The sequence below is a fragment of the Entelurus aequoreus genome, linkage group LG16 (genome assembly GCF_033978785.1).
Source record: "Entelurus aequoreus isolate RoL-2023_Sb linkage group LG16, RoL_Eaeq_v1.1, whole genome shotgun sequence".
Classification (NCBI taxonomy): Eukaryota; Metazoa; Chordata; class Actinopteri; order Syngnathiformes; family Syngnathidae; genus Entelurus; species Entelurus aequoreus.
The window spans coordinates 34473721-34762078 of NC_084746.1; the positions used below are offsets into that span (position 1 = coordinate 34473721).

Below are 288358 nucleotides of genomic sequence, written 5' to 3' on the forward strand. Positions count from 1 at the left end.
ATTTTTTTTTTTGATAGGCTGTTTGAATGGAGATGTGAATTAATACTAAGACATGCCTTTTGTGTTATTTTCTATCTCCAATGATTACAGTAGTATGGATCCTCTTAACCTGCAGTTTATGACATGTTACCTTTTAAACTCATATTCTTTTTATAAGCAATATAGCCCTGGTTTACAAAGAAAGGGATGCACCTACAGAATGCTTCAACTCTTTTCTTTCTTTCTTTGCTGTTGTCTCCACTGAGCCAATCCACTAGTTATGAATACTCATCACAAGTAAAATAACTTGCACTGTTAAGAAGCCCACTGTCTCTTTTTCCTTCTAGAGTATTCAAATACTCATTTTTACCAATTTACTTGGATTAAGATTAAAAATGATCCGTTTCCTCATCAGCGATGGCGAGATAACCTTGATTAAAAGTTGCAAAATCAGTCTGATGCCTCACTGATGTTAAAAAGTGGGCTATTTTTATATTATTTTATTTGTTTTAATTGATGTAGTTCAACACGGTATGAATTAATATATCAACGCAATACACAACAGGTGCACGAGGTTTTCCCGTTTTAGCTGGATTTAAATAAGGAAAATGACCTCAGTAACTTTTCGGAACATTTACAGATTTCAAAGCGTTTTTGGTTGGTTTTTTTGGGTCACTTTTGGAATACGGAATGCCATGTAAAGGATACATAATGCCAATTAAACCCCCATTTCTCAATGCTTGTCCTTTGTATAATTTTTCATTGCACAAATATTTCTAATATTGCAAAAATAACTTTCTCTTTTTCCACATTTTGTTATGTTACAGTCTTATTCCATAATGACAATGTGAAAAGTTTTTTTTTTTTACTTTTGCAAATTTATTTAAACAAAATTCAAATGTACATATGTATTCACAGCAGATTTTGATTAGATGATTGGTGGTTTAGTTGTAATACATTTGCAAAAAAAAAGAAAGTCACATTATTATGGGGTATTGTCTGTAGAATTTTGAGGACAAACATGAATTTATTCCATTTTGTAATAAGGCTTTGACATAAAATGTGGAAAGAGTGAAGTGCTGTGAATACTTTACAAATGCACTGTATAGGTAAGTCTAGCTGTACTGAACATAAGAGTGTTTTGAGATAAGAGCTATGTCTGGGCTAATTTTTGTGCTTTAAATTGCACACACAATTTTGAGTTCCAAGCATCCCCGCCATTAGTTGGCATATAGTGAATGTCCCAGTGAACCCCGTAAGATCAGCATTTGCTAATAGCTAGATATGGACATACCTTTGTTTTCCAATCATGGAAAGGGAGCGTGTGAGCGTGAAAGAGACGTTGATTTAAGATGCAAGTGTTTTGAGTTAAGATCTCCGTCGATTAACCAATTAAGCTCATAAGGTGCGGTATTGAGTCTAGCTTCACTGCAAAAATGACACAACACTGTGATAAATCTGCAGTTAAAGGGGAATTTTGCCTATCGTTCACAATCATTATGAGAGACAAGAAAACATTTATTTTTATATTTTAGGATTAAATTTTTTTAATTAAAAACACTTGTAAGATGTGGCTAGTGGAGTCACCGTTGTAGCCTTCAAAGCCCTCTAAAACAACTTCAAAACCCTTGTGTTGTCCTGAAGTCAATTATTATTATTTACATAATTACTTGATAATACTTTTGTATTGTTTACACAATGTGCCAAGACATATATAGTGACTGCAATGTTTTAATTTGGAGATAAATTTGTTTTTATTCCTTGTATGCTATAATAGGTAAACAGCAGTTGGATGACGTCACTTTTGCTCAATTACTTCCTGTTGGTTGACTTCCGGCATTCGTCGGAAAGCAAGTCGTACATGTTGCTGTCCTCGGTAATAATCTCTGTTGCCATCCTACACAAAGCAGCGTAGAAGCAAAGCCCTAAGTTGTCTTTAATAAGTTGAGAACATGTCCGACAAATGTTAAAAAAGTGTAATAGTGCCGATATGTTGAATAGAATTGTCGAATTAGATACAACGTGTTCAAGTCATTCAGGCAGACGAAGTCTCCCTCTGCGGGACATTTTGGGACATTACAGTTACATGTTGGATGTCATAGTAGACAAATATGTACAGAGGCATTAGGGCTACGAATCTTTGGGTGTCCCACGATTGTATTCAATATCGATTCTTGGGGTCACGATTCGATTCAAAATCGATTTTTTTTCTCGATTCAACGCGATTTATGATTCAAAAACGATATTTTCCCGATTCAAAAGGATTCTCTATTCATTCAATACATAGGATTTCAGCAGGATCTACCCCAGTCTGCTGACATGCAAGCAGAGTAGTAGATTTTTGTAAAAAGCTTTTATAATTGTAAAGGACAATGTTTTATCAACTGATTGCAATAATGTAAATTTGTTTTAACTATTAAATGAACCAAAAATATGACTTATTTTATCTTTGTGAAAATATTGGACACAGTGTGTTGTCAAGCTTATGAGATGCGATGCAAGTGTAAGCCACTGTGACACTATTGTAATTTTTTGTATTTTTTTTTATAAATGTCTAATATAATGTCAATGAGGGATTTTTAATGACTGCTATGTTGAAATTGTAACTAATATTGATACTGTTGTTGATAATATTCATTTTTGTTTCACTACTTTTGGTTTGTTCTGTGTCGTGTTTGTGTCTCCTCTCAATTGCTCTGTTTATTGCAGTTCTGAGTGTTGCTGGGTCGGGTTTGGTTTTGGAATTGGATTGCATTGTTATGATATTGCTGTGTATTGTTTTGTTGGATTGATTAATAAAACATAAAAATAAATTAAAAAAACAACGATTTAAAAAAAAAAAGAGAATCGATTCTGAATCGCACAACGTGAGAATTGCGATTCGAATTCGAATCGATTTTTTCCCACACCCCTAATGTTTGTATCTCTTTATTTTTTCAGTTTTTCACCGTCACGTCTATGAATAAATGTCACAAGTAAATGGTCAAGCTTACAACGACGTTATCTTCATTGACTCCGGTTTGGCTTTGGTGTTGAGTCGACGTTTCTACACACTGCAAGTACAGTATATATATAATGTAGTAACAGACACATTCATAACAATATTTAATATGTTCAATATACACACTGCAAGTATATATACAATGTAGTAACAGACACGATCATAACAATATGTAATATTTTCAATATTTCCCGTATTTTGGTCATTTTATGCACAGCGCAAAATTCTGTATCCCTGAAATATTTTGTATCCCCCGCCGCGGGGGCGCGCATGGGGGCGGAGCTCTGGGGCTTGTTTAGACAGCGGCAGCACTTCCGTGTTATTAGTGACGTCAATGATTATAAATAGGATGTATCCCCTACTAACGTTTTATGTGATTAATAACATAAGTCCAAATTGATGCTAAGTATTTACAGAATAAAACACATGATGTTATTAGTACATCAATTGAGGAAAATAGAGGAGTGGGGGGGGGACGCATTTTATTGCAGCACAGAAATATGCTGATACATTAAATATCCCTTACTAACTTTTTGTAATGAATAAAATGAGTTCAAATTCACAAGTATTGTACAATGCCAAGTTTGTACATAAAATCCACATGATGTTAGTACATACTGGGGACAGACTTAACACCTTTTTCACCAGCATAGCCGCAACTCTAGTCAACAAGCTGTCCCACCACTCTGGTCGCTTTGGTGTAGAACACATTAAAGCCTTCTACAGAAAGCTAGGAGTATCCAACAACGATTTCAAATTAGAAATGGTCTCAGCTGACGAGGTGCTTAAAAAATTGAGCGCGCTCCACCCAAACAAGGCCACCGGCCTTGATAATATCCCCTCCAGATTCCTCAGGGACTCTGTCACGACCTTTGCCCCAATCATCACACACATAATAAACCTCTCAATTACACAAGGCTAAATACCAAAAGATTTCAAAATAGCAAGAGTAACCCCCCTTTTCAAAAAAGGAAGCAAATTAGAACCTGGCAATTACCGACCTGTTTCTATTCTCAGTTCAACTTCAAAAGTAATGGAAAAAATTGTTTATGAACAGGTCGATAGTTACCTTGCCACCAATAAACTCATGTACAAATTCCAATCCGGCTTCAGAACTAACTACTCCACTGACACATGCCTTCTCTATCTGACCGACCACATCAAACATGAGGTGGACGCGGGCAAATACTGCGGCATGGTCATGCTGGACCTTTGGAAGGCCTTTGACACTGTTAACCACATTATACTGTTGGATAAGCTCAAAGCAATCGGATTTGATAAAACCTCATCGAGCTGGATGCAATCTTACTTGGAAGGGAGGAAACAGGTGGTAGAGGTGAACGGCCAGAGAAAGCGACGATTACCCCATTAATTTGAGCGAGGATAAAAGATTTGTGGATGAGGAACGTGAGAGTGAAGGACTAGAGTGTAGTGCAGGACGTATCTTTTTTCGCTCTGACCGTAACTTAGGTACAAGGGTTCATTGGATTCCACTAAGGCTGAAACGACGCGTCGACGTAGTCGACGTCATCGGTTATGTAAATACGTCGACGCCGTTTTTGTGCGTCGACGCGTCGCATATTTACGTCACACTACCGTCATGGCGAAGCGCAAAGCAGACGATCAAATCAGACGATGCGAGCGGTGCGAGCGAGGGGGAAAAAGCACGCCAAAAGTCGTCAAAAGTGTGGGAGTATTTCAATAAACGGCCTAATAATGTTGTTGTATGCACACTGTGTCGAGCGGAAATGGCCTATCATAGATAAATGATAAATGATAAATGGGTTATACTTGTATAGCGCTTTTCTACCTTCAAGGTACTCAAAGCGCTTTGACAGTATTTCCACATTTACCCATTCACACACACATTCACACACTGATGGCGGGAGCTGCCATGCAAGGCGCTAACCAGCAGCCATCAGAGGCAAAGGGTGAAGTGTCTTGCCCAAGGACACAACGGACGTGACTAGGAAGGTAGAAGGTGGGAAATGAACCCCAGTAACCAGCAACACTCCGATTGCTGGCACAGCCACTCTACCAACTTCGCCACGCCGTCCCTAGCAGCACAACGGCTATGAACGAACATTTGAAAAGAAAACCATCAACTAGTCAATCGTCCGCGCGAGTATACGTTGTCATCATTACACAAAAACATGAATGTGTCATTTGTATCTGCTAGGGGTGTAACGGTACGTGTTTTGTATGGAACCGTTTCGGTACGGGGCTTTCGGTTCGGTACGGGGGTGTACAGAACGAGTTTCTAAGCTAAAGTGTTAACAAGCTGCTTTGCTCCTTCTGCTTCTGTCTCAGCATGCAGCATTGTCCCACCCACACAACCATCTGATTGGTACACACAAAGCATTATCAGCCAATCAGCAGTGCGTATTCAGAGCATTAACAGCCAATCAGCAGTGCGTATTCAGAGCGCATGTAGTCAGCGCTTCAGCGTCGAGCAGATAGGTGTTTAGCAGGTGAGCATCAGGCAGCGGACTCTACCCAAATGATAATAAACACCTCCCAGTCAACTACTAGTAACATCACTATGAGCCCGTTGACCTTCTAGAAATATAAACTGCAGCTCAGCTCACTCGCAGTCCTGGCTTGAGGTGAAGGCTAATTACCTCTCAGTTCCAGCCACATCGACCCCTTCTGAGCACCTATTTTCAGCTGCTGGGAATATTGTAAACAAGAAAAGAACCAGAGCATGTAGACATGCTAACCTTTCTTCATTACAACTGTTAGACACTCACTGGAATGAGTAGAATTGGTTATTGTGTACTGTGTTGGACTGGATGTTTATTTTGCACATTTTAAAAGCAATACTTAATGTTTACAGTGCTCCACAATATTTAGATTGGCACTTTTTTGTATTGGATGTTTATCTTTATTTTTGCACATTTTAGCAAATAAGCAATACTTTCACTTTTGTTGAAATGTTTACACTGTTGTTACAGAATATTTCGTTTTGCACTTTTTTGTATTGGATGTTTATCTTTATTTTTGCACATTTTAAAGCAAAATAAGCAATACTTTTACTTTTGAAATGCTTATACTATTGCAGAATATTAAGATTTGCACTGGATGTTGACTTTTATATTTGCACATTAAAAAGCAAATAAGCTACTTTTAATTTTGTTAAATGTTAAAAGTTTTAAATGTTTACATTGTTACAGAATATTTAGTCATGTTGTTGTCAATGTTGACTGAGTGGCCATACTTCTTTTTTTTTGTAAATAAAAGCCATGCCTTTTGAAAAAACTGGCCTACATTTATTTTTTCATCTTCATTTTGAATAAATAAAAAATCGGTAAAAGGAAAAATAATCTATAGATTAATCGAAAAAAAAATAATCTATAGATTAACCGATTAATCAAAAAAAATAATCTATAGATTAATCGATAGAAAAATAATCGTTAGCTGCAGCCTTAGATGCCACACTTTCTCCTTTTTCTATTGTGGATCAAGGATTTGTATTTTAAACCACCTCGGATACTATATTCTCTTGAAAATGAGAGTCGAGAATGCGAAATGGACATTCACAGTGACTTTTATCTCCACGACAATACATCGGCGAAGCTCTTTAGCTACGGAGCTAACGTGATAGCACATCAGGCTTAAATGCAGATAGAAACAAAATAAATAAACCCCTGACTGGAAGGATGGACAGAAAATCAACAATACTATTAAACCATGGACATGTAAATACACGGTTAATGCTTTCCAGCCTGGCGAAGCTTAACAATGCTGTTGCTAACGACGCCATTGAAGCTAACTTAGCAACGGGACCCCTACAGAGCTATGCTAAAAACATTAGCTATCCACCTACGCCAGCCCTCATCTGCTCATCAACACCCGTGCTCACCTGCGTTTCAGCGATCGACGGAGCGACGATCATAGATGCGGTCGGCGGCCCGTAGACAGAGGAAGTCACGGTGAGGTCGGCGGCTAGCTCGTCTGCTATCCATCTCAAAGTCCTCCTGGTTGTGTTGCTGTAGTCCGCCGCTAATACACCGATCCCACCTACAACTTTTTTCTTTGCAGTCTTCATTGTTCATTAAACAAATTGCAAAAGATTCACCAACACAGATGTCCAGAATACTGTGGAATTTTTAGATGAAAACAGAGCTTTTTGTATTGGATTCAATGGGGTACCAATACTTCCAGTTCAACGATTGACGTCACGCGCATACGTCATCATACATAGACGCTTTCAACCAGAAGTTTAGTGGGAAATTTAAAATTGCACTTTATAAGTTAACCCGGCCGTGTTGGCATGTGTTGCAATGTTAAGATTTCATCATTGATATATAAACTATCACACTGCGTGGTCAGTAGTAGTGGGTTTCGGTAGGCCTTTAACTCATTCTCCTTCTATGCCACATCAATATGGAATGTACTCCCAACAGGTGTAAAAGAAAGTGCATGTCTATCCTCCTTCAAAACCCCACTAAAAGAACACCTCCAGGCAACTTCAACCCTAAACTAACACCCTCCCGTCATCATCATACCTCTTCGGATTGTAAATAATCAAATGTAAATAATCAAATGTAGACACTTTTTCTTATACTTTCTGATCTCTCTCTCTGTGTCCACTACTTGCTGTAGATATCCTACCAAGTCAGTCCTACATTGTTCCAATGTCCATTTCTCTGATGATGCAATTGTTGATGACTGAAGTGTTGTTACCAACCAAACCTAACCCCCCGCCCCCCCTCCATATCCCACACCCCAGATTGTAAATAATGTAAATAATTCAATGTATATACTCTGATGATTATCTTGTGTGATGACTGTATTATGATAATAGTATATATCTGTATCATGAATCAATTTAAGTGGACCCCAACTTAAACAAGTTGAACAACTTATTTGGGTGATACCATTTAGTGGTCAATTGTACGGAATATGTACTTCACTGTGCAACCTACTAATAAAAGTTTCAATCAATCAATCAAAAACGTGGGACACATAGTTTCTGGCATAAAATACATGTTTCTTTTTAAACATGGAATTGAGTCTACTCTGTAGTGTTTGTTCCCACTATATTGGTGTTATTTTATAATATATCAGAAGATGAAATAAATAATAAACCAAATGACAGGATGTTATTAATGTAATTTGCAGAAAATAGCAGGCTGACCAACTCCTCTGCAGGATGACACCGTAAACAATAAGGAAGCTTGAATACAAGTACAACACAACATGTATGGATGATCAAAAACATGTATTCAAATAGGAATGTCGCATGTTACACCAACAACATTTTTGACAATCAAAGCATGATCGTAATAATCCACATGTTGTATCATTGACATCGCTAATAACACGGAAGTGCTGCCGCTGTCTGAACAAGGAACAGAGCTCCGCCCCCGTGCACGCTCGCGTGGCAGGGGACCCAAAATATTTCAGGGATACAGAATTTCGCACGACAGCGGAACTAATTATACAGCGCACATCTGACTTCTGTCATCAAACATGTTCCTACTTCCGGATACAAAGTCGTGAGTGTTTTCTAATCCTGCCAGATTTGGTAACAGACAACGTAGACGACTACTTTTGGACAAATGAGGATTCACAACCTTATTTGTTGAAGCTAAACATGCGGAAGGTGAACTGTTGCTTGTAGAAGTGAGCACGAAGGTAGAAGAGACGTGAGAGGTCGATGACATAGCCGTCCTCCTTGAATTTCCATGAACAAGTCTCCCAGTTCACGTAACTTAGAGTTGTATTATTCAAAATGTCGAGGTAATTGTCTAGCCAAGTGGTTCTCAACCTTTTTTTTAGTGATGTACCCCCTGTGAATATTTTTTTAATTCAAGTACCCCCTAATCAGAGCAAAGCATTTTTGGTTGAAAAAAAGAGATAAAGAAGTAAAATACAGCACTATGTCATCATAGGTATGTGGGCTTGTATTAAGCCTCAGGGAGTTGAACGCCCCTGCCTTGCATAGTTCCGGGTCACCCTTGGGCAAGGTGTAGTACCCGAATGCCCCCCCCATCAGGGTTACGATACCCCCCATGAACTACACTAAAAGAGGATGCGTTACCCGGCCCGGAGGAAGCCCGGGGCCCTCCTCCGGAGCTAGGCCCGGAGGTAGGGCTCGTCAGCGAGCGCCTGGTGGCCGGGCTTGCCACGGAGCCCGGCCGGGCACAGCCCGAAGAAGCTACGTGGACACACCATCTTCTCTGCCACGTGGGCCCACCACCCGCGGTCGGAACCAGTGGGGTCGGGTGCGCTGCCAAGTGGATGGCAGTGAAAGTGGAGGCTCCAGACGGACCAATTCGGGGCAGCAGAGGCTGACTTTCGGGACGTGGAACGTCTCTACGCTGGTGGGGAAGGAGCCTGAGCTGGTGCGAGAGGTGGAGCGCTACCGGTTGGATCTGGTGGGGCTTACCTCTACGCATAGCAAGGGCTCTGAAACCACACTCCTGGACAAGGGATGGACCTTGTTCACTTCTGGAGTTGCTCAGGGCGTGAGGGCACAGGCGGGTGTGGGGATACTCACGAGTCCCCGGCTGAGTGCCTGTACGTTGGAGTTCACCCCAGTGGACAAGAGGGTCGCCTCCCTTCGCCTTAGGGTTGGAGGGGGGAAAACTCTGACTGTTGTTTGTGCATACGCACCAAACAGGAGTTCAGAGTATTCAGCCTTCTTGGATACCTTGCATGGGGTCCTGTATGGGGCACCGGCAGGGGATTCCATAGTCTTGCTGGGGGACTTCAACGCGCACGTGGGCAATGACAGTGATACTTGGACTGGCGTGATTGGGAGGAACGGTCTCCCTGATCTGAACCTGAGTGGTGGATTGTTATTGGACTTCTGTGCTAGTCACGGACTTGCGATAACAAACACCATGTTCAAGCATAAGGATGCTCATAGGTGTACCTGGTACCAGAGCACCCTAGGCCAAAGATCAATGATCGATTTTGTAATCGTATCAGCTGATCTGAGGCCGTATGTTTTGGACACTCGGGTGAAGAGAGGGGCTGAACTGTCAACTGATCACCATCTGGTGGTGAGTTGGGTTAGATGGCGGGGGAAACCTCTGGACAGACCTGGCAAACCCAAGCGTGTAGTGCGGGTGAACTGGGAACGTTTGGAGGAGTCCTCTGTCCGGAAGGACTTCAACTCCCACCTCCGGCGGGACTTCTCTACCATCCCTCTCATCTTAAAACTCATTTGTATACTCTAGCCTTTAAATAGACTCCCTTTTTAGACCAGTTGATCTGCCGTTTCTTTTCTTTTCTTTTCTACTCTGCTCCGGGGTGGACCGCTAGCCTGTCCATCAGATGGGGACATCTCTACGCTGCTGACCCGTCTCCGCTCGGGATGGTTCCCGCTGGCCCCACCATGGACTGGACTTTCGCTGATGTGTTGGACTTTCACAATATTATGTCAGACCCACTCGACACCGAGGATGTCGTTGTGGCTTGTACAGCCCTTTGAGACACTTGTGATTTAGGGCTATATAAATAAACATTGATTGATTGATTGATTGATTGATCCCTGTGGAGGTTGGGGACATTGAACAGGAATGGGCAGTGTTCAAAGCCTCTATTGCTAAAGCTGCAGCTGCGAGCTGTGGCCAGAAGGTCTTAGGTGCCTCAAGGGGCGGTAACCCTCGAACACCCTGGTGGACAGTGGTGGTCAGGGAAGCCGTCCGACTGAAGAAGGAGTCCTACCGGGGTATGTTATCCCAGGGGACTCCGGAGGCAGTTGCAAGGTACCGACGGGCCCGAAGGGCAGCGGCCGTGGCTGTGGACGAGGCTAAGCAGAGGGTGTGGGAGCAGTTCGGGGAATCCATGGAGAAGGACTATCGGGCGGCACCAAAGCTGTTCTGGAAGACCATACGGCACCTCAGGAGGGGGAAGCAGGGAACCATCCAAGCTGTGTACGGCAAGGATGGGACTTTGCTGACTTCAAGTGAGGAAGTCGTAGGGCGTTGGAAAGAGCACTTTGAGGAACTCCTGAACCCAAATACATCAGACACACCCTCCCTGATAGGAGCAGGGCCTGAGGATGATGGGGGATCGACGTCGATCTCTCGGGGTGAAGTCACTGAGGTAGTTAAACAACTCCACAGTGGCAAAGCTCCGGGGGTTGACGAGATCCGTCCAGAAATGCTGAAGGCTCTGGGTGTTGATGGGCTGTCTTGGTTGATACGCCTTTTCAACATTGCGTGGAAGTCTGGGACAGTGCCGAGGGAGTGGCAGACTGGGGTGGTGGTTCCCCTTTTCAAAAAGGGGGACCAGAGGGTGTGTGCTAATTACAGGGGTATCACACTACTCAGCCTCCCTGGGAAAGTTTACGCCAAGGTACTGGAAAGGAGGGTCCGGCCGATAGTCGAACCTCAGATTCAAGAGGAGCAATGTGGATTCCGTCCTGGTCGTGGAACAACTGACCAACTCTTTACGCTTGCGGGAATCCTGGAGAGGGCCTGGGAGTATGCCTATCCAGTCTACATGTGTTTTGTGGATTTGGAGAAGGCGTATGACCGCGTCCCTCGGGAGATCTTGTGGGAGGTGCTGAGGGAGCACGGAGTGAGGGGAACCCTGCTGAGGGCCATCCAATCTCTGTACAACCAAAGCGAGAGTTGTGTCCGGGTGCTTGGATGTAAGTCGGATCCGTTTCCAGTGGGGGTTGGTCTCCGCCAGGGCTGCGCTCTGTCACCTATCCTGTTTGTGATTTTCATGGACAGGATTTCTAGGCGGAGTCGTGGCCATGGCGGAGAGGGTATACGTCTCGGGGGGCTAAAGGTTGCGTCACTGCTGTTTGCAGATGATGTGGTCCTGATGGCACCTTCGGTTCGTGACCTTCAGCTCTCACTGGATCGGTTCGCAGCCGAGTGTTCAGCGGCTGGAATGAGGATCAGCATCTCCAAATCTGAGGCCATGGTTCTCAGCAGGAAACCGATGGTTTGTACAGTCCGGGTAGGGGACAGGACTCTGTCCCAGGTGGAGGAGTTTAAGTATCTCGGGGTCTTGTTCACGAGTGAGGGAAAGATGGAGAAGGAAATCAGCCGGAGAATCGGAGCAGCTGGGGCAGTATTGCAGTCTCTCTGCCGCACTGTTGTGACGAAACGGGAGCTGAGTCAGAAGGCAAAGCTCTCGGTCTACCGAGCTATCTACATTCCTACTCTCACCTATGGTCATGAAGTGTGGGTAATGACCGAAAGAATAAGATCGCGGATACAAGCGGCCGAAATGAGTTTCCTCAGAAGGGTGGCTGGCATCTCCCTTAGAGATAGGGTGAGAAGTGCAGTCACCCGAGAGAGACTCGGAGTAGAGCCGCTGCTCCTTCGCTTGGAAAGGAGCCAGCTTAGGTGGTTCGGGCATCTCGTGCGGATGCCTCACGAGCGTCTCCCTAGGGAGGTCCTTGTTGCACGTCCCACTGGGAGGAGGCCCCCCGGCAGGCCAAGGACCAGATGGGGGGATTACATCTCCTCTCTGGCCTGGGAACGCTTCGGGATTCCCCAGGAGGAAGTCGCAAATGTTGCTCTGGAGAGGGAAGTCTGGGGGTCTTTGCTGGAGCTGCTGTCCCCGCGACCCGATTCCGGATAAGCGGTTGAAGATGGATGGATGGATGGACTATGTCATCAGTTTCTGATTTATTAAATTGTATAACAGTGCAAAATATTGCTAATTTGTAGTGGTCTTTCTTGAACTATTTGGAAAAAAAGATATAAAAATAACTAAAAACTTGTTGAAAAATAAAACAAGTGATTCAATTATAAATAAAGATTTCTACACATAGAAGTAATCATCAACTTAAAGTGCCCTCTTTGGGGATTGTAATAGAGATCCATCTGGATTCATGAACTTAATTCTAAACATTTCTTCACACAAAAATAAATCTTTAACATCAATATTTATGGAACATGTCCACAAAAAATATAGCTGTCAACACTGAATATTGCATTGTTGCATTTCTTTTCACAGTTCTTTTTGACAGACATTTTAGTGAGGGTCAAACCATCATGGCATGGGGGAAACTCTGGGTTTATGGTAATGAATGGAATAGCCTACTTGATTTGATGTTCAGTTTATGAACTTACATTCATATTTTGTTGAAGTATTATTCAATAAATATATTTATAAAGGATTTTTGAATTGTTGCTATTTTTAGAATATTTAAAAAAAATCTCACGTACCCCTTGGCATACCTTCAAGTACCCCCAGGGGTACGTGTACCCCCATTTGAGAACCACTGGTCTAGCCGATCGAAGAGTGATTTTTTGATGATTCCATGGGCAGCATAACACTCACGCAATCTCTTGCATGCTTTGTATAGAGCCAGTCCGGGATGGTTTACATACACTATATTGCCAATAGTATTTGGTCACCCATCCAAATGATCAGAATCAGGTGTCCTAATCACTTGGCCCGGCCACAGGTGTATAAAATCAAGCACTTAGGCATGGAGACAAACATTTGTGAAAGAATGGGCCGCTCTCAGGAGCTCAGTGATTTCCAGCCTGGAACTGTCATAGGATGCCACCTGTGCAACAAATCCAGCCGTGAAATTTCCTCACTCCTAAATATTCCAAAGTCAACTGTCGGCTTTATTATAAGAAAATTGAAGAGTTTGAGAACAACAGCAACTCAGCCACCAAGTGGTAGGCCACGTAAACTGACAAGAGAGGGGTCAGCGGATGTTGAAGCGCATAGTGCAAAGACTTTCTGCACAGTCAGTTGCTACAGAGCTCCAAACTTCATGTGACCTTTCAATTAGCCCATGTACAGTACGCAGAGAGCTTCATGGAATGGGTTTCCATGGCCGAGCAGCTGCATCTAAGCCATACATCACCAAGTCCAATGCAAAGCGTCGGATGCAGTGGTGTAAAGCACGTCGCCACTGGACTCTAGAGCAGTGGAGACGCGTTCTCTGCAGTGATGAGTCATGCTTTTCCATCTGGCAATCTGATGGACGATTTCCATTTTGACTTCAGTCTCTTCCCTGTTTAGCTTAGCTTCTTGGGTAGCGTACAATGCGCGTACTTCGGCGGATTTTGCTTTAGCCCTGACAAGAACTTAAAGTTAAAGTACCACTGATAGTCACACACACACTAGGTGTGGTGAAATTACCCTCTGAATTTGACCCATCCTCTTGTTTCACCCCCTGGGAGGAGAGGGGAGCAGTGAGCAGCAGCGGTGGCCACGCTCTGGAATCATTTTGGTGATTTAACCCCCAATTCCAACCATTGATGCTGAGTGCCAAGCAGGGAGGTAACGGGTCCCATTTTTATAGTCTTTGGTATGACTTGCTGAGGATCCTGACGTATTGCCGCTCCCACTGTCACTTGTCGCCATGTCGGTAACTTAAAAAATCCAGAACTTTTCTCTTTGACTTCCGTGTAGAAACGCGACTCAACACGGAGCCGAACCGGAGTCAATGAAGATAACGTTGTTTTAAGCTTGATCATTTGCTTGTAACATTTCTTCATAGACATGACGGTGAAAAACTTTAAAAAAAAAAGAGATACATTGTTTCTGTTTATATTTGCATAGTAACTCAGTTTTCTCAAATAAATAGTACAAACATATTTTTTTATATGTTTGTACCATGTTGTATCATATATACATGTTTTATTTTTCCCAAGATGGCGCTGCTGTAGTGGCTGCTGGTGGCAGGAGCTCTGTGCTCTTGTGTCATCCTTTTGTGTTCCTGATGTTTCCCTCTGGTTTTCATGTGTTTGTTTTTTTTGCCTTTTGGTTCGGAACCCTTTGGGACTGTGTGACAAGGGGTGGCACTTTCGTGACTTCTGCTGTGCTTTTTTCGGAACTTCTGGATCTGCCTCCCGGGAGCCTTTTGGCCATGGAGACCAGCTGCTGGCTCTCTGCCACACCAGAGTCCGTTAGGAGAGACTGGAGGAGATGCGGATGAAGAGACAGGGCTGTGGAGTTGGCGCTGAGCGCCTAGACGGACAAGCTTCACAGTGTCTTGACTGAATGAGCAGGTATCAAACACCTCGGTCTCCTGAGACGCATCCTCGCTCATCCATGCGGACTGGACACTGGCCGAGAGTTATTGGGCGGCTGAGGGTTGAGTTGGCTCTCTTGATTGCTTTGTTGGGTCTGTTCTTGTCTGTGGCCATACTCCCCCCACCCCAGCAGACGATGGCGTGGAACACCGCAGAAGCCACCACAGTGTATGTTTTTTTTTGTTTTACTTTTGTAGCTGTATGTAGAAATAGCTAGTTGCAAGAGCTCTGCTCTTTTAATGTATTTAATGTCCTTTGCGATGTTTGATGTTTCCCTCTTACACACATGCTTATGTGTAGTATGGCTATGAGGTTTTATTTTATTTTCCTTGGCCTCAGTCTGGACGCCCTCTCCAGGGGCTCAGGCTTAGACTGCATTTTTTGTAATGTTTGTCTGCTCTTGAATGGGATTGTGCTGAAAATCTCAAATTCCCCTCTGGGATTATTAAAGTATTTCTGATTCTGAAACATTTTTTTCATATATAAAATGGAACTGTGATGTCCCAAAGTGTCCAGCAGAGGGCGACTCCCGCCCATCATAATGACTTGAACACGTTGAATCTAATTTGACAATTATATTAAACATGTCATGGCACTAACACTTCTTTAACCCTTTTTTTTTTTTTTACAAGTCTGACATATACTTAACTTGTTGAAGAAAACGTACGGCATTGCTTCTACCCTGCTTCGTGTCGGATGGCAACAAATTAACAACAGAGAAGAGCAACATTGCTCACAGGCGAGTACCGGAAGTCAACCAACAGCAAAATCCCTGGCGGAAGTGACGTCATCAAACTGCTGTTTAGCGGTTATAGCGTACAAGAAAAAAAATCATTTAAATACGAATTAAAGAATTACAGTCACTTTATATGTCTTTACACATTGATAATAAACAACACAAAAGTACTAATAAATAGTTATACAAAAAATATTAAGAATCCGGCTCCGACAAAATAACGCCGTATACGGCTAACTTCCGTCCTCCCTGTGCATTACGTCTAATATTTTGTAACTTGACGATTGATACCTGTTAGCATGCTATCCTTAATAGGCTACCTTTTTTTAAATTTTATTTAGCATATCTTGTAGTCATATACCATGCAGTGTCATACTTTGCTACTTGATGTATGCCAAGGTTAGGAGGCTAGCATTTTAAACACATTTTTCAGACTAATATATTTTGGTTCTTGACGCATGCTAGAGTTCATATTTTAGCATGTTAACATTAGCATGCTAGCTTGTATAGTTTATTTAGCAGTTGAACACCTAAGTGCGGTAAGTGTTGGTATTTCACTAATGCAAACTGGAGGCATTTATTATTGGCATGTTACCATGGTACTGCTGCAGGGTTTCCGCGGTCAATAAAAAGCATTAAGTCATAAAATGGATTTTTGCAAAATAATTAAGGCTTTACATGGCATTAGGACAGTGGTTCTTAACCTTGTTGGAGGTACCGAACCCCACCAGTTTCATATGCGCATTCACCGAACCCTTCTTTAGTGAAAAATAAAAAAAAAAATTTCAAATTCAAGACAAAGTTATATGTTTTTGGTAACACTTTAGTATGGGGAATATATTCTAAGTAACAAAGACTTAAAGGCCTACTGAAATGAATTTTTTTTATTTAAACGGGAATAGCAGATCCATTCTATGTGTCATACTTGATCATTTCGCGATATTGCCATATTTTTGCTGAAAGGATTTAGTAGAGAAAATCGACGATAAAGTTCGCAACTTTTGCTCGCTGATAAAAAAAAAGCCTTGCCTGTACCGGAAGTAGCGTGACGTCACAAGCGGTAGTGCTGCTCACAATTCCCGTTGTTTACAATGGAGTGAGAGAGATTCGGACCGAGAAAGTGATGATTACACCATTAATTTGAGCGAGGATGAAAGATTCATAGATGAGGAACGTTACAGTGAATGACTTGAAAGGCAGTGATGGACGTATCTTTTTTCGCTCTGACCGTAACTTAGGTACAAGCTGGCTCATTGGATTCCACACTCTCTCCTTTTTCTATTGTGGATCACAGATTTGTATTTTAAACCATTTTAGATACTATATCCTCTTGAAAATGAGAGTCGAGAACGCGAAATGGACATTCACAGTGACTGAACATGTAAATACACGATTAATAATTCAGCTTTGCGAAGCTAAAAAAAAAATAGAAGCTACCCTAGCTACGTAGCCAACTTGATAGCAGCAGTCTCGAATGCAGATAGAAACTAAATTAAAAAAAAAACTGACTGGATGGATAGACAGAAGACCAATAATACTATTAAACCATGAACATGTAAATACACGATTAATAATACTCCGCTTGGCGAAGCTAAAAAAAACAGAAGCTAACCTAGCTGCGTAGCCAACGCGATAGCATCAGTCTCAAATGCAGATAGAAACTAAATAAAAAAAAACCTGACTGGATGGATAGACAGAAGATCAATAATACTATTAAACCATGAACATGTAAATACACGATTAATAATATTCCGCTTGGCGAAGCTAAAAAAACAGAAGCTAACCTAGCTGCGTAGCTAAAGCGATAGCGCCAGTCTCAAATGCAGATAGAAACTAAATTTTAAAAAAAACCTGACTGGATGGATCGACAGAAGACCAATAATACTATTAAACCATGAACATGTACATACACGATTAATAATATTCCGCTTGGCGAAGCTAAAAAAACAGAAGCTAACCTAGCTGCGTAGCCAACGCGATAGCATCAGTCTCAAATGCAGATAGAAACTAAATAAAAAAAACCCTGACTGGATGGATAGACAGAAGATCAATAATACTATTAAACCATGAACATGTAAATACACGATTAATAATATTCTGCTTGGCGAAGCTAAAAAAATAGAAGCTAACCTAGCTGCGTAGCTAACTTAGATGCGGCGGCGGGCGTTGTACGCTTTTGACGACACCCCGGCCGCCATCAGAGTCGGCAAGAAACATATATTTCCCCAAAGTTACGTACGTCACATGCACATATCGACACGCACGTACGGGCAATCGATCAAATGTTTGGAAGCCAAAGCTGTACTCACCGTAGTGCGTCTGTTATCCTGCTCAAAACACAACACAACCTCCTGGTGTTGGTGTTGCTGTAGTCCGCTGCTCCACCGGCTCCAACTTTCTTATTTGCAGTCTCCATTGTCCATTAAACAAATTGCTCAATCGCTTTATTAACAAGCGGTAACTGGTTGTAGTTCAAAAAGTAACGCACACACATACACGAGCTGCTGTTAGCCAAAAGTCACGATCACACACACTCAAGTTCTCCGCCAACTCACTCGCGTATGCGCGTTCCCCAAACCCTTAAAGACAGTACACTAATGCAAATATCACGGATATTAACAGTATTGTACTTAGCCGCTAAGACACCGATCGATCCCACCTACAACGTTCTTCTTTGCAGTCTCCATTGTTCATTAAACAAATTGCAAAAGATTCAGAATACTGTGGAATTTTGTCAAAGAAAACAAGAGGCTTTTCTATCGGGTCCGATGGGGTACAACCACTTCCGTTGCTTTTGTGACGTAAAGCGCATAAATCATATCCAAAGGAGTTTTTCAACCGGAAGTGTGGCAGGAATTTTAAAATTGCACTTTATAAGTTATAAGCTGTATTGGCATGTGTTGCAATGTTAAGATTTCATCATTGATATACAAACTATCAGACTGCGTGGTTGGTAGTAGTGGCTTTCAGTAGGCCTTTAATTTAGAGTCATTTGGTAAGGGTTAGGGTTAGGGTTAGAGGGTTAGGGTTATAATAAGGCCATGCCGAATAAGGCATTAATAAGTACTTATTAATGACTAGTTAACATACTTGCCAACCTTGAGACCTCCGATTTTGGGAGGTGGGGGTTGGGGGGCGTGGTTAAGAGGGGAGGAGTATATTTACAGCTAGAATTCACCAAGTCAAGTATTTCATATATCAGTGACGTGCAGTCACTGGAGGCAGGTGAGGCGGGGCCTCACGTGCCATCATGGAAAGAAAAAAAATGTAAAAAGAAAAAAAAAAAATTAAATTGTTATATGTATCCAGTGATTATACTATAAAGTTATTTTCCATTTAACTTCACCAGTTTTAGAATATTTTTATTCAAAATCGCTGAATTTTCACATTTGCCGTTCAAATACTGAGAAGAGACTTGCTGTGATCAGCAGCCAGTTGAGGCACGTCACTGCGTTGAGCCTCAACATGGATTGCGGACTCGGCTAACTGCTGGCCTGCTGTGCAGTGAGACCGTATTGCTATATGAACTATATTATACATTTCCATAGTTTAGTTAGCTGAGGTATATAATGTACAGTGTATTTTGTCAACAACTGTATGTGTGTAACGTATTTCTTGTGCTGAGCAATCATAAAACTGCTGCGAAGACGCACTGGCTGAGGCTCGCCGTAATCCCGCCTCTTGGTGGTAGAGAATGCACTCCCGCCGTAGAATGCACCCCCTGACGGGAGTGTTATATCAACTAAAGCCCACACTTAAACTTTCCACGTGCAAGATTGAAACTATTTAAAAAAGATGTTTAATAAGAAGCCAAAAAGTGCAAAAACAATAATGTTCGTGTTGGAGGAGTTGTGAATGACTGCAGGGCCACAACATTAGGTACACCTGCAGACTGCAGCACGGATTTCATATTTCATTCATTCACAACTCCTCCAACACGAACATTAATGTTTTTGCACTTTTGGGTCAAAATGTTGCATAGAATATGTTTTACAGATCATCTTCAAGCCGCTTTCTGACATTCGCTTCGGGCACCGTTTTGTGGGCGGTCTTATTTACGTGGCTCACCTCCGACAGCGTCTTCTCCCCGTCATCTTTGTTGTAGCGGTGTAGCGTGCAAGGACGGGAGTGGAAGAAGTGTCAAAAGATGGAGCTAGCTGTTTTAATGACATTCAGACTTTACTTCAATCAATAACAGAGCAGCATCTCCTCATCCGCCGGAAATGTGTCCCGTGAAAAAACGTCCGACCGGAACTCTCTAATAACTAAAGTTCCTTGGGTGAATAATGTAAACTCACTACACCGGTATGTTTTAGCGCTTTCATAGCAGACATACTGTAAGTTAGAACTTTACACTACTTTATATTAGAAATGGCAACAGCGGAGGATGAATGTCCCAACACAAGAAGATACAGAAAAATAAAAAGCTTATCGACTACGGGGTCGGCACATACTACGAAGGCGGACGCGCGGAATTTTTCAGGACTTATGCAGATCCCAAATACAGATCAGCAGGTACCAGAAGGTAAGAAAAGTTGGTTTTGCATAATATTGTGAAACAAAACGCCAGATAATATGTCTTACCTTATACACACACCATAATAATACTTGTATGTTGAAGCAAAGTACAAGCTAAAAACCTGAGCGCTTGTGCAACCTTCAAAACAGCAGTCATATACCATACCATACCATACCAACTTTATTTATAAAGCCCTTTAAAAATATTACATAACAAACAGTATGACATTTACAACAGTTTTTAACCGTTGTTCCTTACACTCCCACAAAAGTATTTGATGTGCCTTTGTACACAACATTGTACACACAAACAAACAAATGATTTCCATAAGTTATCACACTTGGCCTTTTTTGATTAATGTCCATGACAATGTTACCTGTCTGAAAGTTTCTCTTCAGTGTGTGGCATTGTAGTCTGGCATGTTTTTGTGAATAGACCGTTGGACTGGATGAGGACAGGCTGAACAGGGTGGTCCTCCTCCCATCTTGTGAGCATTATCCTTGTCCGGGAAATAATCTATTGGGTACAGCTTGTTGTTATTTGGTTGTTTGTTATCTTTGCTTTAGGTCCATTTTTCTTCCCATTATGTCTGTGTTTTTAGATCTTTGATAACCACAAGTTGTGCATCTTGTAGTTAACCTTCAGTTGAATGTGTTTGACTTGTCTCACAGAACTCCACATCAGCTCTCAGAGTCCTTTTCATTTCAGGATCTCCATTAAGTGTCTAGATCTAGAATATCCCTGTCAGGATTGTGTGGTTTTAGTCTTTGGCCCACAGAAGCAACACAATATTATTAGTCACCTTGAGACTCTCCCCCTGGAAACTACTCATCACGTTACAAATCTAGGGGTAATAATGGACTCAGACTTGAACTTTAACAGCCACATTAAGTCAATAATATCAACAGCTCACCTGAAAAACATTGCAAAAATCAGAGGAATAATGTCTAAATCCAACTGAGAAAGACAAATCCAAGCATTTGTCTCCAGCAGGTTAGACTACTGTAATGGCCTTCTACTGGGCTCTTTAAATGAGCTGTAAAGCAGCTGCAGTACATCCAAAATGCTGCTGCTGGAGTCCTGACTAGAACCAGGAAATATGACCATATTAGTCCAATGCTCAGGTCACTGCACTGGCTTCCTGTTGCTCAGAGAATAGACTTTAAAAATAGCTCTTCTTGTTGCCAAAGCACATCTCTGACGCGCTTGAGACATATGAAGCTCGGGGAGTGGTCTCCTGATGGTGCTCAGAGTCAGGAAGAAACATGGTGAGGCTGCGTTTCAGTTTTATGCTCTTAAAATCTGGAATAGACTTCCTGAAGATGTGAGACAGGCCTCAATGTTGACAATGTTCAAATCCAGGCTGAAAATACTTTTATTTAATTGTGCATAAGACAACTGATTTTAATTTGAATTATATTAGTTTTTATGATGGTTTTATTTCATTTTTAATCTGAATTATGATTATTGTATTTTCAATTTTGCCTTTTAATTTTGTAAAGCCCTTTGAATTGCCTTGTGTACGACTTGTGCTCCATAAATAAAGTTACCTTGCCTCATGATGCCACACGGAAATTACTTCTTCTTCGTCTCTTTTTCCTCTGAAATGGAAGGCCATTGCACTGTCACGGGTAGTTTTTGTTTTTTTAAATAACTTTATTTACAAAACAAACATGGCATTACGCATTTTCAAAATGTCAATGCAAATGGGAAAAGTAACAACACATAAAATAAGAACTACAATTTATATGTAAAAACCAAGAGACAAGATGAAAACTAAATGATCAAAAGCCTTTTTATAAAAAAGATTAAGAGTGAATAGTTTAGGTATTTTTGTTTTTTCATAATTTTGAGGATTTTAGATACAAAATAGGACAGTTTTTAAAAGCAATTATATTCTACATACCTTACTGTATGTAGAACTTTGCAAGGCATAACGTGGAGCTACATGAGATTTCTTCTGTTTTGTTTGTGAGAAGCATACCAAATGTTGACATGATGGAAAAACAGATTTTAACCAAGCATAAACATAATTCCAAAATGACTCAACTTAAGTACATTTAAAAAAGTACATGGTCGGTGGTTTCTATGTCAATACAGCAAAATGTACAAATGTTATCCTCTATATCAGAGCTGGGCAAATATTTTGACTCGGGGGCCACATTGAGAAAAAAAACGTGTCGGGGGGGCCAAATTGTGTATGAATGATATATACACATTTAGCTGTAAAAATCTGCAGTACAGTATGTGTGTTTGGGTCCCTTTTTTTAGGAACACTTATACCAATAGTCACAATGTCCGATAGAATTCTAAAAACATTATGACAGAACACCTCGAAAAAACGGAATGGAATTTTACAGTTTTTTTAAACTGAATGGGACACCCAAAATGTACATGTAAATAAAGAAAGTGAGATTTACAATATTTACTATGAACAATAAAACACTGAATATTAACAACATATGAACATTGCTCTTCTTTTATTTCTCAGACCGCTCTGGCTGCAGTGCCCTTTGCTGGTTGTTCAGGGGATTGTATAGGTCACATTTATTTGTGCATTTGGTTTTTGGTAGGAATGTCTCATCAACACAAAAGCAAAAAAGCAATCCACATAGGCAAATTCAATACAAATACAAATACAAAATCAAGCATATTTATATTCAAATCTTAAAAATATATTACAAATACATGTTTATCTATACAAAATTCTTGATTTATTTGTATGTCACATTTTTATATTTATAAATTTTATTTGTATACATTTTCAAATCTCAAAAATATATTTGCAAATACGCATTTATTTATACAAATTATTTATTTATTTGTATATCACATTTGTAATTGTATATTTATTATTATATGCATATATATATTAATATCATATTGATATGTATAAGTTGATGTGAGACAATTCTATTTCCATACACAGTGATGTATAATTGCAACAATTCTATAACAAGCTCTAAATGAAATTTGATGCATCTATTCCACAATAACTACAAATGTACAGACCTAGACTTTGTAATAACAACCCAAAAACTTATAAAAGACATTTTACTTACTTGAATCTGATGAATTCAGTCCATAAATTGAGAGCTTTGCCTTCCGGCTCAGCTCCTTCTTCACCACAACGGATCGATACAGCGTCCGCATTACTGAAGATGCCGCACCAATCCGCATTCCGATCTCACGATCCACTCTTCCCTCACTCATGAACAAGTCTCCGAGGCACTTGAACTCCTCTGTTATATTGTATTTAATTTTTTTTTACCACATTTACATAGTCATTGGGTCCTATCCTATTGTTCAGTCTCACAATGCTATTGGATCGTACATTTGTTTACAAGTCACGCCTTCTGGCCATGAACTCACTCAACATCTCAAGGTTTCCTTCGAACAACATCTATTTGTTTAATTGTTACCGGTCGATCTACGTTCCCATCCTCACCTATGGTCATGAGCTTTGGGTTATGACCGAAAGGACAAGATCAAGGGTACAAGCGGCCGAAATGAGTTTCCTCCGCCGGGTGGCAGGGCTCTCCCTTAGAGATAGGGTGAGAAGCTCTGCCGTCCGGGGGGAGCTCAAAGTAAACCCGCTGCTCCTCCACATCGAGAGGAGACAGATGAGGTGGTTCGAGCATCTGGTCAGAATACCACCCGAACGCCTCCCTAGGGAGGTGTTTAGGGGACGTCCGACCGGTAGGAGGCCACAAGGAAGACCCAGGACACGTTGGGAAGACTATGTCTCCCGGTTGGTCTGGGAACGCCTCGGGATCCCCCGGGAAGAGCTGGACGAGGTGGCTGGGGAGAGGAAAGTCTGGGCTTCCCTGCTTAGGCTGCTGCCTCCGCGACATGACCTCGGATAAACGGAAAAAGATGGATGGATGGATAACAGATTGTTTTTTAGGATGGTTAAAGGTAATGTTGTAATTTTACATCAAAATGTGTTACTTAAGCATTTTTGTCCGTTAATGAAATATTGTGTAAGATTAGTTGTGGAATGAATGGGCAGTGTGGCAGATTTTTAACCAGAAATACGAATTGTTTTGGCAATGCTTTGTGCAATTGTTTAAATCCAGAAAGTGGTGGAATAAACTGAAATTTGTTGCAGAGTTGCTCATAACTAAGTAAGTTACCTTGTGCATCCATCATATATACAACCGACCATCTACTTTTCTGCATCCAACCATCATAAAACAACTTTTGTTCGTGTGTAAGCTTTCACCGGTAGTGACATTGGCAACAGCGACACCCAACGGCTCCTTTCCGAAACTGATTTGTCTGTTCTTCGCTCCTGACTCGGTCTACGCAAGACCGCTGCTGCCCTCTGCAGCTCACTTTGAGTAATTACAGTTCCCAACACAATATTCCCATTGCTATAATATGATACATAACATTCAAACAAAACACAAGTAAATATGCGCTATATATTTTTTTCCAAAATATGTAAATAGAAGCAATTGTTCTCTGTAATTTTCAAACAGTATTTAAGAAATTAAAAAATAACCAAAATGATTATTTAATTTTGTCTTTGATGGAGATTGTCTTTATACATGAATGTATTTTAGGCTGTGGGAAGTTTCCACATCGAGAGGAGCCAAATGAGGTGGTTCGGGCATCTGGTCAGGATGCCACCCGAACAGCTCCCTAGGGAGGTGTTTCGGTCACGTCCGACCGGTAGGAGGCCACGAGGGAAGACCCAGGACACTTTGGGAAGACTCTCATGGCTGGCCTGGGAACGCCTCGGGATCCCCCGGGAGGAGCTGGACGAAGTGGCTGGGGAGAGGGAAGTCTGGGCTTCCCTGCTTAGGCTGCTGCCTCCGCGACCCAACCTCGGATAGGCGGAGAAAGATGGATGGATGGATAGATGGATGGATGGATGGATGGATGGAAGTTTACATAACTCTTTTGTTTTTCTTTGTCATCATTAGTAAACGCAAATATATTTATATCTATCTATCTATCTATCTGTCTATCTGTCTATCTGTCTATCTGTCTATCTATCTATCTGTCTATCTATCTATCTATCTATCTATCTATCTATCTATCTATCTATCTATCTATCCATCTATCCATCTATCCATCTATCCATCTATCCGTCTATCTATCTATCTATCTATCTATCTATCTATCTATCTATCTATCTATCTATCTATCTATCTATCTATCTATCTATCTATCTATCTATCTATCTATCTATCTATCTATCTATCTATCTATCTATCTATCTATCTATCTATCTATCTATCTATCTGTCTATCTGTCTATCTGTCTATCTATCTATCTATCTGTCTGTCTGTCTGTCTGTCTGGACGTCCGTCCGTCCGTCTGTCTATCTATCTATCCATAAACCAACGCGTGAACCAAGTATAGTGATGATAAATAAACATAAAAGTGGTTTTGGGTTCCTAGGTCACATGACTTAAAAGGTATCGACCAAATATTTCACAAATATACACAAATCTGGAAAAAAACATGTGAGCCAAATATAGTTAAAGTTAAAGTTAAAGTACCAATGATAGTAATGATGAACAAACGTTATAAAAGTGATTTTGGGTTTTTAGGTCACATGACTATAAGCTATTGACGATTGAAATTTGCTGAATTTTAAAAATAAAAATAAATAAATATCTGGGAAAACAACAATGTGTGAGCCAAGTATAGTAATGATAAACAAACAATATTCTTCTTGTTTTATGGCAGGGCACTCAACGTTAAAGGTGAAGTGAATTATATTTATATAGCGCTTTTCTCAAGTGACTCAGCGCTTTACGTAGTGAAACCCATGATCTAAGTTACATTTAAACCGGGTGGCACTGGGTGTATAGGATAGTGGTTTGGGTTTTTTAGATCACATGACTAAAAAGCTATTGACGATTGAAAGTTGCTAAAAAATAATAAATAAATAATTAAATAAATAGTAAGTAATGATGAACAGACAATATTTTTCCTGTTGTTTTATGGCAGGGCACTCAATGTTAAAGATGCAAATGAAAGTGATTTGTTTTATTCAGGTCACATGACTAAAAAGCTATTGACGATTGAAAGTTCCATCCATCCATCCATTGCCTACCGCTTGTCCCTTTCGGGGTTGCGGGGGGTGCTGGAGCCGCTGCTGCATTCAACATTCACACTCACACTCACACACTAGGGGCAATTTGATAAATAAATAAAAAAATCTGGAAAAAACAGTGCGTGAGCCAAGTATAGTATCGATGAACAAACAATATGAAAGTGGTTTGGGTTTTTTAGGTCACATGACTAAAAAGCTATTGGCGAGGAAATTGTCCTCCTTGAGCTACTGACAAGTAATTTACTGACAGTCCCTTAACCACACGAGTCAGCACCGGCTAACACCCGCGGCATAAACTTTTATTTTTTTTATTGAACAAAAAACATACATTTATACTGCACACAAAAGTCAAGGCACTTTCAACTCAACCACCAATCTACACATCAGGTTGAGCAAATCACGACATCAGCAAAACATGTCAAGGTAAGAAAACAAAAGCAAATACAGATAGAGTATCAAATATTAACAAATAATAATAATAAAACTTTTTTTTTAAGACAAAAAGGGCTATCTAAATCACTTTTAAAAAAGGTTTTAACAAAGATATCAATTTAAGAGTTTTTGTACTCTTAATCATCCTCCAAGATTTGATTGATATTTGTAAACCATTAAGCCAATTAGAAAATGTAGGCCTTACTTTCATAAATCGACATTTATGTAGAAACATTTTTGCCTGTAGCATAATAATGTTGACAAACATTGCTAAGTTACAGTCGTTTATTAAAATACCAAATGTGAACTCTTCTACATCCGTGGCTTAAGCTTCCATTGCCGGCGGGCTGACTGTTGAATGTCTGTTGACTATCCAACTTGAAACTAACTTCAGCTCGGTCTGTTCTCATGGGAGATGTAGTTTTCAAGCCTCCCCCACAGCTGCGTCACACGGAACAATTGCACTACTTTTCCCACAATGCACCACGTTGTTGTGAGGAGACGCCATCTTGAGTCCTCCTCATGAATTATACATCAAGCCAAGGTTTGCGTAGGAGGTCGGCCGACGTTCATTGCATATTCGAGCAGTGTATTTCTGTCCAAGCGGGACGCAGAGTCACGTCTCCGCCCTGATATGTCCCTGCGCGCACTGCCTCTTCCTTTCGCAGCGACTTTCATCGGTTAAAAAATGTTCCCTCGGATCGACGGAGGAAGGAGAGGAGTGGATGACTACAAGCGGAACAAGTGAGCGACGCCGCCCGGTTTGGTGGGGATTGACTTTGGTTTTTAAATGTAGACGCGGTCGGCGCTACCGAGTGCGCACTGTTATTTATCCCGAGAAGGGCACTTCTCGTTGGCGGACATGGAAAGTGTTCAGGCTACAGCTGACGAAAGCGACAAGGTAATAAAGAAGCCCAGCGGCCGCCGGACTCCGGCGGACGGCGGCGGCGGGCATCTCGCTCCCTCCCCCGTGGACGCGAAGAATGGGTACGGTCTTTCCCACGCCACCCCCACGAGCAGAATGGCGGCGTTTAACGGCCGAGGATTAACCGGCAACTCCGGCTCCCTACTGCTAAGACGCAGGCGCTTGAAGAGGAACCTCAGCGCCGCCACGGCAGTGTCCGGCAGCGCCGCCTCCTCCTCGGCTGTCACCGCCGCCGCCAAGATGAGCTCGGCCATGTCCTCTGCGTCTCTGCACACACGGAGTCTGGACCGCAAAACTCTCCTCAAGCACCGGCAGAACATGCAGCTTCAAACGTCCGATCGCGAGTGGGTTCGAGCCGATCTCCACCGGGGCGCCATCCACGTCTACGACAGACTGACGTCCTCGTATCCCAGGCCGGTGCTGTGCACCGCGGACACCACAGCCGGCGAGGTCGCCCTTCGCCTGAGCAAACTCTGCGGCAAGTCGTGCTCTGTTATGCGCATTTTCAGCAAAGACAACCCCAAGATGGACCAAAATGGCAACTGCAGCGTCAAATATGAGTACAATTACAATCTGTGCAAGGTCAACGAAGACCTCACCATCAAATATGACCACTTGTCCGGCCTGGTAGCCACAGATTTAGGAGGTCGCACCAGTGACAAGATGAGACTGCTGCTCATGACTAATGCAGAAGAGCGGCAACAGGATGGAAAACTTTTCAGCCCTGAATCAGAGTCCCAAGACAACATAACTTGCTCACTGTCCGATTTAAATTTGAACTCCAACATGGATACCCTTAATGATGATGACTCAGAGCACAGGAACGGGGTGGACAGCTACGGGCTGAATTCTGGCTCGGACGTGGAGAGCAGCGCGTTTGACGACCTGAGTTCAGGGGCCCGACTAAGCGAGCACAGGGACTCTCTCAGCGATGACATGATCTTGGGGACGGATGCGTCTATCCTCAGCCCGTCGTTCGACAGCGCCACAGAAGGCCACGATATGTACGGCAGTTCTTCGGACGAGCTGGAGCTGGACTGCCCTGTGTCCAGCCTGGATCCCATCAACCAGCTCCGCAGCAATGGTGCCAGCTACAAGCAGTGCGGCACCGGTCGTAAAGATGTGACGAACGGCCTGCCGACCAGCAGCAGCGCTGGTTCCTTGTCCAGGGATAGCTCCACGGGGAACACACCTGACATCCAGGACCCAGACAGCGGTACTGGCAAATCGCAGCTGACCTCTGACCAGTATAGAAGTTCCTGCGATGAGTCCATCCCCACTTTGTATGTTCAGCTGCACGGCGAAGCAGTCAGGAGGCTTAGCCCAGAAGAGAGGCCCCTGCAGATCCAGAATGACTTTCTCTTTAAGCTTGGATTTAAGGACCCTTGGAGAGTTCAAGAGGAAGGGCTTAACACAGAAATGGGCTCCCTGTTACGTTTCTATGCAGGTATGATTTTTCATGTGCTGTGATGTTTTCTTTCACACTGAGAGGATACATTAGATTTGACTGTAGAGCTTAGTTGTAGCATGTTGTTAGCAAGTGTCCAGTCGAGTCCAAACAGGATGTTTTGATTGGTGTGCAGTAGTAAGACTCAGAACAAGGTTTCCCTTTATTGTTTGTATTGTTTTCTTCCGGCCCGAGCGCCTTACTGCGCTCCCATGGTCACGCATGACATCACCACAAAGCCACTGCCACAACTTATGGCGCTCCGACATGGGGGCCCTGTCCAGTTTCGGCCCCATTATTATCCCCCATAAAAAGGCTGAATGCCTTTGTGGTTGGATGGAGAGTAGGCTGGGGGCAGTATGGCTGAACCCCTCTCAGTCGAACCTCCGTGGTCATTGAGATGCTGTGCAGGGCCTGTCCCACTAGCCTGCAAGCACCAACACTGTCACAGTAACTAACTTCCTGCCAAGCTCGAGAAGATTTGCTCTTCCGAATGTGTCCACATGCTTAGGCTCTATTTCGAGCTTTTTGTCCCCGAACCTGAGGTCAAATCGCATGACACATGAGATTGTCACATGGGAGCCTGCTACAGTCTACTGTCACACAAATGTCAGGTGATTTGTCGAGCATTTAAAAAAAAAAGAGTGCTTTACAAATACTTGTAGCAAGTGCTGTCAAAATTCCTTCATCATGCCTCAGCGTCGTCAACTCTTTTGGCGCACGCATCCTCCTCGTGTCTCATGACCGCAACATCTCAGTATAGAGCCAGGAAGGAATTCCTTTAAGTTACACTCAAAGATAAACTACCCATACTGTAAGAACGAAAGAACAACACAACCGTACTGGTAACACTGTGACGCACTGCTTCTACAAAGCAAAAATTGAACTTGGCACATATGCGATTTGTTGCTTTTCCATTGTCAGAAGTTGTAGTTGTAGAAGTATTCCAGACTAACACTTTTTAGCACCTTTTCAGAGCTGTAGTTCAAAGCCGTATGTCTTGTTTACAGATTATGACAGTGCACATCCTTTCTTTGTTAACCCTCTGTGGACATTAGATTTTGATTATGTTCAAAGCCCGACAGGACATAAAAGCCCTTTTAAGTTTTTGAAAGGCATAAAAACATTTCGTAAAAAAGGTTTGAATCAGTTTTTTGCTCAAATTTGACAAAAAAATCAAAAATGTAAAATAGAGTTGCAACGATTATTTGATTAAAAATAGATAGAAAAATATGATGTTTCTTCGAATAATTGGAACCTATACTTTGACATAGTTTCCACCTGACCATTGTAATAAGAGAGCACATGAGCGGCAACTTCAATGTCGATGGTATGCGTCTATTAGGAAAAAAAAAAGAAAGTTATGGTTCCCTGAAAAATCATTGTTTATTTCAACACTAATTTCCCTGGAAAATGCATGGAAGTTATAAAGTGTTGATAAACATTCTGATTTTATTTAATCCATCCATTCATTTTCAAGATAATCTTATTCATCTCACCATACTTCACCAATTATTATTTATTTATTTTGTTTTTATTACTTATGGAGTATATTGTGAGTAAATTGAGAACAGGAAGTGAACAAAAGTTTAACAACTGCTATGTAAAGGAAAAGAGGTAGGATTAAATAAGCTCTGCTTCTTCCTACTCCTTTTCGAACATGTTGAATAGAGAAACTGGTAATTGTGACGTATCATGCTGTATGCATGCATGTTCCAAATAAACTCAAACTCAACCTCAACCTCAAACTCAAAGCTCCAGGGAGCCACTAAGGCGGCACTAAAGAGCCGTATGCGGCTCTAGAGCTGCGAGTTGCCGACCCCCGGTTGAGACTTTTTGGATTACATTGAAGTTTTTTTTATTCTTTTCTTATCATGAAATATCAAACACATGTAGAGAGAGCGATAGCAATACTGTCGGCCACGCTGCACGTCAGTCAGGCGCCCGTGCCTGTAAATCCAGGAGAAACACTGCAATGTCACGCAGCTACAATGTCACGGTATTTACGGCACATCGCTCTCATGCTGCTGTATTTCACCATGCAGTCTGTTTGAAGTGCACGCAGTGATCTACTGGTGTTTTATGGCACGTTCATGCACGGAGCTTCTTCCCATGTCGTTGGAGGATGGAGGCGGCCGACAAATAAAAAAACCCATGACGCACCTCTGAAGGCGACGCCTCCAGGTCCCATGTGAAATGGCTTAACTGTGGTCACCTGAGTGCTCACTCCTCCCCACTTAACAGGACTCCACTCTGCACACAAGGCCTTAATGCTTATTCAGCAGCGCACACAGGGACATTGAATTGCACTTTCATACCAGTCTTTCCAGCGTGCGCTTTCTTTCGCATGGCCCCTGTTGAAAGCATGCGCGGAATGTACGCTGGCTCCTCTAGAATGTCAAGCATGTGCTGCAGAGGAAGTTCAGCGAGATGGAGGGAGTGTCTTTACACATGTTGGGCCTGCTTTGAATGGCTGTCCAGGCCAGATAGTGGAGACAGTCAGCTTCAGCTGACTTTCTGGCTGACTCTCAGGCGCAGCTGCCACAACTGTAGCCCTCGGCCAAACTGAGGGCCTCCTTGTCTGCAGAGACCTTTGATACAGGAAGTCCAGTATCTATTGTATTATTGCTATGTGGCTCAATAAGAGCACTGTGCGGTTGTTCTTTTTTTTTTTTTGTGTTTCACTTTTTAGTTCAGGGTGTCCTTGGATTGATCTCTACACAGGGCAGGTCGACTTTGATTTTTCAAAGAAAAGGCGAAGGAATGTTCCGAATCAGATGATGTTGTTTTGATGTGACCAGCTGCAAGAATTCACTTTTGCTCCGCGTAGAAACATGCAAACAGAAAAACACGCACATGTACCGAGGTCCGCCTCGATCAAAGGGCCGCTGTCCTCTTTGGCAGGCTGACGAGTGCTCCTCTTAGAGCTTGCCCACACAGAAGCCTGTTGTAGTACTCAGCAAGCATTATTAGGCGTTTCAGGGCAGGGGACAAGAGCGCACACAATGATTACATATTAATACACACATTATTCATTGCTTGATTCCTCCGAATATTTTAGACAAGCTAAGCAGGATCTAACTACAGGTAGTAGTCAGATGCTTTAGCATGTACAGTACAGGCCAAACGTTTGGACACACCTTCTCATTCAATGTGTTTTCTTTATTTTCATGACTAGTTACATTGTAGATTGTCACTGAAGGCATCAAAACTATGAATGAACACATGTGGAGTTATGTACTTTACAAAAAAAGGTGAAATAACTGAAAACATGTTTTATATTCTAGTTTCTTCAAAATAGCCACCCTTTGCAGCGATTATTGCTTTGCACACTCTTGGCATTTGCTCGATGAGCTTCAAGTGGTAGTCACCTGAAATGGATTTCACATCACAGGTGTGCTTGAAGCTCATCGAGAGAATGCCAAGAGTTTTTTTTTGTTAAGTACATAACTCCACTTGTATTCATTCATAGTTTTCATGCCTTCCGTGACAATCTACAATGTAAATAGTCATGAAAATAAAGAAAACGCATTGAATGAGGAGAAGGTGTGTCCAAACTTTTGGCCTGTACTGTATGATGTTTGTTTGTTATCCAGCATGAGGGATGATCATTGGCCCGCAACACCTCCCTGTTGGACTGTGCAGTAGCCTGATAGATACCACAGGACAAGTGCCTTTAACATTTTAACCCATACGGTACCGCTGCACCTGGTATCAACCAAATTGATTCGATTTTGATTCATATGGTTCTAAATACATCGATTACAACTTAATAATGACAGTTAAATATTGAAAATGTCTCATCTGTTACGTAATACAAATGTACTTAGTTTTCTTTTTCACCATTAACCACTTTGGATAGTTTAAACTCTTAAAAGTCTCAAAAGTATTGTAACATTTATTACTACAAATTGCATTAAGGTGTGGCTTCTTGAAGGGCAAAATAATAATGGTAAATAAGTAAGCTATTCCTCTGAGACTCGTATTTTGTTAGCAAAGTTGGACAGGATTTAACGCACAGCGATCATTTTTTTGAGAGGGTAGGAAGTGTGCGCTTTCCTTTTTCGGCGCACTTGGCGACCAGGGAGATGGAAATGGAAACAAAAGTACCCACAGGATACAGTTTCCACCGTCTCTTCAGTGTTGATCTTACAAGACTCAAAGTTACAGATATAATCAATAATAATGTTTTGTACCAGATTGTTTGTTGTTTGTAGTTAACATTAGCATAGTCAATGCGAAACTGCTACCGGGTGCGGGAGTGGGGTTATCGATCGTGCGCTTTGTGAATTGACATGGCAGAATTGAAAAGCTATCGATACATTATCGATCAAATTGATAATTTTACACAGCCCTACTCAACCGTACCAATATTTTGGTACTTGTGTGTTCATGTGGTAATAAATATTATTTGGAGGAACCAAGCTGATGATGATAAATAATGCAAGTTAAAATGCCAAGCTAATGTCATACGCTCCAGCTCATCTGCGACTATAACGAGGACAAGTTGTATAGAAGATTGATGGATAGATATGGCCTAATACAGTGTGTCTTAACCATAAGGCAGGGGCCCGTTGTTGGGTCGCCAAAAAATGTTTCTCAGCCGTGGTCCGTATGGGCCGCAGCAGTACCCAGCTGACACACATCTGACAGGCGATTTAGATGCACATGTTGTTGTTTTTTTTAAAATAATGCAATGAGGAGCATTTTTATGATATTTGAGCTGTTTTTCTAACTTTTTATAACTAATAGTATGTAAATAATAGACTATATACAGTACATCCATTCATACAATATATCACTTGAATTTGTTTTCATGCTAAAAAAATAACTTATTTTGAAGGTGTGGCGGCATTAATCTTGCTCTGGCGTTGCGCCACAATCGTTTACATGTAGTGTAAACCCTGAACTTAATGGCAACGACTACTTCCTGGCCAAGGCAACACACTGTAGTCAACACTACTGCCATCTGACGTCTTATATAATACAGCACAATGCTTGCAAATGAGACACGTAAGTGTAAGAAAACAAGATAACAACAGGACAACACAGCTAAGTATTAAATGTTAAATGAAAAAAAAATTGAATCTATTTAAAACAAATGTTCCGAAAATTGGTACCGTGGAGTGCCGGTATGGATTCAAATGCACTGCAAACACAATTTATAAACTGACCTGTAGATCCATAGATTTAACAGGATTTTCCTACATTCCACGTTCTGGTTTAATCTCCCATGCAGTGTAAAGAATAGCTTACAGTTTGGTGTCACACGGTAATGAGATTTAACAGAGGAGGTCTATTATTCGTCAGGTAATAAAGCTGTACATTGCTCGGATGGCTCGCTTCCCAAACGTAACAGTAACATAGCTGTGTGTGTGTGTGTGTGTGTGTGTAGACTTGCAAGAAAAGGGAATGACATTCTGAACCCTAACACACATTGGCACCAGCTTTCCCAATAGGCCAGGGACCTTGAGTTCTTTACCAAGCCAAAGCGGTGCGCTAAATAATTTAGATTCATTAGCCTACTCAGCTTTGCAAACACATCGCATCCGAGCATGCCAGCACTTCAGCGCAGCCGTTGCGTTTTGCTCTCTACTCACACTTATTAAAGTTCTCTAGCTCTTTAATTGCACTTTCTTGTAACGGTTTGGCCTCCTTTTTTATGGGCAAAATTAATGACCACTGGCGAAAACCGGCCTAGAAACCATCAAGGTATTAATGCCTGTTCAGCGCCATGCAGGTTTTATAGCCGTGCTTCTGTGAAGTCGGACTAGATGAGTTTTAAAAAGGCTTTTCAAGTAAATCCCATGTTTGCAGCACTTGGCAAGAGTAAAATTGTTTATGCGAAACTAATAGAAGCTGAGCTATCTGATGAAACGTAGCCCTGCACAAATTTCACCTGCTTGTTACAGCTGTAGAATTGTCATTTTTATTGCACCATGATTTGTTCTTCTCCAAACATATTTGAAATGTATTACTATTGGCTTGTTGCTGTTGTGATGCACATTTGCACACAATAAGTATTCGCTTTATTGCCTTGTGCAGCCTGTTCTCGCATTTGGCCACATGTGCTGGTGATGGGTATACACAATAGGTCTCCTTAAGACCAATATCAATATGGCCAAACAGCATCATGGAAAAATAATGTGACGCTGTGGTAATTGGATAGGTACGGCGCTGCTTTTCATTTGCTGCCGTCTCACTCCTATTAATTAGGTTCGTAGGAAAGCGAGTTCGCTACTAATGTCTGCATCCTGTGTAAACACAAGACATGTTAAAAAGAAAACGACGGTTCAATTACTCTAAAAGCTCGACGGCCTTCCCCCACTCTTACCTTGCGCCTTCTCAGAGGAGGCGGTGCTGCTGACGTGATGACTTAAAGGACTCTGCAGGGTTTTAAAGGCTTAATGAAGCTCCCGGCTTTCTTCCCGGCATGGCTCATTGGTGGCTGTTAAAGCAGAGAGAACCACTCAGTCTGTCATCTTTGAGCCGTCTTGTGTGTCTTTATTCGTGCCGCCTGCAGTAGCAGGTTACACTACATCGTGCATCTCCCTGACCAGGCTGATGGCGAAGACAGCTTTTTGTTTTGCTACTTTTTATGAAGGGCCCCCTTACATTCATTTGGTCGTCTTATAAAACATATTTGTACAGTGTGTGTCACCCTAAATTTTGACCAATAAGCTTCTAAAACTCATCGGTTGTGTTGATTTTGCCTTACTTGACGGTAGGGTTGCGCAATATAGACAAATTTGGCCGACAATAGTTTTTAATACTATCAATTATATCGTGATAATGCATGTTAATTACACATTTGAGCTGTGTGCCGCAAGTGTTTGCCTCCATGGCAGCAAATAAACTGTATAGCTAAAAGTGCTACACTACACACCATAGAATGTTATGCTAACCGCTAATTAGAGCAAAAGTGGGCAGATCAATACAAATATCGATAGTAACGATAATAAGTATTATAGCAGTGTGTGGTCGATATTACAGTGGTTGGATATTTTTTATTCTCACAAAATATTTTGTCGTTTTCATTATTATTTACAATTTGAGGAAATAAGTCCCTGGACACAGAAGGGCTTTTAAGGGCAAAAACCAAAGGCATTTAGATCTCAGCCAATAGTAGGAAATAGGAATGTAATGGTATTATAAATACCGCGGTATTTCGGCTTCAAAGTCTTCTCAAAAATACCGTGACGTGTGACAGTATCAAACGAAAATTTGGTGAGTGTAGTTTTTTTCTGGCCTTTTTGCGTTGGCCGGGTCTGTAAATCAACTCCATCTCCCAGAATCCTCTGTACAGCGCGGGACCAGCAAGGTGGGAGCGTTGAATGAAAGGAATTGTTTTTTTGGACTTCAAATCTGTCCATAACTGGTTGAGTTATGTTGCTGACAGACAGACAAGCAAGCCCAGGTGAGAACATAACCTCTTTGGCAGAGGTAAGAAAGTCTGCGTTCTGCAAAGCAAAGCGCGCCACTTTCGTTTCGACCGTCAGCCGGTCGCCGTGCCTCGCAAGTCGGGAAATCACCCCAAAAAATGTTCAACGTGCGAAATAGGAGTAAACTAAAAAGCTACCTGATACATCCTGGGCTGGAGCCCATTCCAACTGCACTCCGGCAGAAAGTAGGGCTGGACAAGTCACCACCTCATAAACCGTCACACTGAAAATATATTTGAAGAAAGCAAAGCCAAACATCAGTTTGTGAGGTATTTACATTGTTAAAAGTTATGTTGTCAGTTAAATTTTCTGACAAACATTTTCCAGACTGATTTGAAAAATTTACCACTGCTTCTCATCATGTAAAAGACACTAAACTGTACATTATTGTTACACTGGATGTTTACATTGTTAATTTAAGGACGTCAATTGTAAGTTATTATTTTAAAAATTTCTTGAAACAGTAAATGTTCCTGCACAATTATTTTTTCTTAGAATTACTTTTGTCGTAATAAATATGACTCAAACATTTTCACACTATGTTTGTGTTCAATTACAATAATGTTTATCCTAAACCTTCCTGCCACTTCATTTTACACAGTATGGTGATTTTACCAAGCCTTTTTTGTAGACATATACCACAATAATATCGTACCACAAGATTTGATACCGTTACATCACTAGTAGGAAATAATTAAAATATTTATTTTAAATTATATACCGCGATCCTGTCTGATTATAATTGTAAATTAAAATGGAATCATTGAATAATATTGAACATTTTGAAGTATCAGTATCAGCATTGGGGACCAATAGTGCCCGTGTAACTACTTGACATAAAAGCAATACCTAAATTTGTAGTATTGCCCGTTACTAATTTAAAAAAGCCAAATAACAGAGGAATAAGTGCTTAGTACATTTTGACAGAAGTTTAGCTATAACCGTCCTGCAGGGATGATACTTAATTAAGAAACTTACTTTATTCGTCGCTTGGGAGGCAAAGATTAGTGATTTGGTAAATGGTAAATGGGTTGTACTTGTATAGCGTATGTCTTAAAGCACCTCTTCCTGAGGGCGTTTCAGTGTTATAATTTTACCTTTATCTTTAGTTTTTAGGCCAAAATGCGTCCATTCTCCCTTTTCTGTCTACACGCTGTGTCTGCTTGTAAGTACTTTGTGATTGCGCACTGCCAAACATTCTCCTCTGCTCGTAAAACCAGCAATGTCACGACGTGACGACGCAGCGGTACTTTTCAAACAGAGTATATTACCGTTTTTGATTCATTAGTACCGCGATACTATACCAGTACTGGTATACCGTACAACCCTAGTAGGTACCTTACCTCTCGCTAGTGGCCGGAGGAACAGTGTGAGCATGATGCTGTGTCACTACACCAGAAAAGTAGTTCCTCGGTGGGAGATTTTACAATAACAATGTTGCTAAAGCTTGGTTAATATCCAGGTCACAACATGTAAATGGAATGTTTTTTAGAGGGCTTTATAGGCAGAATAAATAATTACCTTGTTAGCCGCCTCATGCTAGCAGATTGTTTTCTGTTTAGAATGCACAGTAAAGACAATGACTTGAACTCTTGTTTCACATAGGAATTGTGGAAGTATGGCAAAATAAAATAAAGTGCAGTTTTTCTTTAGCGTGACGTAACTTTTGAGGCATATTCTTGTGTAATATTCGGTGCACCAGCAGTTGTTTTTATGGGCCGACGGAGTTTACCAAGCAAGGCAGCACCATCCTCCCGTCCATGTCCTCACCTGACATCTGCATCTAATGGTCTCTAAACGGCCCATCGCTGAGTCGTTATATAATTGCCTAATCAGATTTCACACGTTCCACAGATCAAATTCAATACGCCTGTGTGCCCCCTGTGCGCTTTTTATTTCTATTGTATTTATTTTTTAAAGTGTGCGTGCCTGAGATCAGAGCGAGCACGTGGACAATCAAAGAATGGAATCATGCATCTCCCGTCACGTGTCGGCGTCACGTGCGGCGACGGCGCTCTTAAATAAAAGTGTGTCTCTCTACGCCAATGGCTACTGAGGCCGAGAGGGCGGCGGTGTCGGAGCGAGCCAGGGGGACTATTTTCTGTCTAATATAGATTGCCTCCTTGGCTGACATCCTCCCACCCGCCACTTTTTCTGCTCTCGCTCCCGTTCTCAATTTCTCCCATGATCGATCCCCCTCCCTCGGCGCTCACTATAGCTCTCCTCAGATCTCCTCCTCCTGCACACCCGCTGACAGTTTGCATTTATCTTCCCATATCTCTCTTATCACTCCCAGATTTTTGTCCGAACAATAAGTGGTCACCGCTGTGCACTAAGAAAATTGATAAAAGGCAAATCCATTAACAGTGATTGTTTTAAGTCTATGTCCCCCCGCTTCTTCTCGTTTGTAGGTTGCACAAGGGAAGGTGGCACGGAAAAGTGACCCTTAACTAAGGATGTGCGGATCGATCGGAGGATTTTCGTGAAAATACATGTGATCATACTTTTCCGGGTGCTAGCAGCTATCTATGTGTCTCCGTTCACAGCGTCGAGCCGCTCCCCTAAACAAGTAATAATCACTTCCATTATGACAAATAAATTGGAAAACTGCACTTTTTTTTTTTTTCCCATCATCCACAATCCCTTTGTGAGACAAGAACACACATTGTCCTCTTTTCTGTGTATTTTAAATAGTGAAAAATTGCTAGCATGAGGCAGCTAACAATCCATGTAATGGGGAGTCATCTACGTTGTGTCCGTAAAGTATTCACATAGCGCTTGACTTTTTCAACATTTTGTTATGTAACAGCCATATTCCAAAATGGAATAAATTCACTTTTGTCCTCAAAATTCTACACACAATACCCCATAATAACAATGTGAATGTATTAAAATAAATAAAATCACATGTACAAACCCCGTTTCCATATGAGTTGGGAAATTGTGTTAGATGTAAATATAAACGGAATACAATGATTTGCAAATACTTTTCAACCCATATTCAATTGAATGCACTACAAAGACAAGATATTTGATGTTCAAACTCCATCCATCCATCCATTTTCTACCGCTTATTCCCTTCGGGGTCATAAACTTTTTTTTTTTTTTTGCAAATATTAATTAACTTAGAATTTCATGGCTGCAACACGTGCCAAAGTAGTTGGGAAAGGGCATGTTCACCACTGTGTTACATGGCCTTTCCTTTTAACAACACTCAGTAAACGTTTGGGAACTGAGGAGACACATTTTTTAAGCTTCTCAGGTGGAATTTTTTCCCATTCTTGCTTGATGTACAGCTTAAGTTGTTTAACAGTCCGGGGGTTTCCGTTGTGGTATTTTAGGCTTCATAATGCGCCACACATTTTCAATGGGAGACAGGTCTGGACTACAGTCAGGCCAGTCTAGTACCCGCACTCTTTTACTATGAAGCCACGTTGATGTAACACGTGGCTTGGCATTGTCTTGCTGAAATAAGCAGGGGCGTCCATGGTAACGTTGCTTGGATGGCAACATATGTTGCTCCAAAACCTGTATGTACCTTTCAGCATTAATGGCGCCTTAACAGATGTGTAAGTTACCCATGTCTTGGGCACTAATACACCCCCATACCATCACAGATGCTGGCTTTTCAACTTTGCGCCTATAACAATCCGGATGGTTCTTTTCCTCTTTGGTCCGGAGGACACGACGTCCACAGTTTCCAAAAACAATTTGAAATGTGGACTCGTCAGACCACAGAACACTTTTCCACTTTGTATCAGTCCATCTTAGATGAGCTCGGGCCCAGCGAAGCCGACGGCGTTTCCGGGTGTTGATAAACGGTTTTCGCCTTGCATAGGAGAGTTTTAACTTGCACTTACAGATGTAGCGACCAACTGTAGTTACTGACAGTGGGTTTCTGAAGTGTTCCTGAGCCCATGTGGTGATATCCTTTACACACTGATGTCGCTTGTTGATGCAGTACAGCATGAGGGATCGAAGGTCACAGGCTTAGCTGCTTACGTGCAGTGATTTCTCCAGATTCTCTGAATCCTTTTATGATATTACGGACCGTAGATGGTGAAATCCCTGAATTCCTTGCAATAGCTGATTGAGAAAGGTTTTTCTTAAACTGTTCAACAATTTGCTCACAGATTTGTTGACAAAGTGGTGACCCTGCCCCATCCTTGTTTGTGAATGACTGAGCATTTCATGGAATCTACTTTTATACCCAACCATGGCACCCACCTGTTCCCAATTTGCCTGTTCACCTGTGGGATGTTCCAAATAAGAGTTTGATGAGCATTCCTCAACTTTATCAGTATTTATTGCCACCTTTCCCAACTTCTTTGTCACGTGTTGCTGGCATCAAATTCTAAAGTTAATGATTTGCAAATCATTGTATTCCGTTTATATTTACATCTAACACAATTTCCCAACTCATATGGAAACGGAGTTTGTATATAAGTATTCACATCCTTTGGTCAATACTTTCTTGATGCACCTTTGGCAGCAATTACAGCCTCAAGTCTTTTTGAATACGATGCCACAAGCTCGACACCCTATCTTTGGGCAGTTTCCCCCATTCCTCTTTGCAGCACCTCTCCCTCATGTTTGGAGGAAACCAGGCACCTCTCATCACCAGGCCAATACCATCCCTACAGTGACGCATGGTGGTGGCAGCATCATGATGTGGGGATGTTTTTAGCGGCAGGAACTGAGAGATTAGTCAGGATAAAGGGAAAGATGAATGCAGCAATGTACAGAGACATCCTGGGTGAAAATCGACACTTCCCATCCAACCTGATGGAGCTTGAGAGGTGCTGCAAATAATTTTGAGGACAAAAATACATTTATTCCATTTTGTAATAAGGCTGTAACATAACAAAATGTGAAAAAAGTGAAGCGCTGTGAATACTTTCCGGATGCTCTGTATTACCTATTCCCGTGGGGTCACTAAGAAGTATCACACACCGTCCCCGAGCCGAGCACCGGCCCTTGCTCCCGGCTCCTCGCCAGAGAGGGGTGGATTAGAGGCGGGTCAGCGGGGGGCTCTCTTTTCCCCACTGCTTTGATCAGCAGCAGCACAGCCTAATACCACACAACATCTGTCCCGCTGGGCATTAAAGGGGGCCCAAAAATTCCAACTAGGCTGCGTGGAGCCTGCTTACACAAGTGTGTCAGTTCCTTGATGGGAGTTTTTATGAAACACCTCTGCTCCAGCGATGATCTTCTGTACCATATTTTCTGGACCATAGGGCGCACCGGATTATAAGGCGCATTAAAGTTAAAGTTAAAGTACCAGTGATGTTAAAGGGGTCATATTATGATTTTATTCTAAATGTAAAACACTTCCTTGTGGTCTACATAACATGTAATGGTGGTTCTTTGGTCAAAATGTTGCATATAGATTATGTTTTACAGATCATTTTAAAGTTGCTTTCTGACAGTCTCTTCAGGATGCGCCGTTTTGTGGGCGGTCTTATTTACGTGGCTCACCTTCGACAGCGTCTTCTCCCCGTCATCTTTGTTGTAGCGGTGTAGCGTGCAAGGACGGGAGTGGAAGAAGTGTCAAAAGATGGAGCTAACTTTTTTATTGACATTCAGACTTTACTTCAATCAATAACGGAGCAGCATCTTCTCATCCGTGGCTCACTAGCGCAACAACAACGCCGGAAATATGTCACGTGAAAAAACGTCCGACCGGAACTCTCTAATAACTAAAGTTTTATGGGTGAATTATGTAAACTCACTACACTGGTAAGTGCTTCTATAGCAAGATGTAAGTTATAACTTTACATTACTTTATATTAGAAATGGCAACAGCAGAGGATGAATGTCCCATAACAAGAAGATAGTGAAATAATAGAAGCTCATTGACTACGGTGTAGGCACGGACTACAATGGCGGACTTGCGCAAATTTTCAGGACTATGCAGATCTCAATTACACATCAGCAGGTACCATAAGGTAAGAAAAGTTGGTTTAGCACAATATTGCAAAACAAAACGCCAGATAATATGTCCGCTAATGGGTGCCATTTTGCGGTCCTTATACACACACCATAGTAATATTTGTATCTCTTGACTACGGTTGCCGTAATGGACCGACAATCCATCAAGCAGTGCGGCTTCAAAGTCATACTAAAGCATTTTGACAGATTATTGAGTGCCGTGTGTAATGTTCTTTATTTTAACATTTAAATAATATATAACCTAACATTTAAAGTTTTGGTGTTGTTTACTGGCGTCATATTGCAGTCTACACGTATCTCTCATGTGTGACTGCCATCTACTGGTCACACTTATCATTACACCGTGTACCAAATAAAATTGCTTCGAGGTTGGTAAGTACAACCAGAATTGTTCCGTACATTAGGCGCACTGTCGATTTTTGAGAAAATTAAAGGATTTTAAGTGCGCCTTGCAGTACGAAAAAAAAGGTAAATCACTGCTGAGGTGCTATGTATTGCTATTTACCTTTCAAATTATGGTTTCTTTACACATAAATTCATTGTCAGAGGCTTGTTGGCAATCTCGGGTGCAAGCAAACTGTCACAGAGTCTTTGTTTGTGTCGTGTAAACACACATCTAGATAACCGTAGCCATGTCTCTATGGACTCTGCTCTGACACCAAAGAAGAGCAGGTTTGCTGATCAAAAATCTTCTGGATCAAAGGTCACCGTCTTCTTAAAATGCTGAAATACCGGAAAGACACTTCCTCATGGGCCAGTGTGACTTCAATCATTGCAGAAGGGAATTAGTTGCAGACAAAAGTACACACCAAGTTGTTGGCCTTACAAGTAAGGCGTAATAAAATGTGTCCTACTTTTTTTTGTCTAGTCATGATGCCTTATTAAGATGGCATATATAGATAAAGCAACACCACACGCAGGTGAAGTATTTATGTCGTAACCATTCAGTCCTATGATTAATTTCCTCTGTTCTGACCTATAAATGTTACTTTGTTGGATACTTGTGTTAATCAATGCCGTAGCATCAAATCATAAGGGTCATGCATTTTGACATTTTGGATTTGGCAATCTGGCTATGTTGCGACGTCACAGTAAGGTGGACGTACTTTTTTAGACATTGAGTCAAGCTCTCAGTCAGTCCCCCTCTGCTTCAGGCTTTGCGCAAACACAAAAAACGTAGGATAAAATATTATTTCCATCTAATCGTGGCATTCACATAACACTGACGTGCGACATGCGGTTACCAAAATGCTGCTAAAAGCAGCTGTTTTTATGCAGATTCTGAACCAATTGGAGGTTCTGACCGGCTAAATCTATGTACTGTTTATAGTTTATTTTTGAACATCCATCCATCCATCCATTTTCTACCGCTTGTCCCTTTATAACGGTGACAACTTCAAGATACTTAGCTACCGTATTTTTCGAACTATAAGGCGCACTTAAGAATCCTTTCATTTTCTCAAAACTCGACAGTGCGCCTTATAACCTGGTGCGACCTCGAAGCAATTTTATTTGGTACATGGTGTGAAGATAAGTGTGACCGGTCGATGGTAGTCACACATAAGAGATACGTGTAGACTGCAATATGACACCAAAACTTTAAATGTTCCATTGAAAATAAAGGCGCTCAAAAATCTGTCAAATGTTTTCGTATGACTTTGAAACCGCACCGCAATATTATGCAAAACCAACTTTTCTTACCTTCTGCTACCTGCTGATGTGTATTTGAGATCTGCATAAGTCCTGAAAATTTGCGCATGTCCGCCAATGTAGTCCGTACTATCTTCTTGTTATGGGCATTCATCTTCCGCTGTTCCCATTTCTAATATAAAGTAACGTAAAGTTCTAACTTATATCTCGCTATGGAAGCACTAAAAACTACCAGTGTATTGGGTTTACATAATTCACCCAAGGAACTTTAGTTATTAGAGAGTTCCGGTCGGACGGTTTTTCACGTGACACATTTCCGGTGTTATTGCACTAGTGAGCCACGGATGAGAAGATCCTGCTCCGTTATTGATTGAAGTAAAGTCTGAATGTCAATAAAAAAGTTAGCTCCATCTTTGACACTTCTTCCACTCCCGTCCTTGCATGCTACACCGCTACAACAAAGATGACGGGGAGAAGACGCTGTCGAAGGTGAGCCACGTAAATAAGACCGCACACAAAACGGCGCATCCTGAAGCGACTGTCACAAAGCGACTTGAAGATGGTCTGTAAAACATCATCTATGCAAAATTTTGACCAAAGAACCACCATTACATGTTATGTAGACCACAAGGAAGTGTTTTACATTTAGAAAATAATCATAATATGACCCCTTTAATGAGCCTTATAATCCGGTGCGCCTTTTGTATGAAAAAAGACCTGAATAGACCCGCTCATCGGCAGTGCGCCTTATAATCCGGTGCACCCTATGGTCCGGAAAATACGGTACTGTTTATGAGGTTTATTTTTGAACGTGTCCACAAAAAAAACCTGACAACTTCAAGATACGTATATATTTAAACTGTACTTTTTCTAAAGACCATATTTTCCAGATGTCCTACATGACAGTAGCTTTAATTCCTTCCTCTATACAGACGTACTGCCTTGAAAAGCAAGGCCCGCTTTATTCATGTCTTCGACGTGTTTCGTTTTCACTCGCTGTGTTTTGGCAGTGGACGGAACAATTTGTCTTTTTTGTTGCTTGGCGGTCACCGGTCGCGCCGACTGACACGAGCATATTTGTTTCTGTCATGAAAAACACGAGCAATGTTGTAACCGACCATAGAGGACTTCAGATTTTTTGCTAGAGTATCCCACAATGTATTGCCGTCATCGTTCACGACAGGGCTACACGTAATATTTCCAAACTATTCAGTGGAAAATAACATTGCAACGACTGTGATGCGATGGACAAATACTGTGAGTCATTAGATAAGAAGTCCCTTTGTCGTTATAAGGAGCAAACAGACGTAATTGGATATGAGGATCCGTACCAAATAAATACATTTTTCAGCTTAGCCCATTTCACACCTTGAATGACTTTAAATTATACTGAGTCTCGAAAGCTATGACCACTTTGTCGGTGGATGGGTTGTCTGTATAAAACTAGAAGACATCGTGTTGTCAAGGCTATGTCATGCACTCTCAGAAATTATCTGACCCAAGTTTGACACCATGGATAATCACAGATAACCAATCTAAGGTAATCTCAAGACACTGTGACTGTAAGGCAGGAATGGGAGAATGCTGTTCTCATGTCACTTCACTTTTGTTTTATGTGGAGGCTACAGTCCGGATAAGAGAAGTGAGTACAGTATCCCTTATCAATACACCTACTATCAAAGTTCTTTGACCAAGCACACCAAGTTATTACAAAGTGGGGCTTTCATTTTTTTTTAGATTCTTTGCTAATTAGAAAATGTTCTTAATTACCTGAAATGAAAGGATCTAAACAGACACGAAGTCGTCATAGCACGTCACAACTCAGTTGTTTGCAGCAATCCATTCTCGCTTTCGCCGTTCACTCTTTTCAGCCACTTCCGTTTGTCCAGAAATTCAATTAAAGGTAGTAATATATTTCTCCCACTTCAATTGAAGCAGTTGACAATCGCACACGTCCTCGGCATTACAAGTATCACTGGATGAATGATCAGCAGCAAATGAGCGTGTTTACAAACAAAGCCTGCTAATATGGCCAACGACAATGCATTGTGGGAAATGTAGAAAAATCTGAAGCCCTCTGTAATCACCAAATGAATGTGTCTGACAAATGTTATTAATTTGACAACGTCAATAAATGGTTGCACTCTACTAGTTACTGTGATTTTAAACACAAGTTGCTGTTCACAATGTGTCGTTTTTTATGGGAAAATGAGGGGCGTCCCTGGGAGAGAGGAGAGTGACCTGACTGCGTCCTTTCCAAATTTGAATGCATCCGGTACGCAGGACCTAGCAACATCACTGTTATCGAGACCACAAGGAAGTGTTTTAAATATAGATCTAATTCATCATAGGTCCCCTTTAAACATCATCATGTGTGTGCTGTGATGTTTGCCTCTACATGTTGTCAGTTCTGATAAAAGTACCGGCAATTAATAGCCACCTGATATTTTTGTGGCAGAGGGGTTAGTGCGTCTGCCTCACAATACGAAGGTCCTGAGTAGTCGTGAGTTCAATCCCGGCCTCTGGATCTTTCTGTGTGGAGTTTGCATGTTCTCCCCGTGACTGTGTGGGTTCCCTCCGGGTACTCCGGCTTCCTCCCACCTCCAAAGACATGCACCTGGGGATAGGTTGATTGGCAACACTAAAATTGGCCCTAGTGTGTGAATGTGAGTGTGATTGTTGTCTGTCTATCTGTGTTGGCCCTGTGATGAGGTGGCGACAAGTAGCTGAGATAGGCTCCAGCGCCCCCCGCGACCCCGAAGAGAATAAGCGGTAGAAGATGGATGGATGGATGGATGATATTTTTGTCCTGCGGGGGAGGAAAGATTCAAGCGGAGGTGTCATTTGAGGAGCGAGGATGTATTAAAGATGCCATGTCATACTATTTACCAGCAACTTAAAGTCTCAGAAGTCCCACAATTGTGTGCTGAACGTGTTTCGGCTAAAGTCTAGCCTTACTGCTGGAATTTAGAGAGTTCAAAATAATTCTAGGAAGCACTACTTGCCGTTTTGTATGTCTGTACCTTTAATGCTAATAAGTTATGTTTGCCTCCAAGGAAGTGCTATTCTGCACTTTATACATTGTTTTCATTTACACTACTAACTCTGTAACTGTCTTTTGTTCAACTTAATAGATGGCATATGTCACCAAAAACAAAGTAACAGGAGGACACAAACGTTAGCAACAGTAGCATAGCTATGTGAGCTTGGCATTATCTCTATGAGCTTCAAGCACACCTGTGAAGTGAAAACTATTTCAGGTGACTACCTCTTGAAGCTCAAAGGGTGGCTATTTTGAAGGAACTAGAATATAAAACATGTTTTAAGTTATTTCACCTTATTTTGTTAAGTACATAACTCCACATGTGTTCATTCATAGTTTTGATGCCTTCAGTGACAATCTACAATGTAAATAGTCATGAAAATAAAGAAAACACATTGAATGAGAAGGTGTGTCCAAACTTTTGGCCTGTATTGTATGTGTTTTTGTCTATTGTCTTCTCTCAAAAGTGGAGCAAACATGTGAAGGAGAATATTTTTCTCACTTTCTGTGTTCATAAACAGATTCTAGGGACAAATATTCCTATTAACGTCATTAAAAGGTCAATCTTGCAAAGTAGCGTACTCTTAAAGTAATCAGCAGAGCTCTAAAGAGACGTTGGTGCCCTCTCAGGAAGTTATTTCAAATGGCACTTTGCATTGTGCAAACTGTTGAAGAAAATAGCGCATTAATTCGCTGTCATTGCACTCAGCCTCTTGCTCAAGGACACTTCATCATTGTGCACTGCATTCTAAGATTCTATTACTCCTGCACAATTCGGTTTTTACGACCAAACAAATCCACTTGTTTTAAGTTTCCATCAGCTACTAATCAGCTGTGGTCCACTTTCTCTCAAAATTCTCTCGTTAGAAAGGAACCCCTAACCAATCTGGTGCCTTTTTCTCCCCATCGCCCCCACCCCTTCTCTGTGGCACGGCGTTCACATGGCCCCGGCATGTGACATGAAGCCGAGCCAAAACACCCCGGATGCCCACTTCGGCTCTCCACTGTTCCAGGCCCTTGTTAAATTTTAAACGGAACAAAAGGAAAGGAGGAGGGCAGCGGGGAGGGGCGGACGTAGGGGCAAGAGCAAGCATGCGGGGCCACGGGAATGTGCAGCAACGTCGCGGCGTTCATTCACTTGTTGCGTTCTCTGTGCATCATCGGGAGAGCGTAGCCCTTTAAATGTCCCCTCCTTCACTCGCCTTGTGTGAAAGGCTTTTCTCTCCTCTCGGCGCCGGACCGGTTGTAGCTTTAACCACAGATCTGGGGTCTGATTACTCAGCGCCTTGTGGGATTAAAGAACAACTGATTCTGCAGCTGTAGTTCCCAAATTGCCTTTGCTCTGATGCATGCCAACACTTTGTGACAGCATAGTATACACCTTCCGCTCTGGAGCTAGTAAGAAATATTGTATCATTTTGTTATTGCCCCATTGCATTAAAGCAACAATATCAACTGATTTAATCTAAATATACTCTGAGCAATTTGGATGACCGCATCATCCCTAGCAGATTTGGCTTAGCGTCTAATATTGAATGGCATTAGACATTAAAGGCCTACTGAAACCCACTACTACCGACCACAGAGTCTGATAGTTTATATATCAATGATGAAATCTTAACATTGCAACACATGCCAATACGGCCGGGTTAACTTATAAAGTGCAATTTTAAATTTCCCGCTAAACTTCCGTTTGGAATCGTCTATGTATGATGACGTATGCGCGTGACGTCACAACGGCAACGGAAGTATTCGTACCCAATGTGTCACCATACAAACTGCTCTGTTTTCATCGAACAATTCCACAGTATTCTGGACATCTGTGTTGGTGAATCTTTTGCAATTTGTTTAATGGACAATGGAGACTGCAAATAAGAAAGTTGTAGGTGCGATAGGTGTATTAGCGGCGGACTACAACAACACAATCAGGAGGTTGTGTTATGTTTGAGCTGGATAGCAGACGCACTACCGTGAGTACAGCTTTGGCTTCCAAACATTTGATCGCTTGCCCGTACGTGCGTGTCGCTATGTGCATGTCACGTACGTAACTTTGGGGAAATATATGTTTCTTGCCGACTCTGATGGTGGCCGGGGTGTCGTCGAAAGCTACAAACCCCGCCGCCGCCGCGTAGCTAAGTTAGCTTCAATTGTTAAGCTTCACCAAGCTGGAAATTATTAACCGTGTATTTACATGTTCATGGTTTAATAGTATTGTTGATCTTCTGTCTATCCCTCCAGTCAGGGTTTTTTTAAATTTTGTATCCATCTGCATTTGAGCCTGATGCTATCACGTTAGCTCCGTAGCTAAGTTAGCTTCAATTGTTAAGCTTCGCCAAGCTGGAAATTATTAACCGTGTATTTACATGTTCATGGTTTAATAGTATTGTTGATCTTCTGTCTATCCTTCCAGTCAGGGTTTTTTTAAATTTTGTTTCTATCTGCATTTGAGCCTGATGCTATCACGTTAGCTCCGTAGCTAAGTTTGCTTCAATTGTTAAGCTTCGCCAAGCTGGAAATTATTAACCGTGTATTTACATGTTCATGGTTTATTAGCAGTGTTTCCCACACATTCATTTATTTGTGGCGGCCCGCCACGGAAGAATTACGTCCGCCACAAATTTAAAAAAAATTTAATTTTTAAAAAATTTTTTTTATTTATTTATTTATTCATTTTTGTCCTCTCCAGCTTCTCAGGCAAATCATATAGTTGATGTAGATGCCCATATCGGCTGTTCAGATTTACTTTACAAAAGAGAAGTGTAGGATACTTCTCTTGTTGCCTTATTTGTATTTGACTTTATTAAATGTATTTATATTAGAAACACAACATGTGTAAAAACAAAGGGTGCAAAGTCTGCAGGCAGTAGGAAACACATGGTTAAGTGTAGGGAGTAAAACTGATGGCAGTCTAAAGTTCAAGATTTTTGGAGCTCTTTGTTCAGTGGATCAGATGTTTGATGAAGCTCTGTGTCTATCTACCACCACTACTGTTTTCTGTTTATTTGTTACTGACTGTGGCAGGACACCGCTGCCTCTGTTTCACTTTATGTTGTTGGTAAATAATATGGTTGTGGTAGTAGGCTAAAGTTCAATTATTTAGTATGCACTAATTAAAGGGGCAGAGCTTTATGAGACATTTTAGCTTTTATATTTTATAAGATATATTTTTTATAAGAACCACAATTAATAAATATATTTCAGTGAATAACTTATTGTTCAAATCTGTATATAAATATGTACATAAAGTGTTGTAATTATATTGTAAAATGGATGGATGGACGTTTAAAACAAAACTGTTATGATTAATTAGTAAGTATACATTTTTTTAGCCTTTTTAGAGAAAATCATATCATTGTAGTAAATTATGCAAATTACTCGATAATGTCATTGTGACCACGCCCATAGCCACGCCCCCACCGCCACAGGTATCTTGGCAGTTTATGGGAAACACTGAATAGTATTGTTGATCTTCTGTCTATCCTTCCAGTCAGGGTTTTTAAAAATTTTGTTTCTATCTGCATTTGAGCCTGATGCTATCACGTTAGCTCCGTAGCTAAAGTGCGTCAACGATGTATTGTCGTGGAGATAAAAGTCACTGTGAATATCCATTTCGCGTTCTCGACTCTCATTTTCAAGAGGATATAGTATCCGAGGTGGTTTAAAATACAAATCCGTGATCCACAATAGAAAAAGGAGAGTGTGTGGAATCCAATGAGACCTTGTACCTAAGTTACGGTCAGAGCGAAAAAAGATACACCCAGACTGCCTCTCTAATCCTTCACTTTAACGTTCCTCATCCACGAATCTTTCATCCTTGCTCAAATTAATGGGGTAATCGTCGCTTTCTCGGTCCGAATCTCTTTCGCTCCATTGGAAACAACGGGGAATTGTGAGGAATCCTTCCTCCTGTGACGTCACGCTACTTCCGGTATAGGCAAGGCTTTTTTTTTATCAGCGACCAAAAGTTGCGAACTTTATCGTCGTTGTTCTATACCAGGGGTCACCAACCTTTTTGAAACCAAGGGCTACTTCTTGGGTACTGATTAATGCGAAGGGCTACCAGTTAGATACACACTTAAATAAATTGCCAGAAGTAGCCAATTTGCTCAATTTACCTTTAACTCTGTTATTATTAATAATTAATGATATTTATCTTTGTGGAAACACTGATCATCTTAATGATTTCTCACAATAAATATATATAGAAACAGAAAATATCAATATGCAACACTTTATTTTTATATTTTCTCTAAGTGCACATTTTTCAAATTGAACATTTTCAAATGATCAGTTCTAAGACAGTCTTGTGAAATCACAATATCCCATTTTAACTAGCTAGCCACTAACATTTTTTAGCAAATCATGAATTACTTTGCACCATGTTTGTACAAATAATAACTCATGTAAAATACAAAAGTAAACTCTCAAATTTTTAAATCATGTCACACTTTGAACTGGACACCAAATCTGTTATCTGTTTCTTTGTCAGTTAGTGGGAAGCCTGGCATTGCATGCTGTTAACTAGTGTGTTGTACTCTGGTGTGTAACTTGACACTGCAACTCTGAGTGAGTCTTGCAGATGTGCATCAGTGAGGCGTGTTCTGTGTTTGTTCTTGATGAAGTTCATGTCAGAAAAGGCTGATTCACAAAGATAAGATTTTTCCTCATTGTTTGCGGAACCTTCTAAATCTTTTGGACATATTTTCACAGCAATCTGGCCTCAAGCTTAATTATAATAAATGTAAAATGTTAAGGATCGGAAATCTAAAGGGAACGTCCTTTCGAATGGAATGCAAAGTGCCTTTTTTGTGGACAGATGGACCAGTTAACATACTTGGTGTTGTTGTCCCAGAGAATCTGGAAGATCTAGGCTCAGTAAATTATGATAATCGACTAAGAAAGCTGGACAAAATTATGCAATTATGGAAAGGGAAATCCCTAACCTTGTATGGTAAAATGTCTATTGCCAACTCGTTAATTATTCCTCAATTTATTTATTTGTTTTTGTCATTACCAGCTCCATCACAAAACTTTTTTAAGATTCATGAGCGGAGGGTCTTCGATTTTGTCTGGAACGGCAAACCAGAAAAGATTAAAAGAAAGGTTTTGTACAAAGAGTATGAATATGGGGGCCTGAAACTTCTCAACCTTGAAGCTATGTGTCTGTCTTTAAAAGCATCAATTGTTCCAAAGATGTATTTAAACATTGAGTGGTACACAAATGTCCTTTTGGACAAAAAACATGTACTGTATCAATAGAAATTGTATCCTTTTTAACAAGTGATCCCCTCCCAGAGAGTCTGCTGGGAAACATGGCGGGGTTCATAAAGGAAACAATCCACTCACAGTGGTGTTTTCAATTTTATGTGCCATAAAAAAGAGACGATATTTTACAGCAGTTAATATGGATGAACTCTAATATTGTAATAGATGGAAAGCCTTTCTTTTGGAAAAATATGCTTGAAAGAGGAATCATTTTTGTCAATGATATTATCAATGAGAATGGTAAAATTATGAAGTATAATGAATTTAGAGCTACGTATGGTGATGTTTGCTCAAGCTTTTCATTTTATCAACTAACTGGAGTAATTGGGAAAAGATGGAAACAAATAATTAATTATGGAACTACTAAATTATTAGTTTGTAAACCTCTAACAAGAAATTCTAGTTGGCAAAAAGGAACTAAAATAAATAGAAAAATATATATAATTTTTATTTAATAAAGAAATCTTTGAAGGCTGCGTCATACAACACAAATGGAAAATGGGAGGACTTTTTTGACTGCCCGTTGCCATGGGATGCCATATTCAAACTAATCTATAAAACCACTATCGATGTGCAAAATCGTTATTTTCAAATTAAAATTATTTATAACTTCTTACCCACAGGGAAAATGTTAAAATTATGGAATATGACAGAGTCAGATGATTGCCGATTTTGTTGTCAGGAGCTTGAATCCACCATGCATTTGTTTTGGTATTGTCATATTGTGTCTTTGTTTTGGGTGGAAGTTGAAAAAATGTGTTTAAGGTTTGGTTTGTTTATGAAGCTTAATGTGGTTTCTGTTATTTTAGGAGAGTTCATTGACAATCATGATTTAGTCAATTTAATTATAGTACTCGGTAAAATGTTTATTTTTAAGGCCAAAAACAGATATTCACTTAGTATTACTTTCTTTAAAACATTTATTCAGTATTTTCTAATTTTAGAAAGTTACATGGTTGAAAACGATAATGATGCCAAGAAACATTAAAAAAAAGATGAGAAGTCCTCAAAGGCTTGTTTTGAAAGTATAATTATGTTTATAGATTATATGATATCTGTTGTTGTGTTCCCTAATTTGAGTGACCTGGACATAATCTGGACTGTACATAAATGCTTATTTTGAAAATGTAATTTTGTTTATAAATTATATGCAATCTGTTGTGTTCCCTAATTTTTTTCTGTGTACATGAATGAAGGTGTGTGTTGCTGAGTCCGACTTGGACATTATCTGGACTGGGCCTGGTTTAAAAAAACCTTTAAACAAATCTAATTTCATTGACAACCTGGTCTGTTGAAGATAAGGCCCTTATTAAAAAAATAAAATAAAATAAGATAAATAAATAAAAAACATTTTCTTGGATAAAAAAGAAAGTAAAACAATATAAAAATAATTACATAAAAAATAGTAATTAATGAAAATGTTAGTGGACCAGCAGCCTATACAATCATGTGTGCTTCAGGGACTGTGTCCCTTGCAGATGTGTTGTCTATGTTGTGGGAACCAGAATATTGGTAGCAGAAAGAAATAACCCCTTTTGTGTGAGTGGGTGTGGATGAGTGTGCATGGGGGAGGTTGTTTGGGTTGATGAACTGATTGAAAGTGTATCTTGTGTTTTTTCTATGTAGATTTAATTAAAAAATAAATAAATAAATAAATAAAATAAAAAATAAAAATTTTTAATTTTTTTTTAGAACAGGCCCGCGGGCGACTCATATGGTCCTTACGGGCGACCTGGTGCCCGCGGGCACCGCGTTGGTGACCCCTGTTCTATACTAAATCCTTTCAGCAAAAATATTGCAATATCGCGAAATGATCAAGTATGACACATAGAATGGATTTGCTATCCCCGTTTAAATAAAAAAAAATCATTTCAGTAGGCCTTTAAGTGCAAATGGTAAAGATATACTTACTGTCTATAGTACAAACAACTGAAAGTGAAGATCAGCCGGATCAAGGCCTCCCCTGAATTATTAAGAACAAGGCAACCAAAATCAGCAGGGCATCCAAAAGTTGTGTGTGTTCTCATAATACACAGTCCCAGAGAAAAGATTGCATTCGAGTCAGGATTAAACAGATTCGTTTTTTAAGAAGTACTGCCCGGGTGGGCCATGTTGCCGACATCAATTAAAAACATATTTCACGGTACTTGATTTGTCTGTGAGGGTGAAACAGATTGCAACAGGAGCCTATAGTGGTGTGTTTTGTTCCGAGCATTTCATAATCTATAAAAGTAATCAGAAAATAATCAATCAGAAATGTGCAAAAATCTGAAAAAAAAAGGGAAATATCTCCTTAATTACAAGTAAATTACATTGAATTGAGTTCCCTTTTAAAATTGAATTAAGTTGAATTGAAATATCATGACCATCTAATTGATCATTTTGGTGTATTCCAGAATCATGCTCCTTTAGCCGTTCACGGTATCGCCTGAAAACATCAACTCTTCTCTACTATAACACTGACTGCGGGGAAATAGCATAACTGGAAATATCATCTTTTTCAACGCCATTACTCGCTGCCATCAGCCATCGCGCTTAGTTTTTGTTTTTTTTGAAGTCATGTTAAATGTTAGAATTGTGCTGTTCTGGGAGGGCAAAGCACAGATTAGAATTAATTTCAATGGGTGGGACTGCTTTAAGATAGATATTAGTATTCTGATTTACGAGCTTGGTTGTAGAACGTAATGTGCTCGTAGGTTGAGGTACCACTTTATTTAAAATAAAGGGAATATTTGTTTTAATTTCAGTATTTAGTTTATTTGTAGAGGTGGGGGAAATAAGCGATTTTTAGATGCATCGCCATTCAGACATGGGCGATAATAAAATTAAAATCGATTTATTTATTGTGAATAAAGTAATGCAGACTGATGTAAAATTTCGCCGACTGTAGCGAGCCACCTCACCGAAAGATTTGACCAGCTTCTTTATTTTAGGGCCCTAATGTTCCAGTTATGCACACATTTTCATTAATTTTTATAAATTTAGGAATAATTTAACTGTTTCTAATTACAAATTTTAAAGTTGCACGTGATAAACGCTTATTTAGTGAAACAAAAGGGAAATGTAAAACTGCATCAATATACATAAGTTAAAGATGCCTCAATAATCGACTTTTAATCGAATCGTAGCTCCTGAATCGTAATCGTGAGGTGCCCAAAGATTCCCACCTCTATTTATTTGTCAGGTATTTTGTGTATTTGGCCCGAAGCCTTTGTTCAACATGACACATTCTCCCTGTTACTTGACTTCAAGAAATTCATCTAAATTGCAATTAATTTAATTCCCCTTCCTGTAATTCCATTTCAACAGTGAGATGCATGGAGTCAATTCAATTCCAATACTGAATTAAAGTTTTTCAAAAGCCTGTCATAAATATAATCTCTGTTCTGTTTCCATTATCTTCCTCATTAATACTTTTGTAATTTAAATGTATACAATTCAAAAGGAGTGTCTAATAAATGTTCAGTATATGTCTGTCTAATGCACTTCAGGAGGTAGCAGATGCTTTTGGCAAAGGCAGTGCAGCGACTCAATAACTTGACTCCTTTTGTGTATGCTACATCTGCTGATGGCTCTATAATTAGAACATCGGCTGACAATCTCACTATCTTCTGCTGTCTCACATTTAGGTTGTTAGTGAAAGTTGAGGCATAAATACTGTGGTTTGAATGAGCAATTATAAAATCACATCTCCAAAAAATATCATCCACCAGATTATCATTTGTGACTTTTAACATGGTCACAGATAATGAGACACCTTTTGATCCCCAAAAGTAAAACAGTATACATTCAGACTCAATGGAATAAATCATTGATTAGTTTTGTAGTTATTCGTAGTTTAAATACCGCAAGTAATCCAAGTAATGCCACTATTTAATTAGCTGCAGAGTCTTCTTTAGTCGCTGGGTGTATGCTCTACAAAAGTTCATGTGTGCCAGTGCTTCTAATTAGCGCATAAACAATAACAATGGCATAAACAGGCGTGGCTGTGGGAAATCTCCTGATATAGTATTAGCTGCATTTGAAGTATGGTACATGATGAGCGGCACACAGCAGCGTTATGGATCTCTGCACACACTTTAAAATGTTGTTTGTTTACTATGCCTGTATTAATGCTGACTGAACAGTTGGATCCTTACTGCTATGACAGTGATTGGTTCTGTTGCTGTTCATTTGTGAAATATACTGTACTTAACACATCTGGTCAAAGAGGGCTACAATACATGTCCCTTTTTGCATGTACTCCAAAATCATCATTCAAATATTTGCTGCTAATGGACTATAATTTCAGCATTTACTGTATTAGGGTTGTCCCGATACCAATATTTTGGTACAGGAATCGGTACCAAAATGTATTTTGATACTTTTCTAAATAAAAGGCACCACAAAAAACGGCATTATTGGCTTTATTTTAACAAACATCTTAGGGTACATTAAACATATGTTTCTTATTGCAATCTAAGAACAATTTTGTCCTTAAATAAAATAGTGAACATACTAGACAACTTGTTTTTTAGTAGTAAGTAAACAAACAAAGGCTCCTTATTAGTCTGCTGATGTATGCAGTAACATATTGTGTCATTTATCATTCTATTATTTTGTCAAAATTATAAAGGACAAGCTGTAAACATTTGTTATTAATCTACTTGTTCATTTACTGTTAATATCTGGTTATTTTCCGTTTCAACATGTTCTATCTATACTTATGTTAAAATGTATTAATCACTTATTCTTCTGTTGTTTGATACTTTACATTAGATTTGGATGATACCACAAATGTAGGTATTGATCCGATACCAAGTAGTTACAGGGTCATACATTGGTCATAATTTAAGTTGTCGTGTGTCCAGGGACGTATTTCCTGAGTTTAAGAATATAATATGATTTTAAAAGAAAAAAGATTTTGTGATGATAAAAATATAGATGTAATCATAGTAGTATCAACTAGATACGCTCCTGTACTTTGTATCATTACAGTGGATGTCAGGTGTAGATCCACCCATGCCATTTGTTTACATTTTGACGCCGGTGAGCTATTGTATCCTCCTACGGTGTGTAGTGAAGCATGTTTAGCTATTCCTCGTCCTGCAGGGATGATACTTGTAAGAAACTTACTTTATTTGTTGCCATGGGGGGCTAGAATTATCAATCAATCAATCAATATTTATTTATATAGCCCTAAATCACAAGTAGTCATTTAGAAGTAGCTAAAACACTGCCGGTTGCGGATGGACATTAGCTGCTAGCTAGCTAGCTAGCCATGTCTTAAATCACCTCTTCCTGAGGGCGTTTCAGTGTTATAACTTCACCTTTATCGTTAGTTTTTAAGCCAAATGCGTCCGTTCTCCCTTTTCTGTCCACACACTGTGTCTGCTTGTAAGTACTCCGGAATTGTGTGCTGCCGAACATGCTCCTATGCTCGTAAAACCAGCAATGTCATGACGTGACGACGCGCCGTCATGCCAGTAAAAAAAAATATGGGGAATTGGTACTTTTTAAACAGAGTATAGTACCATTTTTGATTCATTAGTACCGCGATACTATACTAGTGCCGGCATACAACCCTATACTGTATGTATATTTTTTTGTGTACACAATCCTAGTTTCGACAGTGGGCTCTGTCATGCCTGTGGTGTTTTGCGAGCACGATGAGAGTGAAAAGGAAAGCGAGCGGCGAGCTTTGAATGTGAAATATTCACCCTCATTTCCAGCTGTCATTATTCATGCAGTGGTACAAATGAACAGGGAAAACCCTGGGCCACAAAACAGTCGGGAGTCTCTGCAAGATAATTGGTGATTGAAATGCACATAAACACAGTCACACGCCAACCGCACCATGTGTGTGTGTTTGCTTCACTCTGCCACAATCGGCTCTAACCTTTTTCACACTCAACATCAAATGCTTACTGGCTTCCCAATTAGCGTTCTCATCTTGCCTCTTTAGCCCGGGTATCAGAGGGAGGTGTTGTCAGCCCGCTTCTACGGAAAATATCGCTGTGCTCCCTTCATCCCAGGCGCTCTCGTTCCACCCTCCCCACTCCTGCTCTTCCCAGGGGGCTTTGAATGCTGTGGGTTGCTAAGCCTAAACCTCTGAGTCGATGGTTCTAGATCTTAAGATGACAGAACCTTCTCCTTTTTGGTTCTACCTCACGCTCTCCTAAAGAAGTAGCAGAAGTAGTACACTGTCATGTGGGAATGTAACATGCCTTTCAGTGCCATGATACTGTGCTACTTCAGAGAACGCGTAGGCTGAGGTGACATAGTGATGAGTGATGAGCAACTGGTGCCCAGGATGATGAAATAATGTGTGCATTTAGGAAAGTGTGCATGTCATTCTATTACTGGTGATTGGCCTCACTATTGCAGCACAGAACAAGATTAACACATTACATTGTTACTGGGGGTGTTCCAATCAGGGTTTTAACGCTGATTCTGATACCGATCATCTATGACTGAGATCAGCCGATACATCACATGTATTAATCGTAGATTTTCAAATGTATGAGTGATATTGACAGTCTAACAAAATCAACACATTTTATTTTTATTTCGGCAGTTTATTTTGAATGATACAATATTGATTGGATTTATACAGTTCAATCAATGAAGCATCTCCAATTCATTATCCAATCCAAACCACTTTATTTATATAGCACATTTCAAAAAACAATAAAAGTTTCACAAAGTGCTGCACATAAGTTGAGACATACATACTTGGGAGAGTCAGTAATATAAAACATTTAACTATAAAAGAATAAATACATAAAATACATCAGAGAAAATAAAATAGACTAAAATCACACAACTCTCATGCTGGTTCAAAAGCCAAAGATTAAAAATATGTTTTAAGACATGATTTAAAACTTATTAAAGAGGTAGCCGTCCGAATAGAAAGAGAGATATGGTTCCAAAGTGCACGATCACCTCTGGATTTTAAAAGTTTTTTTGGGACGAGGAGAAACTGATCAGCTGACCTCAGAGACCTTGTGGGGGTGTACATTTTTTAAATGTCTGACATATATGGTGGTGCTAATCCTTTAAGAGATTTAAAAACAAACAATATTTAAAAAATTTATTCTAAAATTAACTGGGAGCCAGTGAAGGGATGCTAAAATTTGGGTAATGTGTTCATGTTTTTTAGTACCAGTTCAAAGGCGAGCAGGAGCATTTTGGACTAGCTAAAATACATAATACTTCATTCCAATGTAGAGGGAGTTGCAGTAGTTCAAACGTGATGAAATAAAAGCATGCATTACCCGCTCAAAGTCGTTAAAAGATAAAACTGATTTAATTTTTGCTTAAAAGTCTTAGATGGTAAAAACTTGATCGTACAACGGAGTTAATCTGCTGTTCCAATTCAAAATCATTGTCGTACTTAAACCAAGATTTGTGACTGTGGGTTTTAAATAAGGCATCAGGGCGTCCGGGTCACTGGGGGTAGCATTCTGTTTTACTTTTGAGTCAAATAAAATAATTTCCGTCTTGTTCTCATTTAAGTTTAAAGGCCTACTGAAACCCACTACTACCGACCACGCAGTCTGATAGTTTATATATCAATGATGAAATCTTAACATTGCAACACATGCCAATACGGCCGGGTTAGTTTATTAAAGTGCTATTTTAAATTTCCCGCAAAATATCTGCTGAAAACGTCTTGGTATGATGACGCTGCGGATGTGACGTAACGAGTTAGACAGGACATTTTAGTCCAGCACCGCGGCCAGCTTAAAGTTGTCAGTTTTCATCGCAAAGTTCCACATGATTCTGGACATCTGTGTTGGCGAATCTGTTGCAATTTGTTCATTGCATTATGGAGAAAGAAGCTGAGCAAGCAAAGAAGAAAGTTGTCGGTGCGAAGCGGAGTATTTTGCGAGGGAAGTCAGCAACACAACACAGCCGGTGTTTCATTGTTTACATTCCCGAAAGATGCAGTCAAGATCGAAGAACTCGGACAACAGAGACTCTTACCAGGAGGACTTTGACTTCGATACACAGACGCCTGTAGAGAACTGGGACAACACAGACTCTTACCAGGATTACTTTGATTTGGATACACAGACGCAGACGTGGTACCGTGAGTACGCAGCTGCGCTTCCAAACATTTGATCGCTTGCCCGTACGTGCGTGTCACGTACGTAACTTTGGGTAAAAATATAAGCTTTATGAACCTTGGGTTAGGTGAACGGTCCTTTAGGCTGAGTGATTGTGTGTGTTGTGCAGGTGTTTGAATTGTATTGGCGGGTTATATGGACGGGAGCTAGGAGCTAGCATAACAAACACCTAGGTGATTAATTTGTGGCATATTAAATATAAGCCTGGTTGTGTTGTGGCTAATAGAGTATATATATGTCTTGTGTTTATTTACTGTTTTAGTCATTCCCAGCTGAATATCAGGTCCCACCCGCCTCTCACAGCATCTTCCCTATCTGAATCGCTTCCACTCCCACTAGTCCTTCACTTGCACTTTCCTTATCCACAAACCTTTCATCCTCGCTCAAATTAATGGGGAAATCGTCGCTTTCTCGGTCCGAATCGCTCTCACTTCTGGCCGCCATCACTGTAAACAATAGGGAACTTTGCGGAAATGTTCAACTGACTACGTCACGCTACTTCCGCTAGGGGCAAGGCTTTTTTTGTCAGATACCAAAAGTTGCGATCTTTATCGTCGTTGTTCTCTACTAAATCCTTTCAGCAAAAATACGGCAATATCGCGAAATGATCAAGTATGACACATAGAATAGATCTGCTATCCCCGTTTAAATAAAAACAATTCATTTCAGTAGGCCTTTAAAGTTAAAGTTAAATTACCAATGATTGTCTCACACACACTCGGTGTGGTGAGATTATCCTCTGCATTAGACCCATTACCCTCATCCCCTGGGAGGTGAGGAGAGCAGTGAGCAGCTGCGGTGGCCGCGCCCGGGAATCAGAACGTTTACCGCCAACCATGCTTTTATGTCCTCAAGACAATTTAAAAGGAATTTTATTTTAAACTTGTGTCATAGATTTGCGTATCATCCGCATAAAGATGATATGATACATTATATATATTTTTTCAATGTGTTGAATGGGCAGGATGTAGAGTGAAAACACACATTAGCTTCATCTGCATAAAACAACTATTTAAAAAATAGTACACAGTAACTAAAAGAAGCAAAAACTGTCATCTTCTGCCCATGTAAATTAGAGGTGTTCCGATCACAATGGTGGGATCGGACCGGGGGCCAATAACTAGGGTTGGGTATCGAGTATCGAGTATCGATTGGAACCGGGACTGACTTTCCGATTCTCCCGGAATCGTTCAAAAGTTTAAATTTCGATTCCTATTTTCGATACCCAGTCCGCCGACCGGAAAAAAATATGTCCGCCGAACCGGAAGAAGAAGCCGCTGAACACCAACGAAGAAGCGCCCTCCGCCGGAAATGTTAGCATAGCCGAGCGAGTCAGTCAAGCTCAAGCATGGATAGCGGGCGCCGGCGGTCGAAAGTGTGGCTTTACTTTACAAAAAAAAAAGAAATAACCGCGAAATAACAGAGCTCCATGTCCATCAAGAAACGAGTGGAGAGAGAGCTGCAGATGTACCAGGACGTTCCACCGATACTTATGTCTGACGACCCTGCTGCATGGTGGTGGTCCGGTGGAACCAACAAAAGACTTATCCTTTGCTGTCATATCTCGCTTTCTCCTATTTATGCGTTCAAGCTTCTTCCACACCCAGCGAACGTGTATTTTCCACAGCAGGAGACACTATCTGTCCAGAACGCTCACGCATCCTGCCTGAGAAGGCGGATATGGTCATTTTCCTAAACAAGAACTGTCTCTGATTTTATACTGTACCTGCTGCTAATCTGGGCTGGGTTTTGCAAGTTGTTTCTTATTGTTTATTTGCTTTTCTGCACCAGGTTAGCCCATCAGTGGGAGCACGGTAACATTTTAAAGTACCTGCATCATCATACACTTGTGTGTATAAATGTGTTTTCATGAGGTTTCCTGCAGCATCATACACTTATGTGTAAAGGTGTTTTCATGAGGTTTCCTGCAGCATCATACACTTATGTGTAAATGTGTTTTCATGAGGTTTCCTGCAGCATCATACACTTATGTGTAAATGTGTTTTCATGAGGTTTTCAAAAATAAAGCTCTCTTGAGGAAAGTGTATCCCTGGGAAAATTTATTCATAATTTATAATATTTATATTCAAGTTCATAGATTTGATATTTAAATTCTAGTTGAAAACAGCTCTGTGAGGAATTTATAGTAAAGTTCATAAAAAGTTAATAGAATTAAAATTGATGGAGAATGTCAGACTATTTCATTCAGAAAGACTGTAGGTTAGCTAGCTCATTTAAAATATCCTAAACTTTTTTTTGACCCTGCCTCCTAAAAGAATCGAAACCGAGAATCGCCAGGAATCGGAATCGAAACAAAGAATCGGAATCGGAATCGTTCGAATTCAAACGATACCCAACCCTACCAATAACTATCATTTTTTATAACTAATCGGCTGATGAGCTGCCGAGCCCAGCCGATCTTTGCAGCAGCTGTGTCCCATGGCTACAAATTGTACTCACATGAAAGATTCCTTCAAAATGAAAGCACGCTCGGAGGGACACAATTACATTTTTGGATTCCTTGCTACACACATGCAGGAGTTGCAATAATTCCAGGAGGGTGTTTGTCTTGCCAGAACACCCGCTAGAATTTGAGAGCAATCTACAACAAGCCTGTCGACTTGAAGCTTAGATACTAATCGTCACTTCCATGGCGGTAAAATAATCTAAGTTTCTTCCAAGTATATCTTTGGAAAATAAATGGTTAAGCATGCTACACACACACACACACACACACCTAGCAGTATGACACAAAGCGCTAACCACTACAGTGGGAGTGATCAATCCAGATGTTACTATGGCTATATCAGTGTATAAATGATACAAAAATGATTAGATCGATAATATTTTCATTGTTTGTTCTTATTACAAAATCTTAACTTTTTTTGCTGGTTTTTGTTATTGTTTACAAACTCTGGGAGTAAGTCTCTGGATACAGCAAGGCTTTGAGGGCAAAACCCCAATGATTTAAACGGGAGCCACAAGTAGTTAATTTACTGTGCACTAGCCACTTAATTTTGTTAAAATAATTGTATGTAGCAATCAATGCCACAATTTTAATACATCATCAGATTTACAACAATACTAGCCAATTCTAAATGTAATAAGATAAGCTTTAGTGTTATTATGTTTACTCGCGTTACTTAATATAAACTATAAAACATTTTCAGCTCTATAATCTATTGTAAAAGTTATCTCATCTGGACTCTGATCCGAAGCCAAAAAAATTGGATCAGGAATGGAGGCCAAAATGTTGATCGGGACATCCATATGCAAAACTTGTCTTACCTATTGGTACCAGGTACTGTATATGGTATCTGTCCCGAAAAGATATTCATAAAACAATCTTGCCTTTTTTCATACTTCCTTGTATGCCCAATTTGTGACGTTTTCCCAGTTGTGACGTCTGCGGAGATCTCATATATGGTAGAAATTTACCAGAAGATCTTTGCACGAGTCTGCCATTGTAGTCCGACATAGCTGCTTCGTTTTTGCTCTCTTCTTTTTGTGGGGCAGACTTGTTCGTACATGCACATGGTATCTTCCACTGTTGCCATTTCTGATACAGAGTAGCGTATTGTTCTAACTTTTATATCTGTCGAAGCGCTAACAAGTGCAACAAGATTGACGAGGAGACGACACAGTCGAAGTTGAGGCACGTAAATAAACAGCGCCTCCTGAAGAGACGGTCAGAAAGCGGCTTGAAGACACTCTGTAAAACATAATCTATGCAACATTTTGACCAAAGAACCACCACTACAAATACTATATTATCATTGCGTATATTGTACTGAGCAGCCAGGACAGAAGAACTTAATTCAACATGACATAATTAACGTTAGATCTCTTAGCTCAGACCAGGGCAAATTAAGGCCCGTTAAGCTTTTCAATCTGGCCCGCCGGACATTCCCAAATAATTATTTTCGATCTTTAAAGGCCTACTGAAATGAATTTTTTTTATTTAAACGGGGATAGCAGATCTATTCTATGTGTCATACTTGATCATTTCGCGATATTGCCATATTTTTGCTGAAAGGATTTAGTATAGAACAACGACGATAAAGATCGCAACTTTTGGTATCTGATAAAAAAAAGGCTTGCCCCTACCGGAAGTAGCGTGACGTAGTCAATTGAACATATACACAAAGTTCCCTATTGTTTACAATGATGGCCGCATGAAGTGAGAGAGATTCGGACCGAGAAAGCGACAATTTCCCCATTAATTTGAGCGAGGATGAAAGATTTGTGGATGAGTAAAGTGCAAGTGAAGGACTAGTGGGGAGTTGAAGCTATTCAGATAGGGAAGATGCTGTGAGAGCCGGGGGTGACCTGATATTCAGCTGGGAATGACTACAACAGTAAATAAACACAAGACATATATATACTCTATTAGCCACAACACAACCAGGCTTATATTTAATATGCCACAAATTAATCCTGCATAAAAACACCTACGTGTTTGTTATGCTAGCTCCTCTGCTAGCTCCTAGCTCCATAGAACGCGCCAATACAATTCAAACACCTGATCAACACACACAATCACTCAGCCCAAAAGACCGTTCACCTAACCCAAGGTTCATAAAGCTTATATATTTTTAAAAAGTTACGTACGTGACGCGCACATACGGTCAAGCTATCAAATGTTTAGCAGCCAAGGCTGCATACTCACGGTACCTGATATTCAGCTGGGAATGACTACAACAGTAAATAAACACAAGACATATATATACTCTATTAGCCACAACACAACCAGGCTTATATTTAATATGCCACAAATTAATCCTGCATAAAAACACCTACGTGTTTGTTATGCTAGCTCCTAGCTCCTCTGCTAGCTCCTAGCTCCATAGAACACGCCAATACAATTCAAACACCTGATCAACACACACACAATCACTCAGCCCAAAAGACCGTTCACCTAACCCAAGGTTCATAAAGCTTATATATTTTTAAAAAGTTACGTACGTGACGCGCACATACGGTCAAGCTATCAAATGTTTAGCAGCCAAGGCTGCATAATCACGGTCCCTGATATTCAGCTGGGAATGACTACAACAGTATATAAACACAAGACATATATATACTCTATTAGCCACAACACAACCAGGCTTATATTTAATATGCCACAAATTAATCCTGCATAAAAACACCTACGTGTTTGTTATGCTAGCTCCTAGCTCCTCTGCTAGCTCCTAGCTCCATAGAACACGCCAATACAATTCAAACACCTGATCAACACACACAATCACTCAGCCCAAAAGACAGTTCACCTAACCCAATGTTCATAAAGCTTATATATTTTTAAAAAGTTACGTACGTGACGCGCACATACGGTCAAGCAATCAAATGTTTAGCAGCCAAGGCTGCATACTCACGGTACCTGGTATTCAGCTGGGAATGACTAAAACAGTAAATAAACACAAGACATATATTTACTCTATTAGCCACAACACAACCAGGCTTATATTTAATATGACACAAATTAATCCTGCATAAAAACACCTACGTCTTTGTTATGCTAACTCCTAGCTCCTATGCTAGCTCCTAGCTCCATAGAACACGCCAATACAATTCAAACACCTGATCAACACACACAATCACTCAGCCCAAAAGACCCTTCACCTAACCCAAGGTTCATAAAGCTTATATATTTTAAAAAAGTTACGTACATACGCAAAAAAAAAGTTGCGCACATACGGTCAAGCGATCAAATGTTTAGAAGCCAAAGCTGCATACTCACGGTAGCACGTCTGCGTCTTTGTCATCCAAATCAAAGTAATCCTGGTAAGAGTCTGTGTTGTCCCAGTTCTCTACAGGCGTCTGTGTATCGAAGTCAAAAGTCCTCCTGGTTAGAGTCTCTGTTATCCGAGTTCTTCCATCTTGACTGCATCTTTCGGGAATGTAAACAAAGACGCGCCGGCTGTGTACTGTTGTTGCTGACTTCGTTCGAAAAATACGTCCGTTTCGCACCGACAACTTTCTTCTTTGCTTGCTCAGCTTCTTTCTCCATAATGCAATGAACATAATTGCAACAGATTCACGAACACAGATGTCCAGAATACTGTGGAATTATGAAATGAAAACAGCTTTTTCGTATTGGCTTCAATGTGGAAGGCATACCCGTGTTCCCCGGGCTACGTCACGCGCATACGTCATCCTCAGAGGCGTTTCGAACCGGAAGTTTAGCGGCAAATTTAAAATGTCACTTTATAAGTTAACCCGGCCGTATTGGCATGTGTTATAATGTTAAGATTTCATCATTGATATATAAACTATCAGACTGCGTGGTCGGTAGTAGTGGGTTTCAGTAGGCCTTTAAGATGGAAACTGTAGCTGCCATTATGATGTGCAGTGATGTTTTCAAATGACCATAAGTCTTGAACTATACAAAGTATTTCAATGGTTGGTTTTTGCATGATATACTAGTTACTATGGTAATCTATTTAGTTACTATGGTAATCTAATTAGTTACTATGGTCATCTAATTCACAGCAGCTCAGACAAGGCACCAAGCACTGGGGGTGGGTAGCGTTTCCACCGAGTGTTTCCAGAGCGGCCAGCGTGAAATGCGGGTGTCAGGGACAGACGCGGTAGGAGATTTTTACAACAAAGTTCAAAATCATAGTGATATATCAGATTGGATTGTAGGTGGGTTTCTTTTTTACCCTTACGTTCATATTTCGCTGTGTTTGCATTTTTGTTGCGTTTTACTTGATTGTAAAATATGTCGATCGAGAGAGAGTGTGACATTCATATGTTGTCAATATACAGTGTTTTATCGTTCATAGTAGGGCTGGGCGATATGGCCTTTTTTTAATATCTCGATATTTTTAGTCCATGTCACAATATACGATGTATATCTCGATATTTTGCCTTAGCCTTGAATGAACACTTGATGCATATAATCACACCAGTATGATGATTCTATGTGTTTACATTAAAACATTCTTGTTTATACTGCATTAATATATGCTCATTTTAAACTTTCATGCAGAGAGGGAAATCACAACTAAGTCAATTGACCAAAACTGTATTTATTAAACAGTTATTAAACAGTGGCACACACATTCATGTCAATTTAAAACAGAAAGTGCAAGATTGTCAGAGACATTTTAAAACAAGCTATTGGTGCACTTTTGTGCATGATGTCACTAAGATGACATATCAAAACAACACTAAATTAAAGTGCACTTTTTGTACAGAACGCCACTACAATAGTTTTTATTTTATTTTTTTTGTCCTGTCCAGCTTCTCAGGCAAATCATATAGTTGATGTAGATGCCCATATCGGCTGTTCAGATTTACTTTACAAAAGAGAAGTGTAGGATACTTCTCTTGTTGCCTTATTTGTATTTGACTTTATAAATGTATTTATATTATCATTTGGTGCAGCCGGGTCAGAGCACGAGGGGATAGAAAGAGAAAAAAAGGAAGACAGAGGGGGAAATTGTGGGGACAAGAGGGGGATTAGACAGAGACAAAAACAACAACAGCAAACACAACAACAACAACAATAGAGCAACATCATCAAATACGATATGTACAAATATGATGGCAAGAGTGATAGCAAAGAAGCAGTGAGCGAAATAAATAATAATACAGAAATGACAATGAACATTATTACACTACAAATGGAGCAATACAAATACCAATAGAAATAGCGCTATTGATAATGAACAATACCAATAATTTACCTTTATTATCAACAATACAGTTGTTCAAATGCAACAATACATATACGTGATGATAGGGAACCAGGGACCACCGGCCCCACGCAGCCAGGCCGGCCAGCGACAGGAACCCCAGAGCTAGGCCCACCGTTCCGCCCATAGGAGCCAGCGGCAGGCCGCAGACAGAAGCAGAGGACAGGGCACGAGAGAAGCAGGGGACAGCCAGACCTCAAGCCAGCGAGAGACCACACCCCACATGGGCAGAAAGGCGGGACGCCCCGCCCGGGGGGCCCAGAGACTCCCCACAACCGGACGGGAAGACCGCCCCCGCCCCACCAGTAACCGGGCCCCCACGAGGCCACCCCCCACCCCCGGAGAGCACGGCGCGGCCAACCCCCGGCCACCCCACCCAAGCCGACTGCATCAGGACCGCCCAGCACGGGGCCACGGGAACCACCCACCCCACCCGCAGGGACCCCAACGATGGAGATGGAACAACGAGCAACCACCCTGTCGAGTTCCCCCCCTGAGGGAGAGGGAAAAAATAAATAAATAATATTAATAAAATATATTAAAAAATAAATACATCAATAAATTAATAAATAATAATAATGATAATAGTAATTATATATTTAAAATAATAATAATAAAAAATTAAAATAATTAAAAGAAGATCACAGACATGCTGACACACAAGGTCACTACCCCAGCAGCTGGCCGACTCGCAGCACCTCGGAATACCTTGCAGCACCAAGCTACCACAATATATGCAGGGACTAGACCCAGCAGGCCCCAACCAAGACGGGCACCCGGAAGGGATGGACGGTGGGACCCAGGAGCTCCAGACACGCAGTCCAATAGTTTAAAACAAATAAAGTGCACTTTTGTGCATGATGTCACACAAGATATTTCAATAACTGTCAAATAAAAATGAGCTGCATAATAGGCAATCAAATAGTGCATGTCCTTCGCTGTGTGGTAGGTTCCTGCAGACGTTATTTCCTTCTGTTGTTGACTATTTTTTTCATACAGTGTTGATGTGGAAATGGTTGCCTCGGCATTTTGTTGGTGTGGCACCGAACGGAGATGTTGACATGCGGAGTTTCAAACACTCTTCATTCTCTAGCGGGTGACTTTTCAAATGATGCTACATATTAGCAGTAATGCTACTTTTTGTAGCAACGCTATTGCCCCACACTTGACAAATTACGGTTGTCTGTTTGACATATACCCACTTGAAGCCAAACACCGCCAGACGATGGACCCCTTGTTGTTTTTCTTGGGAATTAATTCTTCCTTCATTTGTTACCAGATTCGCACCTTCTTTCTCTCGTATTGCCACTCGCACCACAGCTAACGTTACCCATGCCGCTACCTCTCTGCTCCGCGAGGGCGTAGACGTACAGTATGTGACGTATGTAAAAAGGTGCGCTTGTTTTATGTCTCTGTGAGAAGCAGAGACAAGAAAGAGTAAGAAGAGCCTGCAGTGTAATGCCTGCAGCTAAAAGCAACTGCGTGAGAACGTATACTCGAATATCACGATATAGTCATTTTCTATATCGCACACAGACAAACACGCGATATATCGAGTATATTTGATATATCGCCCAGCCCTAGTTCATAGTTAATATTGTAAATCCCACATTTGTTATTTTCAAGTACATTCTGGGTGTCTCATTCATTAAAAAATGTTTTAATTCCACTCAGTTTTTAAGGCGATCTGTCATTATTGGTTTTTAGCATTCAATCAGACATTATTGTGAGGTTTTGTACTGGTGTTCCGAAAGATAGACCAGGCCCCAGATACATTTTTTTCTCTAAATTTGGCCCCCCGAGTCAAAATAATTGCCCAGGCCTGTCTTAGCCTGTTATTTGTTTTGCTTTTGGTGGATCTTTAGATCTAAAGTCCAGACTGCAGTTAAAAGTGTTCGCTCATTGATTTTACAGTAAAAAGTGTAAAAGCCTTGGCATAGGTCAGTGCTCTCTCCTGCTGTGTGTTGGTGTACAGTTTGGTCCATTAGTTGCCCATTAATTGTCAGTCAAGGATATACATGAAAGAAAGTCAATGTTTTAGCAGTCAATGTCAGTGAATCAACTGTGTAATTGTGATTACTGTAAATGCTGTAGTTAACATTGGGGCGTTTATTGAACTGAACCGCAGAGAGGATGAGGACGTGAACAAAAAATGCATCAGGAGGTTGCCTACAGCCACAACCAATTTTTAATACCCCAGTGGTTATTTGCTTTTCAGTTAATTGAATAGAAACAATATTACGGTTGTGACTTAGACTTAGACAAACTTTAATGATCCACAAAGGAAATTGTTCCACACAGTAGCTCAGTTACAAAGGATGGAAAGGATAAGGATGGAAATGATAATGCACACAATGGCACAAAAAGAGGGCGAAAATAAAAGGTATAAAGTAGACCAAAAAATTACCATAGTAGCAATATAAATATAACATAAATGTAATATTTACATATTATACATACCAGTGACGTGCAGTCAGGGGAGGCAGGTGAGGCGGGGCCTTACGTGCCATCATGGAAAGAAAAAAAATGTAAAAAGAAAAAAAAAAATGAAATTGTTGTATGTATCCAGTGATTATACTATTAAGTTATTTTCCATTTAACTTCACCAGTTTTAGATAATTTGTATTCAAAATCGCTGAATTTTCACACTTGCCATTCAAATACGGAGAAGAGACGGTGCGGTGATCAGCAGCCAGTTGAGGCACGTCACTGCGTTGTGCCTCAACATGGATTGCGGACTCGGCTAACTGCTGGCCTGCTGTGCAGTGAGACCGTATTGCTATATGAACTATATTATACATTTCCATAGTTTAGTTAGCTGAGGTATATAATGTACAGTGTATTTTGTCACGGCTGTATGTGTGTAAGTATTTCTTGTGCTGAGCAATCATAAAACGGCTGCGAAGATGCACTGACTGAGGCTCGCAGTAATCCCGCCTCCTGGTGTTAGAGAATGCACCCCCGCCGTAGAATGCACCCCCTGACGGGAGTGTTATTACAACTAAAGCCCACACTTAAACTTTCCACGTGCAAGATTGAATCTATTTAAAAAAGTTATTTAATAAGAAGCCAAAAAGTGCAAAAACAATAATGTTCGTGTTGGAGGAGTTGTGAATGACTGCTGGGCCACAACATTAGGTACACCTGCAGACTGCAGCACGGATTTCATATTTCATTCATTCACAACTCCTCCAACACGAACATTATTGTTTTTGCACTTTTTGGTTTCTTATTAAATAACTTTTTTAAATAGATTCAATCTTGCACGTGGAAAGTTTAAGTGTGGGCTTTAGTTGATACAACACTCCCGTCAGGGGGTGCATTCTACGGCGGGGTGCATTATTTCACCACAACAGCGGCGCATGGACTTCATTTATAAGTAAAGGTAAGACCACAATAACGTTATTTTTATTAAATGTGCTTTTTTGTGTGCTACAGTTTGTATGTGTAAAGTTAAAGTTAAGTTAAAGTACCAATGATTGTCACACACACACTAGGTGTAATGAAATTTGTCCTCTGCATTTGACCCATCCCCTTGATCACCCCCTGGGAGGTGAGGGGAGCAGTGGGCAGCAGCGGCGCCGCGCCCGGGAATAATTTTTGGTGATGTAACCCCCAATTCCAACCCTTGATGCTGAGTGCCAAGCAGGGAAGAATGCTGGTATGAGCTTTTAAACATAACCCGTTAACTGCTGCCAATCAAATGGTGAATAAGATACTCTTTAGGGTTCATATGTTTGTAAATCTGACTGTGATGATGCAGTGCCTCACCAGCCATGAACCTCACCGCACGTCACTGATACATACACTATATAATATATACAATACATATAACAAATCCCAATTACTATGTACAATATTACAGTATATGTAACAGCTGCAGCAAAAAAAAAGGGCAGCATAAAAAAAGAGTAGCTCCAGCAGAAATTATACATTATAAACAAAGAGAGGTAGCTAACATAGAAGCGGTCTGGTAATAGATACATTTACAAAAGAATTTAAATTTAAAAGTTACATTTCTTATATCGTTCACCTGATGTGCGATCGGAGCCTGCTTTGACAGCCACTCCAGGCACAGAACCCATCACAGCGTGAGCTTCTGGGATCCGCTCTAGCTGTGCGCTGTATGTGTCCTCATGTGTTAAACCGAGGGACCAGGAAGACTGAGGGCGAGCGCTGCATCATTCATAAGCGTGTACCACCCTGTGCCTGCACAGCGCTGACCCGTAGCTGTCAACGGTGCACACCCTTAAGCGCTGTAGTAGGCTGTGGGCGGAGCCTCTGGATAGGTACGCCATTCCAGATGCTTGAGAGGGACACTCAGGACACACTTAACAATAGTGTCGTACATCACCTGTCGTTTAACCCCTTCCTCTTTCTATTGTAGAAGGGTCAGACAGAGTTGTTCGACACAGATTGTGCATCAAAGCACGGCGGATTTATACTGACATATTCCAAAACAGGGCTTCGCCTTTTGTTAGAGTAAGAAGAAGAATGAGGTCAGGTTGTAAGTATCCTGCTTTAGAAATAGTGATTCTCTCTAAGGGCTGACACATGAAACTACTCATGCTTTAAATGTGAGGGGGAGGTGAGTGCATGGACGGTGGATAGCATCTCCACATGTTCATATTTAAAATCTTAAGGCATAAGCAGTGAGTTTTGGACACAGTGGAATCTTTTTTTCCCCCGGGTGTGTTTGTGAGGGTAAAAGAGTTGCATAACAGGCCACCCTGGCTTTTCCTGCATGCTTTACAATCACACAACACGTGTGTGTGTGTGTGTGTGTGTGTGTGCGCGCAAGTGCCTCTAATTCATCTTTCACAAGTACTCCAGCGTAGTCTCTGTGCACACTGACAAGTTTTAACGTTTGAGCTGACTTTACATGACACAGCATTACATAAACACTCGCATGGTTCGACAGGGAGTACAACCGGCCCTTTTGCCAGCATGATTTTCAACACTTCAACAATGGCACTGAGACGGCAGGATTTTCCCTCAATCACTGAATTCGAGTAGGAAATTGGACTTAAAGGTGTCACATTATGTTTCCGCAGCACTATTTTTCAACAACATAAGCAACACCTTGTGCAGAAGACACTCAACAATAATAACAAACGTGTCATATTTCACCACAATAATGCAATGTATTTTCGTATTTAGGCAGTCAGAGCATTGTGTCATTAATTTCATTAGAAGAGCCTCCTAAAGTATATTAAAAGATGTCAATTTTTTATTATTTTAGGGTTGTACAGTATGCTGGTACTAGTATAGTTTCGCGGTACTAATGAATCAAAAACGGTACTATACTCTGAAAAGTACCGGTCCGCCATATTTTTTTTTTTTTTACATGCATGACATGTAAAAAACTTTTCTTTTATTAGTAAGTAAGCAAACAAGACTCCCAATTAGTCTGCTGACATATGCAGTAACATATTGTGTCATTTATCATTCTATTATTTTGTCTAAATTATGAGGGACAAGTTCATTTACTGTTAATATCTGCTTACTTTCTCTTTTAACATGTTCTATCTACACTTCTGTTAAAATGTAATAATCACTTATTCTTCTGTTGTTTGGATGCTTTACATTAGTTTTGGATGATACCACAAATTTGGGTATAGATCCGATACCAAGTAGTTACAGGATCATACATTGGTCATATTCAAAGTTCTCATGTGTCCAGGGACGTATTTCCTGAGTTTATCAACATAATATGAATTAAAAATAAACAAAAAAAGATTTTGTGATGCTAAAAAAATATCGATGTAATCATAGTAGTACCGACTAGATACGCTCCTGTACTTGGTGTCATTACAGTGGATGTTGATTGTAGATCCACCTATGGCATTTGTTTACATTGTGACGCCGGTGAACTATTGTATCCTCCAACGGTGTGTAGTGAAGCATGTTTAGCTATTTCTCGTCCTGCATGGATGATACTTGTAAGAAATGTACTTTATTTGTGGCCATGGAGACGAGGATTAGTGATTTAGAAGTAGCTAAAACACTGCAGACTGTGGATGGACGTTAGCTGCTAGCTAGCTAGCCATGTCTTAAAGCACCTCTTCCTGAGGGCGTTTCAGTGTTATAACTTCCCTTTTATCGTCAGTTTTCAAGCCAGAATGTGTCCATTCTCCCTTTTCTGTCTACACACTGTGTCTGCTTGTAAGTACTCCATGATCGTGTGCTGCCGAACATGCTCCTCTGCTCGTAAAACCAGCAATGTCCCGACGTGACGATGACGTGCCATCATGCCCGTAAAAAAAAAAGGGGGGCGGGGACCAGTACTTTTCAGAGGCGGTATCGTACCGAATATGATTAATCAGTATCGCGGTACGATACTAGTACCTGTATACCGCACAACCATATACTGTATACGCACACATTTCCCCTGAATCATTCATTGAGCTCTGCACAATTCCACAGCCTCACAGTCAAACAGGGATTCACACTCGTGCATCACACGCTTGGATATTCAATGTGTGTAAGAGGCAACATACACACACACTTTTGTCGAGCATCAGCTTTTCGCTCATTCTTGAACAAAGGAGGGTGGGGGATGAAAACAATCTCCCACAGCTCTTATACGAGTTATTCTCTCTGAGTGGCTGATCAGTGGGCTCGTGTTTTCCAGTGTAAGGTTTCGTAACATGCACACATTACATAACAGCGGCAGGAGTAGAGTTTGGGGGGAGGGGAAGAGGAGAGAGCTTGTGTGCGTGCATGTGTGTTTGGCGTGCACACATCCGTGTACGTCAGAATCCGCCCCCCAGCACCGACTGTGGGAATCATGGAGAAGAAAAAAAGAAATCATCTCAGTGTTGCCAACACCTGCGATTCACTACGTCCTCAACACATCCCTCATCTGGGTCTATTTTTAGCGGCTATTGATCGAATTACATGATAAAGCATGTTCACGGCGTAGCTTTGGGGTGTGAAGGACGGGGCCGCTGATATAAATGCTGCCATTGCTTTCACCATATAGCGCAAAAGTAATACCTTCAAAGATTTATAGCTGCACAATATCAATTTATGAACCTTGTGTAGGTCCTTTTTCCAATGCAGTTCCCTTATTGCGGCAAGTGAGATATGACTGCAGTGTCTTCGGCTTTCTAACAGAAATCTGTGTCATGGTAGTATGAATGTATCCCCCAGCCCTACATACGGATAGATATGCTAAAGGTTTTAAATGTTGTATGTGCATACAAATGTTTTAAATTAGATTTTCCTCTAAGGTTATATTTCTCCTCTTTTGTTGAGAAGAATTGTTGTACATTCTTGGCTAGCAGGTTATAATTTGCTTTATACATCATTTTAGCTGTTTGCAAATCCACCAAATCGTTGAATTTCAATATTTGTGATTCAATAAATAAAGGGTTTGTACAGTATGTTCTCTATATCCAACATTATGTATTATTCTAATTGAACTTTTTTGTAACACCATTAGTGAATGAAGCGTACATTTGTATTTGTTTCCCCATATTTCTACACAATAACTCAGATATGGTAACACTAGCGAGTAGTAAAGAATATGAAGGGATTTTTAGTCCAGAACATGTTTTGCTTTATTCATTGTTGACGTGTTTCTTAATAATAATAATGATAACCGTGATAACAATAACCATTATTCTCATTGTTGGTGCTCATATACATGCTGTAGAGATTAGGGTTGTACGGTATACCGGTATTAGTATAGTACCGCGATACTAATTAATCATATTCGGTACGATACCGCCTCTGAAAAGTACCGGTCCAAAACTAATGTAAAGCATCCAAACAACAAAGAAATAAATGATTACTACATTTTAACAGAAGTGTAGACAGAACATGTTAAAAGAGAAAATAATCAGATTTTAACAGTAAATGAACAATTAGATTAATAATTAGATTTCTACTACTTGTCCTTAATAATGTTGACAAAATAATAGAATGATAAATGACACAATATGTTACTGCATACGTCAGCAGACTAATTAGGAGCCTTTGTTTGTTTACTTACTACTAAAAGACAAGTTGTCTTAAATGTTCAGTATTTTATTTAAGGACAAACTTTGTAATAAGAAACATATGTTTAATTTACCCTAAGATTTTTTGGTGAAATAAAGCCAATAATGCCATTTTTTGTCGTCCCCTTTATTTAGAAAAGTACCGAAAACATTTTGGTACCGGTACCGGTATCAGGACAACCCTAGTAGAGACACATACAACTGTAACATCATTAAAAAGTCAATATTGCATGATATCAGCCCTTTTAAGGCTAGAAATTCTGCCTAACTGAGCTGTTCAAGCTAAAAGATGCTCCATGACAGTTAACGTGAGCGCAAACTCTAATGTCACAAGTTATTTCCCCACATGCACACACTTCCTGTCGTGTTATGCCGTGTCATTTTATTGTGGAGATCATTGAAATTCTGCCGTGTAACCATTTGCCTACGCCCTGGTGCGCACAGTCAGGAACGCGGCTTAATGCGCTCGAAATGCAGAGCAATTTTTAATCCTGTTTGCTCTATTAATGGCGTAGATAATGAAAGCAAGCTGTAACAAGAGTTTTCAGTGAGCTAATCAACTGCTCGTGGTGCTTGTTTGAACAAAGAAGGAATTTACATTAGATTATGATTTCACCTGCTGCTGTGTGATGTGTGTTTGAGTGTGTGTGCCTGATACACTTTTGCGTTGAGTTTGTATCAGTAATGGCTCTGCTCTTTCTGACCTATCCACAGTATGGTCAAAGTCAGACACAGTGAAGCCACGGGATGCTGGTTCACCTTGTTGGGATTTCCAAATAACCCTATTCCCATACGGAAAAAGAGATGAATAGTCAGTTTCAGGGTCAAACTGTCATCACACTAAACATTTATCACAGGATATGTTTTAAGTAACTTTTTAACAGTTGTTAAAGAAAGTTAAGCCCTTCAATGTTACCTTGTTTTAATGACTGAAGACTACCATATTTCCCGGATCATAAGCCGCTGCTTTTTTCCTATGATTTGAACTCTACGGCTTGTAAAACGGTGTGGCTAATTTATGGATTTTTCTTTGCTAACGGCCATAATGTTTTGTATTCAACAGAGTTTCATATAACGCCAACAGAGACAATGAAAAGCTGTGTTATTGTTTGCGCTATAGCGCCATCTTTTGGAGGAGTTGGCTCACTGCAGGTGCTAAAATGTACTCCCTATTTCATGCCTTGAAATCAGAAGTCTAACCCTCCATAGAGTTTCTGCTTGAAAGGATTCTTCATTCATCACCCCAAGCAACGTTTGTAAGTTTAACAATATAACTAAGCAATTTATACTTACTAAACAGTCCCATGTGTGATTTTTGTAGGAGTGTTTTCATACATATTTGTACGTGCTATCGCAATGTAATCAAGCTAGCGTCATAAGCATTAGCAAATATGCTAATGGCCATAATGTTTTGTATTTAATAAATAGTTTTCATATAACACTGACACAGACACTGAAAAGGTGTGATATTGTTTGTGTTATGGCGCCATATTTTTGGAGAAGTTCACTCACTGCAGTAGTGGCTGTGGGTTGAAAATGTACTTCCTGTTTTGTGCCTTGAACCGGAAGTAATAGCGTTATTTTTTTTAATGGATTCTTTATTCATCACTTAAGCAACGTTTGTAAGTTTTACAATACAACTAAAACAATTCATACTTACTAAACTGTCCCGTATATGATGTCTTTAGAAATGGTTTCATGCATATTTGTACGTGCTATCGTAATGTAATCAAGCTAGCGTCATAAGCATTAGCAAATATGCTAACGGCCATAATGTTTTGTATTCAACAAATAGTTTTCATATAACACCGACAGAGACACTGAAACGGTGTGATATTGTTTGTTTCCCAAAATTTGGGAAACAAATATTGCCGTTTGGTCTAATTAGAATGATTGGCCTACATAGCTGTCAACCACAAATCCCTTTTCTCTCTCTCTCTAAACACTGCTCTTGCAATGTGGTGTTGTCCTTTTTACAGTGCATGCAGTAGCGTAGCTTTCATTGTTTAGTGTTTACTACGGAATGGCAATCTATTTGTGGCGGCAGGGGTGTGGCTGGGGCACAGTCAATTAGACGTTATTGTAAAATTTGCATAATTGGCTATGACGTGTGTATTTTTTTTTAAATGGCAAAAAAATATATATCTATATATTTAAAGACAAATCTGTGTTATTAGCATCAACATATAGTTTTCTTGTTACATTATATAGTTTTGCTCTATTTTGCTGCTTATTTTACCTTCTTTTACTGCATTTTAACACAGGCTACACTTTGTACACGCCTGGTTTATTTGCATATGTTATTCTGGCTTTTCTAAATTATAGGTAAATAATCCTCTGAACTAAACATAACAAAACTTCCAACTTGGAGTTGTTTTTTTGATAGTTTACACAATGACATTACTGTAAAACTAAGCACACAACAGAAAATACATAAATATACATATAAAGTGCACATACAGGTAGGAATTGTGTTAAATGGACTATACAGTTTGGTAAAAACTGAATAAAAACAATGCAACCATACTGGATAGGGATTGGCTCTTATGCTGATAGCTTAATGCTAACACACAATGGATGAACCCATGTGCAACTTAGGAGACATTATTCTCCTGAAAATTAGTCAAATTCCAATTTGTAAGCACAAAAGTTCCAGTTATACTGTAAAAACTAAGTGACGCTTTATTCAAGCCTTGGTATAACCATTGAAACAATTTGTATGCAAAATTCAACGATACCTTTATTAGTCATTTTAAATAAATGATAAATGATCAATCAATCAATCAATCAATGTTTATTTATATAGCCCTAAATCACAAGTGTCTCAAAGGGCTGTACAAGCCACAACGACATCCTCGGTACAGAGCCCACATACGGGCAAGGAAAAACTCACCCCAGTGGGACGTCGGTGAATGACTATGAGAAACCTTGGAGAGGACCGCATATGTGGGTAACCCCCTCCCCTCTAGGGGAGACCGAAAGCAATGGATGTCGAGTGGGTCTGACATAACATTGTGAAAGTCCAGTCCACAGTGGATCCAACACATCAGCGAGAGTCCAGTCCACAGCGGGGCCAGCAGGAAACCATCCCGAGCGGAGACGGGTCAGCAGCGCAGAGATGTCCCCAACCGATGCACAGGCTAGTGGTCCACCCGGGGTCCCGACTCTGGACAGCCAGCACTTTATCCATGGTCACCGGACCTATGCAACTCCCCCTCGCAAGGGACAGGGGAGAAGAGGAGAGAAGAAAAGAAACGGCAGATCAACTGGTCTAAAAAAGGGGGGTCTATTTAAAGGCTAGATTATACAAATGCGTTTTAAGATGGGACTTAAATGCTTCTACTGATGTAGCATCTCTAACTGTTACCGGGAGGGCATTCCAGAGTACTGGAGTCCGAATAAAAAACGCTCTATAGCCCGCAGACTTTTTTTTGGCTCTGGGAATCACTAATAAGCCGGAGTTCTTTGAACACAGATTTCTTGTCGGGACATATGGTACAATACAATCGGCGAGATAGGCTGGAGCTAAACCGTGTAGTATTTTATACGTAAGTAGTAAAACCTTAAAGTCGCATCTTAAGTGCACAGGAAGCCAGTGCAGGTGAGCCAGTATAGGCGTAATATTATCAAACTTTCTTGTTTTTGTCAAAAGCCTTGCAGCCGCATTTTGTACCAACTGTAATCTTTTAATGCTAGACATAGGGAGACCCGAAAATAATACGTTACAGTAATCGAGACGAGACGTAACGAACGCATGAATAATGATCTCAGCGTCGCTAGTGGACAAGATGAAACGAATTTTAGCGATATTACGGAGATGAAAGAAGGCCGTTTTAGTAACACTCTTATTGTGTCTCAAACGAGAGAGTTGGGCCGAAGATACTACCCAGATTCTTTACCGAGTCGCCTTGTGTAATTGTTAGGTTGTCAAATGTTAAGGTGGTATTATTAAATAGATGTTGGTGTCTAGCAGGACCGATAATCAGCATTTCCGTTTTCTTAGCGTTGAGTTGCAAAAAGTTAGCGGACATCCATTGTTTAATTTCATTAAGACACGCCTCCAGCTGACTACAATCCGGCGTGTTGGTCAGCTTTAGGGGCATGTAGAGTTGAGTGTCATCAGCATAACAGTGAAAGCTAACACCGTACTTGCGTATGATGTCACCCAGCGGCAGCATGTAAATACTAAAGAGTGCAGGGCCAAGAACCGAACCCTGGGGAACTCCGCACGTTACCTTGACATAGTCCGAGGTCACATTGTTATGGGAGACGCACTGCATCCTGTCAGTAAGATAAGAGTTAAACCAAGACAAGGCTAAGCCTGACATACCAATACATGTTTTGATACGCTCTAATAAAATATTATGATCGACGGTATCGAAAGCGGCGCTAAGATCAAGAAGCAGCAACATAGATGACGCATCAGAATCCATCGTTAGCAATAGATCATTAGTCATTTTTGCGAGGGCTGTCTCCGTAGAGTGATTTGCCCTGAAACCGGATTGAAAAGGTTCACAGAGATTGTTAGTCACTAAGTGTTCATTTAGCTGCTGTGCAACAATTTTTTCGAGAATTTTGGAAATAAACGGAAGGTGGGAGACAGGTCGGTAGTTTACCATGAGGTCAGGATCGAGGTTAGGTCTTTTGAGCAGAGGATGAATAGCCGCTTTTTTGAATGCTAGGGGAACAGTGCCGGAGGAAAGTGATAAGTTTATAATATTTAACACTGATGGACCTAATAATACAAACAGTTCCTTGATAAGTTTCCCAAGAAGTGGGTCAAGTAAACATGTTGTTTGTTTTATCCCACTTACACGCTGTAATAATTCCTTTAATGTTATTTCATCAAAAATAGAGAGACTATTTTGGAGGGCAGTGTCCGTCGTATATACAGTCGTATTTGTGTTAATAGAACCCAGTTGTAGCTGGGATGCGTTGTCTTTAATCTCCTTTCTAATGAGTTCAATTTTCTTATTAAAGAAATTCATAAAATCATCTGCCGAGTGGGTGGAGCTACTGGGAGGAGTCCCCTGTTGGGTTAGCGATGCTACTGTACTAAACAGAAATTTAGGATCGTTTTTGTTGAGGCGGATGAGATTTGAGTAGTATTTAGCTTTAGCTAAGGTAAGCATGCGTTTATAAGTTATTAAACTATCACTCCATGCTTGATGGAAAACCTCAAGTTTAGTCGCGCGCCATTTGCGTTCCAGTTTTCTACATGATAATTTATGAGCTCTAATTTCTTCTGTAAACCATGGGGTGCGCCTTTTAGGGGCCCTTTTTTGCTTTAGCGGTGCTATACTATCAATAATTTCGCGCAAGGCATCGTCAAAGTTGTTAGTGAGGTTATCAATAGAGCCGACATAATTTGGGAATGGTGCCATTACCGAAGGCAGTAGGTCAGCAAGAGTCATCGTTGTGGCATCATTAATGTTGCGGCCGCTATAGCAGTTATTATTATTATTAGCTTGTTGACAATGAGTCAAAACTTCAAATTTTATAAGGTAATGATCGGACATTACTTTAGTATATGGAAGTATCATAACTTTGGAGGTGGTGACACCCCTGACAAGCACTAGATCTATCATATAATTGATGTCGATGCCCATATAGGCTGTTCAGATTTACTTTACAAAAGAGAAGTGTAGGATACTTCTCTTGTTGCCTTATTTGTATTTGACCACTACTGTTTTCTGTTTATTTGTTACTGACTGTGGCAGGACACCTCTGCCTCTGTTTCACTTTATGTTGCTGGTAAATAATATGGTTGTAGTAGTAGGCTAAAGTTAAATTATTTAGTATGCACTAATTAAAGGGGCAGAGCTTTAAGAGACATTTTAGCTTTTATAATTTATAAGATATATTTTTTGTAAGAACCACAATTAATACATATATTTCAGTGAATAACTTATTGTTCAAATCTGTCTATAAATATGTACATAAAGTGTTGTAATTATATTGTAAAATGGATGGATGGATGGATGGAAGGACGTTTAAAACAAAACTGTTATTATTAATTAGTAAGTATACATTTTTTGAGCCTTTTAGAGAAAATCATATCATTGTAGTAAATTATGCAAATTACTTGGTGATGTCATGGTGACCACGCCCATAGCCACGCCCATAGCCACGCCCATACAGCCACAGGTATCTTGGCAGTTTATGGGAAACACTGCACTCAGTGCCCGCTCCAGACAATACGCCTGATTTCACATTGCAGAAAGTTTCACAAGCTGCGCTGTTATAAATATGCACATAACCTATTTTTGATGCAAGTCGCATGAAGCTGCACAGAGCAGATGGAGCTGGGCAGTTGTAAGCAACCGCGTGCAGCGCCCTGTCACTAACCTCGTGCAGACTCCCCAACATGCGCTCCCCATGTGATCTGACATGAGGGATAGCTCAAAGATCATAGATTCAAATGTTTCTCTTTCATTGTCAGGATTTCTGCCCCCTAAATGCCACTTTGAGTCTTTCAATCATTTATTCCAAAAGACACAACAAGTAATTCCTTTCAATTTATTAGGGGCAGGGTTGTGTTGAGGATTGGCCACAAAATTGATTTTATTGCATTTATATTTTTAATATAGTAGATACACCTGCTTGACTTTCCTTCATTTTTTTTCTTAAAAGCTTGCATTCTGTAATGTCAGTATTTTATTTGGAGGAAATGTAGTGGTATTTACTTTGTTCCATCATAATCAGCCATTATACTCCTGTAGTTTTTGAATTCACAAACACAGAAACCCCGCGGCTGACACTGTATTTAATCTCATCCCCCCGGCTGACAAGCGGCTAGCAGCTAATTATGTGTCTCCATGTGGAGCTGCTCCCCTTAGCTTATTATCATCAACGTTATTATGGCAAATAAACTGCATTTCTTAGTATCTTAAGTATTATCACTGGAGGACAAGTTCAAACATGCTACACAGGCATGCTAATTGCAGAGTTAACCGATTAGCTGGCTTTAATCAACATCAAGAAAAAAGTGCTTAATAAACTTTAAGAAGTTTATATTAAGCCGCGTTACAGCAGAAAGTAAGGTGCCATCAACATTAAATCACAAGTAGATTAATAAGAGTCTAGAGAGAGGATAATATAACAGCAACTGTAGGTGTCGAGACCGAGGGTAGTATAAATAATGATAAATGGGTTGTACTTGTATAGCGCTTTTCTACCTTCAAGGTACTCAAAGCGCTTTGACAGTATTTCCACATTTACCCATTCACACACACATTCACCCACTGATGGCGGGACCTGCCATGCAAGGCGCTAACCAGCAGCCATCAGAGGCAAAGGGTGAAGTGTCTTGCCCAAGGACACAACGGACGTGACTAGGAAGGTAGAAGGTGGGAATTGAACCCCAGTAACCAGCAACACTCCGATTGCTGGCACAGCCACTCTACCAACTTCGCCACGCCGTCCCTAGTATCAGTATATGATCGATTCTAGCGTGGGGTGGATATTGAGATTTTCTCAAAATCTTTTTTGTTAATGTTTACAAACTCCGGGAATAATTCCCTGGACACAGGAGGATTTTCAGGGCAAAACCCAAATGATTTACAAATGAGTAGCAGATAGTAATTTTTGCTTTTATTTATTGAGTACTGTTGACTTTGTTTAGATCAAACAATCGGATGTTATAAAGGATATTGAAGAACTAGTTTAAATATTGAGTTGGTATTGTTACACTGGCAATAGCACTCATCCTACATACAGTACAGGCCAAAAGTTTGGACACACCTTCTCATTCAAAGCGTTTTCTTTATTTTTATGACTATAAAAATGTTTTATATTCTAGTTTCTTCCAAATAGCCACCCTTTGCTCTGAAGCTCTCGATGAGCTTCAAGAGGTAGTCACCTGAAATGGTTTTCACTTCACAGGTGTGCTTGAAGCTCATCGAGAGAATGCCAAGATTGTGCAAAACAGTAATCAGAGCAAACGGTGGCTAGTTTGAAGAAACTAGAATATAAAACATGTTTTCATATATTTCACCTTTTTTTGTTAAGTACATACTGTAACTCCACATGTGTTCATTCATAGTTTTGATGCCTTCAGTGACAATCTACAATGTAAATAGTCATGAAAATAAAGAAAACGCATTGAATGAGAAGGTGTGTCCAAACTTTTGGCCTGAACTGTATATTTATAAATAGCTCAACATAGTTTTAGTCAAAACAATTGACATTTTTCTAATATGACAAACTTCTTCCGTCACTGCTGAAACTGCTCCACTTTGTTTCCACCCTTATACCTTTTTTAAAAAACATGGGAAAAATAGAAAAAGGACTTAGAAGCAAAGACATTATTGTCAGTGTGGTTCTAAACTTGTTGATAGGCAAAGTCCACGGGCATGTCAGCACGTCGTCACTTCTAGCCAGTGCATGACTATCTTCCTCCTTCAGTACAGTAGCTTCTCATATTATCGCTATTTCCCTAAAGGTCCACATCGCGGTTTTCCTCGCCTCCCCTATTATGCACTCTGTGAGGAAATCTGGATCTCATCAAAGAGGATGCTAACTAAAGATCATTAGTTTTGTGGTCCTCGTCGATTTTAAATGTCACATTAGCCAACACCTCTATTGTAAGCCGATGTGAGGCAAGAACGAGGTGCAAAGCGTGGAAAGCAACATGTCACCTGCGATGGCCTTTGCCACCTTCCAGCCAGGATCGCCATCCGCCGCCTGGGCGGACAGTTGGCCGAACACGGTCTGTCGCTTCGCATTACTGTCGTCCTCGTCCGTGGATGTGATATGAAGGAGTGAAACGATTGAGGCGAAGCAGCCTTGCTGATGAGGTGTGGGAAGCAAACCTTTCCCTTTCCTCAAGGTAGATGTTTTGTTTTTTGTAACAGAAGGTCAGTACAGCTATTTGTGTCACAGGGTAACAGCTGGTCTTGCTCTGTCTTATCTACGTCACTTCACCACTTTTTGTTTTTTTTTACTTTTCTTTTTTGTATAGTACATACGGTAGCATCATGATAGTAGCTACATTTTCAGCAATAATGAAAGTGAAAGTAGATACTCACCTCCACTGAGTGTATTTGGAGATGATTGTTAAAGGTACCCTATTATACAAGATTGACTTGGTAATGATGTTCCATCAGATGTGTCCTCAGAGTCTGTCTGTGAGCACCAAATGTGAGAAAAATGGTCATCTACCTTTCTTTTTTTCCTCTACTTTTGAGAGACGAGGAACCTCAAATGGTTGCTTTTAACAGTTCTGGGTTTGAATGATATTGTGAAGAAAAAACTCCATTCTTATGGGCATGGTACTGCTTGTCTCGTTTATGCTGCAACCACTTGACGGAGAACCACTTAGTCAACGATAAATAGATTAATAAAAGAGGCTTTATTTGATATCATTTTAATTATTGCAACAAAAACAGGACATAGAGTATGTGCAAAAAAAAAAAAGACAAGTTGCTTGTGTTAAGATGTTGATACTTATAAATCCGGGGTTTGTGAATGCACCTTGCTTGCAGTGACGGATTATTGGTGCATAATGAAAAAGTGTTGTTGTTGTAGCCCCAGCTGTGTACAATGCTATCAGCATGTTAGGGTCGGCAATCAAATTTAGAAACACCATTAAGCACTAGATTCCTGAGTCTGCATTCATTTAGCACCGATGGCTACTTTCTTTTTCATTTTGGTTACGACCGTTTATGTCAGAGCTAGGCAAATTAAAGCCCGGGGCCCGCATGCGGCCCGTTAAGCTATTCAATCTGGCCCGCCTGACATTTAAGATGGAAACTGTAGCTGCCATTATGATGTGCAGTGATGTTTTCAAATGACCGTAAGTCTTGAATTATACAAAGTATTTCAATGGTTGGAATCTGCGCTTTTTTATGGTAATCTGATTAGTTATTATGGTGATCTAATTAGTTACTATGGTAATTTAAGTCACAGCAGCTCAGACGAGGCACCAAGCAGTGTGGGTGGAGAGCGTTTCCACAGAGTGTTTCCAGAGCGGCCAGCCTGAAATGCGGGTATCAGGGACAGATGTGGAGGGACATTTTTACAACAAAGTCCTAAAACTTAGTGATGTATCAGATTGTAGGTGGGGTTATTTTTACCCTTCGCGTTCATATTTCGCTGTGTTTGTTGCATTTCGCTTGATTGTAAAATATGTCGATCGAGAGGGGGTGTGACATTCATATTTTGTCAATATTCAGTGTTTTATCGTTCATAGTTAATATTGTAAATCCCACATTCTTTATTTTCATGTACATTCTGGGTGTCTCATTCAGTAAAAATTTTTTAAATTCCATTCCGTTTTTTTAAGGCGGTCTGTCATAAAGTTTTTAGCATTCAATCATTACTGTGAGGTTTTGTATTAGTGTTCCTAAAAATAGATATACTAGCCCCCAGGCACATTTTATTTCTCTAAATTTGGCCCCCCGAGTCAAAATAATTGCCCATGCCTGTTTTATGTTGTCACCAGTCCCGTTATGGAACCGAGTTTCGGTACCCATTCCTGCTTTTAAACCGCCCAAAGTCCAGCATCAAGATTTTGAAAAACACGCCTTCAATACACTATTGTGGATCTTATGAGACTTTATTTTTGAGAAACCATATATTATTGTTGTGAATACACCGCTACATTCACATGAGTATCATCTATACCAGGGGTCGGCAACCTTTACCACTCATAGAGCCATTTTGACCCGTTTCACAAATTAAAGAAAACAATGGGAGCCACAAAACTCTTTTGAAATTTAAAATGAAATGTTTTTTGCTTTGTGCTATGTATAAACCAGGGGTCTCAGACACGCGGCCCGCACCTTAATATGAAAATGTAATGTTAGTGCGGCCCGCAAGTTTTATATAAATGGCGCTTGACAGCATCATACTTGCCAACCCTCCCGATTTTTCCGGGGAACTATTCTCTCGAATGCCTGCTGGTTTTCCCCCAAACAATAATAATAAGGGCGTGCCGTGATGGCACTGCCTTTAGCGCCCTCTACAACCTGTACATACAGCATGCCAGCCCAGTTATATGTTTTTTGAGGCTTCTGCAGACTCACCTGAGTGACTGTAAGGCATACTTGGTCAACAGCCATACAAGTCACACTGAGGGTGGCCGTATAAACAACTTTAACACTTTTACTAATATGCGCCACACTGTGAACCCACACCAAACAAGAATGACAAACACATTTCGGGAGAACATCCGCACCGTAACACAACATAAACACAACAGAACAAATACCCAGAATCCCATGCATCCCTAACTCTTCCGGGCTACATTATACACCCCCGCTACCAGCAACTCCTGCCCCCCCACACATCCTCCCCCCTCCGTGCGTCGGTTGAGGTGGGCAGGGTTTGGTGGTAGCGGGGGTGTATAATGTAGCCCGGAAGAGTTAGTGATGCAGGGGATTCTGGGTATTTGTTCTGTTGTGTTTATGTTGTGTTACGGTGCGGATGTTCTCCTGAAATGTGTTTGTCATTCTTGTTTGGTGTGGGTTCACAGTTCGCATATTAGTAACAGTGTTAAAGTTGTTTATACGGCCACCATCAGTGTGACCTGTATGGCTGTTGACCAAGTATGCCTTGCAGTCACTTGCGTGTGCAAGCAGAGGCCACATACAACATGTGCCCGGGCCGGCACGCAGATAGTATGGTGAAAACCGGACGCGACGACAGGTTGTAGAGGACGCTAATAAAGGCAGTGCCATCACGGCACTCCCTCAATATTGTTGTCCGGGTGAAAATCGGAGAATATTTGCCCCGGGAGATGCACTGAAATTCGGAAGTCTCCCGGAAAAATCGTGAGGGTCGGCAAGTATGCAGCTGAGCCGCATCAGGGTGGTCAAAGAGCCGCATGCGGCTCCCGGGCCGCGGGTTGCCGACCCCTGATCTATACGAATTCCAATAATACATAACGGAGACTGAGAGATTATTTAGGTCCTTGAGTCTCGCCCTCTGATATAACACATCTGTCGCCCCTTACAGAAGCATCAAATACGTGTGTCCGCGCATGCCTGCTCCGTGACTTATATGGGTCACCGATGCCCTATGGTACAGCGTGCCCCGTTGAATAGCCGAGGTGTGCCGATGTCAGGTTGCATTTAGCGGGGGCCAGGATGATTAACTGAGGATGTGTCCTTGTTATCGCTAGCAAAAAAAAAAAGCAGGATCTAATCTGTTACATGCGCTCATTGCTAACAATGAAGGATAACAAGGCCAGTGGGAGGACATGTTTCAGACTGGTAGAAAAAACATTAGCGATTGATTGACATTGTATACATTTAACTGTGTCAGTGTGAAACTTTTAGCTGATTAGTCACAATTTAGGCAAGGTGAATGCGAATGAGCTTTGGACTTCCATAGCAGGCGTGCCTCATTCAAGGCCAGAACCTTCTTCCTCTATTTACACTGCCTCTTTCACCCCAGACGCTTCGGACCACTAACAGGGATGAATGTCCCCACGAAGTCTTTAGTGTGTAAAGCAAAACATTCTCTTCCTCAACCTGTGGAAAAGGAAGGAAGGAAGCCATCTCCAGCAACACACACACTCCTGTCATAGTAGGTCTAGAAATAGCTTTGTCCCGTACACACCCACCTAGTGAGGCCTTTCTCCTATGTTGCAATAACTACTTTTGCATCCTTCCCGGATAATGGATAATGCCCACTACGACTAGCATCATCGCTCCTTAAAATATTCCTGGTGTAGGTGTCGCATGTGGACTACCGTTTGACGTCTGAGCTAAGAGCGAGAGCAACTTCCTCCCAGGGTTATCCAGGAGATGCTGTAGTTCCTGACGCCCCAGCCCTGTAAACAGGATGCTCACGTGGGAGTCCCTCCCATCTCCCTGCTTCCTTCGACTGTGCATATTCCCATGGCTCAACCCTCAAGCCTCCTACATCCATGCGAGATGATGCATCAAGTCCATCAACATTTAAAGAGGGGAAGGACACAACGTTTAGTGTCAGTGCGTGTTTGTGAAAGAGGACGGCGAGGAGCAGGGCGCCGGCGTTGTTGCACACTATGCTCCCGTAGGAGAGGGCACGCTCCAACAAAAGGGCCTAAAAATAGTACAAATATACCCATGTGACATATTGAGGCTAAAAGCTTTTGAATAATTGCTCTAATGTCTCACATGCACCCCCTCGCCCCCACTTGGTAGTTACTTGTGACTTCCAGCGATGTAAGGAGGAGCTAACCAGTCTGCTCACTGGACTTATTGAGATGTTGCACTGATCTCTATGGATATTGGTGGACAGAAATGTTTTCTTGATCAGACTGGGGTCTGGACCAGCCACAACTTGAGGCCTTGTTCACACTGCAGGTCAATTCCGACTTTTTTGCACAAATGTGACCTCTATCTGATTTTTTCCATGTCGATGTGAACAGTGCAATTCCAGATTTTTTTCAAATCCGACCTAGTCCTCTTTTGTATGTTGATATAAATTAGATATGTATTTGATTCGACTGCAGTCTAATCAAATAGCGACAAGTGTCTTAATTTTGTGCCAAAATAGACTGTTGCAAAATGAATAATTGACAAATGAACAGAAAACAAGCGTAAATAATGTGTTTTAGGAACTCGCGTCAATGTTCCCCCACTCCTGTCTCCGACTGCTGTTTGCCCACACTCTCTCTTCGTAGCAGATGTTGAAGCACATGTCCCACAAACTACGAGAGCCAAAATGTTTGGCCTCGTCCTTCTTAATCTTCTATGCGCAGAACATTTTGACTTTGATTGCACAAAATCCTTGAAATTGCCATATATGCGCCAGGACTGAGACCTACTAGAATTTGAAAAACTCTGCAGCACGTGTGACGTTATGTCTGCGTGCAGGTCGGATTGCGTTCACATCAGACGTCGCTCTATCGCTTTAAAAAATCTGAAATTTATGTCCAACTCTGAGTGTAAACGTAGCCAAAGATATACCTTCTGTAACTAAGAAGAACCATTATAAGATCTGTATTACTTAAAACATGTGCAGTCTGGATTGGCATATTCTTAGTTAGTCAGTATGATGGAATGCATTTCAACACAACCACCAAAACCGGTCCTTGTATTGGAATCTGATTTCGCAATATTTAAAGTAAAAATAAGTTAGGTACTGTATACCACAACATAGCACTACTACCGACCACGCAGTCTGATAGTTTATATATCAATGATGAAGTCTTAACATTGCAACACATTCCAATACGGCCGGGTTAACTTATAAAGTGCAATTTTAAATTTCCCGCTAAACTTCCGGTTGAAAACGTCTATGTATGATGACGTATGCGCGTGACGTCAATCGTTGAAACGGAAGTATGCGGACACATTGTATCCAATACAAAAAGCTTGGTTTTCATCGCAAAATTCCACAGTATTCTGGACATCTGTGTTGGTGCAATTTGTTTAATGAACAATGAAGACTGCAAAGAAGAAAGTTTTAGGTGGGATCGGTGTATTAGCGGCTGGCTGCAGCAACACAACCAGGAGGACTTTGACTTGGATAGCAGACGCGCTATCCGACGCTAGCCGCCGACCGCATCTATGATCGGGTGAAGTCCTTCGTCGATCGCTGGAACGCAGGTGAGCACGGGTGTTGATGAGCAGATGAGGGCTGGCTGGCGTAGGTGGATAGCTAATGTTTTTAGCATAGCTCTGTGAGGTCCCGTTGCTAAGTTAGCTTCAATGGCGTCGTTAGCAACAGCATTGTTAAGCTTCGCCAGGCTGGAAAACATTAACCGAGTAGTTACAGGTCCATGGTTTAATAGTATTGTTGATTTTCTGTCTATCCTTCCAGTCAGGGGTTTATTTCTTTTGTTTCTATCTGCAGTTAAGCCCGATGCTATCACGTTAGCTCCGTAGCCAAAGTGCTTCGCCGATGTATTGTCGTGGAGATAAAAGTCACTGTGAATGTCCATTTCGCGTTCTCGACTCTCATTTTCAAGAGGATATAGTATCCGAGGTGGTTTGAAATACAAATCTGTGATCCACAATAGAAAAAGGAGAGAGTGTGGAATCCAATGAGCCAGCTTGTACCTAAGTTACGGTCAGAGCGAAAAAAGATGCGTCCTGCACTGCACTCTAGTCCTTCACTCTCACGTTCCTCATCCACGAATCTTTCATCCTGGCTCAAATTAATGGGGTAATTGTCGCTTTCTCGGTCCGAATCGCTCTCGCTGCTGGTGTAAAAATGGGAAAATGTGAGGAGCCTTTCAACCTGTGACGTCACGCCACTTCCGGTACAGGCAAGGCTTTTTTATCAGCGACCAAAAGTTGCGAACTTTATCGTCGATGTTCTCTACTAAATCCTTTCAGCAAAAATATGGCAATATCGCAAAATTATCAAGTATGACACATAGAATGGATCTGCTATCCCCGTTTAAATAAAAAAATTTCATTTCAGTAGGCCTTTAGTTACCTCCCCACCGCCACAGGTATCTCAGCAATTTAGGGGTACCCCTAATATCGTTATAACGCACAGCACTAATCCAGATTCCACACTGTGGCACAACTACTCCGGGCAACATTGTTCCGCTCAACAAGATATTGAAACAGGAGTTTAGTACATGCACTTTAAAAATAATTTAGTTTAGAAAATTTGAAAATATAGTTAAGTCTAGCATGGGGAAGTGAACTTGCAGGATTTGCTAAAGTTGTGTCGATTAGCTTGTGTTACAATCTCAACTATCATTGAAGCATACTTGCCAACCCTCCCGTTTTTAGCGGGAGAATCCCGGTATTCAGCCGGAGCTGGAGGCCACGCCCCCTCCAGCTCAATGCGGACCTGAGACTGAGTAGGGACAGCCTGTTCTCACGTCCGCTTTCCCACAATATAAACAGCTTGCCTAACGAATTCAAACGAATGGAAACAAGAATTTCAGTTCATCCAGGACAGTTCGAAGGGGAAGGTGTATGTTGCCTGTAAATATGTAGAACAGACTTCTCCATTGAACACGGTGGCCGAAATGATATACTCATCATGAACGGAGAAGTTAAACAGGACAATACTGCCAACTAATGGATAGCCACCGGACACACTGAAATTCAAGTATTTATTTTATGTAAATAAAATAAATAAACATATATATATACCCGAAGGGAATAAGCGGTAGAAAATGGATATATATATATATATATATATATATATATATATATATATATATATATATATATATATATATATATATATATATATATATATATATATATATATATATATATATATATATATATGTATATGTATGTATATATATATATATATATATGTATATGTATGTATATATATATATATATATATGTATATGTATATGTATATATATGTATATGTATATGTATATATATATATATATATATATATGTATGTGTATATATATATATATGTATATATATATATGTATATATATATATATATATATATATATATATATATATATATATATATATATATATATATATATATATATATATATATATATATATATATATATATATGAAATACTCGAGTTGGTGAATTCTAGCTGTAAATAACCACGCCCCCAACCACGCCCCCCGCCCCCGACCCCCACCCCCTACCCCCCACCTCCTGATATTGGAGGTCTCAAGGTTGGCAGGTATACATTGAAGTGTAAAAAGAATTTAACTACTGTTCATTGTAAAATGTTAAAACAAGATGTTGTGTACTCACTCTTTAATGTGGTAGAATATTCCACAACTTTTTGTGTGTTTTTGTCTCATAACATTTGATAGACCTCTTGAATTTAAAAAGTCCAACTCATACTCCTGTACTTAAAGCCATTTTGAAGTAAAAAATATTCAGCTCCTGTTTCTTTGTTACGTCTAAAGCAGGGGTGCCCATTACGTCGATCGCGAGCTACCGGTCGATCGCGGAGGGTGTGTCAGTCGATGGCCAGCCAGGCATTAAAAAAATAGACTTAAAAACTAGCGATCATCAATCTTCACCAAGAAGTAACTTTTGTCACTTGATTGACATTCACTGCACCCGAAGTTCTTGTGAGATGACGTTGGCTGCTGCCAGCTCATTATTAAGAAAAAATGACAGACAGGAAGGCGAGAAACACTTTGTATTTGCGCTGTACCTTTTGTCAAAACTGTAAAGACAGACTGCACAGGTCTTGTCTTCACCATAAAAGCGCTGCTTCATCTTGCCTGCACTAACAAAATAAGAGTGTCAGCTAGCAAGCAACGGAGTTTTCCGCCAATGTATTTCTTGTAAAGTGTATAAAAACGAGTATGGAAACTGGACAAATAAGATGCCAAAAACCAACCACTTTCATGTGATATTGGACAGATAGGAGGACTTTTTTTCTCCTCAATTTGAAAATGTGGACATTATCAGCACTACTGTCTGATTCCAATCAATGCAAGTCATCAGAATCAGGTAATACACCAACTTGTATTTTTGTCTTCATGAAAGAAAGGAATCTATATGTGTTAAACATGCTTGTATTATCAATAAACACCTTTAACTTGTTAACAAAAACGTCTCTTTCATAAATAAATAAATAAATAAATATAAATTATATATATGAATGAGGTAGATCCCCTCGATTTGGTCAATTGAAAAGTAGCTGGCCTGCAGAAAAAGTGTGGGCACCCCTGCCCCAAAGTGTGCACACCTCCTGTTTTTTTCTAAAATCTCCTCACAACTGTAAATGCACTATTGTGTCTAAAGCAAGCTGGGAAGTGACCACTTGTGATGGTCCTTTTTAAAAATACATATAAAAGCTGAAGTTAATTTGCCCCCTGCACACTCCACTTGTTTTAAAGTGCAACTACATAGCAAACTAACAGTGGCTAGCAGGAAATAGTTTAAAAATGACACTACTCGTCTCAGCGCTTGACAATTGATAACGCTTTTTTTAACGGTCAATCTCAACCAACAATAAGAGATGCAATGTGGGTCTTTTTTCTGCAACAGGATGGACAATAACCCTGCTCACCGATGTATAATCAACATCTAATGTGAGCCACTCAGTATTTAGTCAAAGTAAATATCCCTCTATTGATTCTGGTGCAAACACAAAGATTAACGGACAAAAGGTTGCAGTGGCGCTGATGACCAGAAATTTGGGATCCATAAGTTACAAAAACAACTTATCTTAGCAGTTGTAATAAGCAAAATGTTTCAGTCTGGCCTTACAGTCGACACCTGAAATATTGAAACGCTCAAGTCCACACATGCTTGTTCTAGACTCTTCCTCCCCCGCTGTTTGTGTTCACACCGAGGTGAAGTATGTGTGAACGAGAGGTCAGGGGATGTGCAACATTTTCCGAGGACAACTGTTGCTTGGTCAGAACTCAGGAAGAGACTTTTTCATCACCAGGCAAAAAGACAAAAGCTAAAATGGATAAAGTAAATAGGAAGAGAATCGACGTGGAGGAGGGGCGGTCGGAGGTGGGCGGCACATGACAGACCTGGGGCCAGCTTTTTACGGAGGTGGAGGTAGACAGAGAGCAGGTGGAGGTTTCGCCACACCGATAAGGCGGCCGCAGCTGACAGAACGCCTGATAAGCAACCTGTCCATCAGGTTTGGCAGCCTGCTTGGCGAGGCGCGCGCCTGTGCAAGAGAGAACACGAAAAGCGAGTGACGGCAGCTCACCAACTGTAAGAGCATAATTCAGCAGAAGTGCACCTGGCATTGAATTGGAGATTATATTCACTGTAGGCAAATCCTGACTATTCAATTCCAACACGCAAAGTAGGACATGTGAGGCTTACAGTAGCACTGAATGAATTTAGCACAGATGCTAACCCTGCTTTGCAGCGCTATTGTAAAAAAAAGTCCTGATTGAACCACTAATAATACACCTATGACTTTTACACTGCAGGCCAAAAGTGGCCCAAATCGATTTTTTTCTAAATCAAATTTTTTTTCCACTGATGGTTTACACTGCAAATAAAATGTGATTTTTATCAGTCTACAGTATAAACACGCACAGGCCCCAATGTGGCCCCAACGTGGCCTCGACGCCACTTGCTTACGCAAGATTGATTAAGTGAAAACAAAAGAAATTGACTGGATTCCGTAAATGAACTAGGAAGTCGCTACTACTACAAAATAAAATAAAAGTCGCCACCATAGATATGGTCGTCACACCTTAAAATTTGTGTTTTTTTTACTGAGACTTAGACAAACTTTAATGATCCACAGGGGAAATTGTTCCACACAGCAGCTCAGTTACAAAGGATGGAAAGGATAAGGTTGGAAAGGATAATGCACACAAGCGCACAAAAAGAGGTCGAAAACAAAAGGTATAAAGTACACTAAAATGTACCATAGTAGCAATATAAAATAAAACATATGTAATATGTACATATTATATATAGTGATATATTATATTATGATATGATATGATATTATTATACAATATATAACAAATCCCAATTACCATGTACAATATTACAGTATATGTAACAGCTGCAGCAAAGCAAGGGCAGCATAAAATAAAGTAGATCCAGCATAAAATATACAATAGGTGCAGCTGGGATAGGCTCCAGCACCCCCGCGACCCCAAAAGGTACAAACGGTAGAAAATGGATGGATGGATGGATAAACAAAGAGAGGTAGCTAACATAGAAACAGTCAGGTAATAGACAAATATCATCTGTGAAAATAAATTAAAGTAATATAATGTATGAATGGATATATATATATATATATATATATATATATATATATATATATATATATATATATATATATATATATATATATATATATATATATATATATATATATATATATATATATATATATATATATATATATATATATATATATATATATATATATATATATATATACATATATATATATATATATATATATATATATATATATATATATATATATATATTTGGGAGGGTTCTAATCTTTTTATGGCTGTTTAGTAGAGGAGGCAATCAGGGTGGATTGTTAGGTTGTTGTTTTTTAACTCACATGTAAACAAATACACCACAGTGTCAATTCCAGTATTTCAACAATCGCTATTTCTTTAGAATCAAAATATATATTTGTATATTACATATAGCCTATTAATTGCGCACTACTCACTAGGGATGCACCGAAAATTTGGTCATGTAAAAATTACTTTGCTCACCGAAACCGGATTTTGCCGGCGGGCTGCATCTTTCCCAGTGCACACGAATGACGTAGCTCGCCCAAAGCTGACGAAAAAGTTACATATGGGTCACATTCAGGTCACATCGGATAACTGTTTCAGATGTCTATGTTTTTGTATCTGTCCCTATTTCAAATAAACCTCTATAATAATAATAACATTGCCGTTTAGACTGAAGTCACATTTGAAATGATCGGATTTGGACTACCTCCTCCTGAATCTGATGCAAAAACATTATATTTGAAGCAATTTGGAACGTTTAGACTGGTAAAAAAAAATCCGGTCTGTGTCACTTGAGGCCAAGAAAATCAGATTTGGTGTGCAGTGTAAGCAGGGCCTATTTCTATGTTCAGCATAGTACAATAAAACAGTAGACCACCATCAGTTCAGTCCAGGTTGCTTTGATTTATTGAAATTATTAAACCATTTCTGCAACTACAGAGATCTACTCAGCAAGATCTTGGAGACCACAAGGGACATCAGTCTGACAGAACCGATTGAAAGCATTTTTTGTTGAGCTTGGAGGAAACAAAAGCAGGTGGCGAAACCTCAAGAATGGCCTTCCACAGGGAAGTGTGCTTGCACCACTTTTCTTTAACAACTACACTAACGACCAACCAAAAAGTGCACACACTCACCGCTCTATCTATGCAGACAACCTTGGTATCAGTGGATAAAGCACTGACTTCAAAGTGGTGGAAGATAGACTCTCCAATGCTCTGGCAGAGCTCACACTTTACTATGGAGAGAACCACCTATGTGCAAGTCCATCTAAGACACAGGTGTGTGCCTTCCACTTGAGAAATTGTGAAGCCAAGCTCCAACTGAAGGTCAACTGGTCAGAAACCTCCATCGAACACTGCGAGCACCCGGTCTCCCTAGGTTTAACCCTGGATAGATGCCTCTCTTTTAAGACCCACATTGAGAAAACCAAGTGTAAAGTGAGTGCGAGGAACGACATCATCCGCAAGCTCACTGGAACAACCTGTTTATGCTAACTCATAGACTCTGAAAACAACCACACTGGCTGCCCAGTATGGAAGCAAGCTAGCCATGCCAACAAATTGGACCCCGCCTTGTCACTGGCTGCCTAAAACCAACACCTATAGACCGGCTATAAACCCTGGCAGGCATAGTCCCACCAGAGATACGACGAAATACAGCAAGCAAGAAAGAGTGGCAACAACAGTCCTGTGATCAAAGACATCCTCTCTTCGGTAATGTGCCAGCCAAAAGCCGCATTAAATCCTGGAAAAGTTTCCTGAAGCACGTCCCACCTCTCAGAACACAGAGAACAAGCAGTGGAGTCACTCGGTGGGAAGAACGACCTGACAACCTCTCATCAGAAACAACAATGGAGCTAAAGACAAGCAAGGCACTGCCCCCTGGAGCAGATACCAACTGCGCAGTGTGGAAATGTCTTAACAGACTAAGATCTGGTGTTGGACGAGCTAAAGCCACTCTTGCTAAATGGGGGTACCTGAATGACGGGGGATGCTGTGTGTGACTGGGGCACTGCACCACAGACCATGGAGCACCTCCTGATATGTCCCCTGCTGCAACCACCCTGCACAGCATCAGATTTAGCAAAGTTTATTGAGAAGGGACGGCAGTCTCGCTAAGCCTTGTAAATGATTGTTTTGTGGACACAACAAGAAAAATAGTTTTTGCTAAAAGAAATAAAATGCATTGAATTAATCGGCAAACTGATGGCATGGAAAAAAAAAGGTTTTATGTAACATTGTAATTTACATTCTCTTAACTTTAGCACCACATGAGGAGGGCCTAACAAAAGTATTACATAGGGGAGCAAGATTTTTTTTTAACACATATAATTTCTTGCTTCTTAAGACCGATACAAACGATAACTTATTTGCGTTTATTATTTTTTAAGTTTAGATTTAACTGTAGTTTGTGCACCCCTGGGGGTATAAACTACTCAACCAAAGGTGGATTTGACTAACTACCTGTAGATTGGTCCTGACAAAAGCCAGTATTTCCAGTTTTTTTGTTTTTTAAAAAATTTGGGATAGCCCCTTGAGATGCAGCATTAGGTTTTCATGGGGTTCCCTACACAAATACACATATAATAAAACACAACAAAAATACACTGCTTTCACACTACACTACACTGTAAATCATTAATGAAAATAGAAAAAATATTTGGGCCTAAAACAGAACCTTGTGGATCAACTCTATTTGATTGGATTGATAACCATTGACAGAAACATGTTCATATCTGTTGTGAAGATAAGAGCTAAACCAAATGAAAACATTCTGACTCCGTCCAATATGATCATGGTAAAGTGCTGTCGTCCAGCATCAGCATTTCCATGGTGAAATCACAGATCGCTTTAGCCCTCGAGTTGTCTCTGGCAAACTTTTTGCAATTCTCAAACGCCACAGCGATAGGAAAGTCTCTCTATGCGGCTGGCTTTGGGCCGACTTCTTCAACAGCGCAAGTCTTTGTTGGTTTTCAAAATACTGTCAAAGCGACGCTAGCGTTTTATTTAGCTGATAAGGTTTGATGTACTAAAGTGTGATGTTCTTTGCCTCCTCGTGGTATGTTTGCAGAACATTTGGTGCAAACCGCTTGTGAAATGTCTTCCTCTGAAACAGAGAAGAAATCCTACACGATCAACGCCATGTTTGTTTACAGTGAGCTTAAGGGAAGTTTACGACAGATTTACAGCATGGAAAGTGAGAGAAAGGGAGCACTTGATTTGCTCACCCTAACCCATTACGGGCAATCTGGTCTCATTGGAGCGTGTGTTTTTTTTAATCGGTAGTCGAAGCAATTTTTTTAATCTTAGTTATCTGTGTGACGTAATAATTCCTTATATCCTAATATTGGTCGTGCACCCACGGTACGAAAATAATTTAATGAAAATTTTTTAAAAAACTTGATTATTAGGCATCGCGAGAGCTGCTGAAGCCTCACGCAATATTTTTATTTCTCACAACTCGTGACAGTTACACGGGTTGACAATTCCAAAAACGTTGCTATGATTTGCTCTGATGCATCAAGACTTACAGATATTATTTAAATAATTATCATTGTTATATTTTGTTGTACTCATTTGTGTCAGTGCATGTATCGTTACAGAGTTTAAAAAAAAAAGTTCTTTTACTTCACTGATTGGCTGGTATACATCACAATGTTAGTTTTACTTTTGGTTTCTATTTAGTTATTGTTTTATGTATTACACTCATTATAATGCCACATGGGCAAATTCACAATCTCCACTGTTGTACACAAGGAGACCATTTTCTACGCCCACTCAAATGACCAAATATGTTTTCATCCTTGCCAAATAAAGGGTTGGAAAAAAAGAAAGTCAAATTACAGTCCCCTATTCATTTTTTCCTTTGGCATTTCAGTGTGCTTTTTGTCAGCATTCACATGCCCTTTCTGTGGGATTTGCAATTTTTACTTATTATTTTATGTGACTTTTTGTTCTGTTGACTCACGTCAGCCAACATAGTGATGCAGCATTTACATGTTCTGCTGAAAATATTTAATTATGTTGTGTTGATCAAACACGATTTAATCAATTGTCTTTTTCTTATTTGTCTCTTTCATTTATTGCATGCCAGTTGTATAATATGTGCTACATAAACACAACTCTTCTTCAGAGAACTAGAACTCAGAGGATTAATATTTACCCAAAAGACCTGCATCATCCCCTCCTCTTCTTTCTTTTCTCCTCCAGGGAAGCCCCAAAACATTGAGAGCTTGGAGCGGGTCCAGCTGTCAGGGACGTACAACGTCCGCAAAGGGAAGCTTCAGCTGCCAGTCAACCGCTGGACCAAACGGCAGGTTATCCTCTGCGGCACCTGCCTCATTGTCTCCTCTGTCAAGGAGAGCCAGACGGGGAAGATGCACATCCTGCCGCTCATCGGAGGGAAAGTACGTCACAAAGCCTTCTACACTGATGCCGAAGCCATAATGTTCACCTACCGCTACAAAGCAACACCTTATCAGATATATTTTGACCTTCAGCTCATTTACAGTAATATATTTTATCCCTGCAGCTATCAAAGTAGCTTTACTTAACTACCTTCCAGGGAAGAAAATTTGACCTTTTATCTATGTATCGCTTTATAAAGCTGAAGGATTAGCTCTCAGGGCTCTTCTCCCCTAAGAAAGCCTTTTAGTGCTCACTTTTCACAACCTTTCGTCAACATGCATGTGCTTGCAAATCTTGCATCAAAATCCTTTCCTTTTCTCAAAACTCGACAGTGCGTCTTAATATACGGAATCATTTTGGTTGTGCTGACAGACCTCGAAGCTATTTTATTTGATACATCGTGAAATAAGTGTGACCAGTAGATGGCAGTCACACACAAGAGATACGTGTAGATGCAATATGACTCAAGTAAAGAACACAAAAATGGTATATGTTCCATTGAAAATATAAAACATTAAACACGGCACTCCAAAATCTATCAACATTTTTTAGTACGACTTTGGTAAGCTATGAAGCCGCGCCGCTTGATGGATTGTACTGTGCTTCAACATACGAGTATTATTATGGTGTGTGTATAAGGCAAGACATATTATCTGCCGTTTTGTTTCGCAATATTATGCAAAAGCAACTTTTCTTACCTTCTGGTTCCTGCTGATTTGTACTGAAAATTTGCACACTTTCACCTTTGTAGTCGTAGTCGATAAGCTTCTTCTTCTTTTTCTCTATCTTCTTGTCATGTGACATTCATCCTCCGCTGTTGCCATTTCTAATATAAGTAGTGTAAAGTTCTTGCTTATATCTGTCAGTAAACTCTCCATAAAAGCGCTAAAACATACCGGTGTAGTGAGTTTACATAATTCACCAAAGGAACTTTAGTTATTAGAGAGTTTCGGTCGGACGGTTTTTCACGGGACACATTTCCGGCGTTTTGTTGTTCTAGTGAGCCACGGATGAGGAGATGCTGCTCTGTTATTGATTTAAGTAAAGTCTGAATGTCATTAAAGCAGTTAGCTCCATCTTTTGACACTTCTTCCACTCCCGTCCTTGCACGCTACACCGCTACAACAAAGATGACTGGGAGAAGACGCTGCCGAAGGTGAGCCACGTAAATAAGACCGCCCACAAAACGGCGCATCCTGAAGCGACTGTCAGAAAGCGGCTTGAAGATGATTTGTTAAACATTATCTATGCAACATTTTGACCAAATAACCACCATTATATGTTATGTAGACCACAGGGAAGTGTTTTCCATTTAGAAGAAAAAAATATATATTATGACCCCTTTAATGCGCCCTATAATCCGAAGTGCCTTTTTGTATGAAAATAGACCTGACAAAACCCGCTCATCTGCAGTGCGCCTTATAATCCGGTGTGCCCTCTGGCCTGGAAAATACGGTACTATAAGTCTGTAAGATGGAGAAAAAGCAATCGTGTTAGTCAAAAGTGCTTCAACAAAGTTTTTTTTTACAAGTTGATTGTACATTTGGGTATAAATTGTATCATGTAGTGATGGGTCAAACTATTCTGAAGCATGGATGCCTTATGAAACACGATGAGTGATACTGTGTCCCTCGAAGTGTGTGTCACTTTAAGAAAAAGCCATGTGACCGATACAGCTGCGTTGTCAATTGACTGCTAAGCGCCAAACTGAGTTTGTCATTTATTTTGGTTCACAAGTGACAGCTTGTACTGAAAGATGTCGAATCATCGATCTGAATGCAATTAAGAAAATAAAACAAATTTATAAAACAATGAATAAATATATATAAATGGAACTAAGAAAAGGGAAAAATCCAAAGTATGGGATAATGCTGATTTTGCAGAACCAAATATGATAATTGGTTTTCTTTCCTTGTTTACTATTTCCCTCATTTACCAGACTTTATAGCATTTTGTATTCCTTTCCACGCAGCAATTCGTAAAAAACAAAAACAAAACAAAAAACATTAATATGTGCTAATTTTATTTGCAGGTCAAATGTGACTTTTTAAATCCTTTTTTTATTCTTTTTTTTAAAACCAACACAGTATCATTGCAGTGTCTATACAGCTACTCGGTGTGCCATACACTCACTGCGGGTCATTTACTCCTCACTAGTATCAGGCAATAAGGCCTTAACATCTACTTATTGTTGATCATGTTTACTAATTATATTATATTATTTTAAATATACGTTTTTGTGTTTTACATGCACCTGGGGTTAGGCTGATTGGCAACACTGAATAGGCCCTAGTGTGTGAACGTGAGTGTGAATGGTTGTCTGTCTATCTGTGTTGGCCCTACTATGAGGTGGCGACGTGTCCAGGGTGTACCCTGCTTTCTGCCCGAGTGCGGCTGGGATAGGCTCCAGCCTCGAGAGGGACAAGCAATTGAAAATGGATGGCTGGAAGTGGGTCAAACATGAACCTTGATGCTAGAATTTGGTTTAAAGTGATTATCGTAAGCCCAACTGTGAACAGTGTGCGCCTGCAGCTTTAATGCTAATGAGCTGTTTGCCCACGCATGTCTGCTAGCATAGCATTACAGTCACATTTAAACAGCAACATCATGCTAGGTTAGCCTATGCACAGAAGAGAAAGCGCTCAAGTAGTGAAGCCTGCTTTATTATTTTCTCTTTTTTTTTTTTCCTCATCAACAGTCATGGTTAAAAATGTTGTGTTTCAACAACTTTGCCGCGTCATTTTACATTTTTACAGACACATAAAATGTGAGGCAGCAAATTTGTTGAAACACAAGAGTTTAGGTAACTCTCAAAACTTGTGGCCACGACTGTAACTCGGGGTGGGTTAATATTCATAGAGAGGGCAAGTATTGGCACATCCCTCTAACTGTGTGTGTCTGATATCTGCAGGTGGAGGAAGTGAAGAAGCACAATCACTGCTTGGCCTTCAGCTCTGCCGGGCCTCAGAGTCAGACCTACTACGTCAGCTTCGACAGCTTCACGGAGCACCTCCGCTGGCACAGACACGCTGCCAAGGTACCGCCAGCAAAAAGGGCATCAGAGTGAGATGGAGCGAGGGAATGCGTGCATATGCTCCCATGGCTTTATTTACGGGTCAACTGCATTATAAATCACACGCACACGTGACTGCAAAGGGGGCACAAAGTAACAGCCATGATCACAGAGCATGTGCAAGCACAGCAAAGTGAACATATTTCACTGTAGTTGACACTTTGGTGTGGAACTCAAGGGTCACCCCTCCTTGCTCTCTCTCTCTCTCTCTCCTCTCCTTTTTCTCACTTGAACTGAAGTAGGTCATAGCCAGAAAACCTATTTTCTAAATATTAACAGGGGCGTGCATGTCACCAGCACCCAGAGGGCCACTCAGAATAGAAGCCTGCATAGAGGCAACACGTGCCCTAGCCTAGACCGCACAAATGTGGCCCAAGTGTTTGCCTTTTCACCTTTAGTCAGGAGGTGGATGCTTGTCAGACAGCTTGTTCATGCATTGCAAGAGTAGCTCTAAAGCGGTTAGACCCAGTGTGGATGGAAACTATGGAATTTAGTTTTCAGGCGAAAGGCCAGTTTGCCTTAAGCACTGCCTTTAGTTAGGGACCAAGCCCTCAACTGATAAAGGACACAGCCCCCTCACTATGGCATCAATTGTTTCCTTTGGGATGAGTGTAGTAAACAATTTCTACACTGTCAACTTCTTATATGATGTAATCTGCCTGACCTTGTTGAGGCTTAGAAAATGGACTAGAGTTATCTCACAAAAGTGAGTACAGTTCTCACATTTCAGCAACCGTTCAGTGTACAGCTTGATAGCAATATAGATTTACTCTACTATGACAATAAGTTGACTCAGAGATAGGCATAAAACATTGACAGTACGATAAGGCACAAAACATTGACAGTATGATAACGTTAGGCAAAAGTATCACGTTATGGTATTATAACTACAGCCTTGAAATGTGTTATTTTGAAATAGCTTTTCAGTTAAACAGTCATTTTAAACAAAATAATAGAACATGATGACAGTGGAGCATATGTATGTAAAATAGATAACAAAAATAACTTTATTCTTTCTACATAAATAAATGATAATGCCATTCTTAAAGGGGCCCTATCATGCAAACCCAACTTTTCTTACCTACTTGTAACTGCTTATGTGTATTTGAGATCTGCATAAGTCCTGAATATTTGAAATCAAACCGTAAAGGCATTGCAGAGATATTTATAAAACAATCTTGCTTTCCTTTCTACTTCCTCAAACGGTCCGTTTGGAGTTTGCTCCTTTTGTGACATTGCCATATGTGACGTCAGCGGATTATCCTGCTCAGTGGCCTTGTGGTTAGAGTGTCCGCCCTGAGATCGGTAGGTCGTGAGTTCAAACCCCGGCCGAGTCATACCAAAGACTATAAAAAGGGCACCCATTACCTCCCTGCTTGGCACTCAGCATCAAGGGTTGGAATTGTTAAATCACCAAAATGATTCCTGAGCGTGGCCACTGCTGCTGCTCACTGCTCCCCTCACCTCCCAGGGGTAGAACAAGGGGATGCGTCAAATGCAGAGAGTAATTTCCCTACACCTAGTGTGTGTGTGTGACTATCAGTGGTACTTTAACTTTAAATGTACCTGTAGAAATGTACCTAAACATTCTCGCGCAATTCAGCCATTTTATTTTATGTAAAACCGGCTGTGCCACAACAGCATGTCCACAATTAAACCCAATGAAGGAAAATGCTTTAACTAGCTCACAAAAACTAAACAATATCTCAGCCTCATCTAAAGTAAAAACGTGCCTCACTTTTAACTTTTATGATTTGTGGCAATGTGCCTGCAACAGTGAAGAAGTCGCTCCGAGTGTGCAAAGATTAGTCCTGCTTCAACCACAGACTTTCATAAAAACACGCATTTTCCATTTTCTTCTATCTATGGCACTAGGAGACAATGAAACGGTAAGCAATAACAGTTGGTTAAAAATGTGTGAATGGTATGTTAGCAATTTTAGCTCAAATTTTTGTGTAGCTATCTTAGCCTTCTAAAGACAATAGCATCACAGTGGCCAAAACTACTTTTAATTGGATTAGTGCCTACCGTGTTTGGCAATGGACCAGTTAGTAATATAATCCGTTATTACGTTCGCAAGCCTCGATTATGTAGCCTATAACATACCAAACTGTATTAGCCGGCTCGGGCCCTTTATTGTTTCCAAGGTTTCGAAGCAGCAGTGCAGTAAATGTATTAACATGATTTAGAAGAGAAAAGCATTTAATTGTCAATATAAACGTGCATACGTCCAGAATCTAGCATTGGAGAGAAAAATATTAGGTATACGTTTAACCTTAGCCAGTGTATAGTACTAGGTTCGATACAGTTGATACAGCCGCATGCGACCTGAATGATTTTACTTTCACTTTTACCGTACAGATGAAAGAAAATTTCAGTGGTTTTGAAAACCGTCAATTTTTAATACCACCGTATACTTTAAAACCTGTAACCGGCCCATGCCTACAGACGGTCATTATTGCCTAAATATCTGGCAAGACGAGGGAGTGCCTAGAAAATTGTGTTTTACCTGCAGTCAAGGATGGTGGTGGTAGCATCATCGTATGGTGGTGCATGAGTGCTGCCAGCAATAGGGAGCGCTGGTTCATTGCAAGGAAACATGATTTCATAAAATAGTCATCATAACACAATCATATTTCAAATGAAAGCGTGTAAATAACATACTTTCAGTTGTCATATGCACAATTAAATAAGTGTTTTCAGCCTGGATTTGAACATTACCATGTTAAAAGACATTTACCCTCTCATCCAAGTAGTTTTCATCACTTCATGCTCACAGATTTAGCTTGGATAGAACAGATCTAGTCTGAGCGCTTTGCGCACAGGTCCTAACTATTTATCCTCTAACATGAAGAGGAGCGTATGCACAGGAAGGAATGCTTATGGTCATTTGTGCTGTAAAAAAGAATGTGTCCATCAACAAATGTTAATCATAGAATCGAAACGCTGGTACACTAAATCACATCGTTCATACACTAAATGGAATCGTATCGAATCGTCCATACACTAAATCCAATCGTTCTGTTTTAAAGAATAAATCGTTTTTGAATCGCAACTTAACCCAGCTTAGTTGCCAGAATTTTTGTGTTAAATTAACATTGTTTTTTACAACATTATATTGTTAATGGAAAAACAGTACAAGTTCTTTTTTCATTCTGGCAACTAGCTGCCAGTTTTTCTACGTAAAAACAAATGTACTGTCTTTCCATTTACAGTAATACACCGTTAAAAACAACAACCGTAGATTTTACAGTCAATAACTGGCAGCTCAGTCAACAGAATTTTAACGCAAAAAACAGTAGTAGTTTTTTTACAATAACAGCAATATGCCGTAAAGAAAGATAGGCTCCAGAACCCCCCGCGACCCCGAAAGGGACAAGCGGTAGAAAATGGATGGATGGATGCTGTAAAGAACAACGTAAAATGTATTGTCATTTTTATTAATTTAATGGGTAGTTTGCTGTAAAGTTAAGTATTTTTATTTAGACAAAAACATGTTTGGAAAGTATGGTAATATACTGTAATATTTGTTGCAATAATGGATACTATTCAAGTTTAAAAGGTATGCAATTTCAAGCAGTACATATATTTTTTCTTGTCAAAATTTCAAAAAATCAATTACATTGAGTGAGAAAATATTAAGTACTTTATTGACACATATCATTTCCAGGTGTTTGCGGGACAGATAAAATGATGTGGCGAGTCAGATCTGGCCCCCGGGCTTTGAGTTTGACACCTGTGTTTTTTACACAATATGGACTTGGTCACTGTGAATTTTACTCATGTGTGACAATAATCAGAGTAAATTTAGACTACTATACATGCTGTGCACTGACTACTTTAAAGTGCATCAAACTTTCATTTCTATAGTATTGTCCCTCAAGGGTTGGCCAGGGAACAACTGATCCAATCACACTTTTAGCTAGAAACATGGTGATGTAATGTGCTCTTAGGTCAGATAACTAACCTGCTTGACTTTCCCTGGTTACGCCGATAGGTCTAAGAAGATTGGCCACTGAGTTACATTTGACCCTTCAGCCATAAGCTACACACACATAATCTTGTTTACCTGCCTGTGTCTTATAAACTGTGTGCCTGTGTGTTTATTGCGTCTAGATGGTGTCTCAGAGGATCAACTCAGTCGATCTGTCCTTCTGTAGCCTGGAGCAGCTTCCCCCCAACCTCTTCTACAGCCACGACCTCACCCATCTCAACCTCAAACACAACTTCCTGCCCGCCGACCAGTGGCTACAGCAGCTGCAAAGGTACGACACCATTGTTAATGTCCTGCAGGACATAAAGTCACACTTGTTTGCACGCTTAGATACGATGAGCATACTTGCCAACCCTCACGAATTTTCCGGGAGACTCCCGAATTTCAGTGCCTCTCCCGAAAATCTCCCGGGACAACCATTCTTCCGAATTTCTCCTGATTTCCAGCCGGACCTGAGTGAGGACAGCCTGTCGTCACGTACACTTTTCCTCCATACAAACAGCGTGCCGGCCCAGTCACGTTATAACATCTACGGCTTTTGGCGCTCAGTGCGCAACTGCACACACAACAAGAAGGAGACTATTATATATGTCTCCGTTATCCATAGGTTTATCTATAACCCATAAAGTAGGTAAGCACGGAGCTATTGCTCAGCGTGTGTTTATTCCAGCCGGCACGTTAATACACTGACACACAACATCCGGATTCCCATCATGCATTGCTTCAAAACTACAGCAAGTAGTAGAGAGGAGTGTTATGTGTGTGTATATGTGTAAATAAAAGAACACCGAAATTCAAGTATTTCTTTTATATATATATATATATATATATATATATATATATATATATATATATATATATATATATATATATATATAAAAGAAATACTTGAATTTATATTCGTATATAATATAATATATATATATATATATATATATATATATATATATATATATATATATACGTATATATATATATAAAAAATAAATACTTGAATTTATATTTGTATATAATATAATATATATATATATATATATATACTGTATATATATATATAGATATATGTATATATATATATATATATATATATATATATGTATATACAGGTATATACATATATAAAAGAAATACTTGAATTTCAGTGAATTCTAGCTATAAATATACTCCTCCCCCCTTAACCCCGCCCCCCGGTCCTCCCCGCCCACTCCGACCACCCCCCCACCCCCCCACCTCCCCATCTCCCAAATTCGGAGGTATCAAGGTTGGCTAGTATAATGATGAGATGGGCTATTGTATAAGTAGACGGTGACAAGAAGCAATATGGCACCTGGCAGGCCATGACAGACCAGTTTGAATCACTTAAGTGTCCCCCTGCAGTTTGCACGCCAGAAATAAGCGGGGCCGCACAGAGCCCGAAGAGGCTAGCCAGGGCTACGCTGTACCAGACGCGGCCAAATGAGCCCAGAAGGCCAGATTCATCTGCAGGGAGGCTTTTAAGGTCCCTGGCCCTTTTCGCTCCCTCTCCGTGGGCACCATCTGCTGCTTGCTTATTGCGGGGTCTAGATTAAAGCGCTATAGCCAAGACGTGTGTATATACACGATGTGTGCAGTTGTGTGTTGCATTCAAAAGCATTGTGTGTGTGGGATTTTACAGACAGACAGAGCGATCTCCCTTGTATCCAACAGAAAATGTTTCTGCAGGCTACAAATAATGCGACAACAGGAACGAGTGGTTGTGTTTGTGTGATCTTACATGCCTCCAGCCTGTGAGTCTGCTTGCGATAAAGTTGTGAATGAGTTGGAATGACAAAGATGCTCTTTCTTGGCCATCTGCAACATGATGATGAATGGATGAAAGGGAAAGGGGTTTTAAAGGACTCATAGCGCCCAGATGACCAAAATTTCACGAAAAAGTTCTCTTTTTTGCTCCTGAAAACGAGTCTACCCATTTCCCATAACCCATCCAAACATCCATTTTCTACCGCTTGTCCCTTTCGGGGTCTCAGTGGGTGCTGGAGCCTATCCTTGGACAAGTCGCCACCTTATCGCAAGGCCAACACAGATAGACAGACAACATTCACACACTAGGGCCAATTTAGTGTTGCCAATCAACCTATCCCCAGGTGCATGTCTTTGGATGTGGGAGGAAGCCGGAGTGCCCGGAGGGAACCCACGCAGTCACGGGGAGAACCTCCAAACTCTACACAGTTCTGCCACAGTGCTGCTCATTTCCCATAATATAAATTAGTTTTTGAGTAGTTTTTGTAAATAACTAAATGTACTTGGAACGCCCCCTTTCAATCGCCAGACTCGATATGTCACCTCCTCTTGGTGTTACTTGATGTTTTTATTGCCCTAGTCCATGGTTGCTTCAAAACTGATATCGTTAACATTATGACCAAAAAATATAAAGGAAAACATCAGTAGAAGAGAATACTATCGGCTTATCTTCTTTTTCTGAGCGCCGGACCTGCACTTTTTTCTCTGTTTTTCTGCAGGTTCTGTCTCAGTCTTTCTTCCTTCAGGGGTGCTCCTGATTTTTGGGATCACAGTTGGCTTGGTTTTAAAAAAATATTTTCCACACAAACTCTGACCCTTCTTCTTAGAAGTCAATATCATTAAAATGATCACTGAAAATTACTTTCCTCTCGCTTGTTCCGTCCCATTTTGCAACTAGAGAGGTCCATTATACTTTCCTTGTATTCCCATCATTTAGAAATGTTTGCAGGCTGACCTCTTCTTTAGTTGTATTGGTACGACCTGCAACGATGCCACTGGCAGACATATTTGATAGGTCCTTTAAATTATGCGATAAAATAACATGATTGAAGATGAAGATGCTACCAAAACACACACTGCGCAATATGAAATTGCCTCCAGTTGTCTGTGGGTGATGTCAGCAGGCTGATGCCGGCCCGCCAACATTTTGGAGATTAAAGTGGGCGTTCCAAACTTGTTAGAAGACAAGCCTAAAATCCTAGTGTGTCTATACTACCTGTAGACACCATTTTGGGTCCAGACCTATGAAATACAGTCATGGCCAACAATATTGACACCCCTGCATTTCTGTCAGATAATGCACCACTTCTCCCAGAAAATTGTTGAAATGATAAATGCTTTGGTATTCACATGTTTATTTCTTTTGTTTGCATTGGAACAACACAATCCCCACCTAACCTCCCTGGATGTAAAAGGAAGAGAAACATTCATGAAAGACTGCAATAAAGGATTGTTAGAATTGTGGATCAAGAACCTTGAGCCACTTCCAAACAAATTCAAGCTGACCTGCAGGCACAGGGTACAACAGTGTCAGCTTGCACTATCCGTCGCCATCGCAATGAAAAGGGCCGCTACTGTGGAGACCCAGGAGGACCCCGCTGCTGACACAGAGATATAAAAAAGCAAGACTGGAGTTTGCAAAAACTTAACTAAGGCAGCCAAAATCCTTCTGGGAGAACGTCCTGTGGACAGATGAGACTAAAGTGGAGCTTTTTGATAAAGCACATCATTACACTGTTTACAGAAAACAAAATGAGGCCTTCAAAGAAAAGAACACCATGCCGACAGTCAAACATGGAGGTTCACTGATGTTTTGGGGTTGCTTCTGGTACCGGATGCTTTGACTGTGTGCATGGCATCATGAAATCTGAGGAGTACCAAATAATTTTGGGGCATAATGTAGGGTCCAGTGTCAGAAAACTGGGTCTCCGTCAGAGGTCATGGGTCTTCCAGCAGGAAAACGACCCAACGTATACTTCAAAAAGCACACAAAGATGGCTTAAGACAAAGCGTTGGAGAGTTCTGAAGTGGCCATCAATGAGTTCAGATCTAAATTCTATAGAACGTCTGTGGAGAGATCTAAAAACAGCAGTTGGGAGAAGGCACCCTTCAAATCTGAGAGACCTGAAGCAGTTTGCAAAAGAAGAGTGGTCCAAATTTCCAGTAGCAAGGTGTAAGAAACTCAGTGATAGTTACAGGAAGCGATTGATTTCAGTTAATTTTTCCAAAGGGTGCGCTGCCCAATATTAAGTTGAGGGTGCCAATCATTTTATCCAGTCCATTTTTGGAGTTCTGTATAAAATATCAGATTTGGCTTTTTGTGTGTGTGTGTGTGTGTGTAGTTCCAATGCAACCAAAAGAAATAAACATGTGAATACCAAAACATTTGTAATTTCAACAATTTTCTGGGAGAAGTGGTACATTATGTGACAGAAATGCAGGGGTGCCAATATGTTTGGCCATGACTGTTAGTGCCTATGTTGTCAGCATTAGATGAGCCCTTTAAAACCTAAGTGAGATCCCCTAGTGGCCAAACATTGAAACATGGCCTTATTAAAACCAGAGTTGGCTCATCCTCTTTTGACTCAGTGTTACACACAAGGAGGTCAGTAATGAGAAAGAGTTATTAACAGAGGGTGGAGAGTGTAAGGTAAAACAGAACCTACTACTTTCTGGCCCTGTATGAATGTGTTTGGATAACGTTGTGAAGGGCTCTATTTGCGACATCTAACATGGAGTCACAGTGCTTTTGTTAATTCTCCCAAGAGGAGAGCGAGGCGTGGAACCCCGCCTCATGCCATCTTTACTCTGTGGCCAAATACCTACTGGTGGATCAGATATGCATAATCAGTTGTCTGGGAGACTAGCAGTTTCCTCTGGCATTAAACAGCCTTCCCAGCATGCATCTCTCTGCCTCTCTCACACTCTCTCCGAGACCGAGGTCATCCCTCGCCGGCTGAAGCGCCGTGCAAATGTGTTTGGCCTGTTTATTTGCATATGTGGGTATACTTTAGCAAGTTGTGAAGCAGCTTCTGACACACGACTCGACATGATGAAGGGTGTTTATTGGTAATAGGCTAAGAATTTTCAACGAGATCATGCCACTATTGTTAAACAGAACATCGTAAGTATTCGTATAGGGCTTACGACGGTATAGCTAGACAGCACTTTGAGAGCATAAATCTCCACCAAAGCTAGCCTAGTGCAGCAATGCCCTTCTGAGGAGATTTTTAACTTTCTATGTTCTTTGTCAGGCTTCTCCTCCAGTTGAACCTCTGCTACTCCTTTGGGAATTACGTGGTGTTCAGTCGCGGGGCAGCCCCGCTACGGGCGACTTCCTCTTTTGTTGCTCGGTCTGACTGGGGCCTTTGAGACAGCTTTTTTTTCTTTATTTGGCTTCTGAAGAGAGTTCTTCTGAATCTGAGACTCTGAGTCCGGTCCTCTAAGGAAAGATGATAACTTGCCAAAGTCACCATGGAGCACAGTACTTATACTACCAATTTCCACTGCAAAGTACTGTGTAACATTTCTAGTACTTGGTCAGCATGCCCAGATGAAGCATTATGTGCTAAGTAAATACCTGCTGGTTTCTCATTGATCGGATTTGTCATTGCCAAATTGTATAATTTGGGTACACATGGTATAAAAATAGCTTAACCTGTTGCTGTGCGTTAGCTTTGAATGTTGCAGTATTGTACGCCGCAATATCCACTTTGCTGCAGCGCTTCGTTTTCTTGCTGCTTCCAGTCTCCTCCCAATGAAAATGATTAGTCTCCAGTATGGTTGTACAGTATACCGGTACTAATAAAGTGCCGCGGTACTCATGAATTGAAAACGGGACTATACTGCCTTTGAAAAATACCGGTACTTTTTTTTTTATCTGCATGCTGCCGTGCAGCGGTGACGTTCAGAGCGGAGGAGCATGTTTAGGGTGTCAGCGCGCACACACTCACAGAGCGCACAAGGAGAAACAGTGAGGAGAAGAAAAATGGCATATCAAGGCAATTCTATTGGTTAAAAATGAGAATGCGTGAAGCGCAATATGAAGGGCTTCAAAACTATCAATAAAGATAATGCATTAAACACGAAAGTGCCAAGCTGCAAGCGCATTATTTAAAACATGCCTCACCAAAGGTGGCATGATTAAAGTATTACCACTTTTGCTTTAAACTTAGCTCAACAATTAAATAACAAGCAGTCAGATCGACAGGTAATTTAGTTAAGTAGCTCCTCTGTTGTGCACATACAGTTACGTAGACACGCACACAGCTGCTTAGTTTAATTACAAATATTAGTGGCGTTAAAAACACCCACGTAGCGTAAAATAATGCTTGTAAAATGACTGAATTTTTTAACAAATTGCTACACTTTGTGTTTTATCCTTAGTGTGTGTTTTACATGCTACATGTCCTATCTGTGTAGTTTCAGCCATAATATTGTTTTTAGTAATTACAAATGATTGTATTTGTATATCTATCCGTGTTGGCCATGCAATGAGGTAGCGACTTGTCCAGGTTGCACCTAACTCCTGCCCTAATGCAGCTGGGGTAGGCTCCAGCCCTCTGTGACCCCGACAGGGACAAGCGGTAAAAATGGCAACCATATCTCATAAAGCATAATGTCAATAAATTCAGATTCTTTATTTGTCCATTCTTACATGTACAAGACACATAAGAACTGAAATTACATTTTCGGCACAATCCCGCTAAGAGCAGACATACGTTACAGGGAGACAAGACGGGACCGCCAACGGATCAGCCTCACTTAGGCGCTCCTTAAAAAGGTGGGAAAAAGGTGACATTGGGGAAGGGGGGAAGTAAAAAAAAAAAAAAAAAAAAAAAAAAAAATATCAGTCTGAGGCTGGACCCTCAGGAATGGTCCAGACTGAGACCGAGGAAAAAAACCTCACATAGCATGGCACACATAAACATAGTACATGTAATCACAACAACTCGCAACAGAGTCATCCAACAGGACTTTGGAGGCCGTCAGCTGCTGTTGAGCGCTGCTCAGCCCCCACAACCCCGGAGGAATTAAGCAGTGGTGAAGGCGTTGATTTGGGGAGGGGTGTGTGCGTGCATGTATGCCCAATTAACTTGGGTGAGATGTTGGAATTGTCTTTATGGGCCGAGGCCGGCCCCAAGAGTTCAAGAGTTCAAGAGTCCGACCCAGGTGCTTTTGAAAAGAAGGGAAAGGTCAAAAGCGTCCATCTTTGAGGAGTCCTCAGGGGAGTGTTTTCAAACAGCCTGTTCCTCAAGGCCATTCGAGGGAGTCAAATCGTAGATTAAGATGTTGTTTTTTCTTCGAGCAGTCAAAACAATGACATTCCTGCTCTGTATGCTGGCTCTGACAATTCCAATTTATTCTTTCTCTAACTTCATCAAGATGGAATCTACCTTGCAATTCAAATCAGCAATCGCTCCAGTCTGTGATCCCACAGCACGACCCAATCCTTCCATTGCGTTGAACAGCTTGTTGGCCCCTTGAGTGGCTGCCATCGTCTTCCGAATTTGACGATACACCAGAGCAATGCCCAGCCCAATCAGCAAATGCCCTGCGATCACAGCTCCAAATAGGTAGATGTCTTCCACGTCCTCGATGGAAAGGACTGAGAGGCACATGATTCTCCAAGTATTCCAGGAATCTCTCACGTACCCCGCAGCAATGGTTCCATCAGGGCAGCCAGGCTCCCCCGAACCTCTTTTCCTTGTCGAAAAGACTGTGTCAATTGCGTCGAGAGTCCAGTTGATCAAATTCATTTTGATGTTTAGATTTGAGGACAGCTCAAGAAAAGAGGCTTCAAAATAGTTCAGACAAGACAAAAACAAAGAGAGCAAGCAGGGAAGGAGGGAGCGGAGAAAAATGCGACCGCCCTCACCAGAGGCAAGACAGAAAGAGGTTTATATTAATAAAGCTTTATATTATATTCTAACCTAATCCTAGATTATGCCAGACTATATGTAATATACAAATTTGTAAATTGTTCTTTGAGCGCAACAAGAAAAGCACAATGTGTTTAATGCTTTTTAATTTTTATTTTAATAAATTGTTCTTTGGGTGCAAAAAGAACTATTTCATATCGTAAGAGTTTTTGTTAAAATTAAGCCAAAAATGAATTGTTTTTGTGGTCCCCTTTATTTTGAAAAGTATCAAAACACATTTTGGTACCGGTACCAAAATATTAGTATTGGGACAACCCTAGTCTCCAGTAGGGATGTAACGATAAATGGTATTAATGAAAACAACAAACATTACCGTCTTTTCCCAATAAAAAAACGGTATACCCCAATTCAAGCTTGTATAAATACAGTGCTGTCTGAGCAACTGAGCTATTTAGTTGTGCACATTTAACCTTCAAACTGTGCTTCCTTAGGACAGAGTGATTGTTTTATACTCAGAGGAATACAAGATGGAGGTGTTTTTACGGTGCCTTAACTGACCACTGAACAGAGTAGGGTACCACAACACCCGCCAGAAATAATAAATAATAATTTGTTTCATTTAAATAAATCTTTAAAAAATATAAAAATAGTAAGACTAAAACATCAGTGAAGCATCAGAAACACACAACATGAAAAATAGTGTGTATCTTAACCGTGTGTATTTATTTTAGTTACTATAAACCAAATAACTTGGTCAAAATATTTCAGTGTGTCTAAGCACTTTTTAAGCACATTCAAACCTTCTAATTTTGGTTACCTATGTGGATGCCACAACTAGATGAAAATAATACTTTATCTTACCTTTATTTGTGTTTCTTCATAAATTGAAGCAGTGGGGGAGGAGCTCCTACCTGTCTGGCCAATTACTTTGTCTTAATCAAAATAAGTACGTCCACCTCGCTGTGACATCACGACGTAGCAAACAGAGCTCAAGCCAAAATGCATGAACATTATGATTTGAGGTATTGGCATTGTTTAACGCGAGTATCCAACATTTTTAAGTCCGAAATGTATCCTAGGTTACACCAGATATCCTTCCAGACCCATTCCCGGCAGGGAATTTAACCCTCACTTTCTGCCACGTTAGGCAGAAACATACACCATTACACCACAAGAGATTAACAGAAGAAAAGAGTGTGAAATGTTATACATAAAGCTCCCTGTCGCTCATGAATTCCATTGACATTTCCTACATTATTTTTGATTGCCATAGCACAATAGGGGAACATGCACATTTGTTCCTAAAAACGAGAGGACTCCGGTTTTCAAAAAGACCTTTGGCAACCCTAATTTTGGTGTAGAAAACATGTGTGTGAATGCTCCAAAACATTGACACGTGGTTTTCTACACCGAAATTCATCTGTTTATTCTTCTTCTTCTACAGATTTTGGCGGGCTCTACCTTCGACATGTTTCATCCGATTCAAACCGTTCCAACTTCAAACTGTTCAGCCTATTAGGGAATTGCGGGCTTTCCTTTAACAAATTCCAAAATTTCCAAGATTTCCAGAATTCCGGGTTTTCCGGGACATTTTTCCCATTCAAAATGAATTGGCCATTTTTCAAACTTCCACCATTTCCACATTTTTCAACCGATTCAAACCATTCCACCTTCAACATATTCCACTCATCCCGGAAATTCAAACCATCAGTATTCTTTTGTTTTTACCCTTTTTTCTGGCAACTACTCCTTCCACATTTTTCAACCTATTTCAACCGTTCCACCGTCAAAACTTTCCTCTTAATCAGGACAAAAACCTAAGATGTTTTTCCAAACGGAAAAATTCCCGGTTTTCCCGAAATTCCTGAAATTCTTTAATACCATTTCTCAATTAAAAATGTCAAAATTTCTCGACCGATTTGAAAAATTCCAACACCAACCATTTCAACTCATTCAGAACATTAAAGTCTTTTAACATTTTCCAAAAAATTACCGCTTTCCCCGAAATGTCCAAATGTCCATGAAATTCCCATTGAAATGAATGGGACATTTTTTCAAAGTTCCACAATTCCCACACTTTTCATCCGATTCAAACCGTTCCAATTCCGAAAATATTCAGACTGTTCAAAATGGTGTGCTTTCCTTCAACAATTTTTTTTAATTCCCGGATTTCCAAGAATTTCCAGTTTTCAGGGACATTTGCCCCTTTAAAATAAATTGTCCATTTTTTATACTCTCGCAATTCGCACCTTTTTCAACCTATTCAAACCATTCCACCTTCAACACATTCAACTCATCCAACTAACACTTTCCCACTCTTCAATATTCAAAACTATTCTTACATTCATACTACATTCTGTCAGCATTTCAAATCATCTTCATTGGAGCATTCACACGCAATTCCTTCAGGAATTGCCTCATCGAGTTGTTATTGTTCATGTGTCTCTTGTTCTGTTGAATGCAGCAAATTCCATCCATCCATCCATCTTCTTCCGCTTATCTGAGGTCGGGTCGCGGGGGCAGCAGCTTAAGCATGGAAGCCCAGACTTCCCTCTCCCCAGCCACTTCGTCCAGCTCCTCCCGGGGGGTCCCGAGGCGTTCCCAGGCCAGCCGGGAGACATAGTCTTCCCAACGTGTCCTGGGTCTTCCCCGTGGCCTCCTACCGGTCGGACGTGCCCTAAACACCTCCCTAGGGAGGCGTTCGGGTGGCATCCTGACCAGATGCCCGAACCACCTCATCTGGCTCCTCTCGATGTGGAGGAGCAGCGGCTTTACTTTGAGCTCCCCCCGGATGGCAGAGCTTCTCGCCCTATCTCTAAGGGAGAGCCCCGCCACCCGGCGGAGGAAACTCATTTTGGCCGCTTGTACCCGTGATCTTGTCTTTTCGGTCATAACCCAAAGCTCATGACCATAGGTGAGGATGGGCACGTAGATCGACCGGTAAATTGAGAGCTTTGCCTTCCGGCTCAGCTCCTTCTTCACCACAACGGATCGATACAGCGTCCGCATTACTGAAGACGCCGCACCGATCCGCCTGTCGATCTCACGATCCACTCTTCCCTCACTCGTGAACAAGACTCCGAGGTACTTGAACTCCTCCACTTGGGGCAGGGTCTCCTCCGCAACCCGGAGATGGCACTCCACCCTTTTCCGGGCGAGAACCATGGATTCGGACTTGGAGGTGCTGATTCTCATCCCAGTCGCTTCACACTCAGCTGCGAACCGATCCAGCGAGAGCTGAAGATCCTGGCCAGATGAAGCCATCAGGACCACATCATCTGCAAAAAGCAGAGACCTAATCCTGCAGCCACCAAACCAGATCCCCTCAACGCCTTGACTGCGCCTAGAAATTCTGTCCATAAAAGTTATGAACAGAATCGGTGACAAAGGGCAGCCTTGGCGAAGTCCAACTCTCACTGGAAACGTGTCCGACTTACTGCCGGCAATGCGGACCAAACTCTGGCACTGATCATACAGGGAGCGGACCGCCACAATCAGGCAGTCCGATACCCCATACTCTCTGAGCACTCCCCACAGGACTTCCCGAGGGACACGGTCGAATGCCTTCTCCAAGTCCACAAAACACATGTAGACTGGTTGGGCAAACTCCCATGCACCCTCAAGGACCCTGCCGAGAGTATAGAGCTGGTCCACAGTTCCACGACCAGGACGAAAACCACACTGTTCCTCCTGAATCCGAGGTTCAACTATCCGGCGTAGCCTCCTCTCCAGCACACCTGAATAGACCTTACCGGGAAGGCTGAGGAGTGTGATCCCACGATAGTTAGAACACACCCTCCGGTTCCCCTTCTTAAAGAGAGGAACCACCACCCCGGTCTGCCAATCCAGAGGTACCGCCCCCGATGTCCACGCGATGCTGCAGAGTCTTGTCAACCAAGACAGCCCCACAGCATCCAGAGCCTTAAGGAACTCTGGGCGGATCTCATCCACCCCCGGGGCCTTGCCACCGAGGAGCTTTTTAACTACCTCAGCAACCTCAGCCCCAGAAATAGGAGAGCCCACCACAGATTCCCCAGGAACTACTTCCTCATAGGAAGACGTGTTGGTGGGATTGAGGAGGTCTTCGAAGTATTCCCTCCACCGATCCACAACATCCGCAGTCGAGGTCAGCAGAACACCATCCTCACCATACACGTGTTGATAGTGCACTGCTTCCCCTTCCTGAGGCGGCGGATGGTGGTCCAGAATCGCTTCGAAGCCGTCCGGAAGTCGTTTTCCATGGCTTCCCCGAACTCCTCCCATGTCCGAGTTTTTGCCTCCGCGACCGCCGAAGCCGCACACCGCTTGGCCTGTCGGTACCTGTCCGCTGCCTCAGGAGTCCTATGAGCCAAAAGAACCCGATAGGACTCCTTCTTCAGCTTGATGGCATCCCTCACCGCCGGTGTCCACCAACGGGTTCTAGGATTACCGCCACGACAGGCACCAACTACCTTGCGGCCACAGCTCCAATCAGCCGCCTCGACAATAGAGGCGCGGAACATGGTCCATTCGGACTCAATGTCCAGCACCTCCCTCGTGACATGTTCAAAGTTCTTCCGGAGGTGGGAATTGAAACTCTCTCTGACAGGAGACTCTGCCAGACGTTCCCAGCAAACCCTCACAATGCGTTTGGGCCTGCCAGGTCTGTCCGGCATCCTCCCCCACCATCGCAGCCAACTCACCACCAGGTGGTGATCGGTAGAAAGCTCCGCTCCTCTCTTCACCCGAGTGTCCAAAACATGAGGCCGCAAATCCGACAACACAAATACAAAGTCGATCATGGAACTGCGGCCTAGGGTGTCCTGGTGCCAAGTGCACATATGGACACCCTTATGTTTGAACATGGTGTTTGTTATGGACAATCTGTGACGGGCACAAAAGTCCAATAACAAAACACCGCTCGGGTTCAGATCCGGGCAGCCATTCTTCCCAATCACGCCTCTCCAGGTTTCACTGTCGCTGCCAACATGAGCATTGAAGTCCCCCAGTAGAACGAGGGAATCACCCAGGGGAGCACTCTCAAGTACTCCCTCGAGTGAATCCAAAAAGGGTGGGTACTCTGAGCTGCAAACCACAGTCAGGACCCGTTCCCCCACCCGAAGGCGGAGGGAAGCTACCCTCTCGTCCACCGGGTTGAACTCCAACATGCAGGCTCTGAGCCGGGGGGCAACAAGAATTGCCACCCCAGCCCGTCGCCTCTCACTGCCAGCAACGCCAAAGTAGAAGAGAGTCCAGCCCCTCTCGAGAGAACTGGTTCCAGAGCCCTTGCTGTGCGTCGAAGTGAGTCCGACTATGTCTAGTCGGAACTTCTCCACCTCGCGCACTAGCTCAGGCTCCTTCCCCCCCAGCGAGGTGACGTTCCACGTCCCAAGAGCTAGCTTCTGTAGCCGAGGATCGGACCGCCAAGTGCCCTGCCTTCGGCTGCCGCCCAGCTCACATCGCACCCGACCTCTATGACCCCTGCTATGGGTGGTGTGCCCATTGAAGGGGGAACCCACGTTGCCTCTTCGGGCTGTGCCCGGCCGGGCCCCATGGGGACAGGCCCGGCCACCAGGCGCTCGCCATCGTGCCCCACCTCCGGGCCAGAGGGGGGCCCCGGTGACCCGCGTCCGGGCGAGGGAAATCTGGGTCCATAGGTTTTATTTTTCATTGAGGTCTTCGAGCTGCTCTTTGTCTGATCCCTCACCTAGGACCAGTTTGTCTTGGGAGACCCTACCAGGGGGCATAAAGCCCCCGGACAACATAGCTCCTAGGATCATTGGGACACGCAAACTCCTCTACCACGGTAAGGTGGCAGCTCAGAGAGGAGTGCAGCAAATTCTCCCTATATTATTTTTAAATGGTTCCCTCCACCAGGAGCCATTCTGCAGTCTCCCGTGGAGCTCTGTCAAACTCGTCCCTCCAATCCTGCTAACCGACAGACTTTTAAGATCATAAACTCATCAGTGGCGGAGATGAAATCGTCAGCGCAGCTTCAGACAGGCTCACACTAGAAGATGGCACGATAGGACAGACGAGTGGAGCAGGGGAGTGATATGAGCATTGCTCAGCAGATTGCAGAGGGGGATTTCATGGGTGAATGACATGCACAAACACACAGGTTGCTTGCAGAAATCACTTGGCCACCTTAATCGATCACTCTGAACATTTTTGGGTCACCTTGATGGTATGCATGTATGTGTGTACATAGTTGAGGGAAAAATCCAGTGTGGCCAGATTAAACAGCAACTATCACATTGCTCTTATGCCGGTATGCGTGTAGTAGTACACAAATAAAACCCACGTGAAAGTCACCTCTCTAAATGCCAGCCGTCTCTAGTGTTTGAATGCACAACACAGACCTCAGGGTTTGCCGCTGTTTGCAAAACTCAACGTAAAACCCTGCAAATGTTAAAAAGTCTCCATTAAGGATGTGTTGTTTTCTCTTTTAATGCATATAGGTTCTCTCGTCTGCGGAGCCTGAACCTGTCCAACAACCACCTCGGGCAGTTCCCACTGGCCATCTGTGACATCCCCACGCTGACAGAGGTCAACCTCAGCTGTAATTACTTGCCCTGTGTCCCCAGCTCTGTGGGGTCCATGACCAAGTAGGTAACAGCAAGGCAGAACGCGTCAGAGTTCTGCGTTAGGTCTCCACAGAATTCACAATTGACATTTTAATGTTGTAAAACGGTGTCCCAAGTACCTGTTTATGACCACCAAAAAAAACAGTTTCAATGACGTCATTATGGATGTGACACCATCGCTTCTTCACACAAGACAGCTTTGTAAAAAAAATTAAAAAAGAACAGATTTCACTACAGATCTTAAAATAAAGCCTGGAGCTCTGCCAAATATCAGTCAGTCAAATACAGAAATTGGAGCTTTGATCATTTAGTTTTTCATCAGCGACTAGGCTAACATAGCATGATATTGCGGTTAAAGTGTGAGTGTAATGTTAGCATTGAAACTCACATAGCAATGCTAGTGTTGCTAACGTTTGGGTCCTCCTGTTCCACTCCCTAATGTTAACTTGCTTTTTGTAATATATTTTTAGGGCAGTCCCTTTTCACTTATGATACAATACCGATATTTGGAACTTTGAGTATTGGCCGATACCAATATTAACCCAATACGATATCGGCACAAATTATAGTACAAACCCCAAAACCAGTGAAGTTGGCACGTTGTGTAATTCGTAAATAAAAACAGAATACCATGATTTGCTAATCCTTTTCAACTTATATTCAATTGTATACACAAGATAAGACAAGATATTTAATGTTCGAACTGAGAAACGTAATTTTTTTTGTTGGGGAATGACTGAGCATTTCATGGAAGCTGCTTTTATACCCAATCATGGTACCAACCCGTTCTCAATTAGCCTGTTCACCTGTGGGATGTTCCAAATAAGTGTTTGATGAGCATTTCTTAACTTTCTCCGTCTTTTTTGTCACTTGTGCCAGCTTTGCACATGCACCAGGATTTGCAAATCATTGTATTCTGTTTTTATTTACCATTTACACAACATGCCAACTTCACTGGTTTTGGGTTTTGTACATACTTGTAATATTTTGTAGTGTGGACTTGATCAAGTCAAATTGCTCCAACAAAGTTAGGTATGGAATAATACAACACACAATATACTTTAATTGGCAGAAGAAACATGAAATATTGTTGCACAATTATGTGACCTGTTGAAAAATAATTTAATTCATAACCTTTCAGTAATTGGTTATGTTCCTTTTAGTGTGTGAAAAACCGGGTTAATTTTTTGTTGTCGTTTTCATGACTCACATGAGGCCATTGCTCTCCCCACAGCCGTCAAACCTTATATCCTTTACCAAAAGTTTACATAGCCTAATGTTGCGGTGGTCACCTAGTAACTAGCACCTGGCATTGCCGCCGCCACGGTGTACTTTACTAGTTTCAACATGCGCTAACCCCCATTGTGACGCTCGCTATTCAAACGTCGCCTCTGTCATGACCCGTCCCTGACTCCAGTCCCGCACAAGTCATTCTTATTCTACCGATCCGTTGCCTCATTTAATGTGTACGAGCCAATGTTTACACTTCTTTTTGTGTTGTTTTAGCAAACTCCACTCTTTGCTTTTGCGACCTTCAGATGACACAACGCAGAGTTGTGTCAATGCGTTGGTCTGGACGACATTATGTTAGGTTCTGTCTTGTGACAGGGTGACCTAATTCTGCTAACTGATTACAGATTGTACAGTATGTCATAGTTTTAGGGAATTTTGAGGAGGACCCTCTCTTGAAGGGAAGATTAGGGAAGAATCACATTTAGATTGGCATGAAATTAGATTGTGTGTTATCCAGTTTGCTTCACAAACCATAAACAGTAGGATTAAAGTTAATGTGAACACGGGAGCTTGCAGTAAATATACAAAATTGTTCTAAAAGATTCAAAAATAAAAGGTCCTTATCTTATAATATTGTTGTTGTGCATTGATAGGGCATATTTTCTACGATAGGAGGAGCAGACACAACTCTGGAGCACACTATTGTTATCTATACAGCTCTGCAAAGCATTTCCTTTCGAAGGAGTTGTTTAGCCATGTTACTAAGACAGTTTTGATTTAACATGCGCCTCAAACTCATTTCGCTGCTGAACATAAAACCCACATGTGGGCTGCAAAAAGAGAGTGAAATGAGAAGTTAATCTGCTGGAATGATCTGGTATGCTTGCACATTCCAGAAGTGGCCAGTAGGGGCACTTTGGCTCTTGCTGCCACCTGCTGACCATTTTGTGTAACATGCACCAATTTGTTTAATTTTTCCTTTATTTAATGTTACTGTCCTCCCAGTTTGCAGACATTCCTGCTGGACGGCAACAGCCTGACCGAGCTTCCCGACGAGCTGGGTTCACTTCAGAGGCTGACTTACCTGGGCCTCTCCTTCAACCAATTCAGCCATGTGCCGCAGGTGCTGGAGCGGCTGGCTTCCACGGAGAAGCTGTGCATGGCCGGCAACGACCTGGAAACGCTCATCTTGCAGAACTTCCGACTGCTCCGTGTCAAACACATCGATCTCAGGTAAGCAACGTGACATAATAAGCTCTTGCTGGTTGACACGTGTGTTCCTGTGATCGAGGCAACTGGAGCAGGGCGAGGAGTCAGCCAGGCTGCACATTATCAGGAAATCATTTGCTTTTTGCGACTCCGTCAGGTGTCTCCCTGTAATTCAGGCTGGAGTGACTTGCACCATTTGCTGGTTAATGCGTCACTCCTTGTGACTTTGCTCAATCAGTAAAACCAAATATTGACATGCTCAGACGTCACTTGACAGTAATCTTCTGCAGGTCACTGAGTTTGCTATTTCATTTTATTGTCATATTTCTAAGACTTCATTCTCACCATGTTTTTCATTGTGGTCCGAAAGCTTCTTTGTACATTTAATGGGTTTTTGGCTTCATATTTCATGTTCTCCAGTCACATTTCAGCAACGTGTTTTTATTTTTTTCTCAAGGAACAATTATAAAAGAGTAAACCAGGGGTGCCCACAATTTTTCTGCAAGCGAGCTACTTTTCAATTGACCAAGTCAAAGGGATCAACCTCATTCATATTAAAGTTAAAGTCCAAACAATAGTCACACACACTAGGTGTGGTGAAATTATCCTCTGCATTTGACCCATACCCATGTTCACCCCCTGGGAGGTGAGGGGAGCAGTAGCGTGTGCCGCGCTCGGGAATCGTTTTTGGTGATTTAACCCCCTGTTCCAACCCTTGATGCTGAGTGCCAAGCAGGGAGGCAATGGGTCCCATTTTTATAGTCTTTGGTATGACTCAGCCGGGGTTTGAACTCGCGGCCTTCCAGTCTCAGGGCGGACACTAACTACAAGGCCACAGAGCAGGTTTTATTGTGAAGACAGGAACTGTGCAGTCGGTCTTTAGAGTTTTGACGGCAGGTGTGGTGCGAGAGTCTTTTGAAATAAAAAGTGTTTCTCGCCGTGAATGTCAATCAAGTGACAAAAATGACGTCTTGGTGAAGATTGATGATTGCTAGTTTTTAGGTCTATTTTTTCAATGCCTGGCTGGCGATCAACTGACCATCGACTCCACCATCGACTGGTAGCTCGCGATCAACGTAATGGGCACCCCTGGGTTAAACCTTGGCTATTCATTAGAGCAAGGGTCTTAAACTCAATTTCTCTGGGGGCCGCTGGAGGTTGAGTATGGGTGAGACTGGGCCGAAAGAAGTGTTCACCTCAGAATCACGATTTAACCACGTGACTAAATTTGTTAACTACTTCTACAGACAGCTACAGCGACCCTAAGTTATGGTAGGCTAGCTATAGCTATTATATAATTATATTTTAAATACATTTTGATTTTAAGTCATTATTAATGAAAAATTTAATGTCAAAATGTTCCATGTATTTGTGTTTTGCGTACAGCCGAGCTAGAGATATAAATGTATACAGTGCTTTGTTGAGAATGGGGGGAATTTAATGCCAAAAAGGGTCCTCATGCGTCCTGGAAAACCTGAAAAATGATTAACCAATTTTCCAGTCATGGAACACATACAGTATCTCAAATAAGGAAAAAAAACTACAATTTCCTGGAAATGGTTAAAGTTATCATGGAAAATTATTTTATTTTATTTAGCCTTTTTAAGTGTTTAACTGTTTAAAAGTTATGTGCACTTTTTTTATCTTCTCTTCTGGGCACCTTTAAGGCACGGCGCTTCTCTGCTTGTAGCTGGTGCAGAACCCCCCTGTGACCCTACCAGCAAATCATATTTATCTTCTGTAACCGAGTACTTCCAATTGACTTTGTTGAAGACTGAACGCCTACAATATTGGTCTGAGGTTTTTCTCTCCCATGGCAACAGGCTTCTTTCTCACTGTCCTCTATTGAGTGACAGGCAGAGGGGAAAAGGAGAGTTATAGTGGGCGTGTCGTTGTATCAGGAATGTAGTAATGTATGACGGGAAATTTGTCCTGGAGAATAATTTTATGGAAAGTGTGGGAACCATGGTCATGGTCTAGGGCAGACCTAGACAAATTAAGGGCCGCATGCGGCCCGTTAAGATTATCAATCTGGCCCGCTGGACATTCCTAAATAATTTTTTTAGATATTTAAGATAGAAACTGTAGCTGCCATTATGATGTTCAGTGATGTTTTCAAATGGCCGTAAGTCTTGAACTATACAAAGTATTTCAATGGTTGGAATCTGCGCTTTTACATGATATACTAGTTACTATGGTAATCTAAGTAGTTACTATGGTAATCTAAGTAGTTACTATGGTAATCTAAGTCACAGCAGCTCAGGCGAGGCACCAAGCAGTGTGGGTGGGGAGCATTTCCACAGAGTGTTTCCAGAGCGGCCAGCCATTTTTACAACAAAGTTCTAAAGCTTAGTGATGTATCAGATTGTAGGTGGCTTTTTTTTTTTATCCTTTGCGTTCATATTTTGCCGTTTGTTGCATTTTTGTTGCGTTTCGCTTGATTGTAAAATATGTCGATCGAGAGGGGGTGTGACGTTCATATGTTGTCAATATTCAGTGTTTTATCGTTCATAGTTAATATTGTAAATCCCACATTCTTTATTTTCATGTACATTCTGGGTGTCTCATTCAGCAAAAAATGTTTTAATTCCATTCCATTTTTTAAGGCGGTCTGTCATAACGTTTTTAGCATTCAGTCAGACATTATTGTGAGGTTTTGTATTAGTGTTCCTAAAAATCAGATATACCGGCCCCCCGGAGACATTTTTTTCTCTAAATTTGACACCCCGAGTCAAAATAATTGCCCAGGTCTGGTCTAGGGGATGCACGACTGCTGCCAGCATTACAGAGCCACGGTTCACATACCAAAGCAGAGCATGAAGCCCTTACACTTTGTCCACCAGGCTGAATAAGATTTCCAACATGGTTCCGGACGAACCCGACCTGCTGAGGCACGTGACCCAGCTGGACGTGCGGGACAACCGGCTGACCCACTTGGACACCTCTGTGTTCCCCAGACTGGAGGTGCTTCACTGCGAGCGGAACCAAATCACTAACCTCAAACTAAAGGGCTGCCTGCTGAAAGGCATCTATGCCTCCAACAACGGTGGGACTTTTTTTTTCTTTTCTTTTTTTCTTGCCCTCCATTGCTGGCTGATGTGAATATGTAAGATGTCATGTAGCGGTGCCGTGCTGTCTCCCCTAGCCTCCCCCTTCCCCTCTTGTTTTTGTAGACAACCACGCATACGTACGTCCTTGCTGTAGGTTAATGAGTTTGGATTTTCCCTACAGAGCTGCAAAGCCTGGATGTCAGCCCCGTGCCCTCCAATCTTAGTTACATGGACATCTCACGGTGAGGAAACACATAAACATGAATCACTACTCTTGAAATACGAACTTAAAGGGGTTGTCATTGCTTTAACATATTTTATGACCTTCACTGTATAACGTAGAAGCAGGTTACAGAGCAAAAGACAGTAATCTTGGGGGGAAATTTATGTTTCAATGCACTTAACCAGTTATTTAAAATGTATTTGAGCCTTGAAATGCTTCCTCTTGGCACTGCTGGGATTTAAATACACACACAAGAAATATTAGCCTGTGCACTTTCCAAACCGCACACCATTTATCATCATCATCACCCCATTTTGTCTCCCGCGGCCCCTCCCTCTGAAGAAACCGTATGGAGTCTTTGCCAGACTGGCTGTGTGAAGCGAAGAAACTGGAAGTCCTGGACGCCAGCCACAACCTCATCAGCGAGCTCCCGGCGCGGTGAGTGTGCCTCAGCGGCCTCTAAATGGAGTTTGGTGCACTGCCTTTTTTTGGCCTGCCCTATCACAGCCCCCCCCCCCACCCCACCCTCTGTAGAGTGTCATAAATCACACAAGACACCTGCTTCCCCTCAATAGGTCCCTTCAGAAGGTCACTTTGCATGCAGCACATCTCTGTCTTCCAATGCTGTACCATACATACAGTACAAATATTAATATATGCATGCTGGTTCTGACCCGGCCATCTGCGTGCTTCCTCGCTCCGCAGGTTATTATGCAGCAGCAGCCTGAGGAAGCTGAGTGTTGGACATAACCAGTTGCAGAAGCTGCCTGAAAGGGTTGAGCGCCCTCTGCTGGAGGTTCTCGACGTGCACCACAATCAACTGGTGGAGCTTCCCTGCAACCTGTTCCTCAAATCTGTCAGGTGGCTGCAATATGGACTAGTGCTTCTTTTCATACGTTTTTAAATCATATTTAAATTTTTTTCACAATTTTCTGAAAATACAGGCATAATTTAAAACAAACTATTAGAAGAATAAAGTAGGAAATACTGTCTTATCCTTTAATATATTATTTCTCAAATAATTAGCATATAGACAATTGAATATTTATAAATAACAGAACTAATGTTGCTCATGTTTATGTTGTCGGTTGTAATGAGGGATGTGTACCAAATGTGGTACTTTTAAACGTCCACTGCTTAGCAATTCATGTAAAATCAAAGGTACTATATTTCGATTCCTTTAATGCACATGACGTCACGTCCAGTTACAGACTCTTTCAAGTATTTTTTTTAAATGATCTTACAATGGTTGTTTAAAATAATATAAACACATTTGTTATTATGGCAATGTTATATCATGATTTTATAACAATTCCACTTCCTATGTTCTTTTACTTAATACTTCGAAGTAATTTCTATCGAGGTTTTACCTGATTTTTATTTATTCGTATGTTGAAATGTTATGTTGTTCTTTTCCCTCCCCAGCTTACGAAGTGTGAATGCTTCAGCCAACAAGCTGGAGCACCTGCCTCCCTCCACGCTGTCGGAGGAAAGCCACAGCATCCTGCAGGAGCTCTACCTGACCAATAACCGTCTGACGGACAAATGTGTGCCCATGCTGACGGGCCATTCGCACCTTCGGGTTTTGCACATGGCTTACAACCACCTTCAGACCTTCCCAGCCAGGTGAACATGCTCACTATGATAAAAAATGTGGTTTTCTGGCCACAGTGAACAAATCTACGCTACTTTTTCTACACTCGATTTGATCAGTGCAATATTTCGACTAAAATATTCTCACCCCTCTAGCAAAATGGCCAAGCTGGAGGAGCTGGAGGAAGTGGACTTGAGCGGGAACACGCTGAAAACTGTGCCCACCACCATCATGAACTGCAGACGCATGCACACACTCATCGCCCACTCCAACGCCATCGAGGTCTTCCCTGAGGTCATGCAGTTATTGGAGATGAAAGTAAGACCATCAGGGTAGCACATGTGGCCTGAACATTAGGTCCCCCTGCACAGAAGAGCATGCACAGATGAAAACGTGGATCGTGCGGGTGTACCTAATGAAGTGGCCCACAGATGTTTTTGCCACTTGTAAGTATTGACTTGTGTTTTCCAGAGTGTGGATCTGAGCTGCAACGAGCTGAGTGAGATCACGCTGCCCGATAATCTGCCTCCCAAACTTCAAGAACTGGACTTGAGCGGAAACCCGCGTCTCAACCTGGACCACAAGACCCTGGAGCAACTTAAGTGCGTTGATAGTTTTCTTATTCCGTGACCTTGCTTCGAGCTCAAAACAGTGACTTTAATTTACTTCTTGTTTTGTTTTTTGCAGTAATATCCGCTGCTTTCATATTGATCCACCCCCGACCTTTTCATCGAACGAAGCACCTGGTGGGCCCGCTGTTTGGAGTCATGGTTACACCGAGGCGTCGGGTGTCAAAAACAAGTCAGTTCAATCAGTCAATATCATGGGCGGGGGGCGGGAGGGCTCACACACTATTGAGTGTGTGTATTGAAAACACGCTAAAACCTGCACAGACTCAATTGTTTTTTTTAAAATATTTATTTATTCATTGGATAGGGAAACCATAATACAGGTACTGAGAAAACAGACCCACACCCAATAAAAAATTTAAAAATTTTTTTTACTAAAATACACAAATTAAAAAAATAAACAATTTATTAAATAAGAATAACCTCCGCGTCCTACATTTCAGTCACAGTGGGTAGCAATGTACTGCCTTTCTCTTCACCACAAGCAGATAGAAAATCAAACGAACTGACTACAACAAAATAAGTACAAAAAAAATCATACAGAGAAGTGTCACTGAATAAAAATTAAAAAAAGAATTGAGGTAAGTGGAAAGGTTCATTACCCCGAAAGGGACAAGCGGTAGTAAATGGATGGATGGACAGATGGAAAGGATTCATTGTCAACACTGTGTGTCACATGTGTCCTATAGTGTGTTTAATTTAGCTATGTAACTAATCATACAGCCCCAGGTCTAGTCAAATGGTTTTGGTGTACCCCTCAGAATATATTACATTTTCTCTAAATCTAAGAAAAACATGAGGTCCTTAGGCCATAGGGAGGCCTTGGGGGCAAACTGTGATTTCCGCTTCAATAAAATCCTTCTACGAGCTAGTAAGGATGCAAAGGTGATACTATCCCTAAAAGTCTGCTTAATTTTTTGATAGTTTGGTGGAATTCCAAAAATAGCCAATTCTGGAATTCCACCAAACTATCAAAAAATTAAGCAGACTCAATTGTTTGGTAGATAGTTTGCATGATGAAGAAGAGAAGCAAGCAAATGCATGCATTACTTTCCCATTTGTGCTATTGTTGCTCAATAGCCTGGTTTGAGTGCTGCTGTTACCATGGTAATAATTGTCGCAGACAATCAATAAAGCCTTTATTGTTCACCCTTTAATAACATCGACCCACTTTGCCCCCTTTCAGACTGTGTGTCGCGGCGCTTTCAGTGAACAGGTTCTGCGGGAGTCGCGAGGCTCTGTACGGCGTGTTTGACGGCGACAGGAACGTGGAAGTGCCCTACCTGCTGCAGTGCACCATGAACGACGTCCTGGCAGAGGAGCTGCACAAGACCAAGAGCGAGGAGGACTACATGACCAACACCTTCCTTGTCATGCAAAGGTAGAACGTTTGTTAGAAGCTTTTATGGGTTTGAGACGGACTGAATGCACCTCCTGTTGGTCGGTTGCGGCTTTTAGATTTGATGACAGCCTTTGATACGGCAGACCACATCATTCTTTTAACTGGCCTGGAGACATGTTAAGGCTACAGTCCTAAAATGGTTCTAGTCTTATTTGAGCGTTTCTCTGAAAGACTAGACCAGGGGTGCCCATTACGTCGATCGCAAGCTACCGGTCGATGGTGGAGGGTGTGTCAGTCGATCGCCAGCCAGGCATGAAAAAAATAGACATAAAAAAATTTGCGATCATCAATCTTCACCAAGACGTCACTTAATTGACATTCACGGCACCGGAGGGTCTGGTGAGATGACGCTGGCTGCTGCCAGATCATTATTAAGAAAAAATGACCAACAGGAAGGCGAGAAACAGTTTTTATTTCAACAGACTCTCGCGCCGTACTTTCCGTCAAAACTCTAAAGACCGACTGCACAGTTCCTGTCTTCACAATAAAAGTGCTGCTTCATCCTGCCTGCGCTAACAAAATAAGAGTCTCAGAAAGCTAGCGCACACAAGCTAGCAAGCTACGGAGTTTGCCGCCAATGTATTTCTTGTAAAGTGTATAAAAAGGAGTATGGAAGCTGGACAAATAAGATACCATACCATACCAACTTTATTTATAAAGCCCTTTAAAAACAAGCACAGTTGAAAAACAAACGGCTGTACACCACAAAGAAATAGAGGCAAAGGACAGACCAAAAAATAACATTTAAAACAGAAATAAAAATACACATTTAAAAGCAAATATAAATTACCCTAAGAACAGTTTGTTGGATAAAAAACTGTTTAAAAGTTAAAAACAGTTCAAAAAGTTAAAAGCTAAAAACAGTTTAAAGTCTCATGCTGGGTTAAAAGCAAGATGCCAAAAACCAACCACTTTCATGTGGTATCAGACAGAAAGGAGGACTTTTTTTCTCCTCCATTCAAAAATGCGGACGTTATCATCACTACTGTCTGATTCCAATCAATGCAAGTCAGAATCAGGTAATACACCAACTTATATTCTTGTCTTCATGAAAGAAAGGAATATATATGTGTTAAACATGCTTGTATCATGATTAAACACTTTTAACTTGTTAACAAAAATGTCTCTTTCATAAATGAATAAATATAAATTATATATATGAATGAGGTAGATCACCTCGACTTGGTCAAATGAAAAGTAGCTCGCCTGCAGAAAAACTGTGGGCACCCCTGGCCTCGACCAATACTCCTCCTCAGTGTCTGCCCTCCACTGTGGTGTACTCCAGGGGTCAATCTTGGCACCAGTTCTCTTTTCTTTATACACACTTACTGGGTGCTGTGTTTTTTAAAAAGCACAATGTTTTTTATCCCTGTTTTGCAGTTCATATTCGACTATATGTGTCTGTAACAGCAAGTGATGGCCAGGCTATGACTACTCTGCATGGATGATGGCCAAGTTTCTATATTTGAACAAAAATAAAACAGAAACTGTGATATTTGGTCAAACGGACATGACAGGGCTATTGGTCCTCTTATTGCCACCTGCTTGCAATGGAGCCTTGTGGGCATTTATGACAGCTTGCTTAAGCTCGACAAACATAAAATCTAGCCACTTTCAGCTTCGACTCCTTGCAAAATTCTCTTTATCTTCCGCAGGCTGACTTCGATAGAGCCGTCCACGCATTTGTAACGTCACGCCTGGATTACTGTAATTCTTTGTATGTAGGGCTGAACCAGGGCTCCCTCCAGCGACTGCAGTGTGTGCAGAATGCTGCAGCCCTGTCTTTGAACAAAAACTAAGCCACGCGAGCACATTACCCCCATTCTGGCCTCGCTTCACTGGCTCCCAGTTATTTTTAGAGTCCAATTTTTACTGATTTTAAGTGTTTGTACCAAGTAAGCTGAGGTCTTCAGACCAGCTCCTTCTGGATCAAAACCAGAGGAGATGGAGCCTTTGGAACCGGTCGCTTTCTTTTATAAATAAATGATAAATGGGTTATACTTGTATAGCGCTTCTCTACCTTCAAGGTACTCAAAGCGCTTTGACAGTATTTCCACATTCACCCATTCACACACACATTCACACACTGATGGCGGGAGCTGCCATGCTAGGCGCTAACCAGCAGCCATTAGGAGCAAGGTTGAAGTGTCTTGCCCAAGGACACAACTTTTCCCCATTACATGTTCCCACTTGAAATCCAGGCTAAAAACTTTATTTTTCTTCCCTGGCGTTCAAATTTAATTAGGAAGGACATTTTTTGTTTTTTTGTTTTTTTTTTATATATTTGTATTTATTAAAATATATTTCATTATTTTAGCTGGGTTTTTTTTGTATCCTTTTCACACTTATTTTAAGATGCAGTTCTTATTCCAATATTTTGTTCATCCTGCTGTGTCAAAAGTACATTTGGCACTGCTTTGCACTATTTTTAATTAGTTTTATGTCTGTACAGTATTTTAGTCAACTGGGGTTGTTTTTAAATGTGCTGAATAAATGATTAAACTGAACTTAACTGATTACACTGCCATGTTGTGCAACAAAACTTGCATTACATTTGTCAGTATGGCACAGTAAGTCTCCCATCAGATGATATAATTATTTTGGGCTCTTCCCCACTCTTTCGTAATTAAATTGAAAACATTTTTCTTTGATATTTTACTTAAAGGGGAACTGTTCTTTTTTTTTATTATTTTGACTATCGTTCACAATCTTTATGAAAGACAAGAATACAAAAGGTTTTTTTTTTTTTGCATTCTCACATGTAAAAATCGGCAAGCAAAAAAATTGGCTAGCACTGCAGCTAATGGGATCAATCAGTTCTAAATCACTTTAAAAATACATTCAAAAACCGTCAACAATACTTCATTTACGTTTCGTAAACTGTATTATAACCAAACTGTAGCAACATTGTTATTGTAAGAGCGAACACTGAGGAATTCTTTTTCTAGCAGAGTTACACATTGGCGTGCTTCGGTATTAGCCGTAAAAGCTAACTACGACGAGAGATAAGCTAGCTTCTACGTCAGCACAAAACACGTTTGATTTTGTAAAGCACAACACAATGCGATAAAAAACCAATCTGTACTGACTAAAAAATATGAACCATCATTTTACAGTATCATGTTTTGTTTGTACAGCTAGCCAGACAGCATCTGCTGCCTGTCATGATACACGCATGACATCCTGCATGTATCATGATCAATATAAAGTGTGACTCACTCGATGGACAGTTGTGAGTTTGGTCCAGCTGGCCGGGGACGTTATTTCCAGTTTATTTGGAGTAAGCACGCCATTTATGTAAAAATAACTTGGCTCCAAGTTCCACATTTATAGCGTCGTCACTTTCACATCACTCTCTCGGCTTCTGTGTTCTCCAACATCTCACTCTTCCTTCGTGCTCGCTTCTAGAAGCAGTAGTTCATCCTTCGTATATTCAGCTTCCATAGTATAACATTTTGAATCCTCATTTGTCCAAAAAGACTCATCTTCGTTGTCTGTTATCAATTCTGCCAGGATTAGAACACAGTGTTTCCGTAGGAACACACATTTGTTGCCAGAAGTCAGACGTGCGCTTCTGTGGAAATGGAAATCAATGCGCTGAAGAAATCAGTCCCAACAAGGGTTGTACGGTATACCGGTACTAGTATAGTATTGCAGTACTAATGAATCAAAAACGGTACTATACTCTGTTTGAAAAGTACCGTTTCACCATATATATTTTTTTACAAGCATGACAGCGCATCGTCCCGTCATGACATTGCGGATTTTAGGAGCAGAGGAGCATGATCGGCAGTGCACAATCACAGTGTGTGTAGACAGAAAAGGGAGAATGGATGCATTTTGGCTTAAAAACTAACGATAAAGGTGAAGCTATAACACTGAAATGCCCTCAGGAAGAGGTGCTTTAAGACATGGAAACTAGTTAGTTAGTTTTAGCTTCTTCTAAATCAGTGATCCTCAACAGGCCGACCGCGGTCCATGTCCGGACCCAGCGACGTGTCCGTCCGGACCCAGCACGAATTATAGTAAAAAAAAAAAAATAAATTTTTATAATTATAATTATTATAAAAAAATATATTAATTGTATTTATCTTTGAGTTATCGCTAGCGTGAGTCAACGTTCTTTGTTGTTTTTAGTCAAATATCTCCACGTTTCGTTTACACTTCTCCGTGTCTCACTCACTCCGTCTTTCTCTCTCTCTCTCTCAGAGAGAGAAAGAGAGAGAGACGGAGTGAGAGCGAGAGAACGCCACTCTGATTGGCTGCGGAATCAGCCAATCAGAGTATGGGTGTCATCTCTATCACAACGATGTGCTGATAGGCTCTTACCACCTGGGTCATACAGCGCTCATGCCACATGCATGGAACCTTTCATTCATGTGCAAATATAACTAGGCCAGTGGCGTGCGGTGAGGTTAATGTCTGGTGAGGCACGACTGCATCATCACAGTCAGATTTACAAACATATGAACCTGCAGTGCAGGTGTACCTAATGTTGTGTCCCTGCGGTCGTTCGCGGCTCCTGCAGCGCGAGCATTGTAGTTTTTGCACTTTTTGGCTTCTTGTTAAGTGACTTTTTTGGGTGGATTCGGTCTTGCGCGTGGAGGGTTTGGGTGTGGGCTTTGGTTGGTGCGGCGCTCCCATCGGGCGGTGCATTCTGTGGCGGGAGTGTTAACCGGAACCAGGAGGCGGGGTTATGAGACGAGCCTCACACAGTGTGTCTTGGCAGCAGATTTATGATCGCTCAGCACTAAAAATACGTTACACACATACAGTTGTTGACAAAATACACTGTACATTATATACCTCAGCTAACTAAACTATGGAAATGTATAATATAATTCATATAGCAATATGGTCTCACTGCACAGCAGGCCAGCAGTTAGCCGAGTCATATTGCGCACAATCCATGTTGAGGCACAACTGAGTGACGTGCCTCAACTGGCTGCTGATCACCGCATCGTCTCTTCTCAGTATTTGAACGGCAAATGTGAAAATAAAAATAAAAATAATCTAAAACTGGTGAAGTTAAATGGAAAATACGTTTAGTATAATCACTGGATACATATAACAATTTAATTATTTTTTTTTTCTTTTTACTTTTTTTTTTCTTTCCATGATGGCAGGTGAGGCCGTGCCTCCCCTGCCTCTAGTGACTGCACGCCACTGAACTAGGCACACAGTTGCCTAGTTATATTTGCACATGAATGAGATCTGTTGAGGTCATTTGTTTACCAGGGATAGGAGGGTTGTGTTTAAAAGTATTTATTTTTTGTTAAAACTGAAAGTTTTATTTAAGTTCTTATTTATTTTTGTTTCAAAGAAAATCTTTCATGTATTTTATTGGATATTTATTTTATTTTTGTTAATTTTAAGAAAATGTTAAACTACTACCTACCTCCTGCTACTATACAAGCTTGATCGATAATAAACGGACCCAGCCTGTTTCAAAATAACATTTGTGGACCTTCAAGATTTGTACTTGAGGACCCCTGTTCTAAATCATTAATCTTCGCCGCCATGGCGACAAATTAAGTATGTTTTTTACAAGTATCATCCCTGCAGGACGAGGAATAGCTAAACATGCTTCACTACACACCGTAGGAGGATACAATAACTCACCAGCGTCACAATGTAAACAAATGCCATGGGCGGATCTATACCTGACATCCACTGTAATGATAACAAGTACAGGAGCATATCTAGTCGATACTACCTGTACCAAAGTATTGGTATCGAGACAACCATAGTCAAAATGATCAAAATATGCTCAATATTGAACATGTTGCATATTGTTATGATCGTGTCTGTTACTACTTTATATATATACTTGCAGTGTGTGTATATAAAACATTGATGGAGCGTTTTGAAGCCTACAACGGTGACTTCCATTAGCCGCATCTTGCGAGCGTTTATCATCTTTAAAAACCTAAAAAAAAAGACATATCTTCTTGTCTCTCATAATAATTGTGAACAATTGGAAAAATTCCAAAAAAAGTGCAGTTCCCCTTTAAAATAGCTTAGCAGGTTTGAAAAAAAATAAATTCTGTAATTTTTTCAAACTGTTTCTCTTCTGAACTTTTCAGGCTCATCCCGCCACTGCATTTGATCAATACTCCCTTAAACTTTTTACACTAAGCACCTCTTATAAATTGAATGTGTCTGATATTAAGTTACTTGTTTTTTTAATAAAGAATATGTCAGTAAGTACCACTATCGTATTTTCTGGACTATAGGGTGTACTGGTATATAAGCTGCACTTACTAATTTTTGGGGAAATGCCCATCCATCCATTTTCTACTGCTTGTCCCTTTTGGGGTCGGGGGGTGCTGCATTCGGGCGGAAGGCGGGGTACACCCTAGACAAGTCGCCACCTCATCGCAGGGCCAACACAGATAGACAGACAACATTCACACTCACATTCACACACTAGGGCCAATTTTTAGTGTTGCCAATCAACCTATCCCCAGGTGCATGTCTTTGGAGGTGGGAGGAAGCCGGAGTACCCGCAGGGAACCCACGCAGTCAGGGGGAGAACATGCAAACTCCACACAGAAAGAGCCCAGGATCGAACTCAGGCCCTTCGTATTGTGAGGCACACGTACACTAACCCCTGTACCACCGTGCTGCCATTTTTGGGAAATGTTTTCCCCTATATTAGCCGCACTAAAAGCCGCTAATATATAAGTTGCGAAATTAATATTTGAACAGAAAAATTCTGTAAAATGTTTATTTACATACCTTAATTGTTTCCAAACGGCTGAGCAAACAAAAGTCATTGTCATAGACCCACTAGCTGCGGAAGCTAGATTTCAAATCAGCTAAACAGACTAAATAGCTCCACGGTAACGTATTGGTGAATTTACTGAGGAATTTGTGAAACTGAAACATTACAAAAATAATGCCATTGTAAGTTAATAATACTAACACAGACACTTGTAAATGTGTTAGCATATAAGCTAATGTTAACGATGCTAACTTCATTACATTACAACATGGGTGTCAAACTCTGGCCCGCGGGCCAAATTTGGCCCGCCATGTAATTTAATTTGGCCCTTGAGGCAATATCAAATTAACATTAGAGCAAATTAACATTAGAGCAAATTAACATTATACAGCGGCAGTGCCGCTGTAACACTGCATTCACCGCTAATACTCATACTTGCCAACGCTCACGATTTTCCCAGGAGACTCCCGAATTTCAGTGCTCCTCCCGAAAATCTCCCGGGGCAACCATTCTCCCGTCCTCGTCCTCTACAACCTGTCGTGCCACATATTACATGCAGCTTATACACACACACATATGTGAATGCAGCGCATACTTGATCAACAGACATACAGGTCACACTGAGGGTAGCCGTATAAACAACTTTAACACTGTTACAAATATGCGCCACACTGTGAACCCACACCAAACAAGAATGACAAACACATTTCGGGAGGACATCCGCACCGTAACACAACATAAACACAACAGAACAAATACCCAGAACCCCTTGCAGCACTAACTCTTCCGGGACGCTACAATATACACCCCCGCTACCACCAAACCCCGACCTCGCCCACCAAGTTAATGTTGATATTTACCTCAGAAGGCTGCAAATAGAAAAGAGGCATTCAATTTTTTCTTTAAATTTTATTTAATATACCATTGACGTTTTTTTGTTTGTTTTTTGAAAGTTGATTTTGCACTATTAAGTTATATAAGCGGTGCTTGTTCCATATTCAGTGTTAAAGCAATTCAGTGTAGCAAACTGAGCAATAATTAGCGTTTTATTCATGCACTTTCTCTTGCTACTTCAAGGCTTGAATGTTTGATTTATTATTATTTGAAACTCGATTTTGCATGTCACTGCTGCATTGATCAATATTCAACGCAAAACTTGTTTGGGTCCCTATTAAAAGGTTAATTTGTCCAACCTTGGCCCACAGCTTTGTTCAGTTTTAAATTTTGGCCCACTCTGTATTTGAGTTTGACACCCCTGCATTACAATAAAAAGCATGAAAACACTCCTACAAACATCACACATGGGACTGTTTAGTAAGAAATAATTGTTTTAGTTGTATTGTAAAACTCACAAAAGGTTACATGGGGACGGGGTGGCGAAGTTGGTAGAGTGGCCGTGCCAGCAATCGGAGGGTTGCTGGTTACTGGGGTTCAATCCCCACCTTCTACCATCCTAGTCACGTCCGTTGTGTCCTTGGGCAAGACACTTCACCCTTGCTCCTGATGGCTGCTGGTTAGCGCCTTGCATGGCAGCTCCCGCCATCAGTGTGTGAATGTGTGTGTGAATGGGTGAATGTGGAAATACTGTCAAAGCGCTTTGAGTACCTTGAAGGTAGAAAAGCGCTATACAAGTATAACCCATTTATCATTTATTTATCATTTATGAATGAAGAATTCATACGAGTAGAAATGCTATGGGTGGCTAGAAGACTGAACTGCACTCTGCTTTCGGTTAAATGCACTAAATGGAAGGACAGTGCGGCACATGCAGTGAGCGAACTGGTCCAAAAGATGGCGCCATAGCACTAACAATGAACCCCTTCTCAGTGTATTATGGCCGTCAGCAAAGAAAAATCCATAAATTAGCCGCACCGTTTTATAAACCACATGGTTCAAAGGGTTGGAAAAAAGTAGCGGTTTATAATCTGTAGATAGATAAGAGTTTGTTGATCAACCAAGCACCGGAAATTATCCGTCACTGATTGACGCTGCATCCCATTTGCAACTGCAGGAAGCTGGGGACCGCAGGCCAGAAGCTCGGTGGCTCAGCCGCTCTGTGTCACATCCGCCACGACCCCACCGACCCCGGCGGTTGCTTCGTCCTGACGGCCGCCAACGTGGGCAAGTGTCAGGCCATCTTGTGTCGGAACGGCAAGCCCCTGTCCCTGTCGCTGCTTCACAACGTCGGCCTGGAGGACGAATACCGCAGGATCAGGCAGCACCGAGCTATCGTCACAGAGGTGGGCATCACCTTGGAAGAATGCGTGGCAAGTTTGAGCGCTTTCTTGACTCTCCTCTTTCCCTCCGCAGGACAACAAGGTCAACGGCGTGACGGATTCGACGCGCATCATGGGCTACTCTTTCCTCTATCCATCCGTCATCCCGTCTCCCTACGTGCAGACCGTCACGCTCACGCCTCAAGATGAGTTCTTCATCCTGGGCAGCCGCGGCCTTTGGGATGCGGTGTCCCCCACCGAGGCGGTGGAAGCGGTGCGCAACGTGCCCGACGCCCTGGCCGCCGCCAAGAAGCTGTGCACCCTGGCGCAAGGCTACGGCTGCACCGACAGCCTCAGCGCCGTGGTGGTCCAGCTCAGCGTGAGCGAAGACTGCTGCTCCTGCTGCTGCTCCGAGCCCCCTCAGCCACCGCGCAGCCCCAGCCTGGGCCCCTACCCGCCGTCGTCATCCTCTGGGATCAAGGAAAGGCCGTCGGACGGCTCCCTTCCTGTGCCGCCGTCGTCCTGCAGTGAAATCAGCAGCGAGATCAGCACCAGCGAAATGAGCAGCGAGGTGGGCTCCACGGCCTCGTCTGACGAGCCCCCGCAGAGTTCCCTGGTGCTGCTGCACGAGCAGGCCCACCACCCTCACCTCCACCTGCACCATCAGGCCCACCCTCTGGCCCTGCAGCAGCAGCAGGCCCACGCCGCCGCGCAACCCTGCCAGTACATGTTCACCAGCCCCGACCTGCCTTCAGCGCGCAGCTGCTGCACGCTCCACCCGGCCTGCCTGGCCAGCTCATTCCAACGCCAGCTGTCCAGCGCCACCTTCTCCAGCGCCCTATCAGACAACGGGCTGGACAGCGAGGACGAGGAGCCCATCGCTGGCGTTTTCTCCAACGGCAGCCGTGTGGAAGTAGAGGCGGACATCCACTGCCTCAAGCAAAAGTGCTCCTTAACGCCACAAACCAGTCAGGAGCGCGGCCCGCTTTTTCTGCCCCCACCCCCTCCGCCACCATGCACCCCAGAGCCCCTGGAAGAAGGGGTGGACATGAGCATAGGCGGTGCCGAGCACGGGCCGGAGAGGGACGAGCCAGGGGGAGGCGACGCGGCCAAGGCGGCGCCGGGAAAGAGGAGGATCAACGGCTCCGTGGCCCGTCAGGAGAAGAGTCACAACCTCATCGAAGTGGCCGCTGACGCGCCGTCCAAGAAGTCCGGCGGGTATTTCACAGCTCCGGCCCAGCCTGACCCTGACGACCAGTTCATCATCCCCCCCGAGCTGGAGGAGGAGGTGAAGGAAATCATGAAGCAGCATCAGCAAAAGCAGCAGAAGCCGCCTGGGACGGACCAGCCGGCGGACTACTTTGACACCCCGCTCTAGAACGCCAGCGACAGTCTCATCTCCCGCCCTGCTGCAGCATGCACACAACCACCCGCCTCCTCCCCCCGTCCACCCCATTGCCATGACTACGAAGAAAAACCTCTAGACTTTCTTATTTGTTTTTTCCAAACGGCCTTCTTGTTCCTGTGCATGTTTTTCCTGCAGCTCCCCACTGGAAAAACACGCAGAAGAGCCCTTTAATGAAACTGGACCCACAGACCACTGAACTTTGTGTTTTTTTTTACTAAGACACCCCAAATGTGTAACCAACACTAGTCTCTTTGCAGTAGCATCACACATGTTAATACCATCCTACGCTTTCTTTGTTTTCTAAGAACTCACCATATCTTCTAATGTGAAAGCAGTTGCTGACAGAACCTTTTTAAAAGCGACACATAATCTTTTTACGATGTGGAATGGTGCACCAGTAATACCACATGTAACTGTTGTATATAGGGCACTTAAATATACTGTATTTCTTCAGTACATTGTGGCTCTCAGCCTGTAAAATGGCATAGATTTTTTATTTTTTTTTTTTGTAGAAACTCTAAATACTAACTCCTAGGAGTTGCATACTCTATATGGTGACTCAGTCACTTTTACTAATCTTCTCTGAGAGAAATGGTGATTTTTTTCAATGATTGTAAATAAGAGAAATGTTGTATACTTGATGCTTTTAAAGGAACTGTGTACCAACATGCCGGTGAAGGTTTTAGTTGGAATGAATTTGCTGTTTTGATGGTTCCCTCCATCCTGTTATCTACCCTTTAGACTGACAACACATACAACACGCCTTTTTAAATGATTTATTTTGATGTCCTGTAGTCATCACTGTATCTAATAAACACTAATCAACTGATTTTTGCGCACACGCACACATACACAGGGGGAGAAAAAAGATATCATCCCAGAGCCTTCCAACAGTTACCACCGGCATGACTGTGTCGAGTTCAGTAATACAAACAAAATATATCCACGTGGAAAAGAGACAACACAGATGTTCCTGTCTTTGGTATAATAAATTTTAAATTTGTGAATATAATTTCAGATATCTGACTGTTTTTTTTCCCACAGCAATTGTTGTGATCTTATGTACCTTTTTTGGTTGCTTGAGAGCAAGGAATTGTTTTTTTGTCGTTTGAATTGAAACACTTCACATAACTGTCAACTCCAGAGTGCTGTTTCAAGTTGATTTTATAAGTCACGGCAATAAGATGACATGGAATAATGCCATGTGTGAATATAGTTAGAGTAGCACAATAGATAGAGTGGTAAAGAGTAGTGCGCCCAAACATGTCCTCAACACAATGCACACTGCTTTAATTATGGGGGGCCACAGAGAACACGATTTAATAAATATTTCAATAATTACTGAAATGTGCCATTGATTAATTATAATTTAATTAAGTAAATGTGTTATTAAATCTAAAAAAATGTATGTATTATATTTAATCATTATTTCATGCTTTAATTATTCACGATTTATGTATTTCATAATTTACTGATTTTACCTCATTGACTCAATGACACTTAATACATTTTTAAGGCTTTCTTTATATAATTGTCCCATTTGGCACACAATAAAATAAATACAAAATATTAAAATAATTATTGAAATGGTGCCATTGTTTAATTATAATTGATTTAAGTAAATGTGTTATTAAATCTGAAGAATTTAATGTATTACATGTAATCATTATTTCATGATTGCATTCATTATTTCAAGCTTTATTTATTCACGATTTATGTATTTCATAATTCACTGATTTTACCTCATTGAATCAATGACACTTTTAATAATTTTTTGAGGCTTTCTTTATATAATTGTCCCATTTGGCACACAATTAAATAAATACAAAATCTTTAAATAATTACTGAAATGATGCCATTGATTAATTATAATTGAATTAAGTAAATGTGTTATTAAATCTCAAGAATTTAATGTATTACATGTAATCATTATTTCATGATTGCATTCATTATTTCAAGCTTTATTTATTCACGATTTATGTATTTCATAATTCACTGATTTTACCTCATTGAATCAATGACACTTTTAATAATTTTTTAAGGCTTTCTTTATAAAATTGTTCCATTTGGCACAAAAAAGTTAAAATAAATACTGAAATGGGCCATTGATTAATTATAATTGAATTAAGTAAATGTGTTATTAAATTTCAGTCATTTAATGTATTACAGTTAATGATAATTTCATGATTGCATTCATTATTTCATGCTTTAATTATTCACGATTTGTGTATTTCATAACTTACTGATTTTACCTCATTGAATGAATGACACTTTTAATAATGTTTTAAGGCTTTCTTTTTTTAATTGTCCCATTTGATTTTCCATACTTTTTTAATTCCTGTATGTTAATTACATGGCCGTCTCTCAACCAGGGAAAAGACCCATAATTCTGTCTCCTACGCCAACATTAATACTGTCACACGCATTTGTATTTACATTGAACGACCAGCAGGGGTCAGCATGCTGCTACCGTATGATAGAACAGCTTCAAAATAAATCATTTTTTAATATTGTGACAGTCAAGTTGAGTCTATCGTGGCCATGTTCCCCGGGACGACACTTAGACGAGCAGTGCCCTGGACTTGTACTTCTTCTTCACACACACGGCGGTGACCGCGGTCACTACCAGCATGGCGGCCAGCACAGACAGACAGGAGGCCAGGGCGAGGGTGCGGTTGTCCGAGAGCGAGCCTTTGTGCTGGCAGCTGTCCCCGTAGGACCACCAGTCGGCCCCCACGGCACACCTGGGATGAGTGAACACGCAGGAAGGAAGGTTGGAAATCATCCACATGACATAAAATAACCCCCCAAAACAATTTTCCACCAAGTGCCACCTCAGAAAACACTTGGCTCTCCATCTTAAAATACAGCAGCGTAAGAGGCCCAAGTAATCATTAAACACAAGGCAGAGGTTTTAACAATTATGTTTAACATTTTGGCCCCTGTAGGTGTAACGGAGTTAAAAATGCACTTTATTAATATTTTGGAATGTTTTGTATTTTGTCATTGAAGTATTGTGTTCGTGTGAATTTTATCTCGAAAGAGTTCTTTATTTTTGTTGATTGACTTATTTTATTTTACTTAGCTTATAAATGTTTGCCAACATTATTATGCTCCAAGCAAACATTTTTCTACATAAATGTTGATTTATGAAAGTAAAACCTACATTTTCTATTTGGCTTAATAATTTAAAATTATTAGGGATGTCCGATAATGGCTTTTTGCCGATATCCGATATTCCGATATTGTCCAACTCTTTAAATACCGATGCCGATATCAACCGATACCGATATATACAGTCGTGGAATTAACACATTATTATGCCTAATTTGGACAACCAGGTATGGTGAAGATAAGGTCCTTTTTTAAAAAAAAAATTAAAAAAATAAAATAAGATGTATAAATTAAAAACATTTCTTGAATAAAAAATAAACTAAAACAATATAAAAACAGTTACATAGAAACTAGTAATTAATGAAAATGAGTAAAATTAACTGTTTAAGGTTAGTACTATTAGTGGACCAGCAGCACGCACAATCATGTGTGCTTACGGACTGTATCCCTTGCAGACTGTATTGATCTATATTGATATATAATGTAGGAACCAGAATATTAATAACAGAAAGAAACAACCCTTTTGTGTGAATGAGTGTAAATGGGGGAGGGAGGTTTTTTGGGTTGGTGCACTAATTGTAAGTGTATCTTGTGTTTTTTATGTTGATTTAATTAAAAAAACAAACAAAAAAAACATACCGATAATAAAAAAAACGATACCAATAATTTCCGATATTACATTTTAAAGCATTTATCGGCCGGTAATATCGGCAGGCCGATATTATCGGACATCTCTAAAAATTATGCATTCTATCTTGAAAAATGATTGAAAATGCAATCGCCCTTAAATTGATTTCGCTATTGCAGACATTTGCCTTTTTTCTCTGTTTGAATTCTTTAGTATTAGTATTTATTTTATTTTTTTTTAAATTTCCTTGACATGTTTTGCGAAAGACAGTATTTGCTCAACCTGATGGATGTTTGAAATTGTTGAGATTTGTTGAAAGTGCCTTGGTCTTTATGTACATTGAGAATATATGTTTTTTTGTACATTGTTCCATAAAAATACAAATAAAAATATATATTTTACTTCTTCCTGTCATGACATACTGTCGGCTTCCGTAGTTTCCTCTAGCTTCTGTAGCTCCTCCCTTTCCTCCTTACTTCCTGCTTGGTATGCTAATCAGATAAGGTGAGATGTGTTCAAATTGGTGTCGTTCTATGTGTCGTTTTGTAACAAAAACGAACGGTTTATTTTTGTAATTCTTGCCTTATATTGTTGACTTTTTATGTACCCTTAAGATATAAGTGTTTTTGTGTTATTTTAACCGCTATTTGTTAGAGTGACAGTGTGGAGTCCCCCAAGGCAGTATATTGGGACCTTTACTGTTCCTAATATAAATAAATGACATGTCATCGGCATGCGACTGTGAATTGTTTTTGTTTGCGGATGACTCTGCCCTGCTGGTATCCGGCAAGGACAAGTCACAGGTGGAGAAAATCCTCAGTGCTGAGCTGTGTAGAACTTGCACTTGGCTCGCTGACAACAAGCTATCCATCCACTTGGGTAAAACAGAATCCATCCTGTTTGGGTCCCACATCAACCTTAAGAAAGTCAATGACTTCACCATAAAAGTGGGGGACATTGTTATCACCAGGAAAGATGAGGTCACCTACCTAGGTTCCATTCTAGAGGCTAACCTTTCCTGTGATAAAATGGCAACCAAGGTAATCAGAAAGGTTAACCAACGAACAAGATTTCTCTACAGAATCTCCTCTCTGGTCAACAAAAGCACCTTGAGGATTCTGGCGGGAACTCTTGATCAACCCTTTTTCGATTACGCATGCACCTCCTGGTACCCTAGCACCTCCAAAACCCTCAAATCTAAACTCCAAACATCTCAGAAAAAGCTAGTCAGGTTACTTCTAGACCTCCACCCCAGATCCCACCTCACTCCTACCCACTTCTCTAAAGTGGGCTGGCTCAAGGTGGAGGACAGAGTTAAACAACTTGCACTGAGCCTAGTCTATAAAATCCACTACACCTCCCTGATACCGAAGTACATGTCAAACTACTTCCTTAATGTAAATGACCGCCATAACCACAACACCAGGGGGAGCTCCACTAACCACGTTAAACCCAGATTCCGAACTAACAAAGGTCTTAACTCATTCTCTTTCTATGCCACATCAATGTGGGATGCACTCCCAACAGGTATAAAAGAAAGGGCATCTCTATCCTCCTTCAAAACCGCACTAAAAGTTCACCTCCAGGCAGCTACAACCCTAAACTAACACCCTCCCCGGATTGCTAATAATCAAATGTAAACAATCAAATGCAGATACTTTTTCTTATGCCTTCTGATCTCTCTCTCTCTCTCTCTCTTTCTCTCTCTCTCTCTCTCTCTCTCTCTCGCTCTCTCTCTATATGTCCACTACTTGCTGTCTATATCCTACCCCCCACCCCCTCCACACCCCTGATTGTAAATAATGTAAATAATTCAATGTGATTATCTTGTGTGATGACTGTATTATGATGATAGTATATATCTGTATCATGAATCAATTTAAGTGGACCCCGAGTTAAACAAGTTGAAAAACTTATTCGGGTGTTGCCATTTAGTGGTCAATTGTACTTCACTGTGCAACCTACTAATAAAAGTCTCAATCAAAAACGCCTTCCCCGCGCAGTTCTTTGTTTTGGCCGCTAGTCGGCAGTGTTTACTTTTTGCATCTTGTATTGAGTCGATGCTGTGTAATGATAGTGTGTAGTTCTTAAAAATGTTTAACATTGACTTCGCTGCTTGCGATGCTGAGGAAGCAGAGCGTTACAAGGAGTCACAGAGAAGGAGTTTGTCATTTTTACTTCATTTTCAGGATAAAATCTCCTGTAAAGAAGTTCATTGTGTGACCGCTGTCTACAAACTCATCACAAGTCCAGACCCGTTACATAACATCACACACAGTCTGAACGGTAACAATGTGTTTGAATATAGAACACATGTTTTTCGTATTAAAAAAAAAAAAGTATTTATAAAACCCAAAACCAGTGAAGTTGGCACGTCGTGTTAATGGTAAATAAAAACAGAATACAATGACTTAATGCAAATCCTTTTCAACCTATATTGAATGAATTAAATAGACTGCAAAGACAATATACTTAACATTGGAACTGGTAAACTTTGCTATTTTTTGCAAATATTAGCTCATTTGGAATTTGATGCCTTTAAAAAAAGCTGGCACAAGTGGCAAAAAGACAGAGAAAGTTGAGGAATGCTCATCAAAACACTTATTTGGAACATCCCACAGGTGAACAGGTTAATTAGGAGCAGGTGGGTGCCATGATTGGGTATAAAAGCAGCTTCCAGGAAATGCTCAGTCATTCACAAACAAGGATGGGGCGAGGGTCACCACTTTGTGAGCAAATGCGTGAGCTAATTGTCGAACAGTTTAAGAACAACATTTCTCAACGAGCTATCGCAAGGAATTTAGAGATTTCACCATCTACGGTCTGTAATATCGTCAAAAGGTTCAGAGAATCTGGAGAAATCACTGCACGTAAGCGGCAAGGCCGTGACCGTCGATCCCTCAGGCGGTACTGCATCAAAAAGCGACATCAGTGTGTAAAGGATATCACCACATGGGCTCAGGTACACTTCAGAAAACCACTGTCAGTAACTACAGTTTGTCGCTACAGGGTTTACTCCATTTCTTTCATTCCGCTATAGATAGCTCAAAACGTTGTGGGCAGAGTTTCGTTAAACTTTCAGGAAATTTAATTTTGGGGGGTGACCCAGATCACTGTCGGGATTTAGGACTTTTTTACTACTGGAAAGCAGGGGCTGGTATATGTCTGCGCTCTCAAAGTGCTTTTCTATTATGTCTACTATATTGGATAAAATAAGGTTAAAGGTGTCAAGACTTGGTCTGTGGCGTGGTTTGTTCTCCCGTGGTGCAAAGGAATTGGACCAAACGTGGCGTGCAGGTGAGGACATGTTTAATATATTAACTCAAAAAAAGGCTCAAAAGGGGATTAACAAAAAGCGCTCACAGCGGAGGGAAAAAAACTTGACTATGAAAACAAAAGGCGCGCACAATGGCGGAAGTACAAAACTAGACTATGAAAACAAAACACTAGCACAAAGGCAAAAAAACTATGAACAATAACAAAACTTACTTGACATGACAAGAGGGGCAAAAGGAAGCGCAGCATGGATCATGAGGGTGAACAGAGTGATGTCGCCAGGCCGACTGCCTGGCAACAATGGCCTTAAATACTGGTGACATGATTAGTGAAAACGTGAGACAGGTGCGTGACATGAGGATGTGAAACAGGTGCGTGACAAGACAGGTGAAAACTAATGGGTGACCATGGAAACCAAACCAAACAAGGAAGTGCAACCAGGAACTAAAAAAAGAGCCCAAAACCCAAGCAAAACAAAAACATGATTAACACAGACATGACAAAAGGTCTCTCTGTGGATGTTATTTCATGTCAATGGGGCTTTCATAATGAAAATAAAAAACATATTTAGAAGGTTGTTTTTTTTAACTTTGCGGAAATGTACCAATGAATGAATGAAATTAACCAATAAATCGCGATAAAAGAGGGTTTACGGTATTATATTAATTATAACATGTATATGTACAGTACAGGCCAAAAGTCTGGCCACACCTTCTCATTCAATGCATATTCTTTATTTTCATGACTATTTACATTGTAGACCCTTTGCCCTTTTGCACACTCTTGGCATTCTCTCAATGAGCTTCAAGAGGTAGTCACCTGAAATGGTTTTCCAACAGTCTTGAAGGAGTTCCCAGAGGTGTTTAGCACTCGTTGGCCCCTTTGCCTAATCAGAGCAAAGGGTGGCTATTTTGAAGAAACTAGAATATGAAATATGTTTTCTGTTATTTCACCTTTTTTTGATAAGTACATAACTCCACATATGTTCATTCATAGTTTTGATGCCTTCAGTGACAATCTACAATGTAAAAAGTCATGGAAATAAAGAAAATGCGTTGAATGAGAAGGTGTGTCCAAACCTTTGGCCTGTACTGTATATTAAATGTAAAAAAAGAGTAGAAGAAAGCATCTCTTGCCACTGTTTCCACTCATCATGACCGATTTTGGAGGATACATCCAGGGCCAAAAATTTGGTGGTCCGAGAGGAGTTTTGAAAGGCTGAAGTCATGGCACCATATGAATAATATTACCTCGAGCAACACAACACACTTCCTTTCATTGAGATAGAACTATCACGTGTTACATTATCTAACATCTTTGACAAGCGGTATGATTTTGTTTTATTAATATGTTTAGGTTTAGCGTATACACATTTTTTGACATTAAAACATTTAAAAAATCTTTTTACCATTTAATTTACAACAAGGATTTAAACCCAAGACCTTCTGCTTTTGCAACGAAAGTACAAATGACGAGAACCACCAGAGGTCCAAGGGGGAAACCTGCCCCCGTATTCTTACCAGTGACAGAGCACGTGGCCAGGAGTACATTTGGGGTCAAATTCAAGGTCAGATATTATTTATAATTGGTGTGTATGACCTGAGTTGGTTACAGTGCCATCTAGTGACAGCAGGAAATGACGGAAAAAAGTTGACTTACTTGCGTAAACCCGTTCAACGCTTTCCGCGGCTTTAATTTGATTACTGTTGTTAGTGTTTGCGTTACAAAGAACACCTCTTATATGGCTGACAATGTTTGTTTGTTGCTTTGAGCACAATTACTAAGTACTAATGTGTATTGGGTAGGTTTGTACGGGTTAAATCACCAAAAATTATTCCCGGGCGGTGTGGGTGATGGGTCAAATGCAGAGAATAATTTCGCCACACCTAGTGTGCGTGTGACAATCATTGGTACTTTAACTTTAGCTTGAACTATACCGGTACTAGTATAGTACCGCGATACTAATGAATCATATTTGGTACTATACCGCCTCTAAAAAGTACCGGTCCCTGCCACCCCTTTTTTTAACAGGCATGACGGTGCGTCGTCGTCACGATGTGACATTGCTAGTTTTACGAGCAGAGGAGCATGTTCGGCAGCGCACAATCATGGAGTACTTACAAGCAGACACAGTGTGTAGACAGAAAAGGGAGAATGGACGCATTTTGGCTTAAAAACTAATTATAGAGATAGTACTTTATTGATTCCTACAGAAGAGTTCCCTCAGGAAAATTAAAATGATAAAGGTGAAGCTATAACACTGAAAAGCCCTCACAAAGAGGTGCTTTAAGACATGGCTAGCTAGCTAGCGGCTAACGTCCATCCGCAGTCCGCAGTGTTTTAGCTACTTCTATATTCTTACAAGTATCATCCCTGCAGGTTGAGGAATAGCTAAACATGCTTCACTACACACCGTAGGAGGATACAATAGCTCACCGGCGTCACAATGTAAACAAATGCCATGGGTGGATCTACACCTGACATCCACTATAATGATACCAAGTACAGGAGCGTATTTAGTCGATACCACTATGATTACATCATTTTTTTTTAGCATCACTAAATCTTTTTTTGTTTTTTTTAAATTTATATTATGTTTATAAACTCAGGAAATATGTCCACCAAATTATGACCTCTGTGTGATCCTGTAACTACTTGGTATCGGATCGATACCCAAATTTGTGTTATCATCCAAAACTAATGTAAAGTATCCAAACAACAGAAGAATAAGTGATTATTACATTTTAACAGAAGTGTAGGTAGAACATGTTGAAATGGAAAGTAAGCTGATATTAACAGTAAGTGAACATGTAGATTAATCATTCATTTCTACCACTTGTGCCTCATACGTTTGCAATGACACAATATGTTACTGCATACGTCAGCAGACTAATTAGGAGCCTTTGTTTGCTTACTTACTACTAAAAGACAAGTTGTCTAGTATGTTCACTATTTTATTTAAGGACAAAAATGCAATCAGAAAAATATTATTGGCTTTATTTTAACAAAAAATCCTATGGTACTTTAAACATATGCCATTTTTTGTGGTCCCCTTTATTTAAAAAAGTATCAAAATACATTTTGGTACCGGGACAACCCAAGTATTGGGTCTCGTCATAATAAACGGGACCCTTTGTCATAATTGTCATATAATTGTTAATTCCCTCACCTGCAAACGGGTTTTCCTTGGTCCGGCACGCACACGCCGTCATTCTGACACTCTACATTTGCACACACCTCAGAGGGCCCGCTGGTGGTGGTTGGAGATGGAGTGGAAGCGGGTAGAGGTTGGCTGACGGTCAGATGAGACACATCTAAAGAGGGCACGGAAGGGTTTTTAATTGGATTCAAGTGATGAAACGAATGGATAAACAAAGCTGTGATTGATGAATTATAGATGTGGACGAGGCACACATCTATAAGTGAGCGGCTCGGTGAATACCAATATGGACTGGCACTGTGTTTGACTGTAGATTTACAATAACGCTTTCTCACATTTCCTGTTAGTCCACAATGTTCCTTGGAAAATGTCCAAGGGCCTGATTTACTAAGATCTAAATACCTCGCGCTAAACAGCGTGAGCAGTCTATAAAATAGCGTGTCCTTTTAGTGGCCGTGTGATTTACTAAGACTGTGTGCAATTGAAAAGTGGCGCAGACCGCATTATTTAAATGAGGTTTTTGCGTGTACTACAGGGGGCCTCACCACCACTCTCATTTACTGCACATTTATGTTATCATGTGGCGTTTTTGCTGTGTTCTTAAACATGCAGGAGAAAATAAAGAAAACACATTGAATGAGAATGTGTGTCCAAACCTTTGGCATGTACTGTATATACAGGCTAAGTTGTACGGGATCTCGGAGCAGCAGGGGGCCCCAGAGACGGGGCATGCAGGCCCACCGGTGTGTGGACATGCCCTGGTGCCCAGTCAACCCCTGTCCCAGCTATGGGTAAATAACCCCAGCTATGGGCGAATAGTGAAAACCGCCTCAACGGTGGACCAGGCGGAAGATGGCGGCAGCGGAATGCACCACAACGGCTGGGAAGGCGGATGAAGGCTGCAGCAAAGACGGGTCCCCAGTCGTCTTGGTCTCCATGCCACTGGACCCTGGCCCGCTCAATGCCAAGGACTGTGTGGTGGCTGACCGTGCACCAGTCTCCCCACATTAAAAGATTCCACGCACAGGCGTCCTCTACGGAGGACAGTCATACTCGTTTCGAGTGACCGCCGACGACGAGATACAGTATATATACATATAAGCTATATATGTATAAAATATAATTATTTTTAGCCCAATGCGGCCCCCATGTCAAAAAGTTATATATATATATATATATATATATATATATATATATATATATATATATATATATATATATATATATATATATATATATATATATATATATATATATATATATACATATATATATGTATTTAGTCAGCCACCCATTGATTGTCAATGGGTGGCTGACTAAATACTTTTTTGCCCCACTGTATATATATATATATATATATATATATATATATATATATATATATATATATATATATATATATATATATATATATATATATATATATATATACATATACACACATTATTATTGAAATATAATATTAATATTAAAAATATAAATATTTTTAGCCCAATGCATCCCCCAAATCAAAAAGTTTGGACACCCATGGGATGTATGTTAGTAATACATATAGTGTGTAGAAAAAAATGAACGTCATTAAAAAAATATTAAATGACACCAAAATGCATCAATTGAATTTGTTTTAATCGGCCACTTAAGTCATCCAGCAGCTATGAAATTATAAAAGGTTGTTGCTGAAGAGACAATGTGTCTAATATTTTTGATTTCACATAGGACGGAGGATACTCTGTCCATCTTCTGTCTTTTCAGTGTGATCACTCCTCTCACACAGCGGTGTGTGGAAATATTGCGTGTCCTTTTCAAATGTGCTAAAACGAACGCACTTTCACCTCCGAGTATTGTGAGTTTTGTTCATCAGCATTTATTTTGCATATTGATAAAGACAGAGACGCGAATGGATTGCAAGCCTTATTCTGTTCACTTTACCGACGCAATCCACTTTTCACACGTTTAGTAGATCTGTTTTGCGTGTGCTTTCGAGTTTGCACGTATTTTAGTACATGCAAACCTTTAGTAAATCAGGCCCCAACTATTATTCCTTCTAAATAGAGAGGAAGCTGACAGAACTGCTATTTATTCTTCCTTCAGTCACATTGGTCAGGTGTCCCAATACTTGTGTCCATGCAGTGTGTGCTTTTACCCTCCATACTGAGGAGAAAGATGGCGTCCCCTCCCTTGATAAAATCCCTGCTCTTGGCTCTCAGGTGGGTGAGGTACACTGAAGTACCAGAGCCGGGTCCATGGAAATACTTGGACCCATCTGAGTCTGTCACCTCAGTGCCCACCTTGCGAGGGTCGTCCCAGAAGAGCTTGGATCCTGATTGACGGGGTGATTTAGTGAGGTCACCAAAGCAGAGAGTTGTGGAACATGAAAGATATGAGAACCTGAGGTCTTCTTGGGATCTGTGGTGACACTGCGCTGGTTGGACATGCGCTTCTGGATGTGCGGGTGCTGGTCCATGAGCATCATGGTGATTTGTTTCCAGGGGCAAGGCCACGTCTGCCCGCTGTCCTCTGCCCGGGCCACCAAATTAGCGTAGGCCGACAGCTGACCCGGGTAACCGGTCTTCCCGCTGGGATAGAGTTTCATCTGGAAGGTGTAGCCCTCCTTGGAAGTGAACGGCGGGCTACGGATGGCCTTGTTCGTGGGGGTGTTGTCCATGACCTGGCTGAAGTTCTTCACGCGCCATACGAACTCTGGACATTTTGTCTCCGAGATGTTGATGTCATCCAGAGAGAGGCCACCTGAAGATGGTCCTGTGCCTTTTTTGGCGCCCTGGAAGACCACGCGGAATTTCTTTGTCACGTCCAGGCTGACGTGGTGCAGCTGCCACAGGTCCTGAGGGGGTCCTGTGCCGTCACGTAAAAAACATTTTATCGATAAGCATGTGGACAACAAGGAACTAGGGTTGTACAGTACACCGGTACTAATATAGTATCGCGGTACTAATGAATCAAAAACGGTACTATACTCTGTTTGAAAAGTACCGGTTCGCCGTATTTTTTTTACAGGCATGACGGCGGGTCGTCGTGACATTGCTGATTTTACGAGCAGAGGAGCATGTTCGGTAGCGCACAATCACGGAGTACTTACAAGCAGACACCTTGTGTAGACAGAAAAGGGAGAATGGACACATTTTGGCTTAAAAGCTAAAGGTGAAGTTATAACACTGAAACGCCCTCAGGAAGAGGTGCTTTAAGACATGGCTAGCTAGTCAATCCGCAATCGGCAGTGTTTTAGCTACTTCTAAATCACTAATCCTCGCCTCCATGGCAACAAATAAAGTACGTTTCTTACAAGTATCATCCCTGCAGGACGAGGAATAGCTCAACATGCTTCACTACTACACACCGTAGGACACATATGTCAGAGTCAAGGCCCGCGGGCCATATCCGGCCCGCGAGAAGGTTTTTTACGGCCCTTGGGATGATCTTGATTTATTATTAGAACCGGCCCGCAGACCGCAGATCTTTTACACGCACCAAGCGGATGCCGGTCCAAGGTTCCGAAAGGGGGCGAGCGGCCCGCCGGGACGCGCCTGCCGGCCGAAGGGCTGCAGCCCGGCCGTCAGTCGCGGAGCCCGCCGTGCCACGCGCGCCAAGGGGGCGGGCCGAAACCCGGCCCTGAGACTTCTGCTTTGTTTCCCCAAACCGCGCGTCACCGCCGGGCCCGCACCACCGTCGGGCTGCAGCCCGAGCGTCGGTGGCGGAACCCGTCATGTGCCGCGCGCGCCAAGCGGAGCGGCACGAGGCCCTGAGACTTCTGCGTTTGACCCCTACGCGCGGCCCGTCGGGACGCGCCCGCCGTCAAGCCACGAGGGCCAGCCGTCGGGTCGCGGAGCCCGCCGTGCCACGCGCGCCAAGGGGCGGGCCGAAACCAGCGGGGGGTTTCGGGCACCCAACTCGCCTCCCTCCCACGGAGGGAGGAGGGGGGTTTAATGTGAACATTACTGTGCAATCACATATTTAGAGTTTTTACTCAATTCAAGTTTAAAAGTTAAAGTTTAATATTTGTTTTCACTGCATGTTACTTCTCCTTAAACAAAGTGTTGTTTTTGATTTATAGATTTTTGCACTTTATTTTATTGTATTTCAATTTAATTATATTTTAAAAATATTTCAGTTGAGTGGATGATAGAAAATTGCTATTATTGTTTTTTTCTTTGAAGTAAATTTAGCCCACTTTTGCTAAAATAGAAAATATAGGCTACTGATGGTGCCTTGAATACCGGTTTCTTTCATTTAATGTTCATGTTATGGGGATTTTTATATAAAGGAAATTTGTCTTTTGTGTCTGTTGAAAATTAAAGATTACTGACAGAGCCATAAGAAAATATTGCTTTATTTATCTGATCATATTGGAATATATTTGTTAGGTTTTCAGTAGGTTCAATTAGGTTCACTAGACTATATGCGTCATTTAAAAATTTTTCAATGAACATTCGAACAGTCCGGCCCTCGGCTTGTAGCTAAATTTTTTATTTGGCCCTCCGTCCATTTGACTTTGACACCCCTGCCGTAGGAGAATACAATAGCTCACAATGTAAACAAAAGCCATGGGTGGATCTACACCTGACATCCACTGTAATGATACCAAGTACAAGAGCGTATCTAGTTGATACTACTATGATTACATCAAAAAAAATTATCGTCACAAAATCTCTTTTTTTTTTCTTTTTTTTAAATTCATATTATATTCATAAACTCAGGAAATATGTCCCTTAACACATGATAACTTAAACTATGACCAATGTATGATCCTGTAACTACTTGGTATCGGATCGATACCTACGTTTGTGATATCATCCAAAACTAATGTAAAGTATCCAAACAGAAGAATAAGTGATTATTACATTTTAACAGAAGTGTAGATAGAACATGTTGATTAATTAATAATACATTTTTACAGCTTGTCCTTTATATATTTTGACATAATAATAGAATGATACATGACACAATATGTTACTGCATATGTCAGCAGACAAATTAGGAGCCTTTGTTTGCTTACTTACTACTAAAAGCTAAGAAACAGATGTTTAATGTACCCTAAGATTTTTTGTTAAAATAAAGCCAATAGTGCCATTTTTTTGTGGTCCCCTTTATTTAAAAAGTATCGAAATACATTTTGGTACCGGTACCAAAATATTGGTATCGAGACAACCCTACAAGGAACACTTGAGTGATACCGACCATCAATGGTAGTGATGAGGCGCAGTTTCCCAGCAGGGTTTGTGCTGTCATACTCGCGCACAAAGACGCTCAGCGTGTCGTTGGGGCCGCCGCTGTTGTAGAAGAAGAGTTGCAGACATTGGTAGCCTCTTTTGGGGTACAGCATTCTGCTCTCAAGGTTGGCCGTGTTGTCAACATTCAACGTGTTTGTGGTGAAGTGCATGAAATAGCCAGAACCTAAAAACACACACATCGGTTCAAGCAGTCATCAGCCAACAAATGGTGCATATTCATTAGTGGTAGACAGACTCTGTGACACTATTACAGCATTTGTGTCAAAAATAGCGTTTAATACAAAATGAAAAATGAGGATTCCCTCCAAATTCTTCAGGACAACCTAAAATCATCAGCCCAGAGGTTGGGTCTTGGGCGCAGCTGGGTGTTCCAACAGGACAATGACCCCAAACACATGTCAAAAGTGGTAAAGGAATGGCTAAATCAGGCTAGAATTAAGGTTTTAGAATGGCCTTCCCAAAGTCCTGACTTAAGCGTGTGGACCATGCTGAAGAAACAAGTCCATATCAGAAAACCAACAAATTTAGCTGCACCAATTTTGTCAAGAGGAGTGGTCAAAAATTCAACCAGAAGCTTTCCAGAAGCTTGTGGATGGCTACCAAGCGCCTTATTGCAGTGGAACTTGCCAAGGGACATGTAACCAATTATTAACATTGCTGTATGTATACTTTTGACCCAGCAGATTTGGTCACATTTTCAGTAGACCCATAATAAATTCATAAAAGAACCAAACTTCATGAATGTATTTTGTGACCAACAAGTATGTGCTCCAATCACTCTATCACAAAAAAATAAGAGTTGTAGAAAGTATTGGAAACTCAAGACAGCCATGACATTATGTTCTTTACAAGTGTATGAAAAATTTGATCGCGACTCTGTATATGTATGTATATGTATATATACATACATATATATATATATATATATATATATATATATATATATATATATATATATATATATATATATATATATATATATATATATATATATATATATATATATATATATATATATATATATACATATATATACACACACATATATATGTATGTGTGTGTGTATATATATATATACAGTGTTACTTTACATGCAGTCAGCTTTCGGCCTTCGACCAATGCGGCCCCCCAAGACCCCTGCATTAGACTGTGCATGTGTACCTAATCAAGTGTCCTGTGAGTTTATGATCCCTCACCAGAGCATTTGCCCAAGTTAGAGTAGTCTGTGTTGGGCCCGCCTGCCGCTTTGGACACTCTATACCAGTCGGCCGAGTCCCCCGGTCCTTGGATCATCCCGCAGATGTTCTCGCGTTCAAAGTCACATGAGTCCAGAAAAGTGGATCCCTGAGCTGGAAGACAAGCGGTCTTTGAACGGCTATAAAGTAATTTTAATATGCACCCAGGTAAATGTTTATGCTGCCATTGTCTAATAACAAACTGAATAACAAGGCAATAAAACAATTACTCACTGCAGTTGTAGAGGCGGCTCAGCTTCAGCAAGTCGTTGTCGCTGAACTCCATCCTCTGGCCGATGACGTCGCTGAAGGCGGCGATCTTGGTGACGATGGTGGGCTCGCTGCCGTTCCTGAAGGCCGTCTTGCTGTAGTGCATCATGGAGCCGTAGTCGTAAGGGACGCCCAGTGAGCTGGAGGTGGTGTCGTTGTACGTCTTAAAGTTGTGGTCCTTGCCTTGCACCAAAAGGTATTTTATTGTTTATGTGATTGACTAACATACCTGATTAGAACAATTAATGACATATCAAAGTTCTCTCTGCAAATGATTGGATGAGGGTGGGCGAGTGTAGATATCAAACAGCGATAATGCTTATCAGCACCTTTATCACCCGAGCACTAAAACAAGTGCTTGCCACCCCACAACATCGTGTGACTTGTTTGCTAATTGTTGCAAATTCACATCCAATGGAAAAAGGTGTGGTTGATGCTCTTCGAAAGGTATTGTTGAGTTTGCAGTTTGTTTGCTATCCAATATTTATTGATCTATTATGTATTTTAGGGGTAATAATAATTATGATTATAACTTATTGATTTTACATACAGATGAGATTCTCAAACAGGCTTAAACATAATGATATTTGTACTACACTTAAGAAAAGATATACATATTAATAATAATAAATAGTAATATTAATGAAGAAAATATATTGTGGCACTATATACTGTACAGTTATGTTATTTAACTTGAATATACATTTAAAATATAAATGAAAATCAATTATAGTTATAACTTCAAATATATATTTAGATATACTGGTATATATTTTAATATATAATATGTTTTACTGTATATATATATATATATATATATATATATATATATATATATATATATATATATATATATATATATATATATATATATATATATATATATATATATATATATAATCTTTTGGCACCACATGATTGGATTCGATTCATGGGGGCAATTTATATATTACATTAAAAAAACTGGTTTTGTTTGATAAAATGCTATACATATATATGTTTATGTATATGTATGTATGTATATATATATTTATATATATATAAATATATGTACAGTATATATGTATGTATGTATATATATATTTATATATATATATATAAATATATGTATATACATACATATGTATATATATACATATGTATGTATATACATACATATATATGTATATATATACATATGTATGTATATATATACATATGTATGTATATATATATATGTGTATGTGTATATATACATATATATATATATACACACAAACATAGTTCATTTTCAAAATTGTATTTAATTAAATTTAAATCGTTTTCCTGACACCCCTAATATATATATATATATATATATATATATATATATATATATATATATATATATATATATATATATATATATATATATATATATATATATATATATATATATATTTTCCAACCACAAAAGTAGACATGATGTTAAATTAATATTAATTTCATTATGCCAACTTTATATATATATATATATATATATATATATATATATATATATATATATATATATATATATATATATATATATATATATATATATATATATATATATATATATTTTAATTGTCATCAATATAATTTTATTCAGGAATATTAATATTGAGCAATTTTTTTTACAGTAAAGAACAGATCTCAGTAGTAATTCAAACTTCAAAATAAACATGGTCCTAAAATAATATTTCTCCAACAACTGCATTATATCATACTGACAACTGTTAATAATTGAGTTTTAATATTAATATTTGAATGGATTTGCAGTGTTATCTTTCTCAGTGTGCTGCAGTGAACATGTGGTTAAAGCAGCAGTCGGTCTCTCTGACAGTATAACTCAACATTATTTGTATTCTGTCACAGTGTATTACTGCAATGTACAGTAGTGATGATTATTATTATTATCCTCAAAGTGTCACACGCGGTCATGACTGCTGTTTTAATGAAAAGCCCCTAAATAAGATGCGCACTGTCGCTGCTGGTAAAATACCTTCTGAGATGCGGTCCCACATAATGGTGACGTAATCGTCTCGGTCCGCCCTGGACTGCTCGTGCCAGAAACCCAAAGCATGAAGAAACTCGTGTTCGATGGTGGCGATGCGGTCACAGTTGCTGCCGATCGACAGCCGCTGCTTACCCACTCGCCGGTTGCCCACAGAAGAGAAGCACCTTTGAGATAGTACGCGATATCAGAGCCACAGTACTTATCCCAAGTATTACCAAGTAATCACAATACCCGCTGCCTTTAAAGATGGAGATGTAGTTCTCTTCCCCTGTCCACGGCGTGAAGTGGATGCAGGTCTTGAGACGGTACTGCTCAAAGGCCTTCAGGATTACACCTTTAGCGTTGATCTCTGCAGGGAAAAAGAAGTGCTAAAAGTGAAAACAGTAACAATTTATTGTAAAAATAGACCAATACGTTAGGTGCACCTGCTATAATAATACAAGTGCTGTATCAAAACTTGAGTCATGAAGTCCATAGAAGAACAGTGTGTCATATCTAATATTTATTTTGAGCTGGATCAGTGATTGTCAAACTGTGGTACGTGCACCATTAGCGGTACGTTCCATTGAGTGCAGGCGTGCCCATTACGTCAATGGTGGAGGGTGTGTCAGTCGATCGCTAGCCAGGCATTAAAAAAATAAACCTAAAAATTAGCGATCATTAATCTTCATTTTCGTCACTTGATTGACATTCTTGGCACCCGGGGATCTTGTGAAAAAGCGTTGGCTGCTGCAAACTCAGTATTAAGAAAAAATGACCGACAGGAAGGGGAGAAATACTTTTTAGTTTGGCAGACTCTCCCGCCATACCTTCCGTCAAAAACCTAAAGACCGACTGCACATTTCCTGTCTTGTGGTGCGCCGTCCTGCCTGCGCTAACAAAATAAGAGTCTCAGAAAACTAGTACACACAAGCTAGTGAGCTACGGAGTTTGCCGTCAATGTATTTCTTGTAAAGTGTATCAAAACGAATATTGAAGCTGGACGAATAAATGCCAAAAACCAACCACTTTCATGTGGTATTGGACAGAAAGGAGGACTTTTTTTTCTCCTCCACAATGTAAGTTTGAAAATGTGGAAGTTATCAGCACTACTATGAATTCTGTCTGATTCCAATCAATGCAAGTCATCAGAATCTGGTAATACACCAACTTATATTCTTGTCTTCATGAAATAAATGAATCTATATGTGTTAAACATGCTTGTATGTTTATTAAACACCTTTAACTTGTTAACAAAAAAATAATTTTTCATGAATAAATAAATAGAAATTATAGATATAGTATTGTATATATATATTTTTGTGCTTGTAGCGTGAAAGCAAGACAACTTGAAGTATCGTTGACACAAAAAAACGTGTGCGTCGTTTGTTCATCAAGAACCAGCAAGAATGAACGCTTACATCACACACCCAAAAATGGCGGGAACAACAAACCCCCACCTTTGGGAGAATCTCCTGACAGCCACTTAAAGGGGCCGTGCCAAATTACTCGCTCTTAACTGCACACATGAATGCTAAACAAGAACAACATTGTCATGTGCACAATCGAACAGTACAGTGTATGATGATGACAAAGTCAAGTAACGGGTGTGGTGAATTATGTCCTTAAATCAACCGCTACAATATAAAAATATACAGCTTATATATATATATGAAGATGAGGTAGATCACCTCGACTTGTTCATTTGAAAAGTAGCTCGCCTGCTGAAAAAGTGTGGTATGCCATAGAATCGTTAATTCAAGTACAGTGTTTTATTTTCCTATATTCGGACACGTTGGTTACTGTTCAAACTGTGTGTAACCTTACTTGTGAGATAACCTTGTATTTAATGAATAATTTGGCCTACTACGCTACTGTATTTGAATGTTGGTCGTTATGTTGATTCTAGGAGATCCGTGTTTTTTCTGAGGTGGTATTTGGCGGGAAAAGTTTGAAAACCACCGAGCTAGAAGATAGAGTCAAAATATGAGGAACACCTGACATGCACCTCTACAATGATGCATTTATTATACAACTATTTTAAATATATATATAAAAATAGACGTTTTGCAGTTTAACTTCACGCGCGACTCACCGAGGTCGTCCTCCATGTAGTATGGAATGGTCAGAGGCCACCTGTACTCATCACCTATGATGGAGTTTCTCGACTGTTTCTGCACATTCCAAAAAACAACAAAGAAATTATAACAATGTACAGTACAGGCCAGAAGTTTGGACACACCTTCTCCTCATTCTACACGTTTTCTTTATTTTCATGACTATTTAGTTGTAGATTGTCACTGAAGGCATCAAAACTATGAATGAACACATGTGGAGTTATGTACTTAACAAAAACAGGTGAAATAACTGAAAACATGTTTTATATTCTATCCATCCATCCATCCATTTTCTACCGCTTATTCCCTTTGGGGGTGTGGGGGGCGCTGGAGCCTATCTCAGCTACAATCGGGCGGAAGGCGGGGTACACCCTGGACAAGTTATATTCTAGTTTCTTCAAAATAGCCATCCTTTGCTCTAATTACTGCTTTGCACACTTTTGGCATTCTCTCGATGAGCTTCAAGAGGTAGTCACCTGAAATTGTTTTCACTTCACAGGTGTGGTTGAACCTCATTGAGAGAATGCCAAGAGTGTGCAAAGCAGTAATCAGAGCAAAGGGCGGCTCTTTTGAAGAAACAAGAATATAAAACATGTTTTCCGTTATTTCATCTTTTTTTGTTAAGTACATAACTCCACATGTGTTCATTCATAGTTGTGATGCCTTCAGTGACAATCTACAATGTAAATAGTCATGAAAATAAAGAAAATGCATTGAAATGAGAAGGTGTGTCCAAACTTTCGGCCTGTACTGTATATGAATAATATTTTGATTAAAAGAGTACGATTTACCTCGTCAAGCACAATGTCACCTTCCGCCAGATTTAATCCTGCTTCTGTTAAATCCAAGCAAAACGAATCACATTTAAAATCCAGCAGATTCAAGGATTATTATTATTATTATCACACTCTGTTCTTGTGTACCTTCATTGATTTCAAAAATGTCCCTATCTCGTCCACCGTCCACGTCAAAGTCTGTTATAGAATAAAAGTAGTGCTGTATATATTTTACGTACAGTATCATATTGCCGTCACCTACCTTGTAAAATGTGTGTGGGCTGCACCAAAGAGAGAAAAAACATACAAATAAATAAATGTGATCAGATCAAATAAAGGATAGACTAGTCTCACCGTGCACAGTGTGGTGTCACACAGCAGGTAAAGAGCCAACAACAAATGCAAAGACGTTTCCCCTGCCATGTTCAACATCACCAAGTATCTGAGTTTGCCATGCAGCAGGTGAAATATCATTTACCTTGAGGTGCGCGCTGGGATTTTAACGATACACACCAACAAGTGAATGATTGACGAGGTGTCAAAGGGTTACGCTGATACAACAATCTCTTTCTCAGCTATCTTTTGAGGCCTCTTGACACATCCTTTGGTGATCAGCACACATCAGCGGGCTTGTTTTCATTAAAGTTTTCATCACGCCAAATTAATCTGGTTGCATATTTAATCAATTGGATTTAAAAGATGAATTGAAACATTAAGAAATAGCTTTTGTTGCCTAAAATGACCATGAAAAGTAATACAAATCCTTGCCAAATGCTTAGTTTTTTTTGTGTATCTGTTACTCAGCACAGTGTTGTTAGCTGGTATTATAATAATGATAATAATAATAATGGGTTAGATTTATACAGCGCTTTTCTAGACACTAAAAAGCGCTTAACAGATAAGTGAGAACCCATCATTCAATCACACCTTATGTTGATGTCATTTGGTTATTTTTAAAATACTTCTTTTTTTGACGCTCGGTAATGTGTCAATGTGTTATTGGCATAAAAAGAAATGTAGTGCAAAAGTTGAATAATTGTGATGAGGCGATTACGGTCTTGACCCTGTCAATAATATAGATAACATTGATTTTAACGTATAGTTATTAACAACATTGAATTTTGATGCATTTCCATTTTGGGAGGAAATTAGATTTTTTTTAATGACTTTTTATCCTTAGGTTTTAAAACAGTCTTTCTAAAATATTTTAAAAAGTAGTTTCCTCAATACTTTTTTCCACTTTCTTTCTATGAAAACTATCATTTTAAAACCATTAACCGTTTTGTGGTGAGGAGGAGACAAACAAATTATTATTATTATATATATTTTTTAAATTAAGTACAAAGTTTAATCATTTTATATGTATATATTGGGTGGGGGGAAAAAACATTTGATTTGTAGTGTAATGTATTTATGTTAACTGTGTGTCAAAAAATCTCAATCAACAAATGTTTTAAAAAGATGTGTGTGTGTGTGTGTGTATATATATATATATATATATATATATATATATATATATATATATACAGTATGTATATATATTTTTTTCCTTTATTCAACATTTTTAATATTTTCAACAACTTCAGACCTACCCAAAATATAACGTTTTTAATTCTTTATAGTTTTTTGTACTTTTTGTGAAAAAAAACAAACACCTAAAATCTTCATTTGGGAAAAAATACAAAATATACAACATTTATCCAAAAATTAAGTGCAAAGTTGTTGGGATGAGGCCATTACGGCGTTGACTCGTTTCATAATAGATAACAACATGGATGGTAATGCATAATTTAAAACGTTGGTTAATGGTCCTCTCATAAAACACATTTAACAATGAAAAAAAATCCTACTTTCACCACATCCACAACTTTAGACCTAAACATATACAATTTTGTGTATGTTTTGTTTTTTTCCACAATAACCCATAATTTCTTAAAAGGAGAAAACTACACGTGCAATGTTGAATTAGAATGAGGCTGCTGGATTTAAATCTTAACTGGAACAACAACAAAACTGATTTAAATTGTTATTTTAAGTTATATATTAAGTGTTTGTTTGAGAAAAAAAAAAAAAAAAATATATATATATATATATATAGTATATATATATATATATATATATATATATATATATGTATATATATATATATATATATATATATATATATATATATATATATTGTTACGTCTCTGACGCATGGCTGCGATTGTTGTGTTCCTTCCAAGGTAGGAGACAAGCAGGAGTGTCGTGGAGTTAAGATGAAGTATTATTTTAATAAATTAAAGGCAAGACAAAAATACAAAACTGAGGACGCTAGCAAGCGTGGAGCAGAACAAAACCAAAATGTCACCAAAGGTGAAAAAACGAGGAAAGCTAGACTTTGCTACAGCGATGAGAAAAAAAAAACATGAGACGTAAATGTTGCCTACAGCAAACATTGACCCAGCAACTACTGCTGGGTGACCGCACACTATAAAGGGGAGTGATTAACCAAAACACCTGGCGAGAACACTAATTGCTAAACTAAGACAGGTGAGGAGAATCAGTGCCCATGGAAACCAACAGTAAACAGGGAAAGAGGGTGCTCCCAGGAAACAGACTAACACAGAAACATTACCAAAAACATACATCATGCCATGATCCGGGTAACGGATCATGACATAACCCCCCCCTTAAGGGACGGATCCCAGACGTCCCAAACTAGAAACCCCTCCCCTAAAAAAAAAAAAAAAAAAAAAAAAAAAACCCTCCAGAATAAGTCAAAAGTCACGGGAGGGTGGAGGGAGGTCTTGGTGGTGGGCCGCCCAGCCATGTGTCCCCGAAGCCACCGGGGACAAGTCAGGTGGCGGCGGCGAGTAGATTGTCGCCGCCTTTGTCGAGGCGGGCGACCTCGGAATGGCCATGTCTGTGGCCGTTGAGGAGGCGGACGAGACTGACGCCAGAACCTCAGCAGTCTTTCAGTCCTACACCCAAGTCCTGGGCGTCGCTGCTGTTGGCGCCAAAAGCGTCCATAAAAAGTCCAGAGACGAGGAGGTGGGCGGCGCCGTGGTGTGGCCCGCCAGACACGAGTAGGTGGGCGGCGCCGTGGTGCGGCCCGCCTGACATGAGGAGGTGGGCACGTCGTCGGCGAAGCAGGCGTAGAAGCCGTGGGAGGCGTGGTAGGCGAGGCAGGTGTGGAAGCCGCGGGAAGCGTCATCGCCGTGGAAACAGGAAGCGTCGTCGCCGTGGAAGCAGGAGGCGTCGCCGTGGAAGCAGCAGGAGGCGTCGCCATGGAAGCAGGAGGCATCGCCATGGAAGCAGGAGGCTCGTCTGTCGGCGTGGGCGGAGCCAGAGGCGGAGCAGGCGGCTCGTCTGCCGGCGTGGGCGGAGCCATAGGCGGAGCAGGCGGCTCGTCTGCCGGCGTGGGCGGAGCCATAGGCGGAGCAGGCGGCTCGTCTGCCGGCGTGGGCGGAGCCATAGGCGGAGCAGGCGGCTCGTCTGCCGGCGTGGGCGGAGCAGGCGGCTCGTCTGCCGGCGTGGGCGGAGCAGGCGGCTCGTCTGCCGGCGTGGGCGGAGCCAGAGGCGGAGCAGGCGGAGCAGGCGGCTCGTCTGTCGGCGCGGGCGGAGCAGGCGGCTTGTCTGCCGGCGTGGGCGGAGCAGGCGGCTCGTCTGCCGGCGTGGGCGGAGCAGGCGGCTCGTCTGCCGGCGTGGGCGGAGCAGGCGGCTCGTCTGCCGGCGTGGGCGGAGCCAGAGGCGGAGCAGGCGGCTCGTCTGCCGGCGTGGGCGGAGCCAGAGGCGGAGCAGGCGGCTCGTCTGCCGGCGTGGGCGGAGCCATAGGCGGAGCAGGCGGCTCGTCTGCCGGCGTGGGCGGAGCCATAGGCGGAGCAGGCGGCTCGTCTGTCGGCGTGGGCGGAGGTCTCAGCTGGACTGCTAGGTGGGCCGTAGGGGGAATCATCACCTGCAGCGCGGTGAGTATACTTCCCAGCTGTCTCTCCAAAGCATCAAGGCGAGCATCTTGGCGTTCCGCCATGGCGTTGACGCAAGCCCCAAGAACGCCAAACTGTTCCTCCTGTTGTCCAAGTTGTTTTTCCTGTTGGTTCAATGCCCTTTTTACTGGGTCGGTCTCTGCAGGGTCTCGTGTGCTTTGCAGAGCTGGAGCAGGAGGTGGAGAGGATGGTGTTTGCAGGACCACCAGCGTTGATGGTGGCGTCAGCGTGGCAGGCGTGGGAGGAGCCAAAGGAGCAGGAAGTAGGGCCGAAGCAGACAGCTCCCCCGCTGGAGGAGAGGCAGGCAGCAACCTCAGTGGAATGAGGTCTGCTTGCCCCGCTGACACGCTACCAGCACTGGCCCCCCCCTCAGGAAGCAGATTCCGGATGCTAGATGGAGCTGGTGGGGGGAGCGCTTGTGCGGGTTCGGCGGGAGCAGAGGGCACGGGCGGGTGGGCTCTAGGAAGCCTGGGAGCTGGCCTTGTGCGTGAGCGCCGCTGGCGTCTTTCTGGACAATTGCCAGCAGGTGGTGTCTGAGGGAAGGAGAAGCCGCACGGGAAGAGCCTGGCAGACAACGTTGGGGGAAAAGTGTCCATTTCGCAACCCTCATACGCATGTGCCTCTGTGCCTGCCCACTGCCCGAGCCTTCGCTTACCGGGTGGCGTGGACGATGTCCGGGTGGCTTGAGAGTGGGGGAGGAAGCGGGTCTCTGCTTCCGTCAACTTCGCCATCAGCTGCCCCCATGCCACCAGAGCGCCGGCCGGAAGGTCTTCTTCGGACAGCTCCGCTTCGTCTTCGCTCTCCCATGGCTGGACGTCCGCTCTGAGCTCCCGGAGGATGTCTTGCTTGTCCATGTTGGACAGGAACACTTCGTCTGGCTGGGTCAATCTGTTACGTCTCTGACGCATGGCTGCGATTGTTGTGTTCCTTCCAAGGTAGGAGACAAGCAGGAGTGTCGTGGAGTTAAGATGAAGTATTATTTTAATAAATTAAAGGCAAGACAAAAATACAAAACTGAGGACGCTAGCAAGCGTGGAGCAGAACAAAACCAAAATGTCACCAAAGGTGAAAAAACGAGGAAAGCTAGACTTTGCTACAGCGATGAGAAAAAAAAAACATGAGACGTAAATGTTGCCTACAGCAAACATTGACCCAGCAACTACTGCTGGGTGACCGCACACTATAAAGGGGAGTGATTAACCAAAACACCTGGCGAGAACACTAATTGCTAAACTAAGACAGGTGAGGAGAATCAGTGCCCATGGAAACCAACAGTAAACAGGGAAAGAGGGTGCTCCCAGGAAACAGACTAACACAGAAACATTACCAAAAACATACATCATGCCATGATCCGGGTAACGGATCATGACATATATATATATATATATATATATATATATATATATATATATATATATATATATATATATATATATATATATATATATATACAGTACAGGCCAAACGTTTGGACACACGCTCTCATTTCACTGCATTTTCTTTATTTTCAAGACTATTTACATTGTAGATTGTCACTGAAGGCATCAAAACTATGACACCTGTGAAGTGAAAACCCTTTCAGGTGACTACCTTTTGACGCTCATCGAGAGAATGCCAAGAGTGTGCAAAGCAGTAATCAGAGCAAAGGGTGTCTATTTTGAAGAAACTAGTATATAAAACATGTTTTCAGTTATTTAAACCTTTTTTTGTTAAGTTCATAACTCCACATGTGTTTATTCATAGTTTTGATGCCTTCAGTGACAACCTACAATAGTCATGGACATAAAGAAAATGCATTCAATGAGAAAGTGTGTCCAAACTTTTGGCCTGTACTGTATATCTAAAGGTCCCAAATCCGTTTCTCTCATGAAAGTAAAATGTGAAAATATATACTCCATTTTTTCTTTTTCAACTTTTTGAATGATTATTTACTGGAATTACAAACTATTCTTTTAGACTTCCAGCACTGCTTTAACACGCCACAGCAGCCATCCAACAGATGAGGAGTATTTGCCTGTATATTTGATAAATATGTGATTCCAATACCAGCCAAGAGTGAAGAGTGTTTACTGTATGCAAATTTCCTCTTCCATACCCCTTACTATTCATATTGGTTACCAGTGTTCTACTTTTTCAACAATTTCCCTCTCAGGCAAATAGTGATTGTTTATGAGAGATAGCATGCTATCTATCACCATTCACAGTTACTTCTCCAAATGTTTCTCACTACAGTGGACATAACTTCCTGGAAATAGATCCCCATTAAGTGGGCTGCTTTCCATCTGTATAATGTTTCCTAATCCCACAGAGAGACACAGTAAATATGTGGTAGATGTGTGCAAAGGAATTGGAGGCAGTAGAAGAAGTGTGTGTGACAAACAACACTGCATACTGCAACTTCATCAGTTCAGCTCCATTAACTGCACCCGGTAGAGGACCCAAAATATCAATAAATCATCAGCAACGCCTAGGACGGCCTCCTCAAAGCCGGCATGAATATGAAGTTTGATTGTGGGTGTCGGCTTTGGCCTACTTACGCCAGGCAGGACGCTTGAAGAAAACAGACTTTCAGACTACGTTTACTCTGCACTCAAAAGTGGACCAGATCAGATTTTTTGGAAATAAGATTTTTGCAGCTGACTGTTTAGATTTCAAGTATCAACGCGGACAGGCCCCAATGTGGCTTTGATGTCACTTGCATGCGCAGTTCGATAAAGTGAAAACATTTAGGATGCTGACCAGATTATGTAAATGGACAAGAAAGTCACTTCAGTTACTACTTTGCAAAATAAGTGACCACACCTTTTAATTTTTTTATTTTTTATTTACCTGAAAATAAATACCAGTAACATAATGTATGGATGGATAGTATAGTGTAGTATAGTACATTTGGGAAGGTTCTAATCTTTTTATTACTGTTAAGTTGAGGAAACACAGACATCAGTGTGGATCTACATTAGCTCACTTACGAAAACAACTTACGCAATGTAGGTAACATGTAGGTAAATACGCCACAGCGTACATGTCATTTGCAATCCTTCAATAATCACTATTTCTTCACAAACACTTTATTGCCAAAAGTATTTGGCCACCTGCCTTGACTCACATATGAACTTGAAGTGCCATCATATTCCTAACCCATAGGGTTCAATATGATGTCGGTCCACCTTTTGCAGCTATTACAGCTTCAACTCTGCTGGGAAGGCTGTCCACAAGGTTGCGGAGTGTTTATAGGAACTTTCGACCATTCTTCCAAAAGCGCATTGGTGAGGTCACACTCTGATGTTGGTCGAGAAGGCCTGGCTCTCAGTCTCTGTTCTAATTCATCCCAAAGGTGTTCTATCGGGTTCAGGTCAGGACTCTGTGCAGGCCAGTCAAGTTCATCTACACCAGACTCTGTCATCCATTTCTTTATGGACCTTGCTTTGTGCACTGGTGCACAGTCATGTTGGAAGAAGAAGCACCCGCTCCAAACTGTTCCCACAAGGTTGGGAGCATGGAATTGTCCAAAATGTTTTGGTATCCTGGAGCATTCAAAGTTCCTTTCACTGGAACTAAGGGACCAAGCCCAACTCCTGAAACACAACCCCACACCATAATTCCTCCTCCACCAAATTTCACATTCGGCACAATGCAGTCCGAAATGTACCGTTCTCCTGGCAATCTCCAAACCCAGACTCGTCCATTAGATTGCTAGATGGAAAAGCATGATTCATCACTCCAGAGAATGCGTCTCCACTGCTCTAGAGTCCAGTGGCGACATGCTTTACACCACTGCATCTGACACTTTGCATTGGACTTGGTGGCGTATGGCTTAGATGCAGCTGCTCGGCCATGGAAACCCATTCAATGAAGCTCTCTGCGTACTGTACGTGGGCTAATTGGAAGGTCACATGAAGTTTGGAGCGCTGTTGTAACTGACTGTGCAGAAAGTCGACGACCTCTTTGCACTATGCGCTTTCAGCATCCGCTGACCCCTCTCTGTCAGTTTACGTAGCCTACCAATTCGTGGCTGAGTTGCTGTTGTTCCCAAACTCTTCCATTTTCTTATAATAAAGCAGACAGTTGACTTTGGAATATTTAGGAGCAAGGAAATTTCACCACTGGATTTGTTGCACAGGTGGCCTATGACAGTTCCACGCTGGAAATCACTGAGCGGCCCATTCTTTCACAAATGTTTGTAGAAACAGTCTCCATGCCTAAGTGCTTGATTTTATACACCTGTGGCCGGGCCAAGTGATTAGGACACCTGATTCTGATCATTGGGATGGGTGGACAAATACTTTTGGCAATATAGTGTATTTGGGAAGGTTCTAATTTTGTTATTACTGTTAAGTTGAGGAGACAGACATCAGTGTGGATCTGCATTAGCTCACCTACGAAAACAACTTGCGCAATGTAGGTAACATGTACGTAAATACGCCACAGCGTACATGTCATTATTGCGGTCCTTCAATAATCACTATTTCTTCACATATATATTATACACACCTAGTTCAAATCCAGTTTCCACCTATAGTCACTCCCTTTGTGTCCTTGGTGTGAATGTAGCTTATATGTAGATAATGGGTTTTTCAATGTGAAGTGCTTTGATTCATGTGAGCCACATCTTTTATCATTTTAAAATCCTAAAAAAAAAGACATGTGTTGTGTTTTATAATGAATGTGAACAAAAAGTGCAATTACTCTTCAAAGGATTCAGTTCAATCTTTTCACCAATCGACAAGAGTCTTGAAAATGTCTGTCCAATAACTGCACAGGGATGGGCGGAGCCAAAACAAATGAATTAAACTAGCTGGAGACTGTTGACAACGATCACACGATCTCAGATATTCTGTCATACATCTTAGCTAGTCAGACCTCGGTATAATAAGGACAATGTATTAAACCAGACCTGGGCAAATTAAGGCCCCGGTGCCGCATGCGGCCCGTTGAGCTTTTCAATCTGCCCCAGCGGACATTCCCCCCAAATTGTTTTAGATCTTTAAGATGGAAACTGTAGCTGCCATTATGATGTGCAGTGATGTTTTCAAATAATCGTATGTCCTGAACTATACAAAGTATTTCAATGGTTGGAATCTGCGCTTTTGCATGATGTACTAGTTACTATGGTAATCTAATTAGTTACTATGGTAATCTAATTAGTTACTATGGTAATCTAAATCACAGCAGCTCAGAAGAGGCACCAAGCAGTGTGGGTGGGGAACGTTTCCACAGAGTGTCAAATGTGGGTGTCAGGGAAAGACGCGGAATGAGATTTTTACAACAATGTTCGAAAGCTTAGTTATACATCAGATTGTAGGTGGGTTTTTTTTACTCTTCGCGTTCATATTTCGCTTTGTTTGTTGCATTTTTGTTGCGTTTTGCCTGATTAAAATATGTCGATCGAGAGGGGGTGTGACGTTCATATGTTGTCAATATTCAGTGTTTTATCCTTCATAGTTAATATTGTAAATCCCACATTCTTTATTTTCATGGAAATTCTGGGTGTCCCACTCATGTAAAATTCCATTCTGTTTTTAAGGCGGTTTGTTCATAACGTTTTTAGCATTCAATCAGACATTATTGTGAGGTTTTGTATGAGTGTTCTTAAAAATAGATATACCGGCCCCCAGACACATTTTTTCCTCAAAATTTGGCCTCCCGAGTCAAAATAATTGCCCTGGCCTATATTAGCTTGAATGAGAGATGGGAGACTTATGAACTGTACTTAACATCTTTGTCCAGCTATCCTCAGATCAAACCTAGGAAGTGTTTTAAATGTAGGGGGGAAATCATAACATGACCCCTTTAAGATTATAGGACTGACAGAAACTTGAGAATGCACTAATTTGATCATGAATCACTGTTAACCCCGCCCCTCAATGTACGTCAATATAGGCTAACATAACGAACATGATTTGAACTCTGACTTGCGCTCACGGAGTTGTTCTCCAGGATTTTGCTGATGTCGCCTCAAAATACATACAGAAGTTAGCTTTTTGTTTTTGCCGTGTACGTTGTTATTGTGCGCATAGATGGCACACACGATGTAATCACATGTAAGTGTGCACTGAACGCTAATGTCCTTCCCTTCATGTTTACTTACATCGGCATGTCACTGCTTCAACACGTTATTACGCGCTCCTTCTCAACCTTCTAGAGGTTACACACATGTGCTGCTCATTTACATTTAGATTAAAGCTGACGCCGCGTGATCAAATTATTCTTTAGTGTGAATTATCAATTGTTCTTGCGAGTTCTGAGGATGATTCAAGCTGAGAGATGCTGACATATGTTTGTTGGTCTTGTAGTGCTACGCATATTGGCAACGTTGACACTTGACAGATGCGTCGGCCATCTTCTTCTTGATTACGCCCAGTTACCCTAAATGAAGGTTACGTGCTGCACGTGGCAATTCGTCTTCATTCTCACTGCACCATTAATGATTTGTATCTTAGGGGGGAAATATGCACAAAAAAACAGATGTTATCTTAAATGTAATAAAAGGCTACAGATGTGACTTAAAGATTTAAAAAATGCACAAATGTGGCCCAAATTGAAAAACATTAGGATTAAAAAATGGCACTGCTTCCTCATAGGAAGACGTGTTGGTGGGATTGAGGAGGTCTTCGAAGTATTCCCTCCACCGATCCACAACATCCGCAGTCGAGGTCAGCAGAACACCATCCTCACCATACACGTGTTGATAGTGCACTGCTTCCCCTTCCTGAGGCGGCGAATGGTTTCCATGGCTTCCCCGAACTCCTCCCATGTCCGAGTTTTTGCCTCCGCGACCGCTGAAGCCGCACACCGCTTGGCCTGTCGGTACCTGTCCGCTACCTCACGAGTCCTATAAGCCAAAAGAACCCGATAGGACTCCTTCTTCAGCTTGATGGCATCCCTCACCGCTGGTGTCCACCAACGGGTTCTAGGATTACCGCCACGACAGGCACCAACTACCTTGCGGCCACAGCTCCAATCAGCCGCCTCGACAATAGAAGTGTGGAACATGTTCCATTCAGACTCAATGTCCAGCACCTCCCTCGTGACATGTTCAAAGTTCTTCCGGAGGTGGGAATTGAAACTCTCTCTGACAGGAGACTCTGCCAGACGTTCCCAGCAAACCCTCACAATGCGTTTGGGCCTGCCAGGTCTGTCCGGCATCCTCCCCCACCATCGCAGCCAACTCACCACCAGGTGGTGATCGGTAGAAAGCGCCGCCCCTCTCTTCACCCGAGTGTCCAAAACATGAGGCCGCAAATCCGATGACACAACTGCAAAGTCGATCATGGAACTGCGGCCTAGGGTGTCCTGGTGCCAAGTGCACATATGGACACCCTTATGTTTGAACATGGTGTTCGTTATGGACAATTTGTGACGGGCACAAAAGTCCAATAACAAAACACCGCTCGGGTTCAGATCCGGGCGGCCATTCTACCCAATCACGCCTCTCCAGGTTTCACTGTCGTTGCCAACATGAGCGTTGAAGTCCCCCAGTAGAACGAGGGAATCACCCGGGGGAGCACTCTCAAGTACTCCCTCGAGTGAATCCAAAAAGGGTGGGTACTCTGAGCTGCGGCTTGGCGTGTAAGCGCAAACCACAGTCAGGACCCGTCCCCCACCCGAAGGCGGAGGGAAGCTACCCTCTCGTCCACCGGGTTGAACTCCATCGTGCAGGCTTTGAGCCGGGGGGCAACAAGAATTGCCACCCCAGCCCGTCGCCTCTCACTGCCGGCAACGCCAGAGTGGAAGAGAGTCCAGTCCCTCTCGAGAGAACTGGTTCCAGAGCCCTTGCTGTGCTTCGAAGTGAGTTCGACTATATCTAGCCGGAACTTCTCCACCTCGCGCACTAGCTCAGGCTCCTTCCCCCCCAGAAAGGTGACATTCCACGTCCCAAGAGCTAGCTTCTGTAGCCGAGTATCGGACCGCCAAGTGCCCTGCCTTCGGCTACCGCCCAGCTCACATCGCACCCGACCTCTATGACCCCTGCTATGGGTGGTGAGCCCATTGGAGGGGGGACCCACATGGCCTCTTCGGGCTGTGCCCGGCCGGGCCCCATGGGGACAGGCCCGGCCACCAGGCGCTCGCCATCGTGCCCCACCTCCGGGCCTGGCTCCAGAAGGGGGCCCCGGTGACCCGCGTCCGGGCGAGGGAAATCTGGGTCCTTTGCTTTTATTTTTCATGGAGGTCTTCGAGCTGCTCTTTGTCTGATCCCTCACCTAGGACCAGTTTGTCTTGGGAGACCCTACCAGGGGGCATAAAGCCCCCGGACAACATAGCTCCTAGGATCATTGGGACACACAAACTCCTCTACCACGGTAAGGTGGCAGCTCAGAGAGGAGATTTTTTGATCAGTGCCAGAGCTTGGTCTGCATTGCCGGCAGTAAGTCGGACACGTTTCCAGTGAGGGTTGGACTCCGCCACGGCTGCCCTTTGTCACCGATTCTGTTCAAAACTTTTATGGACGGCATTTCTAGGCGCAGTCAAGGCGTTGAGGGGATCTGGTTTGGTGGCTGCAGGATTAGGTCTCTGCTTTTTGCAGATGATGTGCTCCTGATGGCTTCAACTAGCCAGGATCTTCAGCTCTCACTGGATCGGTTCGCAGCTGAGTGTGAAGCGACTGGGATGAGAATCAGCACCTCCAAGTCCGAGTCCATGGTTCTCTCCCGGAAAAGGGTCGAGTGCCATCTCAGGGTTGCGGAGGAGACCCTGCCCCAAGTGGAGGAGTTCAAGTACCTCGGAGTCTTATTCATGACTGAGGGAAGAGTGGATCGTGAGATCGAAAGGCGGATCGGTGCGGCGTATTCAGTAATGCGGACGCTGTATCGATCCGTTGTGGTGAAGAAGGAGCTAAGCCGGAAGGCAAAGCTCTCAATTTACCGGTCGATCTACATTCCCATCCTCACCTATGGTCATGAGCTTTGGGTTATGACCGAAAGAACAAGATCACGGGCACAAGCGGCCGAAATGAGTTTCCTCCGCCGGGTGGCGGCGCTCTCCCTTAGAGATAGGGTGAGAAGCTCTGCCATCCGGGAAGAGCTCAAAGTAAAGCCGCTGCTCCTCCACATCTAGAGGAGCCAGATGAGGTGGTTTGGGCATCTGGTCAGGATGCCACCCGAACGCCTCCCTAGGGAGGTGTTTAGGGCACGTCCGACCGGTAGGAGGCCACGGGGAAGACCCAGGACACGTTGGGAAGACTATGTCTCCCGGCTGGCCTGGGAACGCCTCGGGATCCCCCGGGAGGAGCTGGACGAAGTGACTGGGGAGAGGGAAGTCTGGGCTTCCCTGCTTAGGCTGCTGCCCCCGTGACCCAACCCCAGATAAGCGGAAAAAGATGGATGGATGGATGGAGGATTAAAAAATCTAACAGATGTGATCTAAAAAAGCAACTGCATAAGTTATCTAAAAAAGTAAGTAAATAGATAAATAAAACAAATAATTCAAATTAAATCTATGTAAAGTCTTAAAAATGACCTATATATATATTTTTTTAAACTTAAAAATTGTACTTAAAATAAAAACTTACAGATGTGATCTAAAAAAGCAACTACATTTGTGATCAAAATTTTTTAATACATTTTAAAAATCTGCAGAAAATGTTGTAAAAACACCCACGTGACGTTGAGATTATACATTTTGCATTTAACAAAGCTATAAATGTGATGTAACAAATATAATTAATTAAACAATATATATGAATACCTACAGATCTACACCTATATAAAATAATATATTTTTTCAAAAGTATGTAACTTATAATTTGTATAAATAAATAAATAAAAATAGAGATGTAACCTAAAAATAACAAATCTTACAGATTTATTTGGAAATAAAGTAACGACATAGTGATCCAAAAAATTTAATCAAGTAAAAAATAAAACCCACAGAAAATGTTTGGGGAAAAAAGACATGATATATATTTGTAAAGAAACCACAAATGTAATCCATAAATTGTGAAACAAAACCATAAATAAACTACTTATGTGACCTAAAATTTACTCTACATCTGTGATCATAAAAAAATAAAAATAAAAAAAGTCTCAAGAGAATGTTAAAAATGTATTTAGTCTATACAACTTAAATGGTATATATTTTTAAAACCCTAAAGATTTGGCCTAAAATAAAATAAAAACGTACATTTGTGACCTAGAAAATTAAATAAATTTAAAACAATCTACACAAAATGTAAGTTAACACAAGATGTGACCTAATAATTATAAATGTGTCATCTAAAAAAATCAACATATGTGAAAATCCAACAACTGAAGTACATTATAAATACTTACAGATGATCTTATTGTACATATATATATAAAAAAAAAAAATAGGGATGGGATCTTAGACATGTGCAGATGTAAATAAAATAAAATTTAAAAAAAAGCTAGATCTGTGGCCAAACGTGCTATTAAATGTGAGGTAAGAATGTAAAAACCTACAGATGAACCTAATATAAAGTACCCTAAAAAACAAGTTAAATACGATCTCATAATTTACATCTCCAGATGTGAGTTGAACATTCAAAAAGTCCTATATATGTGACCTACAGTAAAAAAAAACTATGTTGAACATTTTTTTAAAATAATCTAAAATGTAAAACACATCTAGACAAATAATTACTGGTGTTTTTAAGAGCAATTAGTAAATCACTGTTGCCGGGCAGAATGTCAGAAAAGAAGCAGTACCTACTACTACCACTATTGACCTTTGACCTCAGCCCTCCTGGGTCTGATATCTAAATTGTAATCGGACTGCGTGTCTGGAGCTCCTGGTCCCACCGTCCGTCCCTTCCGGGTGCCCGTCTTGGTTGGGGCCTGCTGGGTCTGGTCCCTGCGTCTACTGGGGTAGCTTGGTGCTGCAGGGTATTCCGGGGTGCTGCGAGTCGGCCAGTTGTTGGGGTAGCGACCTTGTGTGTCAGCATGTCTGTGATCTTCTTTTAATTCTTTTTTTAAATTTTTTATTTTTAAATAGATTTAATTATTTATTTATTCTTATTTTTTAATATATTTTATTAATATTATTATTATTATTATTATTATTTATTTTATTTATTTATTTTCCCCTACCTCAGGGGGGGGGGGGCTCAGCGGGGGCGGTTGCTGGTTGTTCCATCTCCATCGTTGGGGTCCCTGCGGGTGGGGTGGGTGGTTCCCGTGGCCCCGTGCTGGGTGGTCCTGTGGCGGCCGGCTTGGGAGGGGTGGCCGTGGGCTGGCCTCGCCGCGCTCTCCGGGGGTGGGGGTGGGCTCGTGGGGGCCCGGTTGCCGGTGGGGTGGGGGCGGTCTTCCCGTCCGGTTGCGGGGGGTCTCGCCTTTCTGTCCGTGGGGGGTGTGGTCTCTCGCTGGCTTGGGGTCTGGCTTCCCCCTGCTTTTCTCGTGCCTTGTCCTCTGCCGGGTGTGTCTGTCTGCGGCCTGCTGCTGGCCCTTGTGGGCGGCGCGGTGGGCCAGGCTCTGGGGTTCCTGTCACTGTCCGGCTTGGCTGCGTGGGGGCGGTGGTCCCTGGTTCCCTGGGCACTACACCTACTGTTTGGGGGATGGGCTCTCGGGGAGGCTGGGGCCGTACTCTAGCTCCCGCACACACTGGGAGTCAAATGTATTGTCCATGCAAATTCACATATACTCACATACACACATACACACATACATAGGTACCTACGCTCCCACATACATATACAAATACAGTACATATTTACACACTCAAAGTTTGTACATCCACACGCACGCTCATTATACAAGCATACTGTATACACATACTGTACATATACATTCACTGTAAAAACATACATATACACATACTGTACATCAGGGGTCACCAACCTTTTTGAAACCAAGGGCTACTTCTTGGGTACTGATTAATGCGAAGGGCTACCAGTTAGATACACACTTAAATAAATTGCCAGAAGTAGCCAATTTGCTCAATTTACCTTTAACTCTGTTATTATTAATAATTAATGATATTTATCTTTGTGGAAACACTGATCATCTTAATGATTTCTCACAATAAATATATATAGAAACAGATAAATATCAATATGCAACACTTTATTTTTATATTTTCTCTAAGTGCACATTTTTCAAATTGAACATTTTCAAATGACTTCTAAGACAGTCTTGTGAAATCACAATATCCCATTTTTAACTAGCTAGCCACTAACATTTTTTAACAAATCATGAATTACTTTGCACCATGTTTGTACAAATAATAACTCATGTAAAATACAAAAGTAAACTCTCAAATTTTTAAATCATGTCACACTTTGAACTGGACACCAAATCTGTTATCTGTTTCTTTGTCAGTTAGTGGGAAGCCTGGCATTGCATGCTGTTAACTAGTGTGTTGTACTCTGGTGTGTAACTTGACACTGCAACTCTGAGTGAGTCTTGCAGATGTGCATCAGTGAGGCGTGTTCTGTGTTTGTTCTTGATGAAGTCCATGTCAGAAAAGGCTGATTCACAAAGATAAGATTTTTCCTCATTGTTTGCGGAACCTTCTAAATCTTTTGGACATATTTTCACAGCAATCTGGCCTCAAGCTTAATTATGATAAATGTAAAATGTTAAGGATCGGAAATCTAAAGGGAACGTCCTTTCGAATGGAACGCAAAGTGCCTTTTTTGTGGACAGATGGACCAGTTAACATACTTGGTGTTGTTGTCCCAGAGAATCTGGAAGATCTAGGCTCAGTAAATTATGATAATCGACTAAGAAAGCTGGACAAAATTATGCAATTATGGAAAGGGAAATCCCTAACCTTGTATGGTAAAATGTCTATTGCCAACTCGTTAATTATTCCTCAATTTATTTATTTGTTTTTGTCATTACCAGCTCCATCACAAAACTTTTTTAAGATTTATGAGCGGAGGGTCTTCGATTTTGTCTGGAACGGCAAACCAGAAAAGATTAAAAGAAAGGTTTTGTACAAAGAGTATGAATATGGGGGCCTGAAACTTCTGTGCCAGAAAAAAGAGACGATATTTTGCAGCAGTTAATATGGATGAACTCTAATATTGTAATAGATGGAAAGCCTTTCTTTTGGAAAAATATGTTTGAAAGATATATTTTTGTCAATGATATTATCAATGAGAATGGTAAAATTATGAAGTATGATGACTTTAGAGCTACGTATGGTGATGCTTGCTCAACCTTTTCATTTTATCAACTAACTGGAGGAATTGGGAAAAGATGGAAACAAATAATTAATTATGGAACTACTAAATTATTAGTTTGTAAACCTCTAACAAGAAATTCTAGTTGGCAAAAAGGAACTAAAATAAATAGAAAAATATATAATTTTTATTTAATAAAGAAATCTTTGAAGGCTGCCTCATACAACACAAATGGAAAATGGGAGGACTTTTTTGACTGCCCGTTGCCATGGGATGCCATATTCAAACTAATCTATAAAACCACTATAGATGTGCAAAATTGTTATTTTCAAATTAAAATTATTTATAACTTCTTACCCACAGGGAAAATGTTAAAAATATGGAATATGACAGAGTCAGATGATTGCCGATTTTGTTGTCAGGAGCCTGAATCCACCATGCATTTGTTTTGGTATTGTCATATTGTGTCTTTATTTTGGGTGGAAGTTGAAAAAATGTGTTTAAGGATTGGTTTGTTTATGAAGCTTAATGTGGTTTCTGTTATTTTAGGAGAGTTCATTGACAATCATGATTTAGTCAATTTAATTATAGTACTCGGTAAAATGTTTATTTTTAAGGCCAAAAACAGATATTCACTTAGTATTACTTTCTTTAAAACATTTATTCAGTATTTTCTAATTTTAGAAAGTTACATGGTTGAAAACGATAATGATGCCAAAAAACATTAAAAAAAAAGATGAGAAGTCCTCAAAGGCTTGTTTTGAAAGTATAATTATGTTTATAGATTATATGATATCTGTTGTTGTGTTCCCTAATTTGAGTGACCTGGACATAATCTGGACTGTACATAAATGCTTATTTTGAAAATGTAATTTTGTTTATAAATTATATGCAATCTGTTGTGTTCCCTAATTTTTTTCTGTGTACATGAATGAAGGTGTGTGTTGCTGAGTCCGACTTGGACATTATCTGGACTGGGCCTGGTTAAAAAAAAACCTTTAAACAAATCTAATTTCATTGACAACCTGGTCTGTTGAAGATAAGGCCCTTTTTAAAAAAATAAAATAAAATAAGATAAATAAATAAAAAACATTTTCTTGGATAAAAAAGAAAGTAAAACAATATAAAAATAATTACATAAAAAATAGTAATTAATGAAAATGTTAGTGGACCAGCAGCCTATACAATCATGTGTGCTTCATGGACTGTGTCCCTTGCAGATGTGTTGTCTATGTTGTGGGAACCAGAATATTGGTAGCAGAAAGAAATAACCCCTTTTGTGTGAGTGGGTGTGGATGAGTGTGCATGGGGGAGGTTGTTTGGGTTGATGCACTGATTGAAAGTGTATCTTGTGTTTTTTCTATGTAGATTTAATTTAAAAAAAAAAAAAAAAATTTTTTTTTTAAATTTTTATTTTTAAAAAAAAATTTTTTAGAACAGGCCCGCGGGCGACTCATCTGGTCCTTACGGGTGACCTGGTGCCCGCGGGCACCGCGTCGGTGACCCCTGCTGTACATATACACTCACTGTACAAACACACACATACATATACTGTACATATACATTCACTGTACAAACACACATATACACATACTGTACATATACATTCACTGTACAAACACACATACTGTATACACGTACTGTACATATACATTCACTGTACAAACACACATACTGTATACACGTACTGTACATATACATTCACTGTACAAACACACATACTGTATACACGTACTGTACATATACATTCACTGTACAAACACACACATACACATTCTATACATATACATTCACTGTACAAACACACATATACACATACTGTACATATACAAGTACATATGCACACATACACTCATGCACATAATCACGTTTCATCAAACATGTATTAACGTTGTTGCCCTAGGGTAAACTGGGTATAACACATGGCACACTGACAAAGCTTAACCTATTGTTACTATAACAATCTACAAGGTTAATGTAGGTTGCTTCTCTTTCTTCCCCTCCATTTTTCTGCATTCTTTCGTATCTCAAGTTATCATTACGTATATGTATTGTTGCATTTGAACAATTGTATTGTTGATAATAAAGGAAAAGTATTGGTATTGTTTATTATCAATAGCACTATTTCTATTGGTATTCATATTGCTCCATTTTTAGTGTAATAATGCTCATTGTCATTTCTGTATTATTTTCGCTAACTGCTTATTTGCTATTACTTTTACCATCATATTTGTACATGTCGTATTTGCTGATGTTGCTCTGTTGTTGTTCAATCAATCAATCAATGTTTATTTATATAGCCCTAAATCACTAGTGTCTCAAAGGGCTGTACAAGCCACAACGACATCCTCGGTGTCGAGTGGGTCTGATATAATATTGTGAAAGTCCAACACATCAGCGAAAGTCCAGTCCATGGTGGGGCCAGCGGGAACCATCCCGAGTGGAGACGGGTCAGCAGCGTAGAGATGTCCCCATCTGATGGACAGGCTAGCGGTCCACCCCGGAGCAGAGTAGAAAAGAAAAGAAAAGAAACGGCAGATCAACTGGTCTAAAAAGGGAGTCTATTTAAAGGCTAGAGTATACAAATGAGTTTTAAGATGAGACTTAAATGCTTCTACTGAGGTAGCATCTCTAACTTTTACCGGGAGGGCATTCCATAGTATTGGAGCCCGAATAGAAAACGCTCTATAGCCCGCAGACTTTTTTTGGGCTCTGGGAATCACTAATAAGCCGGAGTTCTTTGAACGCAGATTTCTTGCCGGGACATATGGTACAATACAATCGTCAAGATAGGCAGGAGCTTGACCGTGTAGTATTTTATACGTAAGTAGTAAAACCTTAAAGTCGCATCTTAGGTGCACAGGAAGCCAGTGCAAGTGAGCCAGTATAGGCGTAATATGATCAAACTTTCTTGTTTTTGTCAAAAGTCTAGCAGCCGCATTTTGTACCATCTGTAATCTTTTAATGCTAGACATAGGGAGGCCCGAAAATAATACGTTACAGTAATCGAGACGAGATGTAACGAACGCATGGATAATGATCTCAGCATCGCTTGTGGACAAAATGGAACGAATTTTAGCGATATTACGGAGATGAAAGAAGGCCGTTTTAGTAACACTCTTAATGTGTGACTCAAACGAGAGAGTTGGGTCGAAGATAATACCCAGATTCTTTACCGAGTCGCCTTGTTTAATTGTTTGGTTGTCAAATGTTAAGGTGGTATTATTAAATAGATGTTGGTGTTGAGCAGGACCGATAATCAGCATTTCCGTTTTCTTAGCGTTGAGTTGCAAAAAGTTAGCGGACATCTTGTTGTTGTGTTTGCTGTTGTTGTTTTTGTCTCTCTGTCTAATCCCCCTCTTGTCCCCACAATTCCCCCCTCTGTCTTCCTTTGTTTCTCTTTCTATCCCCTCCTGCTCCGGCCCGGCTGCACCAAATGATAATATAAATACATTTAATAAAGTCAAAATACAAATAAGGCAACAAGAGAAGTATCCTACACTTCTCTTTTGTAAAGTAAATCTGAACAGCCGATATGGGCATCTACATCTACTATATGATTTGCCTGAGAAGCTGGGCAGGACAAAAAAATAAATAAAATAAAAATAAAAATAAAAATAAATACAAAAAATAAATAAAAATAAATAAATAAATAAATTGTAATCGAGAAAAAAAAAGCTCCCATTTTCACACCTGGATCACGATAGTCTCTCATGGTTGGACTTGCTCAGAACTCTTGTTGTAATGGACTCCAACAATATAACGTAACACTTGCAAGAACATGTTTGCTGCTCTCTTGCAGCCTCGCTGTTGAAACAAATCGATAGTTTGATGCCAGACGTCCCCCACTGAGTGGTAATTGCTCATGCTCCGCGAACACGCTGCATGCTAATATGGAAGAAAATGCGTGCGATTGTCCTACGTAGGCTGAGTGGCATCCTGGACGTCGCAGTCACAGTCGATGCATTTTTTACCTGAGCGTCATTAGCCGCTACTGTACAGCATTCGCCGCCGCAAACGAGCAACATCCCTCAAAGAGGCCTGGTTATTTCAGCGGCATCTGCCCGTGGCTCTTTGGTCCAGCGCCTGGCAGAATGAGTAAGCGTGTTGTGCACTAAATGAATCACTTCACCATGAAAACTATCACTCTGGGCTATTAGAAGATAGAGAAGCCGAAGCATGGAAATGGAATACAGCCCGCTTGCATTATATCATCTTATTGTGTGGCTGATGATTTGAAAAAGTTGCTCTATAATGTTGGATAAATGGAAGTCCCGAGCACATTAGAATAGTGATTACAGAGTGCAGACTATTGGAAAGGTTCTGGCCGCTCCAGAATAAAAATAGTACAGTTTTGCTGTCTTCAACTAGGTAGTAGCATGCTAGCTAACATGAATATGAGACTTTTTCACTTTTGCTTGAGTGCTTTATTTTCTGGTTTTGCCATTTGTGTCACAATGGAAGCATTCCCCCCCACCCCGGAATTAAAAATGGTATGGTCCAGTCGTCTCACATCCAAGCACCGTATTTTTCGGACTATAAGGCGCACATAAAATCCTTTCATTTTCTCACAAATCAACAGTGCGCCTTATAACCCAGTGCGCCTAATGTACGGCATAATTCTGGTAGTACTTACCGACCTCGAAGCAATTTTATTTGGTACATGGTGTAATGATAAGTGTGACCAGTAGATGGCAGTCACACATAAGAGATACGTGCAGACTGCAATATTATGCCAGTAAACAACACCAAAACTATAAATGCTCCATTGAGAATATAGAACATTTCACACGGCGCTCAAAAATCTGTCAAAATGGTTTTAGTACAACTTCGGTAAGCTATGAAGCCGCACCAATTAAGTCCTGAAAATTTGCACGTGTGAGTTGTGTGGTCTTCTGTCCTCTGTTGTCCTCTGTGTTTTTTTATAAATTTTGATTTCTATTTTAATGTTTTAATTGGTTTTACCCTTTGAAATCGTTTTTTAATCATATTTATTTTTTATATTGTTTTTATATTGGTTTTCTATTCATTTATTTTTTGTTTTTATTCAGTCATTGGTGGAGCATAATATTGTTTTTGTTGGGTTTCTTCTGTAGTAGAATTTCTGACCTTTTGACCTATATTTCTTGTCTTTTAAGAATGTCCGCTCATTTTCAATACTCTTGTATTTTTGTGCCATTGAATGGACCAGTTGTGGGACAAAAGTGAATATTAAGTCGTGCCAACCTGTCTATAGAATGTGTTGACTGTCTACAGAATTCGAGTTGTTATGGAACAGATAGGAAAAGCAAAACAAGACATTGACGCATTTGATAAGGAACGATGACGCACAACAGACATATAAAAAATGGGAGAAGACCGGAACTCGGGGGTGATTTTGGCTTGTGTGTGTCTTGTTGGCTCCGGAGTAACTTGTGGTTTGTCTGCACGACCAACTCAATTCAACCTGCACTTCTGATAATGGGTAAATAAATTTGTTGTACTAAACTACTTTTGTTGCCTGCTTAAGCTTCGGACAATCCACTACACAAATTGGCGTCACGAACAGGATAAATACTTTGATCATATACATTCATCTATTTATGTTCAATGATGTCCATGATCAAAGTATTTGTTATTCCCTTACTAAATCAAAGGGTAGGCCACTAATTGTGTTCTGTGAGATGGTTTTACTGCAGGCTGGTAACAGCGATCGCTCTGAAGGAGGGTCATAGACGGAATTTTTGCCTCGTATAAAAACATTGAGGTTTTTGCCTCTATCTGCGGTAGAGATTTAAGTTAGTGGTCTATATCAGAAATGGTTTTGGTCCAGGGTCTTAAGACCCTGGAAGGCGGGTATGTAGTAGAATTTCTGACCTTTTGACCTATATTTCTTGTCTTTTAAGAATGTCCGCTCATTTTCAATACTCTTGTATTTTTGTGCCATTGAATGGACCAGTTGTGGGACAAAAGTGAATATTAAGTCGTGCCAACCTGTCTATAGAATGTGTTGACTGTCTACAGAATTCGAGTTGTTATGGAACAGATAGGAAAAGCAAAACAAGACATTGACGCATTTGATAAGGAACGATGACGCACAACAGACATATAAAAAATGGGAGAAGACCGGAACTCGGGGGTGATTTTGGCTTGTGTGTGTCTTGTTGGCTCCGGAGTAACTTGTGGTTTGTCTGCACGACCAACTCAATTCAACCTGCACTTCTGATAATGGGTAAATAAATTTGTTGTACTAAACTACTTTTGTTGCCTGCTTAAGCTTCGGACAATCCACTACACTTCCTTCTTCACTCATCTTCAATGAATACTCCAGTTGTATATATATGAAAGATGATGGTTTATTTTAAGGATGGTTCAGTACAATGCCTCACAACACCGGGAAACAAAACATCGGTAACTGTGGAAAATAGAACACAACTCCATCAAACTTTTTTGTGTGTGTGTCACGTCATTTCCTGAACCGGAAGAGATCATGTGACGATAGCGCGGATGAACCGGCACTACCGTATATAACCTATTGGAGGCGCATAACAACAACGGCAAGCCTCTCTTCTCATGATACACAGAAACAGCATTAATAACAATGAGATCACATTTACTCAACACCCCCCCTTGATCTCATGACAATGAAACAGTGAAACACATTAGTTTCCAAAAAAGAATAATTTGAATTTGTCAATCTTGGCTCTTGTAGTAGGTTTTGTTAAGATGTCTGCAACCATGTCTTCTGTAGGACAGTAAACTAATGAAATTTTCCCTTCAGTGAGTGCCTCACGAATGAAATGATATTTAACATCAATATGTTTGGACCTCTGTCTATTAACTGGATTTTTGCTCAACAAAAGAGCCCCTTGATTGTCTCCATGAATTGTTGTACAATCATACAAACATTTGTCCATGCCACTCAACAGTTGGGTGATATAAATACTTTCTCGTGTAGTGGTGGATAAGCCAATATATTCAGCTTCACAAGTTGACAATGCAACTGTTGGTTGTTTCTTTGATTTCCAGGATATAGCTGGACCTTGTTTTGTTAGACCGAAACAATATCCACTAGTGCTGCGTCGGTCTTCCACTGATGATGCCCAGTCTGAATCGCTAAATGCAATCAGGTTGAGGCCTTCCTCAATTTTCTTGAAACTTAGTTCAAAGTCATGTGTACCCTTGAGATACCTTAGCACATGTTTGGCAGCAAATAGATCCTGTGCTGTTGGCTTTGCCAATGTTTGTGATAACCTACCAACAATCCAGCTTATATCTGGTCTGGTGCAGGTCATGGCATAGATCAAACTACCAATGATTTCACGGTATTCTTTGGGGTTTACCACCTCGGTAGTGTCACACTCATTTTCATTTGTAATGCTCAGTTCTACTTTCTGTTCAGAAGGAGTGCTTCTAGGTTTGCCTTCTGACATGCCAAATCTTTCAACCATCTTTTGTATGTACATCTTTTGATCCATTTTGATTTCATTCTGTTTCTGTTCAAAATGAATACCCAGGAAATAAGATATCTTACCCAGGTCTTTCATGTTGAATTTGGCTTTCATTGTGTCTTTGAATTGCTCAAGTGCTTCTTTGCTACTTGCGGCAATGATCAGGTCGTCCACCCACATGATAACAATGACTGTTTCATTTTCTGTTTGTTTTCGGTAGACACAATGATCAGATAGGTTTCTTTTGAAATTGTTTTGCTCTAAATGGTCATTTAGAAGTTTGTACCAATTTCTTCCTGATTGTTTTAGGCCATAGATTGATTTCTTCAACCTAAATACTAGTTTTTCACCTGTGTCCGATGTTTTCTGAAAACCTTCTGGTTGTTCTAGGTATATCTCTTCATCAATGGGGGCATGTAAATATGCCGTTTTCACATCCATCTGGTGGATGGTGAGGTCATTTTGGGCAGCTATTTGCATCAATGCACGCACAGAAGTAATGTCTGCGGTTGGTGCAAATGTTTCTTGATAATCTATACCTTCAGTTTGACTGTATCCTTTGGCAACATATCTAGCTTTGAAAAGCTGTCCTTTCTCTGTGTTTTCTTTGAGGGCATAAACCCACTTTCCGCCTACTGTATTTTTCCCTTTTTGGTAATGTTGTTAGTTCAAATGTGTCATTTTCTTTGAGAGATGCCAACTCATCTTTCATGGCTTTTTCCCAACTGGCTGCCTCTGATAACATCAGGGTGTCTTTATACGTCTGTGGGACCCCACACACTGCCCTGCAACAGTGATCAATAACGTCATGGCTTTCATTAATATCATCAATGTTTGTTACATATTCCTCTAAGTATTTTGGAGGAACAATTATCTCTCTCTTTGGGTAATGACCTCTTTGTTCTGTTCTAGTCTCTGTGTTAGTTGTGGCATCATCTAACACCACATCCTCCTCTACTTCCAGAGTTTGTGTTTGGTTATCAACATCATTTTGAGCTACAGTTTGATTTTCGATGCTCACTGATTTTTCTGACACAGTGTCAGGTAGTTTGGTTTCATTGCTTTCGCAATCTGGGATTTCCAAGTCATACGCATTTGTTTGTGTCTCTTTTTCTGCAGTGTTCTTTTTGGTGAATTTTACCAGTCTGTGTTTTGACACCTTTCTTGACTGTGGATCATAGACCAAGTATGCTGGACTATTTTTACTATAGCCCACAAATACTCCTTTCTCACACCTTGGTTCAAGTTTCTTGTGACTGTGAGTGTATGCGTAACACTCCGAGCCAAACACCCACATTTTTGAAATGTTGGGCTTCTTTCCAGTTAGCATGAAATATGGTGTGTTCTTTGTTCTGTCATTGTAACATCTGTTCCGAATGTGGGCGGCACTTTGAACAGCATAAGGCCATAATGTTTTTGGTAACTCTTTTTCTAGTAGCATACACCTTGCCATTTCAAACAGTGTTCGCCACTGTCTTTCAGCTGTACCGTTTTGATGAGGAGAATAAGGTGATGAGGTTTCATGTCTGATACCTTTCTCTCTCAAAAGTGTTTGAAAAACGTTTCCAGTGAACTCGGTTCCATTATCTGAGCGCATACATTTTATGTTGCCATATGGGGAAACGTCTGCAATGAACTTCTCTGTCGCAAGGGTAGTTTCACTCTTATTTTTCAAGAAGTAAACAAATACTGTCCCTGAATAATCATCAGTAAATGAGATTGAATATTTATGCCCTTCTAATCCAATGGGGTCAATGGGACCGGCCAGGTCAGTGTGCACCAGCTCTAGGGGTGCACTAGCTTTGACATCAGGTAATTTGTTCCTAGTGTTAGTGAATTTTCCTTGTGTACAAATGTCACATTCTATTTTTGCATCTCCTGTAACTGTCATGCCTGTCACAACATTTTGAAGTTTCAACACATCATTCACATTGCAGTGCCCCAAGATCTTGTGCCATGTTTTCACATCACAACATAGATTCACTTTGTCTTTTGACATCATGTCATGCACAGAATCATCATACGGTTTTTGATGGTTTACCGTTTTGAGGTAGTACAGTCTCTCGTGTACTTCTATCTTGAAGGTGTTTCCTTCTTTCGTGATGAGCCGGTTTTGTCCTTCTCCGAAGATCACTTGAGCTCCATTAGTCGTGGCTGCTTTCACCGACATGAAGTCTTGTGGGTAGGTTGGGATGAACAAGGCGTTCTTCAGTGTGACGGGGACGCTTCTCCCCTCTGTGTTGCGTAGAAGAACCACTGCATCGCCTCTCTTCAGCGCCACGTTGTTCTTCCTTGTTCCATCTGCCAACTCCATGTAGTGTTTTTTTGGGTTAAAAGTCTCATCAAATCGTGTGAATTTGCTCTTCTCAGTGATTATGTGTGACGTCGCCCCACAGTCCACCATCAGTCCATTTTGTTTGATGCCGTCTGGAAGCACCAAATGACTGGCTTGGAACACAAAGGAGGTGCCAATTTCCTTTGAATCTTCTTCTTTCTCCATAGTTTGTTTAGCAGAGTCAGGCTTGGTTTTTCTTCTGCACGTCGCGTCTGTATGTGTTGTGCTCCGGTGGTAGTTGCACCACTTTGGTGTTGTTTTGTGGGGACAATTTTTCGCAAAATGTCCACGATTCCCACATCCATAACAGGTCGCTGACGCTATGTCCACTTTCATTACGTTGTCTGATTTTGGTTTGCGTTCAAATTTCTCTGTCTCTTCGTAGCTTCGTAGTTTGCTCTTGAACTCCACAAAAGTCACTTCATCATTGCTCTGTCATGTGAATGACGAATGGTTTGTATGGTTCCGGTAGGCCCCGCAGAACTATAGCAATGCTCAACTCATCGCTTATTACTTGCTTTGTATTTCTTAAAGAAGTCACTATCTTTTCGGCTCTAATGATGTAGTCTGTAATAGTTTCTTCTGAGTCTTTCTTCAGGGAACACAATTTGTTGTACAGGGAAATAATTCTTGGCTTACCATCACTGGCATAATGGCGCCGTAAAATTTGTAGTGCTTTGCGACCATCGTCAGCAGCGTCTCTCATCACCAACGACAGACTTTTGTCGTCTAGGAACTGGATTATCTCTGCAATGCATTCTGCATTCTTCTCTGGGTCCACCTCACCAGAGGAAAGTATTGTGTCCTTTAAATGTTCAAGTCTCATGTGACCAAGAAATTTTACTTCCCAAAGTTCGTAGTTGTCCTCGTCTCCATTGAAGATCAGGCGCTGCCATCTTCCTCCCGTTGCACGTCTGGGCCCATAACCTGTTGGGTTTCTTCCTTCTTCACTCATCTTCAATGAATACTCCAGTTGTATATATATGAAAGATGATGGTTTATTTTAAGGATGGTTCAGTGCAATGCCTCACAACACCGGGAAACAAAACATCGGTAACTGTGGAAAATAGAACACAACTCCATCGAACTTTTTTGTGTGTGTGTCACGTCATTTACTGGCGCGCAGTGAACCGGAAGAGATCACGTGACGATAGCGCGGATGAACCGGCACTACCGTACATAACCTATTGGAGGCGCATAACAACAACGGCAAGCCTCTCTTCTCATGATACACAGAAACAGCATTAATAACAATGAGATCACATTTACTCAACAATTTTTAATATTGTTTTTAACATGGCTGTGCAGCACTTTGGAAACATTCTTGTTGTGTAAATGTGCTATATAAATAAAATGGATTGGATTGATTGGATTGAAAATTTGCACGCGTCCGCCATTGTAGTCCGTGCCGACACCGTAATCATAAGCTTCTTCTTTTTCTCTACCTTCTTGTTATGGGACATTCATTCTCTGCTGTTGCCATTTCTAATATAAAGTAGTGTAAAGTTCTTACTTATATCTGTCAGTAGACTAGCTATCAAAGCGCTAAAACTGTAGTGAGTTTACATTATTCACCCAAGGAACTTTAGTTATTAGAGAGTTCCGGTCGGACGGTTTTTCACGGCACACATTTCCGGCGTTGTTGCACTAGTGAGCCACGGATGAGGAGATGCTGCTCTGTTATTGATTGAAGTAAAGTCTGAATGTCATTAAAACAGTTAGCTCCATCTTTTGACACGTCTTCCACTCCCGTCCTTGCACGGTACACCGCTACAACACAGATGACGGGGAGAAGACGCTGTCAAAGGTGAGCCACGTAAATAAGACCGCCCACAAAACGGCGCATCCTGAAGATACGCTGAGAAAGCAGCTTGAAGATGATCTGTAAAACATAATCTATGCAACATTTTGACCAAAGAATCACCATTACGGTACTTGTTATGTAGACCCCCAGATAGTTTTAAATTTAGATCATAATATGACCCCTTTAATGCGCCTTATAATCCGGTAAGCCTTTTGTATGAAAATAGACCTGACTAGACCCGCTCATCGGCAGTGCGCCTTATGGTAAATGGTAAAAGGGTTATACTTTGTATAGCACTTTTCCACCTTCAAGGTACTCAAAGCGCTTTGACACTCTTTCCACATTCACACACTGATGGCCGGAGCTGCCATGCAAGGCCCTAACCACAACCCATCAGAGCAAAGGTGAAGTGTCTTGCTCAAGGACACAACGGATGTGACTAGATTGGTAGAAGGTGGGGATCGAACCAGGAACCCTCAGGTTGCTGGCACGGCCACTCTCCAAATGGGTACGCCACGCCGTACCCATTATAATCCGGTGCGCCCTATGGTCCGAAAAATATGGTACATCTAGCTGCGTGCCCGATAACGGAATTGAAGTGTGTCTTAAACGGAATGAAACTGGAGAGACAATACGTACATGGAAATAAAACAAACAAACAAACACTGCTGAAAATAAGTTAAATGTTATGGTTTAAGTTAGGGTAAGGGTTGCATGTAATTATCCGAAAAAGCAATACATTCAACAAGCGAAATAACAACCGTGGTGCGTTGCGTTAGCCATCTTGGATTACCTTACAAATCAGGGGTCCAGTCTCGCGTTGTCAGCGCCCCCGTGGCCATGTCTTTAAAACATGGTTCACTTCCGCCGTCGTCGCCTTTGTAGGCGCAACTTAGAGTGTCTAAGGCGAACCCCTCTCCTTACATCATCCTCCATAAACCAGGAAGTAGCATGCTGGCTAACAAACCTACAAACAAATTCGGTGCGTCAAGATTTTTCACTTTTGCTGATGTAATTATTCTTGTTGCTATTAGTCACGACTTATCCGTTTCCCAGTCCAACCCAGAAATAATCATTTAAAAAAAGTACACAGTCTTGTGTTAGGTCATCCTCCAAGAACTAGGAAGTAGCATGCTCGCTAACAAACATACAAATTGACAAAATTACTTAAATATGGCACACTGTAATCTTTTTTCTTTTGTTAGTTATTTATTTTCTATGTTTACCATTTGTGGCACAATGGAAGTGTTTTCCCCCTCCCATAAATGAAAATGTAAAGTCCAGTCATATTAAATCATCCCCCAGGAACAAGGAAGTAGCATGCTAGCTAACAAATGGACAAAATAAGATAAATATGGTACCTTATAGTTTTTTGCATTTCTGTTAGAGTATTTTTTTTTGGTTTTCAGCTTGGAACGATATTAATATAAATATAAAAAAGGTAATTGATGAAATTGTTGATCCACTAACATAGAGTATATGTAATGTATCATTTAGAACTGGTACATTCCCACACAAAAATGAAAATCGCTAAAATTATTCTGACATACACATTTTAACGACGACAGCCCTAGATCCTTACTCTCAAAGTTCTCTAAATTATACTATATTGCCAAAAGTATTTGGCCACCCATCTAAATGATCAGAATCAGGTGTCCTAATCACTTGGCCCTGTGTATAAAATCAAGCACTAAGGCATGGAGACTGTTTCTACGAACATTTGTGAAAGAATGGGCCGCTCTCGGGAGCTCAGTGATTTCCAGCGTGGAACTGTCATAGGATGCCACCTGTGCAACAAATCCAGTGCAAAGAGGTCGCCGACTTTCTGCATAGTCAGTTGCTACAGAGCTCCAAACTTCATGTGACCTTCAAATTAGCCCACGTACAGTACGCAGAGAGCTTCATGGAATGGGTTTACATGGCCGAGCAGCTGCATCTAAGCCATACATCACCAAGTCCAATGCAAAGCGTGGGATGCAGTGGTGTAAAGCACGTCGCCACTGGACTCTAGAGCAGTGGAGACGCGTTATCTGGAGTGATGAATCACCCTTTTCCACCTGGCAATCTGATGGACGAGTCTGGGTTTGGAGGTTGCCAGGAGAACAGTACATTTCGGACTGCAATGTGCCAAGTGTGACATTTGTTGTAGGAGGAATTATGGTGTGGGGTTGTTTTTCAGGAGTTGGGCTTGGTCCCTTAGTTCCAGTGAAAGGAACTTTGAATGCTCCAGGATACCAAAACATTTTGGACAATTCCATGCTCCCAACCTTGTGGGAACAGTTTGGAGCAGGTGCTTCTTCTTCCAACATGACTGCGCACCAGTGCACAAAGCAAGGTCCATAAAGACATGGATGACAGAGTCTAGTGTGGATGAACTTGACCGGCCTGCACAGAGTCCTGACCTGAACCTGATAGAACACCTTTGGGATAAACTAGAACAGAGACTGAGAGCCAGGCCTTCTCGACCAACATCAGAGTGTGACCTCACCAATGCGCTTTTGGAAGAATGGTTGAAAATTCCTACAAACACACTCCGCAACCTTGTGGACAGCCTTCCCAGAAGAGTTGAAGTTGTAATAGCTGCAAAAGTTGGACCGACATCATATTGAACCCTATGGGTTAGGAATGGGATGGCACTTCAATTTCATATGTGAGTCGAGGCAGGTGGCCAAATACTTTTGGCAATATAGTGTACTTGTAAAAGTTTATTTGAAAAAAACGCAACTTGCTGATGGGAAGTCAGTTTGGTTTCTGCACAGCAAGATCAAAATCAACGGAGCGAGTACATGGGTTAACAACCTCCATAAATAGCAACAAATTTGCAGTGGGTATATTTACTGATTTAACGAAGGTTTGACATGAATACCCATGATACATTGTTTAAGAAAATGGAAGATGCGGTATAGTGCAGAGGGGTGGCTTTACATTGGATAAAAAGTTGCACAAAAAAACAACAGTTTGTACAAATGGGCCAACGGAAGTCAGAAAACTTGTGTATCACATGTGGTGTCCCACATGGGTCAATATTGGGTCCCCTACTATTCATTATTTGCATCATTGTATGGTATCAGATACATTGAAGTTTGTGGTGTTTGCTGATGACACAAATATCTTCTGCTCCGGGGAGGACTTGCAGCAGCTACTGGAAGTAGTGATGAAAGAAGTTAATAAATTACAATGTTGCTTTGACAAAAACAAACTGTCTCTACACTTGAAGAAAAAAAAAAAAATGTTGTTTGGAAGTCGGAAACTACAAAGTAATGTCAAATTGGAAGTTGATAACTCAGAAATTGAAATAGCACTTGAAAGTATGTTTTTGGGTGTGGTATCAGACAGCCAAAGGTATTCGCAAAAACTATTGGAACTTTAGGGAAAACAAAGCACATCATGAACCACAAAACCTTATTATCTTAACTTCTGTATGGAAGTTTACATATATATATATATATATATATATATATATATATATATATATATATATATATATATATATATATATATATATATATATATATATATATATATATATATATCCTTTCATCTATCATCTTCTTCCGCTTATCCGAAGTCGGGTCGCGGGGGCAGCAGCCTAAGCAGAGAAGCCCAGACTTCCCTCTACCCTGTTACTTTGTCTCGCTCATCCTGGGGGATCCCGAGGCGTTCCCAGGTCAGCTGGGAGACATAGACTCTCCAACGTGTCCTGGGGTTTTCCTGTGGTCTCCTACCGGTCAGACGTGCCCTAAGTACCTCCCTTAGGAGGCATTTGGGGGGAATTCTGACCAGAAGCCCGAACCACCTCATCTGACTCCTCTCGATGTAGTGGAGCAGCGGCTTTACTCTGAACTCCTCCCAAATCACAGAGCTTCTCACCCTGTCTCTAAGGGAGGGCCCCACGCCCCGTGATCTTGTCCTTTCGGTCATAACCCAAAGCTCATGAACAAAGGTGAGGATAGGGACGTAGATCGACCGGTAAATTGAATGCTTTGCCTTCCGGCTTGCTTCTTTTTCACAACGACGGACTAGTGCACGGTCCCTATCACTGCAGACGCTGCACCGATACGCCTATCGATCTCACATTCCACTCATCCCTCACTCGTGAACAAGACCCCGAGGTACTTGAACTCCTCCACTTGGGCCAAGATCTCTTCCCCAACCTGGAGATGGCACTTCACTCTCTCTTGGAAGTGCTGATTTTCATCCCAGTCGCTTCAAACTCCGCTGCAAACCGATCCAGCGAGAGCTGAAGATTCTGGTCAGATGAAGCCAGCAGGACCACATTATCCGCAAAAAGCCGAAACCTAGTCCTGCAGCCACTAAACCGGATCTCCTCAACGCCCTGACTGTGCCTAGAAACTCTGTCCATAAAAGTTGTAAGGAGAATCTGTGACAAAGGTCAGCCCTGGCAGAGTTCTACCCTCACTGGAAACGAGTCTGACTTACTGCTGGCAATGCAGACCAAGTTCTGACACTGATCATACAGGGCTGCCACAATCAGGCGGTCCAATACCCCAGTGGTTCTCAAATGGGGGTACGCATACCCCTGGGGGTACTTGAAGGTATGCCAAGGGGTATGTGAGATTTTTTAAATGTCTGTCAAAAAGAACTGTGAAAAGAAATGCAACAGTGCAATATTCAGTGTTGACAGCTAGATTTTTTGTGAACATGTTCCATAAATATTGATGTTAAAGATTTATTTTTTTGTGAAGAAATGTTTAGAATTAAGTTCATGAATCCAGATGGATCTCTATTACAATCCCCAAAGAGGGCACTTTAAGTTGATGATTACTTCTATGTGTAGAAATCTTTATTTATAATTGAATCACTTGTTTATTTTTTAACAAGTTTTTACTTATTTTTATATCCTTTTTTCCAAATAGTTCAAGAAAGACCTCAACAAATGAGCAATATTTTGCACTGTTATACGATTTAATAAATCAGGAACTGATGACATAGTGCTGTATTTTACTTCTTTATCTCTTTTTTTCAACCAAAAATGCTTTGTTCTGATTAGGGGGTACTTGAATTAAAAAAATGTTCACAGGGGGTACATCACTGATAAAAGGTTGAGAACCACTGCATACCCCATACTCCCTGAACACTCCCCAACAGGAAAAAACAAAACACATGTTGACTGGTTGGGCAAACTCCCATGCAGCCTCAAGGATTCTGCCGAGAGTACAGAGTTGGTCCACAGTTTCACTACCACGACGAAAACCACGCTGCTCCTCCTGAATCTGAAGTTCGTCAATCCGGCATAGCCCCCTCACCAGTACACCTGAATAGACCTTACCGGGAAGACTGAGGAGTGTGATACCACAATAGTTGGAACATACCCTCCAGTTCCCCTTTTTAAATAGAGGAACCACCACCCCAGTCTGCCAATCCAGAGGCACCGTCCCCGATGTCCAAGCAATTGTCAACCACGACAGCCCAACAGCATCCAGAGCCTTAAGGAACTCCAGGCGGATCTCCTCCACCTCCGGGGCCCTGCCACCGAGGAGTTTCTTAACTACCCCGGCAACCTCAGCCCCAGAAATAGAAGAGCCCACCGCAGGGTCCCCAGGCACTGCTTCCTCATTGGTAGACATGTCGGTGGGATTGATTCCTTCAACCGATCCACAACATCCCCAGTCGGCGTCAGCAGCACACGGTCCCCGATGTACAAGGTGTTGACAGTTACAGTTGACTGATTTATAATCTAGATTGCAGAATAAACGTTCACCAACTCAGTGGCGATGTAGCAGCTCATCGGCTCAGTACTCTCATTATCTGCAGGTTAGTTACCTCGTACTGGCCATATTTTACGACTTAGACAGCGTAAAAATGATAGGCAAAATAAAATTTAAAAAAAGGGCAGTTCTTCTTTAAGGTTGTAATGTATTTACTGAATTTAAACAACATTGGATTAAATTGTGGGTTCATTGTTATAAGTATATGACGTAATTACATATTATATGTGGAGATAGGTTGATTGGCAACACTAAATTGGCCCTAGTGTGGGAATGTGAGTGTGAATGTTGTCTGTCTATCTGTGTTGGCCCTGACATGAGGTGGCGACTTGTCCAGGGTGTACCCCGCCTTCCGCCCAAATGCATCTGAGATAAGCTCCAGCACCCCCCGCGACCCCGAAAGGGACAAGCGGTAGAAAATGGATGGATGAATGGATGTATCCTGTTAATACTGTCAAGTATCAGGTGATTGTGAATTGTGTTGATGATTACAAATCAGATTATCTGATTGATGTGGCAGAACATTATAATCTTTTGCTTCTTCCTGCTCCTTCTCGGTCACACACAAAGTTTATTTTTAATTGTATGTTAATCTTGCTGGGGGTTTTTTTTTTGCAGATACTTTTTGTGTTGAGAGAAAAAAATAGCATGCTAAATTTCTGAAGTGCAGACATACACAAAACTTATTTATGTATTTTTTATGTATTTTAACCATGAAACAGCTTAAATAGCTTTAAAGTAAAAGGTAATTAAGTCCAGTGTGTGAGAATGAAGGCTGCCTGTGACGTCATCAGCTGGCAGGGAAGAGGAGCTCAGTTAGAACAGAGCAACCTACATATTGTTAGACACTACCATCAGCATCTTTAGCGGTGCTTCATCTTCTCTAGGCACCAAAACTTGACCGACTGGCACGTTTAAGAACACAATAACATCTTGGGAAGTTTTCTTTTAACTTAATTGGATCAAATTAGAGCGTCAAGGCTGGCGTGATTATATCCCTAATTAAGGTAAGTCTGGTTGCTTTCTACATATGTTTGTCTTTGAATGAAGTTACATGTGACTTATAGAGTCTAAATTTGACACATCGGTGCCATAATAATGTTTTAAATTGAACAGCGTGTCTTCGATATGACTCACTTGTTACATTATTAATGATAACTAATAATAACTAAGACATGTTTTGACGAAAGTGCGGATTGTTTAATTAATAATGCAGACTGTAAACGAAATTCTACTTTTAGTTTGAGACTCAATAGTTTACAAATCTATCTTATTTAAATCTAAAATCCAAAGGTGTCAACTAACTGTAGGTAAACATCTTTATATATGTTTTCTGAAGAATATTAAAGGGGGTCAAATCATAATGTTGCAAAATGTATCCAAACGAACTGAAAATATAGCCATGTTGTTAATGTTTTATCTATCAAACATGTTGGGAAAGTCACATTTGTAAATGTTTTTGGTGACTAATTGTTTAAAATGAGCGACTGTGTGTCTTGACGAGGTATTTAATGTTTGCTAGCGAAGACGTGTTTCGACGAAAGTGCTGTTTGGTGAACTTGTATTAATTGACTTTGCACTGATTGTAAAGGTAATTGTGCTTTTAGTGTGATACTTGTGAGTTTCTGTATTTATCGTGTTTGAATTATTTAAATGTAAAAACTTCACGGAGCTTCACAAACTCCGTCTCTATACATAACTGACTTCAACATTTTTATTAAATCTTAACCAGCTACTGTGGCTGTGTGATAGTACATTGTGTAAACCTCACTCTCCTGACAGCTTTTGGCTCATTGGCTCAGGATGCACGACCAAACTCTCTATCTGTGGTTGCACAATTGGTCCACGTTACACACATGTTTATTCATCCATAAAAAAAGGGGGACAATTCATAATTAGATGGCAAAAATTAAAATACCGTATTTTTCGGACTAAAAGGCACAATTAAAATCCTTTCATTTTCTCACAACTCGACAGTGCGCCTAATGTACGGAATAAGTCTGGTTGTGCTTACCGACCTTGAAGTTATTTTATTTGGTACATGGTGAAATAACAAGTGTGACCAGTAGATGGCAGTCACACATTAGATACATGTAGACTGCAATATGACGGCAGTCACACATAAAAGATAGGTGTAGACTGCAATATGACTCAAGTAAACGACACCAACATTTTTTATGTTCCATTGAATATATAGATTTTTGAGCACTGTGTGTAATGTTCTATCAAAATGTTTTAGTACGACTTTAGTAAGCTATGAAGCCGCACCGCTTGAAGGATTGTACTGTGCTTCAACATACAAGTATTATTATGGTGTGTGTATAAGGTAAGACATATTATCTGGCGTTTTGTTTCGCAATATTATGCAAATGCAACTTTTCTTACCTTCTGGTACCTGCGGATCTGTATTTGGGATCTGCATAAATCCTGAAAATTTGTGCGCATCCGCCTTTGTAGGCCGTGGTGACACCGTAGTCTTCTTTTTCTCTATCTTCTTGTTATTGGACATTCATCCTCTGCGGTTGCCATTTCTAATATAAAGTAGTGTAAAGTTATTTTATATCTGTCAGTAAACTCGCCATGAAACAGACATACCGGTTTACTGAATAGACATTATTCACCCAAGGAACTTTAGTAATTAGAGAGTTCCGGTCGGACGTTTTTTCACGGGACACATTTCCGGCCTTGTTGTTGCACTAGTGAGCCAGGAATGAGGAGATGCTGCTCCGTTATTGATTGAAGTAAAGTCGGAATGTCATTAAAACAGTTAGTTCCATCTTTTGACACTTCTTCCACTCCCGTCCTTGCACGCTACACCGCTACAACAAAGATGACGGGGAGAAGACGCTGTCAAAGGTGAGCCACGTAAATAAGACCACCCACAAAACAGCACATCCTGAAGCGACTGTCAGAAAGCGGCTTGAAGATGATCTGTAAAACATAATCTATGCAACATTTTGACCAAAGAACCACCATTACATGTAATATAGACCACAAGGAAGTGTTTTACATTTAGAAAAAAAAATCATAATATGACCCCTTTAATGCACCCTATAATCTGGTGCGACTTTTGTATGAAAATAAACCTGACTAGACCCGCTCATCGGTGGTGCGCCTCATAATCCGCCCTATGGTCCGGAAGACACAGTAATGCTCAATTGTACTGTTATGCTCCCGCCTCATCCCGTTATTTCTATTAAAAATGTTAAAAAGTCCTTTTTATGTAGATTCTTGTAAGTTTCTAAATGTATCTTGTTTGAATTGTTCACATTTAAAAACTCCACAGACCTCCACAACCTTTTAGATGTTACTGAAAACTCCATACAAACATTTACTGTATGATGTTTATTTATCCAGTAATGCTGAAGTCAATTTGTTTTATTATCAGAAATATGACTTGCGATCAGGTCCATCTCTCTGTTGCCAGTCATGTACCCCCTCTTCTTTATCGACCATCACGTCATCTATTGAACCTTATACGGTATTCTGTCTGTGCCACTTCCCTCCTGACTTTGTACAAAAAGATAATACTTTCAATAAAACATATCTCATCTGTTTTTCTTTCCTTCTTCAGATGGGGGCATCGGACAAGGACATTACCTTTCAGTCGAGCATCCCTGTACCTCTGGACATAACTGTGGCTGTGGTCTACTCAGTCTTCGGTGAGTCAAGTCTACTGCAATTTTAAAAAGCTATTTATTTTTCATATTCTCAGAAAATCTGGATAGAGGGGCCACTTGTCTTTATGTTTACTGTATGGACTACACTGTAAAAACTCTTTCAGTGGTATTGTCCATTTTACTTTATTTTTAAAAGTATATTTATTCCAATAAATCAATGTATTTTTATTTTTTATAGTTTTTGAGTTATCTATAAGTAAAACGTGTGAATATTTTCGTAACTTAATTTTTTATGTGATAAAATTAATTTTATTGGACTTCCAACATAAATTGATTTAGCAAAACTCAGTTCAAAGGTTTATATCAGACCTAAAACGTCAGGACCCGCCCACGTTCATGCAGCTGTCGAAGAACAAGCCCAGACACGTCTCTTCACGGAGCCCAAGGAAAACACTTTACCGGACTCATCACTCATGTAAGTAACAATTTATATTGTTAAAAGTCAGTATTTGCCAGGATTGAAATGTATACATTTTCAAAAGCATGGCTCAACGTTATATTTAGTTTGCTACTTTTCCCGTCGACTGCCATTTCGAATTTGCTCTTACCTCCAACAGCTCATTAACTTCAACCAAACATTGTTATAGCTGTGCAGTTTATAATTAGCGTTTTATTTGCGTGGTAGTTTAATATTTTATTCTTCAGTTTATAAGCAGCCACATTAAAGCTGCTTCACTAGCTCGCATTAAAAGTTGCTAGCAGCTAGCTAGGTACACTTGACAGAGCTATCTGAAACCCCTCAGACCTGTTGTCCATGCACACTCTTAGGCAAAATGCTACTCTTGTAAGAATAACACTCATTGTGTAAGTCTCAATCTCAACATTTTTCCCCCCCAAAATCTCACTAGTAGTCACTATTTAAAGCAGGGGTCCCCAAACAACGGTTCGCGGGCCGGATCCGGCCCCCCCGCATCCAAAATACGGCCCACAAATGTTTTAAATTTTTTTTTTTTTTAATCTTTCCTTTCTAATCCATTTTCTACCACTTGTTACTCTTGGTGTCTCCTAGTCGCTCAAGCAAATCATATTGTTTAAAAATGAATTTTCCCATCGATAACGTGACAATGTTAAATGTTGATGAACATCAATGTTAATTGATGTTAAATGACAAAACATATTATAAAGACAATGTATATATATATACACCTGTATATATATATATATATATATATATATATATATATATATATATATATATATATATATATATATATATACAGGTATATATATACACACACAGCCTGGCCCCCGGCCAATTTTTTTTAACCCAATGCGGCCACCGAGTCAAAAAGTTTGGGGACCCCTGATTTAAAGGGTCATTTTTAAAAATTTTCTTCCGTGGGGGCATGCCCCCGGACCACCCTACTGTTGCTAGGTTACCAACTTAGACCACCGCAGCTACAAAAAAATCCAGAGGAAACACTGCAATTGAGTATATTAGGGTGTAAAAAAAACATATATAAAGGGCTCTCATCAGGCTTATATATCCAAGAACCATAACTTGTCTTTTTTTCTCTCTCTCTCTACAACGACAGATGGGATGGCCCTGTAAATTGTGCAGCACTGTTGTGCCAACCAAGAGTGATTTTTTTAAAGCATTACAGACTGCACCATGGGACCTTTGGACACAGCCATGCCTTCCCTTGCATTCATATAGGTTGCCCATGCTCTTTTAAATGATGAAGTTCCCTTCGCTCTCATCTGTCAAGATACCACCCAGAAGTCAAATTCCTCAACTCACCTCAAGTAAGTCCTTCATTCACCTGCCCTCTGTGTAAAAGGACTGTGCCAGGAGCATCAATGACATGATGGCCAGAACGTATACAGTCTCCTGCTGGGGTGGCAGAATTTAAGGAAAGATGACCTGCCCTCTTTGAACCATTCCAGGTAAATGATTTATCATTCTATTTTTCCTGACCAAGTTTCCATTGTGACTTGGACATGACATACTAGACTCACTTTTTGCCTGAAAATGTATACTAAAACCCTTAATATCAGTAACGGTCAACATTTGCTGTCTTACAGATTAATGAAGAGTTCCGAAGGTACACTGCTATTCCACTGGAATCAACATTTATGTCCCAGCTGGACAGGTACACTCCGAAACTCCTGGAGCTCTTCAGTGCAAAAGGAGGAGTGACTGGTCAGCGCATCAAGAACTTGTTGATGGAACTGATACAGGTGGGTTAAAAGTGGTTTAAAAGTTTAGAACTGAATCTGTAATCATGCTCTAATAACAATATCACAGATTTGGAGTAAAATTGCCAACAAAATTCATTTATTTATTATTTTTCTATTAACTCTAGGACCCAAGTGCCTCTGCAGTGATGAAGAGAGATGTGACTCTGAGATGCCTCATAGAGTACACGGGAGAGAGTGGACAGGAGCTAATCTCTGACTACTGTGTAAGTATTGTTTAAAAGCAGCTTTGGATCAGTCTGATGTACAAGCTTAAATTTGGTTTACTTATGTGAACTGACTGAACCAGCAGTTGTCAGGTGGAGGTCGAGCATGCAGCTAGTTGGGAGGAACCCCAGGATAGCCGATTAGCATAGCACCACAGAGTGATGCCTTTCTGTCTTGTGTTTCTGTTTGCCCTAAAAAAACAATGCAAACAAAAATACTCCCCTTAAACAAGCATTAAAACATTTACTCTATATATATATATATATATATATATATATATATATATATATATATATATATATATATATATATATATATATATAACATATTACTGTTTGTTTGTTTATTTTAATTTCTGGTGGTTCTATTCAGGTTTTTTATATGCAAATTAAAAATGCCAATAAAAAGCATGTGGCTGCAAATGCATCTATTGTACCAAGTTTAATGTACAAGATCTCAAATTAGAATTCAAAAGTTTTCAAAATGGTCTTCACAAAAGTAATCATTATCTGGATTAAATCACACAACTTATATTAAATATAAAATTAGATGTTTGTTTTTTTAAATTACTGTTTTTGTATCTCAAAGGGAACTGCAGAGACCACTGTTCATGAGGACCTGGAAATGAAGAATATGAGCATCTACATCTGTCGTGAGCCAAATGCAGTAGGAATCATCATTGAGGGAGTACCAGTCCTTACTCATCTTGGAAACCTGGCCAAAGCATGCTGCCTACTTCTGGGGTTGACGTATGCACTTAATCTTGAGTATCCATCCAAACTTTCCAAAACATTTGAGGTGAAGTGAAGTGAAGTGAATTACATTTATATAGCGCTTTTTCTCAAGTGACTCAAAGCGCTTTACATAGTGAAACCCAATATCGAAGTTACATTCAAACCAGTGTGGGTGGCACTGGGAGCAGGTGGGTAAAGTGTCTTGCCCAAGGACACCACGGCAGTGACTAGGATGGCGGAAGCGGGGATCAAACCTGCAACCCTCAAGTTGCTGGCACGGCCGCTCTACCAACCGAGCTATACCGGTATATAGGTGTTTCAAAGACTTTTTGTGGGACTCCACACACTGCGCCCAAAACCAACCCCCAAATTCATGACTCTCAAAAACAAGCTTCTAGCTTAGGCAGTGAGCCATGACTGTCAGCTTGCACTTTAGAACAGCTATTTTTTTGTGTCTGTTCAAAATCATTATACATTGTTCATTGAGTGGAATTCTTCAGAATGTTGTAACGGTTTGTCCTGTTCAGGTTTTATACAAAGCTCCAGGTCATCGTTTCTGGTGTGTAAATTAAGTTTTTTTTATGTTTTATACACACTAAATTGCCCCACTGTGAAGCTCCAGCTGGTCAGAAGGAGGGATCTGTGAGTTGTTTAAGTTAAAATGTTTCAAAATATACACACTGAAAGACACTATGGTGAAGGTGTTCTGCTTGTGAATTGTTACAGAAGTACAGGTAATCTTAATGTTAAATTGTTTTAGCAAGAAACTGTACTGTGAAGGTTCTAAGTAAAACTTGAGATGCTGAGGTCATGCATTCTTTTATGCACTAAATAAGTGAATTGAATTACAATTATATAGCGCTTTTTCTCAAGTGACTCAAAGCGCTTTACATTGTGAAACCCAATATCGAAGTTACATTTTAAACCAGTGTGGGTGGCACTGGGAGCAGGTGGGTAATGTGTCTTGCCCAAGGACACAACGGCAGTGATTAGGATGGCGGAAGCGGGGATCGAACCTGCAACCCTCAAGTTGCTGGCACGGCCACTCTACCAACCGAGTTGTACCGTATACTGATGTTCTTGACTGTTAATACTCTCCAGCTTATTGACACGGTTTGGATATGGCTTGTGAAAATGTTTTAATAATATGTATATGGTTAAAAAAAGAAAACTACTGTGAAGGTGTTCTATACAGCACTTTAAAAAGTTGAGGCCATGCATTCTATGCACTAAATATGGATGTTGACTGTTCATACTGTCCAGCTCATTGCCACTGTTTTTATATGGTAATGATTTAATAAAGGTTGGAATTTGATATGTCTTGATTTTTTTATTATTATTCTAAGTAATTATTTTAAGCAGTTTCCATTTTGAAAACAAAGAAAGGGTAAGTTGGTCAAAATTAATAAAATTGAGTACAAAAAATATTTTTTCATTTAAATGTTACTTATTTTAATTAAGTCTTGTGTGTTTAATATGCTCATGTTTTTTTACATTGATTTTACTCAATTTGTTGGCTTTTTCTGTAAACGCAACTTAATCTTTTTGCATAAATTGAAATGCATATTATTAAGTTCTACTTACTCAAAATACCAATTAGTTGACTAAACTAACAAAAATTGCTTGGAAAATGTTGCCTTATTTTTATTGAGTTAGATCTAGGCAACAGTTTTTACAGTGTAGTACTGTCAGGATTCTCACTGACAGTTTGGTTATGTTATGTTTTTCTCTGCGTTTGTTATATTTCCTGTCAGCGCTCTTATTTTGGTTCCTTTTCCTGCATGTCTCTCTGAGCGCTTGTTTCCCTCACCTGTACCTGATTGGCAGTCTGGCACACCTGGTGGCAATTGCCAATCAGGCTCCTATTTATTCCTGCCTCTCCATCCAGTCAGTGCTGGAGTATTACTAGCTATATGCTGTGGACTGTGAGCTGTTCCTGTATGCTGAACGCTTTCGACTATTTGCTGTCTCCAGTTCTTCCTGTTTCCTGGTTTCTGGTTCATGTTTTCCTTGCATTTTTGGGACATTAAAATCATGTTTTCCTGCACCAAGCCTGCCATTTCTGCATCTTGGGGTTCGTCACCACTACTTCCTGACAGAATACTCCAGCCAAATACGAACCCCGCGGAGATTTCTATGACGGAGAGGCTAGACAGGATGCTGGTGCTGATGGCCGAATGGAGATGTTTTGCCTCCTTTCAAGCTCCCTGCCACCCATCCCTGTCTGTGGGCCTCTTAGGGGTCGTCTTGGATCCGTCCCTTGAGCGGGGGGCTATGAGTAGCTGTGTAGCTGGGGAGGCACATCTACTTCTAACTCCAGTGGATCTGCCGCAGTCGCCGCCATCCACCCAGGTGGGACTACAGACGCCGCAATCCACCCCGGGGGGCCCTCCCACGCCAGCAGACGAGCCGCCTGCTTCTCTGACTCCGCCCACGCCAGCAGACGAGCCGCCTGCTCCTCTGACTCCGCCGACGACATCGTCTTCCTCGTCGCTGGCTCCGCCCAAGGCGACAACATCAGCTTCCTCGTCTCCATTGGACCGTCCCACGGCTTCGCCAGCGTCTCCAGCATCGTCGCCTCCGCAACCTCCAGCTGGCCTGACGCATGGTCGGCCATCAGGCGCCGGCATGCGGCCCTCTTGTTGGCCACGGATGTGGCCATTCCATGGGCGACCGCCTTGCCAATTGCGGCGGCGTTCAACTCGCCGTCGCCACCTGACTCTTCCCCGCTGGTTGCGGGGGCACTTGGCCTGGCAGCCCACCGCCTTTTCCTCCCTCCGCCCTCCTGTGACTTTGGACTTTTTTTTGTGTGTTTTCTCTAGAACGTCTGGTATCCGTTATCGGAAGGGGGGCTACTGTCAGGATTCTCACTGACAGTTTGGTTATGTTATGGTTTTTTCTCTGTTTGTTTTATTTCCACCTGAAAAGCTTCAAAAGTTGGTCTCCTCAGTTCCCAAACATTTACTGAGTGTTGTTAAAAGGAAAGGCCATGTAACACAGTGGTAAAAATGCCCCTGTGCCAACTTTTTTGCAATGTGTTGCTGCCATTAAATTATACTATTTGCAAAAATAATACTCTTCAGGACAAGACTCTGCTGTCTACCTGCACCTTAGGGAGAAACAGCACTCCTTTGAGAACAAAAATGTACAGATTCTGGACGGGGAAGACGGATGGTACGAAAGAGGAGTGAGGGAAGCCGTCTATGTCAAGGTTGAAAAACCATCCCTGAACAGAAAAGGTGGTCTGCCACATCACTTACTCCCACATACAACACTGTCCTTTCAACCATTCCTAAAATACTCTGCAATTCAGCCTCCAACAAATAACAGGAGTTAGAAACATTCTGGTCACAGAAAATGACCAGTCTGCCATTTGTGCCATTTGTTTACAACTGATTGGAATGCTTACGCAGGGAATTCCGACTATTTTGTACTGGTAGTAGTCTATCCACAAAGTGCCTCAATGCTAACAAGGGGAAATTGCACTTCAACGACTGTCGTTGGCCTTGACAGTTAGAATTGCTCGTTTGCGCCCTTGAGGCGGCTGTGCAAATGTTGCAAACAGCCCGTTTGAGCTGTAGGAACATCTCAAGGATGCTCAGTGGAAACAGGATGCACCTGATCTCATGTTTGAGCTTCATGGCAAAGGCTGTGAGTACTTAGTTTTTTAATATTTAACACATTTGCAAAAAAAACAAAAAACCCAAAACATTTCCACATTGTCATTATGGGGTATTGTGTGTAGAATTTTTAGGACACAAATAAATGTATTTCATTTTAGAATTAGGCTGTAACATAACAAAATGTGGTAAAAGTGAAGCACTGTATTGTCTAGAATGCATGCATGTGCAGTAAGGTACATTGTGGTTGTCTACATGTATTTGGAGTCATAGTGGTATATGAGGCATTTCCTGTATTGGATCTTATTAGATTGTAGATATAGGTGGAAATACCTACTGTTTTGGTTCTTGTTTTTATGCAGGAATATGCTCACTATTTGGCAACAGCACCTTGCTGTATGTGTCCTACAAGAAAAAGCACGTCTTGAAGCCAGCTGAGTACTTCATCATCAACTTGGCTGTCAGCGACCTGGGCCTGACTCTGTCTCTCTCCCCGATGGCCATAACTTCAAGTGTCTACCACAGGTACTATGGTCTAACATAGACCATACTTACCTACAGTCAAATGACCCTTAAGTTGTTTCAATCAGGACCACTTTTATATATGTACATATATATATATGTATATATGTACATATACTGTATATATACATGTACATATGCATATATATGTACATATATACACATGTATATATGCATATATATGTACATATATAAAAGTGGTCCTGATGCATATATATGTACATATATATACATGTGTATATATATTGATATACATATATATACATGTGTATATATATATATATATATATATATATATATATATATATATATATATATATATATATATATATATATATATATATATATATATATATATATATGTGTATATGTATATGTATGCGTATATATTTGTGTGTGTGTGTGTGTATATATATATATATATATATATATATATATATATATATATGATATTTATGAAATTGCACTTTTAACATATGTGCATTAATAAGAATAATGTCAGTGTATTTAAAGGACTCCATGCATTTCCGATTATCCAGCCATCCATTTTCTACCGCTTGTCCCTGTCAGGGTCGCGTGGGTGTGCTGGTGCCTATCCCAGATGCATTCAGGCGGAAGGCGGGGTACATCCTGGACAAGTGGTCACCTCATTGCAGGGCCAACACAGATAGACAGACAACATTCACACTCACATTCACGCATCCATTTTCTACCGCTTGTCCCTTTCGGGGTCGTGGGGGGTTGCTGGAGCCTATCTCAGCTGCATTTGGGCGGAAGGCGGGGTACACCCTGGACAAGTCGCCATCTCATCGCAGGGCCAACACAGATAGACAGACAACATTCACACTCACATTCCCCCTCAGGGCCAATTTAGTGTTGCCAATCAACCTATCCCCAGTTGCATGTCTTTGGAGGTGGGAGGAAGCCGGAGTACCCGGAGGGAACCACCGCAGTCATGGGTAGAACGTTCAAACTCTACACAGAAAGCCGAATGATGTCAATTTTTATTAGTTACACTCAATAAAAGATCAATCAAAGCTGCGGATTATAAATCAAAGCTTTTTTCCAATTGATTTAATCAATTAATTGTTGCAGCCTTACTTCAAACGTTGTCTGTATAGTTACAATTAGTTATAGCGGCGACAGCTTGACACTGGGACAGATTATTCCTTATTTCTTATGGCAAAACAAATTGTTTTTATTTTATTTGTATATTTTGCCTTTTTGTTGCTGTGTGTGAAAGTCTTGCTTTTATTCCAATTGTTTATTGTTCTGTCTTTCCCACACCGTGCCCCTCCCACACAGGTGGCTGTATGGGAGGACGGCGTGCTCCATCTACGCCTTCTGCGGCATGCTGTTTGGCATCTGCAGCCTGACCACTCTCACCCTACTCAGCGTGGTGTGCTTCATCAAAGTGTGTTATCCCTTCTACGGTAAGCCTTCAAAGTGGCCTCTGAAAGATTCACCGCTACGTCCCCTAAATGGGCCGATTTGTTGATTCATCCCTAATCCGTTTACCGAGAGCTGCACATTAAACCTCTCTTTGATGACCTGCGAGACTGCATGCTGCATTCGATGACTTGTGATGTTGGTTAATGCCGTGCAGTGGGCGGCCCTCTGTTTGAACCCGGGAAGTGGGGTCTGTACAACTGGAGGCACAGAAGGCTTTACACAATTAACGTGTAATCAAGCCAACTGGCATTGAATGTGTCGTCAGACTAGAGAAATACACAAACTTGTCTCTAAAGTGACCGTGTCGCTATATATTCCCCATTAAAGCAAGTCTATCATGGTTGTGCGTCAGGATGATAGCACCATCGAGTGGACTGTGGTGCCTCTTGAGGGCGAGTAAAGGGTTTCAAACTTGTTTTCATGGAGGGACACATTGCAGTTACGGCCGCCCTAGGAAGGCCATTTGTAACATGTAAATATAAAGATATAATCCCTTTATGACATAATAGCTCCTGCATTTGAATTTTATATAATTTACTAACAGATAGATGGATGAAATCATAAGTCAAGGTGACAAGATATTTACTTTTCCAAAAAAAAGGTTCAAATGATATAATAATTTAATATTTGATGCATGATCAGATAATATAACATTTTGAAATGTATGCATTTTTTCTGTCAAAATTGAAAAAACAAACACATTTAGTAAGAAAGATGAAGTGCTTTATTGACACACATTATTTACAGGTTTTGGCGTCCTTTCAGTGATGCTGGTTGACTTCCAGGTTATTTTCATTTTAATTACAGTGTTTTCTTTCATATCACTTTTCACTCCGAATTTTGCAGCTTTGCTTTTTTGCTGTTTTTTTTAAATTATATGTATCAAAAAATCTCTCTTTTGCGTTTGATTACGGCCTATTAGTCAAATTAATAAAATTTTGATGTAATTTTGGCTAAAGAAAAAAATGGCTGAATGAACTTAAAATAATAAAATTATAATACAAAATAAAAAAATAGAGGAGTTTGCGTGTCCCAATGATCCTAAGAGCTATGTTGTCCGGGGGCTTTCATGCTCCCTGGTAGGGTCTCCCAAGACAAACCGGTCCTAGGTGAAGGATCAGACAAAGAGCAGCTCGAAGACTTCTATGAGAATGCAACAACAAGGACTCAGATTTCCCTCGCCCGGACACGGGTCACCGGGGCCCCCCTCTGGAGCCAGGCCCGCAGTTGAGGCACGATGGCAAGCGCCTGGTGGCCGGGCCTGCCCCATGGGGCCCGGCCGGGCACAGCCCGAAGATGCAACGTGGGTCACCCCTCCAATGGGCTCACCACTCATGGGCGGGGCCGTAGAGGTCGGGTGCAGTGTGAGCTGGGCGGCAGCCGAAGGCAGGGCACTTGGCGGTCCGATCCTCGGCTACATAAGCTAGCTCTTGGGACGTGGAATGTCACCTCGCTGGGGGGGAAGGAGCCTGAGCTAGTGCGCGAGGTAGAGAAGATATAGGCTGGATATAGTCGGACTTACCTCGACGCACAGCAAGGGCTCTGGAACCAGTTCTCTCGAGAGGGGCTGGACTCTCTTCCACACTGGCGTTGCACGCAGTGAGAGGCGACGAGCTGGGGTAGCAATTCTTGTTGCCCCCCGGCTGAAAGCCTGCACGTTGGAGTTCAACCCAGTGGACGAGAGGGTAGCTTCCCTCCGCCTTCGGGTGGGGGCGACGGGTCCTGACTGTTGTTTGTGCTTACGCACCAAACAGCAGTTCAGCGTACCCACCCTTTTTGGATGCACTCGAGGGAGTACTGGAAAGTGCTCCCCCGGGTGATTCCCTTGTCCTCCTGGGGGACTTCAACGCTCATGTTGGCAACGACAGTGAAACCTGGAGAGGCGTGATTGGGAAGAATGGCCGCCCGGATCTGAACCCGAGTGGTGTTTTGTTATTGGACTTTTGTGCTCGTCACAGATTGTCCATAACAAACACCATGTTCAAACATAAGGGTGTCCATATGTGCACTTGGCACCAGGGCACCCTAGGCCGCAGTTCCATGATCGACTTTGTAGTTGTGTCATCGGATTTGCGGCCTCATGTTTTGGACACTCAGGTGAAGAGAGGGGCGGAGCTTTCTACCGATCACCACCTGGTGGTGAGTTGGCTGAGATGGTGGGGGAGGATGCCGGACAGACCTGGCAGGCCCAAACGCATTGTGAGGGTCGGCTGGGAACGTCTGGCAGAGTCTCCTGTCAGAGAGAGTTTCAATTCCCACCTCCGGAAGAACTTTGAACTTGTCACGAGGGAGGTGCTGGACATTGAGTCTTAGTGTACCATGTTCCGCACCTCTATTGTCGAGGCGGCTGATTGGAGCTGTGGCCGCAAGGTAGTTGGTGCCTGTCGTGGCGGTAATTCTAGAACCCGTTGGTGGACACCGGCGGTGAGGTATGCCGTCAAGCTGAAGGAGTCCTATCGGGTTCTTTTGGCAGTGGACAGGTACCGACAGGCCAAGCGGTGTGCGGCTTCAGCGGTTGCGAAGGCAAAAACTAGGACATGGGAGGAGTTCGGGGAAGCCATGGAAAACGTCTTCCGGACGGCTTCGAAGCGATTCTGGACCAGGAAGGGGAAGCAGTGCACTGTCAACACCGTGTATGGTGCGGATGGTGTTCTGCTGACCTCGACTGCGGATGTTGTGGATCGGTGGAGGTAATACTTCGAAGACCTTCGCAATCCCAGTAACACATCTTCCTATGAGGAAGCAGTGCCTGGGGAATCTGTGGTGGGCTCTCCTATTTCTGGGGCTGAGGTTGCTGAGGTAGTTAAAAAGCTCCTCGGTGGCAAGGCCCCGGGGGTGGATGAGATCCACCCGGAGTTCCTTAAGGCTCTGGATGCTGTGGGGCTGTCTTGGTTGACAAGACTCTGCAGCATCGCGTGGACATTGGGGGCAGTACCTCTGGATTGGCAGACCGGGGTGGTGGTTCCTCTCTTTAAGAAGGGGAACCGTAGGGTGTTTTCCAACTATCGTGGGATCACACTCCTCAGCCTTCCCGGTAAGGTCTATTCAGGTGTACTGGAGAGGAGGCTACGCCTGATAGTCGAACCTCGGATTCAGGAGGAACAGTGTGGTTTTCGTCCTGGTCGTGGAACTGTGGACCAGCTCTATACTCTCGGCAGGATTCTTGAGGGTGCATGGGAGTTTGCCCAACCAGTCTACATGTGCTTTGTGAACTTGGAGAAGGCATTCGACCGTGTCCCTCGGGAAGTCCTGTGGAGAATGCTCAGAGAGTATGGGGTATCGGACTGTCTGATTGTGGCGGTCCGCTCCCTGTATGATCAGTGTCAGAGCTTCGTCCGCATTACCGGCAGTAAGTCGGACACGTTTCCAGTGAGGGGTGGACTCCGCCAAGGCTGCCCTTTGTCACCGATTCTGTTCATAACTTTTATGGACAGAATTTTTAGGCGCAGTCAAGGCGTTGAGGGGATCCGGTTTAGTGGCTGCAGGATTAGGTCTCTGCTTTTTGCAGATTATGTGGTCCTGATGGCTTCATCAGGCCAGGATCTTCAGCTCTCACTGGATCGGTTCGCAGCCGAGTGTGAAGCGACTGGGATGACAATCAGCACCTCCAAGTCTGAGTCCATGGTTCTCGCCCGGAAAAGGGTGGAGTGCCATCTCCGGGTTGGGAAGGAGACCCTGCCCCAAGTGGAGGAGTTCAAGTACCTAGGAGTCTTGTTCACGAGTGAGGGAAGAGTGGATCGTGAGTTCGACAGGCGGATTGGTGCGGCGTATTCAGTAATGCGGACGCTGTATCAATCCGTTGTGGTGACGAAGGAGCTGGCCGGAAGGCAAAGCTCTCAATTTACCGGTTGATCTACGTTCCCATCCTCACCTATGGTCATGAGCTTTGGGTTATGACCGAAAGGACAAGATCACGGGTACAAGCGGCCGAAATTAGTTTCCTTCGCCGGGTGGCGGGGCTCTCATTTAGAGATGGGTGAGAATCTCTGCCATCCGGGGGGAGCTCAAAGTAAAGCCGCTGCTCCTCCACATCGAGAGGAGCCATATGAGGTGGTTCGGGCATCTGGTCAGGATGCCCCCCGAACGCCTCCCTAGGGAGGTGTTTAGGGCACGTCCAACCGGTAGGAGGCCACGGGGAAGACCAAGGACACGTTGGGAAGACTATGTCTCCCGGCTGGTCTGGGAACGCCTCGGGATCCCCCGGGAAGAGTTGGACGAAGTGGCTGAGGAGAGGAAAGTCTGGGCTTCCCTGCTTAGGCTGCTGCCCCCGCGACCCGACCTCGGATAAGCGGAAGAAGATGGATGGATGGATGGATGGAACAGTATTTTTTACATGCTAGTGTTTGTGTTTAAGAAATGTGTGTGTGTGTGTGTGTGTGTGTGTGTGTGTGTGTGTGAGTGAGAGTGTGTGTGAGAGTCTATTACTATACAATATGCCTTAAGTATGTCTTATATGTATAACAGTACAGCATATGTATTTTCTATTATGTTGACTATATTTACAACAGTAAAGTTGACTATGTGGTGTTATTTCATCTGGAGGGTTGTAATAATGTAAAAAAAACTAAAGAAGTTCTTAAACAGGATACTTTATGCTCTAACTATGAAAATATTTGATTAATAAATAAGAATTCCTATTTTGCAGATATTCACTTATCGCGGTCCGGTCTGAAACCATTTAACCGCGATAAACAAGGGACAACTGTAGTTCGAAGCTGTATTCATCTCATGTGGAAAAAGGAGTTTTGAACATTGAAAAGGAGAAAGGTAAAAACAATGAATAAGAAAGTTGTTTTTTGTGTTAAACTTTATTTTTGTTTACTAAAACCAAATAACCAGCAAGGGCATCCGGTATCAAAGCTGCGGCCCTTCTGCCACTGCTTCATCCATCCGTTGCACCTCATGGCCTTAAAGGGGAACTGCCCTTCGTGTGGAATTTTGCCTATCATTCTTACTCCTTATGTAAAACAAGAACAGATATGTTTTTCTTTTTTATGCATTCAAACTCTTTGGGAATCGCTCTATTCTGCTTATAAAGTGTTATAAAAAACATCCAAACACCTCCATCAAGGTTTCATATACACTGTAAGTATATATGTAATGTAGTAACAGGCACATTTATAATAACATGTCATATTGACGTATTTTGATCATTTCAAGCATGTGGCGGCATATTAATTAAAAAAAAAAAAAGCACCACAACGTGCGCAGAAAGAGAGACTCTTAAAGCTTAGATAAGACCGGACAAGGGCAGATATGGAGAGGGAGGGAGTGCGACCGCCTTTGCTTAGATCCATTTTATGCGAAAGCGAAAACCTGGAAATAATATGCGTCAATAAAGTACTATTTATCAGCTCATGCAACAAATGTCAATATATACCGTATTACAATTTTTTTGTAATTAATACTTGAATACCTGCTTTTCACCTTGACTTATGATTTCAAACCAAGGGAGCCATTCATTTGTTCATAAAAAATATTCAAACCAATTGTGGGCGATTATACATTTCTTTTCATTCGGCTCGGTTGGTAGAGCGGCCAGCAACCTGAGGGTTCCTGGTTCAATCCCTGCCTTCCGCCATTCTAGTCATGTCCGTTGTGTCCTTGAGCAAGACAATTCACCCCTGCTCCTGATAGGCCATGGTTAGGGCCTTGCATGGCAGCTCCCGCCATGGTTAGGGCCTTGCATGGCAGCTCCCGCCATCAGTGTGTGAATGTGTCAAAGCGCTTTGAGTACCTTGAAGTTAGAAAAGTGCTATAAAGGTATGACCCATTTACCATTTATATTTACTGCCCTCAATAAAAAGGAATTTGACACCACCCTAATAAACCACTCATTTTCAATTAGAAAAACTATCACAGCAACACAAAACATTTAATCTTAATTAAAATGTATTTTAAGACTCTCGTGGGAGTTTTCACTGGTCAAACCAAAATCAAATGTAACTTTATGGATTATGGAGACTTTGATACTAATGCAGTATTACTGACATGAAAACTACCAGTGCACTGAAATATTGGAATACATACACTCATGGAATATGGATCATATACTATACTATACTATACTATACTATACTATACTATACTATGCAGTTCCCTTTGTAATCAATTCAAGATGGCTGCCGGCTAGATGCACTGGGTGACACAGCTCCAACAGTTCATGAAAAAGCTTGAAAATAAGTTCACATCCATCCAGCAGAGCAACATCTTCATGTTTATAAGGAAGATAAACATCAAACTGCCGGATAATTTTTGTGATTTTGGACTTGTTGGAGACTTTTTGATGACATGTGCTTCAATGCACTGACACGCCATCAATACTGGATTGCCTGGAATCAGAAAGTATTTTGAAAGATCAACTGGATTCTAAAAGTACTTTTCCTCACTAAACAATGGCGACTAAGAAGTTAGCAGAAGAAATGGAAGAGGTGAAAAAGTCTCTGAATTTCATGTCAGAGGAACTGAGTAAACTAGCAAAACAGCAAACGGGCCTTCTGGACTTAATTGATGAAATTAAGCAGCTGAAGGCAATTATCAAAGACAAAGACAAGAAGATTGAAGAACTTGAAAGAAGAGTGGACGATCTAGAGCAGTACTCGAGGATGGATGACCTGGTGATTTCTGGGCTTGAGACAAGCCACCGCTCCTATGCAAGGCTCACAGCAGGTGACAAGGAGGGAGAAGGTGCACCAAGAGGTGAACTGCACACGCTTGAGCAGCAAGTCATCAAATTCTTCAATAACAAAGGAATTCCTGTATGCAGTTCAAATACAGTTGCATGCCACACCATTCCACTGAAACAAAACAACAGATCCAACATCATCATCCGTTTTGTGAGTAGAAAACATAAAATTGAAATGCTTAAGCTGGGAAAAAATTTGAAAGGCACAGGAGTATATGTAAATGAGCATCTCACAAAGAGAAACGCAGAAATTGCAAGACAAGCCAGGATCTTGAAAAAGGGAAAGCGAATCCAGGACACATGGACAAGGAACTGTAAAGTTATGATTAGATTGAATGGTCCACCAGAACAAGCAAGGGTATTAGTGGTCAGAGACTTGAAGGAACTTGAACAATATCAATGAAAAAGATGATGATGATAAACAAGTGGAATAGTGGGGAAATGTTCCTTGTTTATTGTGTACTGTGTGCAGAGAAACAGAGTGGACCACCAACATGATGGAAGAACAAATGAGCTGCACAAAATTCAAGTCTTTTGACTATCATGATCATAAATGCTATGAGTTACAAAATAACATTGACCCAGATATTCACTTCTATCAGGACTCTAATGTGGACTGTGAGTATTATACTGACGAACAGTTTAATTCAAATGTTAAAATGGAAGGCTTTTCTGTGATTCATTTCAACAGCAGGAGTCTTTACAGTAACTTTTCCAAAATTAAAGAGTATCTTAAACAAATACAGCAAAGGTTTACCATAATAGCAATTTCAGAGACTTGGTTGAGTGATAGTAAGGAATTACTGGATGGATTAGAGGGATATGAAATGTTTTGGCAAAACAGGATGAACAAAAGTAGAGGGGGTGTTGTATTGTTTGTGATGTCCTCTCTCAAATGTAGGCTGATTGCTGACATGACAACTGCTATTGACAATCTGATGGAATGTGTAACTATTGAAATCAGTGTTGAAAGATCCAAAAACATATTAATTAGTTGTATTTATAGAACTCCAGGATCATGCATTGATCAATTTAATAAGAAAATGTTTGAGTTATATGAAAGACATAATGATAAGGCGAGCAGGCCCTCCGTTAAAATCCAGCCGCTGTTGTGGCTGTTGCTCCACCACCACCACTTCAGGTGGAGGTGTAAGTGAAGTGGCATCAGAGTCTGTGTCTCTCTTTACTAGCTTCGTCGAAGCATGTTGCTTTTGTAGCTGTTTCAGCAGATTTTAATTGCTGTTTTGGGCAGTAGATAGGATCTTTGATCCAAGACACAACTTACATTTAACTAAAATGTTCTTTTCTTTGTGCCCCACACACACAGCTCGCCTCTTTTCCTTGTGACACAGGAAGAATCAGAAGGACGACACCACAGCTCTTCAATAAAACACACTCAGATCTTCTCAGTTTCTAGCCGATACTGTATAAAAAATTACGTAAAATAACTCAGTAACGCATCATGTAGTAACGGTAACTGAGTTACTCAATATAAAAAATAACACGTTAGATTACTAGTTACGGCCGAAAATAACGGTGTCACAGTAACGTTACTTTGTAACGCGTTAGTCCCAACACTGTTGATGCATAGCTTGGATAGTTCTTTTATTTCAATGATACATTACACAATGCAACATCTTCTTATATATATATATATATATATATATATATATTTTTTTTTTAAAAAGTGCACCACCCGCATTGTGTAATAACTTTTGCAATATTTAATAAGTTATTGCAAAATGTGTTCAATAATTCAATTACAAAATGTGGCCAATCATTATGATGAAAATGAATTACATTATTACACAGTGCTTTATTGTACACTTCATTGTAAAAAAAAAAAAGAAAAAAGGCTAAACCTACTGTGTTGCCTGTTACATGGTGGTGCCATTATTAAACCTGAAAGTTTGAACCCTTATGTCAAACTTGAAATTTCTCACACTGCTCAATGCCTTCTGCACAACAACCACTGTAACTGTAGGACTACCCTTTTTTGGACTGACATTTTTCAAAAATGTTAACAAAATTGATAAAAAAATCAAGCAGAAGTATTTGCAGTGTCATAAGTCATTGAGCATTTGTCAAATAATATCTTTTTGAGGATATCCGTATTAGATGTATTCTGCCATGTTTTCCAAAGCATTTTAAGCATAACCGTTAGGGGGTGCCACAAGTCATTTATCATTAATTATTCTATTGTCATCAATCATAGGAAACCGATTCAACAACTTCCATGGCCGCCTACTCATCTCCTGTGCTTGGGTCTTTGCGCTGTTGTTTGCCTGCTGCCCGCTGGTCCACTGGGGAGAATACGGGCCAGAACCTTACGGTACGGCCTGCTGCATCGATTGGCGCCTGTCCAATCGGCTCCCGACGGCACGCTCCTACACGGTGGCGCTGTTCTTCTTCTGCTACATCCTTCCGTGCTGCGTCATCCTGGCGTCCTACACAGGGATTCTGGTCACGGTGCACGCGTCGCACAAGACCATGGAGCGGCACGCTTCCAGGCAGGCGCACATGAGCAGCATCCAGATCATCATTGTCAAGGTAAACGTCTCACTGTGTGACCAGTCAATCAGATCAGGTGATAAAATACGAGACACAACAGTCGGTGACCTCAATGAATTCTTATTAGCTCTGGATTGTGATGGAAGAGAGTTTGTAGTGCTGCTTGTGCTAATAAGTGCTGCTTGTGCCAATATACCGTCAGTTGGGGTACCTTGTGGTTGCATACAACCATGCATTTCTAGTCATTTTAAAAGCAACATGTGTCCATAGAGCCTTTTAGGACAGGATAGGATGGACTTTATTCATTCAACACTGGGGAAATGAACACCAATCAAGAAAAATGTATTATCTTACTCACTTTTTTCCCCCACTTTCAAAAGAAAAGGTGCTCAAACTGTCGCTTTTGAAAGTCTGGGTTCTTGACATCATTAAGAAAAACCTTCATTGATATGATACAGGCTAATTTGGGGCCCTAAGCAGTATTTTACTTTCACAATGTTTTATTACCTTTTTCATTATTTAATTAATGCATGTTTTGTACTTAAACAAATTTATGGGATAGTACCGTATTTTTCAGACTATAAGGCGCACTTAAAATGCTTTAATTTTCTCAAAAATCGACAGCCCTATAACCCGGTGCGCCTAATGTACGGCATAATTCTGGTTGTGCTTACCAAACCTCAAAGCATTTATTTTTTTTGGTACATGGTGTAATGTTAAGTGTGACCAGTAGATGGTAGTCACACATAAGAGATACGTGTAAACTGCAAGATGACACCAGTAAACACCAAAACTTTAAATGTTCCTTGGAGAATATAGAACATTACACACGGCGCTCAAAAATCTGTCAATGTTTTTAGTACGACTTTAGTAACTATTCAACCGCACCGCTTGATGGATTGTTGGCGGATTAAACATACGAGTATTACTATGGTGTGTGTATAAGGACTGCAAAACGGCACCTATTAGCAGACATATTACCTGGCGTTTTGTTTCGCTGTATTATGCAAAACCAACTTTTTTACCTTCTGGTACCTGCTGGTCTGTATTTGGGATCTGCATAAGTCCTGAAAATGTGCTCGCGTCCCCCATTCTAGTCCGTGCCGACATCGTAGTCGATAAGCTTCTTCTTTCTCTCTACCTTCTTATGTGGCATTCACCGCTACAACAAAGATGACGGGGAGAAGACGCTGTCGAAGGTGAGCCACGTAAATAAGACCGCCCACAAAACGGCGCATCCTGAAGTGACTGTCAGAATGCGACTTGAAGATGATCTGTGAAACATAATCTATGCAACATTTTGACCAAAGAACCACCATTACATGTTATGTAGACCACAAGGAAGTGTTTTACATTTAGAAAAAAATCATAATATGACCCCTTTAATGCGCCTTTTGTATGAAAAAAGACTTGAATAGACCCGCTCTTCGGCAGTGCGCCTTATAATCCGATGCGCCCTATGGTCCAGAAAATACGGTAATTGTTCAACAATATTTTTTGTGTGCAAAATATACATTTTTAACATCGTTAACCCTTGTGCACCCCTAGGCCCCAAAATGGGCATTACGTGTTCCTTATAAGATATGATTTTTCAGTTTGAAGTTTAGCAGAGTGGAATTTCGCCAGGGAGGTTTTCACAGGGTTTTTTTTTTATTTAAAAAATAAATAAATTGCATTGTGATTTTGGTTGCAACATTGTTAGAAGAGGAGATGAACAAAAATGATACACAATTTCTCTTAAGACCTCTTTATAACTGCTATTTTTAACAGGTTGTACTCATGCTAAAACTATACTTTGTTTTATGAAAACAAAAGGAATAGCATTCTTGCCGATTGAAAAACAAGAAAATATTGTTTTGGTGTAATTGCGCCCCATACCCACCAGATAGCGCCAGAAAACCATGAGCCTAAATTTTAGAGCATTCATGAGCGTAAATTAGTTAAACTGCCAATAAATATTCTGCTAAAATGCAATGAAAATGATCTTGGGCAGTTATATATGACATGGCAGATATATTTAAATGACTTATGTGAAGTCCTTTCATTGTAAAAGGGCACACATGGAGGCAATATCACTCCTTTCCTAGTGCATTATGATCGTTTGACCCATCACTTATCCTAGCTCTAACTGGAGTTTCCTGAATCTTCCCTTAGCCTTCCTGTTTGCCAGTTTAACAACACCCACTCCTCTCTTTGTCCTCCTCCTTTGTCCCGGAAGCTAAGCGTCGCCGTCTGCATTGGTTTCTTCATGGCCTGGAGTCCATACGCTCTGGTGTCCATGTGGGCTGCGTTCGGAAACATCGAGAACATCCCTCCTCTGGCGTTCGCCATGCCGGCCATGTTTGCCAAGTCCTCCACCATTTACAACCCCATCATCTATCTCACGCTGAGACCCAACTTCCGCAAGGTAATATGCAGGGACGCGGGTGCTCTGAGGAGCTGCCTGTGCTCCTGGTGCTGCTGCCGGCCTAAAGTCAGGGTGAGACTTCGATCGGTCCCAAAACGGAGCGACCGATTCCCTTCGCCTAGCTCTTCGACCCATCCTGCTACGATAGCCTTGAAAGGTCAGAAGGATGTGTTTGAATCCCCCACGCCGAGTCCTCAAGTGTACAGTGTTACTAACCCCCCAGCTTGTGGAGAACCGTCCCAGGATAGGGCCCTTCTCCAAAGAGATAAACAAAAACATCAAAGCGGGAGCCACATGAGGTCTTTACTGTGCAAAATGTGCGCAAAAAGGACTGCAGATAGTCTTCATATTGATTTAGAGATGGTTCCAAGCAAAGCCAAAGTGGCTTGGCCTTGATTTTCTCTCCAATATTACTAAAATATCTGGACTTATTCTGCAGGTTCTTCTGTGAAATATTGACAATGTTGTTCAGGAATGTACGGTAAGCTCCTTTACAGTCTTAACTTAAAGGGGACTGCACTTTTTTTTTTTTTTTTTTTGAATTTTGCCTATCGTTCATAACCCTTATGAGAGAATGGACTCTTTGGTTAGTCTTAGAAGACGATTCGCTGGATCTGACCAATCTAAATCTAAGACTAGATCTGACCAATCTAAGTCTAAGACTAGGATCTGATCAATCTAAGACTAGATCTGACCAATCTAAGTCTAAGACTAGATCTGATCAATCTAAGTCTATGAGCACGAACTGATGAAGCCGACTCGGATGAGAGGCGAAACGTCTTCTTAGACCACAAGTCTCAAAGTCAAGGCCCGCGGGCCAGATCTGGCCCTCCACGTCATTTTATATGGCCCACAAAAGCCTGGAAATAATATGTGTCAAGAAAATCCCCTATTTTCTTTCTTTACTTTCTTATTAAAAGGTATTGGTTGTTTTTTTTTCTAGTTTGACAGGAAAAAAAATTGTGTCCAATATTGCAACAACTATTATATTATCTAACTTTTTTGGTCAAAATCCAAATAAATACTTAAATATCTGTTTAACTTATGATTTCGAAGCAAGTTATCCATCAAATTGTACACTATAAAAATGACCAATAGATTTTATTGTAAAATTTAGGGAGTTTTTTACAGCATATTACTGTAAATTGAAAAAAAAAGACCAATGTTTTTTTTTTTTTTTTATTCTGTCGACTGAGCGGTTAGTTTTTTTTTTTAACTGTAAAATCCACGGTTGATGATTTTGTAGTACCATATTTTATGGTAAAAACAGGCAGCTGAGTTGCCAAAATAAAATTAAACAGCGGTACTGTATTTCTATTTACAGTAATATGTTGTAAAAATAATAATATAAAAAAACCACACCATATATTTTACAGTAAAAGTCTGGCAACTAAGCTGACAGTTTTTTCTGTAAAAAACAGTGTTGAAATCCACAGATTTTTTTTGTACTTTTTACAAGAAAAAAAGTAAAATGTTTAAATTAATAGGCAAATTCATTAATTATTTACTGTTACAAGCGGCCCTCTAATGGCAGCCATGACTGTGGTGTGGCCCTCAATAAAAACAAGTCTTAGACAAACCAAACAGTCTAGTTGCAATGCACATAATGAGAATGACCCACATAATGAGAACATTCATAGACATTAAGAGACAAGAACACGTCTTTTATTTTTTAAAGATGATAAAAAAACGTGTAAAAGATGTGGCTAATAGGAGTCACCGTTGTAACCTTCAAAGCCCCCTAAGACAAAGTTTTTTTACACACACTGCAAGTATGTATATAATGTAGTAACAGGCACTTTCATAACAATGTGTATAACACGTTCAATATTTACCGTATTTTGGTCATTTCATGCACAGCAGGAACTAATTCTTCGGCGCATTTATTTCCGTTTCCATAGCAACGCTCTTCCGACTTCCGGAATCAAACGCGAGTGTGTTTTCTAATCCTGGCAGACTTGGTAGTTGACAACGTAGACGACTATTTTTGGACAAATGAGGATTCACAACCTTATCTTTTTGAAACTAAACATATGCAGGATGAACTGCTGCTTACAGAATCGAGCACAGAGAAGAGGGTGAAACGTTGGAGCAGACGGAAGACGAGAGAGTGCGGCATGGTCACGCTGAAAATCTGGAACTTTTAGGCCAAGCTATGCAGAATTAATGGAGTGCTTACCCAAATCAACTGGAAACATCCCCGGCCAGCTTGACCAAACAGACAACTGTCCAAGTGAGTCACAATACTATTGATCATGATACATGCAGCACATCACAGTTGTGTACAAACAAAACATGAAATAATACTTTACAGAAAGTGTAATATGATTGTTTGTTTTTAGTCAGTACAGAGTGGTGTCTTATCACATAGTATTTATTATTAACTCAAACGCGTTTCGTGCTAATGGAGAAGCTAGCTTATCTCTCGCCGTAGTTAGCTATTACGGCTAATATTGTAGCACGCCGATGTGTTAGTACGCTAGAAAAAGAGTTCCCCAGTGTTCTCTCCTACAATAATGTCGCTACAGCTTGGTCATTATACAGGTTACGGAACGTAAATGAAGTATTGTTAATGGTTTTCCAATGCATTTTTAATGTGATTTAGAGGTAGAATTGATTGCTACCATTAGCTGTATAGCTAGCAACCAAGAACAAGCCGATTTTTACATGTTAGAAAGTCTTCTTGTCTCTCATAATGTTTGTCAAGGACAGGCTAATTTCCCCCCAAAAAGTGCAGTTCTTCTTTAAATACTCAATCTTACAAATATACAATCTTGAGGCACGGTTTCTGTGTGACGTGTGAGTGGTTGTCTGTGTACCCTGTGATTGACCTTTGGCCCACAGTCAGCGAGGATAGGCTCAATCCTCAAGCACATGCATCATTTTATGTAAATAGTAAAGTACATTATTTTCCTTTGGAACAGAACATAATGGTAATAAAAATGATTGCCCATGCACGACAACACTTGAATGTGCATCATTGTATATAAAAGGTTACAGCCCTTCAATACCAATCATCCAACTGCGGCCACAAATGGGTGTTCTTGTGCTGGTGGGGGTTCCCATTTTCGCAAACTGGAACGCCGCCTTCTAAACATCTGTCCGGAGTTTCAAAATAAGATATTCAGTCTGTACAGGTTGCATAGAACTAATGTAGCACCAATTAACTCAGCCATCTAAAACCATAAACACAGTACTGCTGTTTTTATGGTTAAAAAACAAAGGGAAAAAAAAGGCAGCTCAGTTGGCAGAATTTTACCGTAAAATTAAAATTTGTTTTTTTACTGTACATAAAAAAACCTGCAATTTAACAGTAACATTTTGGCACCTGAGCTGCCAGTTTGTTTTTTGTTTTTTTTACCGCAAATCAACAACTGTATATTTTTCGGTGTATTACTGTAAATGCCAAAACGAAACCACAGTTTATTACAGTAAAAAAATAGTTTTTTTTCTCATTTAGAGAAAAATACTGTAAAAACCACAGTCAATTTCTCAATTTTACCATGAAATTTATTGCTACTTTTACATTGAACAATTTGATGGATAACTTGCTTTGAAATCATTATTATTAGTCCATCCATCCATCCATCTTCTACCGCTTGTCCCTATTTATTTCTATTTTTAAAATGGTTTGAATGTTTGGTAATATATTCTTGCATAAGTAGACAATATTTAACATAGGTTAGGTTTGGTTGATATCAGCACTTCAGTCATCAACAATTGCATCATCTGAGAAATGGACAGTAAAACAGTGTAGGTTTCACTTGGTAGGATATGTACAGCGAGCAGTGAACAATACAGTAGTGATGGGAAACGGGATTCCTTTGTACTGATTCAAGTGAATCGGGGACTCGATTCACCCAAGTCACAGAGCACATGCGCCAATGTGTTCCACTACCGACTTGTCTCAACATCCTACCTGGTTTCCAACGGCTGTCAAAAATAATGAGTTAACTTTATGTGATTAACCACAAAAAAAGATCGCATAAATCACGCATTTTGTCGGTCAGTGCAAAGATGAGAGAGGAGACTCCGATTATTGTGCTTGCTGGCAAATTTTACTCCAAAATACAGCCTACTGGAATTTCAAGTATTGAGCAGAAAAATATTGTGCATTCAACTAAACATTTAAAACATGTTCCTGGATGACATTGTGACAATAAAATCATATTCGGTACTATACCGCCTCTAAAAAGTAACGGGCATGACGGCGCGTCGTCGTGACATTGCTGGTTTTTACGAGCAGAGGAGCATGTTCGGCAGCGCACAATCACGGAGTACTTACAAGCATACACAGTGTGTAGACAGAAAAGGGAGAATGGACACATTTTGGCCTAAAACTAACGATAAAGGTGAAGTTACAACACTAAAACGCCCTCAGGAAGAGGTGCTTTAAGACATGGCTAGCTAGTTAGCGGAAAATGTCCATCCGCAATCAGCAGTGTTTTAACTACTTCTAAATCACTAATCCTCGCCTCCATGGCGACAAATAAAGTAAGTCTCTTACAAGTATCATCCCTGCAGGACGAGGAATAGCTAAACATCTATAATATTTTTTCCTTTTTTAAAAATGTATGTTATGTTTATAATCTCAGGAAATACGTCCCTGAACACATGAGGACTTTGAATATGACCAATGTATGTTCCCGTAACTGCTTGGTATCGGATCAATACCTACATTTGTGGTATCATCCAAAACTAATGTAAAGTATCAAATAACAGAAGAAAAAGTGATTATTACATTTGAACAGAAGTGTAGATAGAACATGTTGAAACAGAAAATAAGCAGTTATTAACAGTAAATGAACAAGTAGGTTAATACATTTTTACAGCTTGTCCCTCATAATGTTGACAAAATAATAGAATGATAAATGACACACTATGTTACTGCATACGTCAGCAGACTAATTGGGAGCCTTTGTTTGTTTACTTACTACTAAAAGACAAGTTGTCTAGTATGTTCACTATTTTATTTAAGGACAAAATTGTTCTTCGATTACAATAAGAAACATATGTTTAATGTACTCTAAGATTTTTTTGTTAAAATAAAGCCATTCATCCATCCATCTTCTTCCGCTTATCCGAGGTCGGGTCGCGGGGGCAGCAGCCTAAGCAGGGAAGCCCAGACTTCCCTCTCCCCAGCCACTTCGTCCAACTCTTCCCGGGGGATCCCGAGGCGTTCCCAGGCCAGCCGGGAAACATAGTCTTCCCAACGTGTCCTGGGTCTTCCCCGTGGCCTCCTACTGGTCGGACATGCCCTAAACACCTCCCTAGGGAGGCGTTCGGGTGGCATCCTGACCAGATGCCCAAACCACCTCATCTGGCTCTTCTCGACGTGGAGGAGCAGCGGCTTTACTTTGAGCTCCCCTTGGATGACAGAGCTTCTCACCCTATCTCTAAGGGAGAGCCCCGCCACCCGGCGGAGGAAACTCATTTCGGCCGCTTGTACCCGTGATCTTGTTCTTTCGGTCATAACCCAAAGCTCATGACCATAGGTGAGGATGGGAATGTAGATCGACCGGTAAATTGATATTTGTGTGGTCCCCTTTATTTAGAAAAGTATCGAAAAACATTTTGGTACCGGCACCAAAATATTGGTATCGGGACAACCCTAGTATATACTGTATCGGATCTATATACTGGTCCGCGTAGATGACACATAATACTGTAATTTGTTGTTGTGAGTTTACTGAACAATAACTGTTGGCCGTGGGATTATCCATTTGGTGTAAATAAAGCTTTTAATTGAACATTAAAGGCCTACTGAAACCTACTACTACCGACCACGCAGTCTGATAGTTTATATATCAATGATGAAATCTTAACATTGCAACACATGCCAATACGGCCGGGTTAACTTATAAAGTGACTTTTAAAACTTCCCGGGAAATATCCGGCTGAAACGTCGCGGTATGATGACGTATGCGCGTGACGAAGTCAGAGTAACGGAAGTTATGGTACCCGTAGAATCCTATACAAAAAGCTCTGTTTTCATTTCATAATTCTACAGTATTTTGGACATCTTTTGCAATTTGTTTAATGAACAATGAAGGCTGCAAAAAAGACAGTTGTAGGTGGGATCGGTGTATTAGCAGCGGACTACAGCAACACAACCAGGAGGACTTTGTTGAAACGCTAGCCGCGCTAGCCGCGCTAGCCGCCGACCTCACCTTGACTTCCTACGTCTCCGGGCCGCCAAACGCATCGGGTGAAGTCCTTCGTCCTTCTGCCGATCGCTGGAACGCAGGTGAGCACGGGTGTTGATGAGTAGATGAGGGCTGGCTGGCGTAGGTGGAGAGCTAATGTTTTTAGCATAGCTCCGTGAGGTCCCGTTGCTAAGTTAGCTTCAATGGCATCGTTAGCACAGCATTGTTAACCTTCGCCAGGCTGGAAAGCATTAACCGTGTATTTACATGTCCACGGTTTAATAGTATTGTTGATTTTCTATCTATCCTTCCAGTCAGAGGTTTATTTTTTTGTTTCTATATGCAGTTAAAGCACGATGCTATCACGTTAGCTCGTAGCTAAAGCATTTCGGCGATGTATTGTCGTGGAGATAAAAGGCACTGAATGTCCATTTCGCGTTCTCGACTCTCATTTTCAAGAGGATATAGTATCCGAGGTGGTTTAAAATACAAATCCGTGATCCACAATAAAAAGAGTGTGGAATCCAATGAGCCAGCTTGTACCTAAGTTACGGTCAGAGCGAAAAAAGATACGTCCATCACTGTCTCTCAAGTCCTTCACTGTAACGTTCCTCATCTACGAATCTTTCATCCTCGCTCAAATTAATGGGGTAATCATCACTTTCTCGGTCCGAATCTCTCTCGCTCCATTGTAAACAATGGGGAATTGTGAGGAATACTAGCTCCTGTGACGTCACGCTACTTCCGGTACAGGCAAGGTTTTTTTTTATCAGCGAGCAAAAGTTGCGAACTTTATCGTCGATTTTCTCTATTAAATCCTTTCAGCAAAAATATGGCAATATCGCAAAATGATCAAGTATGACACATAGAATGGATCTGCTATTCCCGTTTAAATTTTAAAAAATCATTTCAGTAGGCCTTTAAAGATAGTGGGTTTAACAGGTATTCTCATGCGTGTTCCTTTAAAGGCCTACTGAAATGAAATGTTTTTATTTAAACGGGGATAGCAGATCCATTCTATGTGTCATACTACATACATCATTTCGCGATATTGCCATATTTTTGCTGAAAGGATTTAGTAGAGAACATCGACGATAAAGTTCGCAACTTTTGTTCGCTGATAAAAAAGCCTTGCCTGTACCGGAAGTAGTGTGACGTCACAGGTTGAAGGGCTCCTCACATTTCCCCATTGTTTTCAATGCAGCGGGAGCGATTCGGACCGAGAAAGCGACGATTACCCCATTAATTTGAGCGAGGATGAAAGATTTGTGGATGAGGAACGTGAGAGTGAAGGACTAGAGTGCAGTGCAGGACGTATCTTTTTTCGCTCTGACCGTAACTTAGGTACAAGGGTTCATTGGATTCCACACTTTCTCCTTTTTCTATTGTGGATCACGGATTTGTATTTTAAACCACCTCGGATACTATATCCTCTTGAAAATGAGAGTCGAGAACGCGAAATGGACATTCACAGTGACTTATCTCCACGACAATACATCGGCAAAGCTCTTTAGCTACGGAGCTAACGTGATAGCGTCGTGCTTAAATGCAGATAGAAACAAAAGAAATAAACCCCTGACTGGAAGGATAGACAGAAAATCAACAATACTATTAAACCATGGACCTGTAAATACACGGTTAATGCTTTCCAGCCTGGCGAAGCTTAACAATGCTGTTGCTAACGACGCCATTGAAGCTAACTTAGCTACGGGACCTCGACAGAGCTATGCTAAAAACATTAGCTATCCACCTACGCCAGCCAGCCCTCATCTGCTCATCAACACCCATGCTCACCTGCGTTCCAGCGATTGACGGAGCGACGAAGGACTTCACCCGATCATAAATGCGGTCGGCGGCCCGGAGACGGAGGAAGTCAAGGTGAGGTCGCCGGCTAGCGCGTCTGCTATCCATCTCAAAGTCCTCCTGGTTGTGTTGCTGTAATCCGCCGCTAATACACCGATCCCACCTACAGCTTTCTTCTTTGCAGTCGTCATTGTTCATTAAACAAATTGCAAAAGATTCCCCAACACAGATGTCCAGAATACTGTGGAATTATGTGGTGAAAACAGAGCTTTTTGTATTGGATCCAATGGGGTCCGAATACTTCCGTTCACTACGTGACGTCACGCGCATACGTCATCATACCGAGACGATTTCAACCGGAAGTTTCGCGGGAAATTTAAAATTGCACTTTATAAGTTAACCCGGCCGTATTGGCATGTGTTGCAATGTTAAGATTTCATCATTGATATATAAACTATCAGACTGCGTGGTCGGTAGTAGTGGGTTTCAGTAGGCCTTTAAGATAAACGTATACAGCATTCAACACGGAGTAAGACAGTGTTAGTATAGTTTGCAACCGATTTGTGCAAAAAATTACACACTGTTTATCAAATGAATGTTTTCATACATAACAGATGCAACAAAGTGATTTACAGACTTATTCAACAGACAGACACACATACTGTATAGACTTTATTGATGTGTTTATCAAAATTGAACATTGTTGAAACATTTTTTTAACCCCCACCACTTGAATAAACTTGCCTGCTTTAGCTGCAGGAGATTCAACATAAAAAGAAAGAGATACTGTAAGTGCGCAAAACACACACCTACAGTGATTGTCTTTAAAATGTTCCTGAGGGAACTCTCCTGAAGGAATCAATAAAGTACTATCTATCTACAGTGAGGGTAGAAGGCAACATCTCTTGAAATAGTGCTGTGCGATATGGACAAAAATATAGATCTTGATGCAGGTTGTTTTATATTCCGATAATATATATCATTATATAGTATTTTTTTCTTAAAATTATCTACTGTATATATACACACATTAAATTAAATTAATTCTAATTTCTCTTCTCTGTCCTTCTTTATTTACAACAAAATATTTTTATTGTTTTTTTTTTTGATGGTCTTGTTCTTTTAACCTTTTTATATATAATATATATGTTGTGAAGTGCCAGCCCTTCTTGAACAGTGTACAGTATACTAGGTCATGTCATATGAGACGGCTCCTGTCATTTCTTAGTGTATGCGAGACTGCTTGTCATAGACGGTGCCTTTAGACCAGTGTTTCTTAACCAATGTTGGGCCGAAAGCGTGCCCTCGAAGGCCGCCAAAAATTATGTTTCTCAGCTGCGGTTTGTATGGGCTGCCAAGGTACTCAGTTGTAATACACTTTTCCACCACTTGTGGCAGTAATGACAATCTCCAACAAACAGAAAAGTCATAGAAGTTTCTTAAGCGCAAGAATTAGAACTAAATTAGTGAAACAGTATTTTCTTTTTCACTTTAATTTTATTGACAGTGTAGTTAAGAAACTTTCATTATCAATTACTTATTTTAGCACTGCATAATTGTATGTAAATTAATTTCTCATCAATTATTTATGAGCCCCATCTTATGCAGTACATTTGTTTACTTATTTTACTAGACAGCCTGATGTCAGCCTAAGATTTGTGTTAAATAGCACATGGTTTTATATAATTTGACAAGGTCGTAAACTTAAAGTAGGTTAGATATTACCACTGAATTAGTAATTGTACTCTTGATTTAAATCGTATTCAATAATTATATTTGAGTGGGGGCCCGATCCCCTCTGTAGTGGAAAAGTAGGGCACCGAGGTCAAAAAGGTTAAGAACCACTGCTTTAAACAACCCTGTTATTCTTTTCCTCCCTTTGTGGTTTTGAGATACTTTGTAGCATGTTAACACGGTCTCTGTACTGTTCTTCATGCCGCGTCTTCAGGAAGGAAGAATGAAGTCGCTTTTGGCGACATGTTTTGCAATTACCGTATTTTCTGGACCATAGGACGCACCAGATTATAAGGCACACTGCCGATGAGCGGGTCGATTCAGGTCTATTTTCATACGAAAGGCGCACCGGATTATAGGCCGCGTTAAAGGGGTCATATTATGATTTTTTTCGAAATGTAAACATTTCCTTGTGGTCTACATAACATGTAATGGTGGTTCTTTGGTCAAAATGTTGCATATATTATGTTTTACAGATCATCTTCAAGTCGCTTTCTGACAGTCGCTTCAGGATGCGCTGTTTTGTGGGCGGTCTTATTTACGTGGCTCACTTTCGACAGCGTCTTCTCCCCGTTGTCTCTGTTGTAGCGGTGTAGCGTGCAAGGACGGGAGTGAAAGAAGTATGAAAAGATGGAGCTAACTGTTTTAATGACATTCAGACTTTTCTTCAATCAATAACGGAGCAGCATCTTCTCATCCGTGGCTCACTAGTGCAACAACAAGGCCGGAAATGTGTCCAGTGGAAAAACCGACCGACTCTCTGATAACTAAAGTTCCTTGGGTGAATAATGTAAACTCACTACACCGGTAGTTTTTAGCGCTTCCATAGCGAGATAAGAAAGAACTTTACACTACTTAATATTAGAAATGGCAACAACAGAGGGTGAATGTCCCATAACAAGAAGATAGTGAAAAAGAAGAAGCTTATCGACTACGTTGTCGGCACGGACTACAATGGCGGACGTGCGCACATTTTCAGGACTTATGCAGATCTCAAATACAGATCAGCATGTACCAGAAGGTAAGAAAAGTTGGTTTTGCATAATATTGTGAAACAAAACGCCAGATAATATGTCTGCTAATGGGTGCCATTTTGCGGTCCTTATACACACACCCTACTAATACTTGTATGTTTAATGCGCCGACAATCCATCAAGCGGTACAGCTTCATAGCTTACCGAAGTCATACTAAAAACATTGACATATTTTTGAGCACCGTGTGTAATGTTCTATATTCTCAATGGAACATTTTTGGTGTTGTTTACTGGCGTATCTCTTATGTGGGACTTGCCACACTTATCATTACACCACGCACCAAATAAAATAGCTTCGAGGTCGGTAAGCACAATCAGAATTATGCCGTACATTAGGCGCACTGGGTTATAAGGAGCACTGTCGATTTTTGAGAGAATGAAAGGGTTTTAAGTGCGCCTTATAGTCCGGAAAATACGTTACTGTTGCTCGGTCTGTCTAACTTTTGAAATCCAAACCAAAGCCAAACAAAGGATTTCCGTTTTCCTATTTTGGGCTTAGCTTCCATTGTCCTTTCCGTCTCTGCAAGTAGCGGACTGCTACGTTGTTTACATCATTCTCTTGCCGTAAATTATTTCAAGTGACGTAAAAATGCTACCACAAAAATGCTGCAGTAACATTAGCTGCAGCATAGATGTAAAAATGTTGATATATAAACAATAGTGATATTGTATGAAAATACATGTTTATGTTGTCCTACAATATATATATATTGTAATACCGCACAGCACTAGAGTGGAATACAAGTTGAACTAAAACAAAGTCAGCAAAAGGAGTGTGTACAGTAGCTCGGACTTTGCTTGGCCAGAATCAAAGGTTTGAATGTTGCTGGTAACAAACTATTGAAATTGGGATTGGTTGTTGCTGAACTGCTAATGAAATCAAATTGTTCAACTTTCTGTCAATTCTGACCATGATTGCAGTTTGCACAAGTGAGGCAATGATGAAGATAAATATGTACACATTTGTACTGATTTGGCACCTAGTTAAAATTCAGATGTTAGTTTTGTTGTTGGTACATTCGATTAGCTTTCTGCATGGCTGCAAAGAGTTGGTTGAAAATATAGAAATCGCAAAAGCAGTCATTAAAAGGAGACATTGGCAAATCCTCTGTGTTCTGTCTTGTCTGTTGAATGTATTAAGAATATATGTAAAATCAGTGTTTAAGTTAATTTTGGAATTCAACAGTGAGCTCCTTTAGACAGCGGGAGGCAGCATTGCCTACTTAACAGCATTTCCCAAGTTCGCAGTGCACAAGGAGTTCCTTTCAGGTCTAGTTTAAGCTAGTTCAGTGACGATTGCAAACGTTTTCATCTGATCAATTGCCTTATCATCGGTATGTATCGTTGAGTAGCATGGTAATATTTGATTGCGGTGTATTTGTTGGCTGTGATGTAATTTGGGACGTTTTATGGCCAAAAGGCAGTCATGCTAATTTACGTAATTTCATACTGTGAAGTGAATGTTAGCATAGTAAGCTAGTTTGCTGTAGAGTTCTTAAAATACATATTTCGTGGTATTTCTTCATCCATTACACAACATAATGCATTTGTTATTGTAGTATGCTTGTGTGTGCATGTATTTAATGTAAGCATCCTTTCTGCTTGTATGTTTTCAGTTTTACCCTTTTTAAGGTCAATAAACCTGTGGACAAGAAGACGTTTTTCAGAGTGTTTGATCAAGCAAAGGTGTTGGGGTAAAGCCAAGATATTCCTACATGTCGAGGGCGGCACACTAGACGTGGTTTTTGTTGAAAGAGAGTTTCATTGGATTTGGGAAATGGAGCCACAGAGGTCGAATATTGTACTGATGACGTGAACATCGATGATACCTTCGAGAGCGCGACAAAGCTTCCCGACCATGCAGCCATTTCTCCCCACCTTCATTTTCCATTTCTGCAGCGTCTGATGCACAATTTCTGGCAGGCCGTCTCGGTAGAAGTCATGTTCTATAGCCTCGATTTCCACATCAGTCAAACCCAGGCGCCGTGCGCAAATCTTCCAATTTTGGCCGATGTTTTTCTGCAGTACGTCCAGGTGCTCTTTTGTCACCGAGTGGTGCTCTGCAAGAAAAAAAAATACAAATTTTCAGCTTGTAAATGCAACTGCTTAACACTGATTGGTGACCAAATCGAGCATTGTGAACAAGGGTTTCTAGAAATAGACACTGAAGATACCAAGTAGATACCAACGTGCAAAAAATACGTTGATACCTGCTTTTTTTCAGTATCGTCCGTACAGAATACTGTAAAACACTTTCTCCTCGGCAAGCCACGTCAATTCTCAACGTGTGAGCTTGGAGTTTTAGCGCCTGCAGTATTCAAGAAAGAATTAAGCAAAGGCTGTGAATATTTTTTTTATGTTTCAATAAATTTGCAAATTTTTAGAAGAGAAAAAAAAGCCTTTTCACATTGGCATTATGGGGTATTACAGTACAGGCCAAAAGTTTGGACACACCTTTTCATTTGACACGTTTTCGTTATTTTAATGACTATTTACATTGTAGATCAGGGGTGGGCAATTAATTTTCACCGGGGGCCGCATAAGCAACCCGAGCACTGCTGGAGGGCCACACGACAATATTTCAATTAAATTTTGCTCAATATTATTTTTGATATACCATAAGATAAATAATAATGATGATAATAATTAATAATAATTTCATTTAACCTAACTTAACTTTATACAAAAGCAGATTGCTTTTTAAGGTCACTTTATCCTGCATTATCCAACATTTTTCCCCATCAGATTTGGACAACCATCTGTTGTTAAAAATAGTTTTTAATCATATCTATTCTATATTGTTTTTTATATTGGTTTTATATGTAATTGTTTTTTCTTTTTATTCAGTCATTGGTGGAGCTAAGGATAATATTTGAATATTGTTTGTAATATTGTTGTGCAGCACTTTGGAAACATTTTGTTGTTTAAATGTGCTATATAAATAAAGTGGATTGGATTGTCACACCTGCCAGCTTGTCCCAACACGCATTTACCTATGTGAACAAGTCATTACCTGTGGTTGTCTCTTTAATTGACTGCATCAGAGCTCTCATCCAAAGTTAGCGAAAAACAGTCCTGTCTCCGGGCATTATCAGCGCAACAAAGTCCAATAAGCACTCCTTAATAAACTCTCCGTCAGAAAACGCCTTACTTTTTCTGGCGCTTTTGTGAGAAATGACGAAACTTGTCCTGACGGCTGCATCTCTGGGGGTGTGAAATATGGCACAAAGTCCTTGTTGGGTTTGCAGTTTTACCATCAACGCATCAGCCTCCCTTGCGCGCGCTTCATCAGACACATCCCGGTATTTTCCCTCGTGTTTCTTCGTGTAGTGGCGATTAAAATGATATTTAAACACAGCAACCTGTGTACCACACATTAAGCACACGGCTTTACCATTAATTTATGTAAAGAAATACTTGGCAGTCCATCTCTTGTTGGAAACACGCCATTCCTCATCAACTTTTCTTTTTTTAGCGTCTCATCACTTGTCTCTATGCACCTTCCCTCACAGGTTCCCTCCGGACATACGGCATAAATAACACATTTCAAAATAAAAGCAGCACAGTTGTATTGCGCACACGACATAGATGTTTTTTAAACTTTATTTTGTAATTTGTAATTGCGCCGTTCAATTCACTCACAATCGCACACGCGCATACGTCCACACGGAAGTAATACAAATAACGCTTTTCAAAACAAAAGCAGCACCATTGTATTGCACACTCGACATAGATACTTTTTAAAATTTATTTTGTAATTTATGATTGGCCTCACGCGGGCCGGACAGGGATGCGCAAAGGGCCGGATGCGGCCCGCGGGCCGTACAATGCCCAGGACTGTTGTAGATTGTCACTGAAGGCATCAAAGCTATGAATGAACACATGTGGAGTTATGTACTTAACAAAAAAAGTGAAATAACTGAAAACATGTTTTATATTCTAGTTTCTTCAAAATAGCCACCCTTTGCTCTGATTACTGCTTTGCTAAGGCGCACTTAAAATCCTTTCATTTTCTCAAAAATTAACAGTGCACCTTATAATCCGGTGCGCCTAATGTATGTATTAATTCTGGTTGTGCTTTTACCAACCTTGAAGCAACTTTTTTTGGTAAAGGTGTAATGATAACTATGACCGGTAGATGGCAGTCACACATAAGAGATACGTGTGGACTGCAGGTTGAAGCCTGATAAATAAATGACGAGCAAGTACAGGTAAGCAAGCAATACCAAAATGTTGATGTTTCAATGAGAATATAGAACATTACAAATAACACTCAAAAATCTGTCAAAATGTTTTAGTACGTCTTTGGTAAACTGCAAACTATAAAGTCGCACTGTCTGCGCATTACGGCTACCGTAGTCAGACATGCTGTGCTTCAACATACGGGTATTATTATAGTGTGTATAAGGACCCCAAATGGCATGTATTAAGAGACACATTATTTGGTATTTTGTTTCGCAATATTATGCAAGACTAACTTTTCTTACCTAATGGTACCTTGTGGATGTGTATTTGGGATCTGTCTAAGTCCTGAAAATGTGCGCGTCTCCGCCATTGTAGCCTGTGCCATAGTCAAACTCCTTCTTTTTCTCTATTCTCTTGCTGTGAGGCATTTCTAATCCGCTGTTGCCATTTCTATTGCAAAAGTAGCGTACAGTTCTAACTAATATGTCAGTACACTCTAGGGAAACGCTAAAAACTACAGGTACAACAAAGATGACGGGGAGAAGACAGCTTGGAGGCGGTATGTAAAATCTAATCTATGCAACATTTTGAACAAAAAGCCACATGTTAAGTGTAGAAAAATTTAAACTGAATAGACCCACTGATCGACAGTGCGCCTTATAATCCGGTGCACACGGTAGTCCTTAAAACCTATTTAAAGTAAAATCAAAATCTTAAAAGGTGTACTCACACTGGACACTCCTGAATCCCTGTTGCCTGCACTCACATTGCTATACAGCATTCCTGTTTCAGTCCATTTACATGTGCCATCACTTCATTTAACAAAGGCATTACTTAATATTTACAACAGGCGGGAGGAGCGATCGCATTAAGCCCAAATCCGGCACTTTCAAAATGACCCAGTGTGAGTGCACCTTGACTCCAGTGTATTCGTCTCAAAGGGACTTGAATGACACTGATCAGAATTAAAAAGCAAGTATTACCATATTTCTGAAGTTGTTCTTTGAAGTGGGGATCAGTCCACAGGTTAGCAGGAAGAGTCGCAACACTGTGAACGTGGTCGTGGTTGATAATATTGAGGCTGTTATTGCTACCAATCTGTATCCCCTTGGAATTGGAAATGTAAACATGTCCTACAAGACAAGGCAGTCATTTTTGTATCATCACTTCTGTTCATTTTCTAAAGATCATCTCGTATACTGGACTAGTTTATGTACCTGAATCCTGTGCCCCGCCGCCCTTGTTAAAGCTGGGGATGTATCCATGAAAAGTGAGGCCTGTGGATCTTGCTTCAACAGTTGAGGATGCAGGCCAGGACTTTTGCTGTGAATAGTCAGAATATGGATGTTGCTGATTTAAATTTTGCATAGAATTTTGTCTTGGCATGGAAGTGGTCATGGACTCATGGAGGCAGCTGGTTGGATGACTCCGAGCATGATCATTGCTGCTTGCTTGCACAGGTGCCCCTTGTACCCAGGAATGGACAGAGGACAGGTTTAGTTGCTGGCTGTTGACAGAGTCAGGCTGGTTCCCACATTTGTAGCTGCCATGTTTGTGGTACTCCAACTCCTGTTGCAGTTTGTCCTCCAATGACGAGCTTCTATACATTTCGGCATCCGCCTCAACGGAGGGCTCCACAGAATCCACATTCACCTCAATTGGAATACCATGAATATCTTCAATACTGGCCTCAACCGGTTCAGATGATGTGCTCTTCAAAAACGCTGGAGAATCTGTTGGTTGAAAATATTATTTATTAAAAACACACACAGTCAAGTCTAGAGAAGGGCAGGATTCATTGATGTTGTTGCCTGGTAACCAAATATACACTATATTGTCAAAAGTATTTGGCCACCCATCCAAATGATCAGAATCAGGTGTCCTAATCACTTGGCCCGGCCACAGGTGTCTAAAATCAAGCACTTAGGCATGGAGACTGTTTCTACAAACATTTGTGAAAGAATGGGCCGCTCTCAGGAGCTCAGTGATTTCCAGCGTTAAACTGTCATAGGATGCCACCTGTGCAACAAATCCAGTCGTGAAATTTCCTCGCTCCTAAATATTCCAAAGTCAACTGTCGGCTTTATTATAAGAAAATGGAAGAGTTTGGGAACAACAGCAACTCAGCCACAAAGTTGTAGGCCACGTAAACTGACAGAGAGGGGTCAGTGGATGCTGAAGCACATTGTGCAGAAAAGTCTTTGCACTGTCAGTTGCTACAGAGCTCCAAATTTCATGTGACCTTCCAATTAGCCCACGTACAGTACGCAGAGAGCTTCATGGAATGTGTTTCAATGGCCAAGCAGCTGCATCACCAAGTCCAATGCAAAGCGTGGGATGCAGTGGTGTAAAGCACATCGCCACTGGACTCTAGAGCAGTGGAGACGCGTTATCTGGAGTGATGAATCACGCTTTTCCATCTGGCAATCTGATGGACGAGTCTGGGTTTGGAGGTTTCCAGGAGAACGGTACATTTCGGACTCCATTGTGCCGAGTGTGACATTTGGTGGAGTAGGAATTATGGTGTGGGGTTGTTTTTCAGGAGTTGGGCTTGGCCCCATAGTTCCAGTGAAAGGAACTTTGAATGCTCCAGGATACCAAAACATTTTGGACAATTTCATGCTCCAAGCTTTGTGGGAACAGTTTGGAGCGGGCTCCTTCCTTTTCCAACATGACTGTGCACCAGTGCACAAAGAAAGGTCCATAAAGACATGGATGACAGAGTCTAGTGTGGATGAACTTGACTGGCCTGCACAGAGTCCTGACCTGAACCCGATAGAACACCTTTGGGATGAATTAGAACGGAGACTGAGAGCCAGGCCTTCTCGACCAACTTCAGACTATGACCTCACCAATGCGCTTTTGGAAGAATGGTCGAAAATTCCTATAAACCAGGGGTGGGCAATTAATTTTCACCGGGGGCCGCATAAGCAACCCGAGCACTGCTGGAGGGCCACACGACAATATTTCAATTAAATTTTGCTCAATATTATTTTTGATATACCATAAGATAAATAATAATGATGATAATAATTAATAATAATTTCATTTAACCTAACTTAACTTTATACAAAAGCAGATTGCTTTTTAAGGTCACTTTATCCTGCATTATCCAACATTTTTCCCCATCAGATTTGGACAACCATCTGTTGTTAAAAATAGTTTTTAATCATATCTATTCTATATTGTTTTTTATATTGGTTTTATATGTAATTGTTTTTTCTTTTTATTCAGTCATTGGTGGAGCTAAGGATAATATTTGAATATTGTTTGTAATATTGTTGTGCAGCACTTTGGAAACATTTTGTTGTTTAAATGTGCTATATAAATAAAGTGGATTGGATTGTCACACCTGCCAGCTTGTCCCAACACGCATTTACCTATGTGAACAAGTCATTACCTGTGGTTGTCTCTTTAATTGACTGCATCAGAGCTCTCATCCAAAGTTAGCGAAAAACAGTCCTGTCTCCGGGCATTATCAGCGCAACAAAGTCCAATAAGCACTCCTTAATAAACTCTCCGTCAGAAAACGCCTTACTTTTTCTGGCGCTTTTGTGAGAAATGACGAAACTTGTCCTGACGGCTGCATCTCTGGGGGTGTGAAATATGGCACAAAGTCCTTGTTGGGTTTGCAGTTTTACCATCAACGCATCAGCCTCCCTTGCGCGCGCTTCATCAGACACATCCCGGTATTTTCCCTCGTGTTTCTTCGTGTAGTGGCGATTAAAATTATATTTAAACACAGCAACCTGTGTACCACACATTAAGCACACGGCTTTACCATTAATTTATGTAAAGAAATACTTGGCAGTCCATCTCTTGTTGGAAACACGCCATTCCTCATCAACTTTTCTTTTTTTAGCGTCTCATCACTTGTCTCTATGCACCTTCCCTCACAGGTTCCCTCCGGACATACGGCATAAATAACACATTTCAAAATAAAAGCAGCACAGTTGTATTGCGCACACGACATAGATGTTTTTTAAACTTTATTTTGTAATTTGTAATTGCGCCGTTCAATTCACTCACAATCGCACACGCGCATACGTCCACACGGAAGTAATACAAATAACGCTTTTCAAAACAAAAGCAGCACCATTGTATTGCACACTCGACATAGATACTTTTTTAAATTTATTTTGTAATTTATGATTGGCCTCACGCGGGCCGGACAGGGATGCGCAAAGGGCCGGATGCGGCCCGCGGGCCGTACAATGCCCAGGACTGCTATAAACACACTCTGCAACCTTGTAAACAGCCTTCCCAGAAGAGTTGAAGCTGTAATAGCTGCAAAAGGTGGACCGACATCATATTGGACCCTATGGGTTAGGAATGGGATGACACTTCAAGTTCATATGCGATTCAAGGCTGGTGGCCAAATACTTTTGGCAATATAGTGTATTTCACTACTTTTCTGCAACCAGCAGAGGACGCTGCTGATAAATTGCCAAAAGGGTTTAGAGACAGCATGTGGAAGAGCACTAAATGTTGACTATTTTAGTTATTTGTTCAATTTAAATGTAAAGATGCTTAGCTCTGAGCATTTGAATGTGAATTGAATTTCAGGTAACCACTGACCTGAGGGTAAACGTTCGTCAGTCATTGATAGACACTTCATCTTCTCCACAAGTTCGTCTGGGCCTTCGTATGAGACCTGCATTGAAACAACAGTGAGGCTTTGTACTTGAAGGAATTAGTTTATTCAGATGTGCGCAAAATGCAATGTTATTCACCCGTAGATGAGTTAAATCTTTCTCCACGTGCAGTTCAAGCTTTGCCTTGTAGAAAGCATTTAAGAGGTAGTAGCTCTCTGCAAGGAAAGAATGGTTTGAGTCCTTAATAGCTCAAATCTAAATACATGAGTACCTCAAATTCCGAGTATTTTGAGATACGAGCTATCGCTCTGCTTTTTCTTACGCTTTAAGTTACGAGCCTTCCTGCCACTATCTGCCGTAAAAAAATGCCACAGTAAACCCTGTGAGATCTGCCCAAAAACATCCGGTCTTATTTGCTGGCGTTAGCTTATAGCTAATACACCTGAAACGCCAATAGAACAGACCAGAAAGGACTTTGAAGTCCTCCTCAGTCTGCTGGAAGAGGTAAATGCTGTACATCCATCCATCCAATTTATATCGCTTGTCCCTGTACATACCGTATTTTTCGGAGTATAAGTCGCACCGTAGTATAAGTCGCACCTGCCGAAATGCATAATAAAGAAGGAAAAAAACATATATAAGTCGCATTTTGGGGGGACATTTATTTGATGAAACCCAACACCAAGAATAGACATTTGAAAAGAAATTTAAAATAAATAAAGAATAGTGAACAACAGGCTGAATAAGTGTACGTTATCTTTTATTTTTTGTCCTGTCCAGCTTCTCAGGCAAATCATATAGTAGATGTAGATGCCCATATCGGCTGTTCAGATTTACTTTACAAAAGAGAAGTGTAGGATACTTCTCTTGTTGCCTTATTTGTATTTGACTTTATTAAATGTATTTATATTATCATTTGGTGCAGCCGGGCCGGAGCAGGAGGGGATAGAAAGACAAAAAAAAAGGAAGACAGAGGGGGGAATTGTGGGGACAAGAGGGGGATTAGACAGAGAGACAAAAACAACAACAGAAAACACAACAACAACAACAATAGAGCAACATCAGCAAATACGACATGTACAAATATGATGGTAAAAGTAATAGCAAATAAGCAGTTAGCGAAAATAAAAAATAATACAGAAATGACTGAGCATTTTTACACTACAAATGGAGCAATAAGAATACCAATAGAAACAGCACTATTGATAATGAACAATACCAATACTTTACCTTTTTTATCAACAATACAGTTGTTCAAATGCAACAATACATATAAGTAATGATAACTTGAGATACGAAAGAATGCAGAAAAATGGAGGGGAAGAAAGAGAAGCAACCTACATTAACCTTGTAGATTGTTATAGTAACAATAGGTTAAGCTTTGTCAGTGTGCCATGTGTTATACCCAGTTTACCCTAGGGCAACAACATAAATATATGTTTGATGAAACGTGATTATGTGCATGAGTGTATGTATGCATATGTACTTGTATATGTACAGTATGTGTATATGTGTGTTTGTACAGTGAATGTATATGTACAGTATGTGTATGTGTGTTTGTACAGTGAATGTATATGTACAGTATGTGTATATGTATGTTTGTACAGTGAATGTATATGTACAGTATGTGTATGTCTATGTTTGTATAATGAATGTGCGTGTGGATGTACGAACTTTGAGTGTGTAAATATGTATTGTATTTGTATATGTATGTGGGAGCGTAGGTACCTATGTATGTATGTGAGTATATGTGAATTTGTATGTACAATACATTTGATTCCCAGTGTGTGCGGGAGCCAGAGTACGGCCCCAGCCTCCCCGAGAGCCCAACCCACAAACAGTAGGTGTGGTGCCCAGGGAACCAGGGACCACCGCACCCACGCAGCCAAGCTGGACAGCGACAGACATATGACGCATAAATAACCAACTGAGAACGTGCCTGGTATGTTAACGTAACATATTATGGTAAGAGTCATTCAAATAACTATAACATATAGAACATGCTATACGTTTACCAAACATTCTGTCACTCCTAATCGCTAAATCCGATGAAATCTTATACGTCTAGTCTCTTACGTGAATGAGCTAAATAATATTATTTGATATTTTACGGTAATGTGTTAATAATTTCACACATGAGTCGCTCCTGAGTATAAGTCGCACCCCCGGCCAAACTATGAAAAAAAACTGTGACTTATAGTCCGAAAAATACGGTACATTTGTACATTTCTAGTGATTAATTAATTAGGATCTGAACTTTATTAATCTTACTCCTATCAAGGCATTTATTGTTTAGTCTTATTTACTAAAATAAAACATAGAAAATGTTAAACTTAACATATCAAAAAACAGAACACTTTTCTGTGCAATAAGTATTAAATGTTGAACTTGTTGTAGATAATATCAAATTATTAAAAAAAACAACAACATTGATCACGGTGTCAGCATATACAGTGGGTACGGAAAGTATTCAGACACCTTTACATTTTTTACTCTCTGTTTCATTGCATCCGTTTGCTAAAATCAAATACATTTAATTTCTCATTAATATACACTCAGCACCCCGTCTTGGCAGAAAACCCCCAGAAATGTAGACATTTTTGCAAATGTATTAAAAAAACCTCTAAAATCACATGTACAAAACCAGTGAAGTAAATAAATAAGTAAATAAAAACAGAATGCAATGATTTGTAAATCCTTTTCAACTTATATTCAATTGAATAGACTGCAAAGACAAGATACTTAACGTTCGAACTGTCAATCAATCAATGTTTATTTATATAGCCCTAAATCATAAGTGTCTCAAAGGGCTGCACAAGCCACAACGACATCCTCGGTACAGAGCCCACATACGGGCAAGGAAAAACTCACCCCAGTGGGACGTCGATGTGAATGACTATGAGAAACCTTGGAGAGGACCGCATATGTGGGTAACACCCCCCCCTCTAGGGGAGACCGAAAGCAATGGATGTCGAGTGGGTCTGACATAATATTGTGAAAGTCAAGTCCACAGTGGAACTTGTAAACTTTGTTATTTTTTGCAGAATATTTGATGCCTGCAACAAGTTTCAAAAAAGCTGGCACAAGTGGCAAAAAAGACTTAGAAAGTTGAGGAATGCTCATCAAACACTTATTGGGAACAAGTGGTTGTCATGATTGGGTATAAAAGCAGCTTCCATGAAATGCTCAGTCATTCACAAACAAGGATGGGGCGAGGGTCACCACTTTGTGAACAAATGTGTGAGCAAATTGTCCAACAGTTTAAGAACAACATTTCTTAACGAGCTATTGCAAGGAATTTAGGGATTTCACAATTTGTAATCACTGCACATTGAATGCCCGTGACCTTAAATCCCTCAGGCGGTACTGCATCAAAAAGCGACATCAGTGTGTAAAGGATATCACCACGGGGGCTCAAAAACACTTTGGAAAATCACCGTCAGTAACTACAGTTCGTCGCTACATCTGTAATTGCAAGTTAAAACTCTACTATGCAAAGCCATTTATCAACAACATCCAGAAACAGCGCCGGCTTCGCTGGGCCCGCGCTCATCTAAGATGGACTGATGCAAAGTGGAAAAGTGTTCTGTGGTCTGACGAGTCCACATTTCAAATTGTTTTTGGAAACTGTGGACGTCGTGTCCTCCGGAACAAAGAGGAAAAGAACCATCCGGATTGTTATAGGCGCAAAGTTCAAAAGCCAGCATCTGTGATGATATGGGGGTGTATTAGTGCCCAAGACATGGGTAACTTACACATCTGTGAAGGCATCATTAATGCATCCATGCAACGTTATCATGGACACCCCTGCTTATTTCAGCAAGACAATGCCAAGTCACGTGTTACAACAGCTTGGCTTAGTAGTAAAAGAGTGCGGGTACTAGACTGGCCTGCCTGTAGTCCAGACCTGTCTCTCATTGAAAATGTGTGGCGCATTATGAAGCCTAAAATGCCACAACTTAGACCCCGGACTGTTGAAAAACTTAAGCTGTACACCAAGCAAGAATGGGAAATAATTATTTAAGTTTCTCAGTTTGAACATTAAATATCTTGTCTTTGCAGACTATTCAATTGAATATAAGTTTAAAAGGATTTGCAAATCATTGTATTCTGTTTTTATTTATGAATTACAAACCCCGTTTCCATATGAGTTGGGAAATTGTGCTAGATGTAAATATAAACGGAATACAATGATTTGCAAATCCTTTTCAACCCATATCCAATTGAATGCACTACAAAGACAAGATATTTAATGTTCAAACTCAAACTTTTTTTTTTTTTGCAAATAATAACTAACTTAGAATTTCATGGCTGCAACACGTGCCAAAGTAGTTGGGAAAGGGCATGTTCACCACTCTGTTACATGGCCTTTCCTTTTAACAACACTCAGTAAACGTTTGGGAACTGAAGAGACACATTTTTTAAGCTTCTCAGGTGGAATTCTTTCCCATTCTTGCTTGATGTACAGCTTAAGTTGTTTAACAGTCCGGGGGTCTCCGTTGTGGTATTATAGGCTTCATAATGCGCCACACATTTTCAATGGGAGACAGGTCTGGACTACAGGCAGGCCAGTCTAGTACCCGCACTCTTTTACTATGAAGCCACGTTGATGTAACACGTGGCTTGGCATTGTCTTGCTGAAATAAGCAGGGGCGTCCATGGTAACGTTGCTTGGATGGCAACATATGTTGCTCCAAAACCTGTATGTACCTTTCAGCATTAATGGCGCCTTCCCAGATGTGTAAGTTACCCATGTTTTGGGCACTAATACACCTCCATACCATCACAGATGCTGGCTTTTCAACTTTGCGCCTATAACAATCCGGATGGTTCTTTTCCTCTTTGGTCCGGAGGACACAATGTCCACAGTTTCCAAAAACAATTTGAAATGTGGACTCGTCAGACCACAGAACACTTTTCCACTTTGTATCAGTCCATCTTAGATGAGCTCAGGCCCAGCGAAGCCGACGGCGTTTCTGGGTGTTGTTGATAAACTGTTTTCGCCTTGCATAGGAGAGTTTTAACTTGCACTTACAGATGTAGCGACCAACTGTAGTTACTGACAGTGGGTTTTTAAAGTGTTCCTGAGCCCATGTGGTGATATCCTTTACACACTGATGTCGCTTGTTGATGCAGTACAGCCTGAGGGATCGAAGGTCACAGGCTTAGCTGCTTACGTGCAGTGATTTCTCCAGATTCTCTGAACCCTTCGATGATATTACGGACCGTAGATGGTGAAATCCCTAAATTCCTTGCAATAGCTGGTTGAGAGGTTTTTCTTAAACTGTTCAACAATTTGCTCACGCACTTGTTGACAAAGTGGTGACCCTCGCCCCATCCTTGTTTGTGAATGACTGAGCATTTCATGGAATCTACTTTTATACCCAATCATGGCACCCACCTGTTCCCAATTTTCCTGTTCACCTGTGGGATGTTCCAAATAAGTGTTTGATGAGCATTCCTCAACTTTATCAGTTTTTATTGCCACCTTTCCCAACTTCTTTTTCATGTATTGCTGGCATCAAATTCTAAAGTTAATGATTATTTGCACAAAAAAAAAAGTTTATTAGTTTGAACATCAAATATGTTGTCTTTGTAGCATATTTAACTGAATATGGGTTGAAAATGATTTGCAAATCATTGTATTCAGTTTATATTTTCATCTAACACAATTTCCCAACTCATATGGAAAGGGGGTTTGTACACAACATGCCAACTTCACTGGTTTTGGGTTTGGTACTATAGTTGTTAGTAGTACATTCTGTTGTATTTTTTCAAAGCATAATTCTTATTTAAAAGTTAATTTCTCATTTAAAAATTGTGCTGTTTTGGGGTTGCATGTACAGGTTAAATTGATTTCACTGGACGGCACTGATTTGGAATATGAATGTTTTGTGTTACAAGCTTGTTTATGAAAACAATCGAGCTCGTAAGTTGAGGTACTACTGTACTATTAGCTACTTTTGACAAAACAATAGGATAGGAATATGATAGTTGTGTGGTGTCATACCGAGAAATGTAGGTCTTTGTTTTGGGTTGTGATTCCAGCACCTCTCCATGAGTTCAAGGATCTCTGCAGGTGTGTCAGCAGGAATAAGATCCTTCGTAGGGCGGTCGCCCTTGCGGACACATTGGCTGATGTGATCTTCATTCCTGGCATCTAGACATAAACAAGTGGATCCGATTGGTTTTAACCATTTACACGGGAATCTTCGGTCATGAAACTGAATTAGTGATTTTCTGTCCCCTAGAGCAGGCGAGGCAGGAAATAATTGAACTAAACTTGGTCAACTCACTTGCATATGGCTCTTTGCCTGTGACGATGACCCAAACCACAATAGCAAAGCTGTAGACGTCGGACTTCTCCGTGGAGATGGTGTGGATGCTGTCCAGGTGCTCGGGAGCCATGTAGCTGAGCGTGCCCGCCGCCCTTGTGCTGCTTGACAAGCCCAATCGACTCTTCTTGCAAGACTCCTCTTTGGTGAGTTTACTCCATGTCTTGCATGTGGCAAGGCCAAGGTCCGCGATCTGGAAGACACAGGAAAGCACCCTGTTATTCTCGCAGTGCGCCTGAATGAAAACACCTCAATGTGTCAATTCTGAAATACCTTTATGTGAAAATCTTCATCGATTAAAATGTTTTCGGGCTTGATGTCTTTATGTAGGACATTTCTTTTCGTGAGGTACACCAACCCTTCCAAAATCTCTACAATAATTCTCCCCTTGATTGATACAGGCACATGGACCTAGATAGGGGGGAAAGAATAGATTACAACTTCACATACTGGATACGATTTGGAATTCAACTTTGAACAGTTTTTTTGTTCAATTAATAGCTACAGTATGTCTTCCTTTCCACTTTCTCATGCACTCAAACAATTGTTAAAAAAAATCTAACTAAAGATAATGTGTATATACACACATATATACAGTCGTGGTCAAAAGTTGACATACACTTGTAAAGAACATAATGTCATGGCTGTCTTGAGTTTCCAATAATTTCTAAAACTCTTATTTTTTGTGATAGAGTGATTGGAGCACATACCTGTTTGTCACAAAAAACATTCATGAAGTTTGGTTCTTTTATGAATTTACTATGGGTCTACTGAAAATGTGACCAAATCTGCTGGGTCAAAAGTATACATACAACAATGTAAATATTTGGTTACATGTCCCTTGGCAAGATTCACTGCCATAAAGGCTATTTTGGTAGCCATCCACAAGCTTCTGGCAAGCTTTTGGTTGAATTTTGACCACTCCTCTGACATCACTTGGACAAAGATAAGACCTTCTTGAGGAAAGTTCTGTGGTCGGATGAAACAAAAATTGAGCTGTTTGGCCACAATACCCAGCAATATGTTTGGAGGAGAAAAGGTGAGGCCTTTAATCCCAGGAACACCATTCCTACCGTCAAGCATTGTGGTGGTAGTATTATGCTCTGGGCCTGTTTTGCTGCCAATGGTACTGGTGCTTTACAGAGAATAAATGGGAAAATGAAAAAGGAGGATTACCTCCAAATTCTTCAGGACGACCTAAAATCATCAGCCCAGAGGTTGGGTCTTGGGTGCAGTTGGGTGTTCCAACAGGACAATGACCCCAAACACACATCAAAAGTGGTAAAGGAATAGCTAAATCAGGCTATAATTAAGATATTAGAATGGCCTTCCTAAAGTCCTGACTTAAACGTGTGGACAATGCTGAAGAAACAAGTCCATGTCAGAAAACCAACACTTTTAGCTGAACTACACCAATTTTGTCAAGAAGAGTGGTCAAAAATTCAACCAGAAGCTTGTGGATGGCTACCAAAAGCGCCTTATTGCAGTGAAACTTGCCAAGGGACATGTAACCAAATATTAACATTGCTGTATGTATACTTTTGACCCAGCAGATTTGGTCACATTTTTAGTAGACCCATAAAAAATTAACAAGAGAACCAAACTTCATTAATGTTTTTTGTGACCAACAAGTATGTGCTCCAATCACTCTATCACAAAAAATAAGAGTTGTAGAAATGATTGGAAAATCAAGACAGCCATGACATTATGTTCTTTACAAGTGTATGTCAACTTTTGACCATGACTGTACCGCACATGTTGAAATAGGGCAGACAGACACACACACACACACAAATAGTGTTGTTTTGATTTACTACACAGTGCTTAACTTTTCTTCACCAGCATGACAGTTACGGATGTTACCTAAAGATTACCTGTACAGTTAGTAAATGTTTGACCCTGGAACAGTTGAATTCACTTTACATTATTTCCTGTGGTAAAACCCTAGGATGTACTGACCTTCTTCAGCATGGCCAACAGGTTCCCCCTGGGCATCAGCTCCATGACGAGCGAGCAGCCTCGATCCTCCATGATGACACCCAGCAACTTTACCACCCGCTCATGCTTCAGGCTAGCCATAATGTTCCCTTCCTCCAGCAGGGACCTCTTGCTCTCCCTGTATTAAAAAAAGAGAAGGTAGGGTTCCATTTAAGTGGACATCGTTGACAAATGTTTTTTCCTGCAGTCTTTGAAAACAGCAGTGTTTCTATTATATGCAGTATCTCCTTAAAGGGGAACTGCACTTTTTTCTTGGGATTTCTACCTACCGTTCACAATCATGAGAGACAAGAAGACCAAAGTTTTGGGTTTTTTCCCCATTCTAACATGTAAAAATTGTCTCGTTCTTGGTGGCTGCCAATGCAGCTAATGGGAGCAATCAATTCTACCTCCAAATCACTTGAAAATTGCTTTCAAGGGGCTGGATGATTATGGCAAAAATGATAATCACGATTATTTTTGATTGATATTGTAATCACAATGAATTACACAATTGTTAATCAATTTAAAAACATGAGTATTTATTGTACCACCAAAATCAACTTTAAATATACTTTTAAAAACGTGGATATAAATTAGCAACCAAAATAAATAAATAATTTAAAAAATCTATACAATTCAGTTTTTCCAGTTTGTTTTTAAATCAGTTTTTTACCTTTCACACATACACTATATTGCCAAAAGTATTTGGCCACCCATCCACATGATCAGAATCAGGTGTCCTAATCACTTGGCCCGGCCACAGGTGTATAAAATCAAGCGCTTAGGCATGGAGACTGTGAAAGAATGGCCCACTCTCAGGAGCTCAGTGATTTCCAGCGTGGAACTGTCATAGGATGCAACCTGTGCAACAAATCCAGTCGTGAAATAACCTCGCTCATAAATATTCCAAAGTCAACTGTCGGCTTTATTATAAGAAAATGGAAGAGTTTGAGAACAACAGCAACTCAGCCACCAAGAGGTAGGCCACGTAAACTGACAAGAGAGGGGTCAGCGGATGTTGAAGCGCATAGTGCAAAGACTTTCTGCACAGTCAGTTGCTACAGAGGTCCAAACTTCATGTGACCTTTCAATTAGCCCACGTACAGTCTATAAAATCCGCTACACCTCCCTGATACCGAAGTACATGTCAAACTACTTCCTTAACGTAAATGACCGCCATAACCACAACACCAGGGTGAATTCCACAAGCCACGTAAAACCCAGATTCCGATCTAACAAAGGTCTAAACTCATTCTCCTTCTATGCCACATCAATGTGGAATGCACTCCCAACAGGTGTAAAAGTAAGTGCATCTCTATCCTCCTTCAAAACCGCACTAAAACACCTCCAGGCAACTTCAACCCTTGACTAACACCCTCCCCCTTCCACATCCCACCTTCCCAGATTGTAAATAACCAAATGTAAATAATCAAATGTATTTCTAATGTATATACTTGTTCTTATGCTATCTGAACTCACTATGTTCTCTGCTCGCTGTACATATCCTACCAAGTCACACCTACACTGTTTCAATGCCCATTTCTCTGATGATGCAATTATTGATAACTGAAGTATGCTGTTATCAACCAAACCCTCCTCATCCCACCCCCCGGATTGTAAATAATGTAAATAATTCAATGTATATACTCTGATGATTAACTTGTGTGATGACTGTAATATGCTGATAGTATATGTTTGTACCATGAATTGATTTACGTGGACCGCGACTTAAACAAGTTGAAAAACGTATTCGGGTGTTACCATTTAGTGGTCAATTGTATGGAATATGTACTGAACTGTGCAATCTACTAATAAACGTTTCAATCAATCAATCAATCAATCAAAAAACAGTACGCAGAGAGCTTCATGGAATGCAGTGTTTCCCACACACTCATTTATTTGTGGCGGCCCGCCACGAAAGAATTACGTCTGCCACAAATAAAAATTTTAAAAAATATATATATATATATTTTTTTTGTGTCCTGTCCAGCTTCTCAGGCAAATCATATAGTTGATGTAGATGCCCATATAGGCTGTTCAGATTTACTTTACAAAAGAGAAGTGTAGGATACTTCTCTTGTTGCCTTATTTGTATTTGACCACTACTGTTTTCTGTTTATTTGTTACTGACTGTGGCAGGACACCTCTGCCTCTGTTTCACTTTATGTTGCTGGTAAATAATATGGTTGTAGTTGTAGGCTAAAGTTAAATTATTTAGTATGCACTAATTAAAGGGGCAGAGCTTTAAGATACATTTTAGCTTTTATATTTTATAAGATATATTTTTTGTAAGAACCACAATTAAATATATTTCAGTGAATAACAAATTGTTCAAACTTTATATAAATATGTACATAAAGTGTTGTAATTATATTGTAAAATGGATGGATGGATGGACGTTTAAAACAAAACTGTTATTAATTAGTAAGTATACATTTTTTTAGCCTTTTTAGAGAAAATCATATTGTCGTAAATCATGCAAATTACTCGATGTCATGGTGACCACGCCACTAGCCACGCCCATAGCCACGCCCCCACCGCCACAGGTATCTTGGCAGCTTATGGGAAACACTGGAATGGGTTTACATGGCCGAGCAGCTGCATCTAAGCCATACATCACCAAGTCCAATGCAAAGCGTGGGATGCAGTGGTGTAAAGCATGTTACCACTGGACGCTTTTCCAACTGGCAATCTGATGGACGAGTCTGGGTTTGGAGGTTGCCAGGAGAACGGTACATTTCGGACTGAATTGGGCCGAGTGTGACATTTGGTGGAGGAGGAATTATGGTGTGGGGTTGTTTTTCAGGAGTGGGCTTGGCCCCTTAGTTCCAGTGAAAGGAAATTTGAATGCTCCAGGATACCAAAACTTGTTGGACAATTCCTTGCTCCCAGCCTTGTGGGAACAGTTTGGAGCGGGCCCCTTCCTCTTCCAACATGACTGTGCACCAGTGCACAAAGCAAGGTCCATAAAGACATGGATGACAGAGTCTGGTGTGGATGAATTTGACTGGCCTGCACAGAGTCCTGACCTGAACCCGATAGAACACCTTTGGGATGAATTAGAACGGAGACTGAGAGCCAGGCCTTCTCGACCAACATCAGTGTGTGACCTCACCAATGCGCTTTTGGAAGAATGGTGGAATATTTCTATGAACACACTCCGCAACCTTGTGGACAGCCTTCCCAGAAGAGTTGAAGATATAATAGCTGCAAAAGGTGGACTGACATCATATTGAACCCTATGGGTTAGGAATGGGATGGCACTTCAAGTTCATATGTGAGACAAGGCAGGTGGCAATATAGTGTATTTTACCACCATAGAGTATGTGCTTTTTGTGTCAAATAAATTGTTTGTTAATTAAATGCAAAAATCCTCACATTTATTGGTGCAACACATCTTTGGACACAATTTTGATCAGTATTTTAGGTCAAAGCATAATAATTGCGTAAATATATCACTAAGTGTTTTTAGTACATTATGCTATTGTGAGGTACTTTTTTTGAAACATTTATTTTGTTAGTGTAGTCAGACCGGATGTTATGATGCGGCGCTATTATTGTGAAGGGGTAAATTCACAAAAAAATATAAACCTAAACTTCCCCTCCCTTTTTCATGGTTCCTCTACAAATTATCGGCATTTATGCAGATCACAAATACACAAAATACGGGTACAAATGGGTAAGAAACGTTGGCTTTTAATAATAAGTCTCCTTTAAATGTAGTAGGAAAAAAACAACCCTAACATGACCCCTTTAAGACGGTTTAGTTTCACTTTTGACCTGTTGCGTTCTTCCCTAATAGACACAATAAACGCCTTTAGAAAATGGCTATTAGATGAACAAAACCACTTACTCGTTTCGAAGAGGACCAGTGTACATGGTTTTCATCACGACACGGCCCAAGGTGGCATGGTAGCACAGGTACACTTCTCCGAACCCTCCGTCGTCCAGGTACTCTTTCTGGATGACATCGCTCGCCCTCAGGTGGAGCGAAGACGGCGGCGCGGCGGCCATTCCGCGGTGAGAAGTTCCTCTGTAAAAGAAAAAGACACTTTAAAGTAGACAAGAGAGTTGCTTGTGTTGGGCGGGGAGGGGGAAGTAGCAGACCGCCTTTGACGTGAGACTACAATTACATTGACCGAAGAATAATAAACTAAACATTTCAATGTTAGCGTGAAAGCTACAGCGTATGTCACGTTTACGAGCGACCTTCGCGCATTATAATGTAAAGTAGCGTTGAAAACTTACTGTGAAAGGTTGTTCAAACTCGTTGACTGAGCCACTATTTCCTTCCTGAAAGTGTTGAAGTGACGTTTGTTTGTAGGTAGAAAATGGGGGAGGCGAAGGACTACAGCCACTGCCTATGGCTTTACACTTTGTTACGATATATATATATTTTGCATTCTATTTTAGTTACTTTATTGAGTTTACAACTCCCTGGCGCTGTTTTGTACTGTTTCTGTACTTGTTTTTATTTTTATTATTTGTTTGCTTGTGGTATAAATAAAGTTTTATTCAAAAAAAGAAAAACTCAAGACCTACTTCCGGTAATTGAAGGCAACAGCATCTCATTGGCTGGTTCTGAGACAAGCGCGATTGCGGGAGTCGTTTGCCGGAAGTGAATCTGAAGTTTTGAAGCAACGACTTTTTCTGCATTTTTTTATTTGGTATATTTATAAAAGATAGCCTCCTAGAAATGAGTATTAATATCACGTTGCAAGCTAAAATTTTCATACATAAAAGTCGATTTCTTAAAGTGAAACCCAAATTCTCACATTGGCTTATTGAGTTCAAATTATTTATAAAATCTTGGAAGATGGTAAAAAGTTGACAAACTTTTAAATGATTATCCTTATTAGAGGAATGTTTTAGATAAGCCAATTTTATATTATATATATATATTATTTTTTTTAGTTTTAACCTATTATTTTTATTTTGTTAATCTCTTTGCGTTTTTTGATTGATTGATTGAAACTTTTATTAGTAGATTGCACAGTTCAGTACATATTCCGTACAATTGACTACTAAATGGTAACACCCGAATAAGTTTTTCAACTTGTTTAAGTCGGGGTCCACGTAAATCAATTCATGGTACAAACATATACTATCAGCATAATACAGTCATCACACAAGTTAATCATCAGAGTATATACATTGAATTATTTACTTTATTTACAATCCGGGGGGTCGGATGAGGAGGGTTTGGTTGTTAACAGCACTTCAGTCATCAACAATTGCATCATCAGAGAAATGGGCATTGAAACAGTGTAGGTCTGACTTGGTAGGATATGTACAGCGAGCAGAGAACATTGTGAATTCAGATAGCATAAGAACAAGTATATACATTAGAACAATTTTTATTATTTACATTTGGTTATTTACAATCTGGGAAGGTGGGATGTGGAAGAAGGAGGGTGTTAGTCAAGGGTCAAGTCAAGTTGAAGTATATGGAGGTGTTGTTTTAGTGCTGTTTTGAAGGAGCATAGAGATGCACTTTCTTTTACACCTGTTGGGAGTGCATTCTATATTGATGTGTCTTACTTTTTAATTTTGTATTTGTTTACATAAAAATGTTGATTACGCAACCATGTTAGTGTTGGAAGTTTTGTACTGAATTAGAAGTGCCCTAATGTGTCTGTATATTTTCAACGTGTACTGCCTGTGTGTGCAATTGTTCAGTAAAAAAAAACAGACAAACAGACCTTAGCCAGTTTTACAAGTCGATAACAGAGCAGTTGCAAAAATGATAACATGTCTGCTGACATAAATGTTAGCTGGCTTACGTCATGTTTACAAACCACGTTGCGCTCATAAAAAAATTTAAAGTAGGGTTAATAACTTGCTGGGAAATCTGTTAAAAACGTGTGTACTGTACGGCTAGTTCCTTCCTGCATTTGATGAAGTGACAGAAATGTAGAAAAAAAGGGAGGTCACAAAGTAAACCGGCCCTAAAAGTCGATAACAGAGCAGGACAACTAGTTGATGGCGCGTCTGTATAGTGTAGTGCGGGGGTCTGCAACCTGCGGCTCTAGAGCCGTAGTGGCTCCCTAGAGCTTTTTCAAAAATCTATTTTTGTTTTAATAGGGTTTCTGTAGGAGGACAACATGACACCAACCTCCATAATTGTTAGAAATCCCACTGTTTGTATTAAACATGAGTCTCTGATGAGAGTATTTGGCGAGCGCCGTTTTGTCCTATTAATTTTGGTGGTCCTTGAACTCACCGTAGTTTGTTTACATGTACAACTTCCTTCAACGATGCCAGAGGAAGACATATATTTTATGCCACTCCTTCTTTGTATCATAATGTCCACCAATCTTTTTATGCTGTGCGTGAATGCACAAAGGTGAGCTTTGTTGATGTTATTGACTTGTTGGAGTGCTTATCAAGCATATTTGGTCAGTGCATGACTCCAAGCTAATTTATGCCAACATGCTATTTAGGCTAGCTGTATGTACATATTGCATCATTATGACTCACGTGTAGGTATATTTGAGCTCATTGAATTTCCTATGTCCTCTGTGTATTTAATTTATATCTGCCTTTCTCATGACACGTGTGTAATATTGGCTGCATTTCTGATAGTGGTTTGTGTGCCATGTTGTTGCAGACCACAGCAAACATAACCCAGCTTCCAGAAATTGTTATAAATCCATTAAAAGAAGACAGCTCACCATTTCCTTTAACTTGGACACACACATCTATAATTTTGGCCATTCTAAGCCAGTAATTTAGGGGAGTTATCTCACCCCTTGAGAAGCCTATGTTTTACTAATGTTTTCCAATGTTGTAAAAATGTGTAGAATAAATATTACATTTCAACATTTCTGTCAATGAAGATTTGTGTCAGCCTGTGACACAGTCATTTTGATAGAAGGCTATTATAGCTAATATAGACACTTACTCATGTGTTGACTTCATTATATCACTTATAGAAGGTGTTATATTTTTTGCGGCTCCAGACAGATTTTTAATTTCATTTTTAATAATATGGCTATTTCAACATTTAAAGTTAAAAGTTAAAGTGCCAATGATTGTCACACACACACTAGGTGTGGTGAAATTTGTCCTCTGAATTTGACCCATCCCCTTGTTCACCCCCTGGGAGGTGAGGGGAGCAGTGGGCAGCAGCGGTGCCGCGCCCGGGAATCATTTTTGGTGATTTAACCCCCAATGCCAACCATTGATGCTGAGTGCCAAGCAGGGAGGAAATGGGTCCCATTTTTATAGTCTTTGGTATGACTTTGGGGTTGACGGCCCCTGGTATAGTGCATACCTCAGTACGGTGTTTAGTATATGTTTTTATTATTTTATTTTGTCATCTACTTCATGCATTTTGCTATCTTACATCACAAACACACCAGCAAAAGGCTTTTATTTGCATGCGGTCCCATTTAAAGTCTTTAATATAACTTTAGTATTATTATTAGACTCCAGAAGGCCCCTAAACCTGACCCCTCATACACACTCTCAGTATGTTCGCATGCATTAAACACTTATTATTATTAATTATTATTATTCATTTGCATGGCAGTTAATTGTATAGAGGAAAATAAAGCAAAGAAAGCAGTCGCATGCTCGGACTCCTGCAGTGCATTGATTAGCATAAAAAACAGCATTAGAAGCAAGACAAGATTTAGTTTAGTAGTAGTTCAGGCAATGTACTGAATAAATAAAGCGGGATCTGTGGTAACATTTCTCTGGGTTCCTGCTCATGTAGGAGTTATGGGCAATGAGTTAGCAGATAGATACGCAAAACAAGCAACCACTAAAACAGAAGTAAACATGGAGTTTAACCACAGCAAAGAAGAAGTGAAGAACATAATTAAGATAGAACACAATAAAAAGTGGCAATATAATTGGAATAAGGAAACAAAAGGTAGAGAGTATTACAAAGTCCAGAGGAGAGTATGTGTAATGAGAGGAGGTAATATAAATAGGAAGGAAGGAAGATATTATTACTAGAATGAGATTAGGACATACATATATAAATAGTTCATTGACATTGATAGGAAACATAATACAGGACTGTGTGACTATTGCCATCAGATAGAAAGTGTAGGACATGTTTTAATACATTGTAGGAAATACAATAGAGAAAGGGAAATACTGGGAAATAAATTTGCAAAAGAGAAGGTTAGGTTAGTAGTGGAAGATATTTTAGGATTGCACTTAGAAGACAGGTTACAAAGCATTATATATAGAGATGTCCGATAATGGCTTTTTTGCCGATATCCGATATTCCGATATTGTCCAACTCTTAATTACCGATTCCGATATCAACCGATACCGATATATACAGTTGTGGAATTAACACATTATTATGCCTAATTTTGTTGTGATGCCCCGCTGGATGCATTAAACAAAGTAACAAGGTTTTCCAAAATAAGAGAACAACTTCAACTCCAGTTATGGAAAAAAGTGCCAACATGACACTGCCATTTTTATTATTGAAGTCACAAAGAGCTTTTTTTTTTTTAACATGCCTCAAAACAGCAGCATGGAATTTGGGACATGCGCTCCCTGAAATAATCCTAATACCCACTACAACTATGGGAAATACTATACTTTGACTTTCACAAAGTGCATTATTTTTAATTTTTTTCAAACATGCCTCAAAACAACAGCTACAAAAACAATGAAAGCACACAGCTTCAGTATACTAGAGTAATAAAGTAAACAATAACATAGTCCTCCTTTAGTGCAAGACTGCCTGGCATACTGTATAACAGGAAATTATAAACTGGGCTCAATCTGCCCTGCTCTAACGTATTTCTAAACTAGTAGTGTCAAATATTACATTTCAACATTTCTGTGAACAAAGATTTGTGTCAGCCTGCGACACATCGTCATTTTGATAGTAGGCTATTATAGCTAATATAGACACTTATATCATGTGTTGACTTCATTATATCACTTATAGAAACACTTTTTATTTTTTGCAGCTCCAAACAGATTTTCTTTTGTATTTTTGGTCCAATATGGCTCTTTCAACATTTTGGGTTGCCGACCCCTGGTATAGTGCATACCTCAGTACGGTGATTAGTATATGTTTTTATTATTATTTTGTCATCTACTTCATGCATTTTGCTATCTAACATCACAAACACACCAGCAAAGGGCTTCGGTCCCATTTAAAGTCTTTAATATACAAACCCCGTTTCCATATGAGTTGGGAAATTGTGTTAGATGTAAATATAAACAGAATACAATGATTTGCAAATTGTTTTCAACCCATATTCAGTTGAATATGCTACAAAGACAACATATTTGATGTTCAAACTGATAAACATTTTTTTTTGTTGCAAATAATCATTAACTTTAGAATTTGATGCCGGCAACACGTGACAGAGAAGTTGGGAAAGGTGGCAATAAATACTGATAAAGTTGAGGAATGCTCATCAAACACTTATTTGGAACATCCCACAGGTGAACAGGCAAATTGGGAACAGGTGGGTGCCATGATTGGGTATAAAAGTAGATTCCATGAAATGCTCAGTCATTCACAAACATTGATGGGGTGAGGGTCACCACTTTGTTAACAAATGCATGAGCAATTTGTTGAACAGTTTAAGAAAAACCTTTCTCAACCAGCTATTGCAAGGAATTTAGGGATTTCACCATCTACGGTCCGTAATATTATCAAAGGGTTCAGAGAATCTGGAGAAATCACTGCATGTAAGCAGCTAAGCCCGTGACCTTCGATCCCTCAGGCTGTGCTGCATCAACAAGCGACATCAGTGTGTAAAGGATATCACCACATGGGCTCAGGAACACTTCAGAAACCCACTGTCAGTAACTACAGTTGGTCGCTACATCTGTAAGTGCAAGTTAAAACTCTCCTATGCAAGGCGAAAACCGTTTATCAACAACACCCAGAAACGCCGTCGGCTTCGCTGGGCCTGAGCTCATCTAAAATGGACTGATACAAAGTGGAAAAGTGTTCTGTGGTCTGACGAGTCCACATTTCATATTGTTTTTGGAAACTGTGGACTCCCGATTGTTACAGGCGCAAAGTTGAAAAGCCAGCATCTGTGATGGTATGGGGGTGTATTAGTGCCTAAGACATGGGTAACTTACACATCCGTGAAGGCGCCATTAATGCTGAAAGGCACATACAGGTTTTGGAGCAACATATGTTGCCATCCAAGCAACGTTACCATGGACGCCCCTGCTTTTTTCAGCAAGACAATGCCAAGCCACGTGTTACATCAACGTGGCTTCATAGTAAAAGAGTGCGGGTACTAGACTGGCCTGCCTGTAGTGCAGACCTGTCTCCCATTGAAAATGTGTGGCGCATTATGAAGCCTAAAATACCACAACGGAGACCCCCGGACTGTTGAACAACTTAAGCTGTACATCAAGCAAGAATGGGAAATAATTCCACCTGAGAAGCTTAAAAATGTGTTTCCTCAGTTCCCAAACGTTTACTGAGTGTTGTTAAAAGGAAAGGCCATGTAACACAGTGGTGAACATGCCCTTTCCCAACTACTTTGGCATGTGTTGCAGCCATGAAATTCTAAGTTAATTATTATTTGCAAAAAAAACCCGAAGTTTATGAGTTTGAACATCAAATATCTTGTCTTTGTAGTGCATTCAATTGAATATGGGTTGAAAAGAATTTGCAAATCATTGTATTCCGTTTATATTTACATCCAACACAATTTCCCAACTCATATGGAAACGGGGTTTGTAACTTAATTATTATTATTAGACATTAAACACTTATTATTGGCCTCATTTGTTTGAAAGTAGCTTTTTAAAAATTTGGACTTTTTAAAGATTGGATGAACATATTTAGATGATGTGATTGTAAACCAGTTCCAACTTGCATTTCTATCGCTTTTAATTAGTTCCAGGGCTGGCTTTAGGAACAAATTATTAATTATAAGTCAACATTTTTATAGATAAAGCATAAAAAACTTTTTACGGCCTTCTAAATACGTTTTTTTTTTTAAATTATGAGAGTTCTCTCGAACTGAAACAACACCCATATTGTCACCTTTACACTCCTTTAATCCAAAATAGTTACGCTGCTTGTGGCTGAGCCAATCAGTGGCCACGATACTGAAGAGTAAGCTCTGATTGGTTAGGTCTGATCCAGAAGCCAATACTAATGTAGTACTTTTTAGTTCAGTTAGCCATTTTTATGCTCGAGAATGCTTAATTTAAGCCAAAAGTACGTACAACAAACATGAAAACATGAACAAAATGAAATAAAATCTGCTATAGAAACTTTTAAGCGCGATATGGCGAGGGACGATTAATAACGTGATAACCCATAGCACAGTAGGTGGAAAGCCCATAATATTTACATGCTTATGTCTCAGTTTCATCAATAATGTGTTTTATTAGGCATTTTCGGGGGCGCTAAAAGCTCCCTAACATATTCTAAAACCCCCCTAAATTATTTGCTGTTGTATTATAATGATTATTTAAATTTGTTCATTGAATAGTGACGATACATTTACATAAAGTAGCCAGAATGTAAGTTTTAATGATTATACAACCTGTCGTTGTTCAATGAAATATGATTATAAATAATAATGTTAAATGTATGTTCATGTAGGATTATCATCAGGGGATAATAATAATCATAGTTATACATCACTGTCATAATTATTATTAGTCCATCTACTGGGGGTTAAGCCTCCACTGTCTTTCAAAACTAATCACGACTCGATGTGTTTCCAACTTTTTTCAAGGTTTTCAAGGTTCCTTGAACGCACCACAAGTATGTGCTATATGAGATGCAAATGTTGTCGGTGTGTGTGAATGCATAAGATATGAGCTTTGATGACGTCATGCTCTGTTTGCATCTACCATAAGGGAAGAACCATTTTGCCTCTTTTGCAAGGGGGTGTTTTTTGTGTTACACATTCTTAATTTAATTCAAACAACCTTTTCTTAAACTTTGACATAAAAAAAATAGATTGTATCCTAACGTTTACGACGTCGTCTTTTATAACTGACGTATTTAAATGAAATAAAAACAATCTTCAACTATTTATGTGGGTCAGCCTGCACCACACAATAGCTGTATGTTTGTGTTCCTATAGATTTGATTTGTCATGGGACAATGTCGCCCCCTAGCGGTTTTTGTGTGATCACCAATTATAATGTGTCAGTTACGCCATGGAATGGAAGTCCAAAGTGGGGTCAGGGACCCTTTGTGGTGGTTGTTGAGTGTAGACCTTCAACTTATTCTAAAATTATAATTGAACAAAATAAGACAACAACATTAAAAAACAATATAAATAAAAAAGAGCAGTAATTGTACCATGAATTGATTAACGTGGACCCCGACTTAAACAAGTTGACAAACTTATTCGGGTGTTACCATTTAGTGGTCAATTGTACGGAATATGTACTGTACTGTGCAATCTACTAATACAAGTTTCAATCAATCAATCAATGTACAAAAACAAAGTCTAAAAATTAAGAGAATAACGTCTTAACATTAAGACCAAAACGGTGTACTCTTACAATGATAAAGTCGTAATATGAGAGAGAAAGTACTTTCACATGCATAATGTTGAAATATTATAGACATAAACATTTTTTATAAACAATTCTATTAGAAACAAACAATACTAACAATAGAGCTGCACTTTTTGGAATGTTGGTTGTGGAAAAAATATATATTAGTACAAAAATACAGTCAAACTATTATGGACTTAAAGTTGTAATATTGTAGGGGGGAAATTACAGGAAGGTATGTGTATTTTTAAAAGGTAAAAAGAGAAATACCACCCTAAAAAAAAGTAAAGAACAAAACTATGCTAGTAATTTTATGGTCTGTCATGTACAAAGCTATTATGCAGACTGTTTTATATATACAGTACAGGCCAAAAGATTGGACACACCTTCTCATTTCAATGTGTTTTCTTTATGTTCATGACTATTTACATTGTAGATTGTCACTGAAGGCATCAAAACTATGACACTTGTGAAGTGAAAACCATTTCAGGTGACTACCTCTTGAAGCCCATGGAGAGAATGCCAAGATTGTGCAAAGCAGTAATCAGAGCAAATGGTGGCTATTTTGAATAAACTAGAATATAAAACATGTTTTCAGTTATTTCACCTTTTTTTGTTAAGTGTCAGGCTTGTCCCTGACAGTTTGGTTATGTTTTAGTTTCTCCTCTGTGTTTGTGTTTGTTTCCTGTCAGCGCTCTTATTTTGGTTGTTTCCTGCTTTTCTCCCTGAGTGCTGTGTTCCCTCAGCTGCGGCTGATTGGCACCTGGCCACACCTGGTGTCAATCAGCCAGATGCTATTTAAACCTGTCTTGCCATCCAGTCTGTGCTGGATTATTGTCCTTCAAGCTGACCTTGTTGATGTTTTTGTTTGCGGTAAGCTGTTCCTGTTTAATAGTTCCTATAGCTATTTACAGTTTACTGTCTCCTAGCTTCTTGTTTTCCTGTTAGTAGTGATGGGTTGATGAGGCGTCATGAAGCGTTTCGACACATTGCAAAACTGTATTGATATTGTGTCGATACTTTGTCACTAAATACTGACATCTGCTGGACATTAAAAATCCCTACAGGCAACCCATGGACTGACTCAACTGACACTGATTTTATGACCTAGTATATACAATAATATAAACCAAGTCATTGTATTTCATTTAGGATTATTTCACATCTTCATTTAAATAACAATATATTTTTTATCTTTTTTAGATACAGTCAATAAATAATGTGAACATGTATCATAACATGGAAAACTAAGAGAACGTGTTGTGAATGAGGATATTTGTGGACTGGGAATTTTTTTTATTTATTTATTTATTTTTTTACTACACGTTTTTATTTAAAAAAAACAGTTTTCCAACATATTAATTTTAGACGATTTCTATTAGTTATTATTTCTCCGGCTGTAGAAAAGACCCGGTCACAGGCAATGTTCCCTCTAATGGTTCATGTGTCTGAGCAAACACAAAATCTCCCTGAGCATTCAGTGGAGCACATGTGAGCAACATCACACCTGTCTCAAACCAATCTCTTATAATAACACTCAAATGAGAGGAGTAATTTTCATGAGATTATTTTATAATATTAGTAATTTGGCCCACTTGTAATGAAAATAAAATAAATCTTGTTTTTCATAAGCTATGGATTAGTATTGTACAATATGTCTGGGTGGGGGTCCTGCTTTGGAAATCATTTGTACCCCTTTCAGAGATCACATTTAGTACCCCTTAAACATCCTCATGTTGCACAATGAAATGTAAGCATAGGATGAAGTGTGCATTCATGTAACTTTCTCTAGTAACAGCATTCCATGATTAATATAAATAACTTAACATTAATAATAAATGACAGTAGAATAAGCACACGTATGAGAGGAGTCATAGTGTAACTTTGTGTGGTGTTTGAGTTGTCTGACTTTTTGTGTGGCCATAAACACACCAGTGGCTTAGTGGTATGCGTGTTGGTGACAGATGACAAGTTGGTTTTGGCCTGGTTTGTACGGCAGACAATGACTAGTTTTTCGAGATAGAAGTGTTTTACTCATGTTTTTGGTGTGGTTATGGCCGAATATAAACAGTTTTGCTCAATAAAGTGATCGATATAATTCCTGGCCTCGAAGCATCTCGATAGACGTTACAATAATTGAACGGTGTTGACGAACACAGTTAGGGCCGCTTGTTGTCACTGTCACTCAGAGTTGCATTGCAACATTACACAGAATAAATGTGTTTATTTTGATTGGAATTCAGATGGGATTTGATTTGGTGCGCGGCATATATTTGCTGTGCGCAGAAGATGCTTGAGCAGTGCGCAATTGCGCAAGCGCGCACCTTAGAGGGAACGTTGCTCACAGGGCACAGAGGAGGCGTCAGTGCGACACAGTTTGCGTATCGGTCAGGTGACCAAAACAGCTCATGATCGGTCACGTGACTTTCTAAAAGCGGTATGCGCACCGAAACAGGGTTTCGCTCTATGTCATAGAGCTCATAGAGTCTATGAGCTCGACGCATGCGCCGATGCATCGGTGTTGCCGGACCCATCACTACCTGTTAGCTATATCCAGTTAGCCGTTAGTTATTCCTAGTTCCTGTTTGCTCCTTCCTGTTCCCTATCTCCAGTTTGCCTGTGCCTGTTTCCTGATTCGTGTTTTGCCTTATTTTTATGGACATTAAGTCATGTTTTCCCGCACAAATCCTGCCTTCTCTGCATCTTGGAGTTCGTCATCAACACCTTGTGACAGAATAATCCAGCACAGACTGGATGGCAAGACAGGTTTAAATAGCATCTGGCTGATTGACACCAGGTGTGGCCAGGTGCCAATCAGCCGCAGCTGAGGGAACACACAGCACTCAGGGAGAAAAGCAGGAAACAACCAAAATAAGAGCGCTGACAGGAAACAAAGACAAACACAGAGGAAAAACTAAAACATAACCAAACTGTCAGGGACAAGCCTGACATTAAGGACATAACTCCACATGTGCTCATTCCTAGTTTTGATGCCTTTAGTGACAATCTACAATGTAAATAGTCATGAAAATAAAGTAAACGCATTGAATGAGAAGGTGTGTCCAAACTTTTGGCCTGTACTATATATCCTTAGGTCCCAAATCTGTTTCTCTCATGAAAGTAAAATGTGAAAATATATACTCAGTTTTTTATTTTTCAACTTTTTGAAGTATTTTTTACTGGGAAAAAAAAAAAAATACAAAAAAAAAATAAAAATAAAAAAATAAATAAATATATATATATACACATATAGTACAGGAAACAATTTTAAATAATCTGTAGCTGTACATTACTGAGAAGGGGGACCATATATGTATATATATGTACACATTACTATATATATATATATATATATATATATATATATATATATATATATATATATATATATATATATATATATATATATACAATCGGGCGGAAGGCGGGGTACACCCTGGACGGTAGAAAATGGATGGATGGATGGATATATATATATATATATATATATATATATATATATATATATATATATATATATATATATATATATATATATATATATAGTACATTGTATATATTTACTACATATAGTATATATGTAGTACATTACTGAGAAGGAGGAGCATATATATATATATATATATATATATATATATATACACAGTATATATATATATATATATATATGCAGTATAGTACAGGAAATAAGGGGGAACATTATATATACATATATATATATATATATATATATATATATATATATATATATATATATATATATATATATATATATATATATATATATATATATATATATATATGTGTGTTCCCCCTTCTCAGTAATGTACAGCTACATATTTAAAATTATTTCCTGTACTATACTATATATATATATATATATATATATATATATATATATATATATATATATATATATATATATATATATATATATATATATATATATATATAAAAATATATATATATATATATAGCTACATATTTAAAATGATTTCTTGTACTATACTATATATATATATATATATATATATATATATATATATATATATATATATATATATATATATATATATATATATATATATATATATATATATATATATATATATATATATATATATATATATATATATATATATATATATATATGTGTATATATATATGTATGTATAATCTGTTACCTCTGATAGAGATCTGCTGTGCAATATGTTTTTAACATTTTATTATGTTTTTAAATTTTAAATTTTTTATTATCCCGCCCGAATGCAGCTGAGATAGGCTCCAGCAACCCCGAAAGGGACAAGCGGTAGAAAATGGATGGATGGATGGATGGATTATTGTTTGTTGTCGTAAGACCATTTTATGTAGGTTGTTTTAAAAGCACTGAGCTGGATTGCTGTTCAATTTCCTGTTTCCATACAATGACAATAAATGTATTCTGACTCTGATTCTGATACAGGAAATAATTTTAAATAATCTGTAGCTGTAAATTACTGAGAAGGGGGAAAACATACCTACATACATATATATACATATACACATATATACATATATACATATACACACACATATATACATATACACATATATATCTATATATGTATATATATATTTATTTATGTATATATATATATATATATATATATATATATATATATATATATATATATATATATATATATATATATATATATATATATATATATATATATATGTGTATGTATATATATGTATTTATGTATGTATGTATATGTTCCCCCTTCTCAGTAATGTACAGCTACAGATTATTTCAAATGATTTAAAAGGGTGCCAATATACAAAAAAACAAAACAAACAAACAAACAAAACCCACTCAATAGCAGTAATGCGAGTAAATTGATGAGTGTGAATGGTCGTGTCTAAATAATAACAAACACTACAACTCCCATGATGCACCGCAAGCAGAAGAGCTGCGTTCTTGATCGACTCGCTCACTTCACCCACTGGGCGAGTATGTAACCAAACTAGGTGGCATTTTGGGACTCAGTCGAGTGTTATATTTATTTTCCGCTAGTGAGTTTGTATTTTTGCCCCCTGTCGACATGGGCAATGGTATCAACAAGGTACGTTTAGGATTTATTAATGTCGTGTTTTTTGTTAACATATAGTGAATTTTTGATGGAATACTTAACATCATAACATTCTCCACTTTAAAAAAAAACTATGTACAAATGTTGTTAAAATGGGACTAAGTAGTAAGTTGTGTGCTATGTGGCAGCTGTCTGCTCAGCTGTTGAAGCTCTTCAATGATGCCTTCAGGGTCTCTTTTCCCCTTCCATAGGTCCTGCCTGACTTATACTTGGGGAATTTCAGAGGTAAGTTTTATTCTGACAGTGTATGCTTGGTTTACAGTTTGGTTTGTTTTTGCCAGACGCGAGAGACCGAGAACAGTTAGCCAGGAACAACATCACCCACATCCTGTCCATTCATGACACTGCAGCACCCATCCTCCAGGTGAAGCCTCCATATTGTTATCCAATCACATTAAAGCAGGGCCCTGCACTCTGCACACATGGCAGGAGTGAACATTCCAGTCTGTCAGGTTCTCCAGGAAGTTAATCCATCACAGACATTAGCCCAAATGTCATTGTTTACACTCAAAATGTGTGTCTTGGCGCGATCACTAGAATGTCCTGTTGGATCTCTGCTAATTGCGCCAATCAGGTAACTCGTGCGCTCTGTCCCGCAGGAGATGACCTATCTCTGCATTTCAGCGGCTGACCTGCCCACGCAGAACCTGTGAGTACCGAAATTGTGCGTTGCAGAAGAAGAAAAGACAGAGAAGCAATGTGGGTGTGAGGTTGTGTTCCTTCATGCCAGCCTGGGAAATGTTATGCCTCTACAAGCTCACTTTTAACGATGCATACAGAGGCATCGACAAAGAAGTTGCACAGTTTAGCAGGATAGTTGGAGCTATTTATATGCACCCACTTCACATAGCCATGCATGTGGTCATGCATCTATCTACACACACTGCCCTATTTCAACGTGTACAGTCGTGGTCAAAAGTTACACTTGTAAAGAACATAATGTCATGGCTGTCTTGAGTTTCCAATAATTTCTACAACTCTTATTTATTTGTGATAAAGTGATTGGAGCACATACTTGTTGGTCACAAAATACATTCATGAAGTTTGGTTCTTTTATGAATTTATTATTGGTCTACTAAAAATGTGACCAAATCTGCTGGGTCAAAAGTATACATACAGCAATGTAAATATTTGGTTACATGTCCCTTGGCAAGTTTCACTGCAATAAGGCGCTTTTGGTAGCCATCCACAAGCTTCTGGCAAGCTTCTGGTTGAATTTTTGACCACTCCTCTTGACAAATTGGTGCAGCTAAATTTGTTGGTTTTCGACATGGACTTGTTTCTTCAGCATTCTCCACACGTTTAAGTCAGGACTTTGGGAAGGCCATTCTAAAACCTTAATTCTAGCCTGATTTAGCCATTTATTTACCACTTTTGAAGTGTGTTTGGGGTCATTGTCCTGTTGGAACACCCAACTGCTCCCAAGACCCAACCTCTGGGCTGATGATTTTAGGTTGTCCTGAAGAATTTGGAGTTAATCCTCCTTTTTAATTGTCCCATTTACTCTCTGTAAAGCACCAGTTCCATTGGCAGCAAAACAGGCCCAGAGCATAATACTACCACCACCATACTTGACGGTAGGCTTGGTGTTCCTGGGATTAAAGGCCTCGCCTTTTCTCCTCCAAACATATTGCTGGGTATTGTGGCCAAACAGCTCAATTTTTGTTTTATCTGACCACAGAACCGTCCTCCAGAAGGTCTTATCTTTTTCCATGTGATGTCAGCTGAAACAAAAATTGAGCTGTTTGGCCACAATATCCAGCAATATGTTTGGAGGAGAAAAAGTGAGGCCTTTAATCCCAGGAACACCAAGTATGTGCTCCGATCACTCTATCACAAAAAAATAAGAGTTGTAGAAATTATTGGAAACTCAAGACAGCCATGACATTATGTTCTTTACAAGTGTATGTAAACTTTTGACCACGACTTTATGACTCCGTTATGAACACACCCTTCTTCCCAGTTTGAAAACCAGGTGCAAAGCATCCACGGGAACCACCACGACATGCAATAGTGCAGTAAACATTTTTTGTTGTTGTTCTCCACAGGACTCAGCATTTTAAACAAAGTATCACGTTCATGCACGAGTCCCGGATGAAAGGAGAAGGCTGCCTGGTTCACTGGTAACACACACACTTGTTGTTGTTGTTATACGACATGTCCTCCATCACTGTGTTCAAATATAAATGTACACCACACTTCATTTCGTGCAAAGGACTCTGCATGTGCCAGTGATGCATAATATACACAAAAAAATGCTGGGTTACTTTGATAACCCAATTTATGAGTTGCGAGTGTTGGGTTACATTTTGGAGTTATTTTTATGAAGAGCAATCCGTTTTTTGGGTTATAAGGGTATTGTTTTAACTAAATTTCTGGGTTTTCAAAGTTATGAACCATTTTTGGGTTGTTTTTCAATGAGTAACGCATTTTTGGGTAAAAGGCTGTTTTTAAATTATAAAGTAACTTTTTTCTTGAAGGGAATTTTATTAAGGATTAATCACATTAACATTATTTGCAATCACACATCTTATGTACATGAAAATATATGAGCATGCTGTATAGGACTACTATGACCAAACACGGCAATTCTTGTAAAAAAAAAAAAAAGTCGCTCATATCTTCCCTTTGAGTATGTTTTAATGGAATGAAAATAATTTTGATCAGTAGTTGGGAAAGAGTAGGAAAAACCAGCAGTACAATTTATAATTCTTAACCAACTATTGGGTCAAGAAGCACTAAATTGCGCAACCCAATAGTTGGGTTAGGAATAACCCAACATGGAGTTAGCATAACTCAACTTTTGGGTTAAATAATTCAGCGCAAAAATTGGGTTGAAAAAATTAACCCAAAATGTTGAGTTAAAATAACGCAAATAAGGGGCTTGTCCTTTTTTGAACCAGCAGTTGGGTTAAAATTGGGTTATTTTTTAACCCAGTATTTTTTGGTGTGTAGTGAGTAGGGTTGTCCCGATACCAATATTTTAGTACCGGTACCAAAATATATTTAGATAATTTTGTAAATAAAGGGCACCACAAAAAATTGCATTATTGGCTTTATTTTAACAAAAAAAATCGTAGGGTACATTAAACATATGTTTCTTATTGCAATGTTGTCCTTAAATAAAATAGTGAACATACTAGACAACTTGTCTTAGTAAGTAAGCAATCTAAGGCTCCTAATAAGTCTGCTGACGTATGCAGTAACATATTGTCATTTATCATTGTATTATTTTCTCAAAATTATTAAAGAGAAGCTGTAAAAAATGATTATTAATCTACTTGTTCATTTACTGTTAATATCTGGTTATTTTCTGTTTTAACATGTTCTATCTACACTTCTGTTAAAATGTAATAATCACTTATTCTTCTGTTGTTTGGATGCTTGACATTAGTTTTGGATGATACCACATATTTGGGTATGAATCCGATACCAAGTAGTTACAGGATCATACATTGGTCATATTCAAAGTCCTCATGTGTCCAGAGACGTATTTCCTGAGTTTATAAACATAATATGAATTAGAAAAAAAAGAAAAAAGATTTTGTGACGATAAAAAATATCGATGTAATAATAGTAGTATCGACTAAATACGCTGTTGTACTTGGCATCATTACAGTGGATATCAGGTGTAGATCCACCCATGGCGTTTGTTTACATTCAGGCACGCTAGCTTTTGTTAGCGGTGACGCTGGTGAGCTATTGTATCCTTCTACGGTGTGTAGTGAAGCATGTTTAGCTATTCCTCGTCCTGCAGAGATGATACTTGTAAGAAACATACTTTATTTGTCGCCATGGAGGCGAGGATTAGTGATTTAGAAGTAGCTAAAACACTGCCGACTGCGGATGGACATTAGCTGCTAGCTAGCTAGCCATGTCTTAAAGCACCTCTTCCTGAGGGTGTTTCAGTGTTATAACTTCACCTTTATCGTTAGTTTTTAAGTCAAAATGCGTCCGTTCTCCCTTTTCTGTCTACACACTGTGTCTGCTTGTAAGTACTCAGTGATTGTACGCTGCCGAACATGCTCCTCTCCTCGTAAAACTAGCAATGTCACGACATGACGACGACGCTGCCTGTTAAAATAGTATAACAGAGTATAGTACCATTTTTGGTTCATTAGTACTACGATACTATACTAGCTTGGCTATACAGCTTAAAGCATAACAATTAGCCCAGAGACGGCTCTTACCTCAACACCTTCTTAGGTTGGGGCACTCTTAAAGTACCAGTAGCGTGGAAGAACAAGTTGCCTCTATATTGACGCTGTTTGATTTATGACACCAAAATACTTCCACAGTTTGGGAATAAATAGATATGATCAGAGTACTATCAATCTCAGGGAGATTCCCGAGCCATTTTAAAAGATAATCAGATAGCAACCACATATCCCTTCCTCATCAACAACAATGCTAATCAAGCAGAGTTTGTAAAATCCAAGAACGATTACTCTGGGATAAAATATGTTTTTGACACAAGCATCTGCAGCATTACTAAGTGCTAAATATACAACTAACCATGTGGTAGCCATTTTTGTGTTATTTATATTTCTGTAGTCCTGCATATATTATTAAGTTAAATACATTATTTATTTGTTGCTCGATGAATACTTGGGCCTATTACGCTACTGCGCTTTGGTGTTGGCCATTGTGGTGGTGTTTGATGAATACTTGGGCCTACTGTGCTACTGCACCTTCATTTCTCTCATTATGGTTGTGGTAGCCATGTTTGTGTTATTTATATTTCTCTAGTACTGCATATATTATTAAGTTAAATTATTTATTTTTTGAATTGCCATGAAAATATATTTTGACATATTGCAAATTAATTCATTGAATTATAAAGCGTCATTTACAGCACCTGTGACGATAGCATATAGGGGCGCACAGGTGAAATTGATTGAACAAAAAATGTCGGGTTGAGAGACTGGCGGTGAAAACAATTTTTGACCACTTCTAATGCAACACCTGAGCCTTAGTTTTTTGTTTATAGATTTGTATGCAGCTAAACTAGTTTTTGTTCACTTTGGATGTGCATGGAATGAAGACCTTTTTTGCAAATAAAGCTATTTTTTGTCAAACTTAAATTGGAGTCGGAAGTGCGTTTGAAAGTACACCACCTGTCCTGGCTCAGACCACGGCCTTTGGTTTAGAACCTGGAAAATCTTGGAAAGACCGATACAAACCATAATTAAACATGATAAAACAAACACTTATTGTACAATTTTCCATGATGCCGACCAACGAGACACTCACACAATCCCGTTGATTAAGATTCAATTGCAATCCTTAAAAAGGGTTAAAAAAAAGTAGCCGAAACTAGTCTTTTTTTACCATCTCGGGGGATGTCAAAGTCGACCAGCCTCTCGTTCCATGGCCACATTGGTCTACTACCTGGTGAGAGATGCGTTAATTATAATCTAGAATGGACTTTTAGCAAGTTTGAGACGAAGCAGAAGCAGCCGTCAACAATAGCAGCATAAGCTAGCATTAGCTCACGGCTATCAATGCTCCGCTAAAACAGGATGTCTGCATTGGCGATTATAATAACAATATCACTCATATTTGTTTAATTTTCAGGTCATGACATGTAAATGGAGTATTATTGGATATTTTTTAGAGTCTAATGGGTGCAACAGAGGACACTCGATATGTTGACACAATTGTTAGCTATTTATTTACAATTTTGAATACATAAAAAAGCCAAGCATATGTGTTCTTGTCTTACATAAGGATTGTGAATGATAAACAGCACATCTCTTTACAACTTTTGTGTATTTCCAGTATGACTGATCTGATAATATGGTCAGAGTGCAGAAGCGTTACTGCCGAAGATATTCGGAGCAGAATATTCAGAATGGCTGACGTAATTTGGGCATTTTGTGATGTTTAGACGGTATTTTCACATACTTTACGGATTGTAAATACAATTGGATGTGGTTTAATATGGAGATGTCCGATAATGGCTTTTTTGCCGATATTCTGATATTGTCCAACTCTTAATTACCGATTCCGATATCAACCGATACCGATATATACAGTCGTGGAATTAACACATTATTATGCCTAATTTTGTTGTGATGCCCCGCTGGATGCATTAAACCATGTAACAAGGTTTTCCAAAATAAATCAACTCAAGTTATGGAAAAAAATGCCAACATGGCACTGCCAAATTTATTATTTAAGTCACAAAGTGCATTATTTTTTTTAACGTGCCTCAAAACAGCAGCTTGGAATCTGGGACATGCTTTCCCTGAGAGAGCATGAAGAGGTTGAGGTGGGCGGGGTTGAGGTTGGGGTCGGGGGGGTTAGCAGGGGGTGTATATTGTAGCGTCCCGGAAGAGTTAGTGCTGCAAGGGGTTCTGGGTATTTGTTCTGTTGTGTTGCGGTGCGGATGTTCTCCCGAAATGTGTTTGTCATTCATGTTTGGTGTGGGTTCACAGTGTGGCGCATATTTGTAACAGTGTTACAGTTGTTTATACGGCCACCCTCAGTGTGACCTGTATGGCTATTGACCAAGTATGCCTTGTATTCATTTGTGTGTGTGTGAAAAGCCGTAGATATTATGTGATTGGGCCGGCACGCAAAGGCAGTGCCTTTAAGGTTTATTGGCGCTCTGTACTTCTCCCTACGTCCGTGTGCCACTCCGTACAGCGGCATTTTTAAAAAGTCATAAATTGTACTTTTTGAAACCGATACCGATAATTTCCGATATTACATTTTAAAGCATTTATCGGCCGATAATATCGGCAGTCCGATATTGTCGGACATCTCTAGTTTGATATATACATGAATGAAACACAATTAAGTATATAAAGTCAACTTTTTTTTCAACTCTCCTGCTACTTTAGGTTTAGGTACCATTGTACTTCCAATGCAGCTACTGCCATCTTGTGGAGGTAATTAAAAAACTGCATCATGAGGTTGCCTACAGTCACAGCTGTCTTTTTGACATTGCACTAATTATAGACTATATAACAACTAATTTAATATAAATATTATTGAAGCATCTACAGTGGGCACTACAAATACTAGTGTCATGATCTCACATGACAGTTTAGACTTTGTTGGTTATTTTCACGTGTTTAGTATCACTTCCTGTCCCGGTGCGCCTTGTTTTGTCAATGTTTCCTGTTTGGTCTCTGTGTTTTACAGCACCTTTACTTTCTGTTCCTTGTCCCGCCAGCACACTTGTTCCTCATTGTTAATTAGTTCTATGTACACTACTGTTCAAAAGTTTGGGGTCACCCAAACAATTTTGTGGAAAAGCCTTCATTTCTAAGAACAAGAATAGACTGTCGAGTTTCAGAGGAAAGTTCTCTTTTTCTGGCCATTTTGAGCGTTTAATTGACCCCACAAATGTGATGCTCCGGAAACTCAATCTGCTCAAAGGAAGGTCAGTTTTGTAGCTTCTGTAACGAGCTAAACTGTTTTCAGATGTGTGAACATGATTGCACAAGGGTTTTCTAATCATCAATTAGTCTTCTGAGCCAATGAGCAAACACATTGTACCATTAGAACACTGGAGTGATAGTTGCTGGAAATGGGCCTCTATACACCAATGTAGATGTTGCACCAAAAACCAGACATTTGCAGCTAGAATAGTCATTTACCACATTAGCAATGTATAGAGTGTATTTCTTTAAAGTTAAGACTAGTTTAAAGTTATCTTCATTGAAAAGTACAGTGCTTTACCTTCAAAAATAAGGACATTTCAATGTGACCCCAAACTTTTGAACGGTAGTGTAGGTCCACCTGATTCCCTACTTTAGAGCTATAAAGTATGCTGTTGCTACTAGACCTTTATTTTTATGCTGCCTCGTTCCCAATTAAACGTCTTTCTGCCTGCACAACGCTTGCCTTTGCTGCATCGTAGGATCACGATAACAGCCGACATGCGGCATCGTCACAAATAACATCTGTCATCCATCCATCCATCCATTTTCTACCGCTTGTCCCTTGACCAATATCAAAATACAGTAGCATAGTAGGCCTGAATATTCATTAAAAACAAGGCAGAGGTCTTATTTAACAAGTATATTTAACATTACACACAGTTTGAACAACACAGTGTTTGAAAAGTGGAAAATAAAACACTGTACTTTAATCAAGTGATTGTTTGGCCACTAGGTGAAGCCTGCGTACCACTAGTGGTACATGTACCTCAGTTTGGGAATCCCTGATTTATAGTAAATTGTATGTAAGTTGTCATTATTAAGGTTTGATTGGTTATTTGCATTTCTTGGACAAGTTAATGCTGGTGCATCTAATTAGTCGTACACATTACAAAACAAAATTGGATTTTTAATGTTACTGTTGATGTCTAATACTGTTAATATCTGGTTATTTTCGGTTTCAACATGTTCTATCTACACTTCTGTTAAAATGTAATAATCACTTATTCTTCTGTTGTTTGTATACTTTACATTAGTTTTGGATGATACCACAAATTTAGGTCTCGATTTTATACTAAGTAGTTACAGGATCATACATTGGTCTTATTCAAAGTCTAATGTGTACGGGGACGTATTTCCTGAGTTTATAAACATATTATGAATTTTTAAAAAAGGAAAAAATATTTTGTGACAATAAAAAATATCGATGTAATCATAGTAGTATCGACGAGATACGCTCTTGTACTCGGTATCATTACAGTGGATGTCAGGTGTAGGTCCACCCATGGCATTTGTTTACATTAAGGCACGCTAGCTTTGGTTAGCGGTGATGGCGGTGAGCTATTGTATCCTCCTACGGTGTGTAGTGAAGCATGTTTAGCTATTACTCGTCCTGCAGGGATGATACTTGTAAGAAACGTACTTTATTTGTCGCCATGGAGGCGAGGATTAGTCATTTAGAAGTAGCTAAAACATTAGCCGCTAACTAGCTAGCCATGTTTTAAAGCAGCTCTTCCTGAGGGCGTTTCAGTGTTATAGCTTCACCTTTATCGTTAGTTTTTAAGACAAAATGCGTCCATTCTCCCTTTTTTGTCTACACACTGTGTCTGCTTGTAAGTACTCCGTGATTGTGTGCTGCCGAACATGCTCCTCTGCTCGTAGAACCAGCAATGACACGACATGACGACGACGACCCGCTGTAATGCCCGCAAAAAAAAATATTGCCGAACCGGTTCTTTTCAAACAGAGTATAGTACCTTTTTTTTATTCATTAGTACCGCGATACTATACTAGTACCGGTATACCGTACAACCCTAGTTTGTAGTCATAAATACGATCAGAACATTTTTTTGTTGGACATATACCACAACAAAGGTGCCGTGGCCTTAATACTAGAGGTGGGGGAAAATAGTCGTCGTCGTTGGTGTGGCTTCCTGATTACTGGACTGACCGAGCTGTCTCTTGACTTTGTGGCGCTGCTTGTTTATTGCCATTTTTACAACCACTGCGCTTACTTACTCCTCCAGCCCCATCAAGGCCCCACAGTGATTGGAATGATCCTTAATTGCTTTATACTGACTGACTTTGTCTTGAGCTGTTGTCGACATAACCAAAATGGACTGATCTGTGACTTTGGCCCGAGGCATGAGAACAGGCGACGCTAAAGGATTTTTTAACCTACGACATTGTTTTCCGCCCATAAAAGACTAGCTCAGGTGTGTTCAAAGTGCAGCCAATAGCTAGTTGTTTTATCGGCCCGTAGTTAGCATGCTAGTTTTTTTTTTTGCAAATTTTGCAGGTATACACCTCAGCGTGAAATATTTTGTTACTCCTCGAATGATAACTGTAAGCATTTTAACGTAAATACGATAGCTTTGTTTTTTGGGGACTTTTGTAGGTATACACCTCAGTCACGTTTTGGTACTTGATGCATTCTAACGTTAGCATGCTAGCATTTTCAACAGGTACACACCTAGTAATATATTCAGGTACTTGACGCATGTTAGATACATAGATAGAATTTGATTTATTATTATAATTTTTTTTTCTAATTATAACACAACATTTTATTGTTGAATATGTAAAGCATCTGTTTTTAGCAGTTTTTCAATCACATACTGTAAATTCTGGACTGTAAGCCGCTACTTAAAAAAAAAATATATATATATATATTTCTTTATTCATTTGATAGGGAAATCATAATACAGGTAATGAAAAAACAACCCCCCCTCCAAAAAAAAGTAAATTATAAAGCACAACAAAAATACAAATAAAATAAGAATGCGATGGACAACATTAAACTGTATTCGATTAAGTTTTGAACAAGACCAGATATTTAGACTTGTGTTATTACAGTTAGCATGTTAGAATGCTATTGTTTGAGGTGTACACCTCAGTGTCACATATTTTGGCTTTTCACTAATGCTAACTGTAATCATGCTATTTGTAGTAAAAGTCAATAATCGATAATCGATTTATTTATTGTAAATAAGTAATGCAGACAGTTCTAACATTTGGCTGACAGCAGCGAGCCACCTCACCGAGAGATCCGACCAGCTCCTTTATTTTAGGGCACTTATGTTCCAGTTTTGCACACATTTCCATGAATTAAATAAATGTGATGGGAATTAATTTAACTGTTTCTTATTACAAATGCTCTGTTTTTTAAAGTTGCAAGTGATAAACGCCTATTTACTGAAACGAAAAGAAATGTAAAACTGCATCAATACATGCCGTATTTTCCGGACCATAGGGCGCACCAGATTATAAAGCGCACTGCCGATGAATGGTCTGTTTTCGATCTTTTTTCATATATAAGGCGCACCAGATTATAGGGGGCCGCTTTCTGACAGTCACTTCAGGATGCAAAGTCGTACTAAAACATTTTGATAGATTTTTGAGCGCTGTGTGTAAAGTTCTATATTTTTAATGGAACATATAACATTTTGGTGTTGTTTACTTGAGTTATATTGCAGTCTACACGTATCTCTTATGTGTGACTGCCAATCTACTGGTCACACTTATCATTTCACCATGTACCAAATAAAATAGCTTCGAGGTCGGTAAGCAAAACCAGAATTATTCTGTACATTAGGCGCACCAGGTTATAAGGTGCACTGTCGAGTTTTGAGGGAAAAAAATGATTTTAAGTGCGCCTTATAGTCCGGAAAATACAGTATATATATATAGGCATCAATAATCAATTTTAATCAAATTTTTAGCTCCTGAATCGTAATCTACTTAACGCAGTGATAATATTGTACCGTGAGATTTTATTCTAGGCATTTATATCCACATATGAAAGAGACTTGGTTTGGATTTGAAAAAAACGGGAATCGCACCGTTGACATTGACATGAACAAATGAGATGTATTTACAGTAGGTGTTATTCTCAAAGAATCTCATTTTATTGTCAAATGTATCAGTCCAAAAATTGATTACATTTAGACATTTATAATATTTTTGTTGTCTAATTTTGCCAGGGGAATGTCATATACATATCACATCAATGATGAAAATCCATTCCAATATTTTGAAATGCAAATGTTGATCATATTAGGAGTTTTTAACAGTAATAACAAGTCTGTGACAATCAAGGTGTGGAAGTATTGTACGTGCACGTGTGCCTAATAAAAAGTCCTATTATGTCCCTTTGTTTCCAGGACACTTCTGTTTTCATATCTTTTTGTAAGCTTTATTTGCAGTGAAACAACTCATGCATGTGATGAAGTTCACACGTCCTCATACGCCCATGTGTGTCTCTCTCCCTGCTGCAGTCTGGCGGGGGTGTCCCGCAGCGTCACCCTGGTGGTGGCCTACATTATGACGGTGACCACGCTGGGCTGGAAAGAGGCTCTGGCTGCAGTGAGGGTGGTCCGGCCCAGTGCGGGTCCTAACCTGGGCTTCCAGCGCCAACTCCAAGAGTTTGAGGCGACTCAAGTTGATGAAGTTAGTCAACTTCTTTTTACAAACTTTTGTTACTTGTCGAATGATAACTGTAAGCATTTTAACATATATATATATATATATACCGGTATATATATATATATATATATATATATATATATATATATATATACACTGTGTGTATATATATATATACTGTGTGTGTATATATATATATATATATATATATATATATATATATATATATATATATATATATATATATATATATATATATACACAAACACACACACAATGCATATACAATACATATTTATACCATCCTGAAATTAGTGTTGTGATATAAATATTGAATATATGTCATGTAATTAGATAAAATATCTAAATAAATGTTATATTTAAATCACAACACTAACTTCAGTTGTAGTTACAATAATAAGGCAATACCTCTGTTTGTTATTATTATTTTTTACGATTCTGTGTGCTGTCTCCTTCAGAGTGCCTGTGCGCTCATACTTTCACAAAACTTTGTTTTTACACATAATCGGCGATCACAATGTTTTAAGTCAGCATATTAATTTAATTCCAAATTGAAGAGGGAAGTTTGTCAAACATGGAAGATTACAGTACAACGTGGGGGTTGGGTGGGAAGGACTGGAGCCTTTTTTGCCAATTAATGTTCGCCTCAAATAAATAAATAGGAAACGCTGCAACCACTTCCTCTTTTTGTTGTGCGTGTGACGTAAGCACATTGGACCACATTAAAAGTTGTCATGCCTTGAGATTTACCGTAAAATTACCTTTTTCCTGGAGGCAGAGAAGATTACTGGATTATTTTTTGTAAAAAAGTAATATGGTAAAATTAGCCTTAATTTACACTTTTGTAGATGTCCCGGTTGATGACTCCCCTGCTGATGGCATCCTAGCACCAAAAATAAATGTCCTGTTCAAGCCCGCCTTAATGGGCTGAAACCCAGGGGCCCCACCCAATCCGGGGCTCCCAATTTTGACGGGGGAATGCAATGATATGTGTTTATAGCTGTCAATCACAAACATCTCAGCTTCGTCTTGCGAATGTGTACTCTCTCTCAGCTGCGTGGATTTTTCTACTGCTCCGGGCTTGTTTGAGACACCTGCGTACTACTACTGAGCTAAAAACACAGGCAGTCACCCGGATTTGTGGGGCGGTTGAGGTTGGAGGATAGGGGGTTGTTTAGGTTTTTGCCTCAAAACTCCCGTAGTAAAAGAGTGCGGGTACTAGGATGTGCATTTGTGAACAAATGCGTGAGCAAATTGTCCAACAGTTTAAGAACAACATTTCTCAACGAGCAATTGCAAGAAATTTAGGGATTTCACCATCTACAGTCCATAATATCATCAAAAGGTTAAGAGAATCTGAACAAATCACTGCAGATAAGCGGCAGGGCCGTGACTGTCAGGGTGTGTGGGTGACGAACCACAAGATGCAGAGAAGACGATAGGCATTGAGCGGGAGAACATGATTTAATTTAACACTATAGCAAAAAAACTATAAATAGCAGCTGGCAGAGTGGCACCAGGTGTGGCCCGGTGCCAATCAGCCACAGCTGAGGGGACAGCACACAGAGAGACAATCAGGAAATGAAGACAAAATAAAAGCACTGACAGGAAACTAAGACAAACGCAACCAAACTGTCAGGGGCAACCCTGACAGTGACCTTCGTTCCCTCAGACGGTACTGCATCAAAAAGCGACATCAGTATGTAAAGGATATCACCAAATGGGCTCAGGAACACTTCAGAAAACCACTGTCAGTAACTCCAGTTCGTTGCTACATCTGTAAGTGCAAGTTAGAACCCCACTATGCAAAGCAAAAGCCATTTATCAACAACACCCAGAAACGGCGCCGGCTTCGCTGGACCTGAGCTCATCTAAGATGGACTGATGCAAAGTGGAAAAGTGTTCTGTGGTCTGAAGAGTACACATTTCAAATTGTTTTTGGAAACTGTGGACGTAGTGTCCTCCGGATCAAAGAGGAAAATAACCATTCAGACTGTTCTAGGCGCAAAGTTCAAAATCCAGCATCTGTGATGGTATGGGGGTGTATTAGTGCCCAAGGCATGGGTAACTTACACATCTGGGAAGGCGCCATTAATGCTGAAAGGTACATACAGGTTTTGGAGCAACATATGTTGCCATCCAAGCAATGTCTTTTTCCAAGCCACATTCTGCGCGTGTTACAACAACGTGGCTTTATAGTAAAATAGTGTGGGTACTACACTGGCTTGCCTGTAGTCCAGACCTGTCTCCCATTGAAAATGTGTGGCACATTATGAAGCGTAAAATACCACAACAAAGACTGTTGAACAACTTAAGCTGTACATCAAGCAAGAATGGGAAAGAATTCCACCTGAAAAGCTTCAAAAATTGGTCTCCTCAATTCCCAAACGTTTACTGAGTGTTGTTAAAAGGAAAGGCCATGTAACACAGTGGTAAAAATGCCCCTGTGACAACTTTTTAGCAATGTATTGCTGCCATTAAATTCTAAGTTAATGATTATTTGCAAAAAATAATTAGGTTTCTCAGTTTGGACATTAAGTATCTTGTCTTAGCAGTCTATTCAATTAAATATAAGTTGGAAATGATTTTCAAATCATTGTATTCTGTTTTTATTTACCATTTACACAACGTGCCAACTTCATTGGTTTTGGGTTTTGTAATAATGGTTCAATAAACTAAAAATATCAATACTGCATTAGTACTGGCCACTAGATGAGATCAAACCAATAGAAGCACGCTGTTCAGTATGGTGGCCACTGATTGGCTCAGCATCAGGAAGCATTATTATCCATCCATCCATCCATCCATTTTCTACTGCTTGTCCCTTTTGGGGTCGCAGGGGGTACTGGAGCCTATGTCAGCTGCATTCGGGCGGAAGGTGGGGTACACCTTGGACAAGTCGCCACCTCATCACAGGGCCAACACAGATAGACAGACAGCATTCACTTATTGGTTGAAAAACATATTTAGAAGGTAGGAAAACATTTTTTATACTCTAGCTATGAAAATATTTGATTCATAATTAGTGACTCCTACTTCGCGGAAATTCATTTATCACGGTCACTCACGTCCGGAACCAATTAACAGTGATAAATGAGGGATTATTGTATGTGAAATCTTGCAATAGATTGTTTCAATTTCCATGATTTTTTTGCACTATAAAAAAAAATCTGTAGATCTGTACAAAAAACCTGGCAACTCAGTCGCCAGATTTTTACCGTAAAATCTGGACCACTTTTATTTTTACAGTCAAATTCTGCCGATCTAGCTTGTAGTATTTTATTGTGAAATCTACCGACTATTTAACACTGTATGTGAAAAGTACCTGAAAATTGCTTTGCATTGTTTTTTTTTAGTTTTTTATGATTGTTGTCACTTCTTGCAGTTCAGAGATTGGCTCCATAAGGAATTCAAGGACCGCACTTTCAAGGATGAAGATGATGTTCAGGAGCTGCTCGCCAGACCTTCTAAAGTCAACAGCGAGAAGGCTGAAAGCCAGTAACGGACCCCACAGAAAGCCTTGTGAGATCTTTTTTTTACGGGCGACTGACATCCTCCTATACTGTAAACCAGGGATGTCAAACTGGTTTTCATTGAGGGCCCCATGGCAGTTATGGCTGCCATCAGAGGGCTGCTTGTAACAGTGAATAATGTATGATTTTGCCTCTGGATTTTATTATTAATTGTATAAATAGTTTAAAGTAGACCGTCAATTTTACAGTAAAAACTTAACATTTAAAAATTTTTACTGTAAAATATTGCGTTTTTTTACGGTAAATATAAAAAATATAAACACAGTACCACTGTTTTGTTTTTTGTTTTTTTTACGGAAAAATCTGGCAGCTTAGTTGACAGAATTTTTGTGTTAAATTGACATTGGTTTTTACAACATTATATTGTGAATGGAAAAACAGAACAAGTTCTTTTTTTATTCTGGCAACTTAGCTGCCAGTTTTTCTACCGTAAAAACGAATTTATTGTTTTTCCATTTACAGTAATACACAGTTAAAAAAAACAAGATTTTACAGTAAAAATATGGCAGCTCAGTCAACAGACTTTTAATGCCAAAAAAATGATTGTTTTTTTCAATTTACAGTAATATGCTGTAAAGAACACAATACATGGGTAGTTTGCTGTAAAATCATAAGTCAAGCAGATATTTAAGTATTTATTTTCATTTAGACATAAACATGTTTGGGAAGTATGATAATATACTGTAATATTTGTTGCAATAATGGATACTATTAAAGTTTAAAATGTATGCAATTTCAAGCAGTACATATATTTTTTCCGTCAATATGAAAAATGTCCATTACATTTAGTGAGAAAATATTAAGTACTTTATTGACACATATCATTTCCAGGTGTTTGCGGGCCAGATAAAACGATGTTGCGGGCCAGATCTGGACGCCGGGCCTTGAGTTTGATACCTGCATAGGTGGATTAATGACCGGGCCTACCGGGCCCAGGCCCAGGGGGCCAGAGGCCCCAAGGGGCCAGGCCAACTTGGCCCCGCGGCCGCGACCCAAGCAAAACTACTTTTGCAAAAATAATAATCTTAAGCCCCAAGGGGCCAGGCCAACTTGGCCCCGCGGCCATGATCCATAGAGGGTAAGAGGCCCCAAGGGGCCAGGTCAACTTGGCCCCGCGGCCGCGACCCACAGAGGGCCAGAGGCCCCAAGGGGCCAGGCCAACATGGCCCCGCGGCCATGATCCATAGACGGTCAGAGGCCCCAAGGGGCCAGGCCAACTTGGCCCCGCGGCCACGATCCATAGAGGGTCAGAGGCCCCAGGGGGCCAGGTCAACTTGGCCCCGCGGCCACGATCCATAGACGGTCAGAGGCCCCAAGGGGCCAGGCCAACTTGGCCCCGCGGCCACGACCCACAGAAGGCCAGAGGCCCCAAAGGGCCAGGCCAACTTGGCCCCGCGGCCGCGAGCCACAGAAGGCCAGAGGCCCCAAGGGGCCAGGTCAACTTGGCCCCGCGGCCACGATCCATAGAGGGTAAGAGGCCCCAAGGGGCCAGGTCAACTTGGCCCCGCGGCCGCGACCCACAGAGGGCCTGAGGTCCTAAGGGGTCAGGCCAACTTGGCCCCGCGGCCATGATCCATAGAGGGCCAGAGGCCCCGAGGGGTCAGGCCAACTTGGCCCCGATCCATAGAGGGTCAGAGGCCCCAAGGGGCCAGGCCAACTTGGCCCCGCGGCCACGACCCTCAGAGGCCCCAAGGGGCCAGGCAAAATTGGCCCCGCGGCCATGATCCACAGAGGGCCAGAGGCTCTCAATCATTATTATCAAAGCTAATTCTCAAATTGGATGGATCACACAACCTCACTCACATATTCTTTATCAATTATTAAAGGTTGTTTCTGAATTTTGATCACAGAACTTAATGCAAATATTCTTGATTGATTGACAAAGCTCATTCTCAAATTTTGATTACACAACCTTACTCTGACAAATTATCATTATCAAAAAGCTCTATCTCGAATTTGGATCACAGAATCTCACTCAAGTATTCTTAGCTGTGCCCCTCCCCCATCAAGTCTTTCATAAACCGGTCTGTTCTTTTAGAATCTCCTCATTTGGTATTTTGAACTCGTGAGAGACTGCTCAAAATTTGGTTTCCTTTCCCTCAGTTCAGACTCAGAGATAATTTGAAATCATTCAACAAGAAGTTTAACGCGCGCACACACACACACACACACACTTGAGTTGAGCATTACTTGGAAATTCTTATATTTTCCATTTTGCTGTTATTATCAGCATCTTCCCATTTTGTCCTTTTCTTTCGAGAAAGTTTACAGTCTGACATTTGTCACTGCTGTCAGTTAATAACTTTTTGGTCTTTGACCCATTTTGTCATTTTCTCGATTCGATCGTCACTGACCACTCTCTCCTGTCTGGCAGACATCGTTGCTGCCATCATAGCTAGCAAGCTGCCTGCAGCGAGTCATCCCTATGTTCCCCGTCCCTATGTTACCCGGGTCCTATGTTCCCCTCTACCGGGGAACTAAGGACCCTTTTTTTTAAAAAGGGTTCTATGTTCCCCGCTGCGGGGAACGTACAACACTTTTTCCAGAAAAGGGTTCTATGTTCCCCGCTGCTTCCAATGCGCGACTAAGTAAGACGCACGCAGACACGCATGACAGAGACGCGTTTAAGTTGTCGAAGGAAGGAAGTTCGCGTTTGAGTTGCTCTATCTGCTGCCGCACGCCCTGTGACAGGTTAGGTTTAGGGATGGTTTTGGTCAGGGCACAATTTCGCCAAAAAAGTGCTCCACAACACCCTGTGACAGGTTAGGTTTAGGGATAGTTTTGGTCAGGGCACAATTTCGCCAAAAAAAAGTGCTCCACAACGCCCTGTGACAGGTTAGGTTTAGGGATGGTTTTGGTCAGGGCACAATTTCGCAATTTCGCCAGATACAATGCAGGGAACATAGGACCCTTTTTTAGAAAAAGGGTCCTAAGTTCCCCGGTCGCATACAAAGACCCAGGAACAACCGGGGAACATAGGACCCGGGGAACATAGGACCCGGGGAACATAGGCACGCTCCCGCCTGCAGATAGCAACATTTTGGTGTCCTTTGGGAAAATATTTAGAAAGAAGACAAAAGTACACACAGTTGTACAACTATTATCTTTATGATCTTTTTTTTGTTAGTTTCTCTGTTACTGTGTGTGGCCAATTAAGCGACTTTTGGCCATACCTGGCTGGTGACATTTAGCGACTTTCTGGTTGATGTTAAGATTAATAATAGCAACAGTTCTCTTCATCTTAATGCAATTTATTGTGTCTGTCTCTCCACATTTTGCCATTAGGTACTTTGAGCTCTTGTTGGTCAGTCACTCTAAGGTACATTGTTGCTGCCATCATAGCTAGCAAGCTGCCTGCAGATAGCGACATTTTGGTGTCCTTTGAGAAATATTAAGAAAGAAGACAAAAGTACAAGACATTGTACGATTACTATCTTTTTAAAATTATTTGTTTCACTGTGTGATTGACCGACTTTGCCGCTAGATTTCGCGTCTTTTGGCCATACCTGGCTAGCGACTAAAAACATCATTTAGCGACTTTTTGGTTGTGAAGATAAGTGGTAAAAGCAGATCTTCCTGTTGGTCTTCCCACATTTTGCCATTTGGTACTTTGCACTCTTCTTGGTCACTCCAAGGCATTTGTCCCTGCCTTCAGCTAGTCACTTGGCTCTTTTGGAATATATTTCACTGTAATTGGCTCTCTCTCTCTCTTTCTCCTCAGTACAAATCAGCCTGTTCCCTTGCCATTCATCACTGACCACTCTGCTCTCCTGTCTGTCAGACATTATTGCTGCTTGCAGATAGCTTGGGGTCCTTAGAGAAAATATCAGAAGAGAAAAGTACACAATTATCTTAATTATCTTTTTTATTCAGTCAGTCCTTCAGTGAGTCCCAGTGTGTTGGCGATTAAGCAACGTTGGCATTCAATTAGCGACTTTTGGCCATACATGGCTGGCGACTCAAAAAACTAGAAAAAAAGTACAAAAAGTTGTACAATTAATATCTTTATTATCCTTAATTCCCCTGAATCCTAGAGTGTGTTGCAATTAAGCAACTTTGCTGCTAGGTTTAGCGACTCTTGTTTTGGGCATACCTGGCTAGCGACTACAAACATTATTCAGCAACTTTTTGGCTGTTAAGATTAACGTTAATAAATTAAATCCTAATACAATTTATTGTGTTGGTCTCGCCATCTTGCTATTAGGTACTTTGAATTCTTGTTGGTCTCTGCTAAGGTATCTGGCTGTTGTCTTTGCCTTCAGTTAGTCACTTGGCTCTGGAATATATTTAACTGTACTTGGCTCTCTCTTTCTCCTCAGTACAAATCAGTCTGTTCCCTTGCCATTTAGACATTTTCTTGATTGGATCATCACTGACCACTCTGCTCTCCTGCTGTCTATCAGACATTGTTGCTCCCATCATAGCTAGCAAGCTGCCTTGGTGTCCTTTGTGAAAATATTTAGATAGAAGACTAAAGTGCACAAAGGTGTACAATTATTATCTTTTCAAAATATTTGTTTCACTGTCAGTGTGATTGACCGACTTTGCCGCTAGATTTCGCGTCTTTTGGCCATACCTGGCTAGCGACTGAAAACATCATTTAGCAACTTTTTGGTTGTGAAGATAAGAGGTAAAAGCAGATCTGCCTGTTGGTCTTTCCACATTTTGCCATTTGGTACTTTGCACTCTTGTTGGTCACTCCAAGGCATTTGTCCCTGCCTTCAGCTAGTCACTTGGCTCTTTTGGAATATATTTCACTGTAATTGGCTCTCTCTCTCTTTCTCCTCAGTACAAATCAGTCTGTTCCCTTGCCATTTAGACATTTTCTTGATTCGATCATCACTGACCACTCTGCTCTCCTGCTGTCTATCAGACGAATCAGTTGATTCTCTGCTCTCAATTGTCTATGCTAGTAAGCTGTTATTCTCTGCTTTGGAGTGTTGATGCTGGGTTGCTAGTTTTCTAAATCACCTCACACACTTGAAGGAAGCAGCACCGATCATAAACACACAAACAAACTCACACACACACACACACACACACACACACACACACACACATAGTTGGTTTATCTGTTGTGATAGGCAAAGAGCCAATGTGCAAAGAAAGAAGGGAAATATGGATCATAAACGTTTAAGTGGAGGAGCTAGAAAAAAAATTCAGCAAGAAAAGAAAAAAAAGGAATCAGTTTTACTTGAGAGTGTTCCAAATATCTCCAGCTTCTTCAGTACAAAGACATCTGCTGAAAGCAATTCTATAAATGCTACTGCAAATTCAGCTAAGGTTAGCAATGCACCTGAGCTAGCATGTAGCTCCCAAGATCCTGAGACCACTACAAGTGTAGACACTGAACCAAATGCTTCTGATGCTTATGATTCAACCAATTCAGCAGTAGCCAGTTGCTCGGATGAATGTGAGGTCACTGCACCTCTGGACAGCATAGAAAATGAGCTGAATCTTTCTTCAACACCATCTACAGTGACAACTCTACCTAGTGATCCCGCTAAATGGGCTGAGACCCTCACTGAGTCAATGAAGGAAGTTCTTATTCAAAGAGGTGCAAAATCATTTCACAACCGTCACAGCCATTATCCAGCTTCTGTGAGGAACAGTGGGCTAGGAGGCAAAACCCGATGCCTAAACAATGAACATTTTACTTCACACTTGCCCAATGGACAACGAGTACAAAGAGAGTGGCTGATGTACTCTCCCTCTACTGGTAATGTTTACTGCTTTGCATGCAAACTGTTTTCCCCAAAAACGCATTCTTTTGTGACAGGCTATTGTGATTGGAAACACTCAGAAAGATTTGGTGAACATGAGCGAAGTGCTGAGCACATAACCTGCATGCAAGCAGTCTTGAACCGCGCCAAAGGTGCCACAGTTGATGCAGACCTGTTCAAACAGTTTCAGGCAGAGAGCAGCTATTGGAGGCAGGTGTTACAAAGAGTTGTTGCAGTCATTAAATTCCTTGCAGAAAGGGGCCTTGCATTTAGGGGTAAAAATGAATCGTTAGGGTCTCCTCTCAATGGGAACTACCTTGGTATTCTGGAGGTCCTGGCTGAATTTGATCCCTTTCTAAAGGATCACATCAGAAAGTTTGGGCAGATGGGTCGAGGTAATAC

At 40.6% G+C, this 288358-nt stretch overlaps 7 protein-coding genes across 11 annotated transcripts in view; 5 read left to right on the plus strand and 2 right to left on the minus strand.

The window, feature by feature from the left end:
- The window catches only part of LOC133630876 (phosphatase and actin regulator 1-like), a 111850-nt gene extending 111134 nt beyond the window's left edge, over positions 1–716 (plus strand). For both annotated transcript variants that reach the window (XM_062022692.1, XM_062022691.1), the window contains exon 12: positions 1–716. This exon is cut by the window's left edge and continues 681 nt beyond it. The gene's annotated coding sequence lies outside the window, so the exon portion shown is untranslated.
- Positions 717–27229: 26513 nt separating this feature from the next.
- phlpp1 (PH domain and leucine rich repeat protein phosphatase 1) lies at positions 27230–141774 on the plus strand. The gene is made up of 17 exons (XM_062022695.1): positions 27230–29090; positions 100078–100274; positions 103187–103312; positions 107465–107613; positions 121444–121590; positions 123808–124035; positions 126855–127057; positions 127243–127303; positions 127627–127722; positions 127990–128145; positions 128710–128910; positions 129034–129196; positions 129350–129480; positions 129566–129679; positions 130694–130888; positions 139648–139876; positions 139947–141774. The coding sequence occupies exons 1-17, from the start codon at positions 27581–27583 to the stop codon at positions 141228–141230; spliced, it is 5190 nt and encodes a 1729-aa protein (XP_061878679.1). The 5' UTR covers positions 27230–27580; the 3' UTR covers positions 141231–141774.
- Positions 141775–143820: 2046 nt separating this feature from the next.
- On the minus strand, positions 143821–163501 carry mep1bb (meprin A subunit beta b). The gene is made up of 14 exons (XM_062023366.1): positions 163433–163501; positions 163341–163359; positions 163226–163276; positions 163094–163137; positions 162281–162359; positions 160438–160555; positions 160192–160370; positions 158154–158372; positions 157881–158033; positions 156632–156847; positions 153827–154291; positions 153582–153758; positions 151448–151592; positions 143821–144004 (listed from the first exon to the last, which is right to left on the minus strand). The coding sequence occupies exons 1-14, from the start codon at positions 163499–163501 to the stop codon at positions 143821–143823; spliced, it is 2118 nt and encodes a 705-aa protein (XP_061879350.1).
- A 4091-nt stretch (positions 163502–167592) lies between these two features.
- Positions 167593–222510, plus strand: LOC133631341 (opsin-5-like). Of its 2 annotated transcripts, none has more exons than XM_062023526.1 (6): positions 167593–167978; positions 200997–201084; positions 208225–208387; positions 209690–209817; positions 218737–219071; positions 221251–222510. In XM_062023526.1, exons 1-6 carry the CDS (start codon positions 167658–167660, stop codon positions 221833–221835), a joined length of 1620 nt encoding a protein of 539 aa, XP_061879510.1. In that variant the 5' UTR covers positions 167593–167657; the 3' UTR covers positions 221836–222510. The 2 variants fall into 2 exon arrangements, with proteins under 2 accessions (XP_061879510.1, XP_061879511.1); XM_062023527.1 differs by lacking the exon at positions 167593–167978 and adding an exon at positions 198193–198429.
- Positions 222511–230028: 7518 nt separating this feature from the next.
- ripk1l (receptor (TNFRSF)-interacting serine-threonine kinase 1, like) lies at positions 230029–253720 on the minus strand. Of its 2 annotated transcripts, none has more exons than XM_062022697.1 (11): positions 253500–253720; positions 253105–253284; positions 249231–249387; positions 247545–247682; positions 247233–247464; positions 246947–247096; positions 241075–241151; positions 240920–240995; positions 237559–238074; positions 237325–237474; positions 230029–234216 (listed from the first exon to the last, which is right to left on the minus strand). In XM_062022697.1, exons 2-11 carry the CDS (start codon positions 253263–253265, stop codon positions 233918–233920), a joined length of 1956 nt encoding a protein of 651 aa, XP_061878681.1. In that variant the 5' UTR covers positions 253266–253284; positions 253500–253720; the 3' UTR covers positions 230029–233917. The 2 variants fall into 2 exon arrangements, with proteins under 2 accessions (XP_061878681.1, XP_061878682.1); XM_062022698.1 differs by having other exon boundaries at positions 253105–253301; positions 253498–253720.
- An 8810-nt stretch (positions 253721–262530) lies between these two features.
- dusp22b (dual specificity phosphatase 22b) lies at positions 262531–283121 on the plus strand. 2 transcript variants are annotated; one of them, XM_062022704.1, is made up of 7 exons: positions 262531–262604; positions 267055–267088; positions 267145–267227; positions 267463–267512; positions 268912–268986; positions 278532–278703; positions 282086–283121. In XM_062022704.1, exons 1-7 carry the CDS (start codon positions 262590–262592, stop codon positions 282200–282202), a joined length of 546 nt encoding a protein of 181 aa, XP_061878688.1. In that variant the 5' UTR covers positions 262531–262589; the 3' UTR covers positions 282203–283121. The 2 variants fall into 2 exon arrangements, with proteins under 2 accessions (XP_061878688.1, XP_061878687.1); XM_062022703.1 differs by lacking the exon at positions 262531–262604 and adding an exon at positions 266686–266836.
- irf4a (interferon regulatory factor 4a) overlaps positions 282112–288358 on the plus strand; it is a 29412-nt gene continuing 23165 nt past the window's right edge. The window contains exon 1 of the mRNA XM_062022701.1: positions 282112–282222. The gene's annotated coding sequence lies outside the window, so the exon portion shown is untranslated. The remainder of the gene's footprint in view (positions 282223–288358) is intronic.

Bases quoted from the DNA above. Each gene is read 5' to 3' on its own strand.
- dusp22b (XM_062022703.1), top strand. From the start codon at position 266,816: ATGGGCAATGGTATCAACAAG. The intron at 267,513-268,911 runs GTGAGTACCGAA...TGTTCTCCACAG, and splicing joins GACCTGCCCACGCAGAACCT to GACTCAGCATTTTAAACAAA. The intron at 268,987-278,531 runs GTAACACACACA...TCCCTGCTGCAG, and splicing joins GAAGGCTGCCTGGTTCACTG to TCTGGCGGGGGTGTCCCGCA.
- phlpp1 (XM_062022695.1), top strand. From the start codon at position 27,581: ATGGAAAGTGTTCAGGCTACAGCTGACGAAAGCGACAAGGTAATAAAG. The intron at 124,036-126,854 runs GTAAGCAACGTG...TTTGTCCACCAG, and splicing joins GTCAAACACATCGATCTCAG to GCTGAATAAGATTTCCAACA. The intron at 130,889-139,647 runs GTAGAACGTTTG...TTGCAACTGCAG, and splicing joins ACCTTCCTTGTCATGCAAAG to GAAGCTGGGGACCGCAGGCC.
- LOC133631341 (XM_062023526.1), top strand. From the start codon at position 167,658: ATGTGCCTCTGTGCCTGCCCACTGCCCGAGCCTTCGCTTACCGGGTGG. The intron at 201,085-208,224 runs GTGAGTCAAGTC...GTTTTTATGCAG, and splicing joins TGTGGTCTACTCAGTCTTCG to GAATATGCTCACTATTTGGC. The intron at 209,818-218,736 runs GTAAGCCTTCAA...CATCAATCATAG, and splicing joins AGTGTGTTATCCCTTCTACG to GAAACCGATTCAACAACTTC.
- ripk1l (XM_062022697.1), bottom strand. From the start codon at position 253,265: ATGGCCGCCGCGCCGCCGTCTTCGCTCCACCTGAGGGCGAGCGATGTC. The intron at 241,152-246,946 runs GTATGACACCAC...CTTTCCTTGCAG, and splicing joins ACAAAGACCTACATTTCTCG to AGAGCTACTACCTCTTAAAT. The intron at 240,996-241,074 runs GTGAATAACATT...GTTTCAATGCAG, and splicing joins AAGATTTAACTCATCTACGG to GTCTCATACGAAGGCCCAGA.
- mep1bb (XM_062023366.1), bottom strand. From the start codon at position 163,501: ATGGCAGGGGAAACGTCTTTGCATTTGTTGTTGGCTCTTTACCTGCTG. The intron at 156,848-157,880 runs GTGAGGGATCAT...GTGTGTTTTTAG, and splicing joins TAACTTGGGCAAATGCTCTG to GTTCTGGCTATTTCATGCAC. The intron at 154,292-156,631 runs GTCGGTATCACT...GTGACGGCACAG, and splicing joins CCTCATCACTACCATTGATG to GACCCCCTCAGGACCTGTGG.